Source organism: Mauremys reevesii, linkage group 4, assembly GCF_016161935.1.
Source record: "Mauremys reevesii isolate NIE-2019 linkage group 4, ASM1616193v1, whole genome shotgun sequence".
NCBI classification, from domain to species: Eukaryota; Metazoa; Chordata; order Testudines; family Geoemydidae; genus Mauremys; species Mauremys reevesii.
This window is the reverse complement of record NC_052626.1, coordinates 60,829,201-61,072,993: the sequence shown is the minus strand read 5'-3', so window position 1 is coordinate 61,072,993 and position 243,793 is coordinate 60,829,201. Positions and strand designations below refer to the sequence as shown.

The following is a 243,793-nucleotide window of genomic DNA, read 5'->3' as shown; positions in this document are numbered from 1 at the left end:
CATTGACATCAAAGGAGCCGTGGACAGCTGTGTGCAGACGGCACCAGCCACACTCCTTCCCACCCCTGAAATGCCCTCTTTCTGTCCCAGCATATCTCTTGCATCCTGGACTAGGAGTAGAGGGAGAAAAAGGAGCTCCTTGTAGTCAATGTCTGCGGCCACAATTGTGGTAGTGTGGTCACCCTTGGAGAAGGGAATCTTAGTTCTGTATTTCCTGGTTTGCTATATTTGAGGGTGGTTTTTTCCTGGTTTGCTATATTTGAGGTTTGGGGGGGGTGTTATTTTTTTTTTAACTTTTACATCATTGTGATGTAGAAGGCAGGGAGTGAGTGTGGGGCAGCAGCAACTTTGCCTCATGCCTTATCAAAACTCTTTTGTGGGGGAACAAGTGTCTAAGTAATGCTCTTGTAACATCTGATATAAAGGGTGTTAAACCTAAGTACTGATTCAAATCTACTTTATGAATGTGTCATGAGGAACAAACTGTTCACTCATCCACAGAAGTGGTCCCCTTATGTTAAAGATGGGGTGATAAGGAAAAGCTACTGCCATTTCTGAACATAAGAGGATTTCAGTCTTCAGGGCTATCTATTTATCTTGGTTACTTACATGTCCCTATGATGGGATGTTTACCCCCCCAGGTGAACAAGGTTTAACGGAGTCTGACAACTCAGTGACCCACCTGGCTGCACCTGGAGAGTGTTTTAGGCTTGATTTGTTACTAGGTCCACCTGAGGAGGAACTGGGTCTTCATAAAAGAAAGGAGTGAGTTACTAGGGAGTCTAGTAGAAGGATCTACGATAGAGAAACCCAGGAGATAGGGAGCTCCCTCTCTCTGTGGGAAGGTAGGCTGAAGAAGTCCACAGGGATGGAATTAATCTCTGGGGTGGGCCCTGGAAAGGGGCAAGGCACAGAGAGAAAGTCCTGAGGGCAGTGTTATAGTAAAAAAGGAGCTGGGAAGACCTAGGGAAAAGCCTGACTGGGAGTCAAAGGAGGCTGTGTTAAGTACAGGTTGCAAGGAAGCAGCCCCAGGGCCTCAGAGGTAGGAAGTGGCCCACAAAAACAGTGGAGCCCAGAGCACAGGGTGGGATGAGGTTCCTGTACCAGCCTGAGGAGGGGGCATACTAGCTTTATATAAGGACTATGAGCTGAGCGTGGGGATGAAGGCTGAGCATCAAGGATGGGCTGAGAACTAGCTAAAGAAGTCTCTTTTGTTTGGGGATTATTTGTTAGGCTTTTTATTACACCAGAAGGGGTGGGACTATAAAATGTCACCTGGCTGGAGGGTTAAATTGGAAGAAGAGGTTCACCACCACAGGGATGATCAGCAGGGGTGCTAGAGGACACAGCACTGCTATGCCCCACCTAGCCATGAGGGGGCACACCTGCAGTGAGTCCACTCTTCCACAGGCCCCCATTACTAGAGTATCAGCCCCTCACAATCTTTAATGTATTTATTGCCATAGCACCCCTGTGTAGGTGAGCCCTGCTATTGTCCCATTTTACAGGTGGGGGACCTGAGACAGAGAGGCTACGTGACTTGCCCAAAGTCATACAAGAAGCCTGTAGCAAACAAGCAATTGATCCAGGGTATCCAAAGTCCCAGGCTAGTGCTCTTGCCACTGGATTATCCTTTCTCTCATTAACTGCTGTTAATCCAGTGAGGGAGAGATGTAATTACAACCAGTTCTCTCATATCTTTGCATAACAATCCTGTTCTCACAAGATTCTTCCCCATAAGAGAATTTAGAGAAGCATGCAGGTGCTGTGAATCTTTTGAGGTTCCCTTATTCCTCCCTTTGCACCAGTTGGAGTAACAATAGCGGCTGTGTCAAGATCAGATCTACCAGGGATTTGTGCAAACTTCTCATTGACATCAGTGGAAGATTCAGTGTGGATTGAGGGGGTTATGGTGTTTTGGATTTATAACCCACTCACCTGCATCTGATGAAGTGGGTATTCACCCATGAAAGCTTATGCTCCAATATGTCTGTTAGTCTATAAGGTGCCACAGGACTCTGTCACTTTTTACAGATCCAGACTAACATGGCTACCCCTCTGATAGTTGAACTCACTCCATGGATCATAATTTAAAGATGGAATTCAGGGCTCTCCACTGAAGGAGTTTGACACGCTTGGTTTACAGGGAGTCTAAACTGATGTAAACTCTGCCTTCCTCCACCTCCTTCAACATGTATGGTGTTCAGCTTAGACTCCCTTAACGGTTTAATTTAGACTCACACCCACTTACCACTGTGCAACTCATCTGCCTCTTTAGCATACACGTCCATGTCATTGGAGGTTTTTAAGAACAGGTTAGACAAACACCTGTCGGGGATGGTTTTGGTTGACTTGGTCCTGCCTCAGTGCAAGGGGCTGGACTAGAGGATCTCTTGAGGTCCCTTCTAGATCTACGTTTCTATGATTTCATCCCTCTGAATGTAAGGGAATCTAAGGGAGTGTAAATTGATGTAACTCATGCCTGAGGAGCCAGAGGCAAACAAGAAGTTAATAAGTAAAGCAACTACACAGAAGGTGGAAGCTAAAGCACATACACGCTACTGTAACCCGCACCTCCTGCTCCATGTAACCCAAGTTAGACTCCCCTGCACATGGGTAAATGGGTGTAAGTGGATCTAGGGAAGTCTAGCTGAGTGTAAGGGAGTCTAAATTAGTGTAAGGAGATCTGATTCCCCTCACATACCAGTGTCAGCCAGAGGAGACTCAGGCCTAGGGGAATCTATTTTACAATCACCTTACATATCACCTGAACTTGGCCCACAAACTGTGTGCGTTGGGGTGAGGGTAACGGAGCAGTTCCATCAAGGCAGCTGCAGGATGAGAGCGATTAGGAGAGGGAAAACACCTAATAAGATGCTGAATTCAGCTCTTCCAATTGAATGCAGGTGTTTACAAAATGTATTCCCGGATGCATTAATAATCGATGTGAGTTCCGCTTCTTGGATTCGCTGCTCCACGCAGTAGCTGAACCTACTGGGGTGGGGGGAATCGGGCGGGTTTTAGGACCCGTGAGAACCTTCTTGAGCAGGAGGTGGGAATTCTTCTATAAGCCAGCAAGAGTCCGAGCCTTAACATCAGAGCTCCCGCGGAGCCGGAGAGCCAGCGAGCGAGCGAGCGAGCTCCGCGCTGGGAGACGCACCCAGGACCCAGCAGAGTCATGGTTTCTCTCCCGCCTCTGGCCAGCCCTCTCCAGCTGTTGTTACGGCTCGCCACGCTGGGTGAGTGAAGTAACTTCTGCCCCCCCCCGCAGAGTCCCTCTGACCCCCAGGCCGGCACCAAGCCCCCCGCCCCCCGACTTACTTCCTGCCCCCGCTTTCTGTTAACTTTTGTCCATGGGGAGAGGACAACAAGGGGGAAGAAGCCGGCGGTGCCATTAGCTCGCTCCTGCTGGCTAGCGACTGAAATGCCGGGGGGGGGAGCCTGAGGAGGGCTGCGGCTGAGGGAGGTGAAATGAAAACGTGGAAGGAAAGGTGCCTCCGGGGGGCAGAGAGAGGCTGGGCTGGGGGCGATGCGGGGTGGCGGGGAGCGGTTCGGGATGCGAAGGGGCGGCTTGGGACTTCCCCCTCGCCGCGGCGCTCAGGCTGAGTTTTGCGGGGAATCTCTGTCTGGTGCGTTCCCAGCTTTGGTACCAAGCGGCAGCGGGAGGGACCGAAACGGGGTCGGCGGGGAGCTGCCAGGAGAGAAACGGGGGCAGCGAGCCACGCCACGAAAGCCTGGAAGGACAAGGCTCCGGGGGTCTGCCAACGCGCCCTGCATTCACGCCGTGCAGGAGATACAGCCGGGAATGCAACTGGGGACGGCGTCTGGTCGCTGGGGCTGCTGTCAAGCGAAGTAGTTGTGCTTCCCAGCCTAGTACCTGATCTGACTTCCCCGGGTGGGGTGTGTGTGGGGGGGAACTATTGCCCTGCTCCTGCAGGGGGCTGGGTTAGGGCTTTGCTAGCTCCGGCTAAGTGCTAAAAAGATGTTGCATTTTGATTTGCACTGGGCCATTCCAGGCCAGCAGCTTGGGACCAGGTTTCAGCACTTATTGAAATGGAGACTTCTGCTTACAAATAGCCTGGGCCGGGCCATCTATCTGTTGTGTTTCTGGCTGTGTGCCTCAGTTGGTCCCATTGGGAAGACCCCATAAGTTGGCACACCCCTTGTAAGCAGAGCTGCTGTGTATTTCTCTCCTCTTCGGAGAGCCTCGGTTCTTTGGTTGCCTAGGGTCTGATTCAGAGCCATTGAGTCTTGTTTCAGTCTCTGCTTTTGGTGCAGTGGTTTTCAAACTGCTGCCTGTGACGAAATTATCCTTAAGTTTTCTTATAGTGCCTGTTGGTAGGCTCCTAATTTGAAGGGTGGCTGTCCTAGAAAGAGGCAGATAAGAAAGGTGTGTTTTAGAGGGCACAAGTAAGGAGCTAAAGGTAAACAAACATACCATTTGTAAGCTCTGTCCTGCCATATGCCAAAAATATTCTCAATTGTCCAGGAAGTGACTGGGACACAGACGTTTAACCCCCTTAGCTGCTTTTATGGGCTTCAAAAGGGCGTAATGTGCCTTGGAGAAGGAAGATCCTGAGACTCGGCCCTTGTTTCTTCTAGGGCCTGCTCCTGAGGGAGTCAAGGGGAGTTTTTCAGTTGACGCAGGATGGGGCTGTTCGTGGCCACTTGTTTTCTGCTGGCTTTAACTGCCCTAAGTCCTGGCAGTGAAGACAGCTCCAGCCTCATGCTGATTTTCTGCTGTCTGCCTGGTGAAATGCACATTCCTAGTGGGCCATGCCCTGAATGGATTATACCAGTGTCCCTCTCTTCTGCTGGGTTGAACTTTCAAAGTGCTGGTGCTGCGGGGGGATGGACAAAAGGCTACAAAAAAGCCCAGAAAATCATATGGCAGACAGAAGCCCAAACCAGGGTGTTGCTGGGGAGGTACATTAGCCAGACCAGGGGAGGAGGAAAGAGACCTATGCTGCCTGTTCAGGGGCCAAAGTGGAGGCTATAGCCCCAAAACACTGCTGGGGAGGGCAATGGGAAACCAGACAGCATGATTGCCTAGAAAAGAGCCTAATTTTTCATCATCCGTGTTCTGAATCCTCCCTGTTAGCAGGTTTCTCCTTGGAATTCCATGAAGGCCAATCCCCTAAGGAAGACTGGGTGCTGATGCACTCCCTTGATAGAAAGCTGAAATGCCCTGTCAACAGAATTACAGACAAACATACCCTAGCAGAGCCTCCCATTTCTAACATACTGTTCATGACTATACCATGCAGTGATTTTACTGCTAGAGGAGCAAGTGGTGGCTTACTGGTTATGGCTGCCACTCTACAGCTAAGGTTGCAGGAACTCTTCTGTTCAAACACCTGTTTTCAACCCTTTCTATTATCTGCAGTGAAATTTTTATGGGATGGGATTTCTCAAGTTTCATCTCAGATGAGAGAAGTTTTTTGGGTGGAAGAGTTTGAGTAACCTGTCCAGTCGCTTTTGACTTGTGCAACATTAGAGCAGTATTGGAATTAAGGATGTGCTGTTACTAGGTATCTCCTATCAACTTTCATTTCTTAGTAACCGTCTGCTGGCAGCAGCCAGGGAGCTTTTCATGCTCTATCTTTTGGGTTTGTCTAAACAAGAAAGTTACACTGGTTTAACTTAATGTGGAAATTTAAAATGAGTTTCCTTAAATCAGTGCAAATCTCTGTGTGGACACTCTTATTTCAGTTTGAGTGGCTTATTTCAGTTTTGCTTAAGTTGCTTGAGAACAAGTTTTAGCACCTGAAATTAAACCAGTGTAACTTTCTCACGGAGATAAGTCCTTTCTCTGACATCTCAGGCATTTAGGTGTCTCTTTCCTTCCCTTCGCCTACCTGGAGGTGAACATGCTATGAGTGGAGTGAGAGGAGGTAACCCCTTCTCCTTCCTATTGTGGAATAGCCTTCCTTTTATTAGAAGCAGCAAAGAATCCTGTGGCACCTTATAGACTAACAGATGTTTTGCAGCATGAGCTTTCGTGGGTGAATACCCACTTCTTCGGATGCAAGCTTGCAAGCATCTCCACTGCTTGCATCCGAAGAAGTGGGTATTCACCCACGAAAGCTCATGCTGCAAAACATCTGTTAGTCTATAAGGTGCCACAGGATTCTTAGTCTGGTTCTGTAGAAGCAGCAAACACGGCTACCCCTCTGATACTTCCTTTTATTAGCCCCTCAGTCTCTTTTGTGCTACCCACTACAAAGACAGGTTTGTGGTTTCATTAGACCACTCTACTAGTCCCAGGTCAGGACAGCACCAAGTGATCCTTGAAAACTGTCGGAGGAGGAGGAGGAGGATCCAAGCTCCCTTACTAAATAGCAGCCTGTCTCTGGATATGATGTCCAGCTGGGGATGCATGGTACCAGGCACTGCTAAGGGCACTGAAGGTGAAGCAGGTGAGGGAGTGTGCCAGTTTGGGATGCCTTGAAATGGAAAGGAACAGATCTTTAGGCATGAAAATTGGGGAAGTGGAGGGAATCTTTAAAGTACAATGGCACAGGTCAGGCTAACTGGAGAGGAATTCTGTTTTCAGGGGAAACTCAGGAAGGTGTGAAAATGGGGGATTTTTCAGCCTCTTATGCAGGGAGGACACATCCAGCAAACAAAGGCTGGAAGGAGGGTGGAACAAAGCAAGGACTCACATGCACTGTTTTAAAGTCTGTCTTTTCTAACGTGGAAGACGTGGTCCTTCAACTATGGGAGGCAAAGTCCAACCATTTGTCCATGCTCCTCTGTTCATTACATTGCTACAACACCGTGCTTGCGGTTCACTTAGAAACGGGGAGATTCAGTCAGAGCAAAGGATGTACCAGTTCAGTGACATCACCCAAACTGCATACTGTAAGTGTATGTGTTTGCAAGTTGTTCGTATATGTGCCTAGCGATGCATGGTGTGCTTGTATATGTATGTGCATCTACATGCTGTGTGTGACTACCTGTTTAGATGTGCTCTATCCTGTACTATGTACTTGCATTTGTGTGCAAGTGCTTGTCTTCAGATTGGAGTGTGTAGCAATTATATTAGTGGTTGTTTTCTTTCCTGGAAGGAAACTCCTGCTTGTAATTCCATGTTGGATCATGGCAACATTCCTTCTGGTCCCAGAAAATTAGTAATAGAAACAAAGATAACTTGAACTTTTCTTAAACTTTCAGTGAAAGACAGAAAAAAGTGAGGGAGAAGAGACAGATAAGCTTCCTGGAAACAGAAATAAACAGAAGGGAAATTAGAGGCTAAATTCTGATCTGATGTAAATTGATGTAGCTCCATTGACTTGAGTGGAGTTACACTAACTTGTATCAGCTGAGAATCTGGCCCTAGATATTTAAAGATCCTTGATCCAAAACTAAAACCTCCTTAGCATGTTATGATTCCTGACCCAAGTGCTGGAATCACAGCAGGAAAACCACCACATTGATTACTGAACTAGACCAGGTTCACAGCCCTTCCCTGCACCTGAGCATCAGTTCCTCCCCTCTCCCGCCCATTCATCTTGCTCCCCTTCCTGTCTCCTCTCCCACATTACAGCACTGGGTTCACTGTTGGCATGACAGAACCTGTTGGTGCAGAGAAACAAAAGATGGAAAGGAATCCTTGTGTACAAAGCATCAGATAGGTGACAGGTACGATAGCAGGGCTGTGTGGAACAGCAGAAATCTTAAATCTCTTATGAGAGTTGTGTGACCACAGATATGTCACATGGCTGTGTGGGTTGGAGGGGAATTCAAAGCCAGATAGCCAGACTGTGACCAGCACCTTTGAGGGTGCATACTGGATGAGGGTGCAAGGAGCTTTCTCTGCCCCATGCACAGGGGTCAGCCACAGCCAGAGTCTAGGATTAGTGCATACGTATGCCTTTGAAAAAGAGACAGTGGAGGTGGGACCAGAGCCTTGCACTGAATAGTGGAATTGGCTGACTGCAGGGTAGAGCATACTTCCTAATGAGTGGCATCCCCTGGGCTAGTGAAACTCAGTGATGCCCCCTATCCAGGGCTGTAACTTATCTGCACAATCAGATCCATAATGAGTGATGGGTAACAGAGGGAAATAACATTGGCTTAGTGTAGAATTAAGGGAGATGGAGGTGGCTGTTCAATCAGCAAGAAGGGAACTCATACTCCAGTGTTTATCATAGAGAAGAGCTCTGATTTATCTCTATTGAATTTCCAGGCCAAATAGAACTCCATTAAGGAGTTGGTAGTGATTCTATATTTGAGCCTTCAAGGTACAGTTGGTTGAAAAACATGAAACTCTTCATGACCATTTTTGTCAATATATTTTTCTCACTTCCAATTTTTTTAATTGGATGTAAAGTTTCCAACCAGCTTTACTTAAGGGAAAGAAACCTTAATGTCCTAGATTGTAACAAATAATACTAAATGCATCTATTAGAAAAGGAGGACATTCTGAATTAAGGTTAATATTTTTTTTAGAAGTAGGGGAAATGTGGAAATACAGAACTGAAGTAACACAAACAACCTGGGACTCTTCTGTTACCACATCCCAACTCCTCTTCCAGGTAGAGGTAGATCCATATCGGTCATAAGCACCACAGATTTACAGCTAGTCAGTGTGTGAAATCCCTTATCCCTTGGCATTTCATCCAGGAATTATGCCTATTTATGTGTGTGAATCTACATAGTTGTAGCATAGTAGGTCTATCAGAATATAGAGAACAAGCCTGTGAAGCTATGTGGGGCTTAAGATGTCCACAGCTATCCACTGTTTATATTAAAAGTTTGAAATGGTAAAATTTCCACTTACAGGCAGAAGGGAATAAGATTGGGATGGGGCTGGATGGGTTTTTGTGTGTGTATCTATATGTATAAAAATTGAGATGTTTGCATTCCTCTCTTGTTAAGGAGAACGAGTCTCTGAGAGTGTAGTTTGCATACACATAGATGGTGGGTGACACATTGACTGGTATACTGAGTAAGATACAAAGAACAGGGGGTTAGACTAACACAGCTTATGCTATCGGTGTTGAAAATGAATATTGTGCAGGCATAAGACTCATGATTTAGTTGAGGATGTTTGAGTACCTTGACTTTGCAATTCCATCCTTTCCTGGGTGTGTTTTCATTGTAGTTATTTTAACTTTAATCTTTGATTTTTGTAGATTTCCATTATTTGTGGTTTGCCTTAATTTTTCACACTACAACATTCTTTGGGTCCTCCCCCCCTTAAGTGGTTAATGCATGTTTGCTACTGTAATAAAGTTTAACAAACTTCTTCCTTGGGAATTTCCTTAGGCTTTTTTTTAAAAGATATTTTAAGATTTGTCCTCTGACATTTGGTTGTGCGTTATTGGTTTATGGAATCCATGTCTCTGCATTTGTAACATTTTTAAAGCACATAATTTGCCACATGAACACTTTCATGCTTCATATACCTTTCAGAACTGCTTCACATGTTCATAAACTCTGCAAAGCTGTGGGTTTGTAATCCCCAAAGGAGCCTGGGCAGCATTTAAAATTTCAGATCAGGAACTGGCATAAAGATTGGCACTTCAGCTATAGATTTTTAAGAAGTCATAGTAGATTGTAAAGTCTACAAGCCATGATGCAATATTCACACCCGGCAACAAATGTTTGGAACTGTTGACCAAGGATTGTGGTGGAGACTCCATCACTGACGACTTGTAAGTCCAAGATTGGATGTTTTTCTAAAAGCTCCGCTCTAGGAATTATTTTGGAGAAGTTCCATGGCCTGTGTGATCACAATGGGCTCTTTTGGCTTTGGAATCTAGGAATTGGCCTCTATCTTCTCTCATTCAATACATCCCACTCCACTCCCAGGACCAGGAATAGAACACAGGAATCCTCACTCTCGGCCCCTGCTTTCACTCACTCATGAGATCCAACTCCACTTCCAGGAAAACGTTCGGCCAAAATATGCATTTTTCAGAAAATTATTTGCCGCAATAAATAAATTGAAAACATTCCTCAGCTCTAGTTATAAGTGAACAAAAAATGTTACGAGAATTTTCCCCAAAAAGTAGTTCTAATTTTTCTCTGTCTGATATCTCGGAAAGAGTTTGTCCAATTCACCTCAAAAATAGAAGGAAAAAAATTTCTGGCTACAGACTCTCTGCAGTAATGAGTACAAAGGAAAGATCTGAATGTTCTTCCCCACCACCCTCAATATTAGCATCTTGGTATCATTTTTGCATGTATTTTTGCAGACGGGTGCTTTGGCTATCTAGGTAGTTTTTAAAATACATCCGTGCAATGAAAATTCATCTCTACTCAAGAGCTGTAATCCATTCACTTCCTGCTACCAAACACACATACTCACCCTTTCCTTTTCATGCTGTTCTTGCTGCTTCAAGGCTCTTAGAAAATACTTTCTGTTCAGTTACCTATTTTTCGTCTTTCATATGCTGTTTGTTTTCTCTGTCTGAGAGATCGGGGGCAGTTTTTTCCACTGCAATCCCAAAATATTCCTGTCTTTTCCAGGTCACTGTGGAAAACAATCTGTTTAATTTTTTATAATACTGCCAACTTCTTTTGGATTGCATTTCTGCACTGATACTGGGAGCTGAAAAGATGTGGAGGGAATTCATTTATTTCTTGTTCCATATTTTTCCTCAAATCTCTAAGACTCACAAAACTCAACATAAACGGTTAACAACATTTTGACTAATCAGCTCATTATTACTTGAGTACAGATGTAAGTAAGGTTTAGGGTGACCAGATAGCAAGTGTGAAAAATTTGGATGGGGGTGGGGGGTAATAGGTCCCTATATAAGAAAAAGCCCTGAATATCGGGGCTGTCCCTATAGAATTGGGACATCTGGTCACCCTAGAAACATTATGTTAATATTGGAAATAGTTACGTCCACCTTACCCTCTCATAGCTACTGACATGAATACCATTTGTGACTGTATCAACATTAGACAAGTATCCATTTTAGTAACATTTATGACTATTAGTCCTGCCTGTTTGTTACTAAGCCTCAGTAGAAGTATTGCGTATTCCTGTTTCAGTGTATATGTTTGTCGTTAATTTGCCGACAGTGTTGTAGGACATCTTTCCCACCCCTCATCCCCCAGCGAATGTAGACATTAAAATGTAGAATTGCTGACTTTTCCAATGGACTTTTTAGGGATTATGAGGGTAAGATTAGTAGTGAATGAATTTGAAGAGGTTTAAAGTTCAGGCTACAGTCAGTTAAAATCTCAAACATTCAGATGCTCAACTACTTGAACCTTTTGATTCTGCAAAACTGACTGGAAATCTGAGAGTGAGCGTCATCAGATTTCCAGGACTTCCATGGGTGATTGTAGCCAGAAATGGCCCAAGAAGCATCTTTTTAGTGGAATTCTTCTGATTTTTTGGTCCCAGCCAGAGTTTGGACATTTAAAAGAATATGAAAATGAAAGGGAAAAGTGAACCACTGCTAAGATATTTTTGAAGCATTTGAATAAGATCACATTTGATTTGGGACATGTTGGATAACATGGGAAGAGTGTGATTCTTATTTTTCATGAACAGGTTCACCAAGCTCTAGGGTAGGAGAAAAAAGAAAGTGCCCAATTGGCTATTCCAATTCCATTCCACTGTGGGGAAACAAATGCCAGATATGAAACTTGTTGATAAGCACACTAACCTCCCAACATCAATTTGTAACATCACAAAAACAATTTAAAAAGCCAGCAGTAGATATCTTTCTTACTATTGGGACCTGAACTTGTTTCCATGGGAGTTGATAGCAAAACTACCATCAGCTTCAGTGGGTGCAAAATCAGGCCCTTTGCTGTTTAAGTTTATATTGGATTTTAATTAATTTTAAAGAAATACAGAGAAACAGTAGATTCACTAGACCCCATAGAGTCCTAAAATAAGAAATCATTTTCCTTTTAGCCCCATGGCTGAAATAAGCAGCTGTTTTCAGATTTGACCAAGTCAGAGAGGCTTTTGGCTAAGTAAAGAAACCTTTATGCAGCTGGGAAGTGGATTGAAGTTGTTCTGAAGAGAAAGGGCAGGACTAGATTTATCTCCTTAAAGAGAGGCAGCCAAATAGTTCAGGGCCTAGGCTTACCTTTTGTAAACAAAAGGTTTTATAGACTCTGTTCACAGAAACTTTTTCATGATTTTTGAAAAACATGTCAACCGTATTTTAAAAAACAAAACAAACCCTTAAATATTCTTTTCTAGAGACCCCAGTTCCAAAGGATTAGGCTAGTGTTTGAGAACTAGGACGTGGAACTGAAGACCTACTTAGTTTCTCTTCATGAGCTGAGTGAAATGTAAAGGGTAAATAAGTAGCCTAAATGGTGATGGAAAAGCAGTACTGGCCAGCCCCCAAGCATTCAAGATGTCTTACACCAGTCTCTCCACCCACCACCTGCCTCCCAAAAATCATGAGATTGGCTTGAAAATCATGAGATTAAAAATTGTTTGTGCTTTCTAGTTTTTGGGCCTTTACAGTTTTTGTTTTCAAGCTTTTTCTCAACAATCCTGAAGCCCTGAAACTTTTTTAAACAAGGGCAGTGATTTTCATGTAATCACGTTACTCCAGGAGCTGGGCCGTTAAGAAAAACACCAAATGTCATGAGACTCATGAGAGTTGACAGCACTGAGGTGATTGTAATTCTTTCAGTTTTACTAACCATACAGTGTTACTAAAAGCACATGTAGGGAACATTTTTTTAAATCAGCCTTTTCTTGTTGACCTCACCTAAAGCAGGGCAGATGAACTGGGAAGAAGCACTATCTAACATTTAGAACAGGGGAGTGGGAGTCAGGATTCCTGTAATCTGTTCCCAGTTCTGCCACTGAGTTGCTATCTAATATTTGGCAAGTCACTAAACCTCAGTACCTCAGTTTCCCTATCTGTAAAATAGGGACAATACCATCTACCACTTGGGGGTGATGGGAGCCTTAAATCCTTAATGTTCGTGAAGAACTTTCTGACCCTCCAAAACAGGTGCAATATACAGTGCACACCATCATTACTTGTTATATTTTATATACTATGCTCTATTATCTATTGCAAAAGTAACCCAGAACCCTGAACTCAAATTCAAGCAGATACTGGAATATTTTACTTTAAAATGTGTATTTGTCATTCTTGTTTCACCATGTACCTTCTGTTACAGATACAGGCTTTCAAACACCCTTCCCCTGTTACACCTGCAAAGGCAATAAAGCATCTCTTTAAAGACTCTCTCTCTCCACGTTGCCAAGGTGTGTTTTTTGCTATCTCATGATGCACCCTGTTGCATGCTGTGCCTTCAGGATAGCAGTTGTAAGCAGTGGTGGAATCTCCACCCGTTTCAGTGGTGACCTGACACTTTCCATGCCAGTTCTGCCATCTATGACTTTCCATTAATCTTCCAGATACAGTTTCATCTGGAGGCACAGGGATTTACACAAAGTTTAGCAGCAGGAAGAACAAGAGGGAGAACACAGCTACAGCTGCTAGGGATGGGCTTCTAGGTGAATCAGCACTGGATGCCCTTTCAAAAAGACAGGTGTTTTGTCAGTGCTGATTGCGCCTCCTTTAAGGAAGCACCCAGCTCTGGTGAAAGAGCCAAAAGCTGGGAATCCTCCTCATTCTTCAGTGAATTCGGTGTTGGGTCTTGGAACCCTTCTACTAAACCTCTGCTGTGTCCCTCACTGCAGCACATGGCTTTACAGCTCTGCCTACTCCTGCACCCTGCTTGTTGCCTTCTGCTGTAGCCTGTTCTCCCACTGCTAGTTTGGTGTTTCTGTAACATGGTGCACATGAGTATCTAGCAAGTCTTCAATGGTTAAGCTTATGTGACTGTGCTTAGTTATCACCACTCTTCCTCAGTACATGTGTGTGGGCACGCACCTTTTCTCCCTCTTGCTTCATTCAATCACAGCTGGCTGGATCTTTAAAAGAAAGCAAGGCAATTACTTAGTGTCTTCATGCCGTTAAATTTAAGCCCAGATTCTTTGGCAGCAAAAAGAAAAACAAAATGTATTTTAAAAAGGGTACAATCTGCTCAGTATGTGAATGTTTGCAGACACTGCTTATGCCAGCACAGGACTCTAGCTGTGATGCAAGGGAGAAGTTGAAATCTTGGCTGCCAAATTGTTAAATACCCTGCTGAAAATTTTGTTCAGTTTTTACATTCCAGCTTCTTAGCCTCCTCTGAGTGCTTGTTTGATTGTTTTACTGCACGGGAATCCGGCTGGCATCAACAGGCACAGCTTTTAGGAAGCCCCCATTGGGAGTCTCAGCTGGATATTATGGATAGGAGCACACATTGCTGGAGTTTTGGCTGGCACTGTTAGGCTTACAGTGAGATTCCAGCTCGTGTTGTGAGGAAGATCCTAGTGTTTGACTCACCTGGGATTGACCCGGCACTGCTGCGAGGAAGATCTGCACATGTGATCTGCACATTTGGCCATCTTCAATTGGCAAGGAAACTGTATCGCTTTCTCTCAGACAGACCTGGCCACTGAAACAATGCCTTTGGCGACCCCAGGCTGGATTATAGCTGGGCACTCCAATTAAGTCTGATTGAAAAGCCACATGGAAGTTTCATCGGGACTAGCATGCTGTAGCTTTCCACTTGACAGGGACATATGAGCAGAAGCATATCACACCAATGTCTGAAATGTGAACTGGCTTTTCAGCAGACTTCAGATTCACTTTATGATCCTAGTCGAGCTATGAAGCAGTCATGGACAGAGATCTGGTGACCTTGAGAACTATTACTGTCTATACAACCCTCCCCAAAATACACTGATCCACAGGGATACTATTATGATTACTCTTTTGGGTGCCAAGGAATGGGCATTTCTAAAGAGAACTCTTGGCCATGACCAGCGCTTGAAGTAGTCTGAAAAAGGTAGGGAAGCTGAAGTAAATTTTCATGTACTCTGCATACAATTCACAATTTCTTGTATCATTTAATTTTTAGCTCATTAAGCTTGTTCTAATTGTTTTTAAATGAGGCAACAGGCCTCATACAAATTATTAAAATGAAATACATCCTGGGAGCTCGGGGGATAGGGGCCTAGGGGATGCAATGAGATACAGTGGGGTTTTGGGGACTATTTGGGAATAGGGGCCTGGCAGGTGCAGTGACATTCAGCAGGGTTGGGAGTCTCTGGGGCTGGGAGTGTAGTGACGGTCAGTGGGGATGGGTGGGGGCTATCCTAGGTGTGCTGCCTCTGCCCTTCCATCCTTGCCCTGTCCCTTCCTGCTCGTCTGGCTCTCAGCCTGTCCCTACTAGATGCTAGGCAGCCAGCAGGGGAGGGTCCAGGCCCCCCTAGGTTGTCCATGTCCCCTCATGGCTTCTTCCTGCCCCTCTCCAGGTTCTAAGTTGTGTTGCTACCACATCTGCTGCTCCCCCAGAGACACAAGCTCTTGTGCATGTGATAGACAGATGGATGGGCCAATGAGCAGGCGGTGGCTACCCAAGGGGGAGTGAAATGGAAGTCTGGGAACTGTCAGAGGCTGCAGCTCTGATAGAAGCTCTGCACCCTTCAGTGATCCGGCAGCACCAGCTGTGGCATTCCCTCCCCCTACTTCCCCAGAGGTGACCAGGCTGAGCCCATGGCTCTCCTGGTGCACCACACACATTGCATCTCTTGGCAAAGGCTGTTCCTAAACAAAGGCCACTTCAAATAAAAAAAAACAACAACAACCCTCCTTCAAACTGTTCCCATCCCTCCAAATGCCTGTCCCCTACATCTTCCATAGCATTCTCTCTGGCCTGTGGAGGGAGAGGAGTTAATGGTCTTGTGATGGATATGTCCTGTTCACAGCTGATGAAAGTTAACTGGAGCCAGAGAACAATTAGTGCATCTGGTTGCCCTTGGCCCAACTGAAGATGGAAACCCAGCTGGGTGGTGAGCGTACAGGAGGAAGGCCCAAAGAGAAGAAGGTAGCAGGGAGAGAAGGAAACAGCTCCACAGTCCGTCTGTGGTGGTTAGAGAATGCAGGAAAGGCCTAGAGATGCAGATACACTGTAACTGCAGGGTGGGACTGAGGGAAAGAGCCTGAAGGAAGCCCAAGGCAGGAAGAAGTCTGAGGGAGCAGGCCTTAGCTGCTTGCTACAGAGTCTGGACTGTAACCCTGAGAAGAGGGAGGGCCTGGATTTCCCCACTAGTCCACTGGAGAAGTGGTATGGAAACATCATGACACAAGCAGGAGAAGGATGACTGAGTTTGGAGTCAGGCCACCAGGAAGACAGCCCTGGCAGGTTTTGCTCTGCACGAGGGAGGATAACCCTTCAAAACCTGGGAAGAGGTGAGGAGTCTGTAGAGGAGTGAGCCTGGGTGGGTGTGATAAGTGATGTCTAGTTTATTAGACAGTCTTTTATGCTGGGAGGCAGGGACTATGTGTGCCCTTGGGGGCGGGGGTGCTGGAAGATGAGAATGAGTTATGCCATACCTAGCTGCAAGTCCGTTCCTTGACAGGGCTGTTTGCAGACAAGCAACGTGTTATCCTTTTTAATTACTGTGCCAGGCTCCTCGATATTGCACTCATAGGTGCCATACAAAGTCCTTAATTCCCACCTGGCATTTACAGGACAGTGCAATAAGCAAGTTCCTGCTGCTTAAGATGAAGCTCACATGGCGATGGCAGTGCTTTGAGCTGTAGTGTTCTAGGAAAGCCCTTGTCCTGCTGAAGGCCATGGTTAGCCCTGTTAAGAGACTGAGGAAGTGGTTAGCATTATGTCCACTTTCCTTTCCCTGGGAGGAACTGTAGCATGCTGGAGCAAGGTTTATAGCCAGGTTAGTGGAAGCTCTTGGCTAGAGTATCCAAAGGCACCGTTGACTTTGAAATATGGATCCAGGTCTCTCTTTGTGGATACTAATTTGCTAATTATGGCTCCATTTCAAATTTGGCTGCTCACCCAACACCTGGATTTTGCCTCTTCAATCATAACAAAGTCCAAACATGATCAAAAAGCATGGAGGTTTGTAAGATGGCAGACTCACTAGATATAACGAAGCCAGCATGACAAGGAAGCCATGGTGGTTCAGCTAATTCATTTCCATCTCTCTAGTGTGTGCATGGAAGAGTTTGGGACTCTCAGGTTAAGGAAACCTCCCTGTCATGCCTATTTGCTGATGGACACCTCTTCACCTTGCAATGTGCCTTTGGGAAGTGGCACCGCAGAGCTGTGCAGCCCCAGAAGCAGAGCAAGGCCCGAATTGACTCAGGCTGTCTACACTGCCACCGAGAGGTATGATTCCCCAGCTCTCTGCAAACTAGCTCAGGTATAAATAGCACACGTGTAATCGCAGTAGCATGGGTAGCGGAAGCATGGCTGAACTGTGCCAAGTACAAACCTGCCTGAAACTGCTGGGTATGTACTTGGCACAGCTCAGCCGTGCCTCTGCTGCCACTACCTGTGCTGCTGCAGCTACGCTGCTATTTGTACTTACGCTGGCTCGGTGAGAGCTAGCACGTGTGGACGTGAGCAGAGGAATTACATCCCTAGCTCCTAGTATAGACGTACCCAAAGTCACTTTAGTCTCTGCTTGCCCCTTACCTCTGGGAGCAGCAAGCTGTGTCAGCCCTTCCCCTGGGATAGTTTTATTTCCCTCAGTAGTCTGGCTCAGCTTATGCTGGGTGGTACTTTGCGTGGCAGAGCCAAGGCTCCACCCACCAGGGATGCTGGAAGAATTTGTATAGTGAGGGTGCTGAGAGCCATTGAACCAAACTGTAAACCCTGTATATGATGGAAGCCACTTCAAGCCAGGGGGTGAGGCAGCACCTCTAGTTCTGGCACCTATGCAACCCACTGTGTCTCAGCCTGCCCACCTGAGTGGGATAGGGAGCAGCAGCCAGTGCTGGTTTCTCCCTCATGCTGTGACCTGCAATGCAGGTCACAACATAACTCACACAGGGGAGTAAAGGGAACCTTCACATCCAGGGGCGGCTCTAGAAATTATGCTGCCCCAAGCAGGGCGGCGTGCCGCGCCGCTCGCACCGCCCTTCCCCGGTCCCGCGGCCCGGGCAGAAGTGCCTGCGGACGGTCCCGTGGTCCCGCGGCTCCGGTGGAGCATCCGCAGGCATGCCTGCGGGAGCTCCGTCCGAGCCGCGGGACCAGCGCACCTGCGGCAGGTCCGCTCGTCCCGGGGCTCCGGTGGACCTCCCGCAGGTATGACTGCGGAAGGTCCGCCGGAGCCAAGTGCTGCCCTGCCAGGACAATGCCGCCCCACGCGCCTGCTTGGCGCGCTGGGGTCTGGAGCCGGCCCTGTTCACATCTCTTCTATCCCGTTTGGGTGGGATGACTGCCATCTTGACTGACACACTGGAGATCTCCAGAACTAGAAGCATGAGCTGCTACTGCTGGAGCTAAAGAATCAAGCCTCTGTAGCCAGGGGCTGTAACAACTCATCTGCTGTGATCCGCACTGAGGGGGACCTGTAACATACACTCACTAGTGGATTATATGTGCCCATAGGCTAGCTCACGCATAAGCACAAAGGAGTCTGTCAAGTTCTAGCTTCATATACCCCAAACATTTTATAAAGAAATGGCACCCTTCTTTTTAAATGTCCAGTTCTGCATAGTGGGGATTGCTGGGGTTTCTTCACCAGCAGGGGACACCTTTCTGGACATAACTAAAAGAGTCAGAGAAGGGACAACATTCAGCAGGAACAATAACATGACTCACATAAGTCCCCACTTAAAACATTGCTCAAGCCAGCAATGACTAAAAGCTGATTGCCTATGTAAAGAAGCTGGTACCTTCAGACCGTTTCCAGGCAAGCTGTTGCCACAAAGAATGGAGTGTGTTCTCATGCAATCTGCCTTGTCAATCCTGATGATTCTAAACAGACTTAGGAAACACTTAAGAGGCTGAAGGATCAGCAGTGGAAACTCATCTGGACTGCAGCAACCACTGTGTGTCATGCCTTGCAATGCTGTGCTCTAGTAAACGTTTGGTTGGTTTGTTTTTTGTTTTTGTTCTTGGAAGAAACAGTGCTGAGATGAGCTGTTCAGAAAGTTGAACAGTAATTCTGTCTTTCTCTTATTGTTTTGGTATCTCAGCTTACACAGCACATGGTTACAAAATACCTCCAGAAAAAGTCAACTAGCAGCAGCCTTTCTCTAGTGCCTGCAAACAGAGCTGTTCAATGCTGGTGGGAGGGGTTGTTTCCAATACTCTTCCTTTTTGGTGCCATTTTGCTTTTTAGAGATAATCAATTCATCCATGGTCTGAAAGAGAGAAGGAAAGTTTCCCAAGAGTCTTTGTTTCTCACAGACACTCATCCTGTGTTCCTTGCTCTTTGATGCTCTCTCACTGATTTCATGCTGGGGTTGGGGGTTTTATGTGGCATGCCCAGTGTTATGGACTCAAGGATCTTCAAGGGAAATGACACAAGCGAGGGGCCCATGTTTTGGAATGGAATGGATCGGATCAGCACCGCTGCAGTCCAGTTTTACAGTCGGTTCTCACTAAGTCACTGAGTTATCCACAGATATTTCTCTCAAAATTGTTGAATGTGAGAATCAGAGGTTGCCCAGGCATGCCGCAGTGTATGTTATAAAGAACAGAAGGAGGTTGATCATATTGCAACCACCATGTGTCAGTGCAGAGAGAGCTCATTGGAATCCACTGTAAAACTTTTTTCAAAGTCTGAAGCTCATCCTTGAGCTGGGGGGAACTAGAGGCAATAAATCCGAGGCGCTCATCCTGGGGTTACACCCAAGAATTTTGTTCAAAAAGTAGAATAAGGTTTTCACACCAAATATCTCATTTCAGGAGATCTCAGATTTGGGGGGTGGTAGTCCCAAACTCTGCCCACTGATCTGGCTTCTCAGGTGAGCAGGACATAAAGTGTCAAAATAAGATGGTACTCTCAGTAGATTGTGTACCGGTTCATCGGGGTGAAAGTAACTGAGGACACTTACCGGTACAGGGAGGGGAGTGGCTCTGGCCCCTGGAAGGGGTGGGGCCTCAGGCAGAAGGGGTGGTACTGTGGGGGTCAGAATCCCCCAGCTAGCCCTTGGCCTGCACCACCTGGGGCTCCTGTGTTGATTTAAAGGGCCTGGAGCTCTGGATGCCGCTGCAGCAGCAGCCGGAGCCCCGGGCCCTTTTAAATTGCCGGCCCCAGGGCAGCTGCTCCCTTTGGCCCACCCTGCCCATCAGTGGCAGGGGGGCAAAAGGGGCAGGGATGTTAAAGGGCAGGCTCCTTTGCTGCAGCAGCGCTTTAACGTTGGCAGGCCTGCCAATGGGGGTAGGGGGAGTGCAGCAACATTAAAGTACTGTTGTGGCAAAGGACCATCCTTAAAGTACTAGCGCAGCAGCACTTTAATGTCCCTGCCCCTTTTTACTCCCCTGTTGGCGGCTCTGCCAGTATGGACCCTACCAGTAAAATTTATCTTTTACATTTAGATCCTGGAGCGTATGACAGTAGCCGCTTAAGAAACTAAGTACCAGCTTGCCAAGCTGCCATGAGCTAGTCCAATTTGATCTCTGCCTTTTGGTGTGTGCAGAAAGCCCCAACACCAAGGCTCCATGACTCAGTACGACTTATGCACGATTCTCTTCCCACCATGCTAATCGCCCTCCAAGTTTGAAGAGAATTCTGTTTCTACTATGGAGCACACTTAATCCTGGGAACTTCTGTAGTACTGTAGGCATGCCTCAACCCCAGCTTGGTGAGGGTAGTGCCCTCAGCTTGTAAACCTCTAGGACCAGTATGAACAGGATGATTCCTTCCCCCTTGGTCCCAATAGAGCACATAGAGCCTGAGTTAGGCCCTGTCTACACTAGCAAGTTTCTCCACAGTAAAGCAGCTTTCTGCTGTGCAACTCCTGAGGTGTACACAATGCCAAGCCACTTAGTGCACAGAAACTGCACAGTTACAGCACTCTTAAGAAAAACCACTCTGAGAGGCGTACAACTTTCTGCACTGGAGGTACAGCACTGCAGTGCTAGTGTAGACACCCTGGTCAATTTGCAGCGCTGCAATTGGCTTTCGGGAAGTGTCTCACAATGCCTGTTCTTGCCTCTCTGGTCATCGGTTTGAACTCTACTGCCCTGCCCTCAGGTGACCTAGTATGAGCCCCACTCCTTAAATTCCTTGGGAATTTTGTAAATCCCCTTCCTGTTTGCTCGGTGATGCGTTCAGTGGTCTTAGCACATCTTTCCAGGTGACTATTCCTGCTCCATGCACCAGGTGATCCTCCACTTGGAGCAATGCCGAGCTGCTGGATCTCATCAGCATTTGGGGAGAGGAGGCTGTCCAGTCCCAGCTGTGCTCCAGCTAAGGGAATTATGATACCTATGGACAGATGTCATGATGCATGACAGAAAGGGGCCATGTCTGGGATGCACTACAGTGCAGGGTCAAAGTGAAGGAGCTGTGGAATGCCTACCACAAGGCATGGGGTGCAAACAGCTGCTCTGGTGCTGTGCCTACGAGCTGCCAGTTCTACAAAGAGCTGGATGTGATATTCAGTGGTGACCCCACCTCCACTGTGAAGGCCACTGCAGATATTTCAGTGGCTTGCCTGCCAGTCAAGAGTGGACCAAGCCAGGAGGAGGAAATCTTGGACGAGGATGGGGAAGGGGACCTAGAGGCAGAGAATGACTCGGAGGTCAGAGATGCAGACAGCCAGGAGCTCTTCTGTACCCCGGAGGAGGCTAGCCAGTTACAGCTGTTGGATCTTGGCAAAGCGCTAACAGGAGAGGAGGCCCCTGGTAAGTGGATTTGATTTTGGGAATTGCTGAAGAGTTGTTGGGGGCAGGAGGGTTGCAGAAAGCAGGCTTGTCTGTATGATGTGCGTACCACATGCCTAGTCTGAGTGGTGGAACAGGGTGTTGATTGCCTCCCTCACTTCACGGGAATCTGCCTCAGATCTCCAGGAAACTCTCATGGAGATACTGGGCAATCTGCTGTCCCAGGTTCTTTGGCAGAGCTGCTTTGTTTCTTGCCCTATTAACGGTAACTTTCCCACACCATTGTGCCATCACGGGGTAGGAGTGGGGTGAAACCATTGCTGCACACAAGCAAGCCACATAAGGGTGTGGGCGGAAGCCACAGTCTTGGAGAAGACTCTCCCTTCATTCCCTGCTCACCCTCAGCAGTGAGATCTTCCATAATCACCTTCTGTGGAAAATGTGGGGACAGGAATGATTATCAGACCTCCCTTACAGTGCTGGCTTTCCCCAAGAGCCATGTGTACAGTAGGGTCCAGGAACACTGATTTTTACCCTGCCCCTGTGGCTACTCACCGTTTGCGGGTCTTGAGGTTCATGTGTACTTGCATGGGGTCAGTCAGTTAGTGACAGGTGTGTGAATAGTGGCTGTGTTTTTTAAATCACCAAATTAGTGTTGTCTGTGTTGCAAACAATACTGCTTCTGTAAAATATTGCATTTAAACTTCACAGAGCTGACCTTGGGAGCCCAGCCTCCCTCTTTGTTATCGCTGACTGAATGGCTGCGCAGAACTAGAAAGTGGCCATGAAGAACCAAGGAGGACTTTCTGCGTGATGTTATGATGCACTCTGCTGCCGAGAAACAGGAATTGAAGGAGTGGTGGGACAGTGAGAAGAGAGACCGAAAGGCGAATGCGGCATGCCAGAATGAAGCTATAAAGCAGCTCTTAAATGTTATGGAGCGAGAAGTGGACACGCTCCAGGTAATATAAGCACTGCAAACCTAGCAGCTCCACGCTCACCGTCCCCTGCAGCCACTGTCACAAAACTTTCCTATGCACCCCCCAAGACACCGCCAACACACTTATCTACCTCCTGGCTCCCATCTGTACCCACAGCATTCCACTCCTCTCCCCCATCACAGTCCAGCCCTGTGGACTTCCAGTACTCGTTGCACTAACACCCATCCCTCTGCAGTTTGACTCTGAAATACAGTACCACTGCATTGTACTGCAAAGGAGAAGGTTGGATATGATCCCTGGACATACACAAATCTTTAGCTGTCCTGGGACCCCATCTCCTCCTGAGACCTTCCCTTCCTCCATCCTCCTCAGTGCTAATGTGGTTTTTTGTTTTGACTCTCTCCTCCAGTTGTTGGTTGGTTTTTTTTTTTTTTTAAATAAAAGAATTGTGCTGGTTTGAAAGCAATCTTGATTCTATTAATTGAAAGGAAACAGAGCCCTGCAAAGCAACAGACAGTTATGTTAAACCTTCCTATTGCATTGTCTGCACCAATCATAATCTCCTCCTAGCATTACAGGCACTGCACTCCCGAGCATAACAACAAATATTAGTGGCTTTCAGCTTCAAATTGCTGCTGCAAGGCATCCCTGATCCTTATGGCCCCACGCTGTGCCTCTCTAATAGCCCTGGTCTCTGGTTGTTCAAACAGCCTCCAGGCGCTGAGCCTCAGCAGTCCAGCCCTGAATGAAGCTTTCACCCTTCCCTTCACAAATATTATGGAGCGTACAGCACATGGCTATAAGCATAGAAATATTGTCATCGGCCAGGTCCAGCTTCCCATATAGGCAGCACTAGTAGGCCTTTAAACGACCAAAAGCACACTCAACAGTCATTCTGCATTTGCTCGGCCTGTTGAACTGGCTCCTTGCTGCTGTCAAGTTGCCCCATGTATTGCTTCATTAGCCAGGGCATTAAGGGGTAGGCGGGGTCTCCCAGGATCACAATTGGCATTTTGACTTCCCCTATGGTCCAGGAAGGAAGTCCCTGCTTGCAGCTTCCTGAACAGGCCAGTGTTCTAAAAGATTCGTGTGTCATGCACCTTTCTGGACTAGCCTGCATTAATGTCTGTGCAATGCCCATGCTGATCCACAAACACCTGGAGAACCATTGACAAATACCCCTTCTGATTAATGTGCTAGGTGGTCTGGTGCCAGAATTGGAATATGCGTACCATCTATCGCCCCTCCAGTTAGGGAAGCCCATTTGTGCAAAGCCATCCACAATGTCACCCACATTGCCCAGAGTCAGCCTTTTGAAGCAGGATGATATTAATGGCCTTGCACGCTTCCATTAACATGAATCCAACAGTCTCCCCCTGCACCCACTCCGAACTCATTAGTGACCAATCGGTAGTAGTCTGGTGTAGCCAACTTCCACAGTGCAATCGCCATGCACTTCTGCAATGGCAGGGCAGCTCTCATTCTTGTGTCCTTGCGCCGCAGGGCTGGGGCGAGCTCATCACACGGTCCCATGAATGTGGCTTTCTTCATCAGAAAGTTCTGCAGCCAGTGCTCATCATCCCAGACGTGCATGACGATGTGATTCCCGCCACTCAGTGCTTGTTTCCCGAGCCCAAAAGCGGCGTTCCACTGTGGTCAGCACCTCCGTGAATGCCACAAGCAATCTCATGTCGTAGCTAGTACGCGTGGCGAGATCAAAGTCACATTCCTCTTGCCTTTGTCGTTTAAGGAATAACTCCACTGCCACTCATGATGTGTTGGTCAGAGTGAGCAGCATACTGGTCAACAGTTTGGGATCCATTCCTGCAGACTGAAGAGGCAGTGCACAAACTGCTGAAAGATGGAACCGTTGCAGATGGAAGCACAGGGATTGCTGAGATGCGAAGCAATGCATCATGGGATGCCCTGTGATCCCTTCAATCTTCCTACAACTCTTAGCAGCAGCAGCAGCAGAAGAAGAGATGATCTGTTGGATAGCTGCCCAGAGTGCACTGCTTCGAATACCACTGCAAGTGCTACAAGGGTGTACATGCTATTGCGTGGGCAGCTGATGGTGTGAACACACAACAGCAGTTTCCCTTCGGTGCTCTCTGAGCGGCACTGTAAGTCCCAGTGTTGTAACTCAGCCAGTGTAGACATACCCTTAGTATCAAATCTCCCCTCCCTCCTAGGGTTTGGCATTATTGGTAACTCTCAAACCGTAAGTAATAAAACCCACACCTTAAGCTTCTGCTTGGCGGAAGCTCCCTTTTGTGTAAAGACCTAATCCCTTTCCCTTCATAGCCTAGATGAAGCTAAGCGAATCCACTTGCAAGCCTGACTCAGCAGCTGTTACTCTAGTAGCAACCCCAGAAGGTATTTGTATATAGGCTTGGAGTACCTTGTTAGTGGTAAATGCCACTTCCCCCCACACACATTCCACCAATGATAATTGAAACTTACTAGTAAGAAAAATGCTTCTTGAGAACTTAGTAGTTTGATCTGTTTTGAACATTTGTTGATTTGTATCTTAATGGTTATAAGCCTTTAACTTTTTTGAATCTCTATAGCTATTATTTGTTGTCTGTGTCCTCCCCCAGAATTTTCTGCAACTGACAAATTAAAAAAAAAGGGGGGGAGAATGCTTAAAAATTGATATTATGTGTCAAAACTATATAAAGAAAATGAATCTGCTAAGCCTAATTATATAAGAAGGTGCAACATGCGCTCATCCTTGTTCCTGTCCAGCTCTGCCATAGACTGGCCCACTTGGGGTGGTATGCACCCCCAGGGATACTAAGATCCCTGCAAGCATGACTGGCTGCTGTCTCAGGAATGAAAAGGGAGGGTGTCAGGGTTCCTTCCCCATTCTGAACTCTAAGGTACAGATGTGGGGACCCGCATGAAAGCCCCCTAAGCTTATTTCTAACAGCTTAGGTTAAAACCTGGTATGCTACCACCACCAAGTGATTTAACAAGAAACAGGGAAAGGACCACTTGAAGTTCCTCATTTCCCCCCCCCCCCCCAAATATCCCCCCAAGCCCTTACAACTCCTTTTCTGGGGAGGCTTGAGAATAATATCCTAACCAATTGGTTACAAAGTGATCAAAGTCCCAAACCCCTGGACAATGGAAAAATCAGTCAGGTTCTTAAAAGAAGAGTTTTATTAAATAAAATATATAAAAAAAAATCTCTGTAAAATCAGGATGGAAAATAACTTTACAGGTAATCAGATTCAAAGAGCCCAGGGGTACCCCCTCTAGCCTTAGTTTCAAAGTTACAACAAAACTGGGATAATCTCCCTCTACAAAGATAAAATTCACAAGTTGAGAAAACAGAGAGAAACTAATACACCTTGCCTGGCTGTTACTTACAAGTTTGAAATATGAGAGACTTGTGCAGAAAGATTTGGAGAACATGGATTGATGTCTGGTCCCTCTTAGTCCCAAGAGTGAACACCACCAAATCAAAGAGCACAAACAAAAGCCCCACCCCCCCCCTGGATTTGAAAGTATCTTGTCCTCTTATTGGTCTTCTGGGTCAGGTGTCAGCTAGGTTACCTGAGCTGCTTAACCCTTTACAGGTAAAAGGATTTTGGTACCTCTGGCCAGGAGGGATTTTATAGAACTGTATACAGGAGGGTTGTTACCCTTCCCTTTAGTTATGACACCCCCCGCAAATCACAGATAGTGTTGGACAGCCAGTTCCACACTGGCTGTGACTTCTTCCTGGAGCTCTAGGAGAAAACGGAGTTAATAAGACGAATGCACCTTTAGACGTACTACTGATTATATAAAACTAACGATGTCCCACATTCCAAGAACAATTTTTAACCAGTTGATTTTGGGAAACTTTCATGCGAGAGTGCATCAGACACTTTGTTAGAAGCTCCTGAAATGTGTTGTATTTTAAAATCAAAATCTCGGAGAGCTAAACTCCACCGAAGAAGTTTTTTGTTGTTTCCCTTGGCAGTATGAAGCCACTTTAGCGCAGCATGGTCGGTTTGTAGTTGGAAACGCTGTCCCCAAACGTAAGGGCGTAGCTTTTCCAGCATGTACACAATGGCGTAGCATTCCTTTTCTCTGATTGACCAGTGGCTTTCCCTCTCAGTTTCTTGCTGAGAAACACAACAGGATGGAATTTTTGATCTGGTCCTTCCTGCATTAAAACTGCTCCTACACCACGCTCGGACGCATCTGTGGTTACTAGGAATGGTTTGCCAAAGTCTGGGGCCCTTAGCACAGGGTCAGACATGAGTGAACCACTCTCCGCTGGTGCACTATGTGGTATTTCAGGCTCTGGCTGAGCCTCTTGTGTAGGCTTATCGGCTGCTGCTCCCAGTGCAGGCTCAGTGGTGCCCTCTGGTGTTGAAGTTGTAGATGGTTTGCAAGCGCTGGACTCGGTGCTGGCAATGGTTCTGGTGCTGGTTGCTTCGCCGCTTCTGGGGCTGGCTTTGGCTCGGTCTCTGGGACTGGATCCACTACAGCGGTTGCAGTCGTTGGCAGGGAATCCGGTTCCACCACCTCTGCCTGGGTCTCTGGTAACACAGACGGGGGGCCTGGTGGAAGGCTCAGGAACAGGGATAGGTGTGAAAGCTTGCTTAGCCTGGCTGCGGGTGACCATTCCCACCCTCTTGGCTAGCTTCACATGGTTGGCCAAATCTTCCCCCAGCAGCATGGGAATTAGATAACCATCATAGACTGCAAAAGTCCACATTCCTTACCAGCCCTTGTACTGCACAGGCAACTCCGCTGTAGGCAAGTTTAAAGATTTTGACATGAATGGTTGAATTGTCACTTGGGCCTCTGGGTTGATGAAATTTGGGGTCCACTAAGGATTGGTCAATAACTGACACCTGTGCTCCAGTGTCCCTCCACACCGTAACCTTCCCTCCCACACTCGGTTTCCCTTCGCTCTGAGGATACCTGGGAGGCATCTGGGCCTGAAGACCTTGGGTGTCACTCCGGCGTAATGAACTGCAGTCTGTTGGGGTTCTTGGGGCAGTTGGCCTTCACATGCCCCAGCTCATTACATTTAAAACATCGCCCAGCTGACTGGTCACTGGGGAGAGGTGGGTTGCTGGATACTGGTGTGGTGGAACGATAAGGTGTCTGGGGTTTCCCTTGGGATGTCGGTGGGGACTTGGGTTGCCCTCGGTGATAGGGATTGGTTTCAGGTTGCCCCTTCTGATATTTGCTCCAACTGCTACTAGGTTTTGTTTTGTTTTTCTGCTACCTCCACCCTTTTGGTCCACTGGGATGTGACATTTAACCTTTGTGGTGATTGTTTGAAGTGATTCCATACCTTCACCTAGGGTCTCTGAGCTGGGAGAATGCATTCCTCTTACTCAACTTTATTCTGGGCTGGAAGGCTCTCTTGCTTACATCTCTTTCCCTTTCTGGCTGTGCTAACTGATATGCTGTTCTCCCAGCTTCTTCCCTTGCCAAGAGAAGTTTCTTGATTTTAATTTAGGGAGATGCTGTTCTGTCTAGCACACTTCTATAACATCCTTTAATCAACATAAAACCCCTCTCTCTGCGAGAGCAATTGGCAAGTGAAAGCTACATTGACAGACCAGTTTTAATGAACTTTCTACTCTTGGGCTTCCCTGGCTCCATCGATGATCCTGGCTGTGATGGGGAGGGACCACTCTTCCTGATATTAGTTAGTATTCATGTGTTTTACAGTCGTCCCCAAAGGAAGTCCCACCAAGATCATGGCCCTATTGTTCTAGGCACTGTACATACATATAGATCAGGGCAGCCCTAGACCTGAAAAGCTTACTGTATAAACAGAGAAGATGGACAAAGGGTGTGAGGAAAGGGAGCATTCTTATCTCTGTTCTACAGTTGGAAACGTGAGCACAGAGAGTGTAAGGCCAGCATTGCACAGAGTTGGTGGGAGAGCCTGGAATTTAAACCAGATCTTCCCAGTCCAGTTTCGTGACCACAAACTACTCAGTGGTTAAGGCAGGAGAATCCAGCCTCTTTCTTTTCACACGTTGACATAAGGTGGCCAGGATACAATAGAGCAATCTGAAGTAATTTCACTAACTTCTGTGGAGTTATTTAGGAATTACATTGGGGTTACTGAGGGCAGAATTAGTCTGAGAGATTTTAGTGACTTTCCCAGAGTTGCAAAGTAAGTCACTGGCTAACTTGTTTCTCACTTATCCCCACTCCAGTCTACTGAAAACATAGATGACTGAAGCAGAGATCTTTCTTTGCTGCACCAACCATATCACTTGAATCCTTTCATTCTCTTACTGTTTTGTAACCCCTTCAATTCAAGCTCTTTGTCCTCCCTTTTCAGATCCTACATAATCTTGACTCTGCCTACATTTATATTATTTTCTTGCAATCCCCAGTCACTCCTTGCTTCCTGCCCTATGCTATACTACCTGCCATTCTTGGAACAGGATCCCATTTCTTGTCTGTTACCTGTTCTCTTTGCTTCTCATTTCTGCTTAAAACCCATTTCTCCCATAAATCCTCCCTACCATAGACTTCTCCATAGCTGAACTCTTACCCTTTTTTTCATGGTATGGTAGAGCGTAAACTCTTTATAGCAGGTGTAGCAGTAGTTACGGGAGTTTCTGAATACAGACCCATGTCGTGTGACATGGATCTTAATCTTTTCTAATCCTGCCCCATAACTGTTAACAGCACTTGTGTGAGCCATACACCATTCAGCGTGTTACGAGTATACTAACGCCTGGCAAAAATGGCAAATAAAGCTACAAGAAACCTTCAGTCCAGAAAGGAGCCTGGTAGAGCAGCTGGTTGCAGCACTTCAAATTTTCCTGGAAGTGGTATTGAAGAGCAATTGTACAGGATATACTGCCAGAAGTAGCAGGTCCCCTAGCACTGGTGACCTGCAATACATCCCCCTGAGTAAATGAAGCAGGCTGCAAACTGCTAATTTAAAGTATGCTCTGAGCCACGCAAAAAATGTCATGTGGGAAAGATTCATTACAAGAAACCTGTTCCAAGGCAGGATTGACCATTATATTATGGACATGCTACAGTGATGTGAATTTGAGCTGCTACCAGACAGACTAATCAGAAAATGAATTATTTGTGGCATAACTGATAGCTGGGTCAAAACAAGGTTATTATGATAAACAGGCTTGGTAGTGAAAGGAGAGTGGATATTTGCAAGAGCAATGACTAGTACACTTCCCCAAATAGATACGCTTCAATTCTTGTTAACACCTCTAATTAAAAATATATACTAAGGCATAAAGAGACCAAACAAGGGCAAATAAATAGGAGACACCAGAGCTGGTTGTAATTAACATGGAGGCAATCACATTATTACAATATAATGGAAAAGTCTTCAGCACAAAGGGACTAGCGTCATGTAATAAAAGCAACCATTTTGCAAAAGAAGGGGGCCCTCGATACAAATTTTAAAGAAATGAAAAAGCAAAATAAATTCATGGACTTATAGGAGAAAACTCGGATACAGAAACACAGTTGGATCTCTCAATGCATTTACACAGCAAAGTTCTGCACTAGATTGCTTTATGACACTGGAATAAAATATGTATTTCAGACTGGATACTGGACATCAGTGATGCATAAACATAGCAAGAGCATGCAAAACTATTATTGACCATCCAATGTTACAACTGAAAACAAAACTTGTTTCATATACTGTGCACAAAATAAGGTTACATAGCAAAGCTACACTGATTTTTTTGTTTTGTTTTGTTTGTTTATAAGGATAGGTACCTCTCCATAGAGTTTCAGTGGAAGAAGTCTAAATTATTCCTGGAATAAATAATAGTCTGCAAATACAGATGAACTATAGACAAGTTATACACCTCTTTGAAGAAGAGGAAAAAGACATTCTTAAAGAACTTGATGGAGAGTTTAACAGACTGGGATGCAGTAAGGATATAATATATCACATTGATAGGGATTCCAGGGGGCCATCAAAGCTACATGCACAATATAAGGTCCCATTATTACTAAGAGAGAAAGTAAAAATGAAACCTGACCAGATTATAAAATTAGTTATTATTGAGACTAGAGATACCAGATGACTAGGTTACCAAACAAGCTAAGGATGAGGGCCCAGGGTGGTAACGGCTACTAGGGCCCAGGGTGGTAACGGCTACTGGAGCCCCGAACCCTTTAAGTCATCCCTGGAGCCCTGGGGCGGTGGCTATTTTAAGGGCGGGGGCTGAAGCGGCTGCCGCAGCCCCGGGTCCTTTAAATAGCCGCTGAAGCCCCACTGCTGCCTCCCCAGGGCTCTGGGGCCGATTTAAAGGGCCCAGGGCAGTAGCTGCGGCAGGCGCCCTGGGCCCTTTATATTGCCGCCTGAGCCCCGCTGCTGCTTCCCCAGGGCTCCGGCAGCAGGGCTCTGGTGGCAATTTAAAGGGCCCAGGGCTCCAGCTGCTACTGGGAACCCCAGGCCCTTTAAATTGCTGCCAGGGGAAGCTGATCCGCCCCAGTACAGCGCACCGGCTTACTTTCACCTCTGCACATACCAGATCTGGCTGGATGAGATTTGCCACAAGAACGTCTACTCAGTGCAAAGGAATTTGGCTTGACCTAAGGAAGATGGAGCCAATTGGAAAGACCCTAAAACAAATAGGCATTACAGAGATTCATGGGCATGTTTATGGGTCGAAGCAAATTCATCCCTAATTTGTCATAATTAAGAGCACTACTCCAAATGCAGTTGAGAACAGGACAGAATGTCTCTAAGATGCCTGACAAAAGAAAAGGTTCAGGGATTTTTTTTTAAGGAGTTGCAGAAGCTATTTTGGAATTAACCTGAAGCCTAATATCTCAGGATGAGGGCTGTTCTGCAAGATGATTGCTCAAGAATATATGCTCCTAAAGAGGCACTGACTAAAACAAAATGGAACTATGCCCAGAGTGAGAAATAAATGCTAGCAACTGTTTTTGGTTGTCAGCAGTTTCATCAATATGTGTTTGGACAGAAATCAGTTAAGAAAACAGCAGACCATGAACCACTGGAAGCTTTATTACAGAAACCATAGCACCAGCTAGGCTTCAGGAAATGATCATGCCATAGCAAAAGGACTCATTAAATGTACAACACTGATCAGGAGCTTTCTATAGTGGACATGTTTTCATGAGTGCCTATAAACAATGAAAATGAGCAGAAAGAAGAATTTGAAGGAAATATAACTCCAGTACTACCCATTTCTGGAAAAGAATTGACACTCAAATAAGAAACGCAAAATGGCCCCACCTTACGACAGCTTGGGAATGTAATTACAGACAGATGGCCAGCAGGAAAATCCCAAGTGCTTTCAAGCATAAAAACATATGTCTATAAATATGAAACTACTGCTTGTTATGCCATTCTATATTCTCAAGGTTTATGTCAAAATACCATAAAGCATGGAGTCATAGATCCCAAAGCTAACGGCTCAATGAGGTTAAAAGATTAGAACTGATACAGGTGCTGAACCTCTTCCATGGAGCTGAGAGTTCATTGGAAAAAGGGGTCAGTGACCACTCCTCCCCAGCATGAATAGGCAAAATCCTGGGGATGCTGGAAGATGCCATGGGGAGAAATCAGTTTGATGAGTCTCAGATTGTGCAGTGAACAACTGAGAAAATCAGCGAGACAGATAAGACATTGTCACTAGTATCCCACATTTGCTGGGCATCACGCTTCTCCCTCTTGTTCACAGTTGATCTAAAGGTGGTTGGGAAATTAATGAAGACATCAGAGATGCACAAACTGGATTGCATGAAACCACCCTGGCCCTCTGCCTTCCAAACTGAACTTTTTCTTCTGGGAAGTTCAAAAAGATTTGATTAGTTACCCCTATATCCATCCTTCTGGATTTTGTTTGTTTCATTTTCATGTACCCCTGGACATCCAAATCCTGGCAGGGGTCAGAAATAGAAATGGCAAAATACCAATCTCATGGGATTTGGGGCCCAGCTAAAAGCGAGACGTACAAGCAATATCAGGAGAGAACTTGTTTTTGTGGTTTTTCCTCTCCAATTTCTCCATCCCCCAAGAGACTCTCAGGATTGAGCAACCAAAGCTTGAACTGAGTCTTAATACTGTCACCCTTAGGACTTTAAATTGAAGGTCAAAAGATAAGTAAATTCAGCTCCCAACTTACACACTCTCTCGCTCTCTCTCTCTCACACTTCTTCCTTAACTAACAGGAACTTCCTTCCCTCACTGCTCCCTCCTAATCATTTCCCCACATCCAACGTGGCCCCTTACATCTCCATAGCTCTTTACTGACCTTCCCAGAACAGGTACCAGAAGAGTCTTTCTCCACCCATAGGCCTGCCTTTGTTCATGGAGCCACAGGGGGCCCATACCAGTTTTCCTATAGCCCCAGCTTGCCCTCCTAAATTGAGCCATCTCCCGCCCTGTTGGTTCTCAGCAGGGAACACTGAGTAAGGAAGAGAGAAGTGGGGGTTCCTAGCAGACTTAAGATATAGTGAGTTCCTTTTTCAGAGTTCTGATTTGACTCCTTTTCCTAGCTGCCAAGAAAAAACTCTCTCTTCCTGCCCCGGCACTGCCTGCTCTCTTTTTCCTACCTCAGGAAACCAGCCAGTCACAGTGCAGAACTTTCAAGGAATACCCACTTTCCTCAGAATTAAGTCAGACTAGCAGATATTCGCATTACTTTCTGTGTGTGTTTAGGAAGAGACCGAGAGGCGGCTGCAGTATAATTTTAGATCCTTGATTGGCTTCAAAATATGCTTAAGAAAACGAAGGGAGATGGGCAATCAGTCAAAAGTGTTATGGCTTCAGGGAAGGAGAGCAGAACAAGGGCTGCCCTTACAATGAAGAGAGAAAAGAGCCTCTCGACCTGTCAGACATGTGATGGACATTAGCAGCAGGAATTACGGAGAGAGCCCAAAAGAAAGGCTCTAGTTGTCTTTAGAAGAACCAGGCAGTGGGGCGGGAGGGGATGACTTTTTTTCCCCTTTAACAAAATTGACTGCATTCTTCCCTGAGGGCTTCTAGTGTTTTTGATGTATGGGCACATACTGGGTACACTTTGTCTCACCAGGCTCAGGAGACTACAGGCCACATGTTCCTTCCCCTTTGGTATTCTTGGGGGACTTCCTTGACTAGGCCAGATTCTGCTCCCTTTACTCATGTTGAGCAATACCCAATGCTACAAGTAGTCCAGCTGACTTCTGCAAGGTTGCGTAGTATGAAGAAAGATGCTACGCAGCATGAGAAAGGGTTTGAGACTCTGGGCCTTTGAAAAGAAGAAGGAAGGAAGATTAGCTCACTAAACAAGAGGTGGTTTTGTTCTCTCTCCCTGCCTGTTTACAACTTGGGAGAGAGAATATTACAACACTAGGTGGAATTCTCAAATATATGAAAAGATATGAACTGTTTTCTGTCTGAAGGCAAGTCCTGATATTTGCTCCCTGGCTTTTCTGCTAGTTTTTCTTCTCTCTTGCTTCATAACTTGTTTCACTAAAGGGGACAGGGCAGTTTTCCTTGTAGATTTGGGGTTGTACCCTTTACATAATAGGGCAGCGTGAAAGGGAAAGTTGGGAGTGGAAGAAGAAAGATCGAAATCTGGAAAGATCTGATAACTGTGTGATCATGGGGAACTTCACTATGAGTGACATGCTGGATGTCTCACAATGCCAGTACTAAAACATCTTTGGGATTAATAGAGGACAATTTCTTAGCTAAAAGTGTTCCATCCAACGTGAGGAAATTCTATATTATACCTCATCGGGTCAGATAGAGGAATTGATAAATCTTCTGTTTGAGGAGGTTTCCATGCAAGCACCAGAAGCTCCCTAGAAATTGGGGGAACCAGTGGTGCCTGGACTGTGACCCGCCCCTCAAGACCAGGCCCCCACTCTGCTTCCTCCCACAAGGCCCCACCCTCACTCTGCGTCTTTCTGACCCTGCTCCACCCCCTCACCCAAAACCCACTCCTGCTCCTCTCCACCTCTTCCCCCGAGGCCCTGCCCACTCACTTGCTCATCTCCGCAGTAGGGTTGCCAGGTGTCTGGTTTTCGACCATAACACTTGATCGAAAAGGGACCCTGGGGCTCTGGTCAGCACCACTGACTGGGCCATTAAAAGTCCAGTTGGCACAGGGCTGGCAGGCTCCCTACCCAGCTCCGCGTGGCTCCCAGGAAGTGGCCGGCATGTCCTTGCAGCCCCTAAGTGCAGGGGTGGCCATGGGTGCTCCATCCACTGTCCCCTCCCCCCCGAGCGCTGACTCCACAGCTCCCATTGGCTGGGAACCACAGCCAATGGGAGCTGTGGAGATAGCACCTGTGGGTGGGGGTAGCGTGTAGAGCCCCTGTGGCCGTGCTGCTGCCTAGGGACCGCAGGGACATGCTGGTTTCTTCCCAGGAGATGCCTAAGATAAGTGCTGCCCAGAGCCCACACCTCAAACATCCTCCCAACCTCCTACCCCAGCCTTGAGCCTTCTCCCATGCTGCAACCCTCTGCCCCAGGTCAGAACCCCCTCCCATGCCCAAACTCCATCCCAGAACCTGCACCCCCTCCTGCATCCCAACCCCCTGCCCCAGCCCAGAGCCCACCCTGCACCCCTAAACCCACACCCCCCAGCATTTTGATTAAGAAACTAGAACTATACAAAATTAACATGGCATGCATTAAATTGATTAAAAACTGGCTGATCAGTAGGTCTCAAGATGATGATGATTCCCTGTTTACAATCACAAGTGAGTATATTCCAGTGGAATTCCTCAGTAGTCGGTTCCTGGCACTACACTACTTAATATTTTTATCAATGACCTGGAAAATAACATAAAATCATTACTGACAGTGTGCATGTCTCCCCTCTTGTGAGCGCTACCTGTTGGTTGCGTGAAAACCTGCACGCACGTGCGCGCGCACACACACTCACACTCTCTCTCTCTCTCTCTCCTCCCGGAACCCCCTGTCAGCGGTTAACTTCATCAGGCAGGTCTTCAGTGGCTCAGCCCTCCAGCTAAGTCACACATAATATAAGAACATGAAGAAATCCTTGCCAGGGTAAAAGGTCCAACAGAGCCTGTCCCTGTGCCTTCGGTAATGTCTTTAGCCCCATCTCTGGGCTCAGTCCTCAGCCCCTTCTGTGCTAGCTTTAAATCTGTGCCTGCCTGGGTATAGAGCAGTGCCCCCAGGGCTTTCTCCCTGGAGACTCTTGAAGTCCTTCCCTTCACTTGGGCCTTATCAAGCTTTATCAGGGACCTTAAAAAGATATATCCCCTTCTTGGGGCTTAGCCACCCTGCCAGTGGCTGGTGAGAGGATCCAGGCCCGCCTGCTACTCCAGGTCCCAACCCATGGATCCTATAAATAGCAGCCACATGCTGCTTCCTGTAATAGTTGCTGCTGCTATTCCCTGGGCCACTTCCCATATAGCTCCTTCCTCTTCTTAGGTTCTCTGTCTGAGCAGGGTCTCTCCCAGTCCTTCTTGCCTGGAAAGTTTCACAGGCTTCTAGTCTTCATTACCCTTCTGGACCCGGCCAGCAACTGAACTGCTCAGGCCCTGCAACTCCTTTTAGCTAAGCCTGCTGAGCTCTCATTGGCTGCTTCCCTACAGCCTTTCTAGGCGGGCCTGGAGAACTCACCTTCACTGCTTCTTTTCTGCGGGAGTCGTAAATAGTGGACAGGTCACTGATACAGAGTGAACAGAATAGCTCAGTAAGCTGGGTGCAAGAAAACAACATGCATTTTAATAGAGCCAAATGTAAGGTCATGCATCTAGGAACAAAAAATGAAGGCCGTAATTATAGGAAGGGAGCCTCTATTTTGGGAGGTAATCACTCTGAAAAAGAGTTGGAGTGTGGTGGATAATCAACTGAACTTGAGCTCCCAGTGCAATGCTGTGGCTAAAAGGATTCATGCGGTCCTTGAATGTATGAATTAGAGATGTTTTAGGAAGAGCCATGAGAATGACTAAAGGATTAGAAAACATGCCTTATAGTGAGAGACTCAAGGAACTCAATCTGTTTCACTTAACCAAGAGAAGGTTAAGGGTGACTTGATCACAGTCTATAAGTACCTACCAGAGGAACAAAACTGTGATTACAGAGGGCTAAATGGTCACAATTGCTCCTTCTTGCCCTTAAAATCTATGAAATGGTTGAAAGTAGGATCCAGGGTTTTTTCTATCTTAGCTAAACTGAAACAAGACTCGGAATCTTCTGAGGTTCACCAATTGCCAATGTGTGCAATGTATATACATACACTTGAGCTAATGCACATCTATGTGCTTTTGGTGCAGTGGTGCTATAGCCGTGTTGGTTCCAGGATATTAGAGAGACAAGTTGGATGAGGTAATATCTTGTGGCACAGGCAGTTGCCTGTAGTTGTGTGTATTCATGTGTGCATGTGTAAAAGTTGAATAAAAGACCTGTTTGGGATGGGAAAGAACTTGTTGGGTAATGTATTAGAATGATGGAAAGATTTAGGAATCCCCTCTCTGAAAGAGTATGTGAGCACAAACTTGTGTGCGAACAAGAGTGTGTGTATTTAGCTGCATGTGGTTTCCTAGTGCTGGCCTCATTAGCTAGAGGTAAATGAGCATGTGTTTTAGCGCATGAGCAAGCAGATACTCTATGTAGAAAGAGGACAGAGAGGATGAACACAAAGTACCTGCTCATTTCCCCACTTCTTGTACCCACACTAAGTGAGGACAGAAGGAAACCCATGCTGTCGGCCTGGACAGTCTGAAAACTAAAGATTTCTTCTTTTTGTGTGTGTGTTTTATTATATTGGAAATTTAGCCCAGAAGGTGAGAAAGGCGTGTTAAGAGCATCTTTAAAAAAAAAAAAAAAAAGTTCCTTGGTACAGAGACCATCTTCCTTTACTGTATTGTACAGCACCAGTCACGGTGTTAGGCTGAACAAATAATGATACAAACAAAGCATTTGGCAAGCTTAATGCTGTCAGGCTATATCTACACTACAGCTTATGCTGGCATCATTTATGTTGCTCAGGGGGTGAATAAATCACCCTCCTGAGCGACATAAGTTACATCGACATAAGCAACGGTGTGGACAGTACTATGTCAGCGGGAGAGCTTCTCCAGCCGACATAGCTACCATCACTTGGGCGGGGCTGGAGTTATTAAGGCGATGGGAGAGCTCTCTCCCATCAGCTTAGAGTGGCTACATTAGAGTAGCTGTGCCCTTACTGAGCAATCTTGAAATCTTGGCCAGACACCTGGAGGCAAGTGTTTTAGGGGGAACATATTCCCAGTCTGCTTTCTTCTTAAGTAGAATGCTTAATGGAATCAATGTATTAATAACAAGGAGAATAATTTGAGCCTGTTTCTGATCTGTGGATTGGGAGTAACTCCAATGAAGTCAGTGAAATCTCAGTTGTGTACATGAAATTGGAATCATGCCCGTTAAACTGACTTTGTGTTTCTATGGGGACTTTCACTAGAAGACCCCAGAATGTTTTTAAACCTACATTAATTAAACCTCACAACACTAGCCCTACAAGGTAGGTAAGTCCTATACCCACTCAGTACATGGAAACAGTCTCAAGCAATAAGAGATGTGCCAGGAAAGTAGAGGAAGCCAAGCTGCCCCCTATCCAGAAGGAAGCATGTGAAAGTGGGGGAGGACAGTGAGTCTTTTTAACCCCTTCTTTATTTCTTCCGTCTAGCCACACATTGCATAGTTAACCATTGCATCTAATTGACTATATTGAAGATTGACAGCATTACCCTATTTGATTTTGAGCTTCCCAGCAGAGAAACAATAAGCATATTCCAGAGAAACCACACAAGAAATGCCTGCATGTGTTCCCAGAGACCTCACATGCTACACTTCCACTCCTGTCCACCTGCACCGACCTTGGCTAATACAAATATAAATCAGAAGCTGTCATTGTAGTGTTCTTGATGGCAGGGTATCCTCCTGCTTGAATGGCTTTAAAAAATCAGAACCCCTTTGGAAATAAAAGAGAAAGCAATGAATTCTACTGCCCACGAACAGCTTTTGGAATATAAAGTATCTACTTCTCCATGGACCTCAACAAAATGAAATATTCCACACAGTCCCAATGGCTGGATCTAGGAGTTTTGCTCTCTTGCATGTTCCTCCACTCACCCCAGACGTATTTTTTCTTTATGCTGCTTGTTTTTCTTTCTCTGATTCTGTCTCTGCTTCTTAGTCTGCCTGTTTTCCCATTGGTCATTCTCCCGCCCTCTCTCTCTCCTCCTTTATCTGTTTCTTAAATCATTTATTTTTCTTGCTTTCCCGGGTTTTGAGACATAGAGTTTAAGGCTAGAAGGAACCACAAGATCATCTAGTTTGACTTCCTGTGTATCACAGGCCACCACACCACCCACCCACTAAACGTAACAACACGAATTAGACCCAAGTATTACAGCCCACAGGAGATTAAACTGTTGTGTGATATAGGAAGAGAATAGGAGGGATTGAGGTACACCAGTGCAATGACAGGGAATTGATGAAGTGAGATGTACCCACATGATCCTAGTAAGTGACTGTGATGGAATCCCCGGGGTACACCTGGAACTGTGGGACTGCTGCGCCCCCTTAACTCTCCAGCCTGGACTGTCTCTCACAATGCTTTGCCAGTGACAATTAGCAACCTCCTCCAGGCACTGTTATCACTCAGAGGCACAGCAAGCTAAGGTGCGTGGCAGATGCTTCAGAGGGAATGAACAGAACAGAGCAATTATCAAGTGATCCATCCCCTGTTGTCCAGTCCCAGCTTCTGGCAGGTAGAATTTTAGGGACACCCAGAACATGGGGTTGCGTCCCTGACCTTCCTGGCTAATAGCCATTGGTGGACCTATCCTCTATGGCTATGTGTATTTATATTAATTTTAACCCAGTTATACTTTTGGCCTTCACAACATCCCTTGGCAAAAGTGCCACAGGTTGACTGTGCATTGTGTGAAGAAGTACTTCCTTTTGTTCGTTTTAAACCTGCTGCCTGTTAATTTCACTGGGAGACCCCCGGTTCTTGTGTGATGTGAAGGGGTAAATAACACTTATTCACTTTCTCCACACCATTCGTTATTTTATAGATCTCTATCATATCCCCCCTTAGTCATCTCTTTTCTAAGTGAACAGTCTCAGTCTTTTAAATCTCTCCTTATATGGAAGCTGCTATATATCCCTAAGCACAGGCATTCACCTGCCTTCTATGTTCCCCCTCATAGAGAATAAGTGTGGTATAATTTGGCTATTATTCATGGGTAGGCATAGCCCTGATTAAACAAACTGAGTTTTTCCATCATTATCTAGCAGGATACTGAACAGTCAATTATTTATCAACTCTTCTGCTTTGTTCCTCTTTTTATTGACTCACCTCTGCTGCACAAAAGCTTCACATGTGCTGCACAAACATATCATCAAGTGTACTGGTTCTCAGTGACCTTCCACTATCTGATGGCCCATCAGCCCTTCCCTCCGGCATGATAGGGCCTACCATAATGGCAAGCAGCATGAGAACTTGTTAGCTTCTTTAGATGCAAACACGGCTGGACTTTCCCTAACAATCAGTGGGAACTCTTATATGCATTTTGAACTCCAAATGCCACCATGTAGGCAGGCTCTGTCCCGCTTTTAACAAGAGACACTTGTTAGATACCGCACCATTTGATTGTTGACCCAGAAATCTATCAGAATTACACAGATGAGGCTGTCTATTTTGTCTTTGTGTGGTTCATAAAATCCTGATTTTTTCCAGTAAAATAATTCTGGGGAAATCACAATTTTAGGGCAAGAAACAGAATTGCTATAACCAATGCTAATTGAAAGCTGCACTAACTCCCTTTGAAAAAGGCATGGGTAGTGCACACCATTCAAATGTGTTGCACCAAGACCTAACAGCTGCTTGAATGTGCTCTCCAAATGAGCACCCAAAGAAGCGGCCTTACTAGCCATAGGAGTCCCTGCTAAGGGCACATCTTCACTGGCAATGATAAGCGGCAGTGCTTTAACATGGCTGTGTGGTCGCGGCATAGTGCAACCCACCTCCATGAGGGGAATAGCTCCCAATGCTGGGAGCGCGGCTCCCAGCGCTGCTGCGCTGTCTCCACTGGCACTTTACAGCGCTGAAACTTGCAGCGCTCGGGGGAGGGTGGGGGGTGTTTTTTCACACCCCTGAGCGAGAAAGTTGCAACGCTTTAAAGTGCCAGGATGGACAAGCCCTTAGTGTAGTCTGAATGAAGCATGGTCTCTCTGCCTGGGACAGGATCCAGCTGCTGCTAATGACCACCTTTGATGGCAGTCTCAGCAGAAAGGCCAAGCACCGAATAGGCCATGGACACTGTAATACTCTCAATATTATAATTGGTTACACCAGTTCAGGGCTGAAGGACCTATGTGGGGGAAGCTTGCAGTGCCACTGTACATTCTGTTTCTGATCTGTAGATATTGAGAAAACTGCAGTCTCCAGGGATTTCAGTTTGGCACCTTTCATGCAGCACTTAAATACACTTTTTAAAGGGCAGCTTTCAGACACAGGAGAATGTGACAGACTCTCTTTACAAAAATCTCATGCTGTTCAAAACATGGTGGTTTCAATTAACAGGGCCTTGTGGGAGCCTTTTGATTGTTTGTGAACCCCATGTGTTTACAGTCCAGGTAGATTTCACTCTGGTTGTAGATTCAACTAAACACACAAATCCAAGCTCACTCTAAACCACTGTGTCTCACTCAGTTTGGCACCACAACCATGAATCATGTACTTTTTCAACACAAATCAATAAATCATGTCCAGTTCACTCAAAACTTGGGCCAGGTTTGCTCTAAATGTTTTGGAACCTTAACAAAGTTTTCAGTGAACTTGAGCCAAGTTTACAATGAAACCTTAAAAGCTGGCAGTTTTCATGTTTTCAGGGCTTAATAATACTGTGCACATTCGTAGCCCTTTCCAGTCAAGGATCGCAAAGCACTTTACGAATATTCATGAATCACATTTCAAAATACGCCTGCAAGGGAAAAATTATTACTTCATTTTACAGAGGGTGAAAATGAGGTACAGAGGTGTTCAAGCTGGGCACCTAAAACCTGAGCCACCCAAAATCAGTGGCCACTTTTGAAAACTTGGCTGCACGTGAATTCGGGACTCCTGATGCTTAAGTGGTGTGGTTCTTTTAAAATCCTTTTGAATGTTTCAGAACTATCAAGCTTTGCACATAACTAGATGACAGCAGCAATGTGCTTATTACTGTTCCCTCCATTCCCTCCTATTTGCCACACTCATTCAGTGCGTCTGTTTTAGATTGTCATCGCTTCTAGACAGGGACTGTTTTCTCCTTTGTGTTTGTACAGCATCTAGCCCAGTGGCCCCCAATACTTATCGGGGCCTTTGAACTCAACTGTAATGCAAATGGGGATGTGACCTGCCCAAGGTTGTGCAATGGAAGAGTAAGAATAGGACCCTGCTCTTCTGGCTCCTAGGCCTGCGTATTTGCCATAGGACCATCCTGACTGTCCCTGCATAACTGACATTTCACACAGCTCTAAAAAATCACAGCCTCCTACAGTTTTATAAGGGGTTGCCAGCAGCTGACTTCAAAATAAACATTCTAGTCTCATTCATGAAAATAAACCATTATTGTAATATTAAATTGCAAATAAAATGAGGGAGTTATATTTCCTTCCATGCAAGTAATTATTGTTTGAAATCACTCGGCTTAATGAGTGACTGGAGTCACAGGAGGGTGAGCAGAAGGTGGGGAGGAAGGGAAAATTTAAACAAGACAACGATGTTGGTCATTTTTCATGTTCCCCATGCAGTTACTGAAACATTTTTGTTTGTATCAAATCTTTCTTCCTACCCACACCTTGTTTCCTCCCTTGATCGCCTCCCACTCTGACTCTGCCAATGTGTGACCAGGGAATGTCACTCAACCTATCTAGCACCTTACAAAGGTGTTTACCTCTCTGCAAAGTGGGGCTAAGAATATTTACACGCTTTTGTAAGGTCCTTTGAGTTCCTTGGATAAAATCATTGTACACCGCTACCTCGATATAACGCCACCCAATATAACACAAATTTGGATATAACACGGTAAAGCAGTGCTCTGGGGGGGCGGCGCTGCGCACTCCGGTGGATCAAAGCAAGTTCAATATAACACGGTTTCACCTATAACGCGGTAAGGTTTTTTGGCTCCCAAGGACAGCGTTATATCGAGGTAGAGGTGTATAAATGCAAAGTGCTGTTGTTGTTGTTGTTTTATTTTATTTTATTACTAGATGGTCGAGGAAGCTTGACAATAAATTAAACTGAAATAAGGAGTGTATGTAATAATAAGACTATGACACCTGGAAGAGCTGAACTCTGTTTCCTGGTCCCAGTTAGTAGCCTTATCAGATTGAAGGGGTCAGGGTCCACTAACACCAGTGGCTACTGCTACATCTTCTTATTACAAAAAATGAAAATAAAAATAATAATAACCCTGCACTAACACAACCAATTAATGAAACACAAAATAGTGATATTTTTCACTGGCAGTGGGTATGTGTTACCTCTGTCAGCAGGATTCTAGATGTCTTCAAGAAACACAGAGCCGGTGTCATGCCTGGTTTCGTTTAGATGTTTTCTGTTCCTTCTGTAGGACTGACTCTAAGGAGTGGTTAGGACAAATGTCCCTGAGGCAAATAGTATCATGGTTCCCTAATGCCGATTGCGAGTCACCATCTGTTTGAAATCTTCTAATGTTCCCTTTGTATCATGATCCAGGGAACTGGAGTCAGGGGAGCCAGGTTCCCTGGAGGGGGCAGGACAAGAGAAAAACAGGAAACACAGGGAGTTAGGCTGGAAGCAATGCAGACTCATGGACAGAGCAGTCTACTGTGTTTAATAACGTTTCACTTTTGTTCAACTTAACCCATGCTCAGCTTCACTGTTTGCAAGTGAAATATGGTGGTAGCATCTGACTGGTGAGTTCTCTGAAGTGCAGCAGCTGGCAGCGTGAGCCATGGAATTCAACCTGAAGTCCTCTAGAGGTCTGGATTTTGAAGATACAAACACACCCCAGCAGTGGACCCAGTGCAAGGAGGAGCTCAAGCTCTTCTCAGAACTGGCCATGCAGGACAGCAACAACAGCAGGAAAGAAAAACTCTTGTTTTACCTTATTGAGGAACAAGGCAGAGAGGTCTGCAGCACTCTGGAGCTCACCATTGCCTCAAGCCTCCCAGCAGCCCTAGGAGCCTTGGGACCTATTGCTCCCCAAAGCGGAATGAAACTGTGGACTAAAACAGGTTTTTCACTAGAGCCCACTCTGAAGGGGAGGAGATAGATCCCTGTGTTACAGCCTTATGCACACTGGCTGCTACGTGCAGTTTGGGGGATTTGACAGACTCCTTAAATCTGGACAGGATAGTCTGCAGCACTTGGGATCATCACTTGTGGGAGCCACTGCTCCAGAAAGGCAATCTCACCTTAGACAGATGCTCAGATGTGGGGAGTGCAATGGAAGCCACATCAGAAAGGATGAAAGCCCTAGGAGGCACAACACCCCCAGAAGTACATACAGGAGACAACAGCAAAGGAAAGCAGGTGGCCAGTGTTCCATACCCACAGTGAGATGTGTTTACTCTGGGAGGCAGCATGAGCGGGTAAAGGAGAAGTGCCCCGCACTAGGACAGCTCTGCAAAGAATGTGGTAAGTTGAACCATTTTAGCCGTGTGTGCAAGAGTAGAGAAAGGTCCCAGAAAGATTCAATCAGACTTGTCCAAGACAGGGAGGGCATCTCAGCCAGTGCTGATGACATCCTGACTCTCTCCTTGTCTGAGAGCATATCATGTTCAGGCTGTCAGGACAGGAAAGCAACAAGGCACAAAACCAACCTCCATGGATACAGCAATGTTAACGGGGAAACACTCTGTGCAATTTCAGCTGGATAGCAGAGCCTCCTGCAGTGTGATTCCTTGGGGTGAATTGGGCTTGCACACATCCATTACAAAGAGCAGGCATAATGTAATGATATGTAATGACAGCACAGGAAAATGTGACCTCACACGTACTAACTTGAAAAATAACAGACGTTACCAACTGAAGTTTGTGGTGGCAGATGGTTGGCACCACAGACCCCTCTTGGGGAACAGAGCCATAAAAGCCATGGATCTATTCAGGTCGCATCATCAGAATTGTATGGCTGAAGTGCAAGAAGCAAAAGGAGGAGTCCCATGGATAATGGTAACAATTTGAAAGGTGTTTGGGAATGTTTTCAAAGGTCATGGATGCCTCGAAGGAAAGCTGTGACTGGAAGTAGGCCCCACTGTGTGCTTACCCTAAAGGACAATTCTTGTAATCTTGCACACGTGGAGCTCAAAAGCCTGCAGCTTGGGAGTATTATAGCACCTGTAGAGGCCAGGACAGCCTGGGTAAGCAGCATGGTGGTGGTAAAAACTCAGTCAGGCATATTATGCCTCCGCATAGACCCAAAGCCACAAAACCAGGCACTGGAAAGATGCCACTGTCCACTGCCCACAGTTGATGACCTCTTGCCAGAACTTTCCAAAGCCAGAGTCTTTGTAACAGAATCACTGTGGTGTGAGGAACAGGTTTTGGCACATACACCTAGAGAAAGAGTCCAGCATGCTGACAGCCTTTGCAACACCATATGGTTGCTACAGATGGCTGCATATGGCAATGGGCATAAGCCCAGCCCCAGAGGTGTTCCAGAGAAGACTCATCCAAGCACTAGAAGGTGCCTGGGGTGAAAATAGTGGCAGGTGATATCCTCATTGTGCTGAAGTGAGCAATGATACAGAAGCTGAACGAGACCATGATGGAAAATGACAAGTCTTTCTACAGCAATTCAGGGACAAGAACATAAAACTCAGCCTAGAAAAAATTTGACTCAAACAGCGTGGGGTGACATACATTGGACATCTGCTCCCAGCAATGGACTGAAAACAGATCACAAGATCAAGCCAGACAGAGACATGCCAGCCTCAGTGGATGTGAAAGGGTTACGGCACTTCTTAGTAATGATACGTTTTCTTTCCAAGTTCTGTCCACGCGTAGCGGAGGTAGCAGAACCGATATGTAAGCTCATAAGACAGGATGTTGAGTGGCACTAGGCAGGTCCCCAACAGTAAGCATTTTATCCGCTGAAACAAATGATAATGGATTTCCATGTCCTCAAATACTGCCAGTCAGGAGAGTCACTGGCCCTCCAGTGTGATGCATTGGAGAAGGTACTGGGTATAGCTCTTTTGCAGGAGCAGCTGGTCGCTTATGCCAGCAGGCCCTGTCAGAGACTGATCAGGGATAAGTCCTGTGACATTATCTAATTAAAATATAATCATGCAAATCATTGTTGCTACCACTGTTATATAATTGCAACTAATCTTGTACAAAGTGTGAAGTATGGCCAGAAAGGGTTAAGAAGCTTGCAGGCTAAATAACCCAGAGCCAACCTTTAAAGTCATATTAGAAAGTTATGTGAATGGTAATTATGGCCATTTCATGGTAAATAGGCTAGAACTCTGAAATGCAAACCTATGTTGTTAGAAGTTAGAAGTGATACTAATTGTATGTGTTTACTTATAGATGCTAGCCATGTAAACAAACAGTTCCTGTCTGTCACTATAGCTATTGATTCATAGATCAAAAGGGAATATTAACATTTAGACGAATCTTGGTGCAATAGTGTCATTGTCGATATGTCTCTTTAAAGTTTGTGATAAACTGCTTAATGGATAAATTATATTATGTTAATCCATGTAGTTAATTACCGGTGAGGTTTAGGAAACAGAAGGTTACATCAAAAGCCTATTGTTCACCCAGGACTGTATGGTCAGGTGGCTGCTAGAAAACTGTATAAAAGACCCCTGGGTCCTGATCCTGTCATCTCAGATCTGTTTGAGGTTTCATGCATCGGAAGCCATAAGGCAGGGGTCAGCAACCTTTGGCATGCGGCCCATCAGAGTAATCCGCTGGCGGACCGCGAGACGTTTTGTTTATGTTGACCATCTGCAGGCATGGCCCCCCACAGCTCCCAGTGGCCGTGGTTCACCGTTCCCGGCCAATGGGAGCTGCAATGTTCCTACTGCAATACTCTTATTGTTCAAGCCTGGAATTTCCAGCCATAGAGATTCTGTGATACAGTTGGATTCATATAAGATTTTTACTTTGTTTGACTCTATGCTTTCTTTCACATGCCAGTGTCCCGTCTCCATGACCTGTTCTGTCATTCCTGTATATTTTATACCCCGATATTACCATATCCCACTGATTATCCTCATTCCACCAAGTTTCTACAATGCCTGTTATATCAATATCCTAATTTAATGCCAGCCACTCTAGTTCACCTATCTTAATATTTAGCCTTGTAATATTTCTATATAAGCACTTGCACATTTGGTCAATATTCAGTTGCTTGCCTTCATGTGTTATATATAAATGAGACTCTTATACATTTGACTGTTCCTCACTAGCCTCTATATGTACTTTACCAACTTCTTTCCTATTTTGTTTACTAGGCTATAGAGTTCCCCCTTTAATAAATCCTTTCCTAAGAGTTGTCTCCACCTGAACCATGTGCACCTGTCAGCTCTTCCCCAGCCCTTAGTGTAAAAAATCCTCTACAACCTTTTAAATTTTACATGCCAGAAATCTGGTTCCATTTTGATTTAGGTGGAGCCCATCCTTCCTGCACAGGCTCCCCCTTTCCCAAAAGGTTCCCCAGTCCCTAATAAACCTAAACCCCTCCTCCCTACACCATTGGCTTATCCATACATTAAGACCCTGCAGTTCTGTCTGTCTTCCTGGCCCTGCACGTGAAACTGGAAGCATTTCAGAGAATGCTACCATGGAGGTCCTGGCTTTAATCTCTTACCTAGCATCTTAAATTCACTTCCCCCAAACTAAATGATCTCGATGAGGCCCTTTTTTTTTAACTCTTGTTGTTAAGCTGTAAAAACAGGGTCCAGTGCTCTCCCTGGGTAGTAATTCCTTTACACTAACCTTTATTTGCCTTTGTCACATGCTGGGGGCTGGGGGGTTGCTTCTATCTAGGTGTTTATTTTAGAGAAACAAGGTGGATGAGGTAATATCTTTAATTGAACCAGATTCTCTTGGTGAGAGAGACAGCTTTTGAGCCACACAGAGCTCTATTCAGGTTTGGGAAAGGTACTCTGAGTGTCACAGCTAAATGCAAGATGGAACATATTTAGCACATATTGTATTTAGCACATATTGTAAGGGACCATTCCAGGTAGATTGGCCTGTAAACACTTCTGTAGTCATAAAACAAAAAGGGGGATTAGGAGTTTAAAGATTGTTGTAATAAACCATAAATCCAATAAAAATGAGGAATCTGGTGGCACCTTAAAGACTAACAGATTTATTTGGGCATAAGCTTTCATGGGTAAAAAAACCCACTTCTTCAGATTCATGGAGTCTCTTTGTTTAGTCCATGATTTTTGGTGTCTATCAGAATTATGAATTTAAGCTCCCAGGCTTGTTTTTTTGAAAATGTTGGCAGGTTTCCTTAGAGGATGAGGTCAGATATAGAGCGATTGCTTTGTGAAAAGTGTTCACCCAAAGGCGATAAGGTGTTCTTGTCTGTAATCATTTTCCTGCATGAGTTCATTCAAGAGAGTAGTGAGTCTTGTTTCACCCACATAGTTTTTATTGGGACATTCAGTGCACTGGATGAGGTTCACCACTTGCTGTGATAGGCATGTGTAAGACTCATGGATCTTGAAAGGTGACTTCTGGGGGAACGTTGTTGATCGTTGTAGCAGTGGAGATATGTTTGAAGGTTTTGCATCTGTTGTTCTGACAGGGTCTGGTGCCACTTTGAGTTGGTGTGTTCTGATCTGTGGGGAGCTTGCTTCTGGTGATGAGCTTGGAGAGACTGGGGGTTATTTGAAAGCCAGAAGTGGTACTTATATGTTCCTTGCTGACAAAGAATCTGAATGCCTCCCAATTACTTAAAAATAGAAATAATAATAATCTCTTTCTTCCTTCCTACTTAATGGGTGGTATGCATGCGTGCACATGCCTTTGTGTGTGAAGACCTTTTTGAGGAAAAGCCAATTTGAAGGGTTTTGCACATCAGTCCTATGGCCATTCTTATCTCTGGGCGTGCATTCCACAATCTAAGTCCAGCACCTGTGAAAGCTCTGTCTCCTGTGCTCAGGAGCATCCCCCATAGGTTGCATGGTCCCAGTGGAACATAGCTGTTGTGGGAGGTCTCCTCTACTGCTCTTAGAGCAAAGGAATGGGAATCAGGACTTCTGGGTTCTGTTCCTACCTCTGCCACAGAGTTACAGTGTGACTGTCTTCTGAAACATCTTCAGACGGGGGCAGGAATAAATGGAGTAGTGCTCTGATCTAATATGTTCCTTAGTGACATCACCAAGGCCACTCAGAGGGAATCAGTGTCAGGCCTGGGGTAAGAATGCGGTAGTTCCTTGCTCTCAGTGTTATGCTTCATCCACCAGTCATGTTATTCTACCAGTCGTGTTATCGAGCTGTGCCTCCTAGTATCGAGAGCCACACTGGCTGTTCAGTAGAGGAGCTGGCGCAACTGACTTATGTCCAGGAGAGAGCTGGTAGCATTGTGCTGGCTGGGAACCCTCCTTGACCAGATGCACACTGATCTAGGATCTCCCCCAAAAGTGAGAAATCCACCGATATGTGTTCGTGGACCCCAAATGCCAGCCCTGGGAAGATCTATGGTGAGCCCTTGAAATGAATGGAAGCACTGTGACCAAATCCTTTAGCTGGCTTTGAAAATCTCAGCCAAGATTAAGAAAGCATCATGAGAGACTTTCAACCCTGGTGATCAGTGCATATTTTCAGGGCTATCTCCGCAACCGAAAGGGCTGGGAACACGTTTTTTATTTAAAATAAAAGCTGAGATTGCCTTAACATTTTCAGATCTGTGGCGCATGCAGCCACAAGCTTTGTAAGCCTCATCTGCCTGCTCCTCAGATTGTACAGATACACAGGAAACAGGCTTTCATTCTCTGCAGCGAGACACCCTAAATCACAGGGTAACAGGGTGAGGGGTGAAATTATATCTGAGACCTTACTGCGTGCCATCTGGCTATTACAAAAGATGGAAGGATGAATTCAGGGAGGATTTGTCACTGGTCTCTCATACAGGGAAGCAAGGCTGTAAAGAACCAAAGGGTGGTGACTTTGAACATACATCTTTCTCCCCTCAAAAGCATAAAGCTGCCTTATCAAAGAAGTTCACATCTCCCCTCCCCCGGAACATATGCACCTCGATTAAAGACAAATCAAGCCCTTATCTCCCCTTCCACATCCCTTCCTAGTGCTGACACTGAGCTTCTGTTAAAGACAGAGTGCTCACATATTCCTTTGTTATCAGCTCCCTGAAGGGCCAGGATTTGTAACCTCTGGTGAATGGAAGTTTTTCTCACAGCTAAGCTAAGGCTACCATTTTATTATCCATCAGAACTCTGTTTAAGCTACTGAAAGGAAGTGGGCTGGCTGCCTGATGACGGCACTGATTGGGGTGCTGGGACCAAGGGTGCTGGGAGTGTAGCAGCATCCCCTGGCTTGAAGTGGTTTCTGTCATATACAGGATTTACAGTTTGGATCAATGGCTTTCACCACCCCCACTATACAAATTGTTCCAGCACACCTGGTGCTGATCAGACCGTTTGACTGGAAAGGTCTTCCTGCAGGTCAAATACTAGATACTGTAGCAGGTTTCAGATAGCCGTGTTAGTCTGAATCAGCAAAAATAACGAGGAGTCCTTGTGGCACCTTAGAGACTAATAAATTTCCTTGTTGTTTTTGTAGATACTGTAAGTTCTGCAATTCCAGCAATGGGCACCAACCAACTCTGATTTGGAAGGTGAGCCCACCCCACCTTGGAGTATGGAGAGGGAGGTATTTAGTCCCCAAGTTCATCCATCTCAAATTAAAGGGAGACACATAAATCTGCAAGTCAGAAAATAATACAGCACATTAAATAAAATACACATTTCTCTTAGACTGGAATCTCTTGACAGAAAACAAGCCCAGCTTTATACCTGTGCAAAATAGAGGGACGTAATCCACTGTATCTCTAAGATCCCTATTCATGAGTTAATTAATGGGAATGAATGGATAAGTCATTGGAAGTAATGAATCTCATTACTGGAGGTGCTTCTGGATTTTCATGAAGCTAGGAGCCAAAAACAGAGTTGCCTTTCTGTCAGAGACTGAATAGGTACCAGAGAGAAACCTTGAATGAGGATGTAGTGCACTGAAGATGAAATGCATTAGGCTCAGTATTCTAAAAAGGCCCAGCCCCAAGACTAAGGAGCTCTTTTGTTTATATTTATTTGCTTCTTTATGTTTTTAGGTTAAGGTAGCGCTGGTGAAAGGTGCCAGATGAACAGCCCAGGAGGCTGATGTTCTCTCCCCCAGAACAGATATGGTACAGGGAGCAACAGTGCAAATTTCCTAGTGCCACCCAGTAAATATGCTTCCTCTTTAGGTGTAGGGAGGTAGCTCATTCTTAATGACCTCTGTGGAGACTGCCCCCGGTCTCAAATGTGTGTATTGGTGATGTGGACACATCTGTCCACTAGGGGGATGGAATTGACACCACCAGCTTGTTTCACATAGGCCATGAACCACTGTCAGGTGGTAACAACTTTCCATCACTACTAACGTGGGGCAAATTGAAATTGAGATTCTGTTATTTTAAAGGTAATGGGGAACCTCAGACTCATTGAAGAAGAGCAATGTCTGTGTATATTCTGGCATGTCAAAGTGAATGGTTACATGTTTTGCTCTGTGTGTGTTCAGCGTCTGTATGTCTGAATATGTATCTGATACAATGCAAGGCAGAGAGGGGGATACGGTTTGTAAGATGATCCTATCGAATGGGTTTGGTTCTGTGGCTGTTGATGATGCTTGCCCTCCAGTAGAGGGAAAGAATATTGCTCAGATGTGCTATCTGACCATATCTGCTGATACCATCGAATCCAACAGTCTGAACAGACTCCTTGCTCTGCATCAGTATAGGGCAGGAAAATGTTTTTACTAAGGGAATAGTGCAATCAGCGGATTGGGCTCCATGCAATCACATTTTTGTCTTTTCTGTCCATCTCTCCAATGATCCTTGGGTACACTTAGCCATTCTATGTGGATTCATATTAACAATAATTACATGTCTGAGGGAAGAGTGAGGCCAGCCCAGGTATGGGGGTGAGGAATGGGAGAGGCATCACATAATAAATGTATCGGTGGGTTTTTTATCCTAGCTGTCATAGGAGTCATAGATCTTGTGATCCGGTAAATCGCTAGGTGGCTCTCTGAGTTACTCAACATCTTTATCTTTTGTTTTACTCTTTCTGTATTGACAGTAAAGTAATGCAAAAACCTTCTGCACTGTATAGTTATGATACCTTCTGGAAATGTTAGTGTGGGGCAAATCATTATGTGTCTGTGGCACGAACAGGCAGTTCAAACCACAGAATCAAGCATTAATTTACAAATCAACCAGTCGGGACAATATGAATTCTAGGATATTAAGGGAATTAGCTAGCAAATTCATTGAACTGCTGGCATTTATTTTTGAAAAGTCAAAGACAGTTCAAGAGGTCCTGAAAGACCTGATGAAAGCAAATGTAGTACCAACTTTCAAAACAGGAAAAACTAGTGGTTCTGGCCATTTCTATCTTGTCAGTCTAACTTCAATCCCTTGTAAAATATTGCAACAAATGCTTTGAGAAATACAAGCTTGAGGACAGATTCTCCAGTCTGCTAAGTCCACTTGGTGCTCTAAGTGGTGCAAAGTGGATTTAAAATAGCTAGAGATGACTAGTGGATCATTGCCCTCATGCAGGGGAACATTCCATTAGTGTCAAACTGGCAGAGATGCATAGCTGCCTACTGTGCAAGCCACTGCCCTATCTCTGGAGCAAAAGGAGGGAAGCAACAAGAACAGAGTGTGGCAGAACAGAGCTTCACTGTGTCCAATACCCAAAAGATCCCTGAGCAGCCTTTTGCCAGTGGCGTAAGTGAGCAATGTTCCCTTGTGGCTCTAACAGAGCTCAAGCACATCTGCATTGTGACAGAACCATGAGCAATAAATGGCAGGGGATTATAAAAAATAAATCTCGCCAGGCTAACTTGATTGTTCAGATATATATACATAAAACTACAAAATTAGCAGCCATGGGGCATGCAGTAAACAGAATGTACTCTGATTTCAGTAGAGCATTCAACATGGTATTTCTGAAGTCTAATTGGAAAATTTGTTCAAATTGATTTGGGTTGGAACACTGTCATGTGGACTGAAAACTGAATCAAAGAGCCTAGATAAAGTATAACATAAACAGCAATGTGTCCAGTTGGGAGGCATCCAGTGGAGAAACCAGAGAGATCGTTGTTAGGTCTTATTCAACATCTTCATTAATTATCCCAACAAGGGAGTCAACAGCTCATTATTGACATTTACGGAGAAGGAGGAGTTTCAGACATCAGGGAGGACAGAGCAGTAACACATAATGACTGGACAGATTAGAAGCATGGCGGAAAGTAACGAACTAGATTATCCTTGCAAAATGCAGGTTAATATAGCTTGGGGGAAAATAATGTGAAATAATACATTTAATGAGAGAGAGAATCCTAGCAATCAGTAACAGTAAAAAAGACTGATAGGTGACAGTGGGCATCAAATTAGACATGAGTTTACAAGGTGACATAGATGTGAAAAAGATCAATGCCATTTCAGATGGCATAGGCAAAATTAACACCAACATCACATCATATACGAAACAAGTACACCATTTCTGATCACCACATTACCAGAAACCTAAAATCAGGATTTTTGCCATCACATAAACCAGTGTTGCAAATTGTGGGTTAGAAGGAAGAAAATTTGGATACATATTATTTTGAGGGGGACAAATTGATACAGGTTCCTTGGTGCTGTGGTAAAATACAGCACCAGAAACAGCAACATCTCCATTCTGGAGGTCCCTGTGACAGAGTGCTAGGTATGAAAGCCTGATGGCATGGCTACACTTGCGGATGTAGACTACTCTGGGTACGTCTACACTACCCACAGGATCGGCGAGTAGTGATCGATCTATCGGGGATTGATTTATCACGTGTAGTGTAGATGTGATAAATCGATCCCCAGTCACTCTCCCGTCAACTGCAGAACTCCAGCTCGTCGAGAGGCGGAAGCAAAGTCGACGGGGAAGCTGCGGCAATCGACCCCATGCTGTGAGGACGCGAGGTAAGTTGAACTAAGATACGTCGACTTCAGCTACGCTATTCTTGTAGCTGAAGTTGCATATCTTAGGTCAATCCCCCCCCACCACCAGTGTAGACCAGGCCTTAGAGTTAAACCAGCCTTTGGAGAGTGCAGTAGGGAAAGCGCTGCAGTCTGTCCACACTGACAGCTGCAAGCACACTGGAGTGGCCACATTTGCAGCACTCGCAGAGGCATTGGGAATGGTGCATTATGGGCAGTTATCCCACAGAGCATCTCTTCCCATTCTGGTGCTGTGGCTTGTGGGAAGGGGGCGGGGCATTCTGGGTCCTGTCCCAATGCCCCATGATGCATTGGTTCGCATCCCAGCAATCCCTCTGCTTCCAGCCACATTTGGCACCATCCTTCAACGTTTTTTGTGCTGTGCGCTCTGTCTTCCCTTTCGGTCTGTGGGAATGGAGCCCCAACTGCTGAGGCTAAGTGCTGTTCACTCAATGCCATGACCCACCCTTCCAAAAGAGCCTGCAGTGCCTCTGCCCTCAGGCATGTGGCAGCCTATCCCTGAGAAGAGCCTGGGTCAGATGACCCCAGGCTCAGGTATTTCTCCAACCCCTCCAGAGTTGCAAATTAGTCTGTGCAACAGCACTATCCAGCCAGGAACCCACACTGCAAGTCACCAGGCAACAGACTCTCTAGACTGCCAGCCTGCTGTTCTTCCTGTTCCTGCCCCAGCCTTGCCCAAGCCCTGTTCCAGCCTTGCCCATGCCCTGCTCTGACCTGGCTTCAGGCCTTCATCTGCCTCCTGACTCCAAGACCCATGGACTCTGATCACTCAGTTTTGATCCTTGGACTGCATCTGGACTTTGGCTATGGTACTAATTTGGCTTATCTGTGGACTATGACCACCTGGCTTCGACTTCCTCTCCAACCACCAGGCCTGACTGCTTGGAACCAGCACCTGACAGTTTGCACAGACTCCACTGTACCAGAACCTACCGGGCTTGATTGAGCACCTGGGTGCTGCAGTCCCAGAGACGGTGTCCCTACTCCAGAGCCTCCAGAATCAAATTGCCCAGCTGCAGTTAGAGAACGTCTCTCTCCGAGTGCAGGTCCAGACATCTCCAGGATCCTTGGTAGCAGCCCTGGAGCATGGTCTGAAAATCTCATTGCTAGAGTGGTTTGATGACGATCACCACAAGTTTCGAGGGTTCGTTAACCAATGCCGCTTGCTTTTGCTGATGCGGCCATCCGTACACCCAGATGATCAGGCAAAGATGGGACCTTTCAACTCAAGGTTCAAATCCTGCTACCATCTGAAACTCATGTATTTGATCATGAAATTACATGGTGGCCTCAGTATAGTTCCTAGTTTGTGGTGCCAGTCTCTACAGAGAAGCCAATGAGTGAATGGGTGTTTTGGCTGGGTACTAGTCTTTTCTCTTTCCAGGGAAGTGGATCTTAGCCTCCCTCTACTGTGTACACAAGTAACCCCTGAGAGTCAGAGTTGCAACCTGAGAGAAATGCCTGCACTAGCAGGTTGCTGCTGTCTATGTACAATGTAGTATTAGAGTTGTGTGCAATTTTGTTGCCCTCTGCTTATGTCCTAATTTAGTGGCCACAGGAAGATCCTTTTTATCAACCATCCAAAAGGAAATCCCCGTTTCCATACTACCTGGCAAATCAGGGCAGTTTTCAGTTATCACTAGGGGATCAACATAAAGACTTCAAAATGGGCTAGCCAAAGGCAGAAGCGATCCTCATCAGCTGTCATGTTGTGTTTTATCAGAAGCAAGCTTTCCAAACAGATCCCCTCTGCTGCCTACATGTGCCCTAGCACAGGCGGAGCCCTGCCAACCAAATCTGCAGGTTCCCTCTCCAGCTCTGGGCCTGTGCCACACCCCATAGGAAGTTGTATTTCACTTGCACTGATTGACTCGGGGGTGTCTGGCAAATTTAGAGACTTGGCCTTTACTTGAGTCAACCAGTTGCCCATCCAGAGGAAGCTTGTGCCTGATCAGGCAGAGACCACTCACAGCCGTATGCTGACCTCCCATGACAGTTTCCTATGAGAAAGCCCCTTCCCAGGTCGGAAATTATGCAATCCTACCTGATCCTTTTGCTGCACTTTCAGATAAGATTGGGCCTCCCCTGGCTCGCCCTCCACAATCCAAACATATCGTGGGTGGCGTGGGAGGTATGGTTCAACTCTGGGTTTTGATGGGTGCACTGCCTAGGAAGACCAAGTGGGGAGACGATGGAACCCCACCCCTGGAAAGGCATCCTCCCTCCTCGGTACTACCTCAGCTTCAGACAATACTGGTCCATCAATTCCAGCCAAGTATAGTGATCTTACGGATGTCTTTGATAAAAGGAAGGCCAATGTCCTACCCCCACACCAACTTACAACTGCCCTGCAGATCTCCAGCCATGGGCAAAGGTCCCCTTTGGCCATATTTACCCGTTATTGGAACCTGAGCTCAAGGCCCTGTGGGATTACCTGGATGAAAATCTGGCTAAGAACTTCATCCAGCCTTCCTAATCCCCTACAGGAGCCCCCATCCTGTGTGTTAAAACAGAAAGATGGGACAATGTTCCTTTGTGTTGATTATCATGCCCTGAATAATACTACCATCAGGAACAAGTATCCTCTTCCACTGATCAATGAACTCCTAGAACGGGTTGGCATAGCAAAGGTCTTCACCAAGCTTGACCTGCAGGGTGTACAACTTGGTCTACATCTGGGAAGGTGACAAGTGGAAGACAGCCTTCTGTACCCAGGGGCGGCTCTAGGATTTCCGCCGCCCCAAGAACGGCGGCACGCCATGGGGAGCGCTCTAGCGGTCACCGGTCCCGCGGCTCTGGTGGAGCTCCCGCAGACGTGCCTGTGGAGGGTCCGCTGGCCCCGCGGCTCCAGCAGACCTCCCGCAGGCATGCCTGCAGGAGGTCCGCCGGAGCCGCCTGCCACCCTCCTGCTGGGACGCCGCCCCAAGAGCGCGCTGGAACTGGCCCTGTTTGTACCACACGTGGCCACTATGAGTAGCTGGTTATGCCCTTCGGCTTCTCTGACTCCCCAACCACATTCCAGTGCTTGGGGAATGCTATCTTCATTGTGCTTCTGACATTCCTCATGATAATTCTTTATCACATATCACAGTCTCAGATCATAAAGCATCCAGGACCTTGCATATTTTGGACATAGAATGAAAATCATAAGATCTTTGGCTTTTGGTCTGTGGAGATCAAGGCTCTGCCTCCTGTATGACAAGGGTCAGCTACAGTATGAGAGCTCCTCTATTCAAAACTTGTCACACTATGGACTGCAAAGCATTCCCTGGTGGATGATTGAGACTAAGGGTATGTCTACACTACAAGACTATTTCGAATCAACTTAAGTCGAATTTGTGGAATCGACCTTATGAAGTCGAATTTGTGTATCCACACTAAATACACTAATTCGACTGTGTGAGTCCACAGTAACGGGGCCAGCGTTGAATTTGGAAGCAGTGCACTGTGGCAAGCTATCCCACAGTTCCCGCACTCCCCGCTGCCCATTGGAATTCTGGGATTTCCCCCCAATGCATGCTGGGGGAAAAATGTGTTGAGGGTGGTTTTGGGTAACTGTCATCATTGAACCGTCAATCACTCCCTCCCTCCCCGAAAGCGCCTGCAGGCAATCTGTTCGTGCACTTTTCTGCTCAGTGACAGCGCGGGCGCCACAGCACTGCGAGCATGGAGCCCACTGCAGTTATGGCCGTTGTCAACTCCTCGCACCTTATCGTCCACCTCTTCCACAGTCAGCTGCTGAGAAATCGGGCTACTTTTCAATGGTGCTGCGAGCACTGGTGGACCATGGGGGACGTTTTACCAACATCAACGTCGGGTGGCCAGGCAAAGTTCATGACGCGCGTGTTTTCAGGAACTCTGGTCTGTTTAGACGCCTGCAGGAAGGTAGTTTCTTCCCAGACCACAAAATAACTCTTGGGGATGTGCAGATGCCTATAGTGATCCTTGGGGACCCAGCCTACCCGCTAATGCCCTGCCTCGTGAAGCCCTATGCAGGCACCTTGCACAGCGACAAGGAACTCTTCAAGTACCAGCGAGCAGCGTGACCTGTGACTGTTCAGTTTCTTTACAGAGAAGCTGAACCTGCCCCTGTTTCTTTACCAAGTTACTGTTGACCAGCATCTGCAGTTACATACCCCGTCCACCCCGCTTCCCCCACTTCCAACACACGTTTAAAAATAAAATACATGTTCCACTGTAACTTTACAAAGGTTTCTTTATTGATGACTTTGCATTAAAGGGTTGAAACTGGGACGCAGACTGTGCTGGGTAGGGTGTGCGGTGATGTAAAGACCACCTCTAAACTCGAGGAATGACAGGCTCCTGCTCCCAGAGCGGTCTGCAGTGCCGGACTGGTTGTTTCAACGGAGCCTGCCATCCCTCCTTTTTGGGACTCTGTGTGCGGGGGCTATGTGGCCTTGTGGCGGGGGAGGACGGATACAGATTCCTCTGCTGCGTGGCTCTGTGGTCCAGGACAGGGACTGTTGCATGAGATCTGTAACCCTCCTCCCCCGCTACAAAGTCACGTACCCCCCCCACCCACACGGAACCTGCAAACCACGTCCCATAGCGACCAGGGTGCCTACTGACTGCACTGTGTGTGTGACCTGCTGCTGATCCTGCCCCCGTCTCTGTACCCTGCTAATGGTGACTGTCCTATGCAATACCCTACTCCCTTCCCCACCCACGCCTTCAAACGCAGCGTTGTGTAAAAAAGCATGACGGAAACAGTAATTAACAGCAAAGTATTTTTAATAATTAACCAGACAGTCAGGGGATGAAACTGGGATTGGGGCTAGGGTGAGTCAGGAAGGGAAGGAATTCTCAAAAATTAGGGTATGAGAGCTTTTGGGTACTTGAGCACTCTGCTGGGGTGCAGTGACAGTTTTCACGGCCCCTGGCGCCACTCCTTCTGGTTACTTTGGGTGACGGGAGGTATGGGACTTTGTGGCGGGGGAGGGCGGTTGCAGATACACTGCGGGGGAGCTCTGTCCTCCTGGCTGCGGTCCTGCAGAACATCCACAAGGCGCCGGAGTGTGTCCGTTTGCTCCCTCATTAGTCCAAGCAGCGTTTGAGTCGCCTGTTTGTCTTCCTCACGCCACCTCTCCTCCTGTTCGCTGTGTGAGCGCTGCTGCTGAGAGAGGGTCTCCCTCCACTGGCTCTGCTGGTCCGCCTCGGCTCGGGAGCACCCCATAACTTCAGCGATCATCTCATCCCGTGTCTTTCTCTTTCGCCGCCTAATCTTTGCCAGCCTCTGTGAGGGGGATGCTGTGGCAGGTCTGGAGACAGTCGAAGCTGTGTGATGGGAAAAAGGGAGTGAATTCCTTGCAAAGATACATTTTTGCGAACAATGAACACAGTCTAGTCTGTGTCTGAACAACACCATGCACAGCACCTATCTCGTCCGCACTCCTGCAGCAGGCAATCCTGAAAGCATAAACTCTGCCCCTGTTCTACCCCATCGCAGTGTCCCCCGACCCTTGCACTTCTGGGTTGAGATCCCAGTGCCTGATGGTGCAAATTTCATTGTCGCGGGTGGTTCTGGGTACATGTAGTCAGTCATTCCTTCCTCCGAGAAAGCAACGCCAGACAATCATTTCAAGCCCGTTTTCCCTGGATTACCCTGGCAGATGCCATAGTGTGGCAACCATGGAGCCTGTTTTGCCTTTTGTCACTGTCACCGTATGTGTACTAGATGCCGCAGACAGAGGCGATTCAGAAGCGCTACACAGCAGCATTCATTTGCTTTTGCATGACAGCAGAGATGGCTATCAGCCATATTGCACCATCAACCACGCCAATGTAAATTGGCAAGGTGATGACGGGTAGCTGTCCTATTGCACTACACCTTCTGCTGCTGTCATAGGTGCCCCTGGCCGAGATCAGCCGGGGGCGCAAAAGACAAAACTGGGAATGACTCCCCGAGTCAATCCCTCCTTTATGGTATCTAAAAATAGAAACAGTCCCGCCTAGAATATGGGGCAACTGTACTAGGGTTTTAGTGTATCAGAGAACTACAGAGCACAGCCGCTCTGTGTCAGATCCCGCAGGAATGATGAGCTGCATGCCATTCACAGGGGGTGCCCCTGCAACAACCCTACCTGTTGCTTCCCTCCTCCTCCAGCCTTCCTGGGCTACCGTTGTAGTGTCCCCCCATTTGTATGCTGAAGTAATAAGGAATGCAGGAATAAGAAACAGTGACTTGTTAGGGAAATGAAATGAGGGTAAGGCAGCCTCCAGCTGCTATGATAGTCCAGGCAGTACAGAATCTTTTCTTTACACATGAAGGGCGGGGGCTGATGGAGCTCAGCCCCCTGTTGCTATGATGAAGACGGTTAGCAGGCCGTCTACTTATGGGCTGATGACGAGGACAGGTAGCAGTCCTATTGCACTACACCATCTACCGCAAGGCTGATGATGAGGACGGGTACCAGTCATTTTGCACCGTCAGTCACCCATGAGGCGGGGGAGGGGGGGCGAGGATGCTACCGTAGCGTGCCGCAGCATCGCGTCTACCAGCAGCATTCAGTACACCTAGGGTGACATTTAGAAGAGTCAAGAGACGATTTCTTTCCCTTTTCCTTCTGGGGGTGGGGGGTGGCTGTACATTGACGAGCTATGCCCTGAACCACCGCGGACACTGTGTTTGACCCTAGAAGCATTTGGAGCTCAGCCAAGAATGCAAATGATTTTCGGACACAGCGGGAACTGTGGGATAGCTTGCGTCCTCAGTCCCCTCCCCCTCCCTCCATGAGCGTCCATTTGATTCTTTGGCTTTCCGTTACGCTTGTCACGCAGCAGCGTGCTGACTCTCTGCTACGCCGTCTGTCCGGAGATTTTTTAAAAATACTTTGGACCAGGCGTAACATTACGGTAATTTTCCTAATTAGATGCAGGAGTCGCCGAGCGAGATCGCCCTGAGGAGGGTCACTGAAGGAGATAGAGAGTGCATGCTGCGTGAAAGCCAGCACAAACCAGGGGCCAATGCAGCCTTGTCTGGGGTCCTTGATTTTCACGCGGCGCTGCATTGCATCCCGCCTGTATCCTCTGTCTCTCATGGCTTTGGAGACCTTCTCGTAGGTCTTTGCATTCCGTTTTTTGGAGCGCAGCTCCGAAAGCACAGACTCCTTGCCCCACACACCGATCAGATCCAAGACTTCCCAGTCAGTCTATGCTGGGTCCCTCTTTCTATTCAGAGATTACATGAACTCCTCTGCTGGAGAGCTCTGCATTGCTGCCGGTGCTGCTGAGCTCGCCCCAATGTCCAACCACGAAATGAGATTTAAACTGTCCAGACAGGAAAAGGAATTCAAATTTTCCCGGGGCTTTTCCTGTGTGGCTGGTCAGAACATCGAAGCTCGGACTGCTGTCCAGAGCGTGAACAGAGTGGTGCACTGTGGGATAGCTCCCGGAGCTACTAAGTTCGATTTGCATCCACACCTAGCCTAATTCGACATAGCCATGTCGAATTTAGCGCTACTCCTCTCGTCGGGGAGGAGTACAGAATTCGAACTAAAGAGCCCTCTATGTCGAATTAAATGGCTTCATGGTGTGGACGGGTGCACGGTTAATTCGAATTAACGCTGCTAAATTCGAATTAAAGCCCTAGTGTAGACCAGGCCTACGGGTCATCTCTAGTATGACAAGAATTTGATCCAGTAGGACAACACCTTTGCTTAAAACAGGTCACTTTTACCATGGTGTTTTTGTTATTTCCTCTAAACCATGGGGAAATTAAGGTTTTTCAGGGTACAGAATAATTCTTATGTCCTTCGACATTTTCTAAGACTTGGTCTTTTCACCACAATTGAAAAAGACCACCCCCACAAATCTGCCTAAAATTTGATGTGAATAAAAAATGCAGTACAAGCAAGGAGCAAAAGGAAGAGTCATCACTGAGGTGGCTATAGATAACCAAGACATCCCTCAAATAGATATAGTACAAGGGAATAACTAATATGAATAAATATAACACTGTTTTCACTGGAGAAGGGAGAGCACCCTAGGACATCAGTTAAAATTGGCATCTGGCAAATACAAGAACATTGTTTGGTTTTGGATCCTTTCAAAATCTCAGCCTTTGTGAAAGGCAATAAAGACAGACTCTGGATTTGTACAGTGGTGTAAAGGTTTTATCAGCATGGCTGGGGCATGCTGGGGCATCGGTAATGCATGGTGAAGTCATGAGTAAGTTATGCAGATCCCAAATGAATGCTCATAAAGCCTTTATTTCATCCTCTCATGTATTCTGTAGATACAAACATGTCACAGTAAAACTATTTTACAAATGTTTTGGAACAGTAGGTCTCAGACTGTGAACTGCAAAGCATTCACTCATGACAGGTGACTCATGGGTTGCTGGTGGGTAAATGGTGTTGCCTCTACCTTCTCATTTCCAGCCACTTCTAAAATTATATATTCCTCCTGTGTATAGAAATGCACACACATCACTAGGCAGATAGATGGTTACACTATAAGGAGGGTATCATTGAATGAGTATATTGCTGTTGCATGGGCACTTGGCGGGTAAATTGTTATAGCAAGTGCATCTTTGGAGGATGTTGTTATAACAAGGGCATAGCTGGGCAGAATATATCTGTACTAAAGAGGACATCATTAGGTGAATTATGTTGCTATAGTGTGTGCATCTCTGGGAGCCATACTGCTATAATAAAGACCTAATTGGGGGAGCACTGTATTGCAACTGTAGGACGAGGGCAGATTTTGGTGCAATATACTGCACTAATATGGGTTATACTGGGTGGATGTTCCTATTGTAATGTAATTGGAGCCCTAAGAATTTTAAGCCTGGATCAATATATATAAACATTAAATGTTCCCCATTCTTTTTTGTTTTGTTACAGTTGCTGTGTCCTGCTCTGGATTATTTGAGGAAAACCCTTCTTTACTGAGTGCCCCTCCCAGACTGTCTCCAGGTAAAAATGTGATGATGTCATCTGATCAGTCTTCCAGTCCAGGTACTACAACTCCTGTCCCTTTAGTCCTTCCTATCTCTTAAGCAGGATCCACACCGCACAGAGGAGATCAGCTTCCCTCCTTGATAATCAGAAGCCTCTTGTCTCCATGTGTGTGTCTGGTTACCAGAAAGCCAAGCTGCTGCCTTTCACAGGATGATGGAACGGACTCAAACAAGCTAGTGTAGCCTTAAGGCACTGTCTCCATTTCTGAAAAGAAAAAAAAAAAGCCCAGAACGAAAAAACTCTTCTCCATCAACACACTATGAAAATGATCAGTGTAGAATATGTGGAGTCCCTGAAGCAAATGCTAATTAATGGATCTGTTTCCTCAGCAAATAGAATTTCCTTTGAAAATAACTTCACTCTGTATTACTGCCAGGGAGTTTATTTTCTTTCTCTTCCTGTCTGGAAAAACCCAACAGACCTGAGCAAGGAAGGTAGGATGAACTGGGCTTCCTGTGGTACCAGGAGTAGTTGAATGAGTGCCCAGATTTGTGAAAGGCTGAGAGAATGAGCCAAGCACTGCTAGAAAGGTAGATAACTGTACAAAGCTGTGGTACTCTTGGAGGATTCTGAACATGTGTGGAACATGCGCACAGTTCAATACCCACAAGGCTTCAGCAACTCTATCCTTTCTTGTCTGCACTCTCACCATAACTCTGCTTCAGGAAAGAGCAAAGGGAGAAGGCTATTACAAGAGGCAATTCCTGATAAGGGACCCTTTCAGTTAGAGCAGGATAAGTATATTGTTACCAGAGAAGTTATTCTCTTATGCAACAGTGCGAGTGTCCTGGAGGGCCAGCTAGGAGTTGGTCTCCTGCAGTGAGAACATCCTCGTGGCACTACCCTGTCAATGTCACCCAGGAATTTTACAATGTGGAATTCCTCCCTGAAGTGGTATGTCCTTGCTGACTGGAATCCTATGGAGTACGTGTCTTCATAGCAGTTCCATGGCAACTGAAATTTCCTCTTGTGGTGATTGGGGCAGTTTTTCAATATTTCCACTTTTATTTTAGATTGTTTCCCTTAATTCTTTTTGCATATATTCCTTGTGCATTCAGCAGTTCTTGAAACCGTTCCAGGATGTGAAATGCCTAGAAGAAGGTGAACAATTAGCTGTCATTACCTCCTCATTATAATAAAACCCAATGTCCTGGAAAGCAAGTGGGAGGAGGCGAGTGAAGAGGCACTTTTATCATGAGATCCCTCACAGAGGATGAACAGTATTTGGCAGAGAGGGAGAAAACTGGACTTGTTCAACCTTAAAAGGAACCATATTTTTATTTCAATAGCATTACAATAATTCCTCTTTAGTTTATGCTCCCTCCTTTCCCACCCCGCAGCTTCTAAGACATACACAGAAATATTTTATTAGTGCATCCTTTCAACAAAATTTGCATCCAGCTGGTCAGCCACCAAAAAGAGTTCTCCTATTGATTTGAATTGGGTGTGTCATAATAAAACACTCAGCAACTGTACATATCAAGAAGGGCTCTTTTTTTTTTTTTTCCCCAAATCAGTGAACTTGCTCCCATCTTGCATAACTCATTTATCATATGAATTTCTTTCAAGGAAGACAGTTTGCTTACTTCACCTGAACATGAATTTCCATAACAGATAGTGGGATATGGTTAGCAAATATAAACAAACAAAGCTGCCAAATACTATAAATTAATCAAGCTACCTCTTTCATTGGCTGCGAAGGTAAAAAGAGAGATTATTTCTATGCTGAATCCTTGGTAGTTGCACAGATACTACAGAGATGGGGCCATGTAAGCACCTGGATAGATGTTTGATTGTCTGGCAAGCTATGTTCATACTTCATATTATCTCTTTGCACGCTTCACCAACCTACCTGCAGAATGGGTGTAGTCAGGGAGGCAGGAATATGCTATGTAATCATAGAATCATGGAAATGTAGGGCTAGAAGGGACCTTCCCTTGATTCAATGGGACCAGGACTGCCCTTAGTCCCCAAGAAGAAAATGAGCCTTTGACAAGCTGGGAGAAAACCAGTTCATAAAAACCAAGTCCTAAGCTTGTGAAATATTCCCCTTAATGTTTAACACAGAAAAGTTCAGAATTTATAATCCCCAGGTGCGGGGCTCTGGCTCCCCATCCCCTGGTCTCTGGAGAAAGAAGACTCACATAGATGAAATAGTCCCTGCTCTTGTCCCAGGAATGGTTCCCCAAATCCCATCCCAACCCTAAGGTACTAGCCAAAGAGTTGCATCCCATCCTCCATTGTCATGTGCCACCTGAGGAGCAGATGCACATTTAAGCTGGGACAGATATTCCTTAATACTCAGACTATTTGATGTGCACCTGACACTTCCTTGCTCTGTAAATGGCCCTAGCCATCCTCTTCTAGTTGCTGATCGTTTCTCTTCATGCCACAGGTCAGATTGCCCTTCCCCAATAAGCCCTTCATGTCTCCTTCCAGATGTCAACCACTCCCAATTTCTCATTCTGTTGTAAAGCTTGTTACTCCTCTCCCAAACATCAGAACCCTCACAACCTAGAGTTGATGGCACAGGGGATTTGTACAGCTGGAGCAAGTGGGGAAATCATCTGCTTGTCACTGTGAAAGTAGTTGTTGTAGTTACTTTATTAGTGGAGCAGTTTGGTATGTGCCTGTATATTCAAGGGGTTAGAAATACATTGCTCTAATATCTGTAACTACAAGTTCAAGACTTGGTAAGGTATTTTGAAATGCAATAATTTTCCATAAATATTTATTTTTAAATAAAATTTCTGGAAAATTGTTTGGCATTTTTGCTACTCAGACTTCAATTTGCTATCTCCGATGTTTGACTGTAGCACTGCAGACATAGTGATTGTGTTTTCTGGCCCTGATTGGGTGTTTGGGTGTTACCAGATATAAATATTTACTTATAATAACAATAGGGACACATTATAAACTCTCTTACTCATGCAGGTGAGCAGTCATTGGCATGAATAGTCCTTCTGACTTCAATGAGTGCTCTCATATGAGCAAACTGCTCACCAGTCTGGGTGAGTAAGGTGTTCACAACCTGGCCAGAACACTAGGACAAAGAACTACATATTTATGTTCTGTGCTTTTCCTGAATTTACCTACTGTGATAATTATATTTTTTAATGTAATTACAAATTACTGGTTAAATTACAAATACTTCTCTACTCTGGATATTATAGGGAGAGACCCAGCCCTGAACATTGGTGGAGCCAGGTCCCGTGGGCTCTGAATTTACTGGAGCCCAGGCACCACGGGCCCATATAACTCGCCACCCCTGGGAGCACACAGTTCAGGTGGAGACATCCCTTAGGGATGAATTTTGTCAAAGGGGAACTCAATATCCTAGTAAAGAGGATAGGAAAGAAGTTGGTAAAGTACAGGTAAGAACTAGTGAGGAATAATTAAACAAAATAGAGTCCCATTTAAATAGAACACTTAAAGGCAAGCAACTGAATATTGACCAAATGTACCAGTGCTTATATATAAATGCTAGACGTCTTAATACTAAGATGGATGAATGGGTGAACTGGCATTAAATGAGGATTTTGATATAATAGGTATCACAGAAACTTGGAGAAGTAAGGATAATCAATGGGACACGGTAATACACGGTATAAAATATATAAGAATGACCAAGTAGGTCACAGAGAAGGAGGAGTGGCATTAAAGAAAGCATAGAGACAAGTAATATAAAAATCTTACATGAAACAAACTGTACCATAGAATCTCTATAGCTAGAAATTCCATACTCGAATAATATGAGTGTAGCCATAGAAATACACTACCAACCACCTGACCAGGATGGTGACAGTGACTGTGAAAAACTGAGGGAGATTAGGGAGGCTACAAAAGCAGAAAGCACAATAATAATGGTTAAGGCTACGTTTTAGTCATGGGTATTTTTAGCAAAAGTCATGGACAGGTAACAGGCAGTAAACAAAAATTCACAGCCTGTGACCCGTCCATGACTTGTACTATATACCCCTGACTATAAAACTTGGGTGCTCTGGGGCTGGGGCGGTTGGTGGGTAAGCACCACCCAGAGCCCTCACCCCCTCCTGCACCCCAACCCCCTGCCTCAGCCCTGAGCCCCCTCCCACACCCAAACTCCTGCTGCTGCTGGGTGGGAGGGGCGCGGTGGCCTGAGACTGCCCCAGAAGTGGATGGTGTGGCTGGCCCGGGGTCTGCCCAAGCTGCTCAGGTGGCCTCTGGGCCAGCTGCACCAGCCACTGCAGAAATCAGAGGTCCCAGAAAGTCAAGGAATCCGTGACCTCCATGACAGACTCACAGCCTTAATAATGGGGGATTTCAACTAGCCTCATAGTGACTGGGTAAATGTCACCTCAGGTGTGATGCAGAGATAAAATTTCTAGATACCATAAATGACTGCTTCTTGGAGTAGCTAGTCCTGGAACCCAGAAGGGGAGAGGCAATTCTTGATTTAGTCCTAAATTAGACCATGATGTATTTAAATATAACATTGTTATACGGAGAAAATGCCAAAGAAACCCACCACAGTAGCATTTAACTTTAAAAAGAGGAACTATACAAGAATTAGAACTCTTGTCGGACGGAAATTAAAATGAGCTGTTACAAGGGTTAAATGCTTGCAAGCAGCATGGGGATTATTTAAAAACACCATGATAGAGGATAAATATATATCCCAAATCAGAAAAGATAAGAAGAGGATCAAAACAGTCCACCATAGCTAAACAACAAGGTGGTTGAGGCTGTTAGAGGCAAAAAGTAAGCCTTTAAAATTTGGAAGTCTTATCCTAATGAGGATAATAGGAAGGTGCACAAACTCTGGCAGGAAAAGTATAAGACTAAAAGGCAGGCCAAGAAAAAACTGGAGAAGAAACTTTCTAAAGATGCAAAAACTAACCGTAAGAATTTTTTAAAGTACACTGGAAGCAGGAAGCCTGCCAAACTGGCAGTGGGGTGACTAGATGACCAAGGTGTTACAGGAACACTCAAGGAAAACAAGGCCATAGCAGAGAAGCTAAATGAATTCTCTGCATCGGTCTTTGCTGCAGAGGATATGGGGGAGATAGCCACAACAGAGCTATCCTTTTTGGGAGACAAATCTGAAGTTCTACCCCACACTGATATGCTAATAGAAGAGGTTTTAGAACAAATTGATAAATTAAACAATAATAAGTCACCATGGCTAGATGGTATTGACTCAAGAATTCTGAAGGAACTCAGATGTGAAATTGCAGAACTAACTGTAATATGTAAACGCTCACTGAAAGAATACTCTTTACCAGATGACTGGAAGGCAGCTAATATAATGCCAATTTTTAAAAAGGTTCCTGAGGTGATCCGGGCAATTAAAGGCCAGTGAGTCTGACTTCAGTACTGGGCAGATTGGTAGAAACTATAGTAAAGAACAGAATTATCAGACAGAAAGATAAACACAATTTGTAGGGGAAGAGTCAACACTGGTTGAGTAAAAGGAAGTCATACCTCACTAATCTATTTTAATTCTTTGAGGCTGTCAACAAGCATATGGATAAGGGTGATCTGGTCAGTATAGTGTGTTTTGATTTTCAGAAAGCTTTTGACAATGTTCCTCATCAAAGGCTCTTAAGGAAACTAAGGAGTTGTGGGATAAGAGGGAAGGTCTCATGGATCAGTAATGGGTAAAAGATAGGAAACAAAGGATAAATGGTCAGTTTTCACAATGGAGAGAGATACACAGCAGGGTCCAGTAAGGATCTGTACTGGGACCTGTGCTGTTCAAGATGTTCATTAATAATCTGGAAAAAGGAGAGAATAGTAGGGTGACCAGATAGCAAGTGTGAAAAATCAGGATGGGGGTGGGGGGCAATAGGTGCCTATATAAGAAAAAGCCCCAAATATCAGGACTGTCCCTATAAAATCGGGACATCTGGTCTCCCTAGTGAATAATGAAGTGGCAAAGTTTGCAGATGATACAGTTATTCAAGATAGTTCAGTCCAAAGCTGACTGTGAAGCGTTACAGGGGGATCTCAGGGTGACTGAGTGACAAAATGGCAGATGAAACTGAACATTGATCAATGCGAAGTGATGCACATTGGAAGAAATAATCCCAACTACACATATATAATGATGGGTTCTAAATTAGCTGTTAACACTGAAGAAAGAGATCTTGAAGTCACTGTGGATAGTTCTGTGAATACTTTAGTTCAGTGTGATCAAAAAGTCTAACAGTGTGTTAGGCACTATTAGGAAAGGGTTAGAAAATAATATCATAATGTCACTATATAAATCCCTGGTGCCCCCATACCTTGTGTCCAGTTCTTATTACCCCATCTCAACAAGGGTATAGTGGAATTGGAAAAGGTTTAGAGAAGGGCAACAAAGCTGATCAAGGGCATAGATGGCCTCCATATGAGGAGATGCTAGAAAGACTAGAGCTGGTCAGCTTAGAAAAGAGACAAGAGGGGATATGATACAGGGCTATAAAAGTGTGAATTGTGTGCATAAAGTGACTGGAGAAGTGTTACTCACCCTTTCCCATGATACAAAAAACAGGGGTCACCCGATAAAATTAATAGGTTGCAGGTTTAATACAAACAAAAGGAAGTACTTTTTCACACAATGCACAGTTAACCTGTGGAACTCATTGCCATGGGATGTGGTGATGGCCAAAAGTATAACTGACTTCAAAAAAGAACTTGATAAGTTTATGAAGGCTAGGCCCATCAGTGGATATTAGTTAAAACAGTCAGGGATGCAACCCCATGCTCTGTGCAACTTTAAACCTCTGACTGCCAGAAGCTGGGAGGAGAAGATAGGGGTGAATCACTCCAGCTTCCCTTTTCTGTACACTCTCCCTGTGGCCAGTACCAGAGCTACAGGGAGAGTGTACAGAAAAGGGAAGCTGGAGTGATTCACCCCTATCTTCCCTCTGACTGCCCAGTATCCTCTGACTGCCAGAAGCTGGGAGGAGAAGATAGGGTGAATGTTTCAGAGGTGTAAACATACCCTCAACTATTCTATTTGAGAACTTCCTGAGTTCTGTGTCCCACAATTAGAGAGATCTGTCTCCATCCTCTTTCAATTCCTTTGCTATGTTGGATGTCACTCTTGTTCAGGATTGTACTTACAAGTGGGCCACATCCTCCACAGCTGTAAACTGGTTTAGCTCCACTGACTTCAGTAGAAGTATGCTGATTTACACTGGCCATAGAGGTCCAGGGCTGTCTTCCTAGGTTGGCCCTTTCCCCCACATCAGGTGAGAATCTCCATCACTCTTATCCCTGGGTAGCTTCCTCTCTTCCCTCTGACAGTTCCTTTTTAGCTGAGATGTCGCAGACTATTTTGTTGCTAAATTGCAGAGGGGTCAGAGAAGAGCCATGAGGATGATTTAAGGATTAGAAAACATGCCTTATAGTGATATATGCCAGGAGCTCAGTCTATTTAGGTTAACAAAGAGAAGGCCAGGGGTGACTTGATCACTGCTTATAAGTACCTACATGGGGAACAAATATTTGATAATAGGCTCTTCAGTCTAGCAGCAAAAGATATAACATGATCCAATGACTGGAAGTTGAAGCTAGACAAATTTGGACTGGAAATAAGGCATAAGTTTTTAACAGTGAGAGTAATTAACCATTAGAACGATTTACCACAGATCACAGTGGATTCTCCATTATTGGAGATTTCTAAATTAAGGTAGTTTTTCTAAAAGATATGTTCTAGGAATTATTTTGGGGAAGTTCTCTGGCCTGTGTCATACAGGGGGTCAGGCTATATGGTCACTAAAGTTACTTCTGGCCTTAGAATGTATGAATGAACCTATGAATCTATATCTACTCATTAACATCCTGGCTAACACCCTCCCTGGAGCCAGGTGGCACACCAGTGAAACGTTCTCTCTCTGTTTCTCATCCCAGAAACCTCTTGTAACTATGGGTCCATTTGCTCCTGGGTAACATCTACGGACACCTCCGGAAAACCAGACTGGGTGCTATCTTCAATGAGTGCCTTGGTGTCGCAGCAGCAGCATCAAGTTCTGGAAAACCATTCATCCAGAGGAGATAAAGAAGGTAGACAAACTTCCAGTTCATTCCCAAAGGGATACACATATGCACACACAGATGTCTATGGCCATCCTTCCCTGTCTCTCTCCGAAGCCATCATGAAATTCCACTCTAAACTGTAGAGAACACACCGCTAAGAATCATGTGTATATTAAAAAAAGCCATTGATTTTTCTATATATTTTATCAAACACTAGACTTGAGCATATTGCATAGATGTATGGAATATTTACTGTGTGGCAGCCTTGCTCATACAATGTGAAACTTGATACATATTTAACACAGCCCATTTTTATACAATGCACATACAGTAACATTTGAAATGCAAAGGCAACACTCTCAAAGAACCACAGTTATTGGCAAGTCACTTCTCTTTCATCAGCAGGGCACAGTGTAGCTACTTCCAGACCCTGAAAAAAGCTGGGGAAATTCAACTCCTGGTACAGCTAATAGGTTTTGAAGGGGCCCAAGTCTGCAGTATTCCAAGCTCTTTCAGCTCACTTTGCCTTTAATGGGAATTGAAGATGCTCAGCACTCTTCACTGTTATTCATCACCTCTTGGGATTTGGCCCATACTTTTTATGTTCTTATGGTCCAGTCCTGCTCCCATTGAAATGAGAGGTTCACATCAACTTCAGTGGGCCAGATTCAGGCCCTTTGTGAATTAGCTTTGTTTCCAACACAGTCAGAAGAAGCCACTTTTAACTACAGAGGGTGAGAGTCCCAGGAAATTTAGCCCCTTGACAAGGCTAAGCTGACTCCTCATATTTGTGTGCTCACTCATGTCTGTGTTATGTTTCTAACCAGTATTATATCTATTGCCTCCTCCCTTCTTTTTCCTTCACTCTCTCTCCTTGGTTTCTTTTCCTCTCTTTTCCCTTCTTCTCTCCTCTCTCTCTTGATCTGTTCTTTACGTATTTTCTTTCTTTTTTAACTTAATTCTTCTTTCACTTCTTTTTATCCTCTACTTTTTTCTTGTCTTTTCTCCTCTTCTTTTTCACCACTGCTTCTTTCAATCCCTCTTTCCTCTTGTTTCCTCTTTTTATGTCTTCTCCCCTTGTACTCTTCCCTTCTTTCCTTCAGGGAACATTCTCCTCCTGAACACCAGCAGGTTCTTGGATAGATGTGAGTTCAGTCTGCATAGCCCCATCCTGCCATGGAGTGTGGAGTCCTGCTTGCTGGAGCTGGCCATATATTCACAGGACACTGCTCCTCCTCTCCAGGGATTCACAGTTGAAATCCGACATGTGGAGACAAACGGGAACATAATCATCCCTCTGAGAGATGGGCAAGAGGAGATCACCTGGTAAGGCTAGCTACCTGCAGCCACTTAAATGTTGCCTGAGGGGCAGTTCCCTTAGGGCATTGCTTCGAGCAAAGTCTGCTCCGCTTCTCTCTCCACAAAGTCACTGGTTCTGTGAAGGCCAACTCTGAGGACTGAACTGAGAACCTCCAGAGTTAAACACTTGAGTCTCCAGTCTCCAGCTTGATCTAAAGAGCTAGCCTCCATAGCTGCTGGCTGTAACAGACTCTCATCCTCTGGGGAAAAGACACAGAAGAGGATGTATAACATACACTTGATCAGTGGGTTATACTTACATAAGAACGGCCCATACTGGGTCAGACCAAAGGTCCATCTAGCCCAGTGTACTGTCTTCCAACAGTGGCCAATGCCAGGTGTCCCAGAAGGAATGAACAGAATAGGTAATCATCAAGTGATCCATCTCCTGTCGTCCACTCCCAGCTTCTGGCAAACAGAGGCTAGGGACACCATCCCTGCCCATCCTGGCTAATAGCCATTGATGGACCTATCCTCCATGAATGTATCTAGTTCTTTTTTAAACCCTGTTACAGTCTTGGCCTTCACAATATCCTCTGGCAAGGAGTTTCACAGGTTGACTGTGCATTGTGTGAAAAAAATACTTCCTTTTGTTTGTTTATTAACTTCCTCCCAAAGCTTTAGTAGGTAATGATGCCCCTATTTCATCTGATTCACTTACTGTTGCTGAGATTATAGGCCTCAAATCTACTGAGTCCAAAATGCTCCCTCAGTATTGGGCCAATTTCTCTAAGCAATGTCATGGGTTATCCTGGTGTGGAAGTACAGAAAGAACTGACAGGGATTTGTAGGGGATCTTAATGCATGGCAGTCTCTGTTAGCAAGAGTCAGGCTAGCTGTAACCCTAATAACGCGAGATTTGTAGAAGCGAGGATTGTGTGAGGTGAGTGAAAAAGAACTGTGTGAGAAGTTGTTGTGACCTTGCACTGATAAAATATGTAGACTGGCGTCTTTTTAGAAGTGAGAAAAACAAGATATCTGCATGACTTATGTATAAACAAAATGCAGCTGTTGCTTATTATTGTCTGTAACAAAAGTATAAATGCTTGCTGTAATTGTTTACCTGTTGAGATACCTGTCTAGGAAGGGGAGACCCTATGTCCTAGTGCACTCTCTCCCTGTTGTAGCTGCTAAACAGAATAAAGTATCTGACTCTGCTGCACCCAAACAAAAAAGCGAGAACTGAGTGTTTCTCCGACACTGGTCACAAGAGCTAAAAATTTCACATGCTTTGGTGTAGTTTTAATTATCATCATTCTTCCCCTCTTACCACCAGTATCTACTTGAAAAGGCTTGTCAGTGCACATTCCTGGGCAGAGCATGCAGTCTGATACACCAGCAGCATAGTCCTCAACCACTATTGGTGTGGGTGAACTTTTGGCAGAGGGAGTGTTACCCAAAAAACAGTCTCCATAGTTAAAGGAAATACATCCATACTCATCCCATTGGACCATCAGCAGCAGTTGATACCATCAGTCATCACCACCAAGAAGCTTCCAGGGTGAATAGAAACACCCTGAAAGGCCACAGATCAAGCACAGCGGGGCCGCTATTCCACTCCTCCAAAAAGCAAAATGTCCCACACAGTTTGGGCGTCATCCCCAAATTGTTGAACATCTACAGAGCCACTCACCAGCTGTCCATCACCCAAAGGCTCCCCGTGTGCTGTGAGAATCATCTGGTAACTGGTTAGGCCAGTTTTCTGGCTCCTTCACAATGCTAGAGGGTTCAACAGGGGCTGTACTGGAGCCAAGCATCTGGCCCCTAATGCTTTGGCCATGAATGAAAAATTCTACATCTTCTTTCTTTTCAAAGGCTGTTCCTTTCTGAGATGCCTCCCTGGGTGGATGAGCTAGGTATAACAGTAGAGCCTGAGTCACAACGTTCAGTTCCCAGTGCCAATCCAGACTTTTCCAGAGTTCACGGGTATTTGCTTCTGGTCTATCTGTAAAGCTCTGGGCAGGGTAGAAGAGATAGTGTAGAAAGAGAGAGGAAGAGAAAGCAGATAAGAAAACCGGGCAATACCAAACCTTAGCCTGGATGTTCCTTACTTTGGTCTTCCCCACGGTTGCTTTTTCATTCCTGGATGTGCCAGAATGCACATGAGATGGGAACCAAGAGGGTGCCTTGAAGTGCAACAGGGAGACTGAGTTCTAACAGAGAAAGAGAGAGAGAGGAGTCCACATCGCTGTTTATTTGCAATCTTCCTTGTGCTTGCTATCCTTTCCTCCTACCTGCCTTTGAGGGGCATGGATTAAGTATGCTGACTGTAAGCTCTTTGTTTATATCACCTGATTGGCTCCCATGGAGAATTCCACCAACAGATCCTTGCTCTTGTTTTCCTTGAATTCCCTGGCACCACCTTTTGTTGCTATAGAGATACGCAGCCAAGACTCCTGTTCTGGCGAGCCAAAGACAGCGAAGTTTGATTTAAAATTTGATTCTTAACCCTCATATCCCTTCCTCTCCTATTTTCAGTTTTTACTCACTTCCTTTCTAGGTGGGCCCTTCCCCCTCTGGATGTCTCCTGACCAGGGAAAAATGTTGCCTTTTGGTGTCATTCTTATCCCCAGAGACTGCCCATGCCACTTCAGGCATGTGACTAGTCTCTGCTGACCAAGGCAGCTAGTTTCACAAGTCCATTTCTGCTTATTATTAAATGATTGATTAATTGAGTGCTCCTCACAAGTACCTAGCTATTCAGTATCAATAGTGATCACTTCACGCATCACTGACATGCAGCTATCTCTGGAATGGAAAATTGCACCTGTTCCATAGCCTACCTGAAGACTGCCACAACAGCTTTAGGAGATGAAGTTAAGATCATCCTCTCTAAGATCATACTTCTGCAGTTAGATGCTGGGTCTTGCCCTACGTGTGTGAATGTAAATTGCAGGACTGTAGAAGCAGGTCCATAATCCACGCCAGCAACAACTCTCTGCTACTGAAATAAGGTTTATCTCAGGTTGGTGCCACCAATATACCTAGAATCTATTACATTCTGGTCATGTGGGTCAACACTCTGCCACTTAATGGAAACTGTCCAAAGTGAAAGCCATCCAATAACAAGGTCTGTCCTAGATCAGATATGGAGAAAACTCCCTCAATCTCTTAGTTCACTTGTAACAAGGAGATTAAATCAGTGGCAACCTGGAATGCACCCTAGATGTAGCCTCAGAGAGGAAATGGGCTAGAACTGGATCTCTGTGCTACAATCCCTGACAGGAGAAGAAATGGAACTTGGATTTCTGTGCCTCTCTGAAATGGACTTGGGGTACAATTCCTAAGAGGAGACAAATCTGAGCCTGAGATGGATTGATGTTTGACATCTTTGTCTAGAGAGCCTCTCATACTTTAGGTCATCTCTGAATAAATTCTGAAGTCCTGAAGCAATCTTAGAATCATAGAAATGCAGGACTGGAAAAGAGCTCGAGAGATCATCTAATCCAGTTACCTGCACTGAGGTAGGGCTAAGTATACCTAGACCATCCCTGACAGGTGTTTGTCTAACCAGGGGTAGGCAACCTATGGCACGTGTGCCGAAGGCGGCACTCAAACTGATTTTCAGTGGCACACACTGCCCGGGTCCTGGTCACCGGTCCAGGGGGCTCTGCATTTTAATTTAATTTTAAATGAAGCTTCTTAAACATTTTAAAAACCTTATTTACTTTACATACAACAATAGTTTAGTTATATATTATAGACTTATAGAAAGAGACCATCTAAAAACATTAAAATGTATTACTGGCACACGAAACCTTAAATTAGAGTGAATAAATGAAGACTCGGCACACCACTTCTGAAAGGTTGCCGACCCTTGGTCTAACTTGTTCTTAAAAACTGCCAATGATGGGATTCCACAACCTCCTTAGGAAGCCTATTCCAGTATTTAACTATCCTTATAGTTGGAAAGTTTTTCCTAATATCTAACCTAAATCTCCCTTGCTTCAGATTAAGCCCATTATTTCTTGTCAACTGAAGGTAGGACATGGAGAACAATTGATGACCTTTGTCTTTATAACACCTCTTAACATATCTGAAGTCTGTTATCAACTGCCTCCTCAATATGCTTTTCTCAGTACTAAACATGCCTAGTTTTTTAAATCTTTCCTCATAGGCTGTTTTCTAAACGTTTTATCATTGCTTGTTGCTTTCCGCTGGACTCTGTCCTTAGTTTGCTTATGAGAATGTCATGTGGGACTGTGTCAAAAGCCTTACTAAAATCAAGATATATCACATCTACTGCTTCTCTCTATTCAGTAGGCCAGTAACCCTGTCCAAGAAGGAAATTAGTTTGGTTTGGTATTATTTGTTCTTGACAAATCTATGTTAGCTATTATTTATAGCACTATCATCCTCTAGATGTTCACAGACTGATTGTTTAATAGTTTGTTCCAATGTCTTTCCAGGTATCAAAGTTAGGCTGACTGGTCTAGAATTCCACAGTTCCTCTTTGTTCCCATTTTTTAAAATAGGCTCTATGTTAGCCCTTTGCCAGCCCCCTGGGAACTCACCCACTGTCCATGAGTTCTCAAAGAAAATTGCTAATGGTTCTGTGATTGCTTCAGCTAGTTCCTTAAATGGTGAACTTCATCAGGCCCTGCTGACTTGAATACATCCAACTTTTCTAAATGTTCTTTATCCTGTTCTTTCCCTATTTTGGCTTGTGTTCTTTCCCCTTTGTTGTTAATATTAATTGTGGTAAGTTTCTGGTCACAATTTACCTTTTTAGTGAAGACTGATGGAAAATTAGACATTTAACACTTCAGCCTTCTTGATGTTGTCCATTATTGTCCATGATTAACTTCCCTTCCTTGCTAAGTGGAGGATGAAAACACCACCTGCACCCCCAACTCCTTCACTCTGGCCTTTCCCTTAGTCTTTCTCTTGCTCCTAATGTATGTATAGAACCTCTCCTTACTGCCTTTTATGTCCCTTGTTAGGTGTCACTCATTTTGTGCTTTAGGCTTTCCGATTTTGTCCCTAAATGCTTGTGCTATTCTTTTGTAATCATCCTTAGCAATTTGTCCATTTCCATTTTTTGTAGGATTCCTTTTTGATTTTCAGGACATTAAAAGAGCTCCTGATGGAGCCATATCGGCCTCTTACAATTCTTCCTATCTTTCCTTCACATTGGGATAGTTTGCTGTTGTGCCATTAATATTGTTTCTTTGAGAAACTGCCAGCTCTCCTGAACTGCTTTTTCCCTTTGATTTTCTTTCCATGGATCCTTACCTACCTGTTCTCTGAAATTGTTAAAGTCTGCTTTTTTGAAGGCCATTGCCCTTATTCTGCTGCTCCCCCTCCTTCCTTTCCTTAGAATCATGAAGTCTATTATTTAGAATCATAGAATATCAGGGTCCTCAGGAGGTCATCTAGTCCACCCCCCCGCTCAAAGCAGGACAAATCCCCAGACAGGTTTTTTTTTTTAAACTCCCGTTCCTTAAATGGCCCCCTGAAGGATTGAACTCACAACCCAGAATTTAGCAGGCCAATGCCCAAACCACTGAGCTTCATGATTACTTTCACTCAAATTGCCTTCAACTTTCAGATTCGCAACCAATTCCTCCCTGTTAGTCAGAATCAAGTCTAAAATGGCTGTCCCTCTGGTTATTTCCTCCATTTTCTGAAACAAAAAGTAGTCCCCAGTACATTCCAAAAACATTTTGTGTTTTGCCGTATTACTTTTCCAACAGATATCTGAGTAGTTAAATACTCCCCCTATTAACATTGGGTCTTGTGTTTTGAATATTTCTGTTAATTGTTCCATCTCCTCATCCATCACCTCTTCCTAATTTGGTGGTTTACAGCAGACCCCCTATAAGGGTTTTTACCCTTTTTCTTCACTCAGAGACTGTCAACTCTTCTGCCCCAACCTCCTTCTGTGCCTCAGAACAAGTGTATATTTTCTTGATACATAATGCAATATGTCCTCCCTTTTTTCCCTGCCTGTCCTTCCTGAACAAGCTATCCCCCCTCATGAGATTTATATTCCTGTCATGAGATTTATCCCAAGTCTCTGTGATGCCAACTAAGTCATAATGTAGCTCACGTACTAATAATTCCAGTACTTCCTGTTTATTCCCAATGCGCCTTGCATCTATGTATAGATATCTAAGATGATGAGCAGATTCCATCACTGTTATCCCTCTTGTTGCACCTACAACCCAACTGTAATTTTCCATTTACCCCCCAACACTTAGTTCTCTGTTAATTCCACCTTTTTTTTATACTTACCTGTGGGCTTTTGCCACCTGCCTCCTTTGAACCTAATTTAAAATCCTCCTTACTAGATTGGCAAGTCACTGTGCAAACATTCTCTTCCCTTTGTAGTCAGGTGGACCCCATTTCTTCCCAGCAGTCTTCCTTCCTGGAACAGCATCTCATGGTCGAGAAAGCCAATGCCCTCCCTTTGACACCATCTGTGCAGCTGAGTGATCATCTCCAGGATGTCATCATCCCTGCCTGGGCCCTTACTCTCAACTGGAAGGATTGACAAAAACACCACCTGCACCCCTGACTCCTTCGCCCTTGCTCCCAGAGCCCGGTAGTCACTGTTGATCTGCTCAGGTTTATACTTGACAGTATCATTAGTGCCCATGTGAATGAGCAGCATGGGATAGTGGTAAGAAGAACAGATGAGCTCCAGAAATCTTTCTGTAATGTCTTGAGTACAGGCTCCATGCAGGCAGCACACCTGTAAGGACAGCAAATCAGGTCAGCAGATGGATGCCTCTATCCCATTCCAGAAGGGAGTCCTTAATAACCCCACTCTGTGTCTCTTCCTCTTGCTTGTGGTGGCCATGAGCCTCCTGGATTTGGGGGCAGGTGGCTCCTCTTTTTCAGCCATTGGGGTCTGCTCCTCATCTCCTTTTTCCAGTCCCAGTTCTTGACCATGTTGCAATGGGGAACTGGATCGGGGAGTGAAGTGCTGCCTACAGCTTGAGGTGGCCAGCAACCAGTCTCCTTCCCTTAGAGCAGCTGAGTCTCCTTCCTCATTGGGGGCCGCTGTAGCCATCTGTAGCTAGTTAGCATCCTCCATCCTGGATGTCTCCACATGCATCCTATTGATGAAGTCCTTCTGCTCCTGGATGCTACACCAACGAGCCATCTCCTCCTGCAGCTTTCTTACCTACTTCCTGAGGGATTTCACCGACAGGCACCTCACACACCAGCTGGCTTCCCCTGCCTGGCTTTCTTCATCAGGGACATGCAGGACACATGCCCAGCAAGTCAAGACCAGTGTCTGGGTAGAAGCCTCCAGGGCCAGGATGCCTGTCTGGCCGGGGCCCCCACAGGTGCAGGCAGAGGAAGAACAAGCAGTGCTGTTGGCAATATGCCGTTTTCCTCCCATTGCAGGTTCTTCCTTGCAGAGTACCTGTAAATTGACCCAAACCTTACCTCACTGCCTTCCTCTGCTGCTAAACTCAGCTGGCTCACTCCTTCAGTCTCTCAGGTAGGAGTCTACATAGTTTTTAAAGCCTGGGCCCCATACACAGCTGGAATAAGTGACTTATCCTCTCTTCCTCAGCTACCTCTAATCACTAGCCTATTCAAAAAAACTGCTCTGCTGTCACATCAAAGAGCCTTTCTAGGGCCCTTAAAAGAGTCCCACTAGAGCCCTGCTAGGAATCAGGCAGTAACTCACCTAACTGCAGGGTGATCTAGCCCAGACAGTCAGCAACCAAACTTCAGCAAACACAGCAAAGTAGCCTGGAGCCCTCCCAAACTCAGTGGCAAGTTCCCAGCACACAAAAGTTTCTCCTTTTTTGCCCCCAAAAGTTAATCAATAGCAATAAGACAGAAGTACAGATATTCACCATCTGGCTAACTCTCTTAGGGCATAACTACACTTACCTCCAAAGCAATCGATCCAGCAGGGGTCGATTTATCGTGTCTTTACTAGATGCGATAAATCGACCACTGAGCGCTCTCTCGTCGACTCTGGTACTCCACCGGAGCCAGAAGCGTAGGCAAAGTCAACGGCGCATCAGCAGTCGACCTACTGCAGTGAAGGCACTGCGGTAAGTAGATCTAAGTACATCAACTTCAGCTACGTTATTCATGTAGCCTTTGTCACACCAGCCACCAATCAACTACCTGCAGCTTGAGATCTTCAAACCACAATTTGAGGACTTCAGTAACTCAGACATAGGTTAGGGGTTTGTTATTGAAGTGGATGGGTGAAATTCTGTGGCCTGCATTGTGCAGGAGGTCAGACTAGATGATCATAATGGTCTCTTCTGACCTTAAAGTCTATGAGTTTATAATGCTTCTAATAAAGCACTCTGATTTAGCATAGTGTCACATCTGTGTCCGAATCTATCCCTCTAGCTTAGAGAACATGCCAACTCTCCTGCTCATGTAGTTGAACTCATCATTCTTAATAAAGCAATTGTTGTCTGGATTCTTAAATATTGTTCCTGGAAATTCAACAGCAGTTCTCTTTGTTGGAGATAGTAAGGCACTGAGTAGACAGGACTGGTCAGAATTGGGAGGAAGGGGCTTTGTTCAACAGAGGGAGACAGAGAGGCTGCAAGCCTCCTAGTGCTAAGAATATTGATGAACAATAGAAATTACTGGGGCCACAATGCATCCTGAATTGTCTTGAATTAAACATCAAGTTGTTTGCAGGTCCATACTCTTATTCTGTCCTTGCAAATTGCCCAGAGACATGTCAGGCTCTGAGAACCCCTAAGAGCGTACACAGCAGTTTCAGTGTCTGTATTTAGAAGAGTAGTAATATTAACCAGTTTACTGAGCTCTAGCCTGACGTAAAATCGATAGTAAAGGTATTGCCAGGCTGGGCTTATCTGAAAGCCAGCTTCAATGATCCATCTTCTGCTGTATATACTAAAGGCTTTGTTCCTGATTCCATTAAGAAAATTAAATTGGCTCTGAATAGCCCCTGTTTGGATACCAGGACCAAGCAAAGAAAGTGCAATATTTATGCATATAGAGAACTTGCCGCAGTTGGATTTTGGACCTGAGGGTGTGTGTCAGAATACAGCTGCCCTAGGGAATATCTGGGCAGTGCTCCTTGATAACAAGGTGTACACCTAAGCATTCTGGGTGATGCAAAGCTACATATCACTTGCAGTTTCTAGGTGCTGTGCTATCATACTGTATAGTGGAGTTAATGGAGTCAAGTCTCAGTGCTGGAGCTTGTTGGAGACAGTACTATAATATATAATGGAGGACTATAATATATAAGGGGGGGAGGGATACCTCAGTGGTTTGAGCATTGGCCTGCTAAACCCAGGGTTATGAGTTCAATCCTTGAGGAGACCACTTAGGGATCTGGGGCAAAAATTGGTCCTGCTAGTGAAGGCAGGGGGCTGGACTCAATGACCTTTCAAGGTCCCTTCCAGTTCTAGGAGATTGGCATATCTCCAATTATTATTATATTATTATAGGTCATGCAGTCATGATTCAGTGCTGGAGGTTTGTGGATGATCTGCTGCAATACAGACTGGTGGTAATGTGATTGTGACTTAGTATCAGAGGTTCCTGGCTGCTCTGGTGTGATAATGCAGTGGTGACTCAGTTGGAGAATGTGGGCAATGTGCTGTGTTACAGTGGAGGTAACAAAGCTGTGTCTCTGTGCCAGAGGAACATGGTGGCTATAGTATATCAGGTAATATAATGGAAATGGTGGCACTGTGTTCCAGGGCTGAATGGTCTTGGATTTTGTGTGGTGTTATGGCAAAGAGAAATGCATTTCTAGCTTAGTGCTGAAGATTCCTGGAGGCTATACTGTAATATAATAAGCAGTAAAACAATCACATCTCACTGCTGGAGGCTCTTGGTTACATAGCTCTGTGGCAGATGTAATAGAGTTGTGTTTCAGTGCTGGAGATTTCTGAAATGGAATGAAATGATATTACAATCTTGGGAAAGCTAGAATTCTTCATGAAATGCCAAAAGTGTGAAAAGGGGAAACATTTTCATCTTCTGAGAGGGCTGAGGGCTGTGCTCGTTTTGATTAGGGGCCGGTGAACCGCCAAAGGGATGGTGGGGGAGAGAAGATGGGGAAGGATAGCAGCATCCTCTGACAGAGGAAGGGTGTGTGGTTGATGTGAAACACTGGCAATGAATTAGGTAGATAATCAGGCTGACGTAAATGGGAAAGGCCATAAACACTTAAAGCTGCTGACATTTCTACACAATTTTGTGTGCTTATAACAGGGGTTCTCATGTTTTCATAGTATGCACCACATCTTAATCGAGTGTCTTGTGCAAACCTCCTATTCACCATTGTGTGAACCACCTCCCATCCTTTTGTGATCCAATAGACCTTTGACAATGACGTAATATCTCAGTGGCTAGCACAGAAACTTCTTGCATGGAAATGTAATATTAGGAATGTATTTTATGTATTTTTAGCTGTCTTTTAAAACCATTTAGCTGCTAGAAACAAGGAAGGGAGCCAGCGTCATGGGCCAGCTATTTAAAGGTATTTAGTTACCTCCTGATTTAGATAGGCACCTAGCGGGGTTTACAAAGGTGCCTAAGCAGGTGAGGTACCCAGGTGTTCAACATGTATCTGATTGCTGTTTCTTGTCTTGTTATAGGGTGAAGTGGAAAGTACTCATGGCTCAGATCGGCGAAGTGGAGAGGCCTTTTGAGATCTCCCTGCTGTATTCAACCTGTGGAGCACAAGGGGCTGGGCTATTGGCATTGGGATCCTTGCAGTTCAGGGACTGCTTCCATGGTAGGTTCCACACATCTAGCAAGAGCTGGAAAATCTAAATGAATGTAGCCAGAAACTAAAAAAAGGACACTAACTAAAATTGCTGAGTATGATCTAGAAGGCCACAATAACCCCCTTTGACTGCATACCCCTAGTTGTCACCTACCACCCCATGCTGAAATCCATAGAGGGTATCATAAACCATGACAACCCATACTTGATGGTGACCCCATCCTGAAAGAAATCTTTCATAAACCCCCTCTTCTGGCTTTCAAACAACCTCCCAACCTGTCCAAACTCATCATCAGAAGCAAGCTCCACACAGACCAGGACCCACCAACTCAAAGTGGCACCAGACCCTGCCAGAACTACAGATGAAAAACCTGCACACACCTTTCAAGATCCATGGGTCCCATGCACTCCAATCACAACATGCGCTGTACCTCATCCATTGCACTAAATGCCCCAATAACAGCTATGTAGGTGAAACTAGACAATCACTATGCTCTTGAATGAACTCACCCACGGAAATAATAAAAGACAAAAACACCATATCACTTGTTGGATGAACACTTTTCACAAAACGATCACTCTATATCTGCCCTATCAGTCTCCAACCTCAAAGGAAACCTGCACAACACTTTCAGAAGACAGGCCTGGGAACATAACTTCATAATTTTGCTAGACACTAAAAACCATGGTATTTAGAAAGACACTGGATTTGTGTTTTATTACAACAATCTGTAACCCTCTAACCCTGTTTTTTGTCCTAAGACTACAGGGGTTTTAATGCGCCACTTCACTTTTAATGGTCCCTTAGAATATGTGGTAACTATTTTTGCTAAACTATCTGTTCAATCTTGTAATTAGCTGGGACACTCTTAGTACCTTTCCCAGATCTGAGGAAGAGCTCTGTGTAGATCAAAAGCTTCTGTCTCGCCAACAGAAATTGGTCCATAAAAGATATTACCTTACCCAGCTTGTCTCTCTAACAGAGAGTGGGGCTTTGCCTACACTAGCACTTTTGTCTGCAAAACTTTTTTTTTCACACCCCTTACCGACATAGGTTTTGCCAACAAAAGTTCTGGTGTGGACAGTGCCATGTTGGCAGGAGAGGCTCTCTTGCCAGCATAGCTAATGCTGCTCATTGTGGGTGGTTTAATGATGCTTGTAAGAGAGCTCTCTCCAGCTGGCAAAGAGCGGCTACATGGGAGACCTTACAGCAGCACAGCTGTAGCAGTTCTGCTGTGCTCTCTACGGTCCGCAGTGTAGACATAGCCCTAGAAGCACACATGAATCATTTAAAACAAAATGTCTGTGTTGTTTATAAACGTTTGATTTTTTTTCTTTACTTAGAGGGCCATTGTTGAGATTAAAAAGCCCTTACCTGTGTCACTAACACATGAGATCAGTAGTTCCCAATCTTTTCCATACTGTGACCCTATGTTCCGACAGAAAAAGGTTTTGCTACCTCCCAACCCCCTCCATCATAAAGTCATAAAGAGAAGGAAGGTGGTCTTGTCTACGTGAAACCTATTTGGCACTTCCAAGTTAAGAATCTCTGTCTTAGGCCTGGGCTACACTAGCGGAGGGGTTCGAACTAAGATACGCAACTTCAGCTACGTATCTTCAGGGCCTCATCCTCCCTGATTGAACTAACCTCGTTATCTCTAGCTTGCTTCTTGCTTGCATATATAAACCTGCCCCTGGAAATTTCCACCACTTGCATCCGAAGAAGTGGGTATTCACCCACGAAAGCTCATGCTGCAAAACGTCTGTTAGTCTATAAGGTGCCACAGGATTCTTTGTTGCTTTTACAGATCCAGACTAACACGGCTACCCCTCTGATACTTAACTTCAGCTACGTCATTCGCGTAGCTGAAGTTGAAGTATCTTAGTTTGACTTACTTGGCTGTCCTCATGACGGCGAGTTGACTGCCGCGGCTACCCCGTCAACTCCGCTTACTCCTCCTGCCAAGGTGGAGTACGGGCGTTGATTAGCAGATCGATTTATCGCATCCAGATGAGACGTGATAAATCAATCCTTGATACATCGAACACTACCTGCCGATCTAGCGGGTAGTATAGATGTACCCTTAGATTATTAAAAAGAAAACAATTCGAAATTAGTTTGTTTTCCACCATGTATGCTGCTTTTTACTTCATATGGTTCATTCAGCTTGGCAATGAAACTAGCCAGGGCAGTTTCACCTTGTTATAGGCCCTGATCCTACTAAGTGCTACATGCAGACAGACCCCTGAACCTGTGCAGAGCCTCACTGACTTCAGTAATGCTCCTTACAGGTGCAGGGGTCCATTTGCTCAAAGCAGCATGCAGGATCAGGGCCTTATTCAGCTTCATTTTACGGTTCTCATGCACTAGCATAATGCTATTGGTTCTGGATTGCAAACTGCAGAAAAAGCTTTAAATTTACAAATATCCAACAAAATACTGTTTTCAGTGACTTTTTTAAATGTTCTGATCCTATTAGTTTTTTCTGTTTTATTTACTTTAGGTTTTTTAAACAAAATCTAAATTTTGGATATAATCTTCTTGTCTGTTGGAGCATTTATGGGTTTTATGTGTGTGAAGTGTTATGTGCAAAAAATAAAACCCCACTGTGGCAGGGAACTTGAGTGATTTAAACCAGAGAGGATAATTTATAGACATGGCTGTAGTTTTGAATATCATGCAAGTACAAAGAAGTATGGAGCGATGGTGGGAGGGAATTGGGAAAAAACACAATAAATCAGGTCAATTTGATAACCCGAGTGCCCTAAGGGAATCTTATGAAACCAGTGCTAAATCTACTAGCCATAAAGATGATCTATTATCCAGGGAATGCATTTCAAGGTCTCACATTTATTGAAAGCCTTAAATGATATAGAGTCTATTAGGGGGACTATCTTTAGCAACATCTGGGAACAGCTTCACTGGAACTGCTGACAGTCCCATGACACAGTCTTGAGAGAACAGGGAGCAGGGCCCTCTCAATGCAGGGTCTGCACCTTTCAATTGCTGCCCTCCTTTGCCTGTAGATTAATTTTTGGTTTAGGTTGGGCTGTAAGATGTTTATTTACTATTACGAAGGTGGTGCCAGTTTGGTTCATTTGCAAGCTAGTTCTACTGATTGTTCATTGGGCCACATTGCTTTTTCGTTAATTTCTTTTTTGGAGACATTTTGTTACAGGTTCAGAGACTTTCTGGCACAAACATTGAAATTAAATGAGTATTTATTATTATTAATAATTATTATTATTATATGGACTGATTGTCTTTATAGTGTAGCAAGGGGGAAGGCGCTTGAGTGTGACTGAGGAACCATCCAAACCAAAACCCTGCTCTAGACCACCTGCTGACTCCTCTCTCTGGGCTTCTTTCTTTGTACCCTTTAGAAAAAGAAAGCAAGGATCTTTCCACATATGACCAGGGCTCCACTTTCCCCTGCCCACATGGCGGCTGTGTCAGCCACTTGCAGGTCTGTGATTTTCACAGTGATTGCCCTGCCAAAGAGGATGAAGAGGCCATATGTGGTGAGTAAGAAACCCGCTCCCTCAATCGGTTCCTTCAGTCATTCCTCATTTTAGTTCTGCTGAAATTCTGTGCCACACCGCAATGCAGAAGTTGCGTAGAATTTATCTTCGCCACAGAATTTTATTTTTTCACAGAGAATTTGTTATTTTCCCCCAGCACTCCTGCCCACACCTGTTACATTCAACTGGGTCTCCTACTGTCAGACCTGGGCAGCTGGGGCTCGGGGCTGAAAGCAGGAGTGTGATTATCTTGTGTTATTTTGACAAATAAAATAGTCAGAATTTTAAATTATTGTGCACAGAATTTTTAATTTTGGGAGGCAGAATTCTCCTAGTGGTATCATTTGTCATCCCAATTGCATCAGTCAAACCACCACAAAAGCCAACCGACCAAGACGGCTCAGCTAGGCTGGTCATGTGAGCACTTAAAAAAAGGTGTTCCACCAAATCTATAGTCAGAATTGGGATGTATTTCTCCAGGAATTTCTGTGGGTCACTGTACCATCTACCAACTACTAGTATCATATAACTTGTCAAGAAATATATCCCTTGAGATACCACTAGAAGTAGACACCTCAGATTAACCTAACCACTCACTGGATGTATGTATTGCTTTATATAATAAAATATACCTGTCAAACACACCAGGTGCATATAGAAACAATTTTAATCAAAAAGCTACAAACCAGACTGATAGTGTTAAAAAAACCTGCTTTCTACCTTTTCAGCCCATCAGGAAGAATAATAATTTAGAAAGTGAAATAGATTAATTAAATTGATTACACATAGAGATTACTTATATATTTTGTCTACCTAGTTTAACTGGGTACCTGGACCTGGGATATCCATATGGAATGCACTCCTGGGATGAGGAATATAGGACTTTCTATACAGGATGAAACCATTAGCCTACTAAGTCTGGTATCCTTCCGGGCGCAGTTCCTGCTACTTCAGAGGAAGGCAAAAGCTCTTCTTTTTACACCTGTCTCACTGGGGGGAGAAATCCCTTCCAGACTTTATCCCGATCGGCTGGAAGAACTGACCATCCTTAGAATCACCACAAATGTTACTTGTCAGAAAACGATCCTTTCAAAAATGCAGATACAGTGTTTTACTCATGCAGCATGGTAGAGAATTCCATAGGCTGACTATACGCCATCTGAGGAAGTGTCATTTTATTTGTTCTAAATTTACTCACAGTTACTATAATCAGCCATTGTACCATCTTTACATAGGACATGGGGACCCCTGGAATATCTGTTGGTATCCCATAAAGCAGTCACCAAACAGTTATCGCATGATGGGTTCTCGGGAACCACTGTTTTCCACTACACTTAGAATAAGAAATATCTCTCATCCTACTAAGTGATGAGTATTAACTTTTTGATGGTGACTACTATACATGAAAATAAACTAATAAGCCATTTTGCCGTTTCTTGGTAGAAGACTAATATGCAGTGTTGACCTGAAGAGGAGCTCTGTGTAATCTCAAAAGCTTGTCTCTTTCACCAGCAGAAGTTGGTCCAATAAAAGATATTACCTCACCCACCTTCTCTCTTGGTAGAAGACAATAGGGTATTACCTTTGTAGCTCCCTAGGGAAACATAGTGAAAGTGACCATAGCTGACTTTACAGTTTTCTTGCTCTTTTGTTCCCTAATCAGCTCTGTGTGAAATACCCCCATTTTTTCTAATCCTTTCCAGCAGACAGTCTCCCGGCAGGGGCACACTGTTCTTTTGAGCAGGGTTCCTGTGGCTGGATATTGAATGACACTGTGTCTCCCTCCTGGTCCATCAGGGGCTTTGAAGAAATGACACAAGAAGCTCCATTCATGGGATCTGCCTTGCTAGCCACCAGAGGTATGTTCCTCATGGCGTTCTCTCTCTCTCTCTCTCTCTCTCTCTAGTCTCAAACATGTTTTTTGGGAAATGGTTTTAAAATTCTTTGACCCACCTCACCAAATCACCTTTGTGTTCATCAGCGTTAGCTGGGACTGTGTTTAAACTGAGCCCATTGTGGTTTCAGTCCTGGTTCAAAGACCTATATAAAAAAGGTCCAGAAGAACATCTGTCAGCTTGGAAAGTAACACACAGGGAGGCTAGAGCCCTCTGTGAACTAGGGCTAAAAACCCATCCTGGTTCAAGGTTCTCTGCCAAGATTAGGGGCATTTGTGATATAGCATGTTTTTTCTCTTGCTTGCGTGAATAGAAAGCGCTTGTGATAACACTGCCCTAGCTGTGGCTTAGAACCATGAGTTAGCACAATTCTTTTTGTAACATAGGCCCTAGGGTTGCAGTTTCATTGCTCCTCTCTCTTAGTCCTTTTCTTTCTCCTGAGAACCTAGCTAGACCTTCCTTTCTAGGGACAAAGGACCAGAAACAGGTAGTTCAGTCCAAGTCACTCCCAGCAAGAATCACTGGAGAGAATGTGGTAGGAGTACTGGCTGTGGGGGAGCTCTCTGTAAATTCCAGTTTTTGTGCCCATAGGCCAATGTTTGGAAAGGTGGAGAAGTGCTGTCTGAGGTGCACTCACTGGTGGGCCAATGAAGGTCTTGCGATTTCAGCTCCCATGCTGCTAAAATCCATTTTTCCATAGGTTTTCAGGGCACCAATGTATCTGAGTTTACCACCTCAGTGAGAGATCCATGCTGATTCCCTAATGTAGCCTCTATCATGCCCTTCTGTCACACAGGTTTCAGCACAAAGTCGTGAAATTATTTTACAAATGCATGAAAAAGAAAATGCCAGATTTTTTTAAAACAAGCTTCCTCTCTAATCAGCAGACAGTGGGTATCCAGTAAGTGAACATCTGTCAACAAAGATTTTTTGTTGACTGGATGAATTTATGCCTTTTTTTTCTAATTAATTTTTCTGCTCACAGGGCACTTCCTGTACCTGCGAGCAGACAGCAATCAGACAGGTGATGTTGCGAGGGCTTACAGTGCCAGCCTGCCAGCCAGTCTTGCCAGTGGAGACTACCAGGTATATTGCTCAGTTTTAGCATCCTTGTGGAGCTAATCCTCAGTTTACAGGTCCCTGTGCCTGTATGATGGCTACCTTCCCTATCTCTCTGTATGCCAAACAGCCTGGGAACATTGGAAATTAGAGTGGCTGACCACACAGCCCACCTAGCCAAGCATCAGACCCCGAAGTGTGGGCATGCAGGTGCATCCCACCATGGGCAAGAGAGACCTCAGAGATCTGAAGTGTTTTGATGGTCAGGGAACAAGGCACAAGTGGGCAAACTGCCCAGGGCTCAGATGCCAGGGGCCTGGCAATGCACCATGGCTGGCTAATATACAGCTTGTCCAGCCTGGGGAAGGGGGGCAGGATCTGCTACTTGGCCACTGGAGGGAGTGAGTAACACAGCTGACTCATTTGGGGCATATAGTGTACATGTGGCTGAGCTCACATCTCAGGCATTAGTACATTTGTCTCACTGTACCCTCATGGGAACAGAAACACCAGATTCCCAATGGGGAGTGAAGGCAGAAGTTAATACAGTGACGTTCTGCGGTGGAGGGACACCAGCACGGCCCACACTCCTGTGAAGCCCCATCTGCTGAAATCTCATCAGGTGTTGGAAGGCAGTCAGATGTGGCTACAAGTTCCAAGAGTAAACCCCCCTTTGTCCACCTGTAGGCCAGATCGTTGTAAATACTCAGGAGCGCTAAGGGTTGCTGGTGGTGGGAGTATTAGAAGATATTCCATGATATTTTAGGGAAAATTATGTTGTAAGTTTGAGCCAGAGTCCAGTTGTACTACATTGTGAACAGGTGACTTTGATCACTCATGGAAGAGGTGAGTGTGAGAACAAAAATGAGTGAGCCAGGTGTGCTCAAGTGCAGACACAAAGAGGTCAGATTCAGTTCCCTGCCTCCCTTTACCTTAGAAAGGGAGGTGTTACCACAGGGAACCCCAGCTCTTGACCCTCGTGGAGATGGGGCAGAGAGAGGAAACAGTCCCCGAGGAAGGAAATGGTTTCCTCATATACACACAGCCCACAGGTGAAAATCAAGACCCTGAGAAGGAATGCCAGAGCTGGGGAGCCCTGAATCCCTTCCCTACTTGACATGGGATAACCAGAGCTCAGGAGTTACTGCTTGCTTAAGACCAGCTTCACAGGGGGCTAGGTCTGTCTTGACCACCCAGCCTTTCAAGGGGGTGCTTCATACACCACTCCAGTGGGAGAGAAATCCCAACATATATTTTTGGTGGGTGGCATATTAAGGAAGGAAGGAGCATCCACTCTCTAGCAGATGGGAGGGAGGAGGAAGTGGCAGGTTCAAGTCTCAGCTTCAAACCCAGAAGTTCTGGGGCAATGGGTGTGTGTGTGAACTCTCTCTCTATATGTGTGTGTGTATGTATGTGTGTATATATATATATATATATATATATATATATATATATATATATATATATATATATATATATATATATATATATATAATGTTCAGTGTGCTCTGAAAGGGGAAGATATATGTGACAGATTTGGAACTGCTCTGTGATGTTTGATGAATACTATATGTTGGTTTGGTTATTGAGATATTTACTGTATGACATATGGGATGGAGGAATTTGCCTTGATGTATATAGTATTTTTAATGAGACTTGGAAGGACCATGTTTCCCAAGGGAAGGGCTTTAATGCCAAATTTCTAAAATAGAGTCTGGCACCCATGTTATGATATGTAGGTGATTCATGTCAAAAGGGATGCAAACATTATAGCAGATCCTCTATCTCGTGAGGAGATGTGAGAAGGTTCCTCAAGTACGCCTTCTCCATTCCCCTTCAATGATGGGGGAGAGACTGGGGGGATGTCTTTGTCAAACTGTAAACTCCATATTGTGTTGGAAGCACCATTTTTTATTGTAATCTTCCTTGTAACCTTCACTTTGCATTGTAACCTCCATCTTGGGTTAAGACATCCGGATGGTGTTGAAAACCAGTCAAATCCTGACAATCATTTGATGATTACCTGTTCTGTTCATTCTGAAGCACCTGGCATTGGCCACTGTCGCAAGACAGGATACTGAGCTAGATGGACCTTTGGTCTGACCCAGTATGGCCATTCTTATGTTCTTAAGAACAGTGTATTCTGGATAGTGGGTGCTTATGCCAGGGAGTTGGGACACCTCAAGAGACTAGCAAGGAGAGAGCCGTCAAGGGCTATCAATTCTGAATGAGTCTTCCCTAGTGAAACAATAGGTTTGTTGCCTACAGGGGCCATTGACTTTGAATTGACTCTAGCAGACACCTGTCTCTGAGAAGGGGGTTGGAATCTCCCAGTCTAAGCACATGACTGGAAGAGCTGCAGTTGCCCAGCCTAACCACATGAACTAAAGAGGAGAGCATTTATTTAAGGGAGCTGCTTCTCGAGGAGGGGCCGTTCCATCGCTGCAGGCACGGGGAGCTATCTGGCCTAAGGACTCAGACCCAATCTAGCACTCACTGTGGTGGTCAGCACATTGAGGGAGAATGCATTCGGGAGTTTGTTTTCCTAAGATCTATAGTCCTAATGCTATTTAAGAGTAAAAGTGTCTGTGGTTAAGAAATTCCCTTTGTTAAGCCTGTTTCCTTATCTTACTGCCATGTTGTCCCTGAGAGGTGTAATTGGGAAACCAGAGCTCCCATAGTGAGGTAGAGTCTGAGAGAACATCTCCAAGCAACTGGGGGCTTGGGAAGGCTGGGGCACTAGTTCTGGGCTCCAGGCAGCCAGACTGCAGGGTCCCATTGCCCTGGGAGGGTGTCAGACATGGGGACTGCACCTGGGAGTGTGCTTGAGAGACTCAGGGCTAGAAACCATGATCAGTCACTGCCCAGACACAGCAGGTCTTAGAAGCACATGGGATTCAGCAGCTGGATCCAAATACAACCATCTGTTACCCATCCAGGAGAGGGGCCAAGGCCAGAAGGTGATATGAACCACAAAGATTCCCATTTTAAAGGCTGGTTTGCATGGTTATTAAAGACAATCCATCTTTTCAATTGCCACCCTCCTTTCACCACAGGATGCCATTATTTTCCTCCTATTTTATTACAGATCCAATTCTCAGTGCATATTTTTGGCAGTTACAATGGCACCATCTCATTCTCTGTCCAGGAAGAGACAGGTGGAGTCAGTATCTCCCTTCTGGTGTGGGAAAGAACAGGGAGCTGGAGTGACCGCTGGTTTCTCATCACACTGCAAATGCCAGTGCTCCAGAACAGGTAAGAATGCCCTTGGTTAACACATTTGTTTGCTGGACTGTTGTGGAGCATGGTTTGCATTCTTGACTTCTTCCAGTGCCTCTCTTACGGTCACATATACTGGGGTTTTGTAGGTATGGCTGTTGGAATACATCCTCTTAAATCATTGCTCTCATGGATACAGACATTTCTATCACCACCTGATGGTGACATATAGAACTTCCCCTGGTCCTTTTATAATACCAAAGAGGGGCAATGGATAAAATAACGAGGGGCCTGATCAAATACCTGCTGTGGTCAGCGGGATTCTTCCCGTTGATTTCAGAGAGCTTTGGATCAGGGCCTAGATTTACTGTTTGTTCAAGCTGAATTGTTGTTTTGCATTGGCTGCATTAGCTGGGCTACATTATGGAACACCGTGTTAACTTTACAATTTGTTCTTATCACATGCAAAGTGTTGGGAAAAGGTAGGATTTTGACTGAGGGTGTGGTAAACAAAGTGATCCATAAAATGCTATTAATAAATTCTGCATTGTGAATAGGTGAATCGGTCACATAGGTATATGAATAAATATCGTTAGATCATTAGGACATAATTCACCCCTATCTGTTCTGTGGATTCAGCACATCATCCAAATTACTCCATCTTTCTAACTGCTTGAATGGACTTTTATGTATCCATTGCTGTTTGAGATTAACTGAGACTGGATACAAAATGAATATGTTAAAGATAAGTCTGTTTTCTAAAATGAAAAATACCCAGATTTTCAAAAGGCCACACATATGCACATTTACTAATGCACACCCCCCAAATTAGCTCAGCACAAGACCCAATGGGTGAACACGAATGTACACAAGCACTATTGTGCATGCCTGTCTGAGATACCTGAAGTTTCCAATCCACGTGCACATGTCAGTGATTTGCATGCATATGGATGCTTGTGTGCAGCATCACTGTGTGCACGTGGATTGGAAACTTCAAGTATCTCAGACAGGCATGCACAATAGTGCTTGTGTACATTCGTGTTCACCCTTTGTACAGATGGGGCTAATGTTTATTTGTTTTTCTGAATGGAGTCAAGTTTTAAAGTCTATAAAAACTCGAAGTATTTTTAATCAGACTTTTCTCATCCCCCCTCCCAGCCTCAATCAATTTCAGACCAGGAGGAGTATATTGGCAGCTTATAGTTTTGCACAGAGAGAGTGGTTTTAAATTGCACTCTTCTGTTTTTGATTCTTCCTCAGCAGGGCCTCACCCAAATGACATTTCTGACCAAAAAAATTAGCGTCCATTTTAATTATTAAACGTTACAATGAAAGGAAATATCCCATTTAATATTTACAACAACTAACGACTTTGAAACGTCATTGTCAAGAAAAAAGGGGACTCCATTTAACATAGGGATGGGCGCATGGAGCCAGATCCAAACCTTCCCAGAATTCAAGGGGTTGGTATCTAGGGATTTGGCTCAGCTTGAAATACAGACAAAGTTTGTCTGTATTTGAAACAAGATCCAAAGTTTGAAACAAGATCCAAACTCCAGTAAAATTCAGTTCCGGGATTTTTGTTCAACTCCATCTCTAGTTTAATATAGGAGCCTCAGGTTTTCCAACCCTTAGACCATAGTACAGATCTTTGTCCTGACCTATAGTTAAATATAGGGTGGATCCTCATGCTGGCAGTATGCCTAATGCTCGGGCATGATATTGAGGAGCAGTATGGAACCTTGTCAGTTTGCAGCTCTTTAGTTCTGATCATGTAAAAGTTTGTTAATGTAACCAATGAATTGGTTTAGAATTAAACTTCTTGCAAGGAGCTCCTACTTGGCACTAATTGTTTGGAATCCCGGAAAGGAATTCCAAGGGCTGTTGAGATATAGGTAAGACCTTGTGTATTCTGCAACAAGCAGATCCTAACTTCTCTGCCTAGGGTCCTTGGTTTCTGCATCATGGCAGTGCTGAATTTTGAAGCAAAATGAACATTCTGGGGCAGCATGAGATCTATGGGAAAATGCTCAGAAAATGAGGGAAATGTGGAATGATACATAATATTACACACACAAAAAACCTCCTTAAATGAACATTATTAAGATTGCAAAGTCAAGAACTCAAAAGTTAAGAAATGCCACAATTAAGGTTGCCTGTGCAAACTTAATTTGCCCCCCTTGTGAGTATGCATTATGATATAGTCTTTGGTAACATGATTACATGCTATTTTTTCCATAGTACCCCACCTCATTTAGAGCACAGGATGGATGGTGCTCACTTAATGAGCAGCTATTCAGTATGTTGTTTTATCCTCATTGTTCAATTTGTGGTGCCAGACTTTATTTACTGCATGCCAGTCCAGCCCTGCTCTGAAGACAGAAGTATTAACTAACATATGCATTTCTGTGGCACTCATCACAGTAGTATCTGAGGGCTTCACAAACATTAATTTATCTTCACAACACCCTGTAAGGTGAGGGGGTGGTATTATCCCCATTTCACAGATGAGGCACAGAGAGATTAAGGTCAAAATTATGCACTAATTTTCGGTGCCAAATCTGAGATGCCTATGGCCTGGTTTTTCAAGTACTTGGCATTATAAAGCACTTTAGATATTAAAAGCACAGCTCCCAATGACTTCATTTGCAATTGTTAGTGCTCAGCACTTCTGCAAATCAGACCGTGGCTATATCAAGTCAGGAACCTAGATGAAGAACACACAATTAGTGACCATATGTGAAAAGTTTGGTTCAAGTGACTTGCCCAACATCACATAGGAACGTCTGTGGCATAGGCAGGGATAGAATCCAGTTCTCCAGAGCAGCATTCAACTGCCTTAACCATGAGATCATCCTTTCTCTTCCTGCAATTCCTTGCCTCATTCACTACACCCCTTCCAGCAAAGACATCAGGCATCCTATGGACAATGGCCTCCTTTACTACACAACTGATTCATCCCCAGTGTACAGTCCATCCTATACACAGATAAGGCAGGGATCCTGTGGAAATTATAGTATGTAAGCATGTAATTAGAGTGTTTTGTAACACAAAAGAGGGCCAAATTAAGGGTGCACAGGCAATGCCTTCATTCTGTCTTTTCCTAAATTTTGTGTATTTGACTTTGCAACCTTGTTAATGTTGTTTAAGGTAGTGTCTCATGTAATTACTAGGTTTTTAAAAAAGCAAACTGAAAAAACAAATATTCCATCATGTGGCATCATATTGACATCCACAAGGGTCATCAGCAAAGTTGGAACCTTTATATCCACTGCACAGACCTCTGCTACTTAAACTAATGGAATAACTGATAACAGTAGTAGGTTGTCGTCCTCTGTGTGGACCACACTAGTAGGGGATGGGACATGTTACTAGTGGGTTTCAAATATATTTGCTGACAACAGAGCTATGGTAAGACTCAGGAATCTTGGGTTCCATTCCAGGCTCTGGAGGGGAATGTGCTCTAGGGACAATGACCTTTTTGCCTGTTCCCCCCAAGCCTGACTCCTTCTGCCCATCCCCTACAATCTGTCCTTGTCCCATTCCTTTCCCCCCCCATACGCTTGGCTCCTTATCCCAGTTCCATTCTCTTCACTTCCACTCTCCAGGTTTCTAATCCCAATCTCATCCTCCAATATCAGTGTTCCCCTGGCTCCTTATCCCACTTGCTTTCCTCCTCTAGTCCCAGTTCTCCCCCAGCATGCTAGGTTCTTAGAATCATAGGACTAGAACAGACCTGGAGAGATCATCTAGTCCAGTCTCCTGAACTCAAGGCAGGACTGAGTATTATCTAGACCATCCCTGACAGGTGTTTGTTCAACCTGCTCTTAAATATCTCCAGAGATGGAGCTTCCACAACCTCCCTAGGCAATTTATTCCAGTGCTTAACCACCCTGACAGTTAGGAAGTTTTTCCTAATGTCCAATCTAAACTTCCTTTGCAGCAATATAAGCCCATTGCTGCTTCTCCTATCTTCAGAGGTGAAGAAAACACAATTTTTCTCCCTCCTCCTTTTAACAACCTTTTAAGTACTTGAAAACTGTTCAGAATTCCGCAGCAAGGACCCTTTGAGACACAATATTGGATCCTGCATTAAAGTGGAAAGATGGCAGCAGCCAGAAATTCATCAAAAAGCAATTCACAGACCGCTCTACTTCCCCTCCCCCACCTCCACTTCCCTGCCCCACTAGTTCTCAGTCTCACTCTCACTGTCCAACCAGCCCCGGTCTCCCTCCCCTAGCTCCTTAGTTGATCTCACTCCTCTCTCATCGGCTTCTAATCCATTCCGAACCCCCAGTTCCCCTTCCTGGCTTCCTGTCCGAGTCTCCTTGCCAGGCCTGTCCCAGTTTCTTCAACTCCCAGTCCCAGTTTCCCTCTCCCTCCATGTCAGCCTCCAGCCCCAGTCTTCCCCACCCCAAATTCCATGTCCTAATCTACTCCCTTCACCCCACAGATCTGTACCTTGTCCCCTCTGCATTTGAATCAGGCCATTTTTTCTTCCATCCTCTTATTTGCATGTATAACACAGGAGAGACAGACTCCTTGCTGTCAGCTGAGGTACATGGACCTGGCTCAACTCATAGTAGCTTATAGCAGCAATTACAGGGAAAAGCCTGCTCATCCCCAGGCTGGTGCATGCCAAATATAGTTGAAATCTTTGGAGATTTTAGCTGTTAAACTTTAAGAAGTCTCTACTGACCACATGCAAATTGCAGTTTTTGAAACTTTATAACTTGGCCAAATTTGAGCAGATGTTCACAGGGATGGCAAAAGGCACATCCTTGATACAAAGGACACTTTCCTGCCAAATTTCAAGCCCTTGCTCCAAAGCATGGGGGTTCTAGAGGATGTCTTCAGAACTTTTTAACACGGGCAAGACAATGTATTTTTCCTCAGCCTCATTCTCAGAAATGACTGAGCCATTTTGGCTGAAGTTTAATAATAATGATATAAAAAATAATAATGATCAATGATCAGTCTGAGGTAGACACCCTACATGGAAAATTTCAGCCCAAATGGCTAAAATTTGGTGAAGTTATAAACAACTAAAAACAGGGGCTTATAAAGGCAACCTTAATAATAAGTGGTGCTATCAGCCCAATCTAGACCAACATGATAGATAGTGTTGTTCATTGTAATTAAATAGAAATCTCTGTTTGTAAATTGCTTTTTGATGCATTTCTGGCCGCTGCCATCTTTCCACTTTAATGCAGGATCCAGTATTGTTGTGTCTCAAAGGGTCCTTGCTGTGGAATTCTGGGCCAATATGCCATGCTCCTTCTGTCTTCTACAGGGAGACCTCTAGCCTCCTCCCTCTGCTGTTGGGTAAAGTTCCTGGCTCCTGGGACGGGGAATAGCCATGGGTCTGGGTAGAGTAGGAGAAGACAGGAAACAGGAAGGAACAGTGTGAATTGAGACCCAGATAATCAAGCCTGTGCGGAGTGAAAGCAGGTAAAAAGGCAGAAGCTGGTGGAGGCCAGCAGGAAGAAGTACTAGGTAGTTGAGGGCAGGCTATGTGGAGCATGTAAGTAGTTCTTGAAAAGTTCAGCTTCCTGGTTGATTTCCGACCTTGAATGGGGAGAGGAGGATGACAGCCTAGAAGGTTCAGTGCTCAATATCTTGATCAGAAGCTTCACTATCTATAAAGCTCCTTCTGGTTCTCATAACTATGCTGCACTCCCACTACAACCAGCTAGAAATCCTGCTTCTGTGGGGAGAGATGGGCAGACAGAAAACGAGAGAGGCAGGCAAGGAGCCCAAAAAGTCTTGGATTGCAGTAGAGTCAGCAAAACTGCCCTATAAGCAGGAGATTGTGTTTACGAGGAGGGTTTCTGCAGCAACTGGCTCAAATGGCAAATTCCTCTGCTGATTCTCTGGCTCCAGGGCTGTGAAATTTGACAGGGCCCTGAGTTTATAGTACACTGATGCTGCACCAGCATTGTTCTTCTTGTATAGGTCTAGCTGCTGTAGTTGTGAATTTTTTCACTTAAACATACCTCAACTAGTATAAAGCAGGGTAGACCTAAGGATGTCAGTGGAGCTACACCACATTACATCATCTACGATCTGGGCCAATGTTTGACAGGTATATCTATTTTAATTGCTTCTCATTTAGAACAAGACTGTTCCCAAACTGTACAGTTAATATATTTAAACAGCATGCTCTGCATGTCAGTGCTCCATCTCCCATAAATCATGATGGAGTTTCGCCAGTGGCAGTAGCTGAGGTTCTCCCCATGTGTTTTAAATGAGATCCAAATGTATTTAGATGTCAGACCTCTATTTATTTATGATGGTAAATCAAAAACAGTTCAGCTTCATCCATTAGGAAGGGACCCTACTGCATATTTTCCCCCCTACTGAATTCAGAGTGTGTGACGTGATGTCTTCATGCACACATTGTCTTCCTGGCATCCGTCTAGCTAAGCTAGTTAACTTATGGCTCCTGCTGAGCAAGCCTAAGAAGGGCAAGACACCAACAAAGTAAACATGCTGGGGAGCTACTGCTAAACTTCTCAAGGGCCAGTCCCTCATCTGGTGTAAATTGGTGTAGCTCTTTTGATTAACCTCATTTACACCATCTGAGGCTCTGGCCCAAGGTTTGTCTCTTGTTTTGTAAGTACTGGGAAAATCCTTGGGGTTTTGTTTTTGGGTTTAGTTTTTGCCTTTTGTGCATGGTTATTTTCCTTTCGTCTTGTGGTGAATGAAATGGGGCAGTTTACTGGTCTCCCTCTTCCCCCCCCCCCCCCCACGCTCGCTCTCACTCTGTAGGTTGCATACTGCTTAGCATCCCATTAACTGTTGCACTGACGAAACTATGGTGGGTTCTTAACAACTTATGAAGTGTGGACAGGTGGTTTGTGGCAGCTGCTTGTGACTGCTTATCAGGGCTTCTCCTGAAGAAATACTCTGACTCAATGTTGTTATTATGGGGTGGCTATTTTGGGAGTTTGTTTCTCTGTCTTGCTCGCTCGCTCTCTGTCTCTGAAAGTTTTGTCTTGTTCCAAAGGTTTCACTTGCAGCTTCTAGCAACCTGGGGTTGGAATTCCCAAGCTGACATTGCGATGGACAATATTACTTTTGGAGTGAGCTGCTTCCCTGATGGTGAGTCACAAAGCATTCTGAGCATCTCAGAGAGTTTATATAGGATAATCAGCATACCACAGATCCAAGAGGTGCAAGTTATGGTTTCCCTACAGAAGGGACTCGGATTATCTGTGCTACATCTTATTGTGCTGTAGTATTTGGACATAGTGACTCTCAGCTCCTTCCCTGCGGAAGATTTCCTTCATTTACACAATTTTCCAGTGTGTCTCTGCCTTCTTAATGCTCTTTCTTTTCCCTAACCTGCAATTTCCCAGATCACATGTTTTGGGACCTTTGCCCATCTCAGCTGGAAGTACTGGCCTTGCAGTCCTCTCACAGGTAGAAAGATCATATTGCACTGCTCTTTAGTGACCCCTTTTGACCTACTTGCTTTGGAAATTGATAGGCTTCAGAGTCACATCTACTCTATCACCTTTGAGGGCGAGGGCAGGAAAAGAGGAAAATAACGGGACCTTGAGAAATCCTTTCCTTCCCCTAGTACAAATGCTTCTTCTCTTTGACAAAAAGGCTAAGATTATGACTACTGATACAACAAGTTTACTCCTCCCTGCTAGGAGAGGCTTCACATGTCACTGGTGGATGGGTAGTATGCAAGCAATCAAGCAAGGAAAACCACAAATACATATAATTTATCACAATGTATTCTGCCTAGAAATCCAACCAAATGCCTGGAAACACAGGAAGCCACCCTCACTGGCCTCAGGAATGAAGTGGGCCCGAAGTGCCAGTGGCATCTGATGGGGCTCACACATTAGGATGTTGGGTAGAATGCGCAGAGGAGTTAATTTGCAATCTGCAGAGCTGGTATGTGGAAGGAGGGCAAGGATCACTTGCACTTGGAAACATCAGCAGCTGGCTTTAGTTTTTAAACCCTGAAAAAACTAGCAGCTTTGTGAAAGAAACAGAAAATAAGGAAATACACAGTTCCTTTTCTAAACCCCTGGCTTGCATTATAAGCAAAATGTGAAAGCTATGTCTGACCCTGCTCCCCATTTGTGCACAGCACAAAATCACCAAGGAGTCTGTTGTCATTCCACACAATTGACTGTCTCTGCCCATGAGGGCTTCAGGCCTGCGGGATCGGGGGTGGTTGAGTTTGCGACTGAGGTGTGTTAGCGGAACTATGCAAGGGAAGTATATGCAGCACCCTGCCCACAGTGTGCCTGTCTCAAATCAGTGCTATCAGTCCCCTTCTTTGTGCTCCCCAGGGCCTGACTTTCTGAAGGGCTGAGCGCTTAGAACTCCAGTTTGAAATCAACAGGACCTGCAGGTGGTCATCAGCTCTGCTAGTGAGGCCATAAATCTACTCCAACATTTCTGCATTGCTAACTGCTGAAGGCACGTGGGTGTAAACTGGACTTTGGGTTTGGTCTGTAAACATTTCTCTGCAGTCTTTGGAACACAGAGATGAAGGTTTTCTAAAGATGAGACAGGAAATGTGATGGCAATGTGAGATGTGGAGGGAACACAGATCTAGCCTCTCCTCTCATTCTTCTGCAAAAAGATGATGATGGGAGCTCAAAGCATGGGCGTGTTAAACATGTAGGTCCAGGTGTTCAGCGGGCATAAATCAGTATTGATTTCAATGGAGATACAGCCATTTATACCTGCAGAGGATCTGGCCTGGAAGGCACGATTCATGCAGTGGAAGGACAGAGTAAAGAAACTGTGTTTCTTGCAAGACTCAGGTTTACCACTGTTCTTTGAATTCTCGTTGTGAGTTGACTTTTTCTTGCCTTTGAGAAGAGCCTTCTATTTATCTTCTCATCCCTTTAATTCAGTTAGGTCGCGGAGAAGCCCAGCAGCTCTGCTGTATTTTCAGTAATGAAATTCTCTCTGGCCAAGAGTGGCTTCACATATCACAAGTGAAGCCAATTAAGATCCAAGCAGAGAGAACTACATTCTTCACAGAAAGGAGGTGCATGACAGCCCGGAAGGCAGGATTTGCTTCTTGTTAGGATGTAAATATTAACACCCAAATCCACAGAGATACTTAGGCATCTGAACCCCATATTAGGCACCTAAATCTTGGGTAGTGCCTAAATCTCAGTTTTAGGCTCCACTGCAATCCACAAATCTCCCACCAAACCCTGTAGGCGCCTAAATATTCAGGATAAAAATGCCCTCAGCTCTTAAATTTCTGCCTCTGGCAATGCACACTGCTGCCTCACTCCAGGATACCTCTCTCTCACCTAGACCCCAGAGCAATTCATGAACTGGGGGGAGAGAGATGTTTGCTTGCCTTTCTTTCATGTGGGGCCTGATCCAGTAGGTGGCCCCTGAGTATGCCTCCTTTGAATTGGGTCTCAGTCAAAATCCAGCCAGCTGCAGCAGCAGCACCTGTGCCCACCTTATGACTTTTAGAGTACTCATATGGGATGTGGGAGACCCAGGTTCAATCCCCCCATCTCTGCCTGAGGGGGAGAAAGGATTTGAACAGGGATCTCCCACCTCTGAGGAGAGTGTTCTAACCACTGGGCAATGCAGTATTCTGATGTGGTGCTCCTTCAGACTCTCCTATTGCAGCTGTTCCACTGGGACTAAATAATAGAAGAGTGATTAGAGCAAGGGGACTGGACTCAGGGTCTCCGAACACTCCCCCCCCCACACACACACACAAACACACCATGATTGAGAGATAGGCACCTAATTCAGACTTTGTGGAGTCAAGTGGTGTTTCCGTGATTTTCTAGGTATCGAAAAGTTAGGTGTTGCAATGCCTAAATCCCTTTGTGGATCCAGGCCTAATTTCCTCATCCGTTCCAGTCCTCTCTCTTCTACAGAATGCAGCACTGGCTTTAAAGGAATTGTCTCTGAGCGGAAGGGCTGGGAATGGCAGATGGGGCTTCAAAGCCCTCATCTCTGACCCAAGAGGTTAGTGGGATTTGAAAAATAGATGGTCTATTTCTGTGGATACTGAAAGCAGCTCAAGGGACACCAGTAAGGATTAGCAACAAACAGATAAGCACAGAAATTTGGACATAAACCCTCCTGCTTCAGGGCATAAATCAGCCTCTGAAACATGTAGTTCTGGGCACTGGTGGAGCCAGGATATTAGACTAGATGGACCTGGGGTCTGATTCAGTCTCCCAATTTTTATGAGAGAGGGAGAAGGTATCGTAAAGGGAAAGGGGACACTCTCCTTGCTAACTGGCTAGAGTTGTGGTTTTCAAACTTTTTTTCTGGCAACCCAGTTGAAGAAAATTGTTGATGCCCATGACCCAATGGAGCTGGGGATGAGGGGTGTGGGGTGTGGGAGGGGCTCAGGGCTGGGGCATGGGGTTGGGATGTGGGGGTGAAGGCTGCCGGGTGGGGCTGGGGGTGAAGGGTTTGCAGTGCAGGAGGGGGCTACAGATTTGGGGGGCGGAGGGCTGGGGCATGGGGTTGGGGTGCAGAAGGGGGTCAGAGCTCTGGGGTGGGGCTAGGGATGAGGGGCTTGGGGTGCAGAAAGGGGTTCTGGGTTGGGGGGGCTCAGGGCTGGGGCATGGGATTGAGGCACGGGGTTGAGGTGTAGGCTTACCTCGGGCGGCTCAGTCAGTGGCACAGTGGGGGTGCTAAGGCAGTCTTTCTGCCTGTCCTGGCACTGCATACCACACTGTGCCCCAGAAGTGGCCAACAGCAGGTCCGGCTCCTAAGCAGAGGCGTGCAAGCGGCTCTGCGTGGCTCTTGCCTGCAGGCACTGCCATCCCCCAGCTCCCATTGGCCAGGAGCCAGTGCTCAGGGTGGGGGCAGTGCACAGAGCCCCATGGCTCCTCCTGCCTAGGAGCCGGACCTGCTGCTGGCTGCTTCTGGGGCGCAGCGCGGTGTCAGAACAAAAAGGGACTAGCCTGCCTTAACTGGGCAGCACCACTGACAGGACTTTTAACGGCCCAGTTGGCAGTGTTAACCAGAGCTGCTGTGACCCAGTGCCTTACATTCTGCGACCCAGTAGTGGGTCGCAGCCCGCAGCTTGAAAATCACTGGGCTAGAGGGCCAGATATTCAAAGGTGTTTAGGCACCTAATGGGATTACCAAAAGCACCTGGGCAGGTTAGGCACCCAAATCCCATTGAAATCAATATCTGCGTAATTAGATGCCTGAATACCTTTGGAAATCTCATATTGCAACATGCTTAATAGAATGTATCTTGAGCAATCACTGCCCTCTTGAGCACTTAGAGGCTCTCTGCTTTTCCTCTCTTACTGTGCATCGCTCTGAGCTTCACTGTATCTTGTTCTTATTAAAATTGCACTCTCTGATGTGAGACTCTGAGTTGTCTTGGCCTGCAGGATTAGATTTAATGCTGGACCTTACTTGTGCTTTCATAAAAGATTTGTTTTTATAATGGCTGGTCTGTCCCAGGGGAGCTCTGTATGGCAGGTGTTCAGTTCCTGATTTCCAGGCTACCACTCACCATGCTGGCATGGGGGGGGGGGGGCGGGACACGCGACTGTGGAGGCACCGTGCTTGGCTCTTGAGATTAACAGAAGGGAATGCAACAATTTGGCTGATTTAGTAGCAGCGTTCACTGGAAAATTAATGGACCAGCAAAGAGGCTGTTGGGGAGCTGGTTCTACTTCCTGATTCTCTGCCCCTGCTGCAACACAGGTTAGAGAGGCTTGGAGCTTACTTCATTTTGCACTGGCTGGGATCCCCAAGGGACCATACACCATTTTGGCCACTACCTCTCCCTATTACCAACACAACCTTTGCAGCAGGGGCTGTGAGAAAAGAGGTGTAGGAGAAAGCAACTTCATCTCTGTGCCTCTAGAAGACTCCCACGTGCTGCAAGGATTCCCAGCAAGAGACCTGCACGCAGCTCGGGCAATGATAAGGGGGCAAAACACGGTAGAGAATCTGCTCCTAGGGCTGCAGTGTGGGGTATGTAGGGGAGGGTGAAGTCAGATGAAATGAAAAAGATTTCTGAGTAAGCAGCCTCACCTGAACATGGAGCTGAGTGATGGAGATCAAAGAGCCAATTGCTCTGCAGATCTCTCCAGCATAGACATACCCCAAAGTGTCGTCTAGCAACTCATGATCAGAGGCCTTCCCCCTTCCATATGTTTATAACCCCCCTCCCCCTATACAGACACAGAGTAGGGGACCAGACAGAAGATGGAATAGACTGAAACACAGACCTTTGGAGCTTGCACCATCCTGTATATAGAACATGCCCTCCTATGCATTCATTTCTCTGCAGTCTATAAAATGCTGGAATTCTATGGGGTAGCAATAATTAATGGGAGCAGCCTGATGCTCACTGAGGCTAATGGATGTGGTTCTTGGTCTGGTGAGCATGAAGGAGACAGAAGGTTTGGAAAAGGAGGAAAGTGTGTTTGTTTGGAAATGCAGAATTGCCCTAGGACATGCTGTTAGGATGCTGCTTTGCTAAAGAGACAGACTGAGGCTGTGTTATGGGGACTGATTTACATTCTTTCGCTTTGGCTAAAGTGATTGAGTTTATTGTACATCTCTGGAGGCCAGACACTAAGCTGGAAAAATGATCTTGACCTTCTGGATTCATAATTAATTTAACTCAGGCCCTCAGAGACCAAGAGCCTCTTTCTGACTGACCTTACAGTATTGTTACTTGGGTTTCTTTTGGTCTTTAATCCCCATAGTTTGTTTAGGTTAATTTCAGTTTTTGTTACAGCTGTTAGTTTGACAGCTCTGTCAGGTGAAGTCTTCTGTCTATCCACAGAACAGATACATTACGGAAAGAGTCAATACAACACTCTCCTTCACTGTCACCTATTAGTGTGCTTCAAATCAGACCTGCAGAGAATACCACTAAGGGAGAGGTCAGTTCAGCTTTCATGGCTCAGTTTGGTAATTGGCCTCTGCTGAGACTGCTAACGAGGGTGTTACTTAAAGCTAAATGCAATGGTGGCTTTGTGAGGGGATAACTGTCCAGCTGGAACTGAATGAGCTCTGTTTATGTTGGCCACTGAACAGGCATTAGATGGTGTGATGGGGTGTACAAAGCTCAGACTGGAGAGAAGGGGTTAAAGAGCTGCTCTGGGCCCCGTTGGCTTCACCCTGCCACACCTGTAAAACATGCTGGTGTGTACAGTATCTGATCAATAGTGTGTGTGACTGTTTCTATGTTGAGTCATCTCTCCCTGTTTTCTCTCCACAAGCAAAATTTGTCAAAACGTGGCTACCTTGCCACTTCACGAAATCTGGAACTTGCTAAATTATAAAAGAATGAAAATGCAAATTAGAAGGGCATTTCAGGAGCTGATCTGCACACACACAAAAATTGGGAATCAACATTTCTCAGAAAACAAAATTTTGAGAACTTGGAAACCTTGCAAAATGAATGAGCAAAAAATGTATTGTGGAATTTCATGAGTGTTTTGCACCACTCTTATTAGTCTATTATTAATATTCAGTCATTACTGAGGAGATTAAAAGCAGGATGTCTATTGTCAATATGTAATATTCTATTGTCGATTTTCCTGGGCCATGCAGTCCCTGAATATTTTTTGTTAATCATAGTCAAGTTTATGTTTAATACCCTTGTTTGCTGCATGTAAATGCAAATCAAGGCCCATCCCTGCAGTTGGCTAAGTGGGGGTAGACCCCTGTGTCCGTGCAGCATCCCATTGACTTCAGTATGGCTTCATGCGGGCAGGTCCCTGTGCCTGAGCATAGCCAATGATCAGGACCCAAATGATTTGTAAGGATAATTGAAAACAGAAGTTCTTTAAAATACTAAAAACACTGAGCTATCACTAAGTTTCCTTTCTCCCTGTCCCTTTCTCTGGCTTCCTTTTCTCTCCCTCTCCTCTTCTTTTCCATTCATTCTATGACACATATGCACATCACATACACGTGATAGAACTCTCTGTTCCTTTTGCTCCAGTAGTCCATGTGGCATAAGGGACACCATAGTCTCTTCTCTGCCGCCTTGCAAAAGGGACTTTTTTATTTAAATAAAAGGATTGTGCCTGATTTATTTATCTGCAGTTTGGTTGAAAGTCTCTCTCTTTTTTGCCCCCATCTCTTTCTAAACCATCCCACACATGGTGACAGGAAGAAGACAAAGCCATTCTGCTGGAAAGCACCAATACCCACGGGAAATCAGTATCATGGATGAGACTCTGTTGAACCCACTGGAAGAGCCCTCCCTTTCAGGTAGATAGCTCCATACTGAAGCCCTGACTCCTGAGTAAAATAGATGGTCCTGGATCAAGTTCCTGCCTTGCAGATAGAAATTCCCATAGTTAATTACTGGATCCTTGTGTCTCAGGCAGATGGTCCATACTTGAGCTCTGTCTCTCACTCAGATAGACATTTCCATACCAGATCCCAGTCCCTGGTAAGTAGTCCTTGCAACAGCCCATCCTTATTGCTTTATCCAGACTCCTGAATCTGGTAAACTGGGCCAGAAATTGAGTGTTTTCAAGTTATTTTTCTGACACCAACCAGAGCATGGAAGTAGAAGCAACACCAAAAAGTCTGGATCAGCTCTTATTTTAATCTAACTAGTGGACTCATCATTTCTAGTCAATGCATACCCAGATAGAGGTTAAATAATCATATGGTTAAACACAAAGGGCCTGATTAAGTCCCGATCACCTTCTGTGAGGTGCTGAACACAACCAATTTCCAGCAACTTCAATGGGAGTTGAAGGAGCTCAGCACCTTTCAGGAGATGATCAGCATCTTGTAGTATTAGGCCCAACGGAATCATCAGAATGACTGGTATTTTCTATATAGCCATAAAAATATGCAGACAATATGCTCTTCTTGTAAAAATAGTATATACAAGAATTCCTATGGTGCTTAGACCATACCAAGGGCTCTTGCAAAGAATCCACAAACAGATGCAAACATTGCATCACGCTCCTCTTTTAAAAAAAAATATTATTAGCGGGTTTTGAGTCCAGTCCTGTTCCAACTGAAGTCCAAAATAACTTCAGTGGGAGCAGGATTGGACTTTTTACTTGAAATAAGATTTTTTATTAGCCACCCAATATTCTGCCTCTCTGGTCCCCTTTGGAATTAAACAGACATGTAAACAGTCACTATCTTATATACAAGGCCCCTGTATTTCATAATTTGGTGATTCTGTTGCCTATCCATGACCTCGGAATCATGCTTCAGAATCAAATCTTTCGTCTTAAATAAAAATGTTGGGTTTAGTCTTTAATGTTGCAATGAAAATCCAGAAAGCAAGAATCAGGTGCAAACCAATGCAGTGCTGTTTGCTTGAGTTTGCAAAAGCCTGGAATAATACTTCTGAGGGGTGTGAGCTGCCCCATTGTTCCTGTTGAGACATGTTTCTGTGGGTTTCTTGGTGACTATACTAAGAGATTCATAAACAAACAAATGTCACATCACACCCCATTCAATAATGTTAGCAATATTTGTTTAGAAGCAAGACAATTATAAGCCAGTCAATGTTTCAGAAATATCTGCCTTCTGCAGGGTTTTAAAATAATCAAATACATTCACTTTGTCACACATATATACATCAAGGTTTTTATTAACATAGTTATACAGTAGTTATGCACAAAAACTATGTTAAAAGAACATTAAGATTTCAAAGTCAAGGACTCAAAAGTTAGGAAATGTCAGAATTAAGGTTGCCTATGAAACCTTAATTCAGCTCCCTTGTGTATATGAGTTATGATACAGTCTTTTATTACATGATCACATACTATTTTTTCCATAGGCCTCCTGCCTCATTCAGTGCACAGGATGGCCTGTGCTCATATAATTTTGTTTTATTGACTACAACCACATTTACTGCACAGTATTCAAACCTTGCATTGAAGACAGAATTGTTAATTTCCTTGTAGGCTTTTCTGTGGCATTCATCACTATGATATCTGAGTTTTTCATAAATATCAATAAATTTAATTTTACCACACCCCAGTGAGGTGAGGAGCAATTATTATCCCCATTTTACAGATGGGGAGCTGAGGCATAGGGAGATTAAGATAAAAATATCCATTAATTTCAGGTGCCAAATTTGAGATGACTAGGATCTGATTTTTCAGAGTACTTAGGATTATATGGCACTTCATAGGTTGAAAGTACAGCTCCCATTGACTAGGGTTGCAACTGTGAGTGCTCAACATTTCTGCAAATTATACCCCCAGGTTTATCAAATCAGGCACATAGAAAATGAACACACAATTCATCACCACCAAAAGCGAACATCATTCCAGGATGTACTAGCAGGAATGTTGTAAGCAAGACACGAGAAGTAATTCTTACACTCTACACAGCACTGATAAGCCTCAACTGGAGTTCTGTGTCCAGTTCTGGGTACCACACTTCAGGAAAGATGTGGACAAATTGGGAAAAGTCCAGAAAAGAGCAACAAAAATGATTAAAAATCTAGAAAACATGACCTACAATGAAAGATTGAAAAAATGGGTTCATTTAGTCTGAAGAGGAGAAGATTGAGGGGAGACATGATAACAGTCTTCAAGTACATGAAAGATTGTTATAAAGAGGAAGGTGATACATTTTTCTCTTTATCCACTGAGGACAGGACAGGGAGTAATGGCTTAAATTGAAGCAAGGGAGATTTAGGTTAGACATTAGGAAAAACTTCCTAACTGTCAGGGTAGTTAAGCACCGTAGCTAACAAATTACCTAGGGAAGTTTTGGAATCTCTATTATAGGTTTAGGTGTTAGGCAAACACCTGTCAGGGATGGGCTTAGATAATACTTAGTCCTGTCTCAGTGCAGGGGACTGGACTAGTGAGGTCCCTTCCAGTCCTACAGTTCTATGAGTCTATGCAACCATCCTTTCTCTTCTTGCAATCCCCCTCCTCATTCACTGTACACCTTCCAACTTCTACAACAAATTAATCAGGGACCCTACAGCCAACAGCCTCCTTCACTATACAGCTCTGATTCATCCCAAGAGCACCACTCATGCTGTGCTCTGCATGAGGCAGGGGTTCTATGGAAAAAAAAACCTGTATGTGATCAGGTAAGTAAAGTTTGTATCATAATGCATACGCACAAGGGGGCTGAATTAAGGTGTTACAGGCAACCTTAATAATTCAGGAATTTCCTAATTTCGGAGTCCTTGACTTTGCAACCTTCATGGTCTTTTAACACAGTATTTGTGTGTAGTTATAACTATGTTAATGAAAACTTTGATGTATAGATTTGACAGAATTAATGTGTGTGATGGTTTAAAAACCCTGCCCAAGGCAGATATTGGCTTATAGTTGTCTTGTATCTAAATTAACATCACCGAATGGGGTGTGATGTGAAATTTGTTTTTTTCATGAATCTCCTAGGTTAGTCACCAAGGAATTTACAGAAACATGTATCAACAGGAACAGTTGCTGCATTTCAATGTCATTTGCCCTGTGATTACGGCGGGGTTGTGTGGTTATTGTGTCTGACTATGAAAGGGAGGCTAACATCTCTATGCTCAACTCTCACTGTTTTTGTCACAGGAAATGTGCCTAATGTTCTTTGGTGGTTCACAACCTGTGGTGCCAGTGGTCGCCGAGGACCAACTCAAGCACAGTGCGACAGCGCCTATTACAACACCAACGTCTCAGTGACTGTAGAGAAAGAGGGACCACTCCGAGGGGTGCAAGTGTGGAGAGTGCCAGCAACAAACCAATACTTGTGAGTGTCGGTGTATGCTGGGGACCAGAGAGGCAGTCAGCTAGCAACTCGCACTTACCATAGCACATGTATACCCTTTAGTGCAACAACATCTGTTGGGAGTGGCTGAGTGTAGGGTAAATGTGAGTACCTCAGAGCCAGCAGGAGTCACAGTGGAGAGTTATGGTTCAGGAACAATGTAAGTGAGGAGTTATTGGGAGGAGTGATGTAGTACTGACAGTGAGGAGCTCAGGACTGGAATGGCCTTGAGGCTGTGGGACTGTAGGGGTGCTGTCTGGAGGGAACTCATTTTGGGGTTCTGACGGTGTTAGAGAACTGGCTGTAGGGAGCTCAGGAATGGAGTCACTTTGGGGTTGTGACCATGCCAAGCATTGGCATGGGGAGCTCATGGCTCGAGTTGCTTTGGGCTGTGGGTGTAAGGTTTCTGTCTCTCTAACTGCTTCCTTTCTTTTTCAGAATATCTGCGTATGGAGCAGCCGGAGGGAAAGGAGCCAAGAACCACAAGAAGAGATCGCATGGGGTCTTCATCTCGGCCATCTTCCAGCTGGAGAAAGATGAGCTCCTCTACATCTTGGTGGGGCAGCAGGGGGAGGATGCCTGCCCAGGGGTGAGGGACACACACACACTTGTCACTGGGCAGAACCACATTACAGATAAGCTGCAGAACCCCTCAGTGAGTGGGTTTAGCGTTTGGCTGTACTGGTGATGAAGGGGAGGAGTCCCAGACTTGAGCGAGTAAAACTCAGAAAGGGAATTGGGAGGAACCAATGAGCTGAGCTAAAAAGAATCTTCTGAAAATAAATACAAGGAAATCTGAAATGAAAAGAGTCCTCCAAAAGCACAAGCATAAAACTCTGCTTTAAAATCCTGGTGTTCAAAATAAAAAGCTGCCCCTTTCACTTGCTTTAACAGGGCAGTCACAGCCAGCTGCTAGGTCTGAGCTGCATGTTCCTGATCGCAAACAGCATTTCTCCACAGTAGGGATTTTATCAGGCCTGCCAGGATTTGAGATCATTACTCAAGGCCCCTGTTGAGATCACGGCCCCATTGTGTTAGACAGATATAGTAAGAAGTGGCCCCAGCCCTGAAGGGCTCACAATCTTACAGCTGGATCCAAAGCTTGTTAAAGTCAATAGGGGTCTTTCCATTGACTCCAATATTCTCTGCGAACACAAAGAAACATAGGGAAGAACAAACTCCAAAGATGTGTGTAGCTCAGTGTCCTCAAAAAAATCCAAGCTGCGAAATAATTTTTCTGTATTTTCTCTGTGTAGTCTAGTGCTTTGTGCAGGGAATGGGGAGCTAGGACTCCTGGGTTCTATTCCCAGCCTTGCCACTGACTCATTGTTCAACCTTGTGAAAATCACCTCATCTCTCTGTTCTTGCATTTCCTCATCAGAACAATGAGTACCAATAACACTGACCTATCGAATAGCAGTATTTTGAGACTTAATTAGTAATTAGAAAGCATTTTAAGATCCTGGAATGTAAGGAGCTCTAGAGGTGCAATGTATTAGCATTTGTTATTAATAATAAAAATAATATGGGCTCATTGCCTTTCTCTGGTTCTGCTGTGAGCCTTTCTTATGTCACTTGCACATGTGACATGTTCCCAGCTCAGGAGAAGCTTGTCAGAGGCCAAGGGACAGGTCACTTACCAAGCGAGTGGTCCCTCCACAAGGAGAACACATACTACGTGTACAGATCTGTGCATGAAGACTAGACGGTGTTGGTCTCTAACTGCATCTGTTGTCTCCTTTCAGGGGAATGTTCAGACCCAGAAGATCTGCCTGGGAGAGTCGTCTCTCATTGAAGAAGATTACAAACTCAAAAAGGATCTGAAGGACTGGGCTGGAGGAGGGGGTGGGGGTGGAGGAGCCACCTTCATCTTTAGAGTAAGTCTTCCCTCTTTCCAATCCCCTTCTGGACAGCGTCCAGGAGAAGAGCTAGCTTTCACTAGTGATCATGTGATATGCTGCTATCAGCTGTTTCAGGGAATTGAAGGAAGGGACGGAATGTTTTACAGAAATGCAAATTCCTCATTCCCCCTCATTTCAGTCACCTGCTAGCTACTGCCTGCTCAGCACTCCCACACCAGCAAAGCTGTAGTTGCCTAGGCGCGCCAAGCTAGGCGGCAGGCAGGCTGGGCCTAGCCGCGCCTGCGGGGCGCATGGAGGGTCGGTGAGCTGCGGACGACGGACGGCCGCGAGGCATGCACCGCGGAGGGGGGGCCCCGGCGGCCCGGCTCGGCCCTCCTGGGCAGGGACGCTCAAGCGAGCCTGCCCCGCCGCGAACCGGCGAGCCGCCCGCCGCCGCCGCCCGCGAGCGGTGGCTCCCCCGGTCATGCCTGCGGCAGGTCGCTCCGGGGCTCCGGTGGGGTGGGCCTGCGCGAGCGGAGCCGAGGGGAAGGAAGAGGACCGCCGCGGGGAGAGAGAGCGCGGCGCGCCACACCGCTGCCTGGGGCAGCCTAATTTCTAGAGCCGCCCCTGTCAGCACTGTCAGCCCAAGCAACAATACCAGGATGGGAAATCAAACCAGGGTCTGCTGCTTAACACTGGGACTGGTCCAGCCTCAACAACTGGTGTTTAATTGGACCTGCCTCAGATACTTGTCACGGTTGGCAGACTGCCCTGAATAATGGTGTCAGGAAACAATCTGTAGTGTTGCTCTGGGCTGTGGCCACTATTGTATGAGCTGTTTTTATGCTTATTGATGCAATGAATTAGGTGGATTCTCTCATCTGAGAGGTTGAAGGGTTTTCTGGTATCGGATGGTTTTGAGCCTGCTGCACCTTTCAACTGTTCTGTGTACTGACTTGTATTTGTCCTTGAGCAGCTGAAGGATGGGGTTTTCGAACCATTGCTCATCGCTGCAGGAGGAGGGGGGAAGGCATACCTGAGGGATCAGGACAGCTCCCTGGATGATGCACTCCTTGAGCAGTTTGAGAACAACACAGCAGTCCCTGGAGTCAATGGGAGAACTGGGGCAGCAGGTGAGGCCCTGGAGCAATACAAGGTCTGGATTTGATGGCTGAACACACAAAACTGACCTGCAGACATTAAGCAACACAAATCCTTTTGATTCGTATTAACTTTTCTGTGGGAGTAACCCACTCAGACATGAATGGTTCTTCTTCAAGTGCTTTCATATGTCCATTACACTGTAGATATGTGCATGTCCTGTGCACTGGTGCCAGACAGTTTTCCCTAGCATACCCATAGAGGTGGCCCCACCCATCTCCTAGCTCCTTCTGCTCCCAACAAGAGTATAAAATTCAGAACCACCCCACCTCTCCTCCAGTTCCTTTTTACCATCCATGGTCATGGTCAGAGTGTCTTACTCATAAACTCATAGACTCTAAGGCCAGAGGGATCATCATGATTATCTAGTCTGACCTCCTGCTCATCACAGGCCACAGAACCTCAGCCACCCACTCCAGAAATAGGCCCATAACCTCTGGCTGAGTTACTGATGTCCTCAAATCTTGGCAAGTTACAGAGAATCCACAGTTTACTCTAGGGCAGACCAGCAAGTGACTCATGCCCCAAACCGCAGAGGAAAGCAACAAAAGCCCAAGGGTCTATGCCAAGCTGACCTGGGGGAAATTTCTTTCCTGATCCCAAATATGGTGATCAGTTAGCTCCTGAACATGTGGTCCAGACCCACCAGTCAGACACCCGAGAGAGAATTCTCTGTAGTAACTCAGAGCCCTCCCCATCTAGTGTCCCATCTCTGGCCATTGGAGATATTTGCTAATGGCAGATGTGGATGGGCCATATAACTTTGTAGACAAATTCATTCTGCCATCCTCCCCATAAACATATAAAGCTCAGTCTTGAAACAAGTCTTTGTTCCCTGTGAACAAACATATTGCTGCTTGGCTATTTAGCTAGTGGTCTCTTTTTCATCATTTGTTGTTTGTTTGTTTTTTCATTTTTCATTTTGTTTTAGTTCAATTTTCTACAGTCAGGTATTGGCATTGTCTACTATCTGGGAAGCCTATGCCAAAGCCTCTGGGTTTCCAACCTTACTCGGGTTGTTGGAAGTCCATCTCTGTCAACAACAGTAATTTGCACTGTCTCAAGTGCTCAGGGGAGGGCCGTGTTAGAGACAGGTGCTCCATTTGTTGCACCTTGAAGACCAGGACAGAAGAGCTGAGAAAGGACTGCCTTCATTACAACAAGGCAGCATTTAGACTGGTGTCAGAACCACTGTAATCATCCAAGGGAAGCTCTTCCATGACTCCTTCCTGGAATGCTCCCCCAGCTTTGCCTGCAGATAAAAGTCATCAGAGGTCCCCATCACTGGGCTTCAGAGCATTCCAGGCCTCAGAAACATACAAAAAATGTCATGATCAGGTTCCTCGAAGATCAGGCACCAGGATTCTTCCACAAGGTCAGCCTGGTACTGATGGTACAGCTTGTCACTCTCTGATAGTGGCTCATACAGCGAGACCTGAGCTATTGACTCTCATGCCGTCCCAGAGGCCGTCAAGACCAGCTGTTTCTTTGGCTATGACAAAAGAGACTTCTCTGATCACAGCACGACCACCATCCATGTCAATACTGATGATGCCGGAGGCTTATGCTGTGGCAAGGGTCAGGAGCGCCGGGGCCAGGGGGCCACGGCCCCATCACTTTTTAAAGTGTTGGACACCAGTATGTGTAGTTAGCAAGTGCTTTTCACAGCTAGCTTAACAACAGATAATGTAGACCCTGAACTGGGTTTTTATTGTGCAAGCTGCATTGATGGACATCCTCACTCCCTTGGTGAAGGGGGTAACTTGAATGCAGGTACATCTTAGACAACTCATAAGGGATATTTTCTCTCCTTTCACACACTTTCCCTGACTTCACTCTGCCCATAACCTGCTCACCTGATTTTCTCTCTCTTTTTTTCTGCAGGTGGAGGTGGTGGCTGGAAAGACACCACCCTGTTTCCTCAGACTGGGAAGTCCCTCCTGGAAGGTGGAGAGGGAGGCCAGGCCTGTCCCCAGTCATTAGCCAAACTCCAGTGGGCCACCTCAGGTGGTTTTGGTGGAGGAGGAGGAGCTTGTACATCTGGCGGGGGAGGTGGAGGCTACAAAGGTAGGTCTGTTTGTCCTGTCATTTAGGGGAATGGAGACTGTAGGGACTGGGAACATTGCTCTTTATCTGCAAGGATATTTAGCCATCCTTTAGCCTGCCTTTGACCTGTCTAGAGGGAATGGTCCATTTAATGATGATTCGTTCTGTTAAAAACTAACCTATTTGCACCAAGTTGAACCAAGACGGATACTTTTTGATTGAAGGGTTCTGCCAGCCCTGATGGGTCTGGGATGAATGATTTCATTGTCCTCTTTGAGGACAAGAGATAAACACATTATTTCACTAGCAAGTCCCAATGGAACTCCATACTTCAAGAGACCAATGCAAAGAGGGGGGACCCCACATCTTGTAGCCACCTCACCTTTGCTGCTGTTCAGCACTTGCACATGGTAACACCTCTCTTTTTTTCCAGGTGGGCATGTATCAGATGTTGATGATATCACAGCTGATGGGCAGGATGGTGTTTCCTTTGTGAATCCAGCTGGGGAGATGTTCCTACATCCCCTGGCAGGTAAAGCACACTTTTTCTATTCTCCCACCACTGTCTCTGCCTCCCCTTTACCTCCTGTCTCTCCTCTCCTTCCTTCTGTCCCTTTCCATAACCTCCACACATACATGTACTCTATGATGCAGATCCTCGGGTAATGTACATTGTCATAGTTCCATTGCTTTCAATGACAATTTACACTAGCTGAGGATTTTCCCCCTACAACTCTCTCCTAGGCTGAGAGGTGACACCAATCTTCGGGTACAGTTATATGTATTCAGTCCTGGCCTACCCCATCCCTCTTCCCCATCACACCTCAAGGTTAATCCAAAGGGGTCATGCTTTTGGGAGGTGAATTTCAGTGCCAGTACTCATTCACTTCTCCTGGCACTCCTCAAATGGGTGATGTCTGTACTGTGTTATGTTGGGATGTGTGTTTTCTTAAGTAGGGAGACTGGCACTACAGCCTCCTGCATTTGCTTTCTACCTTTACAACGTGGGAGAAGATAAATTAAATCCTTCTGTTCCATCTGGCTCCTTCTCATTCAGCCATGGAGAGTCACGGGGAGGCGGAGATTCAGGTCTACCTGAACTGCAGCCACTGCCACTCGGGCAACTGCAAGCGGCATCTTGACACCACTCTGCCGATCTGCATTTGTGAGATGGGAGCCGTGCTGGCCAGTGATAACGTCACCTGCATAGGTAATAGGTGGAGCTTTATACTCAGAATTTCTTCTGTCTTCTTTGCATCTCCCCTCCTTCCAGCTCCTCAAGGTAAAGATACTTGACTCATAAATAATGATATCGTTCCTCTCTATTGCCTGCCATCAGAGATATTTCAAACATTAAACAACTTAATCCTCCCAGCATCTCTGGGAGCTGGGTATTATCTACATTTTACAAGCAGGCAAACGAGACAGAGGGACAGATTTTCAAAGGCACTAAGACATAGGTAGGTACCTAGTGAGATTTTCAAGAGCACCTAAGCAAGTTAAGGGCCTAAATTCTATTCAAATCAGCGAGAGCTATGTGTCTGACTTGGTTAGTGGGTGAAAATCTGACCAGGTGCCTATCTGCATCTTTAGGTGCCTAAATATTTTTGGAAGTCTGGCCCAGAGAGGTTAAGACATTTGCCGCATAGCTGGGATGGACCAAAGATCTTCTGACTGCCATTCTTCTACTATAACTACTAGACAATGTTCCCTCATTGTAAAGTCTTAGAGCAGCAGTTCTCAACTGGGGATCCACAGCCCCCTAGGGGGCTGCAATCAGGTTTCTGGGGGTCTCCCAAAATAAACAGGGCTTCAGCCCCAGGTAGCGGTGCTTGGAATGCAGCCCTGGGTGGCGAGGCTTGTGGGGTGTTCCACCTCCACCCCCTGACTCACCTCAGCGAGCCACCCAGCATGTGGGTCAGCAACAAGTTTCACACTGAGTAAGGAAAATAAAAATAATATTCAGTTTTTAATTTTTGTACCTATATTATCCTTTTCTTTTTATATATTATATATGTGTTGTGTGTAACTCCCTAACGATAATTTAATACAGCTTTTAATCTACTGGATATGCAGAAGAACAGTTGTTGTGACACAAAGTGAGCCGTGGAGTTTTTATAGCATGCTGGGGGTGGGGCTCAGAAAGAAAAAGACTGAGAACCCCCATCTTAGAGGACAGAGCAGAAGAGTTAGATTTCAAATTTAACTTGCTGTCTGGCTCACGCACTTTCTGCAAGCACAAACGGTCATTTTTGTGTCTGTGGGAGACTGAAAATGGAATCATCTCATGAGGTTGGAAAAAGGTTTTAGTTAGGTTTTTATACAAAGGATTGATCATTCTCAGGCCCCCCTGGACCTATGTTTTCCAGCTGGAACTGGGATCAGATGTGCCAGAGCATTGAGGGATTCTGTCTTGCCAGTATTCCCAGCTCAGACAGAAGTAGGAAGTACCAGCAATCATATAGCAGAAAATCATCTTTTTACAGAAATCATATGAAAGCCTGTGCTGATATACTTCAGGATTAGCTGTGGATAAGAAGTCAAACTTGTAGGTGCTTATCTGAGCCAAACCTTCTGAGTTTTGCCCATTACTAGTAATAGGCTCTTTCTGCCATCAAGCTGCCGGTTTGGCCTACCCACTTAGCTGTGCTTCTTCTGGTGTTCATGCCTCATTAGGTCAAGAAATGGGGGATGAGCCAGAGAGTCTGCTTAGATGGAAAGGGGAGCCTAGATGGGAGTGAGCACCCATCTTTGGAGAAGAAGGGGAAGACATCTTTCTAGATTTCACTCTGGAGATGCAGGATTATGAGGAGTGTTGGGAGTAGATCGGACTAAAAACTCCGGACACCATCTCCTTGCACACTAGGATGAGTTGCACCACCCCACAGCCTCAAAAATTCAATGTTGTTTGGGTTGAAAGCATGACATCTGTAAAAGAGTGCAGTGTAAATTCATCTGACAAGCAGACAATGCATTCTGAGATAACTTTGCAGCTGAAAGTTCCCCAATGGAGATACAGGACAAATGATCATTTTCAGAAGGGATTGTTTTATCAGTAAGGCTACATTTTAGTCACGGGTATTTTTAGTAAAAGTCATGGACAAGTCATGGGCAGTAAACAAAAATTCACAGCCCATAACCTGTCCATGACTTGTACTATATTCCCTGACTACATATTGGGGGGAGGGATGTCTTGGGGGTTGCCGTGGGTGCTTGTGGGGGGGTGGCCCAGAGGGCACCGCAGGTGCTGGGGGTGGTGGCCCAGGGGGCGCCATGGGTGCTGGGGGAGATGGCCCGGGGGCACTGCGGATGCTTGGGGGGGTGGCCTAGGGGGATGCTGCAGGTGCTGGGCAGGGGGGCTGGCAGCAGCAGGCGGCCCGGGACCCCTGCTGGTGCTGGGGGGTGGCAGGGCAGGCAGAGTCCCTACCCAGCTCCTTGCAGCTCCCTGGAAGTGGTGACATGTCCCTACCTCAGCTCCTAGCTCCGCACACTGCCCCCACCCCAAGCACCGGCTCCACAGCTTCCATTGGCCGGGATCCACGGGCAGCCCCTGGGCCAGCTGCACTGGCTGCTGCAGAAGTCACAGAGGTCCTGGAAAGTCATGGAATCTGTGACTTCTGTGACCTCCATGGCAAACTTGCAGCCTTATTTATCAGTAAACATCTTGGGTTAAACACATATCTGGTGTAACACCACCAAATAGAATGACTGAATCACATGGAGTTACACTAGAGATGAATTTGGCCCCTTCTTTTCATACCAGTTAATACCTGTTTGACTGATATTCATCATTCTTTTCTAACACTGTCTTGCAACTCTAAGACATTGAGCTTCCATAGGGGAATTCCAGCTAGTGGGCAGTGCTATTTTCCATCTATCTGGAACCTGAAGAACAGAATAAGGGATATGTTTGTTTTAAGCTGTTCGTGTTTAGATAATTACATTGGTTGAACAGTGATTTATGAGTGTTTATGACTCCTGGGACCCTAATGGAATTTGCTTTAACATGCACATGATGGTTCTTCACCACAGTTATCATATTATTTTTTGGAAGAGGGGAACCATGGCGGGAGAGGTTCTTTAATGGGGCTGTGGTTGTCTGGTGGTTAATGTGTCTGTGTCTTTCTTTTGGCCAGTTCCTCACAGCCCCATCCCAGAGGGACACCTTCCTCTTCCGCTCCTCCTAGCTGTGGTTACTGTGATTGTAGTGCTTGGAATGGCTCTGGCTTGTGGCAGCCTATCCATTGGTAAGGAACATCTTTGGCTTGTATTAATATACTCATTCCTGCTCTTGTATTAATCTATATGGACTATATGTGCCCAAAGAGTCAATAGCGTTACCATGACCCTGTCACTGTCCAGAGTTAAACTGTTAAGCAAAGGTCAGAGTTTGGTATATAGAGACCTTGGTTTGCTTCATTCCATGCCAAACAGACTAAGAAATGTATGCTAAAGTTTGGAGATTTATTGGTTAGGATACACATGAGAGAAAGAGCTAAAATAAGTTATAAAGCAGTTTGAAATTGAATGATTATGTAAAAAAGACTGGACCAAAATCTATTAAAAGTGCCTTTTAAAAGAGATAGTCTCTTTCATTTCACCAGACAACCGGTCTTGATGGAGAGGAAAGAGTTAGTTCTGTTGCTGTTCCGAGATGGGGAGGGTGGTGGCCTGTCCTGCTTTTGACAAATAGACGGACCCAAGGAGGAGAAGAGATAAGATAATAAAGGTGGGAGAAATACAGCTTTTGCTGATGCTGCCAGGATTCTGGGTGACAGGTCAGTCCCAGGCAGATGCTCTAGATTGGTGGGTTGGCCAAAACACCATTTGCCCTGGGCTCAAGCTCCTCTTCTGGTCTGGGACATCATCAGGCTGGGCTGGTCCCCTCTCCTTCACCAGTCTCTCTCAGGCTGGACAGAGCTGGTTGGACTGTCTTGTTTCATTGTACTTATACTGCGTGGTACAGTTGACCTCAGGATCAAATGGAAAGCCAAGAGAGAAGGAGAGAGACAGGACAGGAGATAAAATAGCAGGGCAAAAAGGAATACACAAGGGAAAGGGAGACAAAGCAGGATCTCACGTGTCTCCAGTTGGAATCTCTGCTGGTGCAGCAATGATGGCCAAGTGTCCACTAACATGCTGAGCTCTGGGTTTTACGATGATGCAATGACTTTTGGGGTCCACAGGAGAAGGGCAAAGTCCCTGGAGTGGAGCGGAGGCCTGTCAGCCTTCCCCCTCCACCAGGAATTGCTCAGTTGACCCGTCTGTCCTCAACCCCAAAAGTTTCTTTGTTAAGGCCTTGAAAGTGGGGTGCTGGGCAGAATAGTCCATTTTGTCATTAATATTGCAACACTGCTCAAACCCACTGTCCCCAACCTGACTTTTACCAGCCTCTGAGTTGGCCTCACTGAAAGAAGGGAGCCCACCTTAAAGCTACATTCTGCTAACCATGGGACTGATGGGGAATTGAGAGGGGCTTCAGCCAGGAGACTGATGACTACCAGCCAAAGCCAGAGGAAGACTAGTCTGCCTGCAGACCACATTATTGCTGCTGCTGCTAATAATTGGGACCAGACTGTGTTCTACCCTTGCATAAGTCAAGTCATGGGGAGCCAGCAAGAAACATCACCGTTTGCCTGGCCCTTGTAAGAGCTGGGCACAATAGTAGCCACATGAGCAAGGACTGCTCTGGCCTTGCTCCTTCTGGGGAGAAAACCACTTAGAAAGACCACTAGATCACTAAGCAGGCCCTCCTTTAGCAGCCACTAATCCATAGACTGCTGTCATGACCACTGGTTAAAGATAGAACTCATTCAAAGGAATGGCATGGTCTCAGTCTGATTGGCCACTTGCTTTGTTGTCTTGGTTGAGTTACAGCAAGTCCTCTTGCTTCTTGGTTCAGGGGAGGTTGCTCCAGAGAAAGGGAGATGGAGCCCAAGCCTACATATGGCCAATACTCCATGCTCGTGTATCCCATTCAAGATGGAGAAGTTGCTGCAAAGAGAGAGAATGGGGATGATGCTGAGAATTTAAAAATATTACTTGGATTCATAACTGCTGACTTGGTCTCTTTGTGTTGTTGATTGCTCTGTGCTGTTGGCATTGTTTCCTCTGCTCTACCCACATGTTGACATTTCACCCTCTATTCTTTTGTGGTGTGCTCCCACAGTTTATCACCGTAAAAAGCAGCAGCTGGAAGGAGCCAGAGCACGACTGCAGAGCCCAGAATATAAACTGAGCAAAATCCGCACCTCCACTATCATGACAGATTACAACCCTAACTACTGCTTTGCAGGGAAGGCTGCCACACTGAGCGAGCTGAAGGAGATCCCCCGGAAAAACATCTCCCTGCTTCGGTAAGGCTTGCTGCTGGGCCTGCTCCTTCATTCAGGAGAGGAGTTGTAGCCTTTGGTTAAGGTGGCAGGGTCACACATTTATTTTGTTTGAATGTATAAAATGTGCCATGGAGCATGGAGAACAAGAGACTGAGGGCTAGCTGGCTGACTAACCGTGGAAAGCTCACAGTCCAGCATGGTACAGCCAAAATGGGGCTTTCATGACAGTTGCTTATAACACCTATGCCTCACTTTTATGTTCTTCAAGACACCATTTTGTAAGAATTAGGCCCTGACTGAAGCACATGTTTAACTTGAACTCATGAGTCACATGTCCCATTGACTGATTGGCTTCCAGGTAGAAGCAAGAAGATTCCCCATACTGTTCCCTCCCTTACACTTTTGGGAAGTCCTGGGTTACTGGGGCTGCCTGGCTCCCAACAAATCTCTTCCAGGTCCAGAGCAACGTTTCATTTTCTGCATCAGAACAGAAACTCACATCACACTCCTCTCATGACCCCTGCAATCCAGCTGATGTCAGTTAAGAGGGCATAGGGAGTACAGGCAAAATTTGACTGCCTATATTTATTCTGTTACTTCACCTTCAGATATCAGCCCACAGCCTTCTCTCTCTGACGCCCTGATTCGCTGTAGCCTTAATATCATTGCTAGTAGCTGAAAGCCCATGCTGTTGCCCAGGTGTAATTCATGGAGTCACGTGTAAAAAAGGTGAAAATGAACTTAAAAATTGGATGGTAACAGAATGATATTCTGAACAGAGACCCCTAAACTGTGCTTGTAGCTGCTTCCATTGCTTCACACTGACTCAATAGACCATCTAGGCTTCAGAGTCACGCACCGAGTGACATTCCTCGAATCTTATTATATAGATAAATCTGTCACCAAATCCTAGGGTGCTGGTGCCAGTATAGATTCAGGCAGTTACTTTGTCAGCATGCAGTAGACTCCCATGTTTTCAGTACCACTGAAGGTCCAACATTATAGCACCAGAATGGGTCCAGAGGTGATTCTGGATGTTTTGATACTAGGCCATGTCTGGGACTGATTGCTTTGCCCTGGATTCCAGTTTCGAGAACAGGTCCAAAACCTATTCCTCAACTTGACACAGTAATACCTGCTTTTTCTCTTCCCTTCAGGGCCCTAGGGCATGGTGCATTTGGTGAGGTTTATGAGGGGACTGTGGTAGGAATTGCAGGGGATCCGAACCCTCTTCAAGTGGCTATCAAGGTCAGTACTTACAGCTAATGGCCTAATCTTTCCTGTACGGTAGCGAATACCCATGAGAGTGATATTACCATATAAAGGTTCTAAATAGAAATTGATTGTTACAATCATCATATACTGCATGGTTAACAGTGTTACACATGCTGCTAATGTCACACGTGGGAGTTATGAGCTTCCTATTGTTTTGATTTTTAAGCCAGGTAACAATAGCAGCAGATTGCAAATAAACAGTTCTTGTTTGCAGCATGCCATTGTAGTGGCTACACCTGATGCTCTAATGGGGGTGAGAACTGTTACGTTAATTTCAATGGAATAACTGGACCCATTGAGTCAAAGGCCTCTGCACGACAGAACACGAAGAGAAGAGTGCGTCCCTCAGCCTCTGCTGCCAATTCCAGGGGGAGAGCTCCTACTGCATCTAAGAGGAGGCTGTACGAATCTCAGTCACCCATCCATATAAAATATATTAGCTACAATTAAAACAAAGTGCTAAATCCTCTGCTAGCGTCAATCGGAAGTGAGGGAGCTCTGCTATTTGATACCAGCAGAGTTTGAACCGCACTTACGGTGTTTGCTGAGAGCCTTTCAGTAAAGTAATAGTCATGTAAGTCACCTTTAGGGTTCGTCTACACTTGGAGCTGGGGGTGTGATTCCCAGCTCGAGGAGACATACCCGTGCTAGCTCTCATTAAGCTAGCATGCTAAAATAGAGTGCAGTGCGCCCTATGTAGGTGCCCTCAGATTCCCTAGGTGTATACTCGGGGAGACTAGTCTGTCCCACAGCTCACACTGCCACAGCTGCACTCTATTTTAGCATGCTAGATTGATGAGAGCTAGCACAGGTATGTCTCCTTGAGATGGGAATCACACCCCCAGCTCCAAGTGTAGACGTACCCATAGACATTATTCTATCAATTCCAGCAATTCCTGATACTCCAGGCTTTGTGACTGATACTCCAGACACCTCCTTTTTAAAAAAGGCTCCAGAGGCAATTCTGGCAATTATAGGCTGGTAAGCCTGACTTCAGTACCGGGCAAACTGGTTGAAACTATAGGAAAGAACAGAATTATCAGACACCTAGAAGAACACGACTTTTGGGGGAAGAGTCAACACAGCTTTTTTTAAAGGGAAACCATGCCTCACCAATCTACTAGAATTCTTTGAGGCAGTCCAACAAACATGTGGTCAAGGGTGATCCAGTGGATATAGTGTACTTGGACTTTTAGAAAGCCTTTGACAAGGTCCTTCACCCAAGGCTCTTAAGCAAAGTAAGCAGTCATGGGCTCAGAGGGAAGATCGTCTCACAGATCAATAACTGGAAAGACAGGAAACAAAGAGTAGGAATAAATGGTCAATTTTTGGAATGGAGAGAGGTAAATAGTGGTGTCCCCAAGGGTTCTGTACTGGGACCAGTGCTCTTCAAGATATTCATAAATGATCTGGAAAAATGGGTAAACTGTGAGGTGGAAAAATTTGCAGATGAAATAAAATTACTCAAGATAGTGAAGTCCAAAACAAAATGGTGAAGAGTTACAAAGGATCTCACAAAACTGGGTGACCGGGCAACAAAATGGCAGATGAAATTCAGTGTTGATAAATGCAAAGTAACGCATATTGGAATCCAAACTATCCCTATAAAATGATGGGGTCTAAATTATCTGTTACCACTCAAGAAAGAGCTCTTGGAGTCACTGTAGATAGTTCTCTGAAAACATCCTTTCAATGTGCAGCAGTATCAAAAAAAGCTAACAGAATGTGAGTTGAGTTGGGGTTAGCACTCGAGTTATAACTCGAGCTAACTGTGCTGTAAAGACATGGATATGTCTAGGCTGCAATTAAAAACCCAGGGCTTGCTGGTGCCAATTGAATCAGGCTAATGGGACTTGGCTGCGGGGCTGTTTAATTGCACTGTAGATGTCCAGGCTCTGGCTGGAGCTCATGCGCTAGGACCCTGTGAGGTGGGAGGGTCCCAGAACTCACACTGCAGCTCAAGCTGAAATGTCTACACAGCAACTAAACAGCCCATCAGTCACAGCCCAAGTCAGCTTGCATGGGCTAGCTGTGGGTGTCTAACTCCAGGGTAGACATACCCTGAGCGAGTGTGAGAACCCAGAACTGAAACTGACTAAACAGTGCAAGTGAAACTATCTACTCTAGCTTCACAGTCCTGAGTGACGTGCAAAAGTAAAAAGAGAGGAAAAAGTACATTCAGATGCTATTTATTGCTTCTGTTTTAATGATCCAGGGCCAGACTGTGGCCAGCTTCTGTGTGAGTGAGCAAGCACTGCTCCCTGTTAGTGCCCTGTCTGCAACCTTCCCAGGTATTCACATAGCCCCCAGCAAATGAAACTGCTGAGAATCTGCTGTACTTCCTTCTGGAAAATGATACAATGTCCACATGGTAGATGAGAGAGGGCGTGTTATTTAAGGTCATATGGGCTGAGTGCACATAAATCATTTCACAGTGCCCAGATTGGGCAATCATCACACAGAAGCTGGGTTCATCATGGTCTGGCTGTATCATCAGTCCCTTCTTTCACTGAGTTGGGCTTTGACAGAGTGGGTGGATGTAGACTAGAGAGCTTTAAAAAATACATCGAACATACTCCTGTTGTAAATGGTGCACACACCAATGTAGTAGATGGCCCAAAGGATGGTCTATTTCATTTAGCAAAATGCCGCTCCATCCTCCAAAGCCCACACTGCTAATGGCAGTAGCCATGTTCTCCCTCACAGCCTAGCCTGCATTCAGTAGCGGACAGCGAGTCCCCTCAGTCTGCACACACAGATAGCTGCAGCCATATCATCCTCCACAGCAGTGGCCACACCGTCCTGCTCAGACCTGCACCTGCAGTTTGTATCTGTCAATGCCATTAGTACACGCTGTTTTAAATCAGTGGCTCTTAACCTTTACTGCAGCCTGCACCCCTTTGGTTCTCAAAATATGTTCTCACACCCCTTAAACCTAGATATATTTTTGTTTGTATATTACAATAACCGTTAAAAATGTATAATGTTAATAAATACATCAGTTTGAGGAAACAAAGTAGTTGTACTTATGTGTTTGTGCTTAATTTGTGTTTTCGATGATTTACCTTCTAAAATTATCTGGCATGTCTCGCACCCCCAGGGGGTGCATGCACCCCAGGTTAAGAACCACTATTTTAAATAAACTAAACAAAAGCACTGCATGTAGTTAAATGCACACACAAGAATATTCTTCGCGTAGGTCAGTCGGCTCTTGTTTCTTTTCCACCTCTTGAGTCGTATATGACCCAATGAGTAGGGAATTGGAAGAGGAGAGAGAGACACTCATATCATAGCTACCACATAATCGTATTGTGTCTTCACTGGCTTTTTTATACTTCTCTTAAATATCTTTGTTTCTTCTGGGTGCTTCTCCCCTTTTGTTCCCTCTCAACAGACATTGCCAGAAATCTGTTCTGAGCAGGACGAGATGGATTTTCTGATGGAAGCGCTGATAATCAGGTACATTTCTAACCAGAAAATTAACTCACTGACTCAGGAGATTAATAACAGGATGGCGAGACTTTCACATTTAAATCACTGATTCCAATCCAGCCCTGCTTGATATTAATTACAAATTGCTACAGCCAATGGCTGTTTGGCGGCCTATGAGTTAGTGACAGCCCCGTTTCTAATGGACATGTGTCCACCTTGTACATGAGACCCTTACTGGTTATTTCAGCAAAGCTGAAAGTAACTTCTCCAGTGGTTGTTTGGGAAATAAGCACTAAATTCTTTTAACTGTGTTACATGTATATTGCACCTTTCATCTCAGGAAATCCCAGGGCCATGTAGGACTCACATCCTGCAGTCCTTATGTAAGGAAACTCCCTTTGATTGAATGGAAAGCTGTGTAATGTGTGACCTACAGGGTTTGGCCCTATAGCCATGCAACCCTACTGAAATTCAGCCACCAATGGGGTGGAGAGCAGCAGTCAGGTGGCACACAACATGCTGCATGCCAAGGAGAGATTTTTCAGCCCAGGACATTGGGGCAAACCCTTCTCTTATTAAAAATGCTATAGGGTGTTTAGGAACAGCCCTGGACCTGTCTCTTGCATGGATGGCTGCACAAGGAGATGGTGCATGAAGCTTCCCCTTTGTGCCCTTCAAGCAATAGACAATCACAACTGTAGCTCCTGTGCTCCCCTAACCACAGGGACTTCTCCCTCCCAATGCCTTCTGCAGCACTAGTTGCCCTAAAGGCCCCGTGTCTCTTCCCCTCCTCTGCACCAGGCAGCAGAGTGGGGCATGCTGAACCCTCTTGAGGGGTGAAGTCGTGAACAGGGAACCAGTGTGTGCCGGGGAGCTCCAGGAGGTGTAGTGCAGCTCATCACCTCCCTCAGTGCAGGCCAGTGCTACTCAGGCACAATCTGTCTTTTGATTTCTGTGCAGAGTAGATCAGACAATAATTTATAAGGCTGGATTTCAAAGACCATCTCATAATGAGCTAGGTGGTGTATAATTTATCTGCCTAGGAAAGCTAGAGAGCTGAGCCATCCCCATAATTCCATGCACTCTAGGTATTTCAAACCTGGGGTTTATGCCACCACATCAAGCTCCAAAAGGAAGTTTGAAAAAAGGGAGATGATCTGGAAGAACTCCCCTAATCTCTTTCACAGCGCACAGCAGATTTACTGGGGAGATGGCTCTCACTTACAGTGGCATTGCCCAGATCTTGCCTGGCAAAGCAATCACTGGAAAAATCCAGAAAGAGCCTCACCTATTATAACTTCTTGCAAGCTTTTAGACCAAAAAAAGTGTCTGAAAGACATTGTGAAATGTATTCCTGGAAGTTACAGTACTTATCTTTATGGCTCTGCCCCTTCTTGAATGTTTGGAATAAAAGCATTCCTGGAGGTGTTTGTATGTAGATGACTTCATCTCACAGCTAGGACATGCTGCTGGGACTCAACTATTGACATCAGTCCATCTCCCGCAGATTGTTGGAGTTCTGCTTGGCAAGGCAAGAGGCGGTAGTGCCGATATATGATTTTTAAAAGCAACCCACGAGATCATTTCATAATGTTTTGATTTATTTAGTAGGGTCTACCCTCTCTGTCCCTCCACCCCTGCCAAAGTCCTCAGTTCATATCTAACCCAGGTTGGTAGTGATCAAAAGTCACAACCTTCTGATGATAGTTTGGCAGCATATGTTAAATGAGTTTATTGTCTCAACCCAATTCCTTGGGGACAGAAAAAATTACAAAACCAATTGCTACAATTGGCATGAGCTGGCCCTGTTTTTGGCAGGCTGGACACTGAACTGAGACCCCCAGCTGCACAGAAAATTTATTTAACAAACAATGAAAAAAAACAAATCCCCACATGAGAACATTTCATTTCAAATAGCTATAATATTTTAGACTTTAAGATATCATATTTCCTTTCTCCCATGACCCCGTCACAGTTAAATCCATGAATCTTCTCTGCATTAGAGGATCACGGCAGGCGTGGGTGGAGAGAAGGTACTGTTGTATTTGGTAGCTTTTGCCAGTTTTCTCCCACTTTCTGAGGAAGTTCAATTAAGGCAAAGCCAAGCAGAATCTCTTTGGGTTCCTTGTAAGCAGAGCTGGGCTGAGGGCACCATGCTTTGATTTAGCTGAGGTCAGGATTTGCTTTGACAGTGTGTTTCACAATCAGGTTGTATTTCATCTGAATCACCAAAGTTCAGGGGGGAGTTGGGTAAAATTTTTTGATCTACTTAAAGTTCTTTCTTCCTCTCTGTTTGATTTTTCTTTCTCTTTCCATGTTGCTGTGGTGGTTGATCATGGTTGTGCATTGGCGTGAGCCCTTCAGCCTGCATCACAGCTTCAGGCTGGTTCAGACACTGCCTCGCTTCATTCTGCTGGAGCCGAGAGAGTGTTCAGCCGGTGAAGGCCCTCTCGACTTTGAGACCCTTGGTTCTCTTTCCACTTGTGTATTTTTCTTTCTGGCATTTGAATCCCTGGCCTTTCTATATTTTCCCTCCTTCCCTTCCTCCTTCCTTGACTTGAAATTCCTTTGATTGAAAATAGAATATGAATAGAATAAATAATTAATAATGAAGCTTTTTAAAAAATATATCAATTGGAGATAATCCAATCTAAAACTGGAAGAAAGGGAGAAGGTCAAGCTGGGGAGGACCAACTAGAAGGACCTTGACTCCTCCTGCCTTCACTAGCAGGACCAATTAGCAGGACCATTTCATGCCCCAAATCCCAGTGAGCTCACAACCCTGGGTTTAGCCAGCCCTGGGTTGAGCAGCCAATAAAGGATATTGAGGAAGCAAATCAAAGGATCTTTCCTGTCCCTATGTGACACAGAATAAAGGATGTTTTCCTGTCCTTCATCACATCTCTGTGTCAGATCCTGCTCTGAAATGTGTCAAGTGAACCCTCATTAATGGTCAAGACCCTGTGCAGGAAGATGTTGGAGCAGCTCTTCTCTTCAGATGGCATAACATTGCATTCAGTTCAGTGCAGCTACAGCTGTCATATATCAACATTGACTTAGGCACAGCCTGTTAGCTGTGCTGATAAATGTAAACAAAATGCCAAATATTAGCCAATGCAAAGAAAGGTTTTCTGTTTGTAATCTCAATCCTGATTTTCTGTTTTACAGAGCTGAACAGATGTATTGCTTAATTTCAAAGGCTATTTTTTTTATGTATTGCAGTTCACAAACAGCTTGGCAGTTAATTAACTGCTAATTTTTTCAATTGCATATGGTTATTCAGAGTGTATTACTGGTCATGTAACTCACATGATATTGCTTCCTGACCCCATGAGTGATGAGTATCTGCTTCTCTATAGATGCCTGAAACTGCTTCTAAAACCATTTTTTTGTAGGCTATTAGCCTGCTTCACAACCATGTAGTATGGAGTATATTATAGCAGTATAAGCATATCTTATTCAGATATATTAATAGTAATAACTTGGGAGTAATATCTTTTATTGGGTACACTTCTGTTGGTGAGACAAGAGGACCTGGAGAAGAGACCTGTGTGTCTTGCTCTCTGTGTCTTGGAACCAACAGACTCTCTCCTCTGAAAAACTTCACTCTCCTGTCTCTCCTAATCTCCTGCCTCTCTCAACACAGCTACAGCTACAGTTACACTACATAAACACAGTGTTTAGTCCCTCCCCATCATAGAATTATACTTATTTATATAAGTACATTTAACCACCTCCACACCAAGAAGGTTGTAGGGCTTTAATTACATCAGTATAGTGAAAGTAGTACAACTTTTGTGAGGAGACAAGGCCTATGAAACAATGAATAGTGATTAAACAACAAGCATGTTCTCATTGGCTCATTGGGCACATAGATGGCATGTGAGAAGAAGATCATTCCTAAAAACATGTGTGTGAAAAAAAAAACCTGTATAGAAATGTTATTTATCAGCAAAATAAAAAGGGTCAAGAATGTAGTTGAACCAAAACAGCCCTTCCAAATTCAAAGAAATATGCCTAAAAAAATTCAGCCAGCTCTAGATCTTGCCATGGGTTTGTTTCGCCACAGTAAAAATGAAACTCCATTGGCCTCCTGACAAAGGTATCCCAAAACATGCTGATCTCTGCCTGTCTGTCTTTCTTATTTACTCCTTCGCTTTCACCTTTATACAGAACTTGTTTATAACGCTAACCTTCAATGCCAAATGTCCAAGTGTTCTGTACAATAAAGACACGACCCATCTAACTGATTAAACACCAGCTGCCAACAGCCGGAGTACTAATTATATGGTTCCAGGCGGTGAAATGAACAAGATAACAGCATCCAGAAAGAACAGGAGAAAAAAGAGCAAATTGACTTGACATCTCCAGGAGCTTCACTAAGCTTGGTAGTAATTTCTCCCCACCTTGCCCCAGAGCACTGGAAAAGCACTTGTCATAACACCTTCCTGGAGACACACCAAGGAACTTTCCCTGCAGGGGAAGAAATGATTGCCAGAGAATAAGTGGGTGTCACAGGTTGGGGGGGGTGGGGGGAGTTTGAGTTTTGGCCCAGTCTAAATAAAATGGCCAACAGTTCTATCAAAGGTGTGAAGTGAGAACTGCCTGTTGCGGTGAGCAGTATGAAAGTAAGCACAAAGGAGCTTTAAAAATTGGGAGAAGGGAGAAGTGGGCTTCTAAAAAATGACTCTGGAGATGCTAATGGGTCACACAGCAAAAATTAGTGAAGCTTTAAAAAAAAAAAAAAAAACACACAACACATCCATCCGGGATTTTGAATGGCATGTGAGAGAGCAAAGACGAGTGACTGCACTACTCTGTGCCAGCATCAACCCTAATGCCCTCCAGCCCTGTAACATCCCTTGTGATGGGGAAGAGGTAGGACTCAGGAATAATAAACACAAAGGGGGCTCTTTACATAGGCTGCTGTACACACACTCACGTGCTGTAGATCTCCCTGGCTCGCTAGTGCACAGACTGATGGAAACACCTTGGGTCTGTCTAAGCAATCACGCAACAGTTTGCTGAATACACTGTAGACCCAATTCAGATTTTTTTTTAGCCCAGAGAAATCCCCACTCCCAGCACTATGGGAGTTAAGCTGTGCTCTTCTCAGTGAGTCCCACGGTGATGGGATGTCTATCCCACACAAGGCCTAAGGTGGCCAGGTGGGCCTATTAACCACCTGGGCTATACCTAGGAGTCTCAGCCAAGGAACAAGAACTAATTAGAGATGAGGCTCAGCTGGAGAGGAATGGGAGGGGGCCTGTATAAAGCCCAGTAGCTGAGAGAAGGGGGATGGGGGGTTGCAGTCAGTGTTAGGAGGGCAAGGTAGGCAGTAGCCCAGGGATACAGCAGTAAGGTTCAGAACTGTGCAGTCCTTGACTGTTTGTTGTAGGGTCCCTAGGCTGGAACCCAGTGTAGGGGGGTGCTGGGTTTCCCTTCTAGCCCCTGGGCAGTGGTGCTGTTAAGGCATAGTGAGAGGAAGGATCGCCTGGGATAGCAGGTCCCAAGATACCCTGGAAAGGGAGGACTACAGTGACCTGGCCGGAGGGCCAAGCCATGAAGTGGGAGCAGCTAAGTCTCAAGCAAGTGAGACAGGGAGAGTGAGCAACCACAGGAGGGACATTGGACTGGGAGAGCTCATCCCCAGATGTTTGCCAGCAGAAGGTGCTCCGGTGGTGACTAGTGACACCCTGCTAACTGCACTTTTTTTTGTTGTGTGACCCATTAGCATCCCCACAGTCATTCTTTAGCAGCCCACTTCTCCCTTCTCCCAATTTTTAAAGCTCCTTTGTGCTTATTTTCACACTGCTCACTACAGTGGGCAGTTCTCACCTCATACCTTTGAAAGAAGTGTTGGCCATTTTATTTAGACTGGGCCAAAACTCACTCTCTCACACACACTCTCGGGGGAAATCTAATAAACTTGCTTCCCGTGTCTGGCAAACTTTAACCTTAAATAGAAATCTCTTCTCTCCTTTGACCCTCCTCCCCTCACTTTTCTGTATCTCTCTCTCTCTCTCCTTCCTTTCCTATCTCGCCAACTATTCTATTTTTCCTATACTCTCTCCCCCACCCAACCACATTTCTCCTCTTCTCACCTGGGTGCCATCTGTCTCCTATTCAGAATCAGCCATCCACTCTGGTAATGCAGGACCTGTTGAACATAGCCAGGGACATTGCTTGTGGCTGCAAATATCTGGAGGAGAACCACTTCATCCACAGGTGAGATGGGGCAGTCCGGACCAGTGTGAAGGTTGCTTGAACTCCACAGGGCTTGTACAAAGCCTATGGCTTTCCCTTTGCAAGGGACTATGCAGACATGTTTTTCAGTTTGGATCGATGTGGTTTTACGTTCCCCAAGACAGACTGAGTAAGATCTCAAGGAGAAGCTCAATTGAACCCCTAGGCTTTCGACAGGTTTCACTGCAAAAAAACGTGGATACAGGAATTTCCCATGTTTCTGAAGCAAAAACCATAAGCAGGTTGAGATTGGACTTATTTGACTTGAAAAGTGGTCTGAAGTTAGCGCTTGGTTTAAAGCCAAAAGCAGGCAGGACTCCTTGTATAGCCCTAGGTTATCATTAAGATAACCTATTGCAGCGTCTTCACAAGTGACTGCCTAAGTGAACTGTCAATCAAGAATATAACTAATGACTAGGAAGGTCTTCGGGGGTTAGCTAATCCCTGAACACAGCACAACTAATGACGCCACTTTAATAGCAAATATTATAGAGGTTTTCATGTTATAAACATGACAAAATGGTGTGAACTCTGCTGCTTTGCATACAGTGCTAAAGCACATTATGAATAAAGATTTTCAGAGGCAAAAATGGGAGTTAGGTGCCCAAATCCTTTTGATTTCCAATGGGAATTAGGCTCTTTGCTGCCCTTCATACTTCTAAAAATGTCCCCCTTGGCTGTGTATACTTCAGCAGTTCATCTACTGCAGGGGTAGGCAACCTATGGCACGCATGCCGAAGGCAGCACGTGAGCTGATTTTCAGTGGCACTCCTACTGCCCAGGTCCTGGCAGCTCTGCGTTTTAATTTAATTTTAAATGAAGCTTCTTAAACATTTTAAAAACCTTATTTACTTTACATACAACAATAGTTTAGTTATATATTATAGACTTAGAGAAAGAGACCTTCTAAAAACGTTAAAATGTATTACTGGCATGCGAAACCTTTAATTAGAGTGAATAAATAAAGATTCAGCTCACCACTTCTGAAAGGTTGCTGACCCCTGATCTACTGGATATCTGTATCGCATACACACTTGAGGTTCTTCCTGCTTTCCACTAGATGGTAGCATTACCCTACCCAAATGTGCATGAGACTAAGGAGTAGCTTATTTCTCCCTCTTCTGACCTCACTGTAATTGACTTGTTGATTGTTTTAGAGTAGCATCAGCACAGAATAACCTTTGATGTTAGATCCATTGACTAGGGGAGCAGGGAGATTCAGGGTAAAGCAAAGCAGGACATGTGCAGTATGGCCCAGTGGGTAGGATGCTGAACAGGGAGGAAGGATATGTCTGCACTGCAATCACAGGTGGGACTGAGGCACATGTAGTCATACCCAAGCTCGCTTTGATCTAGCTAGCTCAGATAGCAACATCAATAAAGCGGCAACAGCCTGGGCGGCAGCACAAACTGTACATACCCTGGGGCCCAGGTTGGTTTGCACTCAAGCAGCTAACCGATGCTGCCACCCACGCTGCCATGGTTTCACTGCAAGTCAGTTCACCTCTTTGTGCCTCAATTTCCTCATCTGCAAAATCAGGATCATGAGATTTGCCACCCTACAATCTGTGGATGAAGTGCTAGAGAAGAGCTAACAGTTGCTACAAGTAGCTTCTAAAAATTCCCAGTTGACTGGCAGCATCTCTCAGTTTCAACTGAGAGCTGGTTGCAATTCATGGAATTCCCAGTCATAGCACCTTTCTGAATTCACCTGTCACTGCCACCGCTCTAAAGGCCATCAGGTGCCCAGCTCATGTCAGTGGAAGGAGCAGAGACCCACACCCAGGAGGAGGTTTCAGATGGGATTGTACTCAGGATAGCTAGCCTGTCCCACTGCCCATGCAGCCAGAGCTACACTGCTCTTTTTCAGCACTCTAGCTCAATCAAAGCTAGCATGAGTATATCTACCCGAGCTAAAAATTACACCTCCAGCATAGACATGCCCATGGTGTGTGTGCTACACACTAACAGGGTGTAGCTTGTAGGTATGCCAGGAAGGGGAGGCGAGGCAGGCAGAGCAGAGTATCCACACCCAGGTAGAAGCACACGTACACACACACATCCCCTTTCTGCAGAGCAAACAGGCTTAACCGCTATACCCCTAGGCAAGAGTGGGAGCGACTAGAAGAAAAGGGGAAATGAGGCAGGCAACAACCTGAGCAGGGAACTGTGAGGCTGGTGTTTGCTTTCCTCATGCTTAGCATTATAGGTGGGAATGTGCGCTTGTGGTTAGGGCAGTGGAGGAGATAGGATGCTGGGGTTCTGTTGTCAGTTCTGCCACTGATTCAACATGTGGCCTCAGTCAAGTCACTTCTCTGTGCCTCAGTTTACCCCCTCTGTAAACTGAATGTAATAAAGGATCTTGTAAAGGTTAACAAATACAAAGCACTCTAAAATCCTCAGATGAATGTTGCTATAAAGGGATTATTATTTACTTAAGCACAATACAACATATGGAAATTCTAATAGTATCTTCTCAATGTAAACATTTCTAAAAAGGATGTTAGCAACTCAGGACTGGACTGGCTTGCCAGCTTACTGACACAAGGCAAAATTGTGATTGTGTGGGGGAGTGAAGGGATGTAAAGCCCCAACCCTAACCCCTTGCACAGCTGTCGGGGAAGGGAGCACCTGGTCCGAGAGCCCAAGCAGGCAGAAAGAAGCAGGGAGTGTGTGGATCCAGGACTGTGCTGCCCTCTCTCACCCCTCTTTCCCATACTAGGCAGTAGAGTGATTAGTTGTGAAGGGCGGTGAATGTTATGCCTGGTAATCATCCAACACAGCATATGCTACCTCCTGCACAAAGCAGGAGCTGCAGAAGAATTCTAACTCGGGGCGGAGGGGGGTTGTGAGTCACTTCCTTTCTGCAGCTCCTCCTGGGCTGATACACGTATGTGGCACCCCTTACTCAGCATAGTCCATACAGTGAGACAAAGGAAGTGCTCATCAGATGCTGAATTACATGCGAGAGGCTGAGGAGTTTCATAGCTGTCTTATAAACTGTTTCTCAGTCTCTTCCACGTCAGAAAGTCTCCACAGTGGGGTGTTCACCATCTCTATGATGACTCAGATCTTTGCTCTGAGCCTTGTTTTCAGACTGGCCCTCAGGGAGAACTCCCCAGACTGCTTTGCTTCCAAGTGGCGCATATGGTAGAATCCAGGACTCCCTCTGGATCGGACCTGGCATAGGATTTGTGAAGGACTTTTTTCTGTATCTTGATTTCTTCATTGCCCTCAAGGATTTTCTCCTCAAAGCTGCTACACTCAAATTCTTTTGGCTTTCTGCCCTCAGTAAAGGCAGGCAGTTGAGCAGCCTGCAGGAACCCAGCTCACATGGGGGCAAGGTCCAGACCGAGCTCATTGAGCAGGTCACATGGAAATTCTCTCCATTGAGACCAGGCCAGAACCAGTGTCATGGAGTATGGGGCAATTTATTTTTTCAAACCCTCTCCCCTCCCCCAGACATTCCCACAGCTTTCAAAGCAAGCCATGAAACATTCCAATTCCTGTGAATTCTCAGATACCAATGGGCAAGTTGTCTCCAGTGGCTCCAGCTCACTCTTCATTAGGTGCGATTGGTCCCCACTTAGCCCAGACACAGCAGCAGGGAGTGCGCGGGTGAAGAAATTCAGATCCTGCTCTCCAAGAGATGGACCAGCCTCTAGGTGTCCCATGGGATGTCATGAAGTGGCTGCTGCTTTCCTTAGGGAGGCATGCAGGATTCATGCCTGCAGACTGTCCTTCCAGGCTGCTTGGTAATACACTGACCCATGCACAGGATCCCTGCTCTCAGGTGTTTGGCCCAGGGACTGGTGAAGGATATTGGTCACAACCAGCTCTTAAAGGGACAGCGCAAAGTCTTAAAACCTCTCAGGAGAGACTCCCACTCTAAAGGAAAGGAGGAAATTGCTAAGGCTGAGGCTTTGAATGAGATACCTCAGACTCTCAACTAAGCTTTGCAGAGTTTGAATGGGGGCTCTAGCTTCACAAATGCTTATTAGAAAATAAAACACTAAAACCAAAGAAACAGGCAAAGCTGAAGAGCTGTGTAATCCTTCCTCACCTGCTTTGAGGCTGTGATTAAGCTGGAATGGGAATTCCCTAGCAAGACCTACTTGTACCTAAGAACAAAAAAGGTCTTCCTTACTCTGCCTAAGCTTAAGCCTGCTGTGTCCTCTATAGTGAAGTGTATAGTCATACCAATTGAGGGAGACAGGACAATATGATCTTCACTCAGACTAAAATTGGATACAGCAGCCGCAGCCTGGGGAGTATTGGCTGCAGCCTCTTATTGCGCAGGTCTATACACTCCTGGGATGCCCTTGTGAGCATGTGTGCGCACACACACACACCCCAAGTCCTCCATAAATCAATTTAAATTACATTTCCCATGTAGCTTTTTCAGGCCTGATGCTTCACCTGACTCTGATTTGCTGTACATTCAAAATTTCCAAAGACAGGTCCTGGGGGCAAGTATGACTCCAACTGAAGAAACTGGAACTGCGAGCTAACATCTGGTGTCCTTCCAAATATTTTGTTGATGCACTCTTTAGGGAGCACAGAGACAAAAGAGTCACTGAGGCTGTATGCCAGGGACTAGTCCCTCCCTCCTTCCAGTGGGAGACTATTCAAGCTCCCTTATCTCAGTCAGTGTTCTCTTTGAAGCCATTGTCCCTCCAGGTTCCAGCATAGAGATTTATGCAGCAGGAAGAGGTCATTGCTACCTGTCTTAAGAGTTGGAAGAATCAGGCTGGGATTCTCTGGAAAAACCATCCAACCCCAAACATTTCTTTTGTTTTTGGGTGTTCCAAGAGATTTCTCTCTCTCTGTGGGCCATCATATGGGAGTTAACCTGCTCAGAAAATGAGTGCTTGAGAACATCAGGGAAGAATATTCAGTAGAACTCACTCCTTATCCCAGGAACAAGTTTATCCTTTTCACAAAGTATATTAAAAGAAACCAGCAAAGTCCCTTCATAGCATCAGAAGATGAAGGGCACAATAGTCCAGCTCTTACGCACTGAAATGATAGAACCAGTTCAGTGGCAGGAGAGATAGTTTGGAAGGGACACAAGATTCTTTGTGGTACAGAGAAACAATGGCATGCAGCCCATTTTAGATCTCAGGTCTCTCAATAAGTCCATAAGGAGATCAATATTCCAGGCAGAAATATTGAAATTCATAATTACAGCATTATTTCCTAAAACTTCAGAATATGAAAATAAATCTCATGGAGATCTATTGAAGATATGATCAGAGAGAGTCACCCAGGGGATAATGCATCTTGTTGTAGCAGAAGCTACAGTAACAATATAGAGTACTTCCATTTGGACTCATAAATTCTACCTGGGTATTCACGAATTCCATATCATCCATCCCTTCAAGTGAAAGGGATACATGTCTGCTCTGGTCTGGCCAACATTCTCATTAGATTATACAGGGCCCAGAAGACACAGCTAAAAGCCTTCAGAAACATGTCTTTGTGCGAACAAGTGGAAGGGCCAGTTACAGCTCTCACAAAATTTCAGCATCTAAGTTATCATCCAAGACTATCTTTATTTCAGAAGAATATATTGTCTGATTTGCCAAACATTAGCACGTCTAAGATAAAATTGCTGACTCAGCTCCTGTGCTACTTGGTCTCATGTGGATAACCAGTCCTATTCTTGCTTCATTTCCAGACAGCAATTGCAGCAAATATGAAGAACTTGGTCCAGATCCAGTACTAGCATCACTTGGTGAATTTATTGTTAATATTATTTAACAGCTATCTGCTCATAGTTTCCAGGGAAGCTGGTCTTAACTACAGATTCCGAACACCATGACAGTGGAACATATCTGGACTCCTATATGACTTGCGGGGTAGGGAGGTACATAGACCAAGTAGGAGACATGCGGTACAACCTGCCTCATGTTATGGACACCAAGATCACTCCTTTTCCAACAGACGGGTTTTTTTAAGTGTGTATATAACTGCTAAGAAGGCAGAAAACCTTCAGCACTGCTTAGAGAGGTAGCCTTGTTCATGTCCTGGACAGATGCTCTCACTCTGTTCTTTAGGGTTCTATAGCAAGAAGGAGAGTCAGGGTCAACTGGCTCAGCAAGGCACACTTAGAACTAAGGGAATGCAGTCTAGATCAGCTAGCTTTTTGGTGCATCTCTGGCCAGATTGGAAGCCTATTGATGAACTTCTTTGCACCCAAATCCAGTTGGAGAACCAAAAGAGGAGAGGAGGAGACACTTGAAAGCAGAGGCTGTTGATCCTCTTGTGACAGGTTAGACCCCCCGTTCTGGGATGCGACCTGATGTGGTGGGGTTCAGCTGAGCCTCCCCTGCTCAATCAGCGTGGGCTCCTTCTCCCTGCTTTGCTGAATTAGGCTCTCCAGCCTCTTGCAGCGCGCGCACACACACACATACACACACAGCGCTAGGGCCACAGCCCACTGCAGACACAGACAGAAGTCAGCTCTGTATGAGAGGGCTCCCCAGCACTCACATGCCTACCCCTTTTGGGAGACAAACTGGAATGGGTTACCTAGGGAGGTGGTGGAATCTCCATCCTTAGAGGTTTTTAAGACCTGGCTTGACAAAGCCCTGGCTGGAATGATTTAGTTGGTGTTGGTCCTGCTTTGAGCAGGGGGTTGGACTATATGACCTGCCAAGGTCTCTTCCAACCCTAATCTTCTGTGATTCTAAACCCAGACTACTACTGTTTTGCATTGTATAGAAATATCTGTACAGCTCAAGTTCATAAAATTCTCCCTCTTACTCAGTGTGAAGAGAGGTGTGCATGACTTCTTGCCCCCCAGCTAGAAATTGCATAAACTGGGTTTAATAATAAACAAAACAAATTTTATTAACTATAAAAGGCAGATTGTAAGTGGGTCAAGGGATAGCAAACAGAACAAAGCAGATTACTAAGCAAATGAAACAATGCGTGCAAACTAAGCTTGACACACTAGATAGATAGGATACAAATTAGCAAATTCTCACCCTGAGTGATAAACAGGCTGGCAGATTCTTAAGGCACAGGTTGCCTTGGCTTTCCCAGGTTTTCATATACAGGCTAAAGATCTTAGCCTGGGACCACAGTTCAGTCTTTGTTCCTCAGGTGTTTTCAGTAGTGTTGTTGTAGAGAGAGTAAGGACCCCTCCTGTTGTCATTGTCTCTCTTATGTCTTCCCCCCACTTGCTGGAAAGCTTTTTTGCTGTGACCTGGGTCAAACAGTTCCCATTGTGTAGAGCTATATCTGAGAGGTTTCTATTGCACACAGTTCCAAGGGTAATCCTTATGCTTGTGTGAATTTCTTCAATAAGCCACTAACATTGTTTGGCCTCATCCACCATAGCACATTTGAAATACAGAGATATGGTCAATATTCCCAGCTTCAGATACAAAAATGATACATGCATACAAATTGGATAAACATATTCAGTAAATCACAGCCTTTCCAATGATCAGGGGTGGCTCCAGGCACCAGCGCACCAAGCGCGTGCCTGGGTGGCAAGCCGGGGGGGGGGGGGGCGGCCTGACGGTCGCTGTGAGGGCGGCAGTCAGGCTGCCTTTGGCGGCATGCCTGCGGGAGGTCCGCCAGTCCTGTGGCTTCGGCAGCAATTCGGCAGCAGGTACGCCAAAGGCGCGGGACCGGTGAACTTCCCGCAGGCGCACCGCCGAAAGCCGCCTGCCTGCCTGCCGTGCTTGGGGCGGCAAAATACATAGAGCCGCCCCTGCCAATGATACCTTACGTGAGCCATCTTGCATAAAGTATATCTTAGTTATACCACATTTGTATCATAACTATATTTCCATGAAGAATATGGGGTGTAAAGTCACACCTCTTATCTCAGAAGTGGGCTTAAAGGCCCACTTTATACCTTTCCTCCCTCAGCCACTGAAAGTAAAGATAGTGAAGATTGTGAAGGAACAGGCCGCAATGATTATAAACCTCTTCTCATAATCTATCTCAGTTCTCAGACCTGATTCAGATATAGCTCAAACCTTCTCTCAAACTCAACTCAACTAATACACAAAACATAGCTTAAGAGGACCTATCCTGAACCAATATCCAGACCTGGCTAGCTCATCAGCTGGGAAGCTGCGAGGAAAGATCTATAATCACTCATTCTGAGAAGCTGATAAACACCCTCCTCGCATCTGAGAGGACATTCACAGAAGATGTCCGTGGGTAACTTGAGGTTTAGATGTTGGTGTTACAAGGGACACACATCAGGGCAAAGTCAGCTGAAGCAAAAGACAGTCTAATGTTTTTACGAGATGGTTTGACCACGGGGCTCCAGGCAGCACTTTTTGGAAAGGTCAGGCATGTTGCACTGTAAGAAATTCACGAGACTCTCCCATCACTGTCACACAACAGATTCCTGAAGACCACTCCTCTTATCAGTCCTCTAGCAATACACACATCCTGTCATAATCTGGATCTGTATGTAGGATCTACAGGTCCACATAAAACTACTTGTCAGCATCACAGTTGGTAGCTGTCTTCCTCGTCTCACTGAAACTGTCTTGTCTACTCACTACCTCCTTGTCCAAGGAACTGCAGAGGTTGGCATGCTCTCAGTTATACTTCAGTTACACGTTCCACCAAACATGGCAGTTCTGTGGACTCCCCAGGTCTCCATCTCCAAGGTCACCACAGTCTTCCTCATGTAATAGGAAATGATATTGTTGCCTTTTTGAATGAAACCAAGCACTCTAAGAATGTAGAAATGCATAAGTTAGATGTGAAGAGCGCCAACAGAGGAATAAAGATTTCTATAACAAAGGCATTCAAAGCCTCAGGTACAGCTCCTCTCATTACTATGCACGCTGTGAAAAGAGCAGCGATTGTGTGGGCAGAGAAATCACATATCTTATGAGAAGGGCTGAAAGGCTACTACAGGCTCTTCCAGCCACCTTTTCTCAAACACTCTAGACTTGATATCCCCACTTGTGCTGATGCAGCATTTGGTAGAGGAGTGTTTTGGAGCAGGGAGCCCCAGTAACCCTTAAATTCATTTTCAGTTCTACATGGGTAAATATTAATCCTCTCTTCCTCCTGCCCTAGGAATGATTTATGTCTTTCTATGGCCCACTGTGAAGGCTGTCTGACACAAAGGGGACTGAGAAAAGGGAAATTCTGTCTTACCACTGAATTTTCATTCTAGAACCCTCCAGGTCAGACAGTCTGACCCTCCCTTGGAGGACTGCATTATATCTAGGGTTTTATTCTGGCTGTTGCTTGCTTATTGAGTAGTTTGAAAGGGAAGAAGTGTTCCTCTGGGAAATCCTTACATTTTATGTCAAGGCTCTGCTGCAAAGAGTTTGAGTTGAATAGTACTTTTATACAGTTAGTATTTTTCAGTTTTGGGTGCTGTCTTTCTGGAGAGTTCTTTCAGAGGGGCCATCATAATCCCAGCCTCAGAACCAAAATTTGGTCTGCCTCCAGTCACCCTAGAATTGGGGAACACCTCACTGTGAAGACCATCTGACACAGAAGGTTCTAGAATGAAAATTCTCAGGTAATACAGAATTTTCCCTGTTAGTTATTTCTGCTTGATTTCTGCTTTTTATATATAGATATAGACACACACACATTTTTCAGGCAAATAACAGAACTTGCCTTAAAGTGCCCTTCTGCTCAAAAAAGTGACTATATAAAAGACACCTTCCCACTCAGCAGATCTGCCCCTGTGTGTAGTCAGAGTCCTATCTGCTGATTTTACTGACTAAAATAAGCTTAACATCTACAAGGGAACAGTATGGATCCTATTCCTTTGTGTACAGCATCAATAAAAGAATTGTGTACTAAGCTTCAATCTGTTACACCTATCTAAACCCACTGTACACAGGGGGATTGCACAAGTGTCACCGAGGTTATAATTTATCCTGGAACAATTTTGTTACTGTGGTGATGAGGTAAAAAGGAAAACCCCAGCTTGTTTTTCAGATGCAGGCGGAGTTTTCAAGGCTGGCGGTGAGAAGAAATATTTTACTTGCAAAGTACGCACATTTTTCTGGCCATCACCAAGACATAATTAAACACAGACACACCCCTCCCCCCATTTCATTATTTTTAACAAGGTGCTTTTCAGAGCACAATGGTACTTTAAAACAAACACAAACTCTCTAGCCTCACTCATGCATTCACCTCCTTCCTGTGTCACAAATTAAAGGCCCAGTCTTGCAAAGTTACTCTCAGATACAGCACTGTTAATTTAAATAGGACTAAGGACAGGTATAAGCCTAAGTGCAGGAGTTATGATTTGCTAGATCCAGCCCCAAGAAAATACAAACATCTTTCTGGGAAATACCAGTCAAATGGCATTTTGCATTAAACAAGACACCACTGAGAGTTATGGAGAAAGTGAAGGAGTCACAGGTCTGTCTTTAAAAAAATCAAAGAGGAAAGGAGGCCATGTTAGCAAATGGTTAAAGCAGAACTGGGTTCTGGCCTGACTCTAATACTGACTCTGTGTGAGCTCTGATTCAGTTTCCCACTTTATATAATGGAGATGGTGCTTACCCTTGTAAAATGCTTTGAGATTTTTGGATGAAAAACTTCATTTAGATGCTATGTAGTAATTACCATTAATAAGAATTATAACATACAAATCATTTTTAATAAATGAAGGCCTAATCCTACTAGGGATTAATTTTCAGTGTGGTCACTTGTGGGAGTACGGGTTACTCATGTAAGGCTCACCAGATCGGCTCCTATATATTTTTTTTAAACCTAAATATGTAAGGTGTAACAGGAATGGAACTGATATGTAATCATGTTATTAGTACTATAAACTGTGATGTAAGAATCTAAGAATATTGATATGCAACCTAGTTACTGAGAGAAACTGTGTAACTTACATTGGCGTTATAAGAATTTCTTGTGTGAATATATTGATTTAACTTAATAAAGTCTGTGGGAAGAGCAAACAGGGAAGACCATCTAGGTACACACTAGAAAGACAATGGGTTTCAGCTATTAGCATCTCCAACACACTGTAAACACTGTTTGCCAGGCTGGGAATTAGAGATCAAAGGAAAAGCCTCTCTGCAGGGCAGATGGTGTGGTTCACTGGTGAGCTACTGTCTAGCCCAGGGGTCGGCAACCTTTCAGCAGTGGGGTGCCGAGTTGTCATTCGTTCACTCTAATTTAAGGTTTCGGGTGCCAGTCATACATTTTAATGTTCTTAGAAGGTCTCTTTCTATAAGTCTATAATATATAACTAAACTATTGTTGTATGTAAAGTAAATAAGGTTTTTAAAATGTTTAAGAAGCTTCATTTAAAATTAAATAAAATGCAGAGCCCCCCAGACCAGTGGCCAGGACCCAGGCACTCTGAGTGCCACTGAAAATCAGCTCGTGTGCCGCCTTCGGCGCCCGTGCCATAGGTTGCCTACCCCTAGTCTAGCCAGTCAATCATAGAATCTCAGGGTTGGAAGGGACCTCAGGGGGTCATCTAGTCCAACCCCCTGCTCAAAGCAGGACCAATCCCCAGACATATTTTTACCCCAGATCCCTAAATGGCCCCCCTCCAGGATTGAACTCACAACCCTGGGTTTGAGCAGGTCAGTGCTCAAACCGCTGAGCTGGCTGGCACAGACAGACGTTGCAGTGGGAGTCTAACGAAATTGGGCCTGTTCAGATCCAGGGGACGGTAAGCATTAGGGAAATGCAGGCTTTGCAGTTTAGGCTGGTTTATTAATTTTAGAATTTTTTTTCTGAAATCCTTTTGTTCCAAATAAATGATACTTTACTTTAAGGAAGCTGCTTGGTCACTAATTACCACAGTCAGGGGCGGCTCCAGGCCCCAGCATGCCAAGCACATGCTTGGGGTGGCATGCCGCGGGGGGCGCTCTGCCAGTCACCGGGAGGGTGGCAGGTAGGCTGCCTTCGGCAGCATGCCTGCGGAGGGTCCGCTGGTTCCGCGGCTCCGGTGGACCTCCCGCAGTCCACCGGAGCCGCAGGACCAGCGACCGGCAGAGTGCCCCCCGCGGCATGCTGCCGTGCTTGGGGCAGCGAAATGTCTAGAGCCGCCCCTGACCACAGTCATCCTCAAGGGGTGGGCATGGATCGGAGTTCACATTGCACTCCCTGTCAGTACCTGGCCCAAGCTGGGGAAGCTAAGGATCCAACTAGCAGACCAATATCTGTGATGAATCCTGGTCACGTACCATCTGAGCCACGTTGCACATACACTAAGAAGATTGTCCCCAGGCAGGGGGGCTGGAACAATTTGTACAGTAAGGGTGCTGAGAGCCATTGAACCAAACTGTAAACCCTGTATATGATGGAAACCACTTCAAGCCAGGGGGTGCAGCAGCACCCCTAGTTCCAACACCTGTGTCCCCAAGGAAATAGTACCAAAGGTCTGAGCCCAAGGCAGATCTGCTACATTGATCACTGGTGATACAGAGGACTGCCACCTGGCCTGAGAATGAGAGAAATGCATGTTTCCACCCTAAATAAGCATGAGGCCTGACACCTAAAGTGGGGGTGGCACCTGGAGAGACCAATGTGTGTTGGAAGTGCAGTTATCCTGGTAACCATTTCGTAAGGTATTATAATTCATAACTCCATTTCTCTTTTAAGGGACATAGCTGCAAGGAACTGCCTGCTGACCTGCATTGGGACAGGACGAGTAGCCAAAATTGGTGATTTTGGAATGGCCCGAGATATATACAGGTAAGGGGCAAGAGTGTTCCATTTGCTTGGAGAAAAGTAACTGAAATGACATCTCCAGAGTGTGGAGGGATCACATGTATGTCTGAAAAATATGAGCTGTCCCATGACAGCTGAGCTAGAATCACCCCAGTGGAGCCAGCCATTATCTCTAGGGGAGTTGTCTACACTAGAATATTTACTCCAGTTAATTGCTTGTCAGTTAAGTTAGCTAACACAGTGGTTTTCAACCTGTGGTCTGTGGACCCCTGGGCTTCTGCACACTATGTCTAAGATTTCCAAAGGGGTCCACACCTCCATTCAAAATGTTTAGGGGTCCGCAACTGAAAAGAGGTTGAAAGCCACTGAGCGAACACATTTGCACATGCTAATCTGGACATTCCATGTAGGTTTGTTCCAGGCAGGGCCTTGGGGCACACCACTAATGTTTCTGGGGTCCAGACTAGCATGAACAAATGCATTCACCAATTCCAGCTCATTGGCATTCAGTGCACTTAAGTTTTAAAAAAACCTAGTGACAAACACAAGGTGTCTGAAATAATAACACTGCACTTGCATCCGAAGAAGTGGGTATTCACCCACGAAAGCTCATGCTGCAAAACGTCTGTTAGTCTATAAGGTGCCACAGGATTCTTTGCTGCTAACACTGCACTGTTGCCCTGCACCTTGGACTAGGGTGACCAGACAGCAAGTGTGAAAAATCGGGACGAGGTGGGGGGGGGGGGTAATAGGAGCCTATATAAGAAAAAGATCCAAAAATCGGGACTGTCTCTATAAAATCGGGACATCTGGTCACCCTACCTTGGACAGTCATTGCACCTGCACAAAGTGGGTGTAAAATCCACCCCAGCTCAAAATAGCTGCACTTGAGACCTGCTTCCCATTCAGTGTGCACCGGTGCAGGTGACCACACAAAGTGCAGGCAACAGGAAAACCAGGCCAGGAAATCATTCGGGAACCAGTCTCTGTGGTGGAGTTTCAATGATGGGAAAACAGGATACAGAGCCAAGCATTCATCTGGCCGTCCAAAAATAAGTGAATTCTTCAAGGCATCACGTTCTTCAGGAGGCCCTGGTTCAGTTGTTAGCCTCTTCCATCACTGAACCAGAGGCCAAGCTTCTTGAATTTGTGCAAAGACCCTGTTTCGCCCAGGAATCATCTTTAAATAATTCATTTTCGTCTCTTTTATCAACTCTGAGGGTTACTAAGTTCTTGCTTATCAATTCTCACACAGAATTGTCTGGGTTTATTCTGCCCCCAATTGGGGTGTAGTGGGAAAGACTCATTATTCATCTGACCCATTTCAGCCCCATGGAATTTGATTCTAAGCCCTTAATTCTCCTTGCTTGCATTTCATCTTCCCAGAGCCAGCTACTATCGCAAAGGAGGGAGAGCCATGCTGCCTGTCAAGTGGATGCCACCAGAGGCTTTCTTAGAGGGGATCTTCACCTCCAAGACTGATACCTGGTGACTATTACCTTTTACTCACGTCTGCAAGCTGGGGCGGGGTTTAGGGAGTCCAATGCACGTGTGGAGACATCAGCTGGTCATCAGGAATTGAGGTCTTCTCACCAATAAAGCTTTAAACATGTCAAAGTTGCCCAAAGTCCTAACAGGAGAAATCAAGAAATCTTCACTTTGACTTAAATTAGAGTTTTGACTAAATGAGCCCTGAGTGAGAATTTAAGAATCTGGCCCAACATAAATAGAATACATAAAAATACACACACTCCTTTGGGTATGCAGCACCCCTTCATGTTATGCTATGAATGGCTACAATTTACAGCCCGGGGGACAGCTGTCCCAGAAGCAGAGTTCACTGCTGACGGAAGATGCTGCTGCTCCTCTTTACCTGGCAGGGACTGCCTGGAAGATCTGCTTAATCAGTGTATTTCCCATGTGTGCTGACCCTGCTTCATCTCTGCCTTGCCGACTTTATGCCTTCACCCAGCCTTGCCTACTTTATGGACTGCTCCAGATGGTTCTGGGCCATCTAGCAGACCAGGTCTTACAGCAGGTTTGCACCACTGAACCCCTGACTCTAACAGGGCTTTCCACTGCCAGGAGCTGCAGCCCGTGGAAAGGAGGAGCTGGTTGACAGCATCTCTGTCAGCCTTGCAGTGCCCTAACACTATGCTAAGGTACTAGTGGTGCAGCATGTCCAGGTTGCAAAAGCTGGCTGCAGGACTGCACATTTGCAGTATGGGGCAGCAAAATGCAGAGAGGAAGGGCAGTTTAAATGCCTGATATTAAAGCACTTTTAAAATCCAAACAAGCAGGAGCCTGATTTTCAATAACATCACTGTCAGACACTTCTAACTTGTCAGCCCTCAGCATCGGTCACTCAGCATCCATAGCTGAAAGACTTCTTAGTTGCTGCTATCTCCGTAATCACACTGGATTGCTGAGACACTGAAATATAAAATGACAGTAGACTTACGTGGAAGCTCTAGCTAGCTGCTGAGGGAATGGTATTTATATAAATGCCTTTCAGATAAACTTTTTCTGTTTTAAATAAGTATCTCCATCAGCAGAGCATTTGTGAAAACATACTGGAAAACGGAAGGTGTTCAGTGTAATCAAGAACTGTGTCTATCAGTGCAGTATCCTCTTAAAGCGATGCTGGCACATTGCTTCCAATGCCACACTGATCCAGTTCCCTGACAATGTATTTAATTAGCAATGCCTGGACCTTCAAAAGATTAGGAATAGATTATCTGTCATATCAGAGCAGACCAGTCAGTGGCCAGCACCAGATATTTCAAAGGAAAGTGTGACAGTCCCTGTACTGGGCAATTATAGATAACCTACCTTTAGCAGAAGTTTCTTCCTAGCTTCCATCAGACAGGGATTGGTGAAATTCTGGTACGATTGAAGTCAGTGGCAAAACTTATATTGACTTCAGTGGAGCCAGCATTTCACCCTTGGTCTCAATGATATCTTGTGACAGGGAGTTTGCTAGGTTAAACGTGTTGTGCAAAAAAGAGCTCCCTGTGATCAATTTTAAATGTGTGACCTTTCAGTTTCATTGGCTGTCCCCTTATTCTTGTATTATGAACATTCAAATGTTTGGACACCTATGCAAACATCTTGAGTCTACAGAAAGTGGAACTCTCATGCAATGTCTGATACTTTTATGTTGCCAGTCAAGCCAGATATGCCACCTTAATGGTTCTTTGGTATTTCCACTTCAAGAGCCAGGTAGTGCAGAGAGAAACACCACTTTAAAACGAGTTATTCTGACATTTTGGAACCTCACAAAATTAGGTTTGGGTGACAATCCAGATTGATTCTAAGGGTTTGTCTACACATGGAGTTATTCCGAAATAGCTATTGTGCTTTAACTTCACACCCCAACTTCATCCAAATTATCTTTCCAGTATAGACAAATCCTTATTTTAGTCACACTGATTTTCTGTCAGTATGATTAATCTGGAGCTTTAGGATGCTGCGCCAAGATAGTGTTGTCTGAAGACCTTTTACACCAAATTCTAAAGCCAATAGGGTACGAATCAAAGCCTAAGGGGCATTGTTGGCTGGTTTCTGTGGCAGGTCCTTTGGTGTGCTGCTGTGGGAGATCTTCTCATTAGGCTACATGCCCTATCCTTGCAAAACCAACCAGGAGGTGCTGGAATTTGTCACTAGTGGAGGAAGAATGGATCCACCAAAGAACTGCCCAGGGCCTGTGTGAGTATCTCCTCACCCTTAGATACAAGTCAAAGGCTAGTAAACATTCAGATTGGCTAATCAAAGATGGCTGCCACCCTCTCTACACCCAAAATGAAACAACTATTTACCCTAGGTTTTCCTCAAAGGTTAACACAAGTTTCAGTTAAGAACACCATTAATTGATACCCATTTAGCAGTCTCAGCAGAGAGGCCCAGGGTTCAATGGGAATGGGAGATTCAGTTACACACTTACCTCATACCAGAGGGTCCTTCCAAAACCTGATTGAGGCACATAAGCAGGGCAAAGCGAGGAAGGTTATATTGCTATTTCCATGTTATACCTGTTCTGTGAATAAAATGATGACTTCAATGTCTAGGGCTGGTAACCTGGCAACTTTCATCACCAATAAATTTCCATACAATTAAAAATACAGGCTCCAGTTCTGGGGTCTTGTACAGGCCCTCTTTGCCACCAACTACCAGCAGATTTCCTCGATGTGGTGAATACTCACCTGCCTTAGGAAGCATATCAGGTGTGTGGCCGGAGGACAGAAAGCATGACTGAAGCATGCACAGGTGCTCTCCAGAAATTCTCCATTTGCCAGAAAATCCCCTTGGAACTATTGACAGCTGGGCACAAATTAGAGCTACACTGAGTAATTGCACCTTCCCTTCCCCCCATGGCCCCAGGATCAGGGAACATGAAAATGACACATGGCCAATTTTGCCCTGCCCCTTGGGTCCTGTGCTGAGTGCAGTTCTTCTGGACCTGAGAACTGGGCCCAGAGACAGACCTGAAAAATGAATCCATATTGATTTGTGGGTTTGATTTATTATTTATTACTAAGTGGCATAAATATGTATTTATGTCTCAAGTTACCGGATCATGACGCAATGTTGGCAGCACAGTCCAGAGTACCGGCCCAATTTCTCCACCATTCTGGAAAGAATCAAGTACTGCACACAGGTAAGTTTTTACTTGTTTATGGCACCAGATCATCCTATGATACAAACATCATTACCCAAAACAGAGGGAATGGATTGCTCTGATTGGCTAATTACTTTCCCAATTCCCTTTGTGCTTGGCGTATACTTCAGCTAGTATTTTCATTTGTGCTTCTGTACATCTCTCTCATCTCACCTACCTCCACCCTACCAGCATGCATACAATCCCTTCCTATGAAAAGTGTCTGCTTCCACCTCCCAGCTCATTCAGTAGTGAAGTCTCTTTGATTTTGTGATGGAAAGGTTTCCAGAGCCCATCACAACTTCTAAGGCCCTTACTTCACTCTTCAACAAGTTTTTTCAAACTTCCTTGAAAGTCACAGCTGAACTGGCATGGAAGAGGGGGGTGAGAGGGCACGGGGGGTTGATAAGCTGCTAGCCTTTTGCTGCTGGAGACCTGGATCCAAGCCTAATTTAAGATGCAAGAGGAAATTATTAGATGTTGGTGATCTTTGCCTACTCATTAATATCAATAAGGCATCACAAAATGGCAGCCTGTGTTCAAAAGAAGCCCTAAAATGAAATGTGTTGGCAAATCGTAAGTGAGGTGCACCATCAGAATGGTACCTGGCAGCTTGCACAATGCATGGCTGCACGACACATTGCTGGCGCTAACTACTGCTATCATCCTCTCACTTTTCTGAGCACTTCCTTGAAAAAGTGTGTTGAAAAGTCACAACTGGACATGCTCAGAAAGTAAAATGTGATTACTGAATCCTTTGTTTCAGGACCCTGATGTGATCAACACAGAGCTGCCCATTGAGTGTGGACCAGCATCAGAGGATGAGGGGAGCTCTGTGATGTGCCCAAATAGTTCCAGTGGGATGGTCCCTTTCCTGGTGAATCCATCACTCACACCTCAGCTGGCTCCCAAAGCATTAGAAACCCATAATGCAGGGCATAAAGCTGGACAATGTCCACAGGAGCTGCTGGTGGAGAACCTTGGCAATTGGACTGGCAGAGGTCCCAGCCTACCATGCCTCACTGATTCCAGCAGTGGGTCATGGTTCCAACAGACCTCGAACCAGAGGCTGGAATCAAGCAGTCAGCCGGCACACAGACCACACAAAACCAAAAACCTTTGGAACCCAACCTATGGATCCTGGGTGATGGAAAATATCTGTCGCTCCTGTCCCAATGCCAAGCTCAAATCAACCACAGAGCGAGAAGATTCAGGTTTTGATGGGAACTGCAGCTCCTCCCCTAGTTCTCGGGCATCACCAGCCTCTCCGAGCAGAAGCCACTGTCCTCAAAGGAATATCGGTGGGATAGAACTGGTGAAGCTACAGACTTTCCCCTGCGGCAATGTGAATTATGCATATGATGATCTCTACTATGTCACTGATCGGCCTTCGGCTTTGGCAGTGGGTAGAGCAGGGGTGCTGAGGAGCACCAGTCTGCACAGGGATGGGAAGCCTTTTTGTAAGCCAGAGAAAACATCAAGAGAGAGGGACTCTGGCCTCTCCTTGTCAGACGACCTGAGTGTTACACCAGTATAACAGGAAATGTTCCTCCAAAGGTCAGGACCTCACACTGGGAGTGTATGTATCTGAAAGGGCAAACTGGAACTTCTTATTTGGTCTCTTATTTCCTCCATTCAACTTTCAGATCCTTTCAGATGGGTAATGTTTTAACATCAGAAGTGTTCTGCTGCATCCTCCGACACACTGGATTCTCAATCTAATGAGGAAAATTGCATTTGCTACTTCATTCCATCAAGAGTGTTCCCTCCTATTGAGCCAGTGCCACTGATTTCAGGATATAACTAACAATGGCATTGCTGCACTGACTCAGAGTCCAGTGGTTCATGAAAGGAATCACTCTCAATCTGCTCAGGTGAAAGAAAAAACAAAACAAACCTACCATCCAATTGTTACAGTTGGCTGGAAATGACAAACAACATAACCACTCTTTTGATCTAACATACCAAAAATCATGTGCTGTGGCAGCAGCAGCAAACTTATAAAGGCCATTGTGTTCCCCAGAGCTTTTCACATTCCAATCATGCTGGTGCCCTGACAGGGAAGTAACCAAATACAGCCACGTTTGCACTTGCTTTATCAGCAGAAATACCAGAGGAACATTAAATTGAAATCAATGCTGTAACTGAGAAAAAACAGAAGAAGTGGGAGGGGAAAATATTATTTCAGGCTCCTCAGAGCATGTTTTTAAAAACATGAAGAGAAAACAAATTATGTATTTTAAAAAATAAGTAATGGAGTTGATTGCATCCCTTTGACTGGTGAAGAAAACTTGCTTCTTACCTCAGGGGCTAACTTACCTCACAGTTCCTGGCCCTGGAGGTTTGGGAAAAAGTTCTAATCAATGCCCAACTACACTACGTTGTGAGAACTGGACTTTTCCTTTCTTTAAATGGACTGTACCTGGGATGAACTTTATTTTTAAAAGGACTCTAGTATTCAGCAGTAATAGCCCCTATTACAGTGGCACCACTGCTATAAACTGAAGATTTAGGCTCATTACTGTAGAATGCTGGGCTCTTGATGTTGTTTATTTTACATACATAATATAGAAACTCCTCTGAGGTGGACTTAACTGAGGCGAGGAGTGCATCTTGAAGGGAAACCACCAAGAAGTGTTTTATTTGAACATAAATCTTAAAATGCCTCTTCATAAAGCAGGATTGGATACTTCAGCCACCTTGGAAGTCCAAACAACAGCTTGGTTTTATGTACCTGTCGCTCCTTGTGGGAAGTCCTTACAGCAGAATATAGTTTCTTCTTGACCTCTTAATAGTGCAGCGCTGTCGGTTAAGGAGGCAGGTCCTTGTTCTGGAAGAAAGGCTTCCTACTGTAGTTTGCAGGTAATCTGATATTTACTGGTTAGAGCCTACCAAACAGAGACTGAAAAGGTAAAGCCAGCGTTGGTTATATGCCCCAAAACCTCTCAGAAGTGCTTTGCCCTGGTGCCATTTCTGAATTCCCAGCTGCCAACGTTCAGGTAACAGGGGAGGGTTAGCTGTATGAAGGGAGGATGGAAAGGGTGCCCCAAAACTTTATTGATCTGTAGAGTCTATCCGAAGTGTAGCTGCTTCAATCATTATCTTTATGTTTAGTGTGAAAGGAGAGCCCCAAGGATACATACATGTTTCATAAAGAAGCTGTTCCCTTCAGACAGGAAACCAAAGTGTGAATACACCGAGATCTCTGCCTTACACCTCACCTATGTTTCCTGAGTGAAGAGTGGCTGCTGCATTCATAGTGGTCAGGATCACTTCACACCCCGCATAGGCATACAGTCTGTGTACGCAATTTAGCATAACAAGCAGTCTCCTCGAAGGAGATGGTTAACTGTAAGCACAGATTCCATTTCCTCTGCAACAACAACTCATGTGTGGTGCGGAGAGGCACACAGCTGAAGTGGTTGCATTCCATTTCACACCAACAAGAAGTGCCGAGTGTCTCCAACTCAGGCTTAAGGGCAGTCAGTGACTTACAGTTTGGCTCATAGCTTCCTCTACTTTTCAGGACCACTGGCTATAGAATGGATAGTTTCAAACACCATCAGTTCTCAGCCCCTTTGGTGGTGATAGGTCCACTTCTGCCAATGGAGCTTGCATTGAGAAAACCAGAATCGATGTAATGGAATTATAGATCTTGATGGCCAAAAATACCACCTCATTATGATCCTTGGTGTGAGGTAAATGGATGTAAGGATACAAGTAGCTCCCAGATGTGAGGGATTGTTCCAGGAGAAACGGGGCGGAAAGGAAATACGATTTAATAACTATTATTGCTTTTAAGAGGAACTTTTTCCTCCCTTGCCCCCTTCTGCTGTGGTCTTCCTCTCAGAGCCCCACGCACCCTGTCATTGATCCACCTTCCACTCCCAGCTCCGAGGCCCTGCTTCCTGGCTTCCACCCTTCCAAATGGGGAGCAATGGACAGGGTCTGTCCTGGGATCTCCTCAGTGCAGATCCTTAACTGACTAGCAGAGACACTGGTGAGCAATTCTTCCTCCTCCCAGAGGCTAAGCATGTTTTCTGCCTTGCTTCCAGCTCTACGTGGCTAGCTCTGGTGTATGCCAACAAGGAGCAACTACCCCTCTGTCACAACTGGCCTGAACCTATAAGCCTTGATTCCCCCCCGTCCCCGTCCCACCTCTGCTCAGTAGCATGCCTCTGCCCTGCATTCAACTCTCTCCTAGCTCAGGAGACACTCTTACTCCCATGGCTCACTCATGACTGCCTGTTTCCCCAGAGATACACTATCAAAAGTTCTTAAACTGTTGGCACCATAGTAGTGACTCACTCTCTGCTGCTGCTGCTGCATGTTTCTCACAATTGGGAGGGGTCAAGACCTATTGCAGTGGAGTTTAAGCTTTAAGTTAGCTGCAGCGGAGGCTGTGCAGGGAAGGCATTTGCCCACGCTGGTGTGATTCAGATACATGGAGATCTTTACTTGCTGGTTCTGATCACACTTTCATGGGCCAGCTATGCCTACCCACTTTCAGATGTCACCGCCCTTCGTTATTCTGGTGAGATTGGTGGTACATATCAAAGGAGAAGGTGATGTATAGAAAACAGAGCCAGGGGGGTGAGTGAGTGGGGTGGGAAGTAACATACTGTCTTCCCTTGCTGGACCTTTTCCAGTACCAAACTGCCTATGCACCAGACTGCAAAACTGACTATGAACTAGACAGTTCTGCTTCATTCTGCATTGGAGATGACTACAGGAAACACATGCACATTCTACCTCCACCCCACAATCCTCCAAAATTAATGCCTTTTAATGATGTGACAGCGAGGCTCAGAAATGAGCGAAGAATGCTGTGGAGTGCCTGCATGCACTGTGGCTAGTTCACGCCAGTGCCATTCCCCTCCCCGCCGTTCAGATGCACTGCATTGATTCCCAAATTTAGAAAGCGAGACAGCGATTAACAACAGGTTAGGAAGTGAGGTGGGCTAAGGCTAAGAATGGGACACTATCACCATCAGTGTTTCTCAGGCCCCCCTCACCACAGCATCTAGGTACCATCGTCTAAATGTAACATCAAGTCCCAGGAATAGAACCAACCTCTCCCCCCTCACCCTTGGATAAAAGCTGCTTACTTACACATAGTTGATTCTAGCTGGAGCCTTCCAGGAGCAGGATAGAACATAGAACTGCACAGATGGAACATTTACCCACAATAAAGAGGGTTGGGGGGGGCAGTTCAAAAGCATCCAGGTTAAGAGCACCAGTCCTATTGAATTTCACTTAGCTGCCTTGGAAAATCCCACCCACAAATATTATGTACACTAGAGGAGAGCTGTTAATAATTCCCTTCTCATGATGTATATCCAATCCAAAATCTTATTACTCTAGGCACAATTAACCATACCAATGGCACATGCTACAGTCTTGAGGGCCTAACATGCTGGGAGGAGCTTGAGCCTGATAACTCATACACTTAGAATGTCCAAATTAGAGGATTACAGATAACAGATTTAATTGCCTTTATTTATTTTTAAGACACTTTCAGTCAATAGCAAATGAACGAACCAACGTCAGCATTGGACTAGGTTAGCATGGTAGCTAAAGCCCCAAAGGATTTGGTTCTGGCAGAGGAAGTGCTTTAAAAATGGGACCCTTCCACACAGTCTTCAAACACTAGTGCGTCATGGGAATGTTGTATAAAAACCCTGCTCAGCTTGATGGGTCTTTTAATCTTTGCATTTAGCTTTGCGCTTTAATATCTTAGTGTAAATGACCAAAGTATTTTTTTTAAGTAGACAGGTGTATATAAATACTTTTTTCTGGCATAGTCTTAAGGGCCCTACTCATTCCTCCTGGAAGTTAATGGGCAACTTTCCATTGCCTGGGAGTCAGATGATGTCTGAAGACATCAGGGCAGTAAAGATGTCCTTTGAGTCATGTGGCAGGCACAAAGGAGACATTACACTAGCAGTACAGTTGTGGTCTGGAGGAGGTAATTTATAGCTCCCGCCCACCCCCAGGCTAGTGATTAAGATGCTGTGAGCGTTTAATAGTGTCTTGAAATCAGGCCCTGCTTTTTTGCTCATGAGGTTTTAATCTTACACCTATTTGCTTTGATTGATGATTTATGTTGCTTTTTACAACCCCCTTATGTTACAGTTTCCTCTCTAAACTGTAACACAGAAACCAAATGAATCAGGAGTCTAACTGGTCTTTCTTTTTTGGAATTAACTTTCTGCCTTTGTCTGCTTCCCTCTCATGGCACCTTTTATATCCACTTTCCTTGAGTCCCTATGCTCCTTCCCCAGCTAGTTTATATCTTCTTCGGACACTCACTTTTAAATAAGCTTTAAACTAAATAGGCACAGTTTAAAATACCATTGACTGAAAATGCCCTCCCCAGCCCTGCTATCATAACTCTTTCCTAAGGTTGGTTTCATTCTCGCTGGTCCTCCATCTTGGGCCAGGTCTACACTAGGAGCGCTTTGCTGGTGTAGCTATACTATCCTAAGAGCGTACTCCTTGTATGGAAGCAGCTTTTGCCATTATAGACACACACACACACACCCCATACTGCCAAAATGGCAGATATATTAGTATAACTGCTTCTACACTAAGCATTTTTGCCAGCAAAGCTATGTCAATCACAGCCCTAACTGCCATAGGTACACTAGCAAGGGTTTGCCATGTGAACCTGGCCTTCCTCTGTCATCCCAGCCTGTTTACCCTTCCTACCCTAATTTAGGAAAAAAAAAAAATCCCATCCTTATGAGGGACAATACCATTGGATATCTCTACACTGCAATTAAATGCCCACAGCTGGCCTGTGTCAGCTGACTTGGAGCTCAGTCTCTGGGACTGTAAAATTGCAGTACAGATGCTCAGGCTGGAGCCAGAGCTCTGGGACCTCACAAGGTGGGTGGGTCTCCAGCCCGAGGCCCAAACATCAGCCTGCAGCCGACCTAGGCCAGACTGTTTAATTGCAGTGTAGACATACCGGTTGAGACCCTAGAGCCTTGTCCCACTTCTTTATTTAACTGAATTGCTTTTGATTTGTTGTTACCACTGCTTATGGCAACACTGCACTGACCTACCCTTTGGGTCACTGTAAATAAGTAGATACCAATTCTGCTTCTATGCAATTTCAAGCCAGATAAATGTATACTTCTATATTTGCAATACAAAAATAAAGAGATGCTAACAGTGTCTATTTGGTGTCCTCTGTGTTAAAGCTAACACCATCTGGATACAGGGGAGAGAATTAGGTCTCTGAAAAATTGCCAGCCCAGAGCCAGATGGTTGAAAGGACAGAGCACTGCTCTTCCTCTGGTAGCACCTAGTATGGGTTCCCTGCTGGAGTTATCAGCTGCTCTGAGTGTGGAGAGATCATCTCAGCTGCTGTGAATCATTGGGTTTTAGGACACTGAAGCAGAGATTTTCATGGGCCAGTACCTATATCCCTGTGGAAGCCATTAAGTTCAGTGTGGGATTAGAGATAGATCCTCTCTGATAGGCAAAGGGATCCAGTTCAAATGGGCCTTTGTACTCCACGTGACTTGGGGGCAGATTTGTAAAGGTACCTAAGCACCTAAAGACACCAATAGGTAGGTAGGATGCCTAAGACCAATGGGACTCAGGCACCGGTGTGCTTTTGGAAGTCCCACTGGGTGCCTAGCCAAATCTTCAGGTGCTTACATGCTTTTTAAAATCTGCCCCTGGGCTCTTTGGCCCTGAGCAGGGCAGGATCTCCTCCCTCATCATCCATGAGTGTTTTATCAGTGCGTAACTTAAAGACAGCCAGGAGCCATGCCTCCAGGAGCTAGTGGAGCAACAGGCACAATCTTGAGCCAACCTCAGTTAGTTCACTGGGGACAGTCACCATGATATCCTGAATTGCTGCTCTCACCTGCAATGGAGTTTGGCTGTGCTCCTGTTTTGTGGTGGCAAGAGCTGACCAATGACTACAGTCGCCTCCCTGGAAGTACAAAGCTGTGCTGGTTTCCCACCATGCAGAATTTCACTACTCTTTCCTCTATTTGCAACTCCTTGGGCTTCCCCAGTAAAAACAAGGTACACTGGAAGTGATGTGTGCCATGTGCCACCAGGGTCTACAGAAACAGCAGCAAACTCAGTGCTTCCACTCCCACCCCTTATGCTCATTCCAAAACAGCAGGATTCTCAGAGGATGCCATTTCCACCCTACCCCTTCCAGAGGCAGCAGGATTATTAGAGCAGACACAGGTGACTCAATGCCCCTTCCAAAAGTTGATATAAATCAGGGGTCTCAAACATGCGGCCCGCGGAGCTCTTCCCTGCGGCCCGCAGAGCTCCCCAGGGCCGCCCAGAGGGGGGGGCAAAGGGGGCAATTTGCCCCGGGCTCCGCAGGGGCCCCCAAGAGAAAAGCGGAGGCTCCCGCCTCCGCCCCTCTCCTGGAGCCTCGGTGCATAGAGCGCCAAGTCTCCGTCCGAGCGCCTGAGCCCCGCCCCGATCCGAGCCGCGTGGGGAGGGGGCGGGGCTGGGAGCTCTGGGCTGAGCGCTGCGCTCGGCGTGGAGCTCACAGCCCGCCCCTCACCACGCGGCTCTGAGCGGGACGAAGCTCAGGCCTCGCCGGAGACGCGCTCGGGTAAGGGGGGGGAGGGGGAAGCGGGAGCCGCCGGGCCGGGGCCTGGGTGGGAAGCGGGACCCACCGGGGCCGGGCCGTGGGGGGAAAAGGGAAGCGAGACCGGCCCGGGCCGGGCCGGGGAAGGAAGCGAGACCCACCGGGGCCGGGGTGGGAAGCGGGACCGGCCGGGGTGGGGAAAAAGAGGGACCCGCCGCCGCCGAAGCGCAGCCCGGTCTTCGGCAGTGGGGGGCCCCTTCTGTTCCGGGACCCGCCGCCTAAGTGCCCCGCCGCCTAAGTGCCCCGCCACCAAGCCACCAAACAGCTGTTGGTGGCGCTTAGCACTTTCCAGGAGGGAGGGGGGAGGAGCGGGGAGCCGCCCGCTTAGGGGAGGAGGTGGAGAAGAGACAGGGCAGGGGCGGGGCCTCATGGAAGGGGTGGATTGGGGGTGGGGCCAGGGGCAGCAAGGGGGCGTGTCAGTGATGCGGCCCTCGGGCCAATGCACTAGTCCTCATGCGGCCCTCGGGGTCATTTGAGTTTGAGACCCCTGATATAAATCATTCATTGGGGGAAAACCATTGACAGACAAGACCTTCCCTTGGGAGACAGTAGGATTCTTTTGTCACACACTTCCCAGTTCCTCCCAAGAAACCTTCCATTGCAAGAGATGGAACATTTTCTAGACTGAGCTCAGTTTGAGTAGAAGTAAATTCAAAATGACAGCACATGATGTGACCAGTTAAGGAAGTATTTGTTCTGGTTTCTCTTCAAACCTTCAGGGCTCAAGTCCTATTATATCAAATAGGTCTTCAGTATTGGGATGCACTCTTAGAACTCCCACATCAAACACCATTCTGAGAATATTTAAAGAGCAACAATGACAACAAAATGCACGCTGTGGTGTGTTGTTGCCCTGCAAAGCCAATATAAAACATTTACCCATCCATCAGCACAACTACCAAACATTTCCTTACAGGAACTTCAAAGAAGTCCAACAGAAACACTTGGAGAAATAATCTCCTGCAGGATTTCTCTGTGGAGGAGAGAAAAAGAAATCACACTTCAAGTATCAAACCATGTTGGATGGCTTTTTTTCCCCCAAACTCATTTATTTGGTAACATACACACCTTGGAATAACAAGTACTCAAACGATACAGTCAGAATGTCAAAAATGACCTTGGTCATAATTGCATTGTAGTGTTCAGAACAGGATGCACTGTAGAGGATACAGGCCATTAGCTCTCAGTATCTTGATAATAACAAACAGTAGTAATAATAGTACAAAAAATAAGCAAGGGCCCTCTGAATTGTTTACAGGTTTGGTCCAACTCCCAGTGAAGTCTTTCCATTTACTTCAGTGGGAATTGGATCAGACCCAAAGTGACTACTTCCCTCTGTATAACATTATAAAAGAGATTTCAATTTGTACTTCTTGGGCTGAGTTTCATCTGAACTTGCATCCTTCAAGGATGGACAAAAATCAGTTGTTTTTAATTCAGTTGAACTATTTCTTTGCATATCTCTATACTGCATCTTTCCTCCCAGGATCTCAAAGCACCCTATGAACAATAATTAATGAAGCCTCACAACATCCCTGTGAGGTAGGTAAGTATTATTGTTCCCATTTTACAGATGGGAAAACTGAGGCATAGGAAATTTGCCCATGAGCACAGAGCAAGTCAATGGCAGAGACAGGAAATAGTCTAGGAGTCCTGGCTCCCAGTTCCATGTTCTAACTGCTGTACAAAACTCTCTCCCCTTTCTTCTTTCATATAACTGACTTCACGGCTGACTACCAGCAAATAGGAGATGGACTGTAGCTTCCTTCAAACTAGTTCTGGTATAGGCCAAAAAGCCACTTCAAAACAACTTTGCTACAACTATCATTTTGAAATGGACCAAGTTTCACAGCTCAATGTCTCTTGTAATAAAGCTTCTCTTTCTGCTGTCCTCTCCAACAAGTGCACAGGAATGGATCCCTTTTCATGACAGCACTTTCCCCTGAGATTGTCTACTGCAAAATACCTTTTCAAATGAGAGCACTGCTGGTTTTAGAGCCATTGCTTCCATGTTGCCTCCAACTTCCATTTGGAACTGTAGAACTAAAAACGGACTTGACACGAGTCCTAGATAGATCTTGGTTTCTAAATTCTGCTCAAAGGAAATTCATCACCATTTTTTCCCTAGAGCATGAGGTTGCATGGGTGCAGAATGCTGGCATATGTAGTCACACAAAAAAAAAAAAAAAGAAAAAGAAATTTAAGCCTGACTGCCAGTTAAAACAAGACAGGACAAAGTTGTTAAATGAATGTTAAGTACTAATTTTGCACTTGCAGGGAGAATTGCTGCATGACCATCTCTAACTTCTGTGATTTTATTATTTTTTGTCCCTGACAGGACTGCCTGAAGTAACAATCACATATTGAAGGCCAGGAGGTTTCTCATCTAATTATCCCCTGTAAGAACTCAGATTCAAGCTGTAAAGAACAATTTGTGTTTCCTAGTCTATTACCCATTCTCTTGAATCACTGCAAGCAGGGTTGTTTTTATTAGGGCTATGGGAAAGTAGGAAAACATTTTCACCATATTTTTGGCAAATTTCACTGCAGGTCATTTTGCTGTTTTAGAATATTTCACAACTTAGGGGCATTTGGAATAAAACCATGCATGCTTTCTACCAAACACTGCATTCGCTTGAAAAGGTGCCTACATTTTCTGTAAGTCATGTCCTATTTCAAGCAAACTTGTACCTTTTTCAGCTCAAAAACAGGACCATTTTCACTGAATATAAACCCCAAACAATTCACAAACAGAGAAAGTTTTGAATTTTCGATGAAATATGAAAACAAATTTCAGATTTTGAGCAATTTCGGTTTTGGTGTAAAATATTCACACTGCTCTATTTCAATTGCTTCCCCAGTAGTACCTTGTAGCAGTACCTTGTATAACTGATCTTCTAGGTCACTATTGGCATGGTCAGCACTATGAACATCAATGCTTTATTAAGATTGACTGGGCTCCAACTAGAGTACATGAACCAAAGTGGCTTCCTTTAGAAGTTATCCTAGGCTCCTCAACCCCTAATACAACCATTACACGTAAATTTAGCTCCAAACAAGAATTGTACAGTCTCATTTATCTCATTTTGCAGTGATCATTGGTGTAGTGATTCCCAACAGAAGCAATGAACTACTTTCAGTTATTCCAAAGTTTCTGAAGTTTCTTTTGAATGCGGTTGTATTGGCAAGAGAGTGATTTTTGAACCACTGAGGTTGCTTAAACACCTTTTAACTTCTAAAAGCAAGTGATTTTAAAGACTGTATGGTCTTGTTACATGGCTGATGGCTCCAACTTGGAAACTACATTATCAGATATCTGGATATGGGATGAGCACAGAAATGTTAATTTGTATTGTGGTAGCACCTAGGGGCCTCAATCAGGGGATATGGCACAGCAATCAGACCTCTAGTCTAGCTAATGCAATACCTCCCTTTCAAAAGTGGTGAATACCTCATGCTTCCAAGGAAGAATGCCCATAATAGATATAGCCAAAAGTGTAATGCTGTCTATGGGGATACAATTCCTTTCTGATCCACTCAGCCTATGCCCTGACACTTTTGGTGTGGCAAAAGAAAGAACATGGCACCACTAGGAAATCTGACCCACAAGCAAAAAGATGGAACGTCTAAGCCTTGGTGTAAAATGGCATGTTGATAACTGGCTTGCTAGTATTTAGATGGATTTGGTTTTCTCTCTAAAATAACTAAGCCCTTGAAAAATAAACTTTGTCCCCCAACCCACCTGCTAAAGAGAGATGCCACTGACCTTCACAAATGCTGTCCAGCTGCAAGAGCCAGCATTACCACTTCACCAGCCTCTCCAATTCCATACACAGTTTGAAAGTCACATGATGCTAGAGACAACTGGCGCTATTTACTTAACGGGCTATCTGTGACCTCATTAGAAACTACCTGAAAATATAGTTAAAAATGTTCTTAGATAGAAAAGAGGATAGGCCAGGGCAGGGAGTCAGAGAAAATGTGAACAGCAGCTGTCCCTTGCAGACACTAAACTGACTACTGCCATGAACTATAATCACCCTTCTCCCCATGTTTTCTGGGCCTTGTTCCTGGGCAAGTTCTCATCTTGCACACTCTTGTAATGTAATACAACAGCTGGGGCTGGCCTTGCCTAATCTATAACATACATGGCAGCCTAGGGACTTGGGGTTAGGGAGCAAACACTCCTGTTTTCAAAGCAATGCCATCCAGTGGAGAATTCTGCTCAACCCTCCCCATGCCCTCACACAAACTGCCATTTACTCTGGTTCACTAAAGGGTAATCTAGAGTCACTTTGGTTCACCTGAAATCAGAGTCACTCTGATTTACTGTACAAACCTCTTGGATTCATGCTGGTTTGGTTCCTGAGTTTGGAGACCCTGATTCACTGAGACCAATCCGAGGTTAATCTGATTCACTAAAGACCAATCCTGAGTCACTCTGGTTCATGGAGGGCCAATGCAGTCACTTTGATCATGAACAGTCTGGCTCTGAAAGCAGTTCTATTTGCACTGCAATAACCCCAGGAGTTTGGAGAGAGTTAAAGGAGTTTCCCTCTAATGGAGAGATCCCAGTAGAGTGGAAGGTTACAAAGCAGCCCCATGAGTTTGTGCGAGTCTCTTCTCATCTTTCAGTGATGCTGTCTAAGATACTAATCAAATTGTCCAATCCCAGCAGGTACCCATCCTCCCGGTTGCCTTCCTGCCAGGGGATCCTGTGGTCCAAGGTCTGCCCATCAGGGAGAAGCGTGGTCTTTCCAAAATCAATCAGCCATACATTGGCATGTCCGCTGTCGTCATGCACAAAGAGTAGTGAACTTCCAATGACCTGCAGGGTAGAGACGTGATGATATGCACAGGTGTTATTAATGTCTCCCTGACCCTCCCACGAGCAAGGCCCCATCAGCTATACCTGTACAGACAAATGATGGCTGCTGAGCTGCAAAGCATATACAATGACAAACAGTGTGCCAGCTGCTCATTGTAACCAGACTGCACTGTACTGACAGAGGGGCATCGAGGGGCAGGACTCCGGCAGAGAGGGAACAGGGGTGAATCTTTAGCTCACTGACAATGTATCTAGGTTATTTGGGAGGGGACAAGATGCCTGGAGGGAGATCATGGCCCAAACCAATTACTGATTAACAAAAATCCTGCCAGCGGCTAAGGGGGAATTACTACCAACAGTGTAAAATAAAGGGCCAAATCTCAAAGCTTCAAAACAAACAGTCTGCTAAGGACCATTGTGCCGGTCACAGCCTCGCACCTGGCATCATGCAGTGAAGTTCCTAAATCTGGCTCCAGCCTGCATACCCACAAATCTCATAGCTTGAAGTGTAGTAAATACACCAATAATGCTGTGCAACTACCAGTGACGTTACCTTCTCTCCAACTGTGCCTGCTGGGGAAACTAGGGAACTTATTTACACTGGTGTAAATCAGGAGGAACTCCACTGAAGTTGTTAGTCTGAAATCAGAATCAGGTTCTGCCACTGACCAAATGAGAGACCTCACAGCACCAGCACCCCTAGCCCGACTCCTTTGGGAATCAACCAGGAGTAGAGTAGCGGTGCGAAGCCAGCACTGGCAAACCATTCCTTACAGGGAACTCCTGCTGGGGGAAGCTGGGGTTGGAGGACTTGTCACCCCTCAGCTGGAACAGTATTCTCTACTCTTGGGAAGGAGACTTGGTGGCTCATGTGATATTAACACGTATTATTCTCTGCTCTGCGGTACTCTCCTCGAGCCCCTCTCTCACCAACAGGCGAGTCTAAAAGACTATCTGAATGGCAAGCTGAGGCAGCAAGGAGTCCCCACACAAGTAGCACTGCCCCCCCTCCCCTATGTGCTCACCCATAGCTCACCTCATGTCGTTTAAAGAAGTCTGAGGACTCGAGGATGAGGTGGATATCATGCAGACGCTTGAGGTATTTTTTCTGAAACGGGGGGGAAAAAATCCATGCACATTTTAAGGTCACTTTGGGGAGAGAAAACAAATAATAAGAGGGAGCAAAATCAATCTCTGGTGCAACTTCACTGAGATCAATGGTGTTACACCAAGGATAGACTTGCCACAAACTTGTCGCTTAACACATGCCCCTACAAAGGCTTTGCAATGCCTGAGCCAGTCTGTAGGCAGGAAAGGGGGGTCCTTGACTTACAATGGGGAGATACTCTTCATTCTAGGACACACCCTTTAGGCTCAGATAGTCCGAAACCTGTTCTAAAAACTATATTTCATTAACCTGCGTGTTCTCAAACGAGCACAGTAGTGTCGCATGAGGCACAGGCTTACATCCCAACAAACTCAGCCTCCTGGCTCTGGAAGCAGCAGTGTGTCACCTGGCTGCAGAACCAGGATCTTAAGGCTTCAGCATCCCTCATTTCAGACTGAGGAACGGATATATTCTGACAATCCCTCTCTCCCCCGACAGTGAGAAGTCTGTTTTGTTAGGAGAGGGAGAATGTGGGCCAAATTTGGGGCCTGTCAAACTGTTTTCCCACTGTCCAGCACTTTTGATAAGGTGGGGGGGAAATGCTCCTCAAATGCTACCCTGTGTTACCTGGTACATTGTCTTTGAAGTGCTGACGTTCCACTGAGGTGGCCTCTGTATGTGACAGTGGAATGAGACAGCAACCCTTGAGGTCATGAGACATGTTATATCCTACCCATGGAGGCCACAGCACAGGCCAGCAGGGAAGGAGTTAATATTATCCATTCAATGACCAGGGCGTGGGAGTACAGAAGTTGCTTTTCAAGTAAAGTTTCACACATGGCAACACAACGCATCAATCTCCCTCCTGCTCTCGCTTCCTGGCTTTGTCTTCACTAGATTAAACCTGTGATTCACATGTTTTCTTGTTAACATGCCGTGTGTTCAGACACCAATGCCAGAGTCATGACACATCACGAGGTAGCCACTGCACTCTGAGGCAAAGGGCAAACCACTGGTTAGCTTGTCTCACTTTTTGCTAACTCAAGGTGTCTGCAGTGAAAACACACAGCCACAACCAAATCACAAACACCGATGGATGATGATCTGCCAACCCCTATCCATAACCCACTCCTTCGCTACTCCCACCCTCTAGATTTTCTTCTTTGGAATTTTCTGGTCACATGTCACAAAGTGGTCTGAATGAACCAGAGACTAGTACCACTCAAGACTCACCAGAATAGTTGTGTTGCCCTCAATGAATTCCATAAAAACCTGGAAAACTTGCTCCCGTGTCTTAGTTGTTTTGAAGTTTGTGTTACAAGTCCCATCAGCCCTCTGCACACAAACACGGAGAGAGAGAGAGAGAGAGAGAGAGAGAGAGAAAGAAGCGTTTATATCATATATCATTCACCCAATCAGTAAACCTTACTGAATCATCAACAGCTCAGTCTATCTGTCATTAATCAATAGAAGTGGGTGGCTGGGTAGGAAGAGATGATAAATCAAGCAAGAGCTGAAGAAGAAGACAGAATACCTTTGAACAACACTTGGTTTCCTGTTGACTGCACTTTCAAAAGACCTCTCGGATATTGTTAGCCTGTGGGAGGGTTTCCCTCTCACCTCACAAGGGACTGCAACTTACTAAGTGTAGTGGGTCAACCACAGGGTGCTCTTTGGCTGCATTCTCTTCTAGACTGACAGGTATACCCCCATGACTGTGTGTGGGAGGGGATATTCTGTGGTCTCTCAAACCCAGTGTGTGTTAATCCATCTCTCTTTCAGTGGGGAAACCACAGGACTGTGGGTGGGACTCTTAGTCCACAATAAAATATCTTTTCATATTAGCATGTCCTAAGTCACAGAAAAGAAAGTTATTTGCTGATCATAAAAACTTGGTATTTGCAACAGTGTGGCTGTGTTTGTACAAACATGCATACCTATGTACAAAGTATGTGAGTACATTTGCAAGGGGAAATGTGTTTGGGAGCATGTATTTAATTGCATCTAGAAGAAAGTTTAGAGTATCTGTGTATTTGTAATGCAACTACACAGAGCAATGGGATGCAGACACACGTGTCTGTGAAGTTGTATGTGTATGAGATGGGTGTGTGAATCTGGGCACATTTGTCAATGTGCACTCTGGATGACGACCTGGATGTCACCATATCTACATATGAAATGAATACGTATTTATAGAGCATCCATGCATGATACAGACCAGTAACAGCAGCCGGTAGCTTACATTTGTAAGAAGGATGCAATGTTATAAAGCAACATCCCTCCTCACCATATTAATGAAATGAAATGCAGCATTTTCATTATAGGAGTAAATCAAGCACATAGAGACATTTGTCTTCCTCCTACAAGATAAAGTGACTGCACCAAAATTGGGTAAAATTCAGTTCTGGTCTAAGCAAGTGAAACACCATTTACACCAGAGCAGAATATGACATGTACTGTTAAACTTCTAGGATTATTATACAAGAAAGTTAACTGACTGCATGGCAAAACTAGTCATAACACTCTCCCACTTCACAGACTATTTTACAGAAGAATAAACTAATTTTACTCAAGACTGTGGGCCAGATTTGAATGTAAGGCTGATCAGACATGTGCATATTATGTAACTGAAGTGCAGTAGGTAGGCAGTGGAATTGAGGAGCAATCTGAAGTGCTGTACAGTGGCACACCAATGTGTATGGAGGAGTTTGGAATTTCAATCTGCTGTCTAAAAGGCATGCTAGCTATGCATGTCTGTACTCCCGTGACACCAGCAAAATACCAATGGGAGGACACTTGTTCTGAAAACACATCCCACATGATTTTAATACTCTAACAAAGCTTTGCATGGCTACTATGTTCTAGCCAGGTAACACACTTTTTTATTTTAATTTGTGGTTGCACAAGGCACTTGCTCTCTTATCTTTCAGAAGTGCCTTCATGATTTTGTTTCCCAACTAGCCACTGTAGGGTAATACCAAGCGTGCTTGCTGCCTTTATGCTCCCATTAAACACACCTCCAACTCTGAGCTATACCATCCCTTCCATTCTAGATCATCTGGCTTGTGCCTTAATCCAAAGAGCAGCTGGCGTGGCCATGCTCAAGCCACATCTGTCTTCCTTGAAGCCATGCCTCTGTCAATCACTCCATCAGTCCCTTACCATACCTCCAGTGTAAGGGCTTCTCTACATGGGGGTTACTGCACGACAAGCCAGGGTGTGAATCTACAGCACACAAAGCCTTGAGGCCCCATTCAAGTGCCCTCCATACACTGCACACCTCCCCAGCTGCTGTGCCACTCTTTGTACCTTCCACCTCCCGAGCCAATGCCATGGCTGACCACGCATGCCAGGGGGAGCAAACTTTGTCACCCTATGGGATGGTGCTGCTTGTACACTCTTCCTGCATGGCCTCTCTGCACTCCCATAGGGGGAGGTGCAGTTCTGCATTGCTTCTGCTACAGTGTTTTGGCTACATGCCACAATCTAGCCCTAAAACAATATATCACTAGTTTATTATGATTAATGCCTTCCAGGCAAGGATCTAAATCGCTTTACAAATATTAATGAATTAAAATCTCACAGCACCTGGGAAAGAAGGGAAGTGTGATCATCCTCATGTAATAACTGCAGAAACTGAGAGGTTAAGTGACTTTCAATATTGCAAAGTGAGTCAGTGACAGAATGAGAAATACAACCCAGCACTCCCGATTCCTAGCCCTATACTTTAGCCAGAAGACCAGCCTTTCACAAGGAGACACAGTATGATAGACTCCATTGGCGTTTACACTACTGGAGCCATCAGCCCTGCAATTGATCACATTGTTCAGACTGTCACTTGGAGAGAAGATTCTTGCTTCTGAGGCTTGCAGGCACACAGATCAAGTGCCTTGTGCTCTAAGACAGCCAAAAGGCTCCACTTATCTTTCCTGCCTCTGGCATTAGAGACAAGTCCAATACTGCAGTGAGAGTTAATAAAGGGCTGAATAAATCTTGACTTATTTCAGGGATATGGGCATGGTGTAGGGAAAGAAGATGCTGTGGGATGGATTAACCACAAGAGTAGGTACACAGTTCAACAGGAAGGAACATATGTAGTGAATCAAATCTCATTTGGGGGCCACTTAACCAAAGGGCCTCTATGATTTCACTCTCATTGGTTTTCAAGTTATTGGGTGATCGTCTCTCAACCACCACTAGATGGCATCACTAGTTCTCCCACTCACACACGCAAGCTCACCTTTCAAAATGGGAACCTATGAGTTTTACAGCTCTGGGGACATACAATATCAGGACTGCTCCCTGATTTGAAAACAGAATTGAGATGTCATGTGATGCAACTGTGCTCCATATGACAAAGTTGTAGTTCTGTAACACACACACACACACACACACACACACACACACACACACACACAAAGCCAAGAGGTTAGGGCTTGAGGTTGCTAGTAGTTGGGCGGCCTGTGTTCCAAATATTGACTTGCTGTGTAGCCTGCACAACACCAACCTCTGCCTCAGTTTCCCTATCTGTAAAATAGGATAATAGCACCCAGCTAACTGTCTCATAGGGGTGTTGTGAAGATAAAAGTAATGGCTGTGGAGCTCTGCAAATATTTCATGCATGATTTAAGTACTAAATATTGTGGCCCAGATTGTGCCATTACGGTACTGCCCCATGCCAGGAGAAACTCCAGACAACATTGTTCAGTGGCCCTTAGGGCGGTGCATCATACCTCCTCAGCCAGCCAGATCTGGAAGAACCTGCTCCAGGTTACACGCTATCATTGAGCATTTCCTGTGCAAGAAAGGGAAAGGCTCCTTGCTCCCTCTCCCAGTCACTACCCTGGGCCCAGGGTAATCTGCCTCTGTGAGTCATCTGCAGTGTCTAGGAGGCATTGGAATGTCTGCAGAGAGGACACGTAGAGAGTACTGATTCCATCACAGAGAAGAACTAAAGACTGAGACAATTAACCTGGCGTCATTACTGGATGGCTAAAGGGCTAGGGAGGAAGAGCCAAAACCCATCAGAAGTGCCCAAGAGTAGACACAAGCCCTGAAAGTTCCCACTAGCAGCTGATTGCAGAGTTTGCTTGACAGGAGCCTGCGTCAAGAAGCACCCATCACCCCAGTTTGTTTTTGAGAAACAGTGCTCAGTCCCTGCAGGTCAGGGCTGTGGGGGCAGTGTGGAGAAGCCCAGCATTGCGTGAGCTTGGATACCTCATTCATCCTAGAACGCTAGGAGAAAGGGAAAAAGCAGCCTAGGGAAGCAGAGAAAAAAGGGATAATTAAGAGAGACTTTGCTGCTACACCTGTGTGACAAAATGGGAATGTTCTTAATGTTTTCTCTGAGTGCTGTGTGAGTGCCTCAGTTTTCCCTATGCATTTCTCGAGTGTCATGGGGTGTGACACTGTTGCAGAGCTCTAGGGGGCCAGTGTGATGCTGTCTGCACAGAGAATGGCCGACACTCTGTCTCCCAGCAACTGATGGCCTGGACCCCTCCTCTGCAAAAGGTGCCAACTGAAGGTGTTGGAGAACAAAGATCAGGTGACCTCCTGGCCCAGGAAAGAGACAAAAGCCGAGAGGAGGGGCGGGAAAGTTTTCAGTTTGGAGCTGGCTGGGAAAATGGAGAGGAGCCCAGACTGAGCTCTGGCCTCCCTGGCTCCCCAAGATGGACCTGAGGGGATCCTGTTGTCTTTACCTGCAAGACCTGTCTTGGACTGTGTTCCTGTCGTCTAAACCAACCTTCTATTTTACTGGCTGGCTGAGAGTCATGGTGAATTGCAGGAAGCCAGGGGTGCAAGGCCTTGTCTCCCCCAAACTTCGTAACACCCTGTACCTATCTCATTAACCTGGGCTTCAAAAGTGGAAGTATGTTTTAGACCAGAAACCCCGGCTCTGTTATCTGACCCTGTACATGTCAACAGGCTGCCAGAGAGCTGAAATGTGCTCTAGTAAAAATCCTGAAGTCAAACCAAGCAACTCTGGTAACTAACTCCTTATATGCAGTCAGCATCCCATAATGGACACTCACGTTACTTTGTTTTTAAAGTGACGGAGTAACATTAATCCAGCTCCTAGTGAAAGCACTGAGTCTCCAGGGCCCACTCAGATGAAACACCATCCCAGACCGCACCTGTCCAGAGTTGTAACAAGGAATTTTTGCACCCGAGGCAAGGGCCGGCTCCAGGCTCTTCGGCAGCAAATCGGTGGCGGGTCCCTGAGTCCCTCTCGGAGAGAAGGACCTGCCGCTGATTTGCCGCCGAACAACGAAGTGGCAGCGGCAATTCGGTGGCAGGTCCTCCCCTCCAAGAGGGACTCAGGGACCCGCCGCCGAATTGCCACCGATCATGGTAGAGCTAAGCCCCTCCGCTTTGCGCGCCCGAGGCAAGTGCCTCACTCACCTCGCCCTTGTTACAGCACTGCTGTCCATAGGAAAGAAGTCACACTAGGCCAGACAAGACCAGACCAACCTTGGGAGGAAAAGCCAAATCCATACCAGCTGGGTGGAGAAGCCAGCAGAGGCCTACCTATGGGTCAACCCTCAAGCTGTCAGGGTTGCTATCTCCAGTATCTGAAGGTCAGGATGGAGCCCTGTATTTTGCAGGTGGTTACTAATGAGACTGTGAGGTGGTATTTGCCCACGTGACGTACCCATTCAGGGTATGGGTAGGGCAAACAGGCCTGAAAAGTGAAGATCGTTGGAAGTTTTCTGCAACACTGAAGTAACATCATGAGATGTAAGGACCGACCCCTTCTTGCCCGAGGAGGGCTGGAAGGGGGGTTAGAGCTGAGGTCTGAACATTTGGGGTTCTGGGTCTATTGTGATTCCCCTTCCCCACATACTGGATATCTGCACAAATTGAAAGTGATTTGCCTAGATACTGGGAATGCTACATGATGTTTCCACATTGCTTCAGAAATGTGCAGGGTTGGAATAAATCTGTTCTACTTCGATTCACTCAGAATAAATCTGTGCACTCCCAGGATGGCTACTGGGTAAAGGTGAGTAGGAGGAGGGGATTATTCCACCAGTTCAGAATTTCCTCTTATCAGTTTCACTTTCTTTCTGACTACACCATGATGTAGCTATTTGGTTTCTTCTCTCAGTGTTCCTGCTGTTGTTGTTAGAGCAGTTAGCGTGTTCGATGGGTTTCACATATTTCTTGCTTCACAATGTTTTTCTTATCATTGCCATAGAAGCTCTAGTCACATTCAAACAGACCACACAGCTCCAGCTAGGAAGTCACACTGTCTTTTTGGAAACCAGGCTGATGACAAGTTGATCAAGCATCAGATCAGGCAAAGGAGTGAGTCTATTCAACTGGAAAGGACAGCAGTGGAAGTCACTCACCTTAATCCCTTCTATCCTGAAGCCCAAGTTGGCACTGGAGCTGATGGTCTCTCTCCACTGCATGTAACGTGGCTTGGTCACAGCATGCTGCGTGTTCTCCTCAGCTGTGGGCGCAAGAGGATCCACCTCAATCATCTTCTTGTACATGTCCTTACGCAGCTTTGGCTTCTCACGGGCTTTAGTCAGCTCCTCTTCCAGGTACGTCCTGCAAAACCACCACCACCCAACAAGACAATGAGAACCCCCTTGGAATCTGAAACAATACCACCACCTTGCATTTTGCCGCCATCTTCCAGCATGGGATCTCAAAGCACTTTACCAACGATAATGGACTACCCCTCACTCATTACACTCCAGTGAGGAAACTACTTTTCATCATCATCCCCATTTTACAGATGAAGAAACTGAGAAACAGGGACAAAGTAACTTGCCCAAAGTGACTTCATGAGTCTGTGGCATAACCCAGGACTTCTGACTCTCCATTTTTGCTCTAATTACATCCTTACCTATAACTAAATCCTACAGCCCTCCCCTGGTTATAGGGATCGGGAGAAACACTGGATTCCCATTCTGCACCATGACAAAGGAAAGCAAAGCTCAAATAGACCAGCAGTAGTAAACCCAAGACTGAATGACCCTGATGGAGACTGAACGCCTCTCTCAGCTCAGGAGAGAGGAAAAAACTAACTCCAGGCATGGCTACTTTTTGAGGCCCCTGGAGCCTTGTGAGGCTACATACCCCATGCATTGCGCAGAACAGGACAGAAAATAACCCTGCAGCTGATTAAAAAAAGAAAACGTGTAATGCAAATTATATGCTGGACCAGAGCTCATAGCAAAAGGTGGCCCAGGGTCAGATTGAAAGGGTGGGAGGGGGCGGGGGGAAGCTCTGCCCATGCGAGTTACCACTCACTGTCGATTTTGCAGTTATTCAAAACAGAGTTGTGCATGCTTTCTGAGCTCCACTGGGCTGCCTGGGCTAGTCTCTCCCTCACTGGGGCTTGAACATGCCCATTGGCTCTTCTAGGCTCCTTGACTAGGGAGAAATAAGTGGTAGCATCTCCCAAATGCCACCCATGTGGGTCACTAAAATGACAGTCACTCTGTGCAGTGAAGACATAGCCTGTTAGTCCAGGTGATTGGCACCCCAGTCTGAGCACCCAGGTTAGCCTCCCACTTGTGAAAGCGTTCTTAGAGCAGAGCCCTTCTCATGTTACTGCATCCTCAGAAGTTTCTGCACATGCCCGGGTGTGTGTGGGGGCATATCCCCTGGTTCTTTGTGAGGAGATGCTCTAGGATTCTTTCCCAGTCACTCATGTCAATTGTGGGAGAACCCGTCTGTTCGGGGGGGGGGGGGCAGGAGGGTGCATATAGGAAGGCGCTGGAGGGATTTAGCTGGCATCCTCACTACAAAGTGGGCAGGTTCCAGCCCAAGATAAAGTGGAGCTCAGACTTTAACCCACCCACCAGCGAAGTAAGCTAGCATGATCTTAAAAGCATCTCCACCCCAAATTTGCTGGGTTTACTGTGTAAATGGGAGTGAGGGGTTGGGCTGAGACCTGGATAAAAGCCTAAGATAATTATGCAGCGAACACCTTCAGAGTAAACTATGCAGAGCTGGGCACAATTTCTGTCCTTTCTGGCTACACTAGACTTTTTTTTAAATCTTGAGTTAACTGACTGAAAATTTACATGAGATACTTAACATGCTTGTTATGGCTCATGTGGACATTCCCTCTGCATTAAGAACTTGAGTTCACTGACAATTAACTCCAGGTAAAGAAGTCTAGTGTCTGAGTCACCCGCTCACTGAGATGCATGGGACAGTTCACACTTCTCAGAGTCATTGTTCCAGGCTCTCTGCAGACTTGTTCATTTATTGGTGAGGCGTGGTTCATATTTTTTGAGGTTTTCTTCACAGCCACAACTAGACACGTTAAAATGCAAGCAGAGATTCTGGAGAACAAGACAGCAGAAACAGAGAGGTGGTTCCTAGACCCTGACTATCAGTCCTGTTTTCCCAGGCAGGAATAGCTGTACTCCCAGGACTCACTGGCAGCTTTGGAGAGAAGATGTCAGGTTACAATTCAGTTATCCATGTTTGGGAAGGGAATTTGACTCTTGATTTTTGAGCAATGTTTTGTACTCAGAATGGTTAATAAACTGGCCATAAGTGAGCTATGTCACGTGGGTTGTTTTTTTTTCCTTTACTCTCCCTAAGTCAAGTCCTATCAGGCAGGTGCTAAGTAAGCTCACATCAATCTGCCCCACTAAATAAGTCAGACTTGACCAAGATAGCATCTAAGGAGGAGAAAGAGGTCAGTGTCCAGAGGCCAGGTAGGTCACACTACTCCAGGAATGACCCCACCCTTGACCTGGGTAGGGTCACCCTATGTACAAACTAACGCAGCTACTACTCTGAAACCTATGGCTTTGGCTACACTTGCACTTCAAAGCGCTGCTGCGGCAGCGCTTTGAAGCGCTAAGTGTAGTCAAAGCGCCAGCGCTGGGAGAGAGCTCTCCCAGCGCTGTCCGTACTCCACCTCCCTGTGGGGAATAACGTACAGCGCTGGGAGCCGCGCTCCCAGCGCTGGGGCTTTGACCACACTGGCGCTTTGCAGCGCCGCAATTTGCAGCGCTGGAGAGGGTGTGTTTTCACACCCTGCTGCAGCACTGCAAATTTGCAAGTGTAGCCAAGGCCTATGTGAGGGATCATCCTCCCTATGAGCTTCAGGAAATCTTCCAAGCAGAGATTTCCCACTGCACCAACGTCCATGTGATGTGTTTTGGGAATGACACCAACTAACTCATGTCACTAGTAGGCCCTCTGCCCAGGCTTCAACCTGAGTCCCCAGAAATGAGTGCTTCATCCATCGTGCACATCACCACCCCCAGTCCACCCATTCCCCAAATTAACCACATGTACTGTATGTAGAAATCAGGATCCTTTTCACGTCTCCCACCTGATCCCCATTTTACAGTCCATGACACAAGGCCCTCCAAAGTCAGCGAGCAAGTCATCCAGTTGAATGTATTTCTCGCCATCTCTCTCTACCACCCCATGGAAGGCAGGGACACAGGATCGCAGAGGATCTTTCATCAGCAGCTCAAAGCACTCCTTTTCATTCTCAGAGAAGCGCTTCAGAATCGTATCGCTGTCAGCTGCCTTGAAACTCCCTGCAAAAAAAAAATTGACATGCTGATAAAGCCAGTCTTTGTAAGAGGGAAACACCTGCACTCCCCTTCACCCACTTCACTCTCCTGCACCAGATAAAGAGTTCCCCTGAACAGGAAAGATAACACACTCCTTGTAAAAAATAAAAGCACCCAATGCAAACACAGCTATTGGCTGTGAAAGTCCATTTGGGCAAGTTCCCATACAAGAATTTATTGCTCCAAGGAGTATGGCTGGGCCAAGCTATGTTTTTTCCATGCTAAAGTATTCATAAGAGAATTAACACAGCTAGCTGTGTTAAAAGCCACGGGAAATATAATGGGCCAGACTGCATTAATATGCTGACAGCCGGGCTCTTTTTAAAGCTATCCAATGTTTCCAGTGTGGGCTGTGCTCCTGAGATCAGCCCAATGTCGTACCTGCAGTGCTTGTGAGTAGCAGGGTGGGGATCAGTTCCTGATCATTAAGCAGCAGCAATCCACAGCCAGGAGCCAAACACTGCCTCTTTAATACATACACCCCCAACACATACACCTCCACCTACCGCAACTCCTTTGGAGCCTTGCTAATCTACAGGTGCAAAGTGTAGCTCAATTGTTTTACAACCCTGGATTTGCATGGTATACAGTGTAAACTGTACAGTGCTTTCAGGCAGAATGGTAATAACATCCGAGGAGAGAGATACGTTAATCCAAATGGCCTGAAACAAACTTGGGCCCTAAAATTAGAGCTGGTGTTAAGCTTCTGCCTCACTTTCACCCTTTATCACACCATGACCTTGCACACTCAGCCATTACATCTGGTCCTTCTCCGATGTGCCTCAGAATCCTTTGCACCAGTGCATCAGAGGAAGTGCCAGGTGTAATGTTGACCAGTGTTTCAGTTCACGGAGAACTCCTGGAATCAGAGAAGACTAGCTGCAAGTGATGGGTCAAATCCACTTCCAGAAACCCAAATACAAGGGAACTGGAGCAGATTCATGATCCCTGCTCTTTCTCCAGACAAGTGCTGGCAACCACTATAATGGCTCCTCCCACCCCCACCCCATCCAGATTGCTAACCACTGTGCTAGCGCTTTGGGAGTAGGGAACGTGTAGGAATCAATTGAAACAAGAGAAGCAAATCTGATGGCACCTCCTTGTATTTTGCCTTATGAATAACCTAAAACTTGACCTAGGGGTGCTTCTATTAAGTACTACAGACACCAAAGTAGACTCAAGCTGCATGAGCAGCCCCTCGCCTGCTCTTCCCACACTTGCACTGATGCACAAATGACACAGACTTTCAACACAAACACCCACATGCTGGGCTTTTCTTTCCCACCAGGTTCATTTTCCTCTTAAGGTGTTAGATTCAGAGGAGGTTTTGGGATGGATTTAGAAATGCTCCCATCACCTTGGCTGAAACATACTCACACGTGGAGATGAATCCTTCTTCCCACTGCAAACCCAGACACAACCCCCAGGTAAGATTGGGAGAGGCTGCTAATGGGTGCACTGGTTACTTGAGTGAGGAATGAGACAGCAGAAACATTTTCCTAATCGACTGGGGAAGCAGCAGGGCTCCAATTTCCCCAGCCAGTCTCTTGCTGGTTCTTCCCCAATATAGATTTCCCCCATACCACCTTCTAAGGAGTGCTTTATGTGGCCACTCCTTTCAGCCTGACCGTTCCCCAAACTACTGCCTTGCTCTCCTCCAATCCTAAAGTCTGACCTCGCCCACCTGAAAACAGATTCTTCTACTCCACAGAGGCACATGGTGTCCAGACACGGCTGGCTTTCCCTGAACTGAACCAACCACCACATTACCCCATCATGACCGAAAGGAAGAGCCTCCTCACAAAATCCCCATTCATACCAACAGAAGCTTCAGGAAGATTTGAAACCAGGCTGCTGTCTGACATCCTCCTGGTTCCAAAGCCAAAAGATCTGAAATTGCACCTCTCACCTGTGTGCCCAGCCAGCTGCACCCATGAATAGCGCTTCTTGAAGGGGCTGATGACTGGCAAGTTGACCATCGTTTTAATTGTATGCCATGATTTTTTCTGTAATACAGAGGAGAAAAACAATTAAACAGGGCAACCTCTGAAATGCCCCTGCACCCGCAATGTGCCAAGCAATCCGAAACATGTGCACTCAGCTCCACTCAGGGCCGGCTCCAGCACCAGCTTATCAAGCAGGTGCTTGGGGCGGCCACTCTGGAGCGGGACAGCACTTTCAGGTATTCGGCGGCAATTCGGCAGAGGGTCCCTCACTCCCACTTGGAGCAAAGGACCTCCCGCTGAATTGCTGCAGATCGTGACTGCCGCTTTTTTTTTGGGGGGTGGGGGCTGCTTGGGGCAGCAAAACCCCTGGAGCCGGCCCTGGCTCCACTGCCCCCTGCCTGCTCCATAAGTGCCATAAATGCCCAAGGTAGATCTGGCACTACACCCAACATGATCACCACTGAAGAGATGGATGTCAAGCCATGTGGGCTATTAAAGATACTTGATTCACTTTAAAAATAAAAACTAAAATGCCCCCCAAAACCCTGCTGGCCATAAGAAAACAGCCAGCAGGAAATTTAAAAGTGGCACTTTGTGATACACATGGCATAGGCCTGTAATTCCCAGCATGGGTAAACCAAGGGTATGTCTACACTGAAAAAAGAAAAGAAAGATCTTACACCAGTAAATCTCAGAGACCAACTCACTCAAGCTCATGGGGTTTGAGCTACACAGCTAAAAATAGCAGTGTGCCAACAGGAGCCCAGGCTCTGAAACCCAGTGAGAGGGGTTGGGTCTCAGAGCTGGGGCTCAAGCCCATGTCTGAACCTCTAGACTGCTATTTTTACCCCTAGGCTGAGCTCCCTAAGCTCGAGGCAGTTGACAGGCTCTGATGTGCCTTAAGTGCTTTAGAATCATAAGATTGGAAGGGACTTCAGAATACCATCTAATCCAAACCCCTGCTCAAAGCAGGACCTTATCCCCAACTAAATCATCCCAGCCAGGGCTTTGTCAAGCCTGACCTTGAAAACCTCTAAGGAAGAAGATTCCATCACCTCCCTAGGTAACCCATTCCAGTGCTTCACCACCCTCCTAGTGAAATAGTGTTTCCTAATATCCAACCTAAACCTCCCCCACCGCAACTTGAGACCATTACTCCTTGTTCTGTCATCTGGTACCACTGAGAACAGTCTAGATTCATTCTCTTTGGAACCCCCTTTCAGGTAGTTGATAACAGCTATCAAATCCTCCCTTGTTCTTCTCTTCTGCTGACTAAATAATCCCAGTTCTTTCAACCTCTCCTCATAAGTCATGTGCTCCAGCCCCCTAATCATTTTTGTTGCCCTCTGCTGGACTCTCTCCAATTTTTCCACATCCTTCTTGTAGTGTGGGGCCCAAAACTGGAGGCCTCACCAGTGCCAAACAGAGGGAAATGATCACGTCCCTCCATCTGCTGGCAACACTTCTACTTATACAGCCCAAAATGCTGTTAGCCTTCTTGGCAGCAAGGGCACACTGTTGACTCATATCCAGCTTTTTGTCCACTGTAACGCCTAGGTCCTTTTCTGCAGAACTGCTGCCTAGCTGTTCAGTCCCTAGTCTGTAGCAGTGCATGGGATTCTTCCGTCCTAAGTGCAGGACTCTGCACTTGTCCTTGTTGAACCTCATCATATTTATTTTGGCCCAATCCTCTAATTTGTCTAGGTCCCTCTGTATCCTATCCCTACCATCCAGCATATCTACCACTCCTCCCAGTTTAGCGCCATCTGCAAACTTGCTGAGGGTGCAATCCACACAATCCTCCAGCTCATTAATAAAGATATTGAGCAAAACCAGCCCCAGGACCGATCCCTTGGGCACTCCACTTGATACCAGCTGCCAACTAGACATGAAGACATTAATCACTACCCGTTGAGCCCGCTGATCTAGCCAGCTTTCTATCCACCTTATAGTCCATTCATCCAGCCCATGCCTCTTTAACTTGCTGGCAAGAATACTATCAAAAGCTTTGCTAAAGTCAAGGAATGACACGTCCTCTCATCATAGAAGGCAATTAGGTTAGTCAGGCATGACTTGCCCGTGGTGAATCCATGCTGACTGTTCCTGATCACTTTCCTCTCCTCAAAGAGCTTCAGAATTGATTCCTTGAGGACCTGCTCCATGATTTTTCCAGGGACTGAGGTGAGGCTGACTGACCTGTAGTTCCCTGGATCCTTCTCTTTTTTTTTTTTTTTTTTTTAAAAAGATGGGCACTACATTAGCCTTTTTCCAGTCATCCGGGACCTCACCCAATCACCATGAGTTTTCAAAGATAAATGGCCAGTGGCTCTGCAATCACATCCACCAACTCCTTTAGCACCCTCGGATGCAGTGCATCCAGCCCCATGGACTTGTGCTCGTCCAGCTTTTCTAAATAGTCCTGAACCACTTCTTTCTCCACAGAGGACTGGTCACCTCTTCCTCATATTGTGCTGCCCAGTGCTGTAGTCTGGGAGCTGACCTTGTTCGTGAAGACAGAGGCGAAAAAAGCATTGAGTACATTAACTTTTTCCACATCCTCTGTCACTAGGTGCCTTAACGTGCCTTGTGTGGTCGCGGTGCAGCACTGGGAGAGTTTCGCTCTTTTAAAAAAAAAAAGAAAAAAAATACCACCTCTACAAGGGGCGTGGCTCCCAGTGCCAATGCACTGTCTACACAGGTGCTTTACAGCGCTGAAACTTGTTGTGCTCAGAGGGGTGTTTTTTCACACCCCTGAGCGAGAAAGTTGCAGCGCTGTAAATTGCCAGTGTAGACAACCCCTAAGACTCACTGATGTGGGAGGGGAGTAGCAGGGGTTGCCACATAGATATACCTAGACACACACCAGGTCTGCTCAAGCTAATGCCTAAAAATAGCAGTGTGGACACGGCACCATGGGAGTTGGGCTAGCTAGCATGTTGGGCTAGCTGCCCCGAGTATGTATCCAGGGGGTTGAACAGGATTATACTCAGGGGGCTAGTCTTAGCCACCACCCACACCACACTGCTTTTTTAAAGCACTCATTCAAGCAGAGCTAGTGCATTTCTGTCTATGTGCACTGGGAATTACACCGCCCAGCGGCTGCGTAGATGTACCATAGCATTAGAACCACGTTTTGCATAGGATGCAGATGGTCTTGTGAGTACATATGTATTCATACTCCTGCACACCTGAAAAACGGACACAGAAGGCCTAACACTGTAAGCACCACCATCTCTCTCACCGGCCTTCAGGCTTGTCTCACAGGCCTAATCAGGGCCAGTGCAGGGATGTTTTGCACCCTAGGCGAAACTTCCACCTTGCGCCTCCCTTCCCGAGGCGCCCCACCCCCACAGCAGCTTCCCCCCTCCGCCTTGAGGTGCCCCCCCGGCGGAAGCTCCCCCACTCCGCCCTGCGGCACCCCCTCCGCCCCAGCTCACCCCTGCCCCAGCTCACCCCTGCCCTGATTGGCGCCGCAAGCCTGGGAGGCGGGAGAAGTGAAGTGGCCATGTTGTGCTCGGGGAGGAGGTGGGGCAGGGGTGAGCTGGAGCGGGGAGTTCCCCTGTGTGCCACCTCCCCCTTACTTGCTGCAGGCAGCCCTCCTCATGCTCCCCTGCCCCAGCGCCCTCCACCTAAATGCCGGTGGCAACCGGGGCAACCGAAGATCCGGCCACCATGGTCACTGCCGAAGAAAATGGCGCCCCCCCAAATGCTAGCGCCCTAGGCGTCCGCCTAGGTCGCCTAAATGGTTGCATCGGCCCTGGGCCTAATCCTAACCAGCGGGTGTCATCTGCAAAGTTTCAGAGGTACAGCTACCCTTATTTCAATTCTGGGGTCGCCAATCCCCCTCTGGCACCCACTTAAGGTAGGACATAGACTCTTTTCCAGGTTGTGGAGTTTTCTTTCTCCTCCTTCTCCCCCTCCCCCAACCCTGTTACATTTTAACAAGAGCAGTCATTGCTACTGCCACCTTGCTCTGTCACCTCTGTGCAGCTGCTCTGTTTGAATACTATAGCAGGCAGAAGAGGAAACACAGCAGCTGCTGAGAAACAGCTGCTGAGTGGACGCTCAAAAGAAAATAGCCTTTAAAAAGAGAAGCCAAAAAGGTCTCACCCTCTGGAACTGAAACGGAGCTGAGTAAGAATAATAATCCATCATAACATTTACACATTTATATAGCACTTTTCATCCTGAAGGATCCCAGAGTACTTTGCAAACTAGATGCACAGGAATCATTTCATCCAACACTGAAATGCAGCCACTGCAGGAGTTGGACACAGCAGCTGTTTACGGTAACAACCCACAGCAAATCTATACAACATATGCTACTCAGCCTTTTGGCTAAGATCAAACATAGCCTAAGCTTTGGGTGTGATTTTTTTCAGATGGCTCCCAGTGACTTCAGTGGAAGCAGATTCGGTCTATGCCAAACACTCTGGAAAATCCTATCTTTAATATCTACTGTATCCTCTATCGGGGGATTTTAGCTTACAGTTGCAGGGGAACTGATCCATCTCTAACTTCTATGATCCGAGGAAGTTAAGAATACAAAAACTGACACTGCAGAAAAAAAGTCTGTAGGCAGAATGTACCTCAACAGCAAAATTTAGCCTGCCCATCATTTTCCACCCATGCTCTTTTATCTTGTTTATAATAAGGTCTTCTCTACTTATGTTGGTCAGCATGTGAATAAGAAAACACTATGGATGACTTACAAGTGCAGCAGGAAGTAGTGTTGGTGATGCAGTAGCTGACACTTTCTTCAAAGGGTTTGTCTACACAAGAAAATTATACCAGTCTAAGGAAAGGTATGGATTTAAACACTACAGTTATACCAGTATAACACACACACCATGGACACTCTTATTCTAGAGGGAAAAAAAAAGAGAGCCTTTTCCAGGTTAGCTTATGTTGCTTTGGTAGCAGTTTAAGCTAAGCCCCAAAAAGCCACTCTTATTCAGAATAAGTGTGTCCACACAGGGAGTTATACTGGCATAACTATATTGATTTAACTATGCCAGTATAACTGGGAAGTTACCCACATAGCAAGTCCTTAGTCAGTACTAAAGAAATGTTCCAGAATGATGTTAAGGGATTAGGGTGACCAGAGGCAAAAAAATCAGGACAGGGTAGGGTATAATAGGCATCTATATAAGACAAAGCCCTGAATCAGGGACTGTCCCTATAAAATTGGGGCATCTAATCACCCTAGAAAGAACATGGTGTTGCTGGAGGTGTTCTCTCTCAGAGGATACATAAAACTCAGGTCTTGGCCATTTGGGATCGTGAAAAATCCAACAGCACTTAATGCAAAAGCAGGGATGTTATCCAAACTGGAATTTAGCTAGGACACTCTGCAAGGGAATTTAGACTTGCAATTTCCAGTGGATTTCATGTTCTTCATTATTTGTCCTAAACTATTCTATAGCATTACCGTGTTTAACAGCTGCTGGACTCCCTCCCAGAGGTGGCTGCACTGCAGTAGTAGGGAAAATTATTCTTACATACAGTTTATAAACTGCTGTGGAATCCTTCTGAATAAAAGGTACTATGTAAAGTAAAGATGTCTGATATTATTCTTATAGTACACAATATAGTATCTTTTTCTGTAGAGTCTACTTTCTAGCTTTAGCAGATAACAGAAGCACTCTCTCAAACCAGCAACTACTCTGTTTCCATTAAACATGGCCAAGGTCCTCAATTACCAAACATCAGAGGTTAGTCTGTAAGCAGCAACAAAACCAACAATAGATAAGGCAGACAACAGCAGCAGCATGAGTTGAGCAGAATACACTTCTTCAGATGCAAGTCTGAAGAAGTGGGTATTCACCCACGAAAGCTCATGCTGCAGAACGTCTGTTAGTCTATAAGGTGCCACAGGATTCTTTGTTGCAATTACCAAACAAGCAGTCAAAATCAAAGGGCTCAGAAGACTCCCTTTGATGCAGCTTCCACAGAAATCAAGCTTTTCAATCCACCTCAGCTTTCAGTGTAAAGCTCCCTTTTCTTCTCATCCCCCAATGAGAAATCAGCTGGGCCCTGCACCCCTACCACATAGATCACACACTTATCTTAATGTCCAACCTCTAACATTGAATGCTGTCTGCTAATGATTCATAATACACATTGTATCCAAAAAACATTGAGAAGCAGAGCTTTTCTAGGAATGCACGTCAGTTTTCAATGTACACAGCACATTCCAGTGGCTCTCTCTCCTCCCACCCAGCCTGAAGCAGCTACAGTGAATGCTTGCACTGTGGGTGTGAAAGACACAGCGGGCCAAATTCAACCTTAACAGCAGCAGGCATAGCTCCCATTGACTTCAACAATAACTGCACCCACTTAGACTAAGGCGGATTTTGATCCGATGTGTTAGAGATGCTCCTGGAGCAGGGGCGGCTCAATGTTTTTTGCCTCCCCAAGCACGGCAGTCAGGCGGCCTTAAGCGGCGTGACGTTTCTGCAGTCAGGCGGTGTTTCTGCAAGTGATCTGCCAGTCCCGCACCTTCGCGTACCCGCCGCCGAATTGCCGCCCTCACAGCGACCAGCAGCCTGCTCCCCACGGCTTGCCACCCCAGGCACACGCTTGCTGCGCTGGTGCCTGGAGCTGCCCCTGTCCTGGAGTAAGCATTTGCCTTTCAATTTCTCAGACACTGCACAGATACTTCCCTCCGAAGGAAGAGAAAACATGGTGATCAAGCCATCAAGGAAAGGCCTGCTGCTCTGGAATCCAGTGCCGTCGCTGGATGTTACTATCAACAGGGGTTTCCACAGATGAACTCTCCCCTCTATCCCCCACTGGAATTTCTAGAGTACAGCCTCACTGAAGTGTCTCTGCTGGCAAGCAATAAGGGTTGAGTGCTCTTGGAGTAGTGGTGTGAATAGAGTGTGGGAAGAATCTTTCTCACTTCTATTTCTAAAGCAGGATCTCTTCCTCTTTGTCAGCGACGGTTTATCGGTTTTCAAAGCGCAGCTTCATACAGCAATGGGAAAGGGGACTGTAGCAACTGCTTATCACACGTGCTCTCTCTTGCACTATCTATGCTCCCTTATCCCTCTGTTCTTCTAGGTACAGAATCAGTATTCTATGCCACCTGTACACATCCAGAGACGTTCCAGTTTCCCTACCCCTCTATGACCTGAAAAAGGGAAATCCTGGCCCAACTGATTCACTTTTACCTACTTCATGGGATCAATATAGCTCATCAATAAATTAAAAGCCCCCAAAAACCAACATTAGCACTGGGATCTGTGAAATAAATTAGCTACTCATGTAGGGGACCTAGATAGCCCTAAGCAGAATGCATGGGAAAATGGGGGGAAATTCCACATAAGAGTTTGCTGATTTTTTTTCCCATTTTTCAATCAATCAATTTGAAACTTCCCAACCAGATCTAGTGCCTAAGCAAGTTAGTCACAAGCAACACACAAGAGTTGGTAACTAAAGCAGTAGATCCATGATATAATTAAGTTCCACATCTTCAGCAGAAAGATCTTACCAAAACTGCATGGTGATAGTAAACTTTAAAAATGGGGATTTGAAAAATAAAGAGGAAGCCAGTCAAGATGACTCTAAAGGCAAACATGAGGACATTATAATTCTTAGACTCAGCATTGAAGCTACTGAGGAAACCCATAACAGAGACACAGATGGTATGCAAGATAGGAAGAAGGTAAAGAAGGGAAAATGCCATCTCATATCAGTATCAAGCATGGAGAGATCACCTCAAAAGACAACCTTTGCACAAAGGACATTCCAATGACACTAAGACTGGCTAGGAGTAGAGCGGAAGTGAAATCATGAACTTCATGGAGGGTGATAACTGTGTAAGAACAAAGCTGGCAGATGGGCAGCAGTGAATTTGGGGACTCATGGTCTGGTATAATCCTTCTCAGCTGTTCTGGATCATCTTGATCATTCTAAGCCCTTATTAACATAGAACATAGTGCTCAAGGGAGGCATGGCAGTAGCCCTGTTCCAGAGCAGGAACTATGGAAAGCTTGCTCTATCCTGGTGCTAAAATGCATGGTATGACATTGGCCAGCTAAAACAGGCAATTACATTGCCAACCTACTCATCGCTTGGTACACGCGGCTCCTACTTACATGCTTGAGCCACTCTGAAGCTCTGAGATGGACAGACTATTTCTGGCCATTGGTTCTTGCCTAGATGGCGCCCCCACAAGTGCTGCTTATGGTAGGTCCATTGCTTGTATGACCATGTTTTCTGCACAGCATCCTAGGTTCAGGATAACCCAGAATATATATCTCTATATCAATCCATGTCAAATCACTGAGTTCCCTCCCTCAATGAGTCTATACTAAAACTTTGGGAGGCAGATTTCTGTCCCCTGGAGGGAGAGTATGAGGACAAAGAAGATTTCTCTCACACACACAGTTTTGTGAAAGGCTCACATAAGTGAATCCTAGTCTGACAAACACTTATGCCTGTATATAACTTTCCTCACGCCAACAGCCTCACTGACTTAAAGGCTACACATATGCACACGTACTTGCAGAATCAGGCCCTACTGAAACACTGAAACTAACTATACAAAAGTGCTGGCTAATACACTAAGTAAACAAATGGAAAAATACTCCCCACTCCCAAGATCTGTCCGTTCTAATAATCTTAGGAGTTACTTGAAACTATTGTAAGTTAAAAAAAAGTCACAAAAACATGACCTAAATTGACAGCATTCCTTAAACTATTCATTTTTTCCCCATTCTCAGAAGCAAGGTGGAAGAGTACTTTTGCCAGATTTGGTCATTTTTCACAACAATTTTGCAAGGCTGCAGTAAACACTGATCCTTGAATCCTTTTCCCCAAGAAAGCCTCAGCAGCTCTTTTTGTCCGTGATCCTGCTGCTTTTTTTCCCCCTGGATAACTCACGCTACATAATGCAAGCCTACACAAGCCCGTAAAGAGCTATTATGACAGCAAGAAACAAAAGGACGGGGGAAGATTTTCTTTATAATTTTTTTTAAAACTTTTATAGAAAGAGTGAAATTAATTGCCATCCATCATCACTTATACTCTGTTCCCCTCTTTACATCATTTGGGCTGCTTGTGTAACTTTTAGGCCCTGGTCCTGCAACTAGATCCATGCAGGTGGACCTTGGTCCCACACAGAGCCCCCCTGACCACAACAGGGCTATGTATAGGCATAAGGGTACTCATGTGGATTCAGCTGCAGGAGCAGGACCTATAATTGTTAAAAGATTACAATGTTGGTCTCAGGTTAATACTTAATATACAAGTGTTCACATGACACAAATCACATATTGTGAAACTGGCACTGAGTGGAACCCTCGCTGGAAGTCTCTTCACTAGAAGCTAACACTTGAATGTGCATGTAGGAGGCTAACCTACCTACACATCATTGGAGTTGGCCCTAGGATTGCAAAATAATAATTTTTGACATTAGAAAATGTAGGATAAAAATTGCTCAGACCATTAAAAGAAACAGCATTCTATGAGCAGGGAATGGGTAGGTAATCAGTTAATCATGAAGAATAGGATTGCATTTAGGGACTAGTGCTGAGTTTCATGTATATGCATATTACTCATACTCCAATGTCTTTTCTTCTTGTACCACTTCGTCCTTCTCTTCTGCTGTTCTCATTTGTCCCTTGCTCTCTTTTTCCTTCATATTCATTATGGGCTAGACTCCACTACCCATATTCATTCTGGGTAATGCCTTATTCTGCAGGTAGTCCCACTGAAACAATGGGGCTATTCATGAAGAAAGCTACTCCTCATTGTGAATAGAGTGGCAAGATCTAGCCCTGTATAATTTAGTCTTTATTAATATTTGTACTGAAAATTATAGCTCTTTTGAACTTTGCATACTTTTTGCAGTTTTATTATATTTACTTAAGTTTTACTGTATGTACATTTCTTTATTTAAAAAAACAGCAAAGCTAATATTTATTTTTTAGAAAAACAAGTTCATAAGCCTCAATAAAAATGATTTAACCATGTCTTAAAAAACCAAACTCCTTAACTCTTTTGGGAGCATCACTTTAGGTTATTAAAAGTGGAATAATTCTGAAATCTACTTCATTTTTCATCATTCATACTTTTGCCTGTAATTCAGTTTGGATGGTGACACTAGTCTTGTCAGTTTCGTTTTGCTTCTAAGCATTCTCTCTTTGTGGTTCTCATGTACTGTATTACCTGAGTGATGCAATGTTGGACTTACAAATGCACAAAACCTAATTACGGAGCCAAACTTACAGGGTTGGGGTTTTTCTTTTTTGTTTTCTTTAAGAAAGTGAAACTAACCAGGTCAAATTTGGGCACTGGCCATCCCACTGCATATATGTCAATCAATTAATACCTACAGTCACTCCAAAAAGGTTTCTAGAGAAACCCACTGGGACTAGACAGTTGCCAAGTCCAGGCAGGCACTAATCTAATTTAAATAAACTGCAACTATATCTGCCTACTTATGAGTGACCATGACCAATTCACTGCAGCATTATACCGAGAGCTGGTCATAAAGATTCTGATGAAATAATTTTTTTCATTGGAACTTGCCAATTTGTCAAAAATGAAGTATTCCATAGAGACAGTTCAATTTTAAAGTTCCTCTGGATTCCAGGCAGGACTCTAATGGTTTCCTGCCAGCTTACCCACCCAACTCCTTGCCTGCTGGAGAGCCTGGGTTTCTAGAGTCCATGGCTCCAGGACAGCTGACCAGGTGGACTGCCTCAGAGCCTGGCTCCATCCCCTCTTGAAATATGGAAATCCGTCACATAGCAGAATACCTTTCTCTACCTAATTCTAGTACAACAACTAATTTGTATTACCAAGGGAGATAGCCTCTATGTTCTTTCAATCTTGGGCTTACCCACATTACCTGTCATTCCACACCCAAGGGATCACCTTCTCCTGCAACACACTTCTTGTTTGCTCCATTTCAAGTTTCCCTACCCTGCCCTGCCAAGCTACCATGTTCTGCTGGGTAAGAAGAAAAACTATTCAGTGTAATTGCTAGTTCTTTCTTGGTAGTCCTGAACAGATTCTATACAACTATGTCAACTTTCATCCTAAATTCAGCCCTACCTCCCTCCTCCCCCAAAAATTGCTCACCACCTTTTGCAAATATCTCTTTGTAAATCCCATCTCAACTGCTGTACAAAGATGTTTCTGCAATGTTCATAGTCATCCCAGTTCTCAAGAGGGCAGGGGAAAAGTGAGACAGAAAGGCACTGAGCTTGTCCTTGAATCAAACCCACAGAGACAGACTGTACTGACAAAGTGCTGTCCAGCTGCAGTCATGCAAGTAGCAAACCCTACACATTTGCTTAATCCTGCTACACATTTGTCTGTGGCTTGTGCACTTGCACACAAGAAAGAAATGCAGCGGAAAGAAATTTAGCCACCTCTGGTTATGAAAAAGTTACGTTTATTAGATATTTTTTCCCTCAATAGGTACAGACCAGTTAAGTAAGGTGGCAAGTTTGTGAGGTCAGATTTTAGGCCTGGGAAACAGTTTTAAAATACCAGATATAGTGAGTAAGATTTTGATCTTCCTTTGCAACTGAACTTTCTCAGATATACAGAAACAAGTTAAAACATTCTCCTCACAGCCTATTAAGATTCTAGGACTTTGTCCTTTACTGCCAAAATCAAAAGTGTTTATAAATCAGTTCTCAGAGCAGAGAGAGCCCTAAAGAAACCTACAGGACTAAAGTACACAATGAGGCAGAAATGGAGAAAAAGGATAGGGGACAATGGGGCCCTGACCCTTCTCACATACTTGCTGGAGGGCAGCATTGCTGCTTCACATTTAGGGGGAAATTCTGCACTTGGATATGGAAGTGGGTCCCACAGAAGTCAATAGGGGCCCTGGGTGAGGAATTGAGGAGTACAGTTGGCCCACAGCTAAAGAGCGTAATGTCCGAAACAAGCCTGCAGACACAATCTAAGGCACTGGTTTTTTCTGATTTCAGTAGCCAGTTTCCCCATTTTGGCCCCTTATTAAAGGATTCCAACATCCAGGGTTGAGGAGCTAGTAGCTGCCAAGCACACTGGCCACTTGTTTGAATCAAATATGAATTATAGATTTTGAGACGAAAATCTTTTTGCGGAGGAGTAAGTCAGTAACAGGAGTGCCACCAGAGCAAGCTCTGACAAGAGACTGAACAAACACGCACACACCTCTTAAAAGTCAAGGCTGCAAGCACAGCAACTGAACCAGTTCCCAAGGCAGGGCAGAGCTCTTCCCGCAAATAACTTATGTTATTACCACAGCATGCTCCTTCCCCTCACTGGGGAAGAGAGGAGAAGAAAAAGGGATCTGGTACACAAAAGAGAAGACGATTATTCCTCGTCAACCCTTCCAGTTGAGCCTGTTTGACACCAGACAACGAGGTAGGTAGGCCTAGATTCAACACTTAGTCTACTATGCTGACTTTCACCTGCGTAGTCAGGCCCAGAGCTCTACAACAACCACCAACATCATCTACTGGAATTTGGGGGTTGCAGTTGTAGATAATGGGCCACATCCTGAGCTGTCATATGTCACTGTAGCTCCATTGACTTCAATGGAGCTAGGCCAATTTACACCTAGCTGAGGATCAGGCCTAGTAACTGCAGCCCACTTTCTGCCACTGGATCAATGCTGCCCCAAGAGCGATTGGCACTGACCAGAGAGGAAGTAAAGTCAGGGTGGCTGGATGATGCACTGATTCAAGCATATCACTGAGCAACCTCTGCTAGTGGGACTCCTTTGGAGCCCTAACCTCACTGATATTGACACCCCCCCCTCCCCGGAATCCCCAAGGGAGAGGCAGCAATGTCAACACTGCCTGCCTTCCAACTGAGTGAATACCACTGTGGTGCAGGGATGCCAGCTGCAGCAGGGAGATTTAATCTACACCTCCCCTTGCCAACATGGCTGATTTTAGCACAAACCTAAGGAAGAATGGATGGCATAGGGAAAAAAAACCAACACAATTATGTGTATTACAGGGGCATCTCCCTGATCAGTGTCGCTAATCAGACCACTAAGCAAAAAGTGTTACTACAGCTCAACCTCACTCTCTCTCTCCCCTCTAGCACCCAACTTGTGAAGATATTAACAGACTGCAGAAACCGGAAGCATCAAGGGTTGGGTGCACTCAGCCATGGCTGAGGGACACAGATGCTCACACGTGCTTCGGCAGGTGTATCCTCTGTCTGCCGGGTTCTGATTTCCTGTTTGTACTACAGTCAGGACGGGCTGGCTAGTCCTTCTGAGTGATGAGAAATATTCAGTGATATAAGCCAAAACAAAAACAAAAACCTTGCAAGACACAAACCTCGCGTCCCCACATTTTCCCCTCCACCATGACTCATAGTGCATTACTTAGCACAGTGCATAACCCCTTTGATGTGCTGCTCTTAAGAATGCTTGGCAAATCTGCAGAACACTCGCAGTGACTAGGGGAAGCAGGACCTTCAGGAAAGAAAAACTGGGCGATACGAGGGGGAGAGGAATTGATGTTTAGCATGGGGCAGAGTTCCTAATAGCACGTTATCTTCGTTCCCAGCACACACCTGGATTCATTCCATGATTCCAGATGCACTTTCCCGCTCCACACCACAGAGACAGCACAGCAGAGGCCCTGCCTGCTATTTTGTAATTCTGGAACAGTACCTGCTCCCTGAACAGGGCCTAGGGGTAAAAATTTATGAATCTTAAAATTAAATAATTCAGCAAACAGAGAATTAAAATCTCTGGATGCATGTGTAGCATACAAATAAAACTGACAGGTTTTGACCACCTTCTCCTCCAAAGAAGAACTTCAAAACCACCAACTTAATTCACCCCATCATTACCCTCCTCAAATAATAAATGAGCCTTGCACCAGGACATGGTGGTCAGCAAACTAGAGTACTGTTGGTCCATCAGGGAAGCACGCTCCAGAGCGGATGGCCCTTGGTCATGTCTAGTCCCCCAGAGGTCAAATGCTGGGACTGTTTGCATAAGCACGGGAGTTCATCTCAACAGCCTCAATGGTGCACGGGGAGAGAGCTGGACTCTGAAGTATCTTCTGAATACCCGGAGCAGACATCTTTGTCACACCCTCAAAATGCTTCCCTTTACCTATCATCATCACCTTCAAGCTGTCCGATGTGACTATTTCACCCAGGAACTGGGAAAGCAAAGAAACTGCACTGTTCAAGTCCAAAGAAAAACAGAGCTAAGTGCCTTTCAGCCCAACACCTCCCACTGTCTCCCAAAGTGTCATCATGTCTATGTTGAAGAGGCAGGGTGGCAGAATGGGATCCTGTGGCATCCAGCATGAGAGCCCTGATGGACCAACAGTACTCTAGTTTGTCTAATCAATGCCTTCGTTGTCTAATCAATGCATTATAAATGGACAGATGTGCAATTTCCCAGCATCATGATCCAGGGCCCCTTAGAAGGAAAGAATAGAGCAAGACTCCATCCACCACTGCCAGTGCAAAAGGACAGTCAACAATACCTCATGAAATAGAGGCCACTGACTGATCTAAAAGCAATCAGCATGGACACTTGATTTCTGCCCATCACTAGTAGAAGGTCTACACTATAGTGGCACAGCTATGGAGCTGCATCTGTGCTGCTAAAGCACCGCAGATGCTGCCTACATTGATGGAAAGGGTTTTTCCATCCATGTAGTTAACCCACCTCTCCAAGAAGTGGTAGTTAGATTGATGGAAGAATTCTTCTGTTAACCTGGCCACATCTACACAGAGGGTTAGGTTGACCTAACTAAGTCACAGAGGTTGTGAAATTTTTCACAGCCTTGAGCAATGTAGCTAGGTCGATCTAATTTTTAAATGTAAACCAGGCCTAAGCATTCCTTAGCAAGTAAAACCACAGTTTCCATATCAAACCCAGGCCAAAAGCCAAGGAAGTCAAAAGGACATTATATGGCATCAAAGCCACTTAGTCACAATATTTTCTTTCAGTTTCATCACCAGGATATTAAAGACAGTGTAATAATTTGCAAGACTGTTGGACAATTGTTAGCCAGAGTGTTAGAAAGAGAATATTTCTTCAGCTGGGGCCAAGAGTTGCTCATTTAAGGAAAGCTGATACTTTCCACTCCCATAGGAAGGCACAAGCAATCTCTACCAACAGTCCCAGTACTTCATCACCACCACAACACTTTGCTTTAACACGCTGTAAAAGGCATCAGTCCAGTTGTAGTGGCAGGATGGGCCTCTCCCATACCCCCCACCAGAACTGAATAAAATTGATGCAGAGAAGCCCCCTCCTAACATGGTCCTGAGATGGTCAATCCTGAAGGAAACTGATCATATACAAGATGATAATGGAACATTCCTCACAGCCGGATACAAATTGACTCACTTTCAGGGCAGAGGCAGACAAGATTTAACCAGGCTGTCCACCACCTGGAACAGTTTTGCTGGTAAACTGATCATCAGTTAGCAGATGGCAAATAAAATCTTTCCTATGCTTTAAAAATAGTTATAGCACAAGACTTGAGGTTGCCACGCTGACACAGAAAATGTCTTAACTTTATAACTTCTGCTGTGCTCTATGTACATCATCTGTCACAGATCATCTAATGCCACAGTAACCCAAGAGGTAAGGATGTTTAGGAGAGTTGATGTTGATAGTCAAGAACAAAATATCAATGTCCTTGTAGGCCATCAAAAGAATGGACCCCTAGCTATGTAGCATAATCCCTTAGTGATGTCTGAAATCCAAACAGATCCATCATTCTCCATGGGCAGACCAATATAATAGGTCCAATAGCCAACACAACCAAGAGTGATCAGGGTGAAATCAATCATATGCAATGTAAAATCTAAATGTACTTACTACAAAATGCCAGTGTTGGCTCTGCATAACAGTCAGAGATATGATGCATGGGCAATGAGCCAGGAAAGATCCTAATTCGCCTAGGGGTGTGCACATGGCAGGGGAGGGGTGTGTGCTCTGCATCATTCATTAGGACAGTGCAGATAGTTAGCCCTGCTCTACCAGCTGGTACAGAGCTGGGGGCTAAGTCATGGTTCTACCCCTTTGGGCCACCCTGTGGGTGATTTGCTTACCCTGAAGAAATCTGTATTTAAAGGTAGAATGTTGATGAAAAGAGAGGAAATTCCCAAATCTTAATACTGCCCCATTATCCTTGAACATACTTCCCCATCTGCCACTCAGATACCTGCCACATACCAACATCATCAAAGAGAGAACTTTGCAGTTTTCAAGCCAATATGATCTCATCAGCTGCTTATGGGCCAGAGATATTTGCCTTCTCAACCCTATGAGCATGGACCAGAAACCACATATTTCATAGGTTAACTGTACCACAGGCTGCCTCCATCCAGCCTCCTGCAATGAGCACTGACCACAACGTAGTTCAATCACCCCATACTGACATACACACTAGAGATTAACCACTACCATGTTCACCCAGACAGACACACAGTCCACAAATACATATAGTACCAAACATACTCTCCCAATATCTGTCTGAGTTCCCCCCCGTACCTAAAAGGAGGGCAGGGGACATAGGGTTATAACATCATACGATGAAAGACTACAGTGTTGTAATTCATGTATGCAACAGGAAAGGAGGGGAAGGATGACAGAGTTAGTGCTACGATAGGAACCTTAACTGTGATATTCCTAACATTTATATCATTGGTTTGTTTTGATAACTTTAATGTTCTAAAATGTTGTAAATAAAATGAATGATCCATTTACAATCTTAACTCTCTCCAAGCAAGGTTTGTCTGTAAATTAGCTTTTTTTAAAAATAATTGTAAATATGTGAATAGTTTACGGATAAGTGCATCTTCAAAAAATTTAAATACATAAATAGAGATGTTTTTTCTTCCCAAGCACAAGAAATAAACTCCACTAATGAGTGTCCAATAGTTATGGCAGGGGACCAGAAGTCACGATTTATGGGTTTTAGTCAGAGCTCTGCCACCGACTCACTGTGCGACCTTGTACTAGTCTCATATTCTCTCTGCATTCCAGTTTCCCCAATTAGAGAGAAGACCACCTATTTCACAGGGGTACTGAAAGGGCTGATTCATTAGTGCTTGTAAAGCATTTTGAGACCTTCCGATAGAAGCCAGTGTATAATGTAAGCGCAAAGTGTTATTCAAATCTAAAAAATAAATGCTGTGAAAGGGGCTGATCAAACATGCAGATAGTAGTAACAGTTCTCCTGCTGCTGTGCTAATCTACCACAAAGCAAAGTCCAATATTCCACCTCACTCCTCCGCCTTTCCGTCCTCTAGACCAACACCCCATACCCCTCTGAAAGGTTACAAACAGTTACTGTTTCATCTAGTATGTACTCTAATGTATAGATAGGGCCCAGCCTCTGGAAAGGAATGCAACTGTCAACATACCATGACATCGTTACTAAAGGGGTGTGGTATTTACCTACAGGAAAGCCACATCCTTAAGCAATTGCTTTGCTTAATAACCCACCACTTTAAGGTCGTCATTGTGTGAGTGTTCCAAACCACCGTATTAAAAGCAGGGTGGATAAAAAACAATGATTTTTTTTAATCAGTTTTTCTATTTAAATCAGATTTTGATAAAATGCTTTTGGAGGAAACAACCTATCTAAAGATGGTTTTAATTAAGATAGCTCAAAAATATCTCATCATGGAATAGGGATTATAGATTCTAATTCTATAGTATGAAACATTACATGAATATATTGTCTAGGAAAAGTTTTGTAAATGAATTCCAATAGTTCATGGATTTAGGGAACCAATTTTATGGGGTTCCAGGCGCTTCTGTACAGATTATTTAAATTAATCTTTCTATCTACCCAATGGGACTCAGTGCTCAGTCTAGAAGATACTATCAGAGATGCTTAGTTTTGCAGTTCTCAAACTGTGGATTTGTCTCTCCAGAGATAACATCCTTGTTAACAACAAAAATGTTTTTAAAATAAATAGAGAGGTGAGAAATAACAGACCTCAACCCTACTGTCCCTCTGCAAATTTGTGTACATAGAGTCAATCCTTTACCTCTCTCTAAAAGTGCAAAGTTTCAAAAAGTTCAATGAATAGAAGATTGTTGGGGGAAGAATAGATCTGGACAAGGAGAAGTCTGGAGATAAATGTGAGAAGAGAGGTACAGGCAGTAGAAACAAAAGTAAAACTGTTTGAGCAGCATATTCCAGAAGTCTTGAGGTCTTTGAGTGTAGCTCTCATTGAGATCTACACTCAAAGACCTCCACACCATTCTCTCACTAGAAGGGAAAACCTATAATAGCAGCAGGCTGTAAGAGAGACCCAGTTTGGGCATAAGAACCATTCAAGAAATATATGTTTGCTGATGATGTTTTAAAGAAAGTCGCACCAGTGAACTGGTGGAAGTCACTTAGGCACTTGGATTCATAGATTATCACTTCAACAATCTCACTTTTAACAGCAGTAGCTTCTTCTGTCAGCATAGAAAGAATATTTTCTTCCTTTGAACTAATTCATTCCAAATTGAGAAATCGTTTGGAACCTGAAAAAGCAGGAAAACTTGTTTTTCTTTTCCAGATTATGAACAAACAGGAAAATGAAGGTGAAGATGGCTGAGTTAGCTGCAAAAGCCAATATTTTAAGTTTCTCATGTTGACCTGGCTGACAGTCAATTTAATTTTTGTTTTTTAAAAATATTTTAAAAACAATTTTAACAAAAACAAACCTGATTTTAAAAAACCTGAATGTTTAACTAAATTCAAAAAATTCATATGCTTGTTTTGTTAAAATATTGTATGTTTGCTGTGGAAGAAAAAAAAATCCAGAATACGTACCGTTGTTTTACTTAAATAAAACAATTTAAATGTCTGCCTGGTGATCTTCTCCTAATAGAGTATGGCAAGAAAATCCTCCAAATATTAATGATTAGCCTGTTGAATTGGAGATAGTTCACCTCCCAATGACTTCATAAATATCTGCTTCAATTACCTTTGGTAAATGAAATAACCAAACAATCATTCATTTTCTGATATAGCTGTAAAACTAACCTGAAAAGTTTTCAAAATAAATCACTTTAAAAATGTAGAGTGTGTACCTTCTAAAAATGAAACCTACATCTGAGTTGTGAAGATTATGTATTGAGGTTATAACAACCAACAAGAATGCACTTTTATGTAGAAATCCATGATTAAATCAAGTCTTCCTGACTAGTGATTTAAATCAATTTGATTTAAATCAAATCCACCCTGATTTAAAAGGGATTTATATTACTTACTCATACAGTAAGTTTTGGTATTATATCAAAGCCAGGCAAGCAAGTCTGCTAACTCCAGTCAGGAGCTGGGCTTCATAGCTTGAGCATCACAAAGAGCAGGACAACCAGAACTGAATGAGTACGGAGAATTACAGAAGACAGCAATTCTTCCAGGTCAGCAAGAAAGGGTGCATGTAGACCAGGCCTGAGTGTCTGTAGCTGCAGACCTGATCCGGACGTCTGTCAGCAACACACCAGTCACACTCTGGCTTCCACCAACCTAGGTTACTGCTTGCAGAGTGACCCCAACACATTCCCAGTCCTGATTTTTCCAAAAACACTGTCCAGCCCTCTCCTGCACAGTCCAGATATTAAGATTCATTGCTCCTGTAAGGAGTCAATATTCAACAGTTTGTTACTTTAACTAGAGCTACGCAAAAATTCAGTTTAAACACAGCACTGGATTGGTTTAGATTAAAAGGTAAAACAAGTTTATTAACAAAAGAAGTATGAGAAAGTTAGAAACCATTACAAGAAATAAAAGTGAAAATATGCATCCAAAAGTCTAAAAAACGTAAACAAGTTTTCGTTCAAGCTTTCTTTAAGTTGGCCTTTCGCACCCACAGTCTTCCAGGAAGATGGTGACTGACCCTCTCTTTGGTCAGGATCTCTCCCAAAGGCCCAAAGATGCTGGTCTCTTTGTCTTCTTAGATGAAAGAGTACTTAGGGTTCTCTGCCCCCCCCCCTTTTTTTATTATATCTATCTATCTAGGAACCCCTGAAATGGATTCTTCTCAGGGTTACTCTTCAACGCCAAGTTTATTCAAGCAGTAAAGAAGGTGGCATGGAGTCTGCTGGTGAAGGAGGCTCCATGCTCTCTCTCCTCACCTGTGTTTGCTGAAATGCAAATTTGCTTTCTCTCCTGCTATATCCTCCTCCTGCTGTCTTGTGGACCCTATTTACTACTTATACGTAAACTGAGGTAAACGCACATTCTTTTGTTTAGGATAGACATGTTTAACAACTTTTGCCTAGGCAGGACTGTGTGGATTTGAACATGTGCTAAGATCATCATACGGGGGATTTCATACCTTTGCATATAGTGTTGCTACATACATTTCATCATGATGTTACTGGCCAGTGAGTTACCAGCATTCAAATAATATCTCAACAAGGCGTATTTTGTATAAAGATTACAATGGTGCATAGGGTGTCAATACAGCAGAGCTTTTGCTCACATACCCCCAAGGCAGTGTTGGGTCTGTTAGTGAAACAGAGTAGGAAATATACAGGATAGAAGGATTCCCCTCTTGCCCCAGGACCACTATGCTCAGGGCTATGTTCTGTTAATGGACTAGCATAGGAAAGAGAAGCTGAATTCCTCTCCTAGCCCCGGCAAATCAGGGATGATTTAAAATGTTCCCTTCCAGACAATAGCCTTGATGCAAGGGGTTAATTCAGACCTGACGTAAGTGGCTGTGAGTCAGTTGAAGTCAAAGAAATCACACCTGCTTGCATCAGACTTGAAATTGACCCAGAGTGTCTGGGTTTCCGAGATATGGTGGATGTGTATGCTGCTCTTTGTGTGTTGCGATGAGTAGTACTTTCTCTGCCCTCTAGGTAAACAAAGGGTTTTACCATCAAGATCCTGGGGATCCCTCACCTTTTACAAACACAAATGTCAATTGCAAATTATTAAGAAAATCTGTTTACCCTGCTAAGAAAGTAAACACATGTAGCTTACACGTGGTTACTACCTGTCATTCTGTACCTCACCCTTGCAATAAAATAGACAGACACAAAGACACGCTTTACTACCATGGGCTCCCAGCAGCAGAACTGCAAGCCAAACTTAGTCTGCCTTGCAGAACCATACAATCTAGTTGACTAAAAATTTGGAACGAGCAGCAGCCTCCATGCCAGACTGGAAACAGACAGCAGAATCCAACAGTGACCAACAACAGTACTCCAAAGCACAGCAGCTGAGGATAGGAAAAGTAAGGCCACATATAAAATGTCACCGCAGATGGATTATGGTTCACGGTGCATGCAGGGAGTGAGCAGTTCACCCAGGCTACTTCGCAAGCCAAGATTGAATTTGCTGCCCTGTCTGTATCATTTTTCTTACTTAGTACAACATACAAAGAAAATAATTTGCTTGACTTCATTCATTCCATGCCATCCCACCCCCTACCCATCCTACCCCCTGGCTCCTCTCAGACAGAATTGCTAAGTCTGGCCTCACAATTTGAGGGCTTAAAGCAAGATTGGGAACACAGTGCTTAAATATTTCTGTGATAAGTGGGGAATACATTCTAGACAGACAGAGGCTGAAGGAAGAGTCAGGGAGAAAGAAGGGAAATTAGATCAAGAATTACTTCCCACTCCAGTCTGGCTGCCAGACTGGGAGAAAATGCATCATCTGACCCTACAGTGGGAGTCTGGGCCCAGGTGGGACTTAGCAAACCAGTGAAGGATCACTGGGATCCTAAAAGTATGTGGCTTTTGCCAGTCTCTGGTCCCCTGGTTGGAGGGGGAACATCAGGCCTTGCCCCTTTGGTTCTGCCATGATTCTTGTGGAATCAAGTCATGAGTTGCTGAGACTGGCATAGGCCCCTAAAGCACAGGGCCCCAAGCAGTCGTTTGCATTGCTTATGCCTAAAATCCACCCTGATAGGCTGGAGAGATCCTCACAGACAGGCTCTCTGAAAGCATTTATAAAAGGTTTTATTATCTTGTCTGCAGAGTCCTGCTGGGGACATCCCAGCACCTGGGGTAACAGCCAGGAGAGGACACAAGGGCGCCAGCGATTTCCTCCTCCAGGGTCCTCTCCTGCAGGTTTTACCACAGGAAGGGATGATCTGGCCTTAAGCAAGGACTACAAGGAGTAATTTTATTAATCTGTTTGGATTTGTACAAAGACAGTAAAAGAGGTGTTTATTCCTGGACTTCAGGTACCCTTACCAAACAGCGAACAACCAAAGTGGATCAATTACAAATCCACCATACCTGATGCCCAGCATTTTGCATTGTATTAAGCTGACGATTGGGGAGGTTGCCTCGTTTCTGCAGATTAAATAGAGCTGACCCATTGTGGAACCAGTATCTGTTTCCTTCCAGGACTTGTGTGGCTTGAAAAAGCAGGGAGTCAGAATCACGCCAGATCAGGAGCCCCTGGTAGGCAATGCTTATCATGAATACATTTACCCACCCAAGGCCCATGAATGACAGGATTTCTATTAGCAAACAGCCAATTTGCATGCACAGATGCTGTTTGCTCACCCAAATTCTGTCCTTTCCGTCTTCATCGGATACATGAGTGCACAGCTGTGGGGACAAATTCTGAGGCCATTTGTCAATATTTACCCTTTCACTATCACAGTATCGAACATGCATAAAGCCAGATCATCCCTGGCCCTTGGATGGATGCAGTGAGGAAGACACAAGGAACCTTCCTGCCCCTACATGTCTTATTCACATCATATAAGGATCAGCAAAGCACTGTACATTCATTAAGTTCACAGCATCTCTGTGATTTAAAGATCATATCCATTTAGTCAGTTTCAGAGTTGGGGAAAGAACCTAGTAGTCCTGAGACTCCCAGTGTTCTTGCCTGACCACTGGACATTCCAAATGTAGAGGATGCTGAGTGTATTCTAGCCAGCTGTCTATTTTATTATAGGCAGGGCTGGTAGTACTACCTATTATCAAAGCTGTCCCTGATAATCCTTTAGATCTTTCAGATTTGCTGGATCCAGGTCATTGACTGCCTTGAAAATGAGGACTGAGACCTTGACCCAGTGTGCTGTGGGAAGCCAGCATGGAGAGTGGAGGACAGGTTTGACGTGTTTGCAGTAGCCCTTGTTGCTGAGAAACTCGCTGCAGCATTCTGTACTACCTGGAGTTTCCTAAGGGCTGATGGCTTCACACCCAGGTATATTTACACTGCTGTAGGCCAGACAGGAGGTGACGAAGACGTGTATAACTCAGACCAGGTCATCATCCACCAAAGCAGGACAGGGTGTCCTAACCCTCAAGAAATGGTAGAAAGCATTACTTACAGATGCTACTATGTGAGCACTTAGCACCAGAGAGGAACTCAGAAGCATTCCGAAACTATGGATTCTATTGCCCTTCCACCAAAGGAGACTGCACCGTGGCTGCAAATGCTTCAAAGTGCTTTGCTAACCAGCATCACCTCAGTCTTACTCAGGTGCAGCTTCAACTAGTTGTTATTCATCAGAGAACTGATCTGATCCAAGCACTGAATCTTGGTGGTAGGAGTAAGGTTGCAGGAAGTGAAGGATATGTAGAGAAGTGTGTTATCTGTCCGTTGCTGACATCTGAGTCCATGTCATCTGACCAGTTCCTCTAGTGGCTACATGTAGATGTTGAAAAGGACAGAAGAAAGAATTGATCCTTGTGGGACTAATGCAAGCAAGGGGTCTAGTGGTGGAGGTGCAGCTTCCCAACACCACTGCTGGGTATGTCCTTCCGGAAGAACGTAAACAATTTTAGTGTATTCCCCTGGATCCCTGCCACCTCTCTCAGGTAAGACAGTGGTATCTCATCCTCAACAGTGTTGAATGCTGCACAGAGATCCGGGAGGATGAAAATGGATCTCTATCCACCATTCATTGACAGCAGGAGATCATCAATCAGTGCTACTTTCTGTCCCCTATCATGGCCTGAATCCAGACTCTGCCAGGTCGCCAGTGTTAGCTTCAGTTAGATTAGCTTTGCAGTTGGCCTTCAGCTAGCCTCTCTATAAGCCTGCTCAGGATTAGGTTTGATACCATGAGATAGTTGGCTAGAACTGATGTATCCAGGATGGGTTTCTTCAGTGTTGGATGTTGTCAGGGTTCCTTCCCCACTCTGAACTTTAGGGTACAGATTTGGGGACCCACATGAAAGACCCCCAAGCTTATTTACCAGTGTAGGTTAACAGTAAGCTGCCACCACCAAGCGTGTTCCAAATCTTAGGGGAGAGCCACTTGGAACTCTGCCTTCCCCCAAATATTTTCCAAGTCCCTAACCCCACCCCCTTTCCTGGGCAGATCTGAGACTAATTCCTCCTCCCCCTCTCCACCCCACAAGTCCTTACACCCCTTTTCCTGGGTAGGCTTGAGAGTATACCCTCACCAATTAGTCCTGGTGAACACAGATCCAAAACCCTTGGATCTTAAAACAATTAAAAATTAATCAGGTTTTTAAAAGAAGAATTTTATTAAAAGAAAAGGTAAACTTCATCTCTGTAAAATCAGGATGGAAATAACTTTACAGGGTAATCAGATTCAAAGAGCCCAGAGGAACTGCCTCTAGCCTTAGTTTCAAAGTTACAGCAAAACAGGGATAAACCTCCCTCTAGCAAAGGAACATTTACAAGTTGAGAAAACAAAGATAAAACTAACCGCCTTGCCTGGCTGTTACTTACAGGTTTGAAATATGAGAGACTTGTGCAGAAAGATTTGGAGAACATGGATTGATGTCTGGTCCCTCTTAGTCCCAAGAGCAAACACCACCAAAACAAAGAGCACAAACAAAAGCCTTCCCCCCCCCATCCTCCCCCAAGATTTGAAAGTATCTTGTCCCCTTATTGGTGCTTCGAGTCAGGTGTCAGCCAGGTTACTTGAGCTTCTTAACCCTTTACAGGTAAAAGGATTTTGGTGCCTCTGGCCAGGAGGAATTTTATAGAACTGTTTACAGGAGGGTTGTTACCCTTCCCTTTATAGTTATGACAGACTTAAGAAGGGAAGATTCTGCCCTTACTGTAATATTCCGTTTACTGTGCAAAAAGAAGCTGCTGTTTTATCCCAATAGCATTCCCCATTAGTGACAGGACAAATCAGTTTTACATAGGAAGCGATATACAAACCGAGTGAATAAATTACTAGAAAGTTCCTGGATGGGTAGCTAGCCCAGAGTCTTCACTATGTTGTTCCTACTGCTCGTAGATAAATGCAAGGTGAAAGGATGAGGACTAACTCCTGCTCATCAAAAGTTCTCCCCATCCCGAAATGTGTTACTATATGAACATGCAGTACCTTTCTGTCTGCTGTGCACCTGTTAGAAGGGACACTGTTGATAGGATAAGGGTAAAAAGGGCTGTTCACAAATAACTGAAATCAAAATCTACCCTACCTGAGCTCCACCATGTAACAGGCTAAGAGGTTGGTTCATTCTGTCTCTGCGAAATCATGTGTGATCTCTGGTTATTACACATAAATGTCACTAATTTCAAAAGTACCAAGGTCACCAAGTTGGGCCCTAGCTTACTTTCATGGTGTGACAGATGCAGAGTCCTAAGAGCTGGGTCAGCACTCTGACCACTGTAGCCTCTACCGGTTTCCCCAGCAACGGCTGACCAAGGAAATAGGGAGGAATTAGCTAATCAGATGGGGAAGATGGGTGAGTTAAGGAACTAACTGGTCCATCAGCTGACTAGCTTGATAAAAGGCGGAAAGGAAGCCTGCCCTTTCCCTCCTAAGGGCAGAGCTAGCTGTGCCAAGCTGAAACAGATCCCAAGCAAGGAAGATCTTTCTCCCTGGGCCCTGATGAACAGGGGCTGACAGTAATACGGTTGTAAGTATTGCACTGTGCAGTTGTTGGAGGAGGGAACTTGAATAAGTTATATGGAGTGGACACTAAAAGAAAGAGTCTGGGCGGTTTCTGCAGTGATGGGGAGGGTTGGAGAGGAAAATACATTCTTAATATTTAAGAGGGTAGCCATGGGAGCTGGATAGGGAAGGGAAACATGGGCCCTCCCGTGGCACGCAATCTCGACTAGGAAGCTCAAACAGATTACACATCCCTGAGCAAGGAACAGGCTTGTAACTATGACTGTCATGAAGGCTGCTGTTTTAGATCAGGTGGAACTCTGCACCAAAAAAGTACCAGCAGAAATATTTGGCCACTAGATGGGCTGAAGGGGTATGACCCAGGACATAAGCAGAAAAGCTAACAGACTCGGCTACCCACTGACTAGGGCCAGATATTTCACCTGTAGAGGAAATTATGGACCTGGTGATACTGGAACACTCTCTCCACAGCCTCCCTGAAAATACTAGAGTCTGGGTGAGGAAGCACCAGCCCAGCACCCTGGAGGCTCCAATTAAACTCTCTGAAGAGTTCCTAGAAGCTGACTTTCCCAGAAGAGAGGTCCAGGGGCCCAGAGCCAGGGAGAAGGGGTAGCAAATTGAAAAGCCCCAAGAAGAAAAAGGAGGAGGCGAAAGAAATTATTTCAGGGAATAGCATGCTATCCATGTGGAAGGCCAGGATATATAAAAGAGGACTGCTCCAAAATGGAATCAGGGTTTGCACAATTCTGTGAACGGACTGGGACTCTCAAGGGCAGGGTTAAAAAGGAAAATGTCTAATTTCCCTATGAAGGCGGGAAGGAGGCATCTAAGAAGGGGATCATGGATGCTGACTCAGGATGTTCATTGATCTGGGGGGTTGGGGGGAACTTAATGAAGGTCCACCGGAGGCTCCCAGGGGAGAAGGCAGAGCCAGAACGCATTCATGGGGAGAGGAAACTCTGCCCAATGGCAGATAAGGTCGTAAGTATCAGAACTGTTGTATGGTACAGGCGTTGGTGGAGGGGACTTGAATAAGCTACCTGGAACGGACATTAAAAGAAGAGTCTGAGCAGTTTCTGCAGTGATCAAGGACGGGGGAGATGCACACTCCATTACACATGGGAAACAAACTCCAAAGGGACTGACTCTTATCTAAGGGAGACGTAGACCTGGATATGGAAGACTGGATCCATGAAGGCACTAGGGTGACCAGATGTCCCAATTTTATAGGGACAGTCTTGATTTTGGGGTCTTTTTCTTATATAAACTCCTATTACCCCCCCCCACCCTCTGTCCCGATTTTTCACATTTGCTGTCTGGTCACCCTAGAAGGCACTCAAGTCCCAGTTTTGGCTCCACTGTGAGCCATAATGCTCTTACCAAACCCTGCAGGCACCTAAACTCACTCAGCACTGAGGTTTTCCAGGCAAAAGTTCCCACCTCTGCACATGCATACTGCTGCCTCCCCGAGGCATTCAGATGCCTATTTCCTGCCTAAGCCCCAGAGCAATTCACAAACCAGGGAAAGGCAGCCATCTGGCCACCTAACTCACTTAAGCGGCCTGATCCTGTAGACATGTGCAGAGGCAGCCTACCAGCTCACATCACATTCAAACACCATAAATAGTGGTGGTGCCTGCCTTATAACTCTTAACCCATTGTTTACAGCACTCATCTAGGATGTGAGACTCAGGTTCAATTCCCCTCCCTCTGCTAAAGATCTGAACAGGGGGTCTTCTTAGGAGGATGCTCTAATCACTGAGCTATGGAATATGTGGGGCTTCCTCTCTCTCTCCTGTTGAAGCTGTTCCATTGTGACTAAATAATAGAGAGATTGGAGCAGCAGGACTGAACCCAGGGTGTCTCACATCCCAGGCAGGTGTCCTAACCACTGGGCCAGAGTGTCATTCTCTCTCTGTGGCCCCATGGCTAAATCTGAATTACTGGAACATGAAATGATTTGCTCAAGGTCACAGAGTGATCCAGTGACAGAACCAAGAATAGACCTAGGAGTTCCTGGCTCCCAATCCATTGCTCTAACCTCTAGACAACACTCCTTTTAGTTATAGGTATTGCATGGCATCACATGAGTATTCTCCACCTCCACTGTTAACCAACCCCAACCCATAAGAGATCTACCCAGAGGCTTTTTTTAAAAACTGACCCCTCCTTAAACATTGATACATCTCCTGATGATACAGACTTGTTTTCCTCTCCATGCTCCAGATACACCACACCTTGCAAACAGGTTTCAACGGCATTATGAAAGCACAAGGAAGAAAACACAACCTTTTCATGAACAGTTATGCAACAGTGCTGCATCTGATCCTCCCAGTTCATCCTGCGGGGCCAGGCAGGAACTGTGCCCTTTTAAATATTTAAAATAAAAACCATAACGGGAGACTGAATGGCTCAGAAGACTAATGATGGGGTAAAGGGTCTCTTAATTCCTAAGTCATAACTTCAAATCCACCCCAGCTCAGACATAACTAAAGGCTAATGGAACTGACGGGTATTTAGTAGACTATCAGAAATTAGTTACTGGGTCTTAGTTCACTTCCTATTAGACAAATGTCCTCATTAAAAGTCAGAGGCCACAAATTAAGAATATAAAAGCAACCATACTGGGTCGCACCAACAATCCATCTAGCTGAGTATTCTGTTTTCACAGTGGCCAACACCAGGTGCTTCAGAGGGAATGAACAGAACAGGCAATCAACAAGTGATCCATCCCTTGTCATCCACTCCCAGGTTCTGGCAGTCAGAGGTTAGAGACACCTAGAGCATGGGGTGGTGTCCATGACCATCTTGGCTAACAGCCATCGATGGAGCTGTCCTCCATGAACATATCTAGTTCTTGGAACCATTCAGCACTCGTACTGTTGGCATGTCGGTACAGGGGGCACCATTTAAGTGTGCTGTGAAAAGGGAAATATCCTCATGTTAAAAGACCCAACTCTGGGTTGAAGCACATTAAAAGGGTGATGGGAGAAAGCTTGCACTGCTGCTGTTCATGTCACACTAAGGGCTTGTTTACACTGTCACTTTACAGTGCTGCAACTTTCTCGCTATGGGGTGTGGGGAAAAAAAAAAAAACACACACACACCCCTGAGCCCTGCAAGTTTCAAAGCTGTAAAGTGACAGTGTAGACAGTGCACCAGTGCTGGGAGCCGTGCTCCCAGTGATGGTAGCTACTCCCCTCGTGGAGGTGGGTTTTTTAGAGCACTGGGAGAGAGCTCTCCCAGCGCCATGTCACAAGCCACGTTAAAGCGCTGTTGCTAGTGAAGACATGCCCTTAGACTGTGGACAAAGATTAGACTTCAGAGTACAGGGATATCACTGTCAATCCAGCATCTTTTAGAAGCATGAAGTTCACACAATGTAAAAAAATAAATAAAAAACCCCTTAGGGGGTCCCCTTCCCATCTCAGTTTAAAAATAAAAATTCTTCTCTACTGGATTAGTTTATGTAATCGGCTCCTGAGCTGAAACCGTTCATACTTTTAGTCCTTAATTATGAAACATGTTTGTCTATTTTAAGGTTTTATTAAGGATGAAAAAGGGAGAGAGAGAAAAGGACCAGCCAAAACAAATATGCTATAGGTTAAATACCCCGCTACCCCCAAAAAATTTCTGAGCTACTATCACTGCAGGCAAGAATCTAATGCTTCTTTCTGGCTGTCAGCTGTTCTCATGGTTACAGTCACAGGAATATGTGTTTTTTGTATTTGGCACATTTCTACCTAGTAAATCACATTCCTCTAACATGGTGCAGCAGCCGTTATATCACATCACTTACTTGCTGAGCAACACTTTAAAGGGACACTGTCCAATATGAAGATCCTAACCTGACCAGTTTTTTTTCCTTATAGAAATGCTAGTGACTCATGACTGAGAGTGGCTTGACTGGTCTCTCAGTGGAAATTAACATTGTACATATACTTCCCCAACTGGGATCTCCTATCTCATGAAGCAAAGTGGGAATGGGGACTACAGTTTTCCATCTGAATACATGGGAAAGCAGAGACTTTTATAGCTGTCATAGGATAAGATCCAGCATGTATTTTAACAGTTGGTTATTTTAAAACCTATTGCTTAATTAACCAAAAAATATAGCTGTCATGTAGCTGTGCAGTTCCATGTATGGCATTTTATGCCAATATAATAAATTGTACACAGCTACAAAGTCTGGCTAACAGGGCAGCAGTAGAATAAGCTTCCCACACATGCTGCCCTAATCCTGACAGAGAACCTTCTCCTAGGGATCGCAAGGATAATTCTGTCTCCATAGCCCATGCGGTTCTTGGCCTCTCTTTGGAGTTTGTCAATTAATACAAAAAGTGAGGTGGTGAGTTTGGGAGGTGGGAGTTGAAACTCAGACCCACCAAGTTCCACTCGTGGTGGGGCCAGTAAACCTCCATCAGATGGGAACAACTTTTAATCCCTAACTGACATCCTACAGGCAAAAAAGCCTCTAAAGTTCATTAGAGGTGCCCTGAGGCACCCAGTCCCTGGCTAAGTGCCATTACACCTTCAAGGGTGAAGCTTGATTTATTGAACTTACCTTTCCACAAAACAAGTTCTGACCTTTCTGGTGCTTACACAGGTAGAGTCTTCCCTCTGCACACACAAGCATTATCTCCCCCAGGCACTGCTCTCAAATCTGCTTCAGACAAACCCTGTGGTATGTGCCCCACCCTGCTCTTAAAAGGGCAGCTCACATTAACCAAAATACCAATACTAAATATAACAAAAAATATTAACATCCAAAAACTCACCTCTAACTATAAGACCTGGCAAAATAAAGTCATTTCACTTGTCATCTCAAGACCTTCCCACTAACTTACATGTATTTCACCCCATGAATCACAAGCCAGCCTTGAACCCACAACCTTGAGATACACAACACAGAATCCTGCTGTTAGGGGAATGGGGGGGGGGGGAAATCATTATTTTTCTATATAAAGAACAGGCCATAAAAAGTACACAACACACACTTTGCACATATTTTCTATTTACTTACTGGTTCACAACTATTTGTGAACTAGCATTGGAGTGTTGGCTATCAGGATTCCTGGCCCTGGGAGCTGAATGTGGTCTAGTGATTAAAGAGACTAATAGGGTCATTCTGCCAGGAGCAACCTGGGGTCAAAAAGCATGAATTTTAACCATCTGAACTAAAGGACAACAATGCACATTAAATTCATGTAGGCTGTAGCAGACTCAAACCGTTAGATGTGGTCCAGCCCCACTGGGTACATCTACACTGCAGCTGTGAGATGTAATTCCCAGGGCAGGAAGATGAACATGCACTTGTTCTGTTCGAGCTAGTGTACTAAAAATAGCAGTGTAGTGAGCAGCATGGGATAGCTGCCCAAATATGTACCTAGTATTTCCAACTGGATTGTACTCAGGCTGATGGCCTGAACCGCCACTTGTGCCACAATGTTACTTTTTGCAAACTAGCATGTGTACAGCTCCCCGAGCTAGGAATTACACCTCTCAGCTGCAGTGCAGACATAGCCACTGTTTTAGGATCGGTTAGACAGACACAGAATTTGGCCCACTTCATCTGAAACGCAGTGTGGAAAAGCTGATAAGCCTTAGGTCTGTTAAAATAGAGTCCAGGATTCTATTTTTAGCTTTGCCTACAAAGAGTTGTCCAGGCTCACACTTACCTGTAAAATGGGTTGTCTCCCCTAATGTAGGAGTAATGAGGCATTGGTTAATGAGGAGTGCAAAGAAGTACTAAACCCAATCATAAGAAGAGCTTGGATTAGAATGAATGGGCTCTTGGGTAAGTAGCTCAATACCCCTTTCCCTAAGCTACAGGCTCTTGCATGCGGGTAGGGTCTCTCTCATCAAAAATGTGTGACTTTTGACCTGTTCTGCAGGAATGCATGACACTTGGCAGGTCTGCAAAAACATTTTAAAGAAACAGAACTTCTTAATACTTGAAAAGTCCCGGATTTCCCATGCACTCGAATGGATGCTGTCTCTCTCCATCCTACCGTAGCTCAAAACATTTAAGATGGCTGCTTTCTATTTGTTTAAACACTTCCCCGCCCCCCATTAGTTAGTATTCTTTAATTATTTACATTTATTTGTAATTCGATGTAATGCTTTCTCTGAACTCTGTCTAGATTTAAATAGTGCTCACAAACTTAACAGGATTTTAAATGGGTAACACAGCTTACATCCAAAACATACACTTATGTACCACGTTTTAAAATGTAGTATACAGGGTAGTGAGCTGTTCTGACTAATGATTTAGGGCCTGATACTGCACACACTGAAGTCAATGAGAGGTTTACCACTGACCTCAGTGGTGCCGGACCTGGACCAAATTGCATCCAACAGGACACCTGGCTTGGACGATAGTTTTGCTTCAGATTATTCTCAGGAGACAAGTTAGCCTGGGGCCAGCATGGATGGCATCAGGTTCTTTGCATTGATAAAGTGCTATTAACCACGCATCCAGCCCACAGTTCTCAATGATGGGCGTTCCAAGCTAACAGTGTTCCATCATCATACCCACTCACCACCTGCAATAGCAGACAGGAATGAACTAGATGATCCCATCCCCAGCCTGTCTTTAATTTCTATTATTCTGTAACTCAAAGTCAAATGTCATGGGCTACGGTAATTATAAAATCAACATTAAAGCCATATTGCTGTAGTAATAGTTTGCCCTTCTACAGGGGATTCCATCTGAGGATCATAACTTTATCAATATTAATTAATTAAGCCTTGCAAAACCCTTTACAGGATATTATCGTACATAATTGGGAAACCAAGGCACAGAAAAGTCAATTTTCCCCCAAGGTGACAAAGCACATCTATGGAAATAGAACCAAGGTTGCATAATTCCCTGGCCTGTACTTTAGCTACTCAACCATACTTCCTCTAATTTAATAATCCTAAAACTCTCAGGAAAATAACCCAGCTGGAAGAATTACCTACAACACTGCGTCACTTATTTTTTATCTTGTTTCACAATATACACTGTTTTTCCTGATTCAATTCACTGTCACTGGCCCTGTAGTCATAAACAACCCTATAATTATAAAACATTGGGTAGTCTCAAGAATGGTGGATGGGGGAATTTGCTAAGGAAACATTTCAGTTTCAAGGCGCCCAGAGAGTTGTTATAAACACAAAGTAAAATATGTATTTACATGGTGAAAAACAAGCCAACTGCATGTCTTCAAAACTGCCCTTTATATGTAAGAGCAGCTGGCAAATTACATAAGGGATTTACTGGGAAGAATGTATTACTGCCAAAATGGATAAAAGCATGCATGCTAATAATTCCAAGCTCCTCCCAATTTTCTGTCAAGATCACAGCACGAAGTAGCTCAAAAATTGACAACCAGAGACTCCCGGAGTGGGAGAGGCAGAAATACCTGCTTGTAAATGCCTGGAAAAATGTTATTTTTAAAATCCAAAAAGAGCCTGAAAAATGCCTGTGATCAAAAAATGCCAAAACAATTTTTTAAAAAATCGTAATAGGTCGATGGCAATTTCATAGCAAGAGAAACAGTACCAGCACTTGGCTGGGTTTCAAGAGCCTCAGGTCCCCAGCAATGTAACAGAGAATCATGTAGAATTATCACTGATTAGCATGGTGGATTTTTCAGTTTATGTGATTGGGTAAGGGGAAATAGTTTCCTTTTAGTTATGTCACTGAAACCTTGCTTAAAATACGAGACTGGTGAGCACTCAATGACCCCATGCACATTCTGAGACCATGGGACTGGAAGAATAGCTTGAATTGTGTATTTCTCCACATCCACAGGCATGCTATGCTGCTGTTTGCGGTACAGCAATACAGGAACACGAGTAACTGAGGGGGAGTTACTTGAGCTCACATGAGCTGACCAGTGACTGGATGTTGTTGGAGGACTGTTATCAAGTTGGTGTTTACCACGGAGTACAGTGGAGCTGAGAGCCTGATATCGTAGGCACCTATGCAACAAAGAGCCCTTCGGCTTAGATTAGGGCAGACCTGTTTTCATTTTAAACTAACCCAGTGCCGATGAAACGTGCCAGATGGACAGCCCGGTGGAGACCCAGCCCCAGAAGTACAACAGGGGCAGTGGAGGCCTCCCCGGCCCTAAGCTAGCCCACAACAAGGTCGTCCATCACCATGGTATCCGACCCCTGCTGCTACATCCCCAGCCCGGGCTCAGAGCACTCGCTGTCCAGCACCGCCAGGAGGCGCCGCGGTTCGCGGGCGGCATATGGACCTGCGGGCACGTGGGTGCTTCTCCCAAAGGCCCGGCCGCGGGGGCCGTGGGAAGCAGCGGCCCGTCCAGGACTGGCCGCTCGGTTAGTCTGCCGCTGGGGGGGCCTACCTGGTTGGTGTCCTCCCCGTGCTCCAGGTGCACGATGCCCTGGCTTCTACCCTCCGTGTCGCTCAGCAGATCGTCCTCGGAGTCCTCGAAGACGGACGAGGAGCCCGTGGAGGACAGCGAGGAGTTGGAGAGCCGGCGGGACTGCAGCAGGTGCAGTGAGCTGCCCGTCCCCAGCCAGCCGCTCTCGGGGTCCGGCGGGGGCCCTTTGGGGCTACCGTGCGCCTCCTCGCTCTCCTCGGGGGTGACAGTGAGCTGCGGGATGACCGGCGGCAGCAGCCCGTTTGGGGGGCGGCAGCTCCTCTTGGCCGGGTCCGGCAGCTCCCTTGCGGCAGCGGCGCAGTGAGCCTCGAAGAACGAGCGCAGCTCCCCGACGCTCAGCCGCTTTCCCCTGCCCAGCTCCGGGCTGCTCTGCCGGCCCCAGCTAGAGTCCATGGTGGGGCCGGTGCGGGGCGCTTCCTGGGCACCGCTGCGGAGCCGGGGACTGTGCGTGTGCATAGGGGGAGCGCCCGGCCGCCGCTGCACCCGGGCAAACTTCCTGCTGGCTGCGTCTGCCGCGCGGAGCCGGGGGCAGAGGAGCGCCCAGAGTCATGTCCCAGCCCGCCCGCACTCGCCCGCAGGGAGGCTCCGAGCCGGAGCCGCCTATCCTGCCTCAGCCGGGGCCGCAGCCAGGTCCATCTGGGCTGGCTCAGCCCGCCCGCCGCAGCAGCTGAGCGTAGCTGCCGGAGGGAGGAGTCAGGCCCACGCCCGCTTCTGGCTGCGGCTTGGCCCCTTCGTCTCTTTTGCTTTCAGTTTCCACGGCGCCACCCAGAGACGCCTCAGGAGAAAGCTGCGGGGGAGCCAGGCCCGCGCCGGGGTGACAGCCCGGGCCAACGCCGGCTCCGGGGCCCAGCTCCGCCGCTTGGCTTCCTCCGGGGCAGGGCGCAGCGTGCAGCCTGGCGGGCGCTGTTCACGTGGTGGCGCGCAGGGCTCCAGCCTCCATCTTTCGCGCTCCCCTGCCGCGCTGAGAAGTTCCCCGGCCCAGCCTGTGCTGTGTCCCAGGCGTTGGGTCTCTGTGGAGGGCAGCCACACGCACACCCCCGTTCTAGTCCTGGGTGGTTATCGCTCACCAGTGTGCCCCCCCCCCACCTGCCCACAGCTTGGGGGCAAAACCACCACCAGACACACCCTCCCATCTTCCCCTTGTTCGCTACTCCCGCTGCCCGCCTCAAGCCAGATCCTGCTCTCACGGGCCAAGGGGAGCTCAGGATGGACAATAACAGGGTTGTTAGACCTCCCCCCACAATCTCCCAGACACATTTCAATAGTTCAGTACATGCCCTTGGGTCCAATTCTGTAAATTCAACAACCGGCCCCAATTCTGAACTTCCACAGACATCAATGGGAGTTGCAGGCTCTCAGCAGCTTGTCCTGCTTTAATGTTTAAACTGGTCTCTTCTAGGAAAATACTTGGTGACTGAGGTGCACAGTGTTAATGGCCTAGTGACTCAGGCTGGCTGAACTGCATTGTTCAGTAGCTGAAGGTGCATCTGCTGTCCAGAGTGCATCTTAGGGTTGAGGTGGATACTTTAGATGTGAGGTTCTCATATATTTTGCTAGTCAAGCATTCATCAATAGCATCCTCAGGCTGTTTTCTGATGCACTAGCATACTTTGTGTGTTGTGAAAGCTGAATAATATGTGGTTTGGGATCATATGCACCTGAGCTTAGTTTGTATCACTATTTCACCTGCTGACCTGCACTTAGTTCAGTTTTTCTAACCCACATCCTGTCAAGATATAATTCCATTCAGTAAAGGAGGGTACCCTGTTACATCAGAATCCTTTCTACCTCATTAACCTTGCCAATTATCTCCCACACTCTTTTCCTCACAATACATAAGATGACAATTTATCTCCTACATTGTAAGACCTTTGGAGCTAGTAAGGTTATATGACTATAGAGTTGAGTAGTACAATGAATAATTTGGAGATCAAATGGTGACATCTTTAATCAGTTTTTGCTTATTAGTTACTTGACCTTAATGCCCACTGAAGTCAGCTGGAGCATTTTCTGAGTAAGGACTTCAGAATTTGTTCTTTTTATTTCTCATGCAGAGAGAGAGAGAGAGAGAGAGAGTGAGTGAACTGTGAGCCTCTAATGGAATTCCTTTTATTTTTCTGCCTTCCCCGCCTCCAGCTCTAACAAAACTTTCCCAGAGATCCCACATGATAGTGCCTATCCTTCTGACCAAGGAAGAGTGGCAAGGAGGCCTGCTGGAGCCCATAAAATACCTCTCCCTAATCAGCCACATGGGATCTTATTGAGTAATACAAAGCACTCCGCTGCTCTTCAGTCAAGTGCACCATAACCAAATTGTTCCTTTTTCTGCCAGCCTAGGGAGCAGCAGCTCCCATGGACTTGTAAAGTGTTACTATTGATTCCACTTCTGGTTAATTTATCTGATTTAAAGGTCAGAAGCTTTACTATATAAAAGTGGCAATAAATCTGACAGAGAACCTCTAAGGCAGTGGTGGGCAGCCCATGACACAGTCTGTTTACATTGACCGCCCATAGGCACAGCCACCCATAGTTCCCAGTGGCTGTGGTTCACCGTTCCCAGCCAATGGGAGCTGTGGGAAGTGGCATGGGCCACAGGGATATGTTGACCGCCACTTCCCACAGATCCCATTAGCTGGGATCAGTGAACCACAACCATTGGGAGCTGCAGGCAGCCATGCCTGCGGACGGTGAATGTAAACAAACTGTCTCACCACCTGCCAGTGGTCCATGGGTTGCAGGTTGCCCACCACTGCTCCAAGGTGCATCACAGGGGATAATAGCTGCTGGCAGGCTACACCATGGTGATAAAGTGTGCAAGAAAATAGAATGATTTAGCTGACTGTCTCTCAGAAACAAGCACAGGCCAAAACCAAGGAGTTTGTGAGCAGACATTCCCTTATGATGGACAGAATTATGGAAGAAGTCTCAGTAGGCTGAGAATTGATATGGAAATATAGATAGATGTACAACATTTTAAAATGACTAACACTCACTCACTCTGGAGGACGGAGGTTGCTGAAGGCTGGCAGTAGCCTGCCTCCACTCTTGTCTCAGTTTAACTGGGCCTGGGCTTGCAGGGCTCAGGCAGTCAGCAAACAACAGTCTCAGGGGGGCTGGGACCACTCATCTTCAGAGCGAGAGCCCCTTGCAGAGGCATGAGGGTCAGCCACTGAGGGGGAGGGTGGGGGTAGACACAGGCCCTCCCTACTCCACCACATCCCAGCCCAGGGCCCTGGCAGGGGCAGAATCAGATGCCCCAGGTTCAGCAGGGATCCAACCGCAACACTCCATTGTGGGGGCTCAGGGCTTTGCAGCTAGTCCTCCAGGGGCTGCCCCTGGGCCACTTCCTGCCTCCCCTGGGGTGGGTACCTCCAGCCATCATCCAGCTCCTCCAGGTAAGCAGCACAGGCGCTCCAGGCCAGTTGTCCACATCCGGGGCTTGGGCTGAGCCAGGCGGGGAATCCACTCCATGCTGCTCTGGAACCAGCAAGACATCCTTCCCTTTTACAGGCATCCCCTTGAATGGGCTGTGGGTCTGGTCTTTTATACTGCTGGCCACGCCCCTGTCCTTCCGGTGAGGGGGGCGGGGCGGCCTAGGCACCGCCCTCCAAGAGGCATGTAACTAACACTCACTCACTCACTCAGGAGGAGGAGGGTGGTCTGTCCGTCTCACTACAATGACATTTTAGTACTCAGGAAGGTGCCATATTGATATTCCTGCAGGCTCAGACCTGGTCCATAAGCTGAGTTGTACACACTTAAATGAAGGTATGATTTTATACTGATTTAGTTAAACTGGTGTGGCTGTGTGTGTGGATGCTCTTGTATTAGCTTAAGCCTGGTTTATATTAGTCTGGCATGCATCTGAAAATTTACAGGCCCAGCTAAACCAATGTAACCAGTTCTAAACTGATGCAAGAGACACCACACACACAAGTTGCACCTATTTAACTAACCTGATTTAAGTTATATCAGTGTAACTTGTGGTAATTCAGCTTTCTTCAGATCAGCCAGTCAATGTGCCACAATCTGCACTGCCTTCAGGGATCATTAAATAGCACATCTTTAAATTACAAATATATAAATATTATAAATATTAGATATTAATAAGTTATGTCAGTAATACCCCCTTTGAATGTGAGATGGTAATTTAGTTAGTTTAGTTGGCCCATGCAGTCCTTGACCTCTGCTGAAACTGTCAACAAGGCTGCTAGCTGTGATTATGTGTTCTGTGATGTGAACACCTGGCTGCCAGAAATTGTACTCGGACCATCAGCTCATTTTACATAGGGTACCAAGCAGCCATCAGATGGCACCCCGTTGGTGGAGCTATTGATCTGTGTTAGATTTGAACAAACATTATTTTTACAAAATCTTTAGATCTAGGTTGAAGAGTTAGAAGACTAGCAGAAGATACAAGAGATTCTCCCAAGTCACACTATCACAGCTTCATTAAGTAAATGTGCACCCAACACAGGAACTTAATAGTAATTAATAACACTTTAATAATATCTTTATCCATGGTTCCAAAGTGTTTTAAACATTCATTAATGAAGCATCACAACACTCCTAAAACTTCAATATGTACTTCCTTATTTTAATGCTGGGTAAACTGATATACAAAAATTAAAAGCCTTGACCAAGGTCATGCAGAGAGTCAGTGCCAGAGATGCAAACAGAACTAAGTTTCTGACTTCCAGTGTACGGCTCTAACCATGAGATCACGCTCCCCACCCACTTGGGGTTTTAAGTTTTGTTCATTTCAGTCATTATGATTCATTTCAGAACTATTTCTTACTGCTGTGGTTTTCAGTTTCACAGCGTCCTGCTACAGAAGGAACTTTCTGCCTTTGTTTGAATTTGCAAAAAAATTGCCACTGCATCCCCATCAAACCCCTTTCTCAGCATCATTACCTATAATGTATTGTTTGCTTTTACTCCTTTCATTTTTTTTACTCCTACAAAAAATTGAAACACAACATTTCATTATAAAGATAACAAAGAAACCCCTCTTAGGCCTTGTCTAAACTAGGACAAAAGATGTACTGTTAGAGTTCCAACTAACACATTTGACAAATCTAATGTGTACAAGACAACTTTTGTTGTGTGCTAAACCCGTTGAGTTACCACCTAGAGGGAAGCATTGGCTTTAACTCGACCAGATTAGCACGTTAAACTATATGTGCCATCTTGTCTACATTAAAGTTCTCAAACATATTGATTAGGATACCTTAGCCAATGCTTTGTGACATCACATCTTTAAATTCTAGTCTACTTAGATTGTAATACAAATAAACAAATGATAATAAATAAGACCCAAGAGGATCTGAAAAGTCAGAGAATTTTAGTCTAGAGACAGTGTAAGGTTGCCCCCTTGTGGCAGGCATTGATTACATTTCCAACTGGAAAGTAAAATTTTATTTCTGAGAAAAGAGAATACTGGGTATATCTACACAGCTCAGGTGGACAGACATGGGCTCGCACTACTGTGATAAAAGTAGCTGTGTAGACTGTGCTTTGGAGTTGCCCCTTGTGCTCTGAAGCGCACCTCCCTCTTTAGCTTCAGAGCATGAGCTGCAGCCCAAGCCGCAATATCTACACAGCTGCTTTTAGCATGGTAGCACAAGCCCCATCAGCCCAAGTCTGTCAACCTGGGCTGGGAAGCTTGCTGCTGCAGGGTGTGTAGACATACAGGGTTATTAATCTGGTGTAATTCTGTTGAAGTCAATATAGTTATGCAGGTGAATAGCTGGTGTATGTGAGAAAAGAATCAGGTTCTGAAGCCATATTATACTTAATTAAGGAAGTTGTCCATTGTTGCAAAGAGGATTATGGAAGCAACAGATTTCCATTTGTATTATGACTGGATGAGGATGTATATAGTAATTTTAACACTGAATGTACAGTCATATGAACCCTGTGTACACTACCTGCTAAATCAGTTGAGACAGGGCTGTTAGATGCGAGCCATCTGCTTCAACGATGCAATAAAAGTGATCTGGAAAGTCACTTATCTAAACAGGCAATATGGCCTGTAATAGTTCTGCACTGAATAAGTTACCTATATTATAGTACGTGTGGGTTACTCAATAGGAGCCAGTGGGGTTAAGTCCCATGAATAACATTTCAGCAATCAGCTACACTAGAGACTCAGGACCAGAATCTCCAGGTTATAGTCAGGAGCAGAGGACTGAAGAGTATAATGTAAGGGCCGGATCAGATGATAAACAGTCACATAAAAAAGAATCTGGCACATCAGAAAAAGGCAGGCTAATAAACAGGGACAAGTTTTTAAAGTGCTTGTACACAAATGCCAGAAGTCTAAATAATAAGATGGGTGAACTAGAGTGCCTTGTGATAAAGGAGGATATTGATATAATAGGCATCACAGAAACCTGGTGGACTGAGAGCAATCAATGGGACACAATCATTCCGGGGTACAAAATATATCGGAAGGACAGAACAGGTCATGCAGGGGCAGGAGTGGCACTATATGTAAAAGAAAGTGTAGATTCAAATGAAGTAAAAATCTTAAGTGAATCCACATGTTCCATAGAATCTCTATGGATAGAAATTTCATGCTCTAGTAAAAATATAACATTAGGGATCTATTATCGACCACCTGACCAGGACAGTAATAGTGATGATGAAATGCTAAGGGAAATTAGAGAGGCTATCAAAATTAAGAACCCAATAATAGTGGGGGATTTCAATTATCCCCATATTGACTGGGAACATTTCACTTCAGGACGAAATGCAGAGATAAAATTTCTCAATACATTAAATGACTGCTTCATGGAGCAGCTGGTATGGGAACCCACAAGGGAAGAGGCAACTCTAGATTTAATCCTGAGTGGAGCGCAGGAGCTGGTCCAAGAGGTAACTATAGCAGGACCGCTTGGAAATAGTGACCATAATACAATAGCATTCAACATCCCTGTGGTGGGAAGAACACCTCAACTGCCCAACACTGTGGCATTTAATTTCAAAAGGGGGAACTATACAAAAATGAGGGGGTTAGTTAGACAAAAGTTAAAAGGTACAGTGACTAAAGTGAAATCCCTGCAAGTTGCATGGGCCCTTTTTAAAGACACCATAATAGAGGCCCAACTTCAATGTAAGAAAAACAGTAAAAGAACTAAAAAAGAGCCACCGTGGCTTAACAGCCATGTAAAAGAAGCAGTGAGAGATAAAAAGACTTCCTTTAAAAGGTGGAAGTCAAATCCTAGTGAGGCAAATAGAAAGGAGCACAAACACTGCCAACTTAAGTGCAAGAGTGTAATAAGAAAAGCCAAAGAGGAGTTTGAAGAACGACTAGCCAAAAACTCTAAAGGTAATAACAAAATGTTTTTTAAGTACATCAGAAGCAGGAAGCCTGCTAAACAACCAGTGGGGCCCCTTGACGATCAAAATACAAAGGGAGCGCTTAAAGACGATAAAGTCATTGCGGAGAAACTAAATGGATTCTTTGCTTCAGTCTTCACGGCTGAGGATGTTAGGGAGATTCCCAAACCTGAGCTGGCTTTTGTAGGTGACAAATCTGAGGAACTGTCACAGATTGAAGTGTCACTAGAGGAGGTTTTGGAATTAATTGATAAACTCAACATTAACAAGTCACCAGGACCAGATGGCATTCACCCAAGAACTATTAACTAAGGTTTGTAACCTATCCTTTAAATTGGCTTCGGTACCCAATGACTGGAAGTTAGCTAATGTAACGCCAATATTTAAAAAGGGCTCTAGGGGTGATCCCGGCAATTACAGACCAGTAAGTCTAACATTGGTACCGGGAAAATTAGTTGAAACAATAGTTAAGAATAAAATTGTCAGACACATAGAAAAACATAAACTGTTGAGCAATAGTCAACATGGTTTCTGTAAAGGGAAATCGTGTCTTACTAATCTATTAGAGTTCTTTGAAGGGGTCAACAAACATGTGGACAAGGGGGATCCGGTGGACATAGTGTACTTAGATTTCCAGAAAGCCTTTGACAAGGTCCCTCACCAAAGGCTCTTACATAAATTAAGCTGTCATGGGATAAAAGGGAAGGTCCTTTCATGGATTGAGAACTGGTTAAAGGACAGGGAACAAAGGGTAGGAATTAATGGTAAATTCTCAGAATGGAGGGGGTAACTAGTGGTGTTCCCCAAGGGTCAGTCCTAGGACCAATCCTATTCAATTTATTCATAAATGATCTGGAGAAAGGGGTAAACAGTGAGGTGGAAAAGTTTGCAGATGATACTAAACTGCTCAAGATAGTTAAGACCAAAGCAGATTGTGAAGAACTTCAAAAAGATCTCACAAAACTAAGTGATTGGGCAACAAAATGGCAAATGAAATTTAATGTGGATAAATGTAAAGTAATGCACATTGGAAAAAATAACCCCAACTATACATACAACATGATGGGGGCTAATTTAGCTACAACGAGTCAGGAAAAAGATCTTGGAGTCATAGTGGATAGTTCTCTGAAGATATCCACGCAGTGTGCAGAGGCGGTCAAAAAAGCAAACAGGATGTTAGGAATCATTAAAAAGGGGATAGAAAATAAGACTGAGAATATATTATTGCCCTTATATAAATCCATGGTACGCCCACATCTCGAATACTGTGTACAGATGTGGTCTCCTCGCCTCAAAAAAGATATTCTAGCACTAGAAAAGGTTCAGAAAAGGGCAACTAAAATGATTGGGGTTTGGAGAGGGTCCCATACGAAGAAAGATTAAAGAGGCTAGGACTCTTCAGCTTGGAAAAGAGAAGACTAAGGGGGGATATGATAGAGGTATATAAAATCATGAGTGATGTTGAGAAAGTGGATAAGGAAAATTTATTTACTTATTCCCATAATACAAGAACTAGGGGTCACCAAATGAAATTAATAGGCAGCAGGTTTAAAACAAATAAAAGGAAGTTCTTCTTCACGCAGCGCACAGTCAACTTGTGGAACTCCTTACCTGAGGAGCTTGTGAAGGCTTGGACTATAACAAAAGGGGACTGGATAAATTCATGGTGGCTAAGTCCATAAATGGCTATTAGCCAGGATGGGTAAGAATGGTGTCCCTAGCCTCTGTTCGTCAAAGGATGGAGATGGATGGCAGGAGAAAGATCACTTGATCATTGCCTGTTACGTTCACTCCCTCTGGGGCACCTGGCCACTGTCGGTAGACAGATACTGGGCTAGATGGACCTTTGGTCTGACCCGGTACGGCCATTCTTATGTTCTTATGACCAGAATCTCTGGGACAGCCAAGCTGCATAAACCACCATTATGTTCCCCAGTCCTGGTGTCAGCTGGGGGGAGAGGGGTGGCATTCCAGCCATCAGCATAAGTTAGGGCAGCCTTAAGGTTGGTACAATTTTTCCTGGCTAGCAATGATTCCAAGAGGTGAGGAAAGTTTGAGCTAAGGAAAGAGGGGGACCATTATCTGGTGGGGCAAAGCTGGAAGGATGCTTTGGGTCTGAGTCTGGAGAGCAAGGATAGGTAAGAAGGGGATTCTGAGGATGTAGGAGTTGGACTGGAAGGAGCCAAGGGGACTTGAGGAGATTCGGAGCTGGGAAAGGTCTAGGTGTACAGGATGAACTGGTGTGAGAGAATGAATTGTGTGTGAGAAAGGGTGGTGGGTGGCAAGGAAACAGTATTTTGTACAATGACATCTGGGGCATAGGAAGGTAAGAGCTAAATTGGAGGGGGAGAGAGAAGAAGCTAGGACTGAACAAAACAGTAAAGAGGTCACCGAGGGGTAAATATTGTTTCTGCCTTTTACTGTAAAGCATCATACCTTTTCATTCTCAGTAAGCCCATTTCTTCTCACTCCTCATTGACCATCTACCAGCAAAACCTCTCTCCTTGGTGTCTCCCACCAGTGTCTAAACTGACCGCTTTGTAAACCTGCCCAGCTTTCAAGGGGAGGGGAAAGAACAAGCAAGAATGAGATAAAGAAAGCTCTGATACCTGCAACTTCACCTCTTATTTAGGGCAGCAGCCACCACCAGAAGAGTCGGTGAAGATTATACCAGCATCTTTGGTTGCAGGATTCAACCATTGGCTCATTAGTTTGACATCGGTCCCTCTTTGTATAGGGCTGATGTACATTGGTGGAACAGTGTCTGTGCTGTCCTGTGGATAAACAAAGGATTCAGCCTCCAGGACTTTCAATCCAGGACTAAATTCACTTTAAATGTAAAAACAAAAGGGGAAGTCTTGTTCTCATACCGACAGCATGATTAAAGGTCACACTTTATTCACAGTTCCCTGTGAATTCTGCTCCGTTGGAATTTCTTGTGTTACCATTGTGATGATTTGACTTCAAGATTGTTCAGCATTTAAAAACAATCCCTCTTGTTGAAATTCCTGTTAGCCCTACACTTTAAGTAACCACATTTGTTATTCTTCATAAATAACTCCCCGAAATCATTAGGCCATATTCTACTGTCACTTACACTGGTATAAGTCAGGAATTGCTACATTACATTTAGTGGATTTATTCCTGGTTTACACCAGTGTAAACAAGAACAAGCAGAATATGGCCCATTGTGTGTGTATATATAATACATGTGTCATACAGTTTCTAGAGGTTCATTGGGAGATTTATTCCTATCCCTTATCCCTGAAACCAAAGTGATTATGTGGGGAGCAAGATCAGTGCATCTCCCAATTAAAAATTATTAAAAGGGTGATAGGGTTCTGTGTGAGCCGCATCTGACTGTAAGGTATATTCTAACTTGAACATGATAAACTGTGAAATGGAGATAAAAAAGGGATTTCAGAGCAGTGGGAAAGCACAAGATCATAATTACCTTGGAATACTGAAATCAGAGACGTTAGGTCTAAAACATCTTCTAACCCAGGGGATCTCAACTGTTTTCTTTCTAAGCCTCCCACCCCCAACATACTATAAAAAACTCCAGGGCCTCATGGAGGGAAGGGTGGGGGGCTCCAGGCTTCAGCAGCTGGGGTGGGGCTTGGGGATTTAGCCCTGTGGGGCACCAGGGCTCTGGGCTTCAGCTGCTGGGTGGGAGAGGGCCTTAGACATAAGCATAGTTTGATTTCTATTTTGGGGGTAGGGCCCAGCAGGGCCCAGGCCAGCTCACCACAGCAGGGCCCAGGGAGGGAGTGCCACCTCCACCCCCTGATTCACCTCAGCAGGCCACCCAGCCACTCTGGGTTGGAACGGGGGGGACAACAAAAATTATAACTCAGTGGTCCCCAACATGGTGCCCACGGGAGCCATGGTGCCTGCCGGGGCATTTATGTGCGCCTGCCTAGTGCCCAGCAGGGTAGAGAAGCTGCAGCCCCACACCTGCCGGGGACACAGAACTCCAGGGCTGCAGGCTGTGGGCGCCAGTGTTCTCTGTCCCTGGCAGGTGCGGGGCTGCGGCTTCTCTCCGGCTTCTCCGGGGCTGCAGACTGCGAGTGCCAGTGTTCTCGGTCCCTGGCAGGCACTTGGCCATGGCTTAAGCCGGAGAGAAGCCGGGGCCCTGTGCCTGCTGGGGACAGAGTAGTCCGAGGCTGCAGGCTGCGAGCGCCAGTGTTCTCTGTCCTCCCAGCTTCTCTCTGCACTGCCCAGAACTGGCACCAAAAAAACAAAAACCAAATGCTTTTACTCTGCAGAATGGACGGAATGCTACCCCATAGCATGTGCTGCCCCAGGCACGTGCTTGTTCCACTGGTGCCTGGAGCCGGCCCTGCATGTGAGTAATTGTTGGCGCCCACCATACTCTTCTGAAAACACAAATGTGCTAGTGGCCACAAAAAGGTTGGGGACCACTATTATAACTCAAGGGTGAGCGGGGGGCTCAGCTCACAAAGTTTGAAAACTGCTCAGGGTGCAGGGAGGGGGTAGCTAGGGGCTGTGTGCAGTGAGGGTTGTAGCTCAGGGTGAAAGCAGGAGGTAGCTAGGGGCTGTGTGCAGTGATGGGTGCAGCGAGGGGTACAGAGAGGTGGTATCTAAGGGCTGTGTGTGGGAAGGATGTAGCTCAGGGTGCAGAGAGGGGGTAGCTAGCAGCTTTGTGCAGTAAGGGGTGTAGTTCAGGGAGGGAGGTAGCTAGAGGCTGTGTGCAGCGAGGGGTGCAGGGAGGGGGTTAGCTAGGGACTGTGCATATGCAGGGTGTAACTCAGGGTGCAGGGAGGGGTAGCTAAGGGCTGTGTGTAGCTCAGGGTGCAGGAAGGGGGTAGCTAGCAGCTTTGTGCAGCAAGGGGTGCAGGGAGGGGGATAGCTAGGAACTGTGTAGGCAGGGGGTAGCTCAGGGTGCAGGGAGGGGGATAGCTAGGGACTGTGTAGGCAGGGGGTAGCTCAGGGTGCAGAGACGGGGTAACTAGGGGCTGCATGTAGGCAGGGGGTAGCTCAGGGTGCAGGGAGGGGGTAACTAGGGGCTGAGTGCCAGGAGCATTGCAGTTGCTGCTCCCCACGGGCTCTATGGGCCCTGGAGCAGGGTCCACTCAGCTGGGCAGCTCTTACTGGCTGTGCGAGCAGTCAAAGGGGGCTGGGAGATGAGGAGCAGCCACAGCCCCAGGCACCAGCTGCAGGAAGAGGAGACGGGGAGCACCGTGACTGCCCACCCCATGGCACCAGCCAGAGCAGCAGATGCCCTGCCCTGCCCTGCCTGGCTCCAGCTTCCTGCTTCCGACCTTGCCAAGGGTCTGGGCCTGGGGTGGTGGGGAGAAGAGGAGGAGGTGGGGTGTGTGGAGCTGCCTCTGCGTCTGCCCCACTCTGGCACTGCAGTGAGGGGGCAACACACCCCCCATGTCTCCTCCACCTCCGTCCATGAGCTTGGGGCTTATGGATCTAAAACCTGCTCATGGCCCCGCGGGGCATTGAAATCTACGCTGATTTACACCAGTTGAACATCTGGCCTGGTAAATTAACTGAACCGGTGTGAATCAATCCTTTCCATTAGGCATATTGTTTGGGGAAATGCAGTCAAGAATGGATATGTTTAGTCTCAAGAATAGCATCTCTCTTTTTTTAAACAGAGAGAGAGGGTGGGAGCTATTGGTGCATCTTCCCCTTTCAATGGCAAGACAACAGAATAGGGTAAATTAGAAGTTTTTATTGAAACAACTGAGTAGTTGTCTGATCTTTTTTTTTTAAGTACATTGGAAATAAAATAGCAACTTAAGGATCTTCATATTGGCATTCTAGCAGATCATCTGAACATGCCACTCCACTAAAGGTCCAGCTCTACTTTTGCAGTCATAATTAGGCACTCTGGAGAGCATAATGACATCAAAGACAGAAGAGTAGGTCTTCAGGTAAAGAACAAACAGGAGCAAATTCGCTCTTAAATAATAAAGATCCTGTTTTCATGGAAACGTCCCTATTATATTCACAAGCAGAATTGTTTCTAAATAGAATGTTTTATGAGGTTTTCTAGGAAACATCAGCAGCTATTTAATATTCACATTTTTGGCTGTTACTGTCCACTTGCATGTCCTAAAATGAGCGTCCTTATCTGCATATGCCTAACTACCTACTTGTACATGCATTTGTCCAATTTGTGCAAACAACTACATTGCACTCTGATGGTTTGACCAGTAGTTGACAGGAAAACTGGATTCTGTTTCTAGCTCTTTCACTGATTTGCTGTGTGACCTTTGCAAGTCACTTGGGCCCAGATCCTCAATGATATTTGGGTACTTAACTCCCCTTGATTTCAATGGACATTAGGCAGCTAAATATCTTTGAGGATCTAGGCTTTAAACTCTCTCCACTCAGTTTCCCAGTCTTTAAAATAAGGATAATAATTAGAGATTTAAAAATAGGATGCATAGTTTGGAAAAAATATAAACATTTTGCCCATTTTCGGGTGGGGGGGGAGGATGTCAAAATTTGAACATTTGTGACAAGCTCTAATATTAATATTTACTTGCCTTTGAAAAGCACCTAGACTGTTTTCTTCACTTGAAGTCACAGGAACAAATTCAGCTCTGATGTGAGTGCAATTCCTAGTATCTTCAATGGGAGTTGCAGCCGCCTATACCAGGCCTGAATAGACTTTAAAGAAATAGAGAAGTGTTGGATAAAACATTACCTTGGCTTCATCCTCAAGGGAATCAAATAGTTTCCAGGAATACAGGATGGATGGAAAATCTAGTAAAAGACTGAAGTTCACAAAGGGGAATAGCATGATTAGAAAGTGGTTGAAAAGGGATCTTGTACACAGTCAGCTAAATTCACTACTGACATAAGCTTGTGCCAATACATTGAGAGCAATAGGGTTGTACCTGTTTATGTCTGTGGTGAATCTGAGCCAATGTCTCCTTGCTATAAAAGATATAAAGCTATTAAACACTCTGGATCATAAGATGGACACTTCATGGCACATGGTGGCAGGCCACATCCTATGGACTAAGCTGCCGTTTAAGCTGCCACTGAATGTTTTTTCCTTTGCCACTGGATAATTATATCTGTTCTCTAAGGATCATAAAAAAAAAACAACTCAAGCTTCACTTTAGCTAGCTCCACAGAGAGTTCTTTTTTATTCTGGCAGCCTTTTGCCGCTTCATACTCATGGAGCTTTGAACCTCATTTCAGCACCTTGGATAGTTCATGAGTGTCCAATATCAAAAAGGTGTAAAAAAATAAATGCTGCTACCCTAAACCAAAACCTAAGCCCTAGGGGAAAAAAAATCTTGAATGCAGCCAGCAATCTTCTGTCATAGCAATTCTCTTAACACTGTGGTTTTCAAAGGAAATTATGGCTAAGACAGAAAGAAAATGTACCAAAACATCCAGAATGGATTAACTTAGGTGGCTTCTGCCTCTGTCCAAAGCAGAGATCACACAGCTCCGTGTCAGCTACAATACCACAGCAGCCACTGCTTTACCAGTGCAAAGCAGGCTTAGAGCCAGCCTAACCAGCTACCTGGGATTTTCCCTGGCATAGGTGAATCCCAGCATGTCATACAGCCAGCATAGATGGTTCTACATGCCATCCCTCTCCACCCCTCTATGGTGCAGGGGAAAGAGCCAGGGCCAGAGCACTGCATTATGGTGATCTCCTGCTGCTAGAACAGTTCCTTGGGAGCTGCTGCAGCTGGCGCACCTTGAAGAACCCCTGAGGCCCCTAAATTGCTCCTTGGGACCAGATGAGTGTCCAACAGCTAAGAGGTCATGGAGATACAGCTGGCTCACAATCATTTTTGCTATTTTGTTGCCTCTCCAAGCTGTGCAAGGTACCAAATAGCCAATGCTGAGGATGTGACTCATTGACTTCAATGGTACTGCTCACATGAGTAAAGCCTGTAGGACTTGTCCTTATAATTAGCAATCACTATAACAGTCTTTCAGAATTTCCATGTAAACTTACAAGCCCCACCACAAAAATCTGCTCACCTGCCCTTTACCATGATGAAGAAGATAATGAAAAAACCTAAGGATATTTTACTCACCCATCAAAAAAAAGTCATTTGCCTCGGGTAAGTAAAATTTTGCAAGGCTGCACGCACTATGACAGGAAGTGAAGGAGACTACCTGATCCTGTTAGGAATGCCAGAGAAAGATTAGGTAGGGAAAAAGTAATAATTCCCCAGTCAATGCTGTTGACAGCCTGAAAAAAATACCATATGTTTGGCCTGATTTCCCCTTCCCCGCCCTCTCAATCTAGTGATTTTAAAAACTCCTACTTGTAGTCTGAGTTTTATTCCATGCATAGCTGAAGAGAAATGGAATCCCCCTTTATCCAAAAGTTACAAAATCAAACACAAATGGAGTTGGGATACATCTCTGTATGTAGAGAACATACTTCACAAATGGAAATGTTGTGGCTGACATGGCTTTAGTAAAGTGAAATGCAGTTTCTCTGTTTTGTTCCTTTTTCATTTTGGTAACTGCAGATCCCTCACAATCTTTGGGGTCATTTTAGGGTTTGTCTTATTCCCATTGATACCCTTTCCCCTTGATATCCAGACACAGGGGTTCCTGAAGCTAACACATTGTTTGAACATAACAGCAGCAGTGAAATATTTATGACATTAGTATCTGGTATATTGATGCAAATGATCACAAAGTTACAGCATAAACAGAGAATCAACAGGAGATATATTCAAATATTTCAACATGTTGCATAAGTTTACTTTCTAGCTCCCATGCAAGGATCTAGATGGTAAAGGAAAATTCAAAGAGAGAAAATGTTAAATATCTTCAAAAAATTGTGCTAGTGGTGATAAAACAGTGAATCTTTGAACCTAAGCACACAAAAGAAAATTAGGGTGTGTAATTGTTAGTCACTAGTTATTTTCAGGTCTTGCAGAACAGGTTTCCGTACAGGTAGGACACAATGATCATTTAAGAACTTAATGAGTGATCTGAAATGCTCAAATTCACAGAAGACCTACTTACCTGTCTTACGAAATAATCCCTTCATATGAATCAGGGAGTGACAAGCCCAGAAAGGAAAAGAGCAAACTTTAGAAATGGAAGAAAACAGGGTGAATCAGAAGTACAAGTAACCTAGTTGGAAGTGAACCCTATGAGTCATAGCTCCAAGGGAGAGAGCCAGTATTACATTCCTGTAATGAAAGACACTACAGACAAGAAAAGGTCAGCTTTGTGGGGAAAGAATTAAAGAGTTCACAGGTGTTACATCTAACAGATGTATTAATTCCTGCCAAGACTATAATTCACCACCAGGTGGCTCTATGTGAATGTGGGTAAAACTGGAAAACTTGGATGTGGATCCAAATTTCACATGCCTTGGACTGCTTGAATCTGGGGTTTTGGTTTAATCTATAACTATAGGAGGTCATGTGCAGACCCAGGTTTGAATTTTGAACCCCCACATCCCACAAAGTTCAGGGTGTTTGTATCTGGGGATTTTGTTCAGGCCCATCTCAAGATATATGACCTATGTAAGGATTTCTGAGGGACCCCAGGCAATGCAATCAATTCAAAAAGAGCATTAAAGTGATCTCTAACTTCCTCCTTTTCAGGTTTGTACATTTTAGAGGCTGCCAAATTGCCAATAAAGAAATACAGGATCCCCTTTGCCCTGCCCGAGTCCAGTGAATCCAGAGTAATGTGAGTTCTTACTGTTAGCTTTCCTTGGTAATATGAACCACTTCAAGACTGAAGGGGAGGGTCAGTGAATGGGATAGAAAAGAAAAATGGTTCTGTTTATATCAGCAGGTCTGGGCTGCTCTGTGGAGCTCAGAGGCTTTGTGAGCCAGCTTTTCACAGTCCACTTGGTGAATGTGAGAAAGAGGCCTGAGAGTATCATTATGGAGAACAATCCTGTGTCCCTGAAGAGACAAGTCAGAGTCAAATGCAAGTCAGAGATGTTGAGAAACGTCGATGGATGAACCATGCATTTTCTAAAAGTTATTGTATCTGAACACAGCTCCTGCCCTGGCTCACCTTTCAGAGGTAGAATTTTACTGGCAGCCAGTTTCTGTCAACTATTACAGATAACCTTGCTTGTTAGCTCCACATTGCAGCCCAAGACCAGAGGTCTTAGACCAGTGACACGTCTAAGAGGTTGCAATGAGCAATCATTATCAAAAACATCTGTGTCCTTGATGGACTGGGTGATGTACTGGCTAGGACTATAACAGCGTTTAAAAGAGAACTAGATACATTCATGGAGGTTAAGTCCATAAATGGCTATTAGCCAGGATGGGTAAGGAATGGTGTCCCTAGCCTCTGTTTGTCAGAGGATGGAGATGGATGGCAGGAGAGAGATCACTTGATCATTGCCTGTTAGGTCCACTCCCTTTGGGGCACCTGGCATTGGCCACTGTCGGTAGACAGATACTGGGCTAGATGGACCTTTGGTCTGACCCGGTACGGCCGTTCTTATGTTCTTATGTTCTTACTGGTTAGTGCCTACCCAGTTATGGGGGCAGAGGTAGGGAAGCTCAGGCCCACCCAATCAACTGAGCTCTGACGGAGGGCCCTAGGTGGATCAGCAGCATTTGGTCTCCAGGGGGCCCTCTTAGCTACCTTCCCTGCATCACTTCCCAGTGCTGCTTCACTCTATCAGCTTCTGGTGCCAGAAAAGGAAAATGAAAAAGAAACCAAACTGTCTGCCCCAATTGGGCTGAACATATATTCCTGTTCCATCAGGGAAGCTTCTCTGCCCAGGAGCCTTCGGGATAGGTGTACACTTCTCCCCAGCGTCCCCCTTCTGAGCACAGAGGCTAATTTTTTATACCTGTCTCCAGTTGGAGAATGCTCTGCAGGGTTGGAGGGGTGGGGCTATTGGGCCTAGTACTGCTCTTTAACCCCTTCTGGTCCAGTATACCCCATCACAATCTTCCTCAGCTCAAGTCAGAGATGGGATTCCAAGCTAATCGGATAGAGCATTCATTTCTAGCCCTGGCAGTTTGCAAGATAGCTGCCTTTCAAAAATCACAACACCCAGATGTATTTTAGAACTATTTTAGATGTTTCTCTGGTGGGCAAAGGAAAATATGAGGAGTTTGAAGTCACAGTGCAGTCTCCTTTGATTGAAAGTTCACATTCATAAGTGGTCAATTCAGTCCATAGTCTAAGAGTACTTTTGGATTGCTCACTGATGCCAAGCTCTCACATTGCAACAGCCGTGACTAACACTTTCTACCATCTCTGCTTGGCTAGGATATTCGTCGCATCCTGGCAGACAAAGACCTGGCCTCAGTTATTCATGCCTTCATCCCCCCTCAGCTGGACTACAGCAATGCAATATAGCTGGGCATGAACTCTTCCACGCTTAGAAAACTCGAATGAGTAAAAAAATCTGGAGCATATCGCCACAGACTCCCATGAGCACATCAGACCCATCCTCTGCTCTCTGCACTGGCTTCCCATAGAATTTTGAATCAAGTTCAAGTCTTGGTCCTTATCTTCAAATGCTCCATGGCCTGGGCTCAAGGTAAGTAAAGGATCATCTACAGAGGGACATGATAAATAATACACCTTACAAAACTTAAAGGACCAGATCTTCAGCTATGTCAGTTATTACCAGCTGAGGATCTGGTGTCACTAAGTCTCCAAAATATTTTTAAAAACCTGTACTGTGTAGCCAAAAGTATAACGTAATATCAAGGTTTTATTAGTATTAACTTAGCATGAATCACTCACTTACACACACAAAACTGCCCTAATACAAAGAAGAGGAAGAGCTCTGTGTAAGTTCAAAAGCTTGTCTCTCTTGCCAAACAGAAGTTGGTCCAATAAAAGATACTACTTCACCCACCTTGTCTCTCTAATACAGAGGATTTAATGGATATATAATACACAAAAAACGTCATTGTTTGTGCAGTTAGGGTTGGTTCACATACCTGACTCAAAACCACAAAAGTAAATGACAAGTTAAACTACCTAAGAGTACATATGCTCTGCTCCTTCAGCCACAATGAGCAGGGAAAGATACAGCTGGGAGAGAACATAGTGGGTTTAAACCAATGACGTTTTTTGTGTATTATATATCCATTAAATCCTCTGTATTAGAGAGAAATGTACAATGATCAGACTGCAGTCTGAATTTCTTCGAACATACTTCACACGTTAGGCCTCCACAAGATCAACAAAACAAGAGAAACTTGAGGTTGTGAACCTTGGTAGTTTTGGAACTATGTGAGCATCAGTGTTCTAAATTAAGAATTTTAGTAGGTGCAGGGCTAATTTCAAATCGCCATATCTTTCAAACCTTTTGCTTTGGTGCATTGAGGACTCTAGTTTTGTACTGAATATCCATAACTTGTATAGGCAAGACTTGTTTAGTATTCTATTTCTTGGTCAGAGGAAACTTTTATGTAGTAATGAACAATCAAAGCTGCTCCATTCAGCCAGAAGAACTACCATCCAGATCATGCTGATCACAGTTGTCTAGCTTTGGAAAGTTTCTTCTTTCCATTGAAGAGAGTCTGAACAAGAAGTCATTATTCAGTCTTCATCTATTATTATTATTATTCCCACATACACAAATATTATTAAAAATTAATTAAGGTTGCGGTAAACATGCAGGGAGTCACCCCTGCGGAACCTCCTCCTGGTCTCTGTTGGGAATTAGCTCGTCCAGCTTCCGGAGCGCCCTTTGCAGGCCAGTGATCCACCTTACCACTGGCCCCATATCCCTCCCAGGACCCCGGTGCCCCTTTCTCTGGGGTGCTGCCTCTCTGGCAGTAACCCCTCACTCTCAGGGTCTCCCCACCCAGGGGAACCCCCACCCCTATGCCCACCTCGCCTCAGTCATAGGCTACTGCCAGTCTCCGACTAGCCTCTGTTCCCTGGGGCAGACTGCAGTATAAGCCACTCATCACTGGCAAGAAGGATTTGGACCTGCTGCCTTCCTCTGCAACCTAGTGCCTCTATGGGGCCATGGACAAGGCCCTGCAGCCTGGAGCTCCTCAGACCCTTGGGCCTTTCCCCAGCCCTACCTCCCTCTAGGCAACCTGAGCTTCCCAGCAGCCAGGCCCCTCTCTCTCTCTCTGAAGGCAGAGAGAGACTGTGTGCTCCTGGCTCAAAGCCTTTTTATAGGGGCTGGCTGTGGTCTGTTTGGGGCCTGGCTCCCAGCTGTGCCTACTTCCCCAATCAGCCTGGGAGCTGCTTCCCCAGCCACAGCCCTCCACTTCTCCGCTCCTTGGAGCTAAGCCCAAAGTGCAGTGTCTGTTCTTATCAGTTTAATTTCTTCTGATGGACATCTACAACACCTGTCCTGAAGATGGAGTCTCCTGCTGCCATTTTTGAAAAAAAAATGATGCTGCCTTGAAGATATACTCCACTGCTGCTATTTTGGAAGAAAATTCTCTCTCACCCTCAACTACACTCTCGTCAGCCGCTGCTGCTCCTGCATCCTCTACTTCTCAGAAAGCTCAGTGGAAGCCTATCACGAAGACCACCCTTGGTGCCTCATGGAAGACCCGGACCACCAGCAAGGATGAAAAAAATCAGCACCTGGCCGAAGAAAACCCCTGTGGATATCTCTGCAGGGAAACCTAGCACCAGAAGGACAGCTCTTCGGGACCTCACATCCAGGAGCAAGAATATTTCACCAGCTCTTCAGGAGGAGGACCCCTGGAGAACCTCTCCCACTTCCCAGGACCAGGATGCTGAGCGCTGCCCTGCTGCTCCTGAGAAGGCTGCTACCAGAGGACACACCCCACAACCCGATGACCCAGGACCAGGATGCTGATCACTGCCTCACTGCTCCAGAGAGGCATGCTCCAGAAGGAACCACCTCCTCAACCCCAGACCCCGAAACTACCTACCACCCGGCTGTCCGGAGGAGGGCCGCTCAAAGAGGAATGCACTCCAGAGCCCAGGATCTTGATGCCGCACGCTGTCCTTCCGGGCAAAGAGACATCGTGGCCAGTGAGTCCAGCGCCCCTACCAGACCCAGAGGAATCACCTGGTGAGCCTTCCAGCACAACAGGGGTCTGCCCCACAGAGGGTGAGGCACGGGAAAACAGCTGCATCTACCTCCAGTACCCGCTCCCTACAGGTCTCCTCCTCTGCCCCTTTTGCCTCCCCGTCCATGGAGTCTAGATCCTCAGGGCCCTCAGCAAACACATTTGCAAGACCTACAACAAACGGATTGCTTTCCGGAGTAGCCACTGCGATCTACCCTTTGAGACTCAAAAGAAATGTAAGTTCCATCAAACCACATGCAAGGGACCCCTCATGACTGCAAAGGTGAATCCCACTGAAACCCTGAGGGTTCCAACTGTGACCCCCACCAATGGTCCAGCTTCAGCACCCCAGCCAGCATCCCCAGAGTCACAGCTGGTAAGGGGGGACCAACCGCCAACTGAGGGAAGCACAACCCCTGCCTCAAGGATTGACAATGCCACCAACAGAACCAGCCCTGTCTCCAGAATCCCCACGCTGGACCCTCCTGCAAGGGGGATCACCACCACCTCACAAGTCAACACCTCACCAGACATCTCAGCGACCTCATAGAAACCATCTGGCACAACACGGATACAAGACGGGGCAGTGCTCCCCCACAGGTAACCTCATGCCACCCTGCCGTAGGAGCAACTACACCGACCCCAGGCCACACGGCGAAACCCAGCCAACGGAGGAGCCTCCCGCAGCCTCCAGATCCCACAGCTGGACCCCGCCCCTGCGAGACCCAACACCTCCCTCCAAGATTACCCAACGAGCCTCTGACCGCCAAAAACCCCATGCCCCACCGAGGACCCCCCAGCTGGATACCACCCACAGAAGAACCAGAGCCATTCCCAGCACTTCCAAACACGACTGTACCTCCCCAAAGCCCAGCACCAGTGCTTCCAGAACCCCACTCCCTCCCGGAAGATCCAGTGCTGCCTCGGAGACACCAAGAGCTGCCCTTACCACCGCACCAGGACCGCCACCCCAAGAACCACCTGAACACCGCCCCCCAGTCTGAGAGACAACAAGGCCACAGACTGTCCCCACAGCACCTGAACCTGTGGAGACAATGCAGCAGGAGGAGCAATGGCCACGAGCGAGGGTCGCCACGCCATGGCAATCTGCCTGAATGGACGAGCTGGCAAAGGCTGAGGACTTCGAGAACTTCGACACTCTGATGGGCAAATTGACCGCAGAACTGTCTGCGGAAATTACAACCAGAAGGAGGGAACCCCAGGAGACCACACGGGCCACTCGCAGATTCCCTGTGCCAAGCCGTAACAACACCGCCAGAGAAGATAGGAGAGGGGATGTCAGCCACCACTACAATCCAGCGGCTGCATCCCATATTCAGAAACTATACAAGATGAACCGGACAAAAACCATGAGGAAGATCCTCGACGGGACCTCCTCCTACTGTGCCATTCAGCCCGAGGGGCTCTACTCTTACTTCAAGGATGTGTTTGATCACGAGGCCCAGACCAACTTGCGGCACCCAGAGTGCCTTCTCCCACTACCCCGGTTTGACCTCACAGAGGACCTGGAGAGAGATTTTTCCCCGCAGGAGGTGCAGGCGAGGCTGACGAAGACCGAAAACACCACCCCTGGAAAAGATGGCATCCGCTACCACCTGATGAAGAAGCGAGACCTCGGCTGCTTGGTGCTTGCTGCCATCTTCAACAAATACAAGCAGTTCCACCACATTCCCCGCTCCTGGAAAAAGTCCATGACTGCGCTCATCCTGAAAAAAGGTGAACGAGACAACCCTGGCAAGTGGAGGCCCATCTCACTCTGCTCCACCATCTACAAGCTGTATGCCAGCTGCCTCACAGCAAGGATCACAGACTGGTCAGTGTGCAGGGGCGCCGTCAGCTCAGTGCCTGCTTCCGCCTGCTGACATGTCCCAACGCCACGGTAAAGATCGCAGTGAATGCCCTGCATGACGCAACAGAGAAGCAGATCAGCAGAGCCCCCTCCAACCAAGACATCATCACCTTCCCGAGACGCTCTCTGGATGGGGAATTCGGACAGGATGGGTGCGACATCACTTCACTGTGGTCCCGCACTCGCAACGCAACGCGTTGCCTGAGGAAGCGCATCGGCTGCCCCTGGGAGTGGTGCGAGGAGTGCCAGGAGCTGAGAGTCCAGGTGCCACAGATCAGGTCTGACGACAACACCATCGTCACCCCGAGCACCAGGGGCTTGCTGGAGAGGACCCTGCAGGCCGCCATCCACTCGCTGTATGTGGAAACCCTGAAGCGTAAACCGGACCAGGGTAAAGCCTTTGAGTTGACCAGCAAGTGGGACACCAGCAACCACTTCCACGCTGGGGGCTGCTTCACCCACTTCGCTGTCTGGCGGTTCATCCACCGTGCCCAGCTCAACTGCGTCCCGCTCAACGGAGCCATCCACCACAGGAACCGAGACAAGCGTTGCAGGAAGTGCGGCTACTCCAACGAGACCCGGCCCCACGTCCTGTGCAGCTGAAAACCCCACTCCAGAGCCTGGCAGCTGCGCCACAATGCCATCCAGAACCGCCTGGTGAAAGCCATCGCACCACACCTGGGGGAGATCTCCGTGAACTGCACCATCCCCGGTACCGACAGTCAGCTACAACCTGACGTCATCGTCACTGACGAGGCCCAGAAAAAGATCATCCTCATCGATGTCATGGTCTCCTTTGAGAACAGGACCCCGGCATTTCATGAAGCCCGAGCTCGTAAGCTGGAAAAGTACGCCCCCCTGGCCGACACCGTGAGAGCAAAGGGCTACGAGGTGTAGATGGACGCCCTGATCGTTGGAGCCCTGGGCACCTGGGACCCCTGCAATGAGCGAGTGCTGCGGACCTGCGGGATCAGTCGACACTACACATGGCTCATGCGGCACCTCATGGTCTCAGACACCATCCGATGGTACAGGGACATCTACATCGAGCACATCGCCGGCCACCGACAGTACCAAGAGGTGTGAGCCAGAGTGACATTGTTCTTCGACTACGAGAAAGGGAACAAGACACTTTCTCCATTGGATCATATGAACTGGAACCATAAACTCCCTGAACATTAAATCTCACCAAATGAGGGTCAATCCATCCTCATCATCATATCCACTCATTATACTCCACACCCGAACATAGCCACTTTATGAACTTCATACCCCCATATCTCAATGTCTGTACTTTGACCCATCAACCTTTTACCCCTGTCATAAACAGATAGTTAAGGGTTAATGTCTCTTTTACCTGTAAAGGGTTAAGAAGCTCAGTAAACCTGGCTGAGCAGACACCTGACCAGAGAACCAATAAGGTGACAAGATACTTTCAAAGCTTGGTGGAGGGAAGTCTTTTGTTTGTGTTTTTTGTTTGGGGGTTGTTCGCTCTTGGGACTAAGAGGGACCAGACATCAATCCAGGCTCTCCAAATCTTTCTGAATCAGTCTCATGTTTCAAACTTGTAAGTAATAGCCAGGCAAGGCGTTAGTCTTATTTTTGTTTTCTCAACTTGTAAATGTTCCTTTTTGATGAAAGGATTTTACCTCTGTTTGCTGTAACTTTGAACCTAAGGCTAGAGGGGGTTCCTCTGGGCTATATGAATCTGATTACCCTGTAAAGTATTTTCCATCCTGATTTTACAGAGATAATTTTTACCTTTCTTTCTTTAATTAAAAGCTTTCTTTTTAAGAACCTGATTGATTTGTCCCTTGTGTTAAGATCTAAGGGGACTGGATCTGGACTCACCAGGAATTGGTGGGGGAAGGGAGGGGGGATGGTTACATTCTCCTTGTGTTAAGATCCAAGGGGTTGGATCAGTGTTCACCAGGAAATTGATGAAAAAGCCTCTCAAGGCTGCCCAGGGAGGGGAAGGTTTTGGGGGGGACAGAAAGTGATCCAGACACTGACATTTCTGGATGGTGGCAGTGTTACCAGATCTAAGCTAGTAATTAAGCTTAGAAGTGTCCATGCAGGTCCCCACATCTGTACCCTAAAGTTCAGAGTGGGGGAGGAACCTTGACAACCCCCAATCAAGGATATTACAGATTATGTATTCCTTATGCCACCCGATCTTAAACCAACTTTGCATCCTCGATAATCTGTATGTTGTTCCCTGATAACCAGAAACTTCTATGCTTAAACTCTGTACCGTTCACTTTTTTTTAACATTATCTTAATACAATTTTTAAATGATTCTGTTTGGTGCACTGCACCTTTACTTGCAAAAAGTCTGCCTGCCTACCTGTCTGCTAGAGGTTGGAGGTTCGTATATGGTTAGGGACACACACACTGCTTTGTATTTTTTTAATAACTGAAAATCAAAATAATCTAGATTCAAAGTGGACAATCTGAAACATCTGTGTATGGAAAGGACATATTCCCCATCCTTTAACCCCATCATGCCAACGGACTCTGTGCATTTCAGATACATTCAAGGCAATCAGATCAGCAGAAGGAAAATATCATACAGCTGGAATGTTTCTTACATTGATTCAATAGAGGAGTGCATACAACAAATAGCTTCATGAGCTACAAAACAATAACAGTGCTTGATTGCTACGATCAACCACCTGTAATCATCTTTGTAGACAACTTCATGCGATTTTCTATGAATAAAAATGTCCCTCCTGTTCATACTGTATCAGTCTCATAAAGGTTCATTTTCAAATCATAAGGATAGTTAAACAAGGCAAAATCCATCTGGTACAGCTTCTTGATCTTTTCAATTTGCTCTGAGCTCAGCTTTCTGAGATATTCCAGGGTGATATCACCACTAGTACGTTTCTCTGAGCTATGTGTCTTAAAGTTAGGGTAGTGCAGATCCTCTGGGGCTCCAATGTTCCTGAGAACATGATCAGAATCTTGCCCCAAGGTCTCAAACTCCCCCAGGATGTCATAGTGAATGTTGCAAGGATCACAGAGTAGAAACATTGGTTGCCAGTGAATATCCAGATGTTCTTGTTTTTTTGTCAGAATAAAGTTAACAAACTCCTGGAAAGTCACCTTTTCAGTTGAATTTTTGTTTTTCCTGCACATGGCCTTGATCTCATTTGCCACAGTGATACTATAGTATGGCTCAGAGTGCAGAAGCTTGTCTCTGTAAGCTGAAACCAACCGTTCCAGGGGATCTCTGGTGAACATCACTTTGGTGTAACTGGTCAGCAATTTATCCTGGTAGTCAGAAGGGTAAGAACTCAGCCTCTTTAACAGTGGGGTACGGTGGATGAAGTCCTGTTGGACTTCATTAGCCTTTCTGCTCAGGTTCATTGTGAGGAGAAGGATGATTTTCTTCCAATTGGAGCAGCCCACCTTGGGCACCTCACAGTAGATGAACTTGTGGTTATGTTCCACAAAGATCTGGTTTGCAACATTATGTTTCAGTTTGCTTTGTGAATGAGAAAGGTTGTTCATCAGGCAGGTGGAGTTCAGTATGTCTCTGCGATAGACTTGACTCATCAGCCAATCTTCCTTAGGAACTGGAAAAGAAGATGTGTGCAAGAAAAGAAGATACACCATCAGTGTAAAGTAATTTTGCAGAATTCTCTTTTCATTCAGGAAATGAATGAACTCAAATTAATCCCTTGAGGAATGAAAATAGCAGCTCAAGATTAACACGAATCTCTAGTTCACTGTCACTTGCCTACACTATTACAGGTGTGCAACACAAGCTACCATGATTATTAAAAGACTTGTTAGAAGGAGAACCTGGGAAATGAATGGCAGGAGCAATATTCTTACGGAGAATCCTGCCATGCATCTTCAAACACTTAACTTCAGTGGCAAATGTGGCTTTTTGTGGGTTTCTTTTCCTTACACATGTCAGGATAACAAAGAATCTGACAGGCCAGGCCCATCAGATATTTTATTTGTATTATTTGTACATGCACCCTCGTTGTGCTACATATTTTATATGCTCCAAAAAGATGGTCACAGTTCCAAGAAACAAAAAATCCTTCTATCTATATATTCTTTACTTACTCATCATTTTTGTTTGCCACCTGTAGAATACTCCAGAAAGAAGACTTCCAAAAATGAAAATTAGGATAAGGAAAATGGACACCTTCCGGAGAACCTTGTCCACCATGTTTTCCCAGGAAGGAGAAGGATGTGGCCTTTGTGTAAGGAATCTGTCTTCCTAGCTACAAGAAAATGAGAGACAGTTTATTGTATGAATTTTGCTACAAAAATATCACATGCTACACAGAGTATAAGAGATCAGAGTTAGTGAGGTGCAGGAATGTTCTGTAGAGGGAACATAAGAATGCCCCTACTGGGTCAAACCAAAGGTCCATGTAGCCAGTACCCTGTCTCCCGACAATGGCCAGTGCCAGGTGCCCCAGAGGGAATGAACAGAACAGGTAATCATCAAGTGATCCATCCCCCGTCACTCATTCCCAGTTTCTGGCAAACAGAGGCTAAGGACACCTGGCTCATAGCCATTGATCGACCAATCCTCCACGAACTTATCTAGTTTTTTTTTATCCCTGTTATGGTCTTGGCCTTCACAACATCCTCTGGCAAGGAGTTCCACAGGTTGACTGTTCGTTGTGTGAAGAAATACTTCATTTTATTTGTTTTAAACCTGCTTCATATTAATTTCATTTGGTGACCCCTAGTTCTTGTGCTATGAGAAGGAGTAAAAAACACTTCCTTATCTACTTTGTCTATACCAGTCATGATTTTATAGACCTCAATTATATCTCCCCTTAGCCGTCTCTTTTCCAAGCTGAAAAGTCCTAGTCTTATTAATCTCTCCTCATACGGAAGCCGTTCCATACCCCTAATAATTTTTGTTGCCTTTTTCTGAACCTTTTCCAATTCCAACATATCTTTTTTGAGATGGGGCAACCACATCTGCACATTGTATTCAAGATGTGGGCGTACCATGGTTTTATATAGAGGCAACATGATATTTTCTGGCCTATTATCTATCCCTTTCTTAATTATTCCCAGCATTCTGTTCACTTTTTTGACTGCCGCTGAACATTGAGTGGATGTTTTCAGAGAACTATCCACAATGACGCCAAGATCTCTTCCTTGAGTGATAACAGCTCATTTAGACCCCATCATTTTATATGTATAGTTGGGATTATGCTTTCCAATGTGCATTTATTTGCATTTATCAACATTAAATTTCATCTGCCATTTTGTTGCCCAGTCACCCAGTTTTGAGAGCTCTTCGCAGTCTGCCTGGGTCTTAACTATCTTTAGTAATTTTGTATCATCTGCAAATTTTGCCACCTCACTCTTTACCCTTTTTTCCAGATCATTTATGAATATGTTGAATAGGACTGGTCCCAGTACAGACCCCTGGGGGACACCACTATTTACCTCTCTCCATTCTGAAAAGTGACCACTTATACCTACCCTTTGTTTCCTATCTTTTAACCAGTTACCAATCCACGACAGCACCTTCCCTCTTATCCCGTGGCAACTTACTTTGTGTAAGAGCCTTTAGTGAGGGACCTTGTCAAAGGCTTTCTGAAAATCTAAGAATACTATATCCACTGGATCCCCTTAGTCCACATGCTTGTTGACCCCCTCAAATAATTCTAGTAGGTTGGTGAGGCATGATTTCCCTTTACTAAAACCATGCTGACTCTTCTTCAACAGATTATGTTCATCTATATGTCTGACAATATTGTTCTTTATTATAGTTCCAATCAGTTTGCCCGGTACTGAAGTCAGGCTCATAGGCCTGTAATTGTCGGGATCACCTCTGGAGCCCTTTTTAAAAATTGGTGTCACATTAGCTATCCTCCAGGCATCTGGTACAGAAGCTGATTTAAATGATAGGTTACAGATTACAGTTAGTAGTTCTGCAATTTCACATTTGAATTCCTTCAGAACTCTTGGGTGAATACCAGCTGGTCCTGGTGACTTATTGCTGTTTAATTTATCAATTTGTTCCAAAACCTCCTCTAATGATACCTCAACCTGGGACAGTTCCTCAGATCTGTCACCTAAAAAGAATGGCTCAGGTTTGGGAATCTCCCTCACATCCTCAGCCATGAAGACCAATGCAAAGAATTCATTTAGTTTCTCCACAATGGCCTTATCGTCCTTTAGTGCTCCTTTAGCACCTCGATCGTCCAGTGGCCCCATTGGTTGTTTAGCAGACTTCCTGCTTCTGATGGCTAAATGCAGTGCCTTGCATGGTGTCAAGTATCAGAGGGGTAGCCGTGTTAGTCTGGATCTGTAAAAGCAACAAAGAATCCTGTGGCACCTTATAGACTAACAGACGTTCTGCAGCATGAGCTTTCGTGGGTGAATACCCACTTCTTCAGATGCAAGTGCACTTGCATCTGAAGAAGTGGGTATTCACCCACGAAAGCTCATGCTGCAGAACGTCTGTTAGTCTATAAGGTGCCACAGGATTCTTTGTTGCTTTTACAGATCCAGACTAACACGGCTACCCCTCTGATACTTGACTGCTTCTGATGTACTTAAAAAAAATGTGTTATTACTTTTTGAGTCTTTGGCTAAATGTTCCTCAAATTCTTTTTTCGCCTTCCTAATTGTATTTTTACACTTCACTTGCCAGAGTTTATGCTCCTTTCTATTTTCCTCACTAGGATTTAACTTCCACTTTTTAAAGGATGCTTTTTTGCCTCTCACTGCTTCTTTTACTTTGTTGTTTAGCCACAGTGGCTCTTTTTTGGTTCTCTTACTATGTTTTTTAATTTGGGGTATACATTTAAGTTGAGCCTCTATTATGATGTCTTTAAAAAGTTTCTACGCAGCTTGCAGAGATTTCACTTTTGGCACTGTACCCTTTAATTTCTGTTAACTAAACTCCTCATTTTTGTGTAGTTCCCCTTTCAGAAATTAAATGCTACAGTGTTGGGCCACTGTGGTGTTTTTCATGCCACAGGGATATTAAATGTAATTATATTATGGTCACTATTACCAAGTCCAGCCATATTCACCTCTTGGACCAGATCCTGTGCTCTACTTAGGACTAAATCAAGAATTGCCTTTCTTCTGGTGGGTTCCAGGACCAGCTGCTCCAAGAAGCAGTCATTTAAGGTGTCAAGAAACTTTATCTCTGCATCCCGTCCTGAGGTGACATGTACCCAGTCAATATGGGGATTATTGAAATCCCTGTCAAAGTTAGACTCAAGGACTCACAATTTGTCAGACCACTCTGTTTTATTAGCACAGGGCTCTGCTAATAACACCCAGATAATGTGAGCACCATGCAAGACACAAACTATCTTATTTATACAGATAAAAGGGTGAGAACTTAACAAGATAACAAAGGAAGCAGAATCAGATAAGTTTACCTGGGCTAGGCATGCATATCTTATTTCCTTACTAACTATTACCGATCTTCTGTTAATGTTTCGCCATTAGCACCATTGTTTATGCCTAATGTTTCTTTTCCTGGCACCTGTATTTCAACATTTCTTATTTCTACTTAAAGGTACATACAACATTTCTTTAATCCATTCTTATTTTTACAATATAATTCATTCTACTTTCACAATCCCTCCTTTTGGTCAAGCTCACGCCATGACCAACATTTTACTGGGTTCCACATATTAACCATTCTTTATCTCTTTGTTCATCAACAATATTCAAAATCATCCTATTAGCACTCTGTTTTGGGGCAGTCACCTGGGTGGCATGCCTTACACAATTTTGGATACAACAGGAGACTAACCGAAAACATACAAAAATTATTAGGATTCCAAACAGGATAGTCAGGGCTCCCTGAAAAAACCAGTTTCCTATGCCAGAGAAATTGAACAGGTTACTTAGCCACTTCCATAAAGAACTCGGCTCTTCATGGGGAAGATATGCGATTTGTTCTAAGTGGCTAGCGCGATCTATTACCTCATTGGTATCGTCAGGTATAAACACACAACATTGTTTTTCAATGAGAGCACAGGTCCCTCCTTCGGCCGCCAGCACTATGTACAATGCCTGACAGTTTTGGAGGGCCACCTGTCGGATCGCCCCTGTTTCTTTGGCCAGGGCTCTTAAACTTTCTACAGTTTTATTTGCCATTATTTTAACTACTGCTTGTAACCTCAGGAGCCTTTTTGCCTGGTGTATTACTCCCCCAAGTGGGATAAAGGAACTGCCAATAGTCTCTTCCCAGGTGTAATTGCTGTTCCATATTGTGTTAAACGGACGAGGTCCTCCAGTGAGGTCTGAGGAATTGAGTGGGGCAGCCAGGACAGGAACACCAGTTTGAGAGTGGGCTGGGATGTGGCTGCAGACCCAGCATTTAGAAATATTAAGGGTCTGAGCTATCCACACTTGCTGCTGGATAAAAGAATTGTCATTGTGGATTCCCCAGACCTTAAGACACCAGCAGCTGAGGAACAGGCGCCACCAGAGGCGCATGTTGGAGGCAGGGCCCTTCTGGTTCTGATAACCTCAACTGAGGGAACCACAGTCACAGTTTTATGTCCACCAGGCAGCAGGCGCTAGGCTCACTATTGCTTCTTCTTGGGCCTTGCTTTAGGTCGTCGTCTGCTTCTGGCAACCCTTACGAGAGTGTAGACTGTAAGGTATTGCAGGCTGTTCCTCTACATCTTCTGGAGTCAAAATTGACTCTGCGTGGTCCCGAGGTGATGATTGGTTCACTCGGGGTGGTGCATTCTTACACTGTGAAGCATGTATCCATTCTGTGATGCCAGACAGTTTAACAGCCATCTGGCTAGTAAGCAGTGCCTGATGATTCTTTGATGTTCTTTAAGTCTCTTTACTACTTCTTCCTTGACTCTGGCTATAACAATGGCCTTCACACCTTATCTTTTCCTGATGCATACATTCCTCATTCACACAAACAGATTGAGAATACAAACAGTAGTATTTTATATCCAGCAAAAAGGCATTGCAAATTAAACCTTGCTAAGTTTTACAGTTAATAACCAAGACAATTTACATTGAGACCCAGGCCTTCAAAGTTTCTCTAATTTACTTAAACATAGACACAATAGAGAATCCTGTCTCTTACCAGCTAAATCTTAAAACAAAGAATTAGAGAGGGCCCAATTTGTAATGCATATGGGAACAGAATCTTATAGTCCCAGTGGGTCATTTCTTTCTGCTATTTAAAAAGGGTGGCTAGCAGGATGAAATCAAATTATACTTTAATTCTTATGGGACATTATAAAATCCTGCTCCTACATATCCCCCTTTTGACACTAAGATTATTAATCGCCAGTGTCACTTCTTATTTAGTCCACATAATAGAAAATACTGGGAGGTGATTTGGGCCTGTGGCTTTAGCTTTGCATACATTTGTTTTATCCACCAGCACATTTTAAACATTTCAATT

At 45.4% G+C, this 243,793-nt stretch overlaps 3 protein-coding genes across 3 annotated transcripts; 1 reads left to right on the top strand and 2 right to left on the bottom strand.

The window, feature by feature from the left end:
* Positions 1-2,987: 2,987 nt before the first annotated feature.
* LTK (leukocyte receptor tyrosine kinase) lies at positions 2,988-157,103 on the top strand. The gene is made up of 28 exons (XM_039534376.1): positions 2,988-3,239; positions 62,684-62,797; positions 70,679-70,831; positions 71,908-72,130; positions 82,738-82,877; positions 86,253-86,390; positions 88,094-88,249; positions 89,271-89,371; positions 92,433-92,599; positions 99,573-99,667; positions 106,688-106,789; positions 110,086-110,263; positions 110,720-110,870; positions 112,027-112,158; positions 113,099-113,255; positions 115,168-115,350; positions 115,763-115,861; positions 116,387-116,539; positions 119,466-119,576; positions 121,499-121,685; positions 122,822-122,912; positions 126,334-126,453; positions 132,502-132,599; positions 145,206-145,298; positions 146,661-146,762; positions 148,848-148,982; positions 149,841-149,931; positions 150,698-157,103. Exons 1-28 carry the CDS (start codon positions 3,179-3,181, stop codon positions 151,466-151,468), a joined length of 4,302 nt encoding a protein of 1,433 aa, XP_039390310.1. The 5' UTR covers positions 2,988-3,178; the 3' UTR covers positions 151,469-157,103.
* A 2,470-nt stretch (positions 157,104-159,573) lies between these two features.
* On the bottom strand, positions 159,574-214,690 carry ITPKA (inositol-trisphosphate 3-kinase A). The gene is made up of 8 exons (XM_039538215.1): positions 214,564-214,690; positions 211,156-212,204; positions 176,977-177,073; positions 174,818-175,031; positions 171,855-172,059; positions 165,736-165,837; positions 164,431-164,502; positions 159,574-163,394 (listed from the first exon to the last, which is right to left on the bottom strand). The coding sequence occupies exons 2-8, from the start codon at positions 211,648-211,650 to the stop codon at positions 163,191-163,193; spliced, it is 1,389 nt and encodes a 462-aa protein (XP_039394149.1). The 5' UTR covers positions 211,651-212,204; positions 214,564-214,690; the 3' UTR covers positions 159,574-163,190.
* A 22,439-nt stretch (positions 214,691-237,129) lies between these two features.
* LOC120402777 (carbohydrate sulfotransferase 9-like) lies at positions 237,130-238,582 on the bottom strand. Its single transcript, XM_039533129.1, has 2 exons — positions 238,477-238,582; positions 237,130-237,974 (listed from the first exon to the last, which is right to left on the bottom strand). The coding sequence occupies exons 1-2, from the start codon at positions 238,580-238,582 to the stop codon at positions 237,130-237,132; spliced, it is 951 nt and encodes a 316-aa protein (XP_039389063.1).
* Positions 238,583-243,793: the final 5,211 nt, after the last annotated feature.

Bases quoted from the DNA above. Each gene is read 5' to 3' on its own strand.
- LTK (XM_039534376.1), top strand. From the start codon at position 3,179: ATGGTTTCTCTCCCGCCTCTGGCCAGCCCTCTCCAGCTGTTGTTACGG. The intron at 116,540-119,465 runs GTAATAGGTGGA...TCTTTTGGCCAG, and splicing joins TGATAACGTCACCTGCATAG to TTCCTCACAGCCCCATCCCA. The intron at 121,686-122,821 runs GTAAGGCTTGCT...TCTTCCCTTCAG, and splicing joins AAAAACATCTCCCTGCTTCG to GGCCCTAGGGCATGGTGCAT.
- ITPKA (XM_039538215.1), bottom strand. From the start codon at position 211,650: ATGCACACGCACAGTCCCCGGCTCCGCAGCGGTGCCCAGGAAGCGCCC. The intron at 165,838-171,854 runs GTGAGTGACTTC...GTTTGTGTGCAG, and splicing joins TCAGGATAGAAGGGATTAAG to AGGGCTGATGGGACTTGTAA. The intron at 164,503-165,735 runs GTGAGTCTTGAG...CCCCCGTTTCAG, and splicing joins AGGGCAACACAACTATTCTG to AAAAAATACCTCAAGCGTCT.
- LOC120402777 (XM_039533129.1), bottom strand. From the start codon at position 238,582: ATGGTGGACAAGGTTCTCCGGAAGGTGTCCATTTTCCTTATCCTAATT. The intron at 237,975-238,476 runs GTAAGTAAAGAA...CTTCTTTTCCAG, and splicing joins GTGGCAAACAAAAATGATGA to TTCCTAAGGAAGATTGGCTG.